Source organism: Hyaena hyaena, unplaced genomic scaffold (genome assembly GCF_003009895.1).
Source record: "Hyaena hyaena isolate Hyena2069 unplaced genomic scaffold, ASM300989v1 scaffold_43, whole genome shotgun sequence".
NCBI lineage: Eukaryota > Metazoa > Chordata > Mammalia > Carnivora > Hyaenidae > Hyaena > Hyaena hyaena.
This window is the reverse complement of record NW_024080675.1, coordinates 4,404,748-4,689,389: the sequence shown is the minus strand read 5'-3', so window position 1 is coordinate 4,689,389 and position 284,642 is coordinate 4,404,748. Positions and strand designations below refer to the sequence as shown.

The 284,642-nt window shown below is 50.6% G+C and overlaps 1 protein-coding gene and 5 long non-coding RNA genes across 19 annotated transcripts; 5 read left to right on the top strand and 1 right to left on the bottom strand.

Annotated features, from left to right (window-relative positions):
- Positions 1 to 3,190: 3,190 nt before the first annotated feature.
- On the top strand, positions 3,191 to 40,065 carry LOC120230517. 2 transcript variants are annotated; one of them, XR_005528048.1, is made up of 4 exons: positions 3,191 to 3,297; positions 9,619 to 9,711; positions 33,937 to 34,012; positions 39,790 to 40,065. It is a non-coding gene; the product is annotated as an uncharacterized LOC120230517 (long non-coding RNA). The 2 variants fall into 2 exon arrangements; XR_005528047.1 differs by lacking the exons at positions 33,937 to 34,012; positions 39,790 to 40,065 and adding an exon at positions 17,270 to 18,312 and having other exon boundaries at positions 9,619 to 9,902.
- Positions 40,066 to 59,799: 19,734 nt separating this feature from the next.
- On the top strand, positions 59,800 to 60,823 carry LOC120230525. Its single transcript, XR_005528063.1, has 3 exons — positions 59,800 to 59,889; positions 60,339 to 60,518; positions 60,734 to 60,823. It is a non-coding gene; the product is annotated as an uncharacterized LOC120230525 (long non-coding RNA).
- Positions 60,824 to 61,995: 1,172 nt separating this feature from the next.
- PLXNA2 (plexin A2) lies at positions 61,996 to 273,593 on the bottom strand. Of its 4 annotated transcripts, XM_039230123.1 has the most exons (32): positions 272,927 to 273,593; positions 247,323 to 248,589; positions 241,079 to 241,261; positions 177,454 to 177,588; positions 136,420 to 136,520; positions 133,021 to 133,144; positions 131,101 to 131,254; positions 130,315 to 130,411; positions 126,963 to 127,077; positions 118,892 to 119,092; positions 117,059 to 117,155; positions 113,383 to 113,573; positions 96,695 to 96,846; positions 90,496 to 90,613; positions 88,547 to 88,683; positions 87,463 to 87,630; positions 87,226 to 87,319; positions 82,751 to 82,990; positions 81,963 to 82,106; positions 81,437 to 81,671; positions 78,959 to 79,101; positions 77,979 to 78,247; positions 76,017 to 76,083; positions 75,693 to 75,839; positions 74,899 to 75,058; positions 74,438 to 74,541; positions 70,603 to 70,702; positions 69,085 to 69,275; positions 67,506 to 67,675; positions 64,810 to 65,022; positions 63,987 to 64,137; positions 61,996 to 62,511 (listed from the first exon to the last, which is right to left on the bottom strand). In XM_039230123.1, the coding sequence occupies exons 2-32, from the start codon at positions 248,553 to 248,555 to the stop codon at positions 62,416 to 62,418; spliced, it is 5,730 nt and encodes a 1,909-aa protein (XP_039086054.1). In that variant the 5' UTR covers positions 248,556 to 248,589; positions 272,927 to 273,593; the 3' UTR covers positions 61,996 to 62,415. The 4 variants fall into 4 exon arrangements, with proteins under 4 accessions (XP_039086054.1, XP_039086055.1, XP_039086056.1 ...); XM_039230124.1 differs by lacking the exons at positions 61,996 to 62,511; positions 63,987 to 64,137; positions 64,810 to 65,022; ... (16 more) ...; positions 96,695 to 96,846; positions 113,383 to 113,573 and adding an exon at positions 116,717 to 116,941 and having other exon boundaries at positions 272,927 to 273,010; XM_039230126.1 differs by lacking the exons at positions 61,996 to 62,511; positions 63,987 to 64,137; positions 64,810 to 65,022; ... (24 more) ...; positions 136,420 to 136,520; positions 177,454 to 177,588 and adding exons at positions 226,049 to 226,121; positions 231,705 to 231,813 and having other exon boundaries at positions 272,927 to 273,010.
- LOC120230526 lies at positions 142,745 to 152,383 on the top strand. Its single transcript, XR_005528064.1, has 3 exons — positions 142,745 to 142,804; positions 144,413 to 144,415; positions 152,356 to 152,383. It is a non-coding gene; the product is annotated as an uncharacterized LOC120230526 (long non-coding RNA).
- On the top strand, positions 215,964 to 217,462 carry LOC120230524. The gene is made up of 4 exons (XR_005528062.1): positions 215,964 to 215,982; positions 216,081 to 216,151; positions 216,252 to 216,462; positions 217,302 to 217,462. It is a non-coding gene; the product is annotated as an uncharacterized LOC120230524 (long non-coding RNA).
- Positions 217,558 to 223,436, top strand: LOC120230523. Of its 10 annotated transcripts, none has more exons than XR_005528053.1 (5): positions 217,558 to 217,780; positions 219,751 to 219,824; positions 219,929 to 220,377; positions 221,614 to 221,817; positions 222,108 to 223,435. It is a non-coding gene; the product is annotated as an uncharacterized LOC120230523 (long non-coding RNA). The 10 variants fall into 10 exon arrangements; XR_005528055.1 differs by having other exon boundaries at positions 219,748 to 219,824; XR_005528054.1 differs by lacking the exon at positions 217,558 to 217,780 and adding an exon at positions 219,206 to 219,276 and having other exon boundaries at positions 219,748 to 219,824.
- Positions 273,594 to 284,642: the final 11,049 nt, after the last annotated feature.

Below are 284,642 nucleotides of genomic sequence, written 5' to 3'. Positions count from 1 at the left end.
GGTGGCTCAGCCGGTTAAGCATCTGATTCTCTTTCTTTTTAATTTTTAATGCTTATTTATTTTTGAGAGAGAGACAGACAGAATGCAAGTGGGGGAGGGGCAGAGAGAGAGGGAGACACAGAATCTAAAAGCAGGCTCCAGGCTTCTGAGCTGTCAGCACAGAACCTGACGTGGGGCTCAAACCCACGAACCATGAGATCATGACCTGAGCCAAAGTTGGAAGCCACCGACTGAGCCACCCAGCTGCCTGTGATTCTTGATTTTGTCTCAGGTCATGATCTCATAGTCTGTGAATTTGAGCCACAAGGTGGGCTCTGCGCTGACAGCACAGAGCCTACTTGGGATTCTCTCTCTCCCCCTGTCTCTCTGCCCATTCCCAACTCCCTCTCTCTCAAAATAAATAAATAAGCTTAAAAATAAAAATAAAGGTAAAAAAAAAATGAAGTAGCATAGCAACTTTTGTGTAAATCTAACAAATTCTGAAAAACATACCTGCCAGGCCCTTGCTATATCTATTAAACATCAGAGTTCCTGCTATCAGAAAGAGGAAACAATGGGTAGCAGGGAACAGACTCTGGACAAAAGGAAAGGAAAAGGGCTCAGTAGGTCGGTAAGTTGCCAAGTTGTGATATGTACTTTACTGGGAATGTAGGCTACGGCCCTTTGAAATGATTAGCTGCTAATGACTGTTCACAGCACTTGAACTGCTCTACATCACAATCCTTTGGCACAGTAGACTCAAACTTTCATGAAGCATTAATAGGAACCTTGGCTTTCTTTTTCCCCCACAAGAAAGACCCAAATGAAAATTAAAAAGGTGCTGCTCCGATAGAAGTGGGCACATTGAGCTCCTGGAACACTACTGCCAAACTGCAGGAACATGGTTTGAAACCTCCGTTTGGCGAAGTCATTTCCCTAAGTGGAACATCAAGAATAATAAGCTAGAAATGACCATTTGGAATATGGAGATTGGGAGAACGTCATGTTCCGATGCCATGTTGGGAGTTTTTCTCCTCGCTGCCGACGCAAAGAATGCGATGCTTCTTCCAAGAACTGACTTTCATTTGGACACTTGGTTTCCCCACCTGTGCCCTCTATCACAGGCTCTTCTGTGCCATAAATCTGGTTATTGAAGTTGCAAGAGTGAAAAGGCCAAAGGGCAACTTGGTGAACAAGTTGGAGCCTTAGATGAGCTAGCTCTGCCCCATCCATTCATCACATATTTATGGAGTCCCCATCTTGAGCCCAGGACTGGTTTAGATGCTGGGGACGTAATATGAACGTGGGCTTACCATAGGCCGTTCAGTCTGGGTGGAGCAGGGGACTGCACGGTGAACAAACAGGGCGGTCTGTGTGGGCTACCCCCAGCACGTGCTGTGTAGGGGTTCACGTGAGGAGCACAGGGGAAGCATGGGACGTTTTCCAGGGGAAACGGTGTGTAAGCCAAGGTCTCAGCGTTGAGCAGGAGTCAGCCGGCACAGGCCGGGGCTGCGAAGCCGAATGTGCAGTCTAAGATGGAGTAGAACCAAGCAGAAAGAGGGGAGTAGTGGGGAATAAGCAGGGGTAGATGGTGCTGGAGGGCCTGGAAGCCGTCTTCAGGAGCTCCCACTTTCCCCCAAGAGCTAGAGAAGCTATTACTGGGTCCTACGAAGGGGACAGACAAGGTCTGATTTATTCCTCCCTGGCAAGCTCCCTGACCTTGACTACTTCCCTCATTTCTTCACTGCTGCCTGGCCCATCCTTTAAGCCGTTTCCTGCTCTGGCCTTGCAGGTCTTCCAGCGCGGTCAGGGCGTGCAGCCCGCAGCCCCTTACTGGGGGTGTCTGTTAACTGGACGTCCCCGCTGCCCGGGCCTCCTGGCCAGTGCGACCTCTGGAAATGAGAGATCAAGACGACCTTGGGTCAAAACAGAGCCGGACTGGCAGAGGGTGGGCCGCGGAAGGGGCCCTGGGGTTGGTGGGAGAGCCGGCGGCCTGCCCAGGAGGGGAGGCCGGCGGGCCCCGCGGTCAGCGCGGCCTCCCCCCGCCCCGGGCCACGACCGAAGCTCACTGCTCTTATCGCGTCTCGGGGGTCTCGGAGGAAGGCTGGCCGGCCCCGACGGCGAAATCCGTCTATTGTTCCCTCCCGGTACCCAGAACCGCTGCTCCGGCTGCAGGCCGCAGCGGACCGCTCCGCCCCGGCGGCCGGAAGCGCGGGCCGGGCACTGGGCCACTGGGACCGCGGGTCTGCGCAGGCGCAGGCGAGTCGGCCCGGGAAGGCGGGCGCGGTCGGAGGTTCTGCGGCCCGCGGCTGCCCTCTCGTGGAAGTTGGGCGCCACGGCGTGGCCGGAGCTGGCCCGGAGCGGACCCGCGAACCCAGCTCTGGGCACTCTGCCAGGTGCTGTGTTTTTCCAGGTCCGCGCAAGGGCCAAGGGGAACCCTGCGTGTTTGTTTGATGGGAATGGATTACTGGAAAACTAGACGGAAGGTACCCTGCAAATCAGCATGCACTGTATTGTTTGGGAGTCAACAGCCTGTAAAGTAAATGTCAGGTGATAGCAGTGCTGGGAACCACCGCCCGCTCCCCGACCTTGAGCAAGGCGCAGCTGGCAAACAACTCTGCCGCTCAGGGTAGCGGGAAGGGGTGGCAAGGAGTGGAGACTTAGAAGAAAGAGCTAGCTGGGGCCAGCCCACAAATTCCACTCCTGGACCTTTAAGGGGGTGGGGGGTGGATACCACCCACCGCTCTGCCCACCCCAGAAAGACATAGTCTGTATGGACTAGTCACACTTCCAGGGAGGAGAGCTTTCTGCAAGGTGGGGGTGAGGGTACAGGGGTGGCTAGGGACCCACCCAGTCACAACGACGTCTGAAGGGCGACGCCAACAAGGGAAGATTTAGCTGAGAAGGGTGAAACCCCACGGTGGAATGAGAATTATGTGGCCCAGTCTGTTTAGGGAGCCAGACGGCATACAGTTCCCTTAAAATTCCCCGTCACTAGTCGCGTGTGCTGAGTCCTCCCCTAATTCCTGATTCTGAGTTGTCCTTTATCTCCTTGCGTCCCACCCTGTTCTTGTCTCAGGCAGTTACTTTGGAATGTGTTTCCTCTCGTCAGAGATAGAAAGATTTGTCATGAAAATCGTCACTCCCCTCTGCCTCTGTTCATTTCCACCTGCGTTTCTCGGGCTGTCTGCCAGGGAATAGCTTCTTTAGGGCTTTTCCTCTTTGTGGGCTCTCCCAGCTCTTGGCTCCATCCCCACTGATGGACATGATCCACTGGCCTGGAGTTTTGGTAGGAGGAGAGTAACTTGGGGAATGGAGGTATGAACCCTCAAGGGCTGTGCCACTTTTGGGGAGGTCACGCATTCCAGTAGAGGGTATTTCCTTTCCCCGGCCTCTGAACGTGCATGCTGGCTGCACATACTGGGTTTACTGTGTGAGCTCACCACACCTGCTTCTGCATAGGTTATCAGAGCACTCTGTGATAGAGGGGACTGTAAGCGTTTCCTATGGAGGGAGATGCCAGTGACAGAACATGTGTCTGAAAGGCTCATGGTGTAGACTCGTGGTTGTAGACTCTGGGTGGTGACATTGATGTTCCATGTTCTTCAAGAAATGTCGAGACTGGGTGACCTCTTGGGAGATCTAAGTCCTCACCACACAGAGGGGCAAATTGAGACCCAGAGAGGGGAAGTAACTGTCCCAGATCACCCAGTAGATGCCTCGCTGTGTGTTGGGTGCTATGGGGGACACAGACATATAAGAGGGGGACCTGCCTTCAGAGCTTGTCACTCAACTGGGCAGTAAGACATGCCTTGTGGCATCACCTGTGTATGTACGTCCGTAATTTTTATGCACATTGTCTTCCTCTCCAACCTCCTCCAAAAAAAAGGCTCGTAGAAAACCCTGATTCTGAATTGGTGCAAATCCCTTCTGCAAAAGGCATCTCAAATCCAGTTGCTGCTACTGTCTTATTGATGGACCTCATGCGGTGGCCTTGGGGAGGCAGTGGGCAGCCCAACCAAAGCCCATAATAAGGAAAGAAAAACCCAGCATCCATCCTGCAGTGAATAATAGAACACAAAGCTTCAGGTGCCTGCAGGATCAAAGCACAGAGGCAATAGTATCTCTGGGTTAAACAGCTCAGCGGAGCGGGCTTGGACAGGTGGTGGGTGCCATGGACTTTCCGGAAGGGAAGAGTGGGCTGTGGAGGAGGCTTCAGGTGGAAGGGGGATTTCTGTGCCTTCTAGGACACTCTCCTTTGGCCGTCTTGGGCAGGGGGAGAGGAGTCTTTCCTCCACCCTCCTCCACCACCCTTACCCCCAAAGCCTGAAGAGATGGAGGTGGGGGGGGGGGGCAGGTGAGAAGGAAAGATGCCGTGCAAGAGAGATCTGGTAGGAGACACTGGATCCCTGTGCTGAGGCAACACTGAATTACTTTCCAGGTCTCAGTCTTTTCTTCTATAAAATGAGGAGGTTGATACATGACCTTGAACTTTCTTCCACCTTTCTTAAACTGCTTTTCTTTGAAAAGAGGCAGAGAGAGTCTATGGCTTGGGCTTCCTGTCCACTTACTCCTAGGCCATGCAGAGGGATTGCCGTGATGGTGTCAGGTCCACGTTCAAACTCAGTCAGTGAACCCCCTTTTCTCAGAGGCAGCAGCAGGATGGCAGGTGAGGAGCATAGTGCTTGTCCCCTCACCCCACCTGCTCCCACTTACTGGTAGAGAAGCCAGCCTCAGCCTTACAGGGATATTTTGGGGATGAATTATTATTGGGATCTTTACCTTATTTTTTACCAGATTTTGTGATGATAATGTTCGTGTTTGGGTCTTTAAACCCACATGCCATTCTGGTAGAAGCCTCTGGTACCATGAAGTGCTCTGGGGAGTTTTGCAGGTATTTATCTTGGTCAAGAAGACCCCCGGGGTCCTTAACTCCCTCTGAGAACCACACCCAGACTGCTCCTTGTGAAAGTGTGAGTGAGTGAGTGTGACCACGTGTGCCCTGAGTCGGCTTGAGTCCTCAGCCTTTTGTCTCTTCTCCTGAATAAACCAGTGGAGGCGGTAAGTGTATATAATTCGAGAAAGGAATGTGTCAGTCAGGAAATAACTATTTTATTAGTGAGAAGCTCTTGATGACTGGGGGCCGATGGTCAAGGATGCCCTCTAAGATGTAAATGGGTATGGACTCTGCTCAGTGGTCGCTCAAGGCACAGACGTTTTCTGGGTGGGAAGCTCTAGTCCCTGAACCTCTCAATCTGGGTAACCAATTGTGGCAACAGATTTCTGCTTGAAAGACAACAGCAGTGGTCGGAGAGAGCAGGCAATAAGGATTCTAGTCCTGCCACCTCTCTCTCCCTGCATGGGATCCGTGACTACCCACTTGTACCCCAGAACACAAGGAAGGGCACATACTGTGTGGCCTTCTTTCCCCCACCAACTCCCACCCCAAGCACAAGCGGCAAATAAGATTACAGAAGCCGTGGAAGGCAGCATTTGGAAATGTAAAAGATAAGCGTGCACAGGGTAATTGAATAGTATTCTGCTGAGAAACGAGCTCTCAGAGCTCATAATCAAGCCGATGCTTTACCAGAGGGGCTCTCCCCTGCCTTCCATTGCAAACCCAGCAGGGCTAACCCTTTGGTTTGGTCTTTATTTGAGGACTCACTGGAACAGAGAAGATTGAACTAGCCACCTGCGTGGTAGGTAAAAAGCTCCTTGTCCCCGGCAGTGTCCAAGCAGGGGATGGAGGGGTGGGCTGAAGCTTCGGGTTGTTAAGTGGCTTATCAGCACTGAGATTCTGATTCTCCCATTCTGATTTTTCAGACTCAACCATCTGGTATCTATCCAGAGCATACTATATGGTCAGCAGCAGGCTCAGGTCTATGCTATAAAAATACAAATTAATAGTTTATGCAGCGCTTAGTATGCCCCAAGCATAAAGTGCCTTCCATGTAGGAACTGATCTGATCCTAGTAGCAGCCGTAGGAGGGAAGTGCCAGTGGTGTCTCCATTTTACAGGTGAAAAAACTGAGCCACAAGACTTGAAGTGATTTCCCCAAGTTCACTTAGCTAGGAAGGAGACCCCGGGTTTCAGACTCAGGTGACAGAAGAAAGTATATGATGTACACACTGATAACACCATCCCCACTCACTTGAATTCACCATCTTGTGCGGGGGGAGCAGAGACTCTGAATTTTGGGAGATGGGGGAAGGGAGATGATGGATGAGACCCAGGGTTGAAGGACACCCCAGGCCCTTTTTGTCAATCTCCCCCACCCTGGAGGAGGCCGGGGATGGATATTGTCTCCTGGAACCATCATTCACAGATGTGCTGGCAACCCCCACCCCTCCAAGCCACCTTCCTCTCCCTCTTTTTTCTCTTTCTCTGGTTATCGTAATTATTTGGGAATTTACAGAATAATCCGTCACCAAGTCCTCCAGAACAAATTGAATGTCAGGTTTATAAAACAACCTAATAAAGCAGATGGCATTACCCACTGGTAAATCTCTTCCCCATTTCCTGCCCCACCCCCTACCCACTTCAGTGTCTCGGAAAGCTGACAGATTATCCATTTACAGGCAGATTAATCCTGAACAGTATAAACATGGGGAGAAAATTACACTTTCTTGTCTCCATAATTGATAAGAAGGACTCATTAATCTATAAAGCCCAGAGGAAAGGCCCATCTGTCTGCCCGGGCAGACGTGGGGGTGTCTGGGAAGGAAGGAGTCCCGTCCATCTCTCTTGTCTGTCTGTCTGTCTGTCTGACTTCTTATCAGAAAGCACTTTCCCAGGGGCTGCCTGCCTCTCCCTGGCCTGGACAGCCAGACACCTGCAACCTTAGATTCCTTCCATCCCCGTCCACGAGGCAGGCAGGGTTCAAGGTCCAACAGTTCAGGAATCCAGGCCAGAGAGAGAGGCTCTGCCATCAGCTTTCTTCTTTGCAGAAGCTCCGACAGAGTCTGTTAGCCTCTCTCTGTGGTGATTCCGCAAGTTTGCCGCAGGTGTCCACTCTCTGGCCCTTGAGGGGGTTCCAAGAGGAATTTGTTCAGTCAGATTTTGATTCAATTCCCTCCCTATTCTCTACCATTATTTTAAAACTTTTTGCAAATTTACACACTTCCCTCCCCCGCCATCCTCCTCTTCCGGCACCTTCCCTGGTAGAGGCAGCTGTGAGGCATTAATTGTCTCCTTGAGGCCTGTCAGAGCTGTCAGGAAATGTCACACCGGCCAAATCCTCTCTGCAGAGGGATGCGAGTGGAGAGAGGGTTTCGGAGGAGACTCTGCTCCAGAAACAACCACCCCCCTCCCAGCTCACAGACATACAGTGACACGGCCAGCAAACACCCCCATCCTCACCCCTCCAACCTCACCTGCGGAATTCGGGGCAGGCTGCTCTGCCTCGGTGCCCGTGACGTCTAGAAGTGGAGATGGAAAGAGCATGGCAGGTTGGGTGTACTTATCTAGGGTGGGGGAGAGGGTCCAGGGGAGTTCCTGGCAGATCCCTATTTGGCCAGAACAACAGTGTTGACCAGTGCGACCTTGACTGAGAGGGAGAGAGAGAGAGAGAGAGAAAAGGAGGAGGGGGAAAATGAGATTGGGGAGGGTGATAGGCAGAAGAGGCAGCCGGGAAGCACTGAAGGACCAGGGAGTGGGAAGATGGGGGATGGAATAAAGGAGGAACGGAGAAGTCTATGATAAGAACTAATTCTTGCCTGTAGGATGTATGATCTGGGAATCTTTGTTTCCTTGCCCTTTATTGTGCTGCCTCTCCTAGGGCACGGCAAGGGTGCCGGCCTCCAGACAATAGGGCACATCGTGTGTGCATCCCCCAAACTTTGTGTGGACCCGCACTGGGTACCCAGAGCCCGAATGAGTAGCAGAAATGTCCCATGGGCGTATCGTGCTTCACCAAACACTTCACACCCACCACCAGACTAGCCTTGGCCAGGCGTCTCCTAAGAGGTAGGCTGTGGGAGACAGTGCTGTGGACTGAATTGTCATCACCCAGGGCTGCTTCCCTCTGTTGGCAATCAGAAGTGCTCCAGTCTTTGTCTTTGAACTTCAAGCTCTTTGCACAAATGACACATGCTACTCCTGGCTGGGGTTTCAGGATGGCTATAACCGGAGTTTCCCAAACTGTGTCCCGAGGAGCACTAGTGGGTGCCTGGCTGTTCTTTGAGCTCCATAGTTACATAAATTTGAAGATGCTGGGTCAACAAAGTCAATGTCATTTCCTCTGTTTTACTTTTTTTTTTTTTTGTCCTTCTCTTCTCTACTCTGGCTGATTTTTCTCTGGTTCTTTCTGTTTTTTCTTCTTGCCCTCTATATTATAAAGCCTTAATTGTGGGTTTGACACAAGTCTGGTGAAATTGTAAATACTAACTCATTTTTATTTCATGCTTTCCTTTTTAAAATAAATCATTAGGTTCTACATATATATTTTTTTAAATTGACAATTATAGTCTTAAAGAAGAAAAAAGAAATGGCTATGACCCTAAGATCCTGAAAGCTTAGAGGTAATATTATTCCATTTTCATTTACTAATTTTAGTAAAAATCATTGCAACATGAATTGTAAAGTAATGATATGTAAATTATTTAGAGAAACCAACAAAGCACTTAATTTTAGCCCCTTAAAAGTAGTAATTAATGCTGGATAAACATCTAAGGTTTGGAGGGTTAGTTTTAATTGGTACAAGTTTGGGTGAGAAGATGAAATGTTTTTGCTTCTTCTATTTCTAAGAGTCTCAAACTGCTTAAACCAATTAACTTGTTACTGTCTAAAGACGCAGCTTTTTTAATAGGAAAAACTGAGTTTCTTTGTTCTGCCACCGTATTTTCATAAAGTGACAAACCGGAATTAGTCTCCACATGGTGTCCAAAGTGCAGCAGTGTTTTTATGGTTTTGTTTTTGCTTTTTTCTTGTTTTGTTTGCTGTTTTAATTTGTGAAGCCCCTTGTTAGACCTCCTCAGAAGATACAGGGAAAGGGAGAAGGGGTTTTCTTGCCCTTAAATGATAGGACAGAGTGAGAAAACATGTCCCTTCTGGAGACATGTCATTAAGGATTTCACAAAACAGGGGTACCTGGGTGGCTCAGGTGGTTAAGCCTCTGACCTCAGCTCAGGTCATGATCGCATGATTTGTAGATTCTAGTCCTGTGTCAGACTCAGTGTTGACACGTTGGAGCCTGGAGCCTGCTTCAGATTCTGTGTCTACCCCTGTCTTTGTCCTTCTCCCGCTCATGCTCTGCCTCTCTCTCTCTCTCTCTCAAAAATAAACATTAAAAAAGAAGAATTTCACAAAACAAAGCCAGATGGTTATTTAAAACACACACACACACACACACACACACACACACACACACACACACACTCATTTGAAAAAGGTAATGTGAAGTGAAAGAGCCCTGGAGAATGAAGAGCTGAGATCTGCATGGTCACACTGCATGGTTTTGCTTACACTGCCCCTATGTCTAGACTGCCTCTCCTGCACTCCCTGCTTATAGCCACTCCCAGGCATCTCTTTCCCTTCATCACCTTGGTAGAACTGACTGCTTCCCTTCGGGTCCCTCACTGTATCTGCTTCAGGCTCTTGTTAATATCTTATTAAATTTTTATTGTATTTTGTGTTGGCAGTTTCAAGAGTCAAGAAGTTTAATGAACTCCAAACAGGATAAAATTAAAGAAACCACATATAGACCCATCAGAATCAAACTGGTGAAAATTCAGGTGAAGAAAAACCTTTGAAAGCAGCTAGAGGAAAAACTACACTTTACATATAAAGGAACAAGAGTTCTAATGACAGGAAATTTTTCATTAGAACCCTGAAGGTCCCGAAGACAGTGGAACATCATTTTTAAAGTGCTGAAAGAAAAGCACCATCAACCCAGAATTCTATAGCCAGCAAAAATATCCTCCAGGTATGAAGTCAAAATTAAACTATTTTCACATGAAGGAAAACTAAGAGAATTTGTCACTAGAATACCTGTTTTGTAAGAATTGTTAAAGGGAATTTATCATGTTGAAGGCAAATGATAACAAAAGAAAGATGGGTCTTGAGGAAGGAAGAGAACAGAAAAGAACAGAAACAAATAACTGGGTAAATATAAGAGACCGTTTCCCGCTGCCCCCCCCCCCCCGCTTTTAAGTTTTTAAAACACATGTTATCATCAAAAGTAAAGATTACATGATGATACAATACAAATGACAATAACATAAAGATCAGTTGAGGGGAATAATAAAGGAGTCTATATGATTGCAAAACTTCTACATTTTACTCAAACATGAAAGTATATATATTTGTAATCTCTAGAGCAAAAAGTACAAAATAATACAAAGAGATGTAGCCAAAATGCCAATGACAAATTAAAATAAAATGCTAGAGATGCCTGGGTGGCTCATTTGGTTAAGCATTTTGATTTCGGCTCATGTCATGATCTCACAGTTGTGAGATCAAGCCCCACATCAGGCTCTGCACTGGATGTGGGGCGTCCTTGAGATTCTCTTTCACCCTCTGCCGTTTCCCCTCTCTGACTTGTGCTCTCTCAAGTTCTCTTTCTTTCTCTCTCAGTCTCAAAAAGTAATTCGTAAATAAATATGTAGATAAGTAAATAGATAAATAAAAATAGAATGCTAAAAAGTATCTAAATAGTCCCAACGAAGACTAGAAAAAGAGGATAAAGTTACAAAAATAAAGGAGAAAATAGAAAACAAATGGTAAAATGGTGGAATTAAATCCCCAATATTAATAATTACATTAAATGCTAATGGTTTAAACCCTTCAATTAAAAGGCAGAGAATAGATCAAAAGGCAAGTCTCTATTATACACTGCCTTCAGGTGACATACCGTACATACAAAGATACATGTGGATTTAAAGTAAATAGATACCATGCAAATAATAAGCATAAGAAGGGTAGAATGGCTATGTTAAGATCAGATAGAATAGGCTTCAAGATAAGGAGTATCACTAGAAATAAAGATGGACATTGCATAATGATAAAAAGGACCATTCATTAGGTAGGTATAATACTTATAAACTTATATGAACATAATAACAGAGCCATCTCAATCTTAGGAATAAAAACTATAAACAGGAATGAACTTTGATACACAACATGGATGAATCTCAAATAATTTTTAATGAAAGAATCAAGCAAAAAAACCTCACGTATCATATACTCCTATTTCTATAAAATTCCAGAAAATGTACTCTATTCTATACTGACAGAAAAAAAGATCATTGGTTTCATGCAGATGGAAGTACAGGGAGAGATGGGTGTTGAAGAGCACAAAGAAACTTTTAGGAATGATGGAAATGTTTGTTATCATTTTGGTGGTGATGGTTTTATTTGAATGTACATTTGTCAAAACTGAACAAATTGCTTACTTTAAGTACATGCAGATAGTGTACATTAGTCGTATCTCAGTAAGTTTGAAGAAAAATGAATGCTTAAAAAAATCAGGTATTCACAGCTCTAATTCCAATCTACTACTAGAGGATTCTTCCTCTCCTTTCCCTCTTCCTTATGTGTCTCTCATTCTTGTACAATAATTCTCCCTAACAGGGTTTCAAGCACCTTGGTTCTCAGAAATATCAATATATTTACTCATTTGCTCATTGTCATGATACATACAAAATAGTTTTGGAATGGCAATACCCATACCACCATCAAAACAATACTGTTGGATAAAGTTCAACATTTCTTTGCCATTCTTATTTTTAGAGAATGTCTCACTGAGAATGTACAGTCCAAATATTATGCTCAAAAGTTAATTGGGGGGGCGCCTGGGTGGCTTAGTCGGTTAAGCGTCCGACTTTTGCTTAGGTCATGATCTCGCGGTTCGTGGGTTCGAGCCCCGCGTCGGGCTCTATGCTGACTGCCAGCTCAGAGCCTGGAGCCTGTTTCAGTCTGTGACTCCCTTTCTCTCTGACCCTCCCCTGCTCACGCTGTCTCTCTCTCTCTCCTAGAAATAAATAAACATTAAAAAATTNGTGCTGACTGCCAGCTCAGAGCCTGGAGCCTGTTTCAGTCTGTGACTCCCTTTCTCTCTGACCCTCCCCTGCTCACGCTGTCTCTCTCTCTCTCCTAGAAATAAATAAACATTAAAAAATTTTAAAAAAAAAGTTAATTGGGTTGATTTTTCCCCTTCTGTATAGTTATCTTATCAATTTAATATACAGATAGGTTCATTTGTTTCTGTTTACATTCAACTTCAGGGTCTTCCCCGCCCCCCAGCCCCCCATGTTTGGTGATTTAATTTTATTTTGTGTGTAGTAAAATATTTACTATATTTACTAATATTTATCCAAACCATAAAAACAGTACATTTGAAATAGTTTCTGTCCTTCTTCCTCCTTGTTTTCAATCACTCCCTGCAGGTAACCAATTTCACTGATTTATTCTTCCTACGTTTCTTTTACAAAAATGGGCATGCATTCTTATTACACTTTCCTTCTTACAAAATAGAGCATATTATCCATGCCTTTTACATAAAAATATCCTGGAAATCACTTCACATCAATTTGTAGAGAAAATTTTCAGTTTTACAGCTACGTGTTATGCCAAGGTACAGATATACAATGACATTCTACCTATCTGTTCTGCGTCTGCATATATAGATTGTCTCCAATATTGTTATTATAAACAAAGCTACAATGAAAAACATTGTGCACCTTTTGTTTCCTATTTTTTGGAGATGGAGCTTCAGAGTAAATAAGTGTAAATAGGGTTATTGGGTAAAAAGTTAAATGCATATATAATTGTGTCAGATACTATCAAATCACTTTCGTGAGGTTGCACCATTTTGCATTCCTGCCAGCGTTAACTTCAAGTGTCTCTTTTCCCATATCCTTGTCAACAGAATGTTTTAAGAAGTTTTGAAATCTTGCCTATCTTTGAGCTGTAGAATGGTATCGATGGATTTTTAATTTAAAATTTTCATATTCTAGTGATCTTTTTATATATTTAAGGAGCTCCCCCTCTCACCCCCCCCAACCTCTTCCCCTTTTTTTTTGGTTTAGTCTCTTTGGGCTTTTTCTGCTTGATTTTTATGAGTTGTTTACATAATAAGATATTAGCTCTTTATCTGTGCTATGTGTTGCATATATTTTCCCAGTATATAATGTGTTTTAGACTTTGTTTACGGTGATTTTAGCCATGTAAAAGGTTTCTTTATGTAGTTGAATTATCTTTTATTGATTTTGGATTTTGAGTCCTAGTGAGAAAGCCTTTTCCCAATCCAAAATTATGAGGCAATTCACCTGTATTCATCTAATACATGTGTGGTTTCATTGAGACATCAAATATGTCTGATCCATTTTCAGAGTGTGGGGTATGATTCCAATTTTATCTTTTCCAAATGATTATCCAGTTGTCTCAACATGCTTTATTTAAAATTCCATCTTTTTCTAGTCATTTGAAAATGACTAGATGCCACCTTTATCATAGAATACATTTTCTTGTGCACCTAGGCCTGTTGCTATATTATTTCTGCCATATTATTTCATATTTTCCATTTATTCTATGGTTTTTTTGTTTTAAATTTTTCTTCTGTTATGGTTCCCATTACATAGATACATTTTCTTATACTTATTTAAAAGTTATATCTTCCACTTTTATTATTATGGTGGTTATCTTCAGTTGGAAACCTGCTCTTATGTTTATGTGCTTGCTAATGTCTAAACTCTTAGCTTTGAGGGTTATAAATATGTGTTTTCTTTTCTAATCTTTTGTTGATACTTGCTGTTTTAGAATTTGATCATTCTTCCATCAAATTTCTTTTGCAGTATTTTCCTGGATTTATTTCTTTTTGAGTGCTCTTTCAAGAGAGTTATCAAAATGGGATTTTGTGTGGTAACCCTCATATGCCTGAAAATATCTTGGTGACATTTTTGCATATAAATGATAATGTGGCTATATATAAAATTCTAGGTTCAATGTTCTTTTCTTTTAATACTTTGGAAATATTTCTCTGTGTGTTCCTGTATCCAACATACTGTTAAGAAATCTGATAAAACCTGAGTCTTTAACTTTTTTTTAGATGACTTGCTTTTCTTTCTGGAAACTTAGGCACTTTTTTGTATCTTGGATTTCTTAATTTAACTAAAATATATCTAGATGTGAGTTTTTCTTTTTTATCCTATTTGGGACTCTGTAACTCTTTTCAGTCTGGGGTCTTTCATCTTCTATTCTTATTTCTGCAAATATCTCCTCCCCTCTTTTTTCTCCCACTTTCTTGGAATTCCATTATCTGGGTGTTAGTACTTCTGTGTGCTTACAAACTTGTCTTAGAGTTACTTTAAAATTTTCTATCCTTGTATCTTCTCTGCTGCCTTCCAGGAGAATTCCCCAGTATCATCCAACTTACACATTCTCTCTTGAAATTTATCCATCCAGCTATTTATGTCTTCTGTTTATTTCAATTATTATTTACACACAATCTTTCTATTAGTTTATTTATTTTTTGTTTATTTATTTTTGAGAGAGACAGAGACAGAGTGTGAGAGGGGGAGGGGCAGAGAGAGATTGGGAGACACAGAATCTGAAGCAGACTCCAGTCTCTGAGCTGTCAGCACAGAGCCCGACATGGGGCTTGAACCCAGAAACCGTGAGATCACCACCTGAGCTGAAGTCGGATGCTTAATCAACTGAGTCACCCCGACGCCCCTCTATTAGTTTATTTGTTATGTCTTCTACCTATTTCACCTTTCAATGGTGTCTCTTTTGTTCAGAATATTTATTATGCTCATTTTAAAATCCTGATCTATCTGTCCCAATTATCCTGCTTCATGGGATACGTGATGCTCAGTTTGTTATCTTCTTAAAGTTTTTAAAATTTTATGTATGTATGTATATATGTATTTGAGAGAGAGAGAGAGCGCAAACGGGGGAGGTGCAGAGAGACAGAGGGAGACAGAGGATCTGAAGAGGGCTCTGTGCTGACAGCAGAGAGCTCAATGTGGAGCTTGAATTCATGAACTGTGAGATCATGACTTGAGGTCAAGTGGGAGGCTTAACCAACTGAGCCATCCAGGCACCCCTGTTATCATTTTTAAAAAAGTGTTATTGTTCCCAAGCTTCAAATTATGTTGACCTATAAACTTATGTTCCCTTGGGGATACAGTTATTCTGGTGTAATATGTAGGGGGAGGAGCTGAAATCCTAGTTTATTACCTTCTGGTGAATTTAAAGAGGAGGGAAGGGGTTGAGCTCCAAGGCAGAGAGCCCCTGGATAAGGGAGCACCCAAGGGCAACTGGAAGCACACTACTGGTCCCATTAACTCTTACTCCAGCAGAGTTTTAAGATTTCTCTGATAATTTTGGAATCCCAGAGGTCTGGGCTGTGATGCTGATTGTCCTAAGTAGACAGTGGTCATCTCAACATAGCTCGTGTGTGTGTGTGTGTGTGTGTGTGTGTGTGTGTGTGAGAGAGAGAGAGAGAGATAGGGTGGTGAGACTATGGGTATGGGTATGAGTGGGTGTGGGTGTGAGTGTGGGTGTAGGTGCGGGTCTGAGTGGGTGGGGGAAGGGCATACAGGAGCAAAGCTGGAGAGCCCACCTAATCTCCCACTGGGGCTTCTCACCTCTGTTCCTATTCATCCATCCACCTGTCCCTTTCAGACCCACAACTATTCTCAGTTTTCAGGCACTTTCTGTCTCCCAGGGATTTCTCACAGTTTTATGTTTAGATCCACAGATACATGACTTATTTTCTCTACTCTCATCTCTCCAACACTAATTTTGGGTGAGGAAGCTAGCAGCTTATGCTAGTTTGCCATCTTTTCAGTAACTGGTGACTCATTCTTCCTGGGTAAATGCTCAGTCTTGGAGATGTCTTCTCCTTCTCCCTGGTCCTCTTTATTGTGGGTGATAAGACCTGATGCTGCCATGGGGAGAAGGATGTCCTAGAGTCACACAACATCATTCCCAATTGCCTGCTCTCTCCTGTGGAATGGCTGGTCTAGGCTGGTGCCTGGCCTGATGACCCCTGAGACCCCAACTAGTTGTTTGGGGCCTCATGATGGAATTCACCATTAACATCTCTGGTCCAGTTTTGTGACTCTGTGTGGGAAGCATCAGACCTCAATGTTCTGCTGGCTCATTGGCCCACCAGGCAGCTCTGAGTTTGTTCAACAGGGCACAGGGAGGTCCTATGTCATCCTTGCAGGCCAAGAGCAGACCTAGCAGGGACCTAAAGGTGGCCTCAGGCTCATTGATGTAGCAAGTACCCTTGACAATGACTGCTTCTCTGCTCTCTGCCAGTTGACTGCCTAGCTGCTGGGCTTCTCTTAGATTGAGGTTTCCAGTCTCCCTGAACCTATTCCCTGAAGAGGGTCCTGCTGTCTTTCTATTATTCTTGGTCTCCCCACATCTATCTAGATGTTTCCATAGTGTTTCCTCTAACCATAGCCTACAGAATTTTTATAAACTTCTTTTATGACCTCTTTCCCTCTGTATCATAAGTATTTATGTTTCTGTCTCCACAGCAAGAACACAAGCTCCCGTAAGGCAGGTAGTGTTTAATGGTTTTCCGTGCATTGCTTAGTGTCTGGCTTAGGGCTTGGCATAAAATAAGCATTGGATAAATGTGCATTGAGTCAAACTGAATAACACAAGTTAAAAAGAGACAAGTGCTTTAAAAGAGGTGTTTGGGGGAGAAAGACATTATTTATGTTTGGGGAATATGAAAAGTTCTCTTAAGAAGGTAAAATCTGAGGATTTTCACTGATGGAAGGAAAACACTCAAGGTACACAGAACATCAGGAGCAAAGGCATAGAGACGGAAAAGCGCAGCTTGGTTTTTTTCTTGAGTTTCTTTGCAAACCCCTTATGCAGCGCCGTGGACATAAGTGGCAGGAAGAATAATCTACACTGAGTGAGACAAAATTCCTGTCTCCTCTTTCCTTCCTAGGAAGGTGAACCAGGAGCTGGGGGTGCCCAATGGTCATAGAAGATGAGATCAGAAAGAAAAAATGGGATACCTGGATGGCTCAGTCGGTTAACCATCATCTTTGGCTCACGTCATGATCTTGTGGTTCGTGGGTTCATGCCCTGCATTGTGCTCTGTGCTGACAGCTCAGAGCCTAGAGCCTGGAGCCTGCTTTGCATTCTGTGTCTCCCTCTCTCTCTGCCCTTCCCCTGTTCATGCTCTGTCTTTCTCTCTCTCTCTCTCAAAAATAAACATTAAAAATTTTTTTAAATAAAAATTTAAAGAAAGAAAGGAAAGGACATTTCTTTGGTATGGAAATGTCCACAGTTACCATGTTTCACATCTGGGTCTTTCAGTCAAAGTCCCCGCAGGAGCTGAATGGCACACCCAGACAATGTGATCGTGGAGAATTTCAGGAAGGAGCTTTTCACAAAGGTGTGAGCTGTTGATGGAAATCAGCATGGAGTGATCAGGCACCTCAGGACCAAAGATGGCTCATCCCAGGACCTGAAGGACAATGGGAGAGAGAGACATCCCAGGTGAGGGGCTGTCCAACAGGAGCTCTGCCTCTTCTACAGACACTGCCTGACTGTGGGTGTGCACACATAGATGGACGAGCACACGCATGTGCATACCTGTGTGTGCACCTGTAGGAGGGAGACAAGCCCTCCAGCCTCCTTCTCCTGCTGCCCTATGGCACCCCCTCCCCACACGCACACCAGTGCCTGCCATTGGCCAAACCCAACTGAAAGCCTCCAGGGTTTCAGAGCAGGTCATGGAAAGGTGGAGAGTGGGCTGCAGATGGAGAGGATCTGGTATACACCGTCTCACTTAATTTGCACAATGATCTGAGAAGGATGGCTGTAACTATTAACATCTGGGGATTATAGACAAAATAAAGCCTGAGAAGTTGACTCTTCCAGGATCAACGGCTATGCCAAGGAATAATTGGATCTTTATTGTCTATAGGAGCAAGTATTGTTGTTGTTGTTGTTGTTGTTGTTGTGTGTGTGTGTGTGTGTGTGAGCAGGGGTAGATGGTGAGGACGAGGGACACACAGCAGGCTGGAGCCCTCATTGGCCGCCTTGAAAGGGAACCCCTGGGAAAGCCAGGGGGCGCATTATGGATCTAGGGTGGACATTGTGTATTAGGATCTAGACACTGGGACTTGGAAGCATGGAGAACACTAGGGCCCCAGGCCCAAGCAGAGGCGATAGTGGTGTCAGGAGGAATAGTGAGGTAGAGTGGGACTCTCAAACTTTCTGGTATGAGGAGTCCTTCACACTCTTAAAAAGCATCAAAAGCAGCATTTCTTTATGTGGGTTGTATTTCTTAACGCAATCTTTCCTGTATTAGAAATCAAAAAAGACATTTATTTTAAAGCACTTGTTGTCAGTGTATTAAAAATTAACAGTAATAGAGTGGTTGCATGTTAATATAAATCACACTGTCTTACGAAAAACATTTTCCGAAATAAAAGGAATTTGTCTGTAGAGTGGCATTGTTCTACATTTTTGCAAATCTCTTTAGTGTCTAAATGGATCCCATCTCCTGTTGCAATCAATCTGTTGGGATATGTTGTTTTGGTTGAAATACGTGAAGGAAGCCCAACTTCACCCAAATGTGCAGGTAGGAGTTTTTAATAGTTTTTTTTTTTTTTTCAGAATTGTGGCTATTCATTTCTGATCCTATACTAAAACTCAAAAAAGGACAGTTTCTTTTACATTTTATTTATTTATTTTGAGAGGGGGGACAGGGGAGAAACAGAGAGCGAGAGCGAGGGAGAGAGAGAGAGAGAGAGAGAGAGAGAGAGAGAATCCAAGCAGGCTCCCCGCTGTCAGCACAGAGCCCGATGTGGGGCTCGATTTCATGAACCTTGAGATTATGACCTGATCAGAGATCAAGAGTCAGACGCTTAACCAACCGAGCCACCCAGGTGTCCCAATAAAGGACAGTTTCTTAGAGGTTATTTGCGATGCAGAATTTTAAACCATATCAATGAACCTTTCATACTCAATTGTATGCATTGTATGAAAATGCATTGGTGATTCTTCTACTCCCAATGGCCCTTTTATCCATATACCATCTTGTAGAATCATGCACTGGACATTTGGAAAATATTATTTCATTGAGTTATGTGGATCTTCCAACTGTTGACACATTTCATTATACAAGACTTAAAAAACCCCATCAGACTTGTTGTTATCACCACTGACCTCATCAGGAAGGATTTTAAATTTTGGGAAGCTGTCCAGTTCATGGTGACAAGGACACATTTTCCAAAATTCTAATTTTCACATGAAAGCCAAATTTTATCCTTGCACACAAATTTGTCAATTGGTTTAAGTGACAGGCTCATTTTGTTCACTTTTTTTGTTCGTTTAATGAAACCAACAACTTTACTTTCTTATTAAATGTTTTTAACGTTTATTTATTTTTGAGAGAGATAGACAGAACATGAGTGGGGGAGGAGCAGAGAGAGAGAGGGAGACACAGAATCCGAAGCAGACTCCAGGCTCTGAGCTGTCAGCACAGAGCTCAACACGAGGCTCAAACCAACAAGCTTCGAGATCATTGCCTGAGCTGAAGGAAGATGCTTAACTGACTGAGTCTCCCACATGCCCCAACCACTTTTTTTTTAAGTTTTAATTTTAATTCCAGTTAGTTAAAATACCGTGTTACTATTAGTTTCAGTTGTATAATATAATGACTCAATAATTCCATCCATCACCCGGTGCTCATCACAACCAGCGAACTCTTTAAGCCCCATCACCTATTTCCCCCATCCCCACCTCCCCTCTGTTAACCATCAACTTGTTCTCCATAGTTAAGAGTCTGATTCTTGATTTGTCTCTCTTTTTTTCCCTTTTCCTATTTATTTTGTTTCTTAAATTCACATACGAGTGAAATCATATGGCATTTGTCTTTCTCTGACTTATTTCACTTAGCATTATACTCTCTAGGTCTATTCATGTTGTTGCAAATGGCAAAAGTTCATTCTTTTTATGGATAAATAATATTCCATTACACACACACACACACACACACACACACGTACATAGTATGCATTCTTTCCTGCTTTGTCACAGGATAATTGACCATATAATTGTGGGTTGATTTCTGGGTTTTCTATTCCATTCTATTGATCTATGTTTCTTTTTCTGTCAGTACCATACTCTTGATTACTGCAGCTTTTTAAAAATTTCTTTTTAATGTTTTATTTATTTCTATGAGAGAGAGAGAGAGAGAGAGAGCGCGCGAGAGCATGAGCGTGAGAGGGGGAGGGTCAGAGAGAGAGAGAGGGAGACACAGAATCCGAAACAGGCTCCAGGCTCCAAGCTGGCAGTCAGCACAAAGCCCAATGCGGGGCTTGAACCCATGAACCATGAGATCATGACCTGAGCCAAAGTCGGAGGCTTAATAGACTGAGCCACCGAAGTGCCCCTGCGGCTTTGTAATATAACTTGAAGTCTGGAATTGTGATGTCTCTCTCCAGCTTTACTTTTCTTTTTCAAGATTGCTTTGGCCATTCAGGGTCTTTGTGGTTCCATACAAATTTTAGTTATGTGAACAGTGCTGTTGGTATTTTGATAGGGATTGCATTAAATGTGTAGGCTGCTTTGGATAGTATAGACATTTTAACAATATTTGTTCTTCCAATCCATGAGTATGGAATATCTTTTCCATTTCTTTGTGTCACTTTCTGTTTCTTTTATGAATGTTTTATTGTTTTCAGAGTATGGTCTTTCATCTCTTTTGTTAGGTTTATCCCGAGATGTCTCATTGTTTGTTGGTGCGATTGTAAATGGGATTGTTTTCTTAATTTCTCTTTCTGCTGCTTCATTATTGGTGTATAGAAATGCAACAGCTCTCTGTACCTTGATGTTGAATCCTGTGACTTTCCTGAGTACATCTATCTGTTCTAGCAGTATTTTGGTGGTCTTTCAGGTTTTCTACATATCTCATTTTGTTCATTTTTGAAAAAAAATGTACCAAAACACAAGTTGGAATAACCATAGCTTGTCAGTTGTTCTTTCGAATAAAAATGGTGTTCCATGTAAGGAGTAACTAGTTCAGTTCTCCACTCGATCCTACAAATGCTTTTTATTTGAGATGAGGACTGGGCTTCAGTATGCAGCAGAAAACGTGTACGTCTCAGTCACACAGAATATTAAAAAGATATGTCCTCAAGGGTGGAGATTTAATCAAATTAATGATTTCCACTGGCTCATAAGAAACACTTGTAAGTAAAAGTAGGTTTTTTTTTTTTTTTTTTTTTACTGTGAGCGTGTGGTGAGGAAAAAACTAAAATGACTATGAGTTCAATTTGATGCTAATATTTTGATTCATGCAGCATCAGCAGTTTTGCCCACCATTGTGCAAATGTCAACCCACTGAAAAAGACAAATAATGTCTTATTATTATAAAAATATTTTGACCTTAGGGACCCCTGAAAGCGTCTGAGGAGACCCCAGGTGATCTGTGGACCCTACTTGGAGAAGTGCTGGACTACAGAGTCAGGAATAGGTGGCAGCTAGGACTGGGGAGGTATCCCCTGCTGTGGGATAACCTGCTTCCGGCCACGCCCCCACACCCTCCACAAGGCTGGGCCTTTGCTGCTCACCCAAAGGGCAGCATCCAGGCCTGTGGGGGCTGAGGTGGGGGTGCTGTGTGTGCTGGGGATAGAGATACTCCACCCGGAGGCCCAAGTAGCTTTGCCGGGTTAGACGACACAGCCTTCAGAGAGCGGGGGGTGGAAAGTTAAGCAGAAATTGCATGGGCAGCAGTTGCTAAAGAGAAAGATCCAGAAGGGCCCTTGAGTGGGCTGTCTTTTTAGCAGACACTCCCAGGAGACTGGCTATAGGTGCGTTGACATGGCTCTGGGCTCAGGCGCTGGTCCCCGCTTGGCCCCTGGTCGGGACCTCTTAGGCTCCATTTTTCCTTCTGGAGGTGCATAGAAGGGGAGGGTCTGCAAATGAGGACAAATCTCCCAGTGTAAGCTCATAGACCTGAAGAGGAGTCAGGAATTCATCTTGAGGATCTGGATTTGGTTTCATTTTATTTTAAAGTGCTACATGGGGCACCTGGGTGGCTCAATGGGTTAGGCACCTGACTTTGGCTCAGGTCATGATCTCATGGTTCATGGGCTGGAGCCCTACGTCGGGCTCTGTGCTGACAGCTAGCTCAGAGCCTGGAGCCTGTCTTCAGATTCTGTCTCCCTCTCTCTCTGACCCTCCCCTGCTCACTCTCTCTCTCTCTGTCTCTCAGAAATAAATATAACATTAAAAAGATAAAGTGCTACATACATCTTACTTGTGTATGAAGCAGAAGCCTCATATATGTGACCCTGAGTGATTCTGCTGTCTGATGGTTCACGGTTCTCACTTCCAAACCTGAGTTTGGTCCGTTCCATTCTGCCTCCCACCAGAAATTCTTCACACCCTCCTCTTCCACCCTCATGTCAGTCCACTTCCCTCCTCTGTTTTAAACTTGGCTCAAAATTCACCTCCCTAGGAAATTGTTCTCCGTTTCTCCAGCCCTCCTCAGCAGAAACTACTCTCGGACTCATTTCTAGTTCCCTCAGTGCTCACAGTAACAAAGCTACCATCTTTGAGCAGCAGTTTGTGTTGGGTGCTATGCTGAGTATTTCGTGTGTGGTGTTTCTAATTCTATTTTTTAATATTTATTTATTTATTTTGAGAGAGAAAGAGACAGAGAGTGAGTGCACAAGCGAGAAAGGGGCAGAGAGAAAGGGAGAGAGGGAGAGAATCCCAAGCAGGGTCCGTGCTCAGCATGGAGCTGGATGAGGGATTTAATCCTAGGACCCCGTGAGATCATGACCTGACGCAAAATCGAGAGTCAGCTGTTTGACTGACTGAGCCACCCAGGCGCCCCTTTAATTCTTATAATAGGAGTCCCTCCCCCCACCCCCTGACTCTTGTTCTGGTTTTAAAGTCACAGCAATCAGTCAAGTCTGTTAATTTTACCTCTAGTACGGAACTTGTGTTTGTTCTCTCTTCATTCCCATTCCAGCGTCCTAATCCAAGACTTGCCTCCTGGCTGGACTACAGCACAGCCCCTTTCTACCCACTCCCAGATCCCACGCACTAGAACAGAAGCTTCTTAAAATTTTTTAATGTTTATTTATTTTTGAGAGAGAGAGAGAGAGTTAGTAGGGGAGGGGCAGAGAGAGAGGGAGACACAGAGTCTGAAGCAGGCTCGAGGCTCCCAGCTGTCAGCACAGAGCCTCATCCAGGGCTTGAACTTATGGACCCTGAGACCATGACCTGAGCTGAAGTTGGATGCTCAAGTGACTGAACCACCCAGGCATCCCTAGAATGGACGCTTCTTGAGGGCAGACCTTGCTTGTCGTGTTCAAGTCTCTGTCCCCAGTGCCCAGTACAATGCCCTGTAAAAGATTTACTTTTAACTAAATGAACAATAGATGGAAGGAGTGGATAAATGATGAAATGATAGCCATTTTACAGATGAATATGTTGAAGGTCACTAAGAAGTGTTCCATCATCTCATGATCTCGCCATGAGAAGGGGCCACACTGAGATCCCAGCCGTGTGCGTGGGTCACTAAAGCCTGTGACCTCCCATCTGCCTTCACACTGGAGTCAGATATGCACTGTCCATTTTACCTGCATGCATTTTTTGATTAACCTGGATGGATTATAAACTTCCCAGGGAGGAGAATGATGGTAAATGTCCTCATTAGTCCCTGCACCTGAGAATTGCCCCGATTTTGAGTTGGGGCACTTAGGCTTTTGAATAGGATCATGAGTATTAGTCATCCTTAAACCTACCTCCACCTCCCAGAACCTAGTTTCCTCGTCGGTAGATCGGGATGATGATGTGTGCATCGACCATGCAGCGACGCCATAGGGAAGCAGGGGGCTATGCCTGGCACCAGGGCACCGGCAGTGGGGTCAGAGAGAAGCAGGTGGGGCGTAGATGTGCACTGGAGGGTAGACAAGCACCGCCAGCGTAAGGCATGTCGTTACCATTCCTGGTCGAGAACACAGGACTGCACCGCAGGCCACAATGGATGTTCCGTCCCTCACTGGCTTTCCTCCTATGGGCTGTCTCCTCTGTCCGAACGTGTTGAAAGCCTCCTCTTTTTCATTCAGAGAGCCTTGCAGCCACCCCGGTTCTTCTCTCACCTGGTGTATTCCGCACGAGCAGTTGCTCCTGACCGTGTGAGGCCTCTCTCTCCTTCCAGTTCTCTAGTGCTTACTCTGTTCCTGGACACCTTCACGTCTGTCTCAGTCAGAACGGTCTCTTCACGTCACAGGGCCCCCTGCCACTCCCGGCTCAGCCCTTCAAGGGCTTCCCACTGCCTGTGGGTCCTTCACCTCTTGAGCCTGGCCTCAGCTCCCACACATGGCCGCCCATCGGGCCTCAGTGGTCTCTTGCCTTCTTAGGATCCTACCCTTCAGTTAGACTCAACCACTCTTCAATATTTGTCCTTGGGAATCCTGAAGCCTTTACTGTGGGAGAAACCTGAATGACATTGAAACCAACCTCTCACTCAGCTCAGGACTTCTTTCTAGACTCATCTCTAATAGATGGTTTCCTCTGGATGGAAGTGGTTTCCACCAATTTCCTCCTCCAAAGAGGTCCTGGAATCTCCCGCTCATTTTGTTGGGTATTTTGTCACTTCCTGTGCCTGAACTCTAACCACGGCAGCTGGTCCCTCCCTCAGGGCCCCATTCGAACTTCGCTCCTCCTCTCGCTGGCCACCAAGACTGCAGTGACCTTGCTTTCTCCTTTATCCCCGTGGGGTGGTAGTGAACACACAAGTTTTTTTTGTTTTGTTTTGTCTTTAAAATTGTCGTAAAACACACACACCACAAATATCTCCATCTTCCCCGTTGTCAAGTGTGTAGCTCAGCGGCACGAAGTACATTCACGTTGCTGTGTAGCCATCATCACCATCGGCCTCCAGAACTTTCTCATCAGCTCATTGAACACTAACTCTCTATTTCCCACCCTCTCCCCCGGCCCCTGGCAACCACCCTTCTGTGTTCTGTCTGTGTGAATTCAATACTCTAGGTACCTCATACAAGCAGAATCCCACAGTGTCTCTCCTCTTGGCTTATTTCACTTAGCGTAACGTCCTCACAATCATTCATGTGGTAGCCTGTGTCAGCACTGCCTTCTTTTTTAAGGCCAAATACTATTCCCTTGTATGTCTAGACCACATGTGGTTTATCCACTCACCTGTGGGGGGACATTTGTGCTGCTTCCACTTTTTGGCTACGCGAGTGAGTAAGTGACAGGAGTTTTGCATCAGACACAACACAACTTAAATCTCAGCTTTGGTACCTTTCCACCGTGGGTGGGACACCTAACCTCCAGGAATCTCTGGTTTCTCCCATGTAAATGTGATCGTGTTATGTGCCTTGTAGAATTTTTATGGGCAATGAATGAGGTAAGGAACATGGAGTAATTAGTGAGCCGTCCTGATAGCTAGTAAGTGTTCAGCGAAGCTGGGAAGCCACTCATGTCACACGAGTGTCACTTACCGGCATGACTTTGGAGTACCAGCTGCTCTCGTTTTGAAATCTATAGCAGTTCCATCTCTATAACTCTTGTTAGAATCTCAGGGGGCAGGGACTTGAACATAATAAATAGTCACGAACCCTTGGCTGATTACTTGACTTGGAGATGGTTGTGTGTGAGTGCATAAAAACATGAATGTGAGTGTGAGTATATGTGTGTAAGGACACCTGCGTGTGTATGTGTGCACATGAGTCACTGGGGAGCACAAGAGAGGATGTGAGGACGTGTACGTGTGGAAGACAGGGTCAGCCATAAATATTGCCTCGGATGGGGCACCTGGGTGGCTCAGTCGGTTGAGCGTCCAACTTCGGCTCAGGTCATGATCTCAGGGTTTGTGGGTTCGAGCCCCACTTCAGGCTCTGTGCTGACCACTAGCTCAGAGTCTGGAGCCTGTTTCAGATTCTGTGTCTTTTCTCTCTCTGCCCCTCCCCTGTTCATGCTCTGTCTCTCAAAAATAAATAAGTGTAAACAAAATTTTAAATATTGCCTTGACTGTATATGACTCCCATGCAACATATGAATGAGGGGGCGGCTGGGGGTCACCGGTTTTGTGCCTGCTTACTCTGTGTTTGCTCACCCCACCCCTTAGATCTCCATGTTGCTCCCCCAGGGGGCTGGAGTGTGTATGGAGTGCATAAGTGAGCTGGGAGCTGGGAAACGGGGTAGGAGGGTAGCCAAGGAGTATGTAGAATCGCAGATCCTTTGTTCTGCCCAGTGGTCCCCTGCCCCCACTCTATGCACGCCCTTAAGAGCTGTTTTCTGTGCCAGCCTGGCCTGCCCATTCCCGCAGCCCAACAGAAGGCCTGTCCCCACTTGGCTTTTGCACACTCTGGCCTTGTGACAACGCAGCCGCCCTCTCAGCGCCTCCCCCTCCCCTGGCCACTTTGCTTTGGCAGGTGTGAAATATTAATTGCCTCACTGGGGACTGGGCTCTTTCTTTCTGTCGTGTCTGACCAGAATATCATTCTCTCCTGCAAATATAATTACGGGGGGGGGGAGCCTGAAAGGTAGGGAGGAGGGTGTATGTGTGTGGAAGGGGTGTTGAGAGGGGCGGTAGCTTTTTTTCTTAATCGCCTCTCGCCTGTCTGTTAATTAGGAGCCGTGCTTTGCTACATGCTGAGATATTTTGGTTAATTATGAAAGAGAAAAGGACAAATTTGTCACGTCTTTTGTTTTCGTTCCGCCACGTCTCATGGTGACAGCGGCGTGAGGCTGACGGACTGCTCAGGTGGCAGCGCCAGATGCTCAGGAGAGGCGGGAGGGGCCGGGGGACCGAGGCGGGCAGGGGGCCGCGTGCGCTTCGGCCTCAGGGGTCCGAGGGACAGACTCACATTCTTACACGGGAATGTGCAGCGGATGCCACGGACGAGCCCCCGGGAAAGACGGGGTGGGGGAGCCACTCCTTCCTGCGCCGTCCGGTCTGCCTTCCTGGCCTTAGGTGGGTACCCAGCGGAGCAAGCCTGAACTTGCCGTTCGCATCCAGGGCGACTGGGGGGCTTGCCGAGTCTCCCAGGTACTTGAGGAAGTGCGGGCACGTCCGTGTTGGAGTGTGGGGGCGAGTTCGGTACCGTGGAGAACTCTGGGAGCATGTCAGGGACGAGACCACTCGGGATGTGGAAAGATGTGCCACTGTCCACCTGGCTCAGAACTCAAGTCTCAGTTTGTACCTGATTCCCTGGAACGGGATGAGAGCCCCACCTTTGGGCTTTCCGGCCCACTGAGCTTCTGTTAGGGGATGGTTATTTTTCTGTGCTGTCTTGGCTAGGCTGTGGCGTCCAGGTGTTTGCTCAAACACAGTCTAGATGTTGCTGCAGAGATATTTTTAAAGATGTGATTGATATATAAAGCCAGTAGATGTTGAGAGGACCAGGTTAACTTCCATAATGCAGTTGGGCCTCGTCCAATCAACTGAAGGCCTGAATAGCTGAGACGGAGATTTCCCAAAGAAGGAGGAGAAATTCTCCTTCAAGACTGCATTATAAAAAAAATCCCGAGGCTTCTCACCTTCTAGCTGGCCTGCAGGGTCTTCTTTTTAATGTTTATTTAGTTTTGAGAGAGACAGAGACAAAGAGAGAGGGAGACACACAATCCGAAGTGGGACCTGTGCTGACAGCAGAGAGCCCCATGCAGGGCTTGAACTCACGAACCGTGAGCTCATGCCTTGAGCCTAAGTCTGACGCTTAACTCACTGAGCTAGCCAGGTACCCTCAGGTTTCAAACTCTAGACTGCATCAACTTTTACCTCGCCTGCCCACCTTCCTTCCAGATTTCAGATTTCCCCGCTTCCACGATTATGGAAGTCAATTCCTTAAAATAATTCTCTCTCTCCCAATATATGTGTTATACATAGGTATCTATATCGGTACCTATATATGATATATGATGTTCATGAGATGTATATATCCTATAAATGTTTCTCTGGTGAACCCTGACTAATACATACCCCCCTGCGGCCCTTACCTGCACCCTGGTCTTGGACCTGGCTGCTTCCCTTTCCGCGAGGGCAGGATTGCCCGGGTCCCCTAACGTCCCCTGGGCCGCTATAGCACAGGGCCTTCCTGTAATAGGCCTTAATATGTATTTGTTGCATACTGAATGAGTTCATTTGGAAAACAAGAAAGACCTACATGCTCCCCCTCCCCCCAAACCAATCAAATAACCATCCAAGGCAGTGCATGCAGACTCTGACTTATAAGTGGGTTGAGTTCCAAAAATTCATTTGAATTAGTTGTCTGAAGCCTTTTCCCATAACAACAAGGATATCAGTGCTGGCACGGCTCCAGGGCTGGCTGCCAAAAACCTATTTAACCCATAGTATAGATTAAGTACTGTGCATTTGCCATGAAAAATAGTAGAAAACAATACTCTTGCAAGGCTAGTAATTAAAAGAGAAATATGATAGTATTGAATAAAAATAGATGAAATTTTTCATTTTGAACTTTGGAGTTTGAGGAAAAATAGGAAAACGATGAGCAAGTCGAGAGAGGCTTATGGAAAATCTGAATGGAATTTCTGAGTAGTTTCAAAGGTTCTAGAAGCGGAGGGGGCCAAGTCTTTAGTTGATCTAATTTCTGCTCAGAACTCAAGGTTGCTACTCCCCCCTCCCTGTTCGCTATATAGAGGCTCCTTCTTATTGGTCTCAGTTAAAGCCATTAGTTTGTCCACAAATGTAACCAAAAGAGGAGGTAAAGAAACCCTGGGAAGTATGAGCAAAAGCTACAGAGAGAAAGCCGGCAACACATTGAGAAAGGGTGGGCACCCAGATGAGAAGGAGCAAAGCCGACCGGGCGCCTGCCCAGCTCCCAAGCAGTGGTGGGCGTGCAGAGCTGCTGACTCTGCAGTTCCCCGCACCGGTCACCAGGAGGCACTGTTGTGCTGTTCTCACCCGTGGCTGGGGTGCGCTGCCTTTGAGGAGTAGGTGGGGAAAGCGGGAGGGAAAGCCTACGGTGGAAGCTTTCTAGAGGAGTGTTACTCCTGCAAAGGCATTCTCCAGCTCTGAAGAGCGAAATGAGTGTTGCTGACCAAAAGACGCCCAAGATCCAAAGTGGGGAGTGTGGACAGTGGGAGACTCACAGGGAAGTTCGGCTCGGGACTGACCCTTCTGGGCCAGCATTATGGGGCCAGCAGCAGGAAGGCAAGGGGGCGAGTTTCAAAAAGAACCGGTTCTTTTTGAGCAGGGTTCCTGAAGCAAAAGGGGACCTGGTGTGTTCTGGGAAAGGAAAGAACGCTGCGACATTGACTTTGTGAAATAAAGCAACATAAATGGGGATGTTAGGATAGAGAGGTATTGTTGGGTTTTTTTTAATGTGGAGAGGGAGGAACAGGACTGAGTTCTTTTTTTAAATACCAAAAGCTGTTGATTTGGAAATATTTTCAAATATGTGGAAAAGTTGCAAAGATAGTATGGAGTTCCATGTACCCTTCACCCAGCTTCCCCTAATGTTAACATCTTGGCGCATTAATCCAAACTAAGAAGTTAACACTGGTACAATACTAGTAAGGAAACTATAGGTTTTATTCTACTTTTGCCAGTTTTCCCATTGAGCTTCTTTTATTCCAGGATTGCATCAAGGATACTGTGTTCCATTCAGTCCTCCATCTTCTCCAATCTGTGATAATTTCTCAGCTTTCCCCAGTGTTTTTGGCTTTTAGGAAGAATACCACAGGCACGAAGTACCCTTCACATTGACTTGTACCAGGAAGGACATCTCAATATGACTTATTACTGGGGACAGGAGCTCTAGAAGGCCCTCTTTCTCTTTCAGTCTAATTTTGCAGAATAATCTAGTATTCCTGCCTCTACATACCTTATTATCCAGATGAACTAGAAAGATTTTCCTTCTCCTGAGAAGCTGCAAACTCTGCCCTCTGTGGATAATTGATCATCAGGATTTTCTTTGAAAAATCACTATCTCACTCTTCCCATACTTTGTTAGAAGTGAATCGCAAAATCCATACCCAAGGAAATGGAAATTAAGCTCCACCTTCTGGAGGAAGGAGTAGCAAAGAATTTTTGGAGATATGGTAAAACAACCAGGTAATAATACACGTTTGGAGGGAGATGATTTGAAGCCATGCAAATATCCTATTTCGATGAGTTCATTATTGAGAATGTTGATTTGCTGTGACTTTAGGGCAGAGGGCATACTTAGGAGAGCGATAGAGGTGTAGGCTGAGTGCTCTTGGGTCGCTGGTACTAGGAATTTGTGTGTGAGAGCCAGAGAAGTTCCTTCTTTTGTGTGTGGCCAGTCCCCAGCACCCTGAGGGAGTAGTTGAGTGCTGAGAACCTGGCCAGGGCCTCTATAGACATGGTCCTAATAGTGGTGGAAGTGGTGGGTGCAGCTGTGGGAGGAGAAAGGTGCAACTAGCATGGATTCCTAGTAATGAATCCATTTTTTTTTGCAGGGGAGAGGAACCCAGTTGGCTGTAAGAATTCAGCCCGTCTTGTCTCCTGGCCCTGGGATGGACAGGAGTGGAGGAGATGGTCTCCAGCTTCTTTGAGGGCCTTCTTCTGAGTCATGACAGCAGCCTGCTTTGCAGCCTGCTCAGAAGCTGTTGTCTACCTCCTCTTTAAGGCTACAGCCTGTCACAGCCCGGCTTGCTGGTCCACTGATTGTGGTCTGATCTCGATCAACCTCCCCTGCTCCACCACCTTCCCAGACCTGAGGAGTCAGTCTGTAACTGGGACTCCTGTTAGCTCAGCTGGTATGCAAATAGCAGCAATGCACCAGTATGTGAGCTGGTGTCCTGGCATCAGGATCGTTGAGGTTTGTTTGGCTCCTTCTAGTTTTTCTTTCACAACTTGGCTTTAAAGATGGTTGCCTGAATTAGGGAGCTGTTTGCTTCTGCAGAGCTGGGGTTTGGATCAGCTGCAGGGTGTCTCATGGGCTGGTTGGGACCTCCTTTCTCCCTTACTCGGTCATCTTTGTCACTGTCCAGCCATTGAGAGACAGCCTGGCTTGATGGGGTTCAAAGAGCATTAACCCCAAATATCTCCTAAAATTGGTCAAGCCTGGCTTCTAATGTCTTGGTGAGAATCGCTTGTTGCTTTAGACACACAGCCAGTTCTCACCGTGTGTGTGTGTGTGTGTGTGTGTGTGTGTGTGTGTGTATGCGCATGTATGTGTCTACATGTGTGTGCACATGCACATTGTGTTAAATGTCCTGTCTCTTTTGCATCTTCAGCTTGTCTTTGATTTATTTGACTTCATGGATCTGTGACTTGGTCTATCTCACCTCTCAAAAAGCCTTCCTGGATTAACTTTACATCAACCCAAATTTCATTTAGCTAATTTAGCCTCAGTTCTGTGCTATCTCTATAATTTCAAATGTGAACATTCAGCTTCCTCTTCTAGAATGTAAGCTCCTTGAGGGTATTTCCTGCCTCTCTAAATCTGTATTATTGGTAGGCAGACTAAAAGATGAAAACAGAAGTTCTTTCATCATATATGGTCCCTAGTGACTTGTGACTCAGTCTGTCCTCTGGAATGGTTGAAGACCTGGATCAAACTCCCAGGAACTTTGGCATGTCACATCCATTCTCCTGCCTGTGAGTGTGTGTGTGCGCATACACACACGCGTATGTGTATGCGTGTGGAAAAGTCTCTTATTCCAACCTTGTGGCCGGGCCTCTCTGGTTCCCAAAAAAAATTATCAGGGGATTCAAAGAATTGCCCCTACCCTGAGCCTTCCCCTGTCCTCTCAGAGAAAGGGCCCAGTACCTAGAATAATGAAACCACAGACAGACATCTTCCATCCGTCAAGAAGTGGGGAAGCGTGCTGTTTCTATCCAGGTCTTTTATTCTTCTCCCTGTCTCCTTATTTGCATTCAGCGAGGAGGTGACACATTCTAGAACATAACCTCCCTTTTTCATTCCAGGAATCTAATTGTTATTTCTGTGTTTGTGAAAGATAAAGGATTAGCAAGAATGCCTTGAATTAAGGCGCCATTTGTAAATGCTTTATAATTATTTATGAAATTATCCCACATTTTATAGCATGGGAGATAATAACTTAAATTGATGTATTAAACATGCACAATCATTATTTTAACAATATTAAATGCACCTCTGTAGAATAATCATTTCATAAATACGAAGAAAGCATTCAGAAGTGGCACCTTAATTTAAGACATTACAGGATTCGTGACACCCAAATCCACGACCCTTTTTCTTGAAGACAGATGGAGTTTCTTATCTGGCTGCAGTGTTCCTCTTTCGTGAAGTGAAAATGAATTCTTAAATTAAAAAATATATTATCGAGGTAATTTTGGCAATGTGATGAAGCAATGGGAGAGGAGATAAGCAGAATTTCCAGAGACCAGAACAAATTGGACAAACCTTATCTTTGCTTGTCTCCATCCTCCCCATGCCCAGGGTACTGGAGGAGTCATCCGGTCTCCGGGTACCCTGCTGGGTTCTGGGGAGGAGGTAAGAACTGGCTGATGGAGACAGTTGCATTATTCCCTTCTAATGCCAGGGCCTGGGGGTGGGGGGCTGTTTTGAGCAAGAGAAACCCTAAGATAGAAGATCCATTTTGCACAGCGGTAGGTCTCTGCAGTGAGGGGATATAAATATAAATCCCAGTCTATTATTTGTGGGAAGCTAGTTTATTTTTTCACCAGGTTAGCGGATCCAAGGCAAATAAGCCAGTCTCCCTGGCACTGCAGCACCACCATCTTTTGCTGGTGGTGCCCTCTGCTGGCCACTGCCAGAATTTCAATACCAAATCTTCAACTGATCTCCACCAGGAATGGAGCTATCTAGGGTCTTTCTAATGTTTTGTTAACATGATCTTATTTAATTTTTGCAACAATCGTTGGATGACAAGACAGAGCCTCGGAGAGTTTAAATGTAGGTCCAACCTCTTCACCACTGGACTATCCTGAGTTAGCAGGCTAGACCGTGGTAGCCCATTCTCCAGCTCTGGGCCCAGGGATGAGTACAAATCTGTTCTGCATTTAAAGACTATGCTCCACAGTCTTAATGAGCCTATTTGGAAGTGCATCTTAGACTCCAGCTTAAACCTGGCAACATCTCAAGTGCAAGTCCTTTGAGGTACTTTGGGTCTTTGAAACGTATAGTATTTATTCTAAGATTCATGGCCCTCATGCATTCAAACACTGCAGGTTATATCAACTCTTCTTTCTCTCTCACATTAGACCCAGGAAAACCTGTGGGCCTCGCCTTCAAAATATATCCAGAATCCAGCTTCTTGATTTTTTTGGAATGTTTATTTATTTTGGAGAGAGAGAGAGAGGGAGAGATTGCACACATGTGGGTGGGAGAGGGACAGAAAGAGTGGGGGGAATGGAGGATCTGCAGCAGGTTCTGTGATGACAGCAGAGAGCCTGAGGTGGAGCTCTAACTCACAAACCATGAGATCATGACCTGAGCCAAAGTAGGCCGCTTAACCGACTGAGCCACTCAGGCGCCCTGATCCAGCTTCTTCTTAACCACTTCCACCATTACCATCTTGGTCTAAGGCCTCCCGTTGCTTGTTGGTGTTATGGCAACGGCCTCCAGACGGACTTCTATAGCGGTCAGAGTGAGTCTCTAAGGCCACAAATCAGATTGTGTTCTTTCTCCTCATTCCAGGTCAAAGCCAAATGGTCTCCTGGTGATCTATAGAACCCTACAAGGCTTGGGGTCTGGCCATAGTTTCCACCTCTTTCCTTCCCTTCCATTTTGCTTACTCTGCTCCAGCCGATGGGCCTCCATGGAATTCCTTGAATATGCGAACCAGGCTCAGCCTCTGAAACTTTGCACTGGCCGATTGGCTCAAATACCACCTACACAGTGAGACCCACTCTGACCGCCATATTTAACATGACAAACTCCCACATCTCATGGCCAATCTTCCATCCCTGTTTTGCTTTCCTCCATCCCTCATCCATTTCTAGTATGTTCTATAATGAACTTCCTTCGTATGTTTATTGTTTATCCCCTCACTAGAATGCAAGTTCCCTGAGGGCAAGTGTTTGTTGGCGTCTGCTCGTTTCACAGCCATCTGGAGAGTGTCTGGCACACAGTAAGTACTTAAAAAATCCTTGTTAAATGCACAATGTTGCTCCCTTGTCCCCAGTTGGAGGGAGGTAGAGTCACCAACTGTCCTGGTTTGCCCAGTTCTGACCTGGTTTTAGCACCGAAAGTCTAGCATCTTGGAAAACCCCTTAGTCCTTGGCAAATAGGGACAGTTGGTCACCTGGATGTCAGGCAAGAAGAATATCAAGAAGAAGGGATAGTTGTCCCCAGGGGCCAATGCGGCTTTTCCCCGGGCCTGGGAGTCTGGAGGAGACACCTGTCTTCACCCACATCACCGGAGGATGGGGTGGTGATGGGAGAATGGCTCTGTCTCAGAAAAAGCTCTTTGAGTTATTGAAATTGCAGCTTATTATGAAGAAGAAAGTGGGTTTCTATTTCCCTGTAAGTGGCACAGGAGTAGAAAAACGATAGTGTAATGATGTTCCAGTGGAACAATTATTTTCCTGAGACAGAGCAACATAAAGTATCACTTTGATTACACTCTCTGCTTTCTTACCCCACCCCCTCTGGCTGAGTTCAGTGGCCAATAAATCTTCCTTGAGCCTCCCTGACCTGTGGCTGCTGCCTCTGCAGGGACTCGCTGGCTGGCCTGGTCCTCACCTTCCCCACCAACCCCTGCTTCTCCTGACTATGCTTTAGGGTGATTGATCAGGGCCAGAGCCGAGGCCAGAGGTGAAGGAAGACTGAAGCTGAGGAAAAGGGGGCAACTGGGACGCTCAGGGCATGACCTTGAACCATAGATGAAGGCCTGGGCAGGGGCTGTGGCAGAGAAATGGAGAGAGGAGCAGAGATGAGAAAGAGTTTTTAAAATCCTTCTCATTAGGACCGTGTGGGAAAGCAGGCAGTGGAGAAAGATGGGTCAGAAGGCGAGGAGGGGTCTGGAAGGGCAGAAACCACAGGTGGGCTCCTCTGTGCAGCCAACGCAGGAGGTATACGTGCAGACTTTTCTCTCTCTTTCTATTTACTTGCCTTGTTTGGTCTGTGAGTCCGCCCTTCTGAGTCCGCTTGCATGGCTGGGGCGGAACACCGCAGACTGGGAGCTAAAATAACACACTTATATTTCTCACAGTTCTGGGCACTGGAAGTCCAAGATCAAAGTGCCAGTGAGAGCCCTTCCTGGCTTCCAGATGGCCTTCTTGCTGTGTCCTCACAAGGGAGAGGAGTGGACGGGAAGGGGAGGGAACGTGTGCTCTCCAGTGTCTCTTCCTCTTCTTATAAATGCACCAACTCCCCATTAAGGCACCACCCCCGTGACCTCAGTTAACCTTTATCACCTCCTCATAGCCCTGTCTCCAAGTATAGTCACATTTGGGGTGAGGGCTTCAGCACACGAATTTGGGAGGTAAGGGAGGGGCGGGGAACACACATATTCAGTGTATAACGTAGCCTTAGATGATTCATCCTGGCTCCTGGATTGTCACTCACTTTCAGCCTGAGCATTATATCTTGTCCCCAGATATTTAGAGCAGTGGTTCTCAAAGTGTGGTCCTTGGACCAACAACATCAGCATCTCCTGGAAACTACTCCGAAATGCACATTTTCAGGCCCCTTCCAGACCTCCTGAATCAAGGACTCCAGCATTCTGTGTGTGTGTGTGTGTGTGTGTGTGTGTGTGTGTGTGTGTTTAAATGTTTATTTTTTCAGAGAGAAAAACAGAGTGCGAGTGGGAGAGGGGCAGAGAGAGAGGAAGACACAGAATCTGAAGCAGGCTCTAGGCTCTGGCAGCCCAGAGCCTGATGTGGGGATTGAACACACAAACCACAAAATCATGACCTGAGCCGAAGCCAGACGCTTAACCATCTGAGCCACCCAGGCGCCCTCAGTACTCTGTGTTTTAACAAGTCCTCTGCGCAATTCTGTGCAAGGCTGAGTTTGAGAACAATGTAGGTCCATGTAGCCAGGACCGCAGGTGGTCCTCTGCCCCTGACCCGGCCTCTTTTGTCATCTGTATTTCTGGACCTAAGCCAGACCTTAGTCAGGGCGTCCAAGTCCCATATCCGATCTCGGCCAGGTACTCTTGGTACTCTCGCTGCCGGTGGAGCCTTGCCTTACTTGTGTTTCTATCTCCTTCCCTAGCACCCAGGTCTTATACCTCACTGGGTTCTTGTTTTAATTTCTGCCCCTGAATCTAGATGCTCAAGCCAGGGCCCTCCTACTGACTGCCAGGGTTTACTGCTGGCTTTTACTCCTGCTTTTCCTGACTTTTCTTAGTACGGTCTCCTGGGAGTTGTCCACGTGGGACTTCCTTCCTCCATGTATCTTGAAGACCCGGGCTGCGAACTGCCGCCATCCCCTCCACACGGCCTTGCATCCACACCAGCTCCAGGCCTCAGGGGGCTGGCCTACCCCAGGCGTGGTCCTGGCCGCAGGTCCACCCACCTCTTAGCCCGCCCCCCAGCTGCGTTATTCTCCCAGGCTGCACCATGTCCTGGGATGCGATGGGTCCCAGGTTGTTCCTGGGGTGATGCCGGCACTTGGAATGCAGCATTGCTCAACGCCACATTGCTGTGGCCATGGAGGGGCGGGCTGAGCTGTTGGCTGGGCTCCCAAGCCCTTAGGAGTAAGGACAGGTGGTGGGTTTTTATTTCATTGTTATCAATTATAGGGGTCCTTCAGCAATTGCTGGCTGGGAATGAGAGGGATGAAGAAGCCTATGGTTTTTGTCCTAATTTGTTTGGTTTGGGGCTGGACCCCAAGCTCGGGAACCACAGTAATTAGCCCAGCTGCAGAATTGGGCAAATGTAGCACACGGCTGTCATTGCTCCAAGGGGCGGGGCTGGCACCAGAGCCATTGGCTCTGACAAGGGCTTTTGTCAGCTGGGGGTGGGCCTCTATTGCAGCAGCGGATGTGGAGGGGGCCGGGGGGCTTGGAGTTCCCAGTCTCCCCTCCCAACTCCCTCCCCTCTCTCACCCTTTTGGCTTGTGGAGCTGCCCCCAACCCCCCACCATCCCTGTTGCTGAGTCTCTGGTGGGGATGAGGGAGGGAGACAGCCCTGGGGTTGGGAGAGCAGAGGAAAAGGGGTGGCCCAGCCTCTGAGCATCATGGAGGCTCATTTGATGGAGGAGTTGGGGTCTGGCACTTGGAGAGCAGGGGAGAGCTAGGAGAAGGGGCATTGCAGCCACGTGTGCAGGGAGGCTGTGCAGACTCCCGGAGCACTGGGTGAGGGTGTCTGGGGTTTGCCAAGCCAACCAAAAAGGCAAAAAGATGACTCACCATGCATGCTAGAGCCCTGGTGGGAGAAGGGGAGGCAAGAGCCAGAGAAGTAAGGGGGTGCTGGGCTACTGAGAGGGGCTCCATGTCACGCACTGGCAGGGTTGGGGCCGGGGCGCTGGGGGCGCAGGGAGCTCCCATCGTGAAGCCGGTCACTCTCCGGAAGTGCATTCACGTGGTCTGTCCATGTTGCTGCAGGCTGTGGGCAACGTGTTCACCTGCGTGCATCCCTCAGCTTTCCTGGAGCTCCTGCGCCTCTGGGGGAGTGAGCAGCTTTGCCCTCACCCCCAGCTTTCCGTCCGTCCCTCTCACGTCCTGTCCTGCTCGACATGCCCGCACCCTTAGCTTTCCAGTGTGAACAGTGAACGCCTCCAGGCGTGTGACTTCTGTGTGCTGCAGAGTGTCCAGGAGCTGTGACATTATGCTGACTCCAGGTCTTTGCTTTTAATTGTAGAAGGAAATAAGAGCAGAAAGGATTTAAAGCAGACATTGGAAAGAAACTCTTACTCATATAAGTAGGTGAGGAATGTAAAAAATGTGGGTTATCTCAACAGTCCATTCCAGAGCTGTGATAGCTGACCTCCCCAGAAGCTGTGGAAGAGCCCGTCAACCACAGACATTTAGGGTTCTCTGAGTGGACTTAAAGCCAGATGCCTACCTGGGAACTAAAGACTCACCAACTACCATTTCTTCTGTGGCTGAGTTGTCTTCCTTTCAGTATTTCCAGAGGAGGATCAGCCCTCCTAGTACCACATGGGAGCACAGTGCCATTAAGAGATGAGTAGGGGAGAGGGGAGGCTTGGCCTCTGCTTATATTTGGCCAGATGCCCCTCTACATCTCCCATGGAAAGTTCTGTTGGACATACCTCCTTCCTTTTTCTGTCAGCAAGACTGGAGGACATACCCTTTCTCAAGCCCATGGCAAATGGCAGCCATTGGCTTCTTCTCTTGGCCTTACCATTCCCAAAGATACTGGATGGACAAGGAAGAGGCAGGGAAAGGATGACAATGTCAATGTCCTGAGAGAGGGTCAGTGCAGTGAGAGGCCAAGTGAAAAGTGGGGGTGAGTTAGGGCAGGAGCCCAGCACTAGGTCCAGGGCCAAGGATTGGGGTGAGGAAAGCTTGAAGGGGCATTTTCCTCAGGCTGGATCACCTATAGATGCTATAGACCAGAAGGTCACAGACTCTGCTGTGCTGTTAGGGTGGCATCAGTATTTTTGTAGGTCCAGTTTCATCCAAATGGCCGGATGTCCTCCTTGTGAGCCTCATGGTACTGCCTCTATTTCTGTTTCCCCATCTAGAGTGAACTTTGACTGAGTAGCAACGGTGTTTATTTTGTTCATCCTTGTGTCCTCTGGGCCTAGAACTTAGCAGGAGCTCACTAAAATTGGCTAAATACATTTGCCCATGAGGGAGATATTGTTGCTTGGCCTGGGGCTGGGTGTGGTGGCATTTAGACGTCTCTACTGTGAGCTCTTCCATCTAGTTTCTTTCTCTTCTTGTATCCCTTCCCTTCTTCATACTCTACTGCTGTCAGCTTTTCTTTTTCTCATTTCCTATCTCCTCTCCATAAACTTGACTGGGTCCCTGGCTGTTATAACCATATGGGCAGATGTATTTGCAGCATGCTTTCTCAACAGGGACTTCCCTGGAAGCCCAATCCCAGTGTGCAAACATGGAGCCAGGGTCCCACTGTGCTCTCTTCTCAGGGACCTTCCAAGGCTCCACCTGTCACATCTCTCTCCAAGGCATTTGGATGAGTCAGACTTCATTCAGGCAGGCTGGGAAGGCCCAGAATATGACTCTATTATATTACTCTGATCACACATCATATTCCATGTTCCCACTCAAGAGTCACACTCCTTTAGAAGGGCAGAAGCCTTTCATACACCACCATAAGAAATAGGCTTCATTTTCCTAATGCAACTGACGAGGTGTTAGAGCTCTTCTCCCAGAAGATCTATTAATCAAGGTAGCATTGTGAGAAAATACAGACAATTAAATGTTAGTGCCTCTTAGAGAAGACACTAATCTGTAGCACAGACGATAGGAATTTTTGAGGAGGGATCAATGAGACGAAAAGACAAATGTCAGAATGACATCAATGATTTGGGCAAAAAACTGACTTCTGGAGAATATCTGGAAATCACTAAATAGTTACCTTAGCTGTCTAGATGTTCTAACTCAACATCTGCTGCCATGGAAAACAGTAACCAATATGACTGAGGAATAAGGCAGAAATTTTGCAAGATTCTCATCCATCAAAGAAATTGTCTGTTCCACATGCGGTGTCCAGCCTGTAATGTCCCTTTCAATGAAATGGCCTTGGGAATCTTTGTGATGGCTCCCAGATATCTCTGCCTCTTGGTTTTCACCTCCTTGTATAATCCCTTCCCCTCTGCTATGGGCTGGATTCTTGATTTGCTTCTAATGAATAGAACATGTCACTTCCAAGATTAGGTTATAAAAAGACTGTAGTTTTCATCTTGGGTGTTTGCTGTTTCCTAATTTATCTCTCAGTTTCTAGTTTCTCTCTCTCTCTCTTTCTCCAGTCACCAGCTACCATGCTCTGAGGAGGCTGCGGCAGCCAATGGAGAGGCCCATGTGATGAGGAATTGAGGGCTGTCAACAACCACACTGGGGAGCTTAGAAGTGGACCCCGCTGTCCTAAGAAAGCTTTAGAGGAGGCCACAACTGGGGTCTTCAGCTTGACACCAACCTTGTAAGAGGCTTTGAACTCCAGTCATCCAGCTAAGACATGCTCAGATTTATGATCCACAGAAACTCTGAGATAGCAAATGTTTTCTCTTAGGTCACTGATTTTTGGGATTTCTTGTTACACAGAGCAATCAATAACTAATAAACCTGTATATTGCCAGTTCTGGATTTCTGGGGTTCCTTTAGGCCCCCTCATGCACCACTGTTCCTACTCACCCTTCTCCAGCACCTTAACTCTAGCTCCCTAATCCCTGAACCTCTCATTTTGACTCTTTCTCTCCTTGGCTTCTTGTCCAGTTTCTTGGGTTGATGGTCAGATCTTGGCCTTATCATGTGACTTTGACCTTGGTTCTTCTCCAGAAACAGTGTTGAGGATCTACTTTCTGCCACCATACTTTATAATCTTGTGTAAGAAGCTACAACCTCCTAAACTCTGCTCTGGCTAGGCTCACCTCTTACCTGGTCCTGGTCTACACAGAAGCAGGATCAGAAAATCAGCCTGACTTACTAGAACGGGAAAGCTTACCCAGACACTCTGGAAATATTTTCAGTGAAGTGTGAAACAACCTTCTTATCATGAGAAAATTCACTGTATTGTAGCCCTGCATCCTCATTCTGCTAATATTCCTATCAGTCCGGACTTTCCTGCATTTGTTAGCTGATGGATGGCAAATGACTGGCCCATTACTTTGTAAAAACAAGCTGTTGTTTTCAGATATTTATCTTTCCTCCTTCTCCCTCCCTCCTCTGCTTCCCTGAAAAGCTTTCATTTGTTAAGTCTAGTCAGTATTTCATTCATTATTATCATTATTTTTGAAAATTAGACGTTAAAATGATCGGGTCTGGATTCCATTATGGGGCTCTGGTGACTTAGGGTAAATATGCTCTGAGACTGAGAGAAGATGGGGCTACTTTTTCTCACCAGTCACCCTGGTTTCATGATAGCTCAGGCCTCGGAGTAAATCCAAGGTCAAATCAAGGTTGGATACAGAACCAGAATTTGATTCACATTCACTGGATTGCCTACGATAGATATTCATGATTCAAAATAAATTCAACGTGTGCTCGCTTCAGCAGCACATATACAAAATAAATTCAACGTGGCACACCTGGGTGGCTCAGTCTACTGAGCATCCAACTTTTGATTTCAGCTCAGGTCATGATCTCACTGTTCATGGGATCAAGCCCTGTGCTGATGGTGCAGAACCTGCTTGAGATTCTATCTCTTTCTTTCTCCGTCCCTTTCCCGCTTGTGCACACACACAGAGTCTCTCTCTCTCTCTCAAATAACATTTAACATTAAAAAAATAATAAATTTGACATTTCTGTGCAGGTTGGGGGACACCTAGTCTAGGTTGGAAGTTCCTCACCTCCTGTCACCGAGGAAATATTATACTAATAGATAGAAATTCTGGTAACAAGACATAAGTGCTTCCACCACAGAAGATACATGGTGTTTGATGAGATGGTGAACAAAAATTGTTAAGGCCCACTGAGGACTTGTCTTGCCCCCTACCCACCCCCCCAGATGATTTCACCTGTGACCACACTGTCGTCTTCACCCATGACCTGAAAATCCCCAAAGCCTATCTCTAGGCCATTATCTGTCTTGAGCTCTAGACTCACATATATAGCAACTCACTAGACAACTATCCTTGAATGTTGCTCAGGATCTGAATGCACTTAATGTCCAAAGTTGATCTTACTATCTTTCGCCCCTCATTCTCTCTTTCCCATCGTCTAGAATCCCTCCACCTTGCTCAAGCCAGAAAACCGGGTCAGATGTGACTCCTCCCTCTTCCTGATGCTGCCCCTGTGGTCAGTCCCTGACAACATAGCTCCTGAATAGAGCTGCTGCTGCCCACCTCCCTTGTCACCCTCCTGTCCCTAAGTGGTCCTTTGCTTCCAGGGTAGACTATAGCCAAGTCATTTCCACATTCCTGCCAGAGAGATGAACACAAAACACAGCTCTGTTCACAGCACTTTCTGTTTAAAATGAGTCAGAGATTTTTTGTCGTCCTTGGGTAAGCTACCCAAGTTCTAAGTAGATGCAGGAAGACCTCACCTGATTTGATCTGGCCCTGCTTCTCTCTCCAGCCTTACCAGTTTTTTCATTATGTACCTTAAGTGTTATCTTTCAGGCACAGCTACTCACTCACACCTTTGGACACAGGATTTCCTGGCCTGGGAATCTCTTCCCCTTTGGTTTGCTACTTGGCCTGGGTTTCATCTCTGTGTCCTTCCAAACTCAGCTTAGATGCCACATCCCCTGAGAAATCTCCACTGTCCCCCCAAGTCTGGATTGCCTATTTCCTGGTGGGCTCCTATCACACCCTGTGCTTTCCCTGCCGTCACGAACACCTGCTCTCCTCCTTAAGAGCAGGGCCAGCCATGAGGCCAAGTTCTCGGACTCTGCCTGATTCACAGCACTGGACTAATCAACAAGTCGTGGGGCCGCAGAGGAATGTGCCAGACCTAACAAGGGGAAGTTTTCCACCTTCCAGGTACCAGTACAATGTCAAAAACCTCCACCCGCCCCACCGGGCCAACCAGGAAAATTAGCTTGTATAACATGATGAGTGCTAGACTCAGGGTCCTGAGGCTGCAGGTTTGAATCCAGCTCTGCTTCTTATCAGGGGAAGTTACTGAACATCTAAGCTTCGGTTTGCCCAACTGTGAACCAGAGCAAAAAGAACCATGGCAGAAACCAGACACGGTTGGTGGGAGGAGCACACGGCCGTATATGCCAAGGTGCCCATCTCGGTAAGTGCCTGGTGAGAATGGAGTCCTCCCCTCTGTTTCCGCAAGAACCTATACCCAGGGCAATGAACTTGGGCTTTCAAGAGCAAACCTGCCAGAGCTGACTTGATAAGCACCCTGGTTGTCGGATATGATAATAATAGTCTCATTTATTAATATAAAGGCCCGCTAATAGAGGCGGCACTTTTAATTAGCCAACACGGCCACGATATTAATTTTTATCCACAGTTATTTAAGTCCGGGAGCCTTCCTCCCCTCTTCTGTTAGCACTTAGCTGCAGGGCGATTGAGAACATTTGTAATTGGATTTCTGTGCAGGACTTAATTATAAGGAGACAATAAAGGCCCTGGAATGCGGCAGGTTCTACCCTGCTACCTATTATTTTCCAGAGACACGCTCAGGCCAATGAATGCACAGATTTATCTAAATTATAAATTTTAAACTTAACAAAGCTTTCCTCTCCCCCCACGCCCCCTCCCAGCCCCGAACAGAGAAGAATCTGCCGGGAGCACAGATTTGCAGGGAGGAGGAGGCCGACACGGCACGCTTCATTCCTGTAATCAAGTGCCTCGCTCCATGGGCCACTGAGCGGCTTCCCTGGGCCCCTCGGGATCTCGGAAGTGTATTTTCTTCCCTTGGCCAAATGGCTTATTAATAGAATTGGCTTATTTATATCTCACCCAGAAAATCCCAAAGTGATACAGCAACAGGGAGATATCGAGCCAATTAGTTGTGGGACTTGTTGTCGTGGGGGGAAATCTAGTTATTAATTTACTGCCCTTCACCGGTGGCAGAATTGATTCAGAGGAAACCAAAAGGCAAAGATTCGAAGAAGAGGAAGAAAGCCACGTGTTTCAGACCATCTGGGAAAACTCAAAGAGACAAGGCTAAACCGTTTATACCTTCAGCAAAGCTGTCTCACAGCAGGGGAGCGGGGAGCCAGAGGCCCTGTCTGTGGCCAGCTCGGTGTGGCCTGGGCACCGGGTCTGCAGAGTGTCCTCTGTGTGGGCCTGACTGTTCCCACATGAGCGCACTTGCTTCTCCCAACACTCTGCGAAATGGGCTTATTTCCCCCACTTCACAGAGGAAACGCTCATTCATTCATTCATTCATTCATTCAGTATGAATCCCATATTTTTGGAGACACAATAGCGGACAGATTGGAGACACAATAGCAGACAGGAAGGAGGCTGCCCTCCTGGTGTGCACTTGTGGGTTCAGACGGCGAGCTGCCCAAGGTCATCAGCCAGCATTCGTACTCAGTAGGACTGAGATAAGAACCAGATAGGTTGTGCCAACGACAAAGTCTGAAGCATCGCTTTGCTTTCTTCTGGGTGCCAGGTCCCGTGGGTGGCTCGGCTGGCCACAAGCACACTGTGTGAGGGTCCATCTGCCCTCCTAACATCAGAGGACGAAAAGAGGTAACCAAGGAGTCCGGTTTAGTTTAGGAGCTGGAAGAAGAGAGTCTGTTGGGAGGAGGGCTTGGGAGTAGGTTTTGCTACCTTATAAGAGTGGAAGATGAGTCCAGAAATACAGTATTTTCTTTAAAAGATAATGAAAATCGGGGCACCTGGGTGGCTCACTTGGTTGAACGTCCAACTTCAGCTCATGTCATGATCTCACAGCTCGTTAGAGCCCTGCATCGAGCTCTGTGCTGACAGCTCAGAGCCTGGAGCCTGCTTCAGATTCTGTGTCTCTCTCGCTCTCTGTCCCTCCCCCCATGGCATTCTGTGTCTTTCTCTCAAAATTAAATAAAGGTTAAAAAATTTTTTAAGTGACAATCATAATTATGCTTGTAGAAACTGTTCTGATCGCATTGTCACATATTATTAACAGTTTTCTAAACCATAAAAAATTCTTCATAGTTGTAATTTTAATTTTCAATGTTTATTTATTACTTTTGAGAGACAGAGACAGAACATGAGTGAAGGAGGAGCAGGAAGAGAAAGGGAGACACAGAATCCATAGCAGGTTCCAGGCTGTGAGCTGTCAGTATAGAGGCCAACATGGTATGGGGCTCGAACTTATAGACTGAGATCATGAACTGAGTGGAAGTCAGACGCTTAACCAACTGAGCCACCCAGGCACCTCTTATTTTATCTTAATTTTTAAAAAATGCTTATTTATTTGTTTTGAGAAAGAGAGAGTGTGAGCAGGGGAAGGGCAGAGGGAGAGGGAGAGAATCCCAGGCAGGCTCCACACTATCAGCACAGAGACTGATGTGGGACTCCATCTCTCCAGCTATGAGATCATGATCTGATCCGAAATCAAGAGTTGGATACTTAACTGACTGAGCCACCCAGGTGCCCCTGTGGCTGTAATTTTAAATGACAATATAATATTCCATTTTGTAGATATTCTATAATTTTTTTTAATGTTTTATTTATTTTTGAGAGAGAGAGAGAGAGACAGAGAGAGCAGGAGTGTGGGAGAGGAAGAGAGAGACACACACACAGAATCTGAAGACAGGCTCCAGGCTCTGTGCTGACCCGGGGCTCGAACCCACAAACCAGGAGATCATGACCTGAGCCAAAGTCAGACACCTAACCGATGGAGCCATCCAGGAGCCCCTATCCTATAACTTATTTAACTTTCCAAAACTTGTGGCTATCCAAACCTTGGTGAATATTTGTTTGTATTTATTGTTACAAATAAAAGAGATGAACATGTATATGTGCATCCTTACTTTTTACTGGCTCAAAACTGAATAATGGAATTATTCCAATAAAATTAGAATAAAATATTCCAATAAAATCAAATTATTGCAACAAAGAGAATGAATAGTTTAAAGACCCTTGAGGCTTATTATATTGCATTCTAGAAACATTATATAAATCTCTACAGTGCTAGCAATGTGTGAGAGGGCCTATCATTGCATCAAGCCTTCCTTGATGCTCCACATTGACTTTTACAAGTATTGCTAATCTGATAGGGCAAAAAAAAATGTATTTCATTACTGTGTTTTCTTCCTGTGTATTGATTACCAGTGAGGCTCAACATTTCTTTGTGTGCTTAAACCATTATTTGTATTTCTTCCGCAAATAACCTATTCTTGTTCTTTGCACATTTTTCTTTTGAGTTTAGTGGGGTTTGTCACATATAAATGCTACTTTATATTTTAAGAACATTAATTTTTTGATGTTTTTGTTGCAGACATTTTTCTCAGGTTGATTTTGCTGTTTATTTTTATTTTCTATGATTTTTTTTATAGAGATGGTTTGAATTTTTATGCAGCCAAATATATCTGTTTTTTTCCTTTGTGATTTCTCCAATTGCTTTTGTGCTTAGAAATCCCATCTCCGCAGTGAGATAGAAATAGTAATCTATATTTTACTCTAAGTATTTTATGGTTCTATTTTATTTACGCTTAACCCTTTAATTCTTCTGACATTTGTTTTGCTCTATATTGTGTGATAAGGGTTTAAATAGATTTTCCCCCTAAATAGTTAACCATTAATCCCAACATCAAGTAATAAATAATGTTTTCTTTCCCCATTGGCTTGGATGCTTCCTTTATCACATGCTGAATTTTATTTTTTAATATACAGTTCACTATTCTGAGCTGTCTTATTCTGTTCAGTTATTTCTTCCATTATAATCACACTGTTTTAATTATTGTATCTTTATAGATTCACATATCTTAAAATATGACATATTTGTATATGAAATGTAGCATTTTATTATCTGGTAGAACAAATCTCCCACAATTACTCTGTTGGGAAAAAAAAAACTGGCTATTCCTGCTCATTTTCCAGATGAATTTCAGAATCATACCGTCTAGCTCCAGAAAAAAAACGAATCCCATTTGAAACTTGGAAAGGGATTCAATTCAACATATATCTTAATTCATGAACCATTTAGATCTTTGTACTATTCAGTCTTGCCATTCGGGAAAATGACATGTTCTATTTCCCTCCACCCCCCGCTGACTTTTCTTTGTTTTTGCAGGTTTAACTCTTTGATCTGAGTGAAATTGTAGTGTATACTGTGAGATGAAGATCAAAACTGATTCCTTTTCAAATAGCCAATTTCCTGCAAGCCCAGCTTTTGCTTCATTCACACTTTCTCCAGTGAATTGCAATGCTCTGTTCTCATTTATTAAGTCCTTAAATATATATTAGGGTCTGTTTCGGAGCTGCCTAATCCCGTTGATCTGTCTGTTCTTGGGCTAATGCCACACCATTTCAATTCTTGTCTGGTCTTTCCCAGGACCAGTTGGAAACGCTACCACCTCCAGATGGCTCTTGGAGTCTCTTCCCGCTTCTCCCAAACCAGGATTCATTTCCTGAATACAGAGTCAGGCCCTTGAGCTGAGCCTCTGGTCAGAAGCTTTTCAGTGCCCAAGGGACTGGGGGGAGCAGTTCGATGCCAGGGTTTTGGTTTTTAGTTGAGAAAACACTGAGGATGGTGGTGACTGAGGCCTGATCCCTGCGTCTGTCCTTCCCACAGTTCAGCTCAGCCAGATGTCGGCTGTGGGGGGGCTGTAGTCTCCAGAGCGGAATGAGGGAGAAAGAAGGGCCAGAACATTGCAGGGAGGTGGTGTGAGTTAATAATGCTATGCAAGAACCCTTCTCATGCCTCACGGGCCTGCTATGCGCCCAGCATGTGCTAAGGACATTATAGATGCTGGTCTAATTTTCTCCAGAAACCACCATGTTTTCCATATTAGAAGACTGGCTCTGGGTGGGGGGCAGGGTATAAGAAACCCCCACCATCACCCAGCTACTAAGTGGCAAAGCCATGTGCCCATGTGCTTACTTCCGGGTCCCGTGATGATTACTTCTGAGCTGTGGTTGACTAAGCTCTTCTGACTGGGGACTAGACTCTTCTGACTGGGGATTTATCACCTGAAGAAGATGGTTGAGGCAACCTTGAGCTTTGAGGGGTCTCTAACACAGGGTGTCATGGTGCTAGAATCTGGTCATGTCAGGTCCAGTTATGTGAAGTTGGTCACCTGAGTGAGGGCTCAATGGTTACCTCTCCATCCAGGCTATTGGGTCAGTCCCCTGAGGGTCCATGCCATTCGCAGCCATGGCGGGATCCATACTTCCGGTTCTGCCTCTCCTTCCTCCTTCTTCCCAGACTGCTGCTACCTCTCTTCCCAGCCAGGCAGGCAAGTTTGCCTTTCCAGCTGCTGACTTCGAAGACTCAGTGTGTGTAGGGCAGCGCGTGTGTGGCCACTGAGGGCGGGAAACAGAGGTGTGGGGCATGGGGACAGAGCCGGGGGTAGGGGGCAGGGCTGGGAACCTGTTGCTTACAAGAGGGTTCTGTGGACCTGATCGCATTCTGGCCAAACCAGTGGCTGAGGTGGCTAAAAGGGCCAGAATTTAAAAATAGCAAGCATTCGTCATGGTCAACAAACCATGAGCACATGGTCACTTGACTACTCACGTGGTCAAGATGCACTTGTCCCCGCGGAACCTCCCCTTGTCCACTGGCGGGTGGCTCCCATGCACAGATCCAAGTATTGATATGCTTCCCACATTGAGTTTATTATGGCCTGTAGCATTTTAGCAAGTCGATAATCCATATTTTAGCAAAACATGTTTCAAATGCTGTCTGGCATGGGCAATGCATGAACAGACTGATAGTGAAGGATCTGGTCACAAGAAGATAAAACACATTTGCTTCATTAAAGATTTTACCTTTTGGGGACATGGGGAGTGTAATACTCCAGATTATTATTCTGAAGACCTTCTCTTGAGGCAAGTAGAGCCTTGGGCTAGGAATTTCTGTACCTAGTTTCCAAGCCTGTCCTTTTCTGTTATTTATTTGCGCATCTTTGATACTTTCTTCCCCGTTTCTCAGATCTTCCTTGCTCCATTGTGATAGTCACAGCAATCATGAAACCACAGAGATGCAAGCACATTACAGACTGCTTCACCTAATCCTCTTCTTTTACAGATGAGACAAAATGAGCCCACGAGGTCAAGTGACTTGCTCAAGATCACAACTGTCAGCCATTGGCTTTGCAGACGCCCCCCCTGCTGGCCCCGCAGCCCTGGGAACCACAGCAGAGATGGAAGGCTTGGCTCTCGCCTGAAGAAAGACCCTTCATTATTACTCACGCCAGCCCCGCCCCCGAACCTTTGGAGTGTTTTTCCATCAGAGCTGTTGGCACGTACCTCCTGGACTTCCGTCTCTTGTTCTGGATGCCCCTAGGGCTGACTTGACCAGGCTTTATGGAAAAGGAGAGGAAGGCCATGAGGGGTTTCCACCTGAGCCCCGGGGCTACCTTGTTTCCTTACAGCCCTCCCCCCCCCCATCTCTTGTCTTTTCCATCTGTACCAGCCGTCCTTCAAGCTGCTTTTGGAACAGCCCAAAGCAGCCGCAGCACTGCTTCTCTGTGCTGGCAGAGCCTGTGAACTATTTGGCTTGTCATAGTTATCTCACCATCTTGCTATGTTTCTATCGCAGTTCACAGAAAGCTCAAAGTGAACAAAGACACAGGCACAGCAGGCTGGGGGAACGGGGACAGGGTGGGGTTTGAGGGCCGCCAGATCCGGTTGGATCAGACAACCTGCAGCTAGAAGTCTCAGGTCCTGACAGAGCCTCCCCTAGGGAAACTTTTGCTGTGTGGACGGGACTGGAATGAGGCCTTATGAGCAGGTCTCGTCCACATAATATGTTCATAGAACAACGTCAAATCTGTGATGCTGCTGCAGCAAGGATGGAGCTGCTTCAGAAAGGAGCGAGACCAGGTCAAGGCCGAGGAGGAGGGAAGCACGGTTGTCTGTGGTACATGAGTCCATGTCCTTTTCCATCCCCTACAGTGACCAAAGGAAGGGGCCCCTGAAAAGAGAGGTGGGCTTCTTGCGGGGAGTGGAGGTGGGGCACGGAGAGAATAGAGACGCACATTGCAGCTCTCCAAGTTCAGAATTTTCTAAAGACTGAGATCAGAGAACATCAGAGGAAGTTTCCTCAAAGGGGATGTTTTGGATGAGAGCTCTCTGAGCCGGGCACTTTGTCCACTGTTCCCCTGGCTCTTTTTTTTTTTTTGTGTCTCACATAAAATGCAATTTTAGTTCAGGGCAAAGACACACAGAGGACGGGGGAAAGGGTAACGGGAGCATAGACATAGGGAGGGCGGTGGTGATGGGCAGGCTGGGCTGGCGGGAGGGGGCTGGAGTCCAGCCGCCCCACCACTGAGTGCAGGGCCACATTCTGAGTCCCTCCTGCCCAGGGCTCCTTAAGATGGTGACCTGGAGGCATTGTCTGTGGAGGCTTCCCATCACCTGCGTGGACAGAGAGGTGGACGGGGATAAAGGTAACGGAAAGGTGCCTCATTTAGTGTCCCCACATCGCCACTCGCCATCGGACACGGTCCTTTATGTCTTTCCAGTCCATTCCGTCTTGATTTTAGAGGACGGGCTTGGCCTGCTCCTCTGTCTTGTGAGCAGCTGTCCTGTTTGCAGGTCAGCTCTGGACAGGAGCCTGGTTCTCACCCGCACAATCCCCACGCATCCTTCAGACCCTCCCAGCCTTCACCAGATAAACAGGCAGGGTTTACAACAAGCCTGGGGTGGGTAACGGCTGCATAAATCTCACAGCCCTACCTCGTGGGTGTTCTTGGTCTTCATTCAAGTGCAAACAGATTGGGTGCACCAGCCTCGCTCATAGTCCACGTCTCTCCTTCTTCCTCCTCAGGTGGCGCCTCAGGGTCTCTCTCTCTCTCAGCCTCCCCCATAGCCGGAACCACCTCTCAGCCTCTCCCCTGCTCTCTGTCTCCTGTAGCAGGGGTCTTCTTGGGTCTCTGGAGACAGGAAACAAGTGCCCCAGGACTCAGTGACTTTTGTCTCGTTGTTCAGAAGGCTTGAGGGACTCTGCCCCTGTGCTCTGTGGACCACTGCTTGACACGGGGACACCATGAGGATTTAGAGAGAAGAGCTAAGGCTGGATTTGGGGGGAAGGATGCTTGCTCATGGCAGCTCCTTACAGGAACCCAGAACTCCCCTCCTGCCATGCTGGAAGCCCATAAAAAGCAGCTGCAGCCTTCGCTCTCAACTCTGGAATGGCTCCAAGCCCCTTGGACCGTTGTCTCCTTGCTGGTCCAACTTTACCCTTTTGGAAATCACTATCTCCATGTTGGCTCCATAGTTGGCCCTTGCTCTCCCCATAGTTCCTTGGATCTGAGGTTGACTTTTGAACCTAGATTCTGCTTTGACCTTTGGCACTTCTCTCTGCCTGGTCTACACCTCGGTTGTGGGTCAGAGCGAAGGAGGAAGGGGAGTGGGTCCCTGGTGGGACCTTATTCCATGGAGCCCTGAGAGTGCCCAGGGGGCAATTCAGGGTGCAAAGGCAGGTGGAGGTGGGGGGCACTGGGGCAGGAAGGGGGAGGTGCAGTGGGTTGGGGCTTGGCTCCCCGTTTCTATCTCCACTTGGATCTGGATTCTGTATGAGCCTTTCTTTGGTAAAAAGTTGAAAACGACTGATCTTTTCTAAGCCCCTTCAATTTATAAAGGAGAAAGCTGAGACTGAACAAAGGCAAAGGATTTGTCAAGGTCACCCAAGTGATTTAGTGGTAGATTAGGGCTTTAGGGGGAGACAGGCCCACGGGCGGGGGCGGACTCCTGAGCACACTAACCCAGGGCTTGACCCACCCCGCCAGGAGTCTTGTGGGTTTCTGGGTCTTGCCCTCGCTTGGCTGGGATGGGACTGAGGGCCAGGAAAAAAAAAAAAAAAAAAAAAAAGCTTGAGTGCTGTTGTCACAGGCTGGCCCTGAGCGCTCTGTGCTGGAACAAGAGAGGGCCCTTTAGTGAACCTGAAGACCACTGATGCTACAGCTTGTGAAGATCTGGGGTCAAGTCCAAGGATGTCACTAACCTCAATGTGATTCTGGATTTATTATGTAATCTCTCTGAGCCTCTATTTTCTCATCTCTATAAGGGAATAGATGATATTTGCCTCTTCAGACATTTATAGGAGCCAGTCTGTATGCGTAGCCTTCATGACAGTAAGTGCACAACAGACACACAATCATTGCCGCTGGATGGGCAGAGCTGCCAGGGAAGCTCACAAGATCAGCATGTCAGGTGCGCATCCCGGACCTTCCCCGGTGCTTAGCACAGAGCACAGCCCATAGGCAGCTGTCAAGAAATGTTTGATTAAATAAATGAACAGGGGCAGGCTGTTCTAGAGAGGAATCCCCACACGTCTCCTCACATTGTACCTTACCTTACCACATTCAGAAAGGTTGGAGGACTTAGGACCCTGACACTTTGGGGGAACTGGCCAAGAGGAGTGAGGATGTCTGTTTCTGTTCTCTGTAGGCATCCTTACCGTCCTACAGGGAGATGAGTTGAGATGGAGACTAAGAGGAGGGTCCCTGTAGTTCCCGAGGCTCAAGGTTTGCTGTTGTCAGCTGGGATTTAGTTCTCATTGTGGTTTTGTGGCCTTTAGACTCACTATGGGTCGTCCTGGGTGGAGATGGAGGTGGAGCGAGGCACCGCATGGATGGAAGGCTCCCTTTCTGCCCTCCTGGGTCCAGCCCCCTCGGGCTCCCCCCCACCAAGCTCAGCTTTTCTAAAATGCATCCTCAGAGTCAGGGACACTTGAGGTGACAGCCAGGAACTGAGAAATGGAGCCAAATGAAGGTGCGGAGCCAAGGGAAGAGGAGACTGGGAAGATGGACCTGGAAGCATGGAATTCTGCATGCTTCTTGGGGCTTAAACAACTAAGTTGTTTTTGGGGTTTTTTACTTTGTACCAGTTTCTGGTGTAGGGTTCTTGGTGGGGCTCTTATAAATGGATTATGATGATGGACATTTATGAGCATCCAGGAAAAAAGCCAGAGAAGGGAACTGTTTCTGTTTTTTCCCGCTTTCTATTATTCCCTGTGATGACTCAGAGAGTCAGCCCCTCTTCCCCAGTGTGGAGCTGAAACCCTCGCTGTCCCTTTGCACAGACTTGACCTTGAGGTCACTCCATACCTTGTTGATGTCCATCCCTTCTCTTCTGTGCTTAGCCAGCAAAGGTTGGGATTTTTCAAAAGCATTGTTACCAGGAAATTAAGAGTGAAAGAAGCCAGATTTTTAAAAAAGCATCCAGTTGTAAAATATAAGATGTAAAAAATATAAGTTGTAAAAAAAGATGTCAGGGGCTGGGGGAGAGGAGCACGGGGAGTTATTGTTTAATCGATACAGAGTTTCAGTGCTGTAAGATGAAAGGAGTTCTGGAGATGGATGGAGGTGATAGCACAACAGTGTAAATGTACTTCATGCGCCTGAACTGTACACTTAACAATGGTTAAGATGGTGCATTTTATGTTATGTATATTTCACCACAATTTGAGGGGAAAAAAAAGCATCCAAGTAGATGGATTTAGAGGTCACTTGCACGGAATTTGGCCTCAGTGTTTGATACCAAGCTGTCTTTTCCTCACTGTGATGGTTAATTTAATGGAGCAACTCAGCTAGGCTATCGTGCCCACTTGTGTGGTCAAACACCAGTCTCCATTTGCCGCAAAGGTACTTTTCAGGGGCGCTTGCACGTCTCAGTTGGCTAAGCGTCCAACTATTGATTTTGACTCAGGTCTTGACCTCATGGTTGTGAGATCAAGCCCCACATCAGGCTCTGTGCTGGGCATGGAGCCTGCTTAAGATTCTGTCTCCCTCTCTCTCTGTCCCTTCCCCATTCACTTGCATGTGTGTGCTTGTTCTCCCCTTGTCTCTCAAAAAAGGGGGTGTTTTTTAGATGTGAGTAACATTTACAAACAGTAGATTTTGACTAAAGCAGATTGCCCTTCACAGAATGGTTAGGGCTTATCTAACAGTTGAAGGCCTTAAGAGCAAAACTGAGGGTCCCAAGGTAGAATAAATTCTGTCTCCAAGTAGCGTTTGGATTCAAGACTGCAAGATCAGTTCTTGCTTGAATTGCCTGCCTGCCAGCCTGCTCTGTGGACTTTAAACTTGCATGTGGACCAATTCCGGAAAGTCTTTGCCGATCTACCCCCCTCCCCGCATACATCCTTATGTGTACATGCGAACACTTGGCCCCACACCCTATTGCTTTACTGGTCCTAGGTCTCTGCGAAACTGTGACCCATATACTTACTGGAATCAGTTTGGGATGAAGGTTCCAGATTTCTCCCTAATGGGAGACAGGAAAAGTACCCCTCCCAGATCTGCTGAGCCCTTCATTTTCTCTCCCGCTCTTCCGCCCTGGCTTCTCGCTGGGAATGGGTCCTCCTGGGATCTGTGCTCTCTGCCTCTAGCCTCAGTGCCCTCCTTTGGGGCCCCTTCCCTGGGTCTGTGGGCCTGACGTGGCCCAGAGACCTGGCTCTCTGGATGAAAGGTCCATTCCTACTAGACCCCAAACACTTTTTGAACTCTGATCCTAGTCAAGCTTTCAGGATGCCACCTACTGACTCGGTAGCCTGCTCGACAATTTCTGTAGCTTTAGTCCATGGGGGTTGGCTGGACTCACCTCTCTCTGCCACTTTCTATCTGCTTTTAGCAGATTTACTGGCTGCTTCATGGCTGGTTTTGCCTTTGGGTAAAGCCTTGATTCATTTCCCATTTTCCTTGGTCAACATCCATGCCTAGGTTCCTAAGGGCTTAACTTTCAGGCACCAGTTGCCTTTGTGAAACATGTAAGCATTAAATCAGCTTCTTTCCACAGCCAGACAAGACTCTCACTTCCTCCTGCCTGCTGGACTCCTATAGGACTCCTCCTGCTGGACTGCCTATAAAAGAAGGATGGATGGCTAATATTTTCCCTCATTTATCCATAATAATATCTATGGAGCCCACTATATACATTCTCTTACTTTACCTCATTGACAGGCACTATTTAATATGTAGCATCCCCATTTTATAGATTTGAGAATCAATCACACAGAGGGGTTCTGTGACTTTCCCAGACCACACAGCATGGGGATGGAATTCAACCTCAGGCAATCTGAATCCAACTCCTAAGCTCTTAGCCAGGGATAGATACGTGAACTCTAGCAAGTGGAAAGGCGTAGGGAATGAGGAAGAAAGAGAAAGAAGACAGCTATAAAGCAGAATCAAGAGCAGGATGCATATTGCAATAGCATGCAGTAGAAGGTCCTGCACAGGTGCACCATGAATTTGGCTTCTAGCAGCCAAACACAGGTGGGAGCCTCCTCTGTCTGCTCTTTCACTGAGCAGAGAGGTTTGACCACTCATGGTATCATTGTTGATCAGGCACAGATTACCAGCCCCCCCACTTCCCTGATTCTCTCGAGTGTCTTATCACGCAGGGTCTTCCTCAAATTGAGGGGCCCAGCTCTCTGAGCACCCTACTGCTGCAGTTTGGCAAAATTCTTTTGCACTTGTAGTAAAAATGATGTGTAATTCCCACTAAGAAAAAGGATGAGTCTTTCTCTCTTAGTAAAATGATTTGGCATTGACATTAGATTGTAAATCCTGGGAAAGTTGCAACTTAAAAACATAGCTTCCTTCCGCCCTCTATCTGTCTAACAGCCCCTAATCTAGTGTCATGCTCACTGCAAGTGATGAATAGACAAAGGTTGTACTGAACGAATATGAATGGTAGTGAAGGCTGGCGAGCGCTCCCACAGCACCTGCTTGTTACAAGAGGAAGGACCCATTTCTGGGGAAGACTTCCGACTATGAAATGGCCTAGAGCTAACGAAAGGCAGGGTAGTGCTATGGAAAGAACATGCAATCCAAACTCTGCGGTCGCTGTATGACCTTCAGCAAATCGCTCAACCTCTCTGAGCCTCAGACTATGAAAATGGAACACACCTATCATATGAGAAGCGCCTGGAATATGGTAGGTGGTCTGAGAGCCTTATTTGTTCAATCATTTCTTTCAAAACATTCTTACTGGCAACTGCTGCCAGACACTCCCTGTGCATTGTCCTCGACTACAAAAGAGAGCAGGACATACAGGCGCCTGGTAGATTCCCTCCTCCCCCGTCTCTTTCTTCCCTGAGGACGGTAGTTCCTGCAGCACGTAGTTAATAGAGGTGCCTGAAGTCCAAGTTGCTGAGGGAAGAGACAGGAAGGAGCAAGAAGATTGGGGAAACTGAGAACTGGCCTCCTCCACCGAGTCCACGAGGCCCCGCGTCCCAGTCCCCTGACTGCAGGGGCCCCGGCAGGCGCGGCCAGAGTGCGGTCTCATCTGTCTGCTCCTGTCCCACACTGTGCACAAGCCACGGGGTCACCAGGGCCACATGAGACCATTGCACCTTTTCCACTGTGGTGGAACAGAGATCCTCTAGTGCTCTAGGTCTGCGTTTAAATGAGAAGCAGAGGATGGATGGGTTGGTTTCTGCGCCACCAAGAGAAACCTCCGTGCAGTGGAAAATGGTGCGCTAATCACACACAGGCCTCAGCACTGTGCTCTTCTCCAGGCTCTTCAGGGGATTGTGTTTGCATTTTCCTCACCCTCGGACCAGCATTTGCATCTCTCCTGCCTCTCAGGAGTTCAAACCTCATGAACTCAGACGCTGCAAAGTAAGGATGGAAAAATCCTAGCAAGGAGTCTCTCTTTGAATCTATGACAACTCTATAGCCCTGGAACACACCGTATTTGGGAACATGCACTTATTTTTATGATTTTGTGCTTCGAGCCCCAGCCCCCGTGCATCCACGTGCTGGCGTCTGCCTGGGCCATCTTTGAGAGCAGGGTCCGCGTCTCTGCTGTCAGGCTGGAGGCACCTTGAAGGCAGGGGGTGTCTCCCCCAGCACATTGGAGGTCCTCTAAGGGCAAGTCTGAACCTCAACTTTCAAAAGCCTCTACTTTTGATGTGAGTCCAAGTCCGTGGGCCCGGAAAACAATTCTGACCTCATTATCATAAAAAGAGCTCTTGACGATTTCCTGGTACACGGTTTCCTGAGATTTCAGATTGACAGGCTCTGGAGCTACCTTCATCTACTTCTTTCACCTGCTGAGAGTGGAAGTGTCACCCACACACTTTGGGATGCGGGGGAACGAAGTACAGAAGAGGGGAGGGGGCGTGGCGTCCTCAGGTCAACCAATCAATTCCCTAACTCTCAGGCTATTGGACTGGACGCCACATCAGCCCAACTGATCCCCGGAGGGAGGGGCCAGAGCCCGTGCTGGATCCGAAAGCGCACACTTTCTGGCATCATTCCCTGGTCTATCCTTAATCCAACTGAAAATTAAAGGAAAACACCAAAAATATCTCTCTCGTGGTGTGGCTGAGACGTTCCTTTTTCGGAATCCTTATGCTTTTCACCACCTAAAAGGTTGATGAGGGGACGAGGATCATGTCTTCCTCATTTATTATTTCCGCCCCCTCCCCCACGCCACCATGTCATGACGCCATGCCATGGTAGATGCCTTTGTACAGATGAATGAATGTAATGTTCAGGAAGGACTAGGGATGGATCTCCTCATTCTCCTGGCAAATGGTCTCAACCCAAAGTATCTGCACTATCAGTCTTTTGTTGGAGACAAACTGTATTCTGGGGTCTTGGGGCTAGGGGGCAGTGTTCACCTATTGGTACAAGCTGGAACTCTGTGTGTGTGTGTGTGTGTGTGTGTGTGTGTGTGTGTGTGTGTGTGTGTGTTGATGATGATGACTGAACGTGAATAAGCTCTGGTTCCAGAGAGAATTCTAGAAGTACCTTAAAACAACTTAGCTCATCTTCCCATGAGTCACCTGCTTCTTAAATATGCCTGTGAAACGGTATTCGGCAGATATGTGGCTGAACAACTAGATTTATCTGAAGATATAGGGGTTTTTTTTTTATCCAGTAAACTTTATTTATATATAACAACAGTACAAATTGTGTCCTTGGCTTGCAAAATAGGAGTGCTTCATATTTACAATAGGTACACAATAATATATTAGAATAACCAAAAAAACCCCCATTTTATTGGAACATTTTAAATACTTAATTTTCTTACAGTTTTTTTCCACAACACCTGTAAAAACAACAAAACCAGACAACTATCATTGTATTTTCTTAAAAATATATATAATACAGATTCCAGTGTGTCATGAAGAGTGGTTTGGGTAGGAGAAGTTGGGGGGAGAGGCAGGTGGGCCCTGGATCCATGGGCTTGTCCCTTGTTCCCCAGCATACTTGCTAATGTCTGCTCTGTACCGGGGGAGACCCCATTCCATTATGCTCTCCACTGACATGTCAACATGGAGGGCAAATAAAGCCAAAGTCAGGGCCTTGACTGACATCCAAAGGTGCCTCCCATCTTCCTTGAGGCTAGACAGGAGGAGTAGGCTTCACAGCAGAAAGAATAGGGCCTGTCTGAAGGTGGAGCCCTGTTACAGTGAGGAGAACAAGACGCAGGCGTCCACGAGAGGCCAAGAATCTCCATTCTGCTTATTGGGCTGAGGCCCTGTTTGACAAGCAGTGATCTTGATCAGTCAGCTCCAAGGGCATCCCTGATTCCAGGAGTGAAACTTTCATTCCTGGTAACACTGAGGCCCAAGTGCTGAAACTTCCCTCTCTGGGGAGATCAGAAGAAAGGCAAGAGACAGGGAAGAGACACTCTGGAGTTACGAAGAGGATCCCGCCGTTTTCTCAAAGCTTGTTCCTGAGACAGGCCCTGAACTTCACCTCCCAAGTCTCCCCACAAGATCTGTTTCCACGGCGCTGTAACTATGAGGCTGTTTCCAATTTTCTCACCGCTCCCCTTCTCCATGCCCCAAGAGTCTCAGTTCTTTCCGTGGTAGCCAGGCTCCAGGAGCCTCAGCCGCAGCCCAGGGTGCCTGGGAAAAAATGGCCTCCACCAGGGCGGCTGCTGGCCCGGTGTTTCCCTGCTGCAGGTTAATGGGGGCCTGTGTGGCAACTGGGGTGCACGTGGAGATTTATCAGCCAGAAGCTTTCAAACATTCTCTACTTGTTCTGCCCAGATCATTTTTAGTCCAGCACACCCATCCGTCGCTTCTGCTTCATGTTCAGCAAGGCCAGAGGCCTCGGCCGTTATTTCTTGTCCTCATTTGGTGGAAATGAAGGAAGGTCAGGAGCTCAAGCAGCAGGGGACGCGCCACCAGAAGGGGACAGCGGCAGTGGAAATGGTAGAGCCTCTCACTGCAGAAGGAATGTCCCCAGAATAAGGTAAGGCAGCTGGGTTGGTCTGCTTTCTTCCTTCTTCATATCCCTTTTCTGTAAAACTCATGCCCTCTGCAGGTGGTGAGGGAGAATTTACCTACTAAGTTGGTGGCAGGGACCAGTAGCCTGGAGAGTGTAAATCTGCTAGAAGTAGGTCCTTCTTGATCTTGCTCATCGCTGTTTTTCAGCACCCAGAACAGTGCCTAGCAGAGAGCTGCAGCGTAGGAAGGCTCCCTGAATGGATGAACATAGGAAGTAGTCCCCACCCTTGAGTGAGGTTCACAGCTGATTCATGCTTTTAATGACCGAGCTCTGCAAGGAAGGGGAGCTCTCTGCAGTGGTGGATCAGAAATGATTTGAGAGATGTGCTGTGGCGAGCGGTGGGGGGGCATACACAGAAATACCTGCCCCCCACCCCCGTGCTGAGGGCAGAGGCAGCAGACCAGGTGAAGGGATCTGCTCCACCAACATGGACATCTGGTCCACCTTCGTCTTGTCCTTCAGCACCTTCTGTCCTGCCAAGCACATTTCTGGGGGCCTTTTCCAGAGAACAGTCGCTGGTGCAGGTTAATGAAACACAATGAAGCTGGGTTGATTTTCGAGAGACATTTCCCTTCCTGCCTCCCTCCAAGATGGCTGGCTTCGTGTGGGGTGGGGGCTGCGACTTTTTTCTTACAGGAGCTCCAAATATCTCCAAATTAGGTAATAGGGAAGAGAGAGGCCAATCAACTCCCTGTTCTCCTCATTCTACAGGCATGGACTCCATTGGTTCTTGATGACCCAAAGCCAAGAGCTGATGTGGGAGGGAAAGATGGGAAGCTGGAGAGGGGGCAGGGCTTGACAAGTTTTCACCCTCAGGGCCTGGCTTGAGTCACACTGAATTGTCCTTTCTCTTAATTCCTTCCTCAGAGACGCAGCTGCACAGCTCCCTTTGCCGTCCCAACTTGCCCCACACTCTTACAGAATCCTGAGAAGTGTGGCCAAACCATTCATGCCAGATCTGGTTCCTCTCCTCTCCTCTCCACTCTCCAACTGGCTATCCCCCATCCTTCTCCCCACTCTCCAGAAACCTTCAAGGAACAGCCCTAGGGCAGCAAATGGTCACCCACAAGCTCCTGGTTGACACTTGGGTAGATGCATAGAGGTAAGTGTTGGTTGAGAAGCTGCTGAAACGTCAAACTTCCTTTCTCTTCTTGGTGGAGCAAAGTCCTGGATGCTGGTCTGTGCAGTGGCATGATCAGAAAACCTGCACTCGGAGCTCCCGAGGAACTGGAGGGCGGGCTGGGATTTTTCTGTGGGTCGCTCAAGTCTCCCGCTCACATGCCTCTTGCTCATGTCCTCTCTCCTTTCATCGCCCTAAATCACAGGCTCCGAGCTGATAAGCTTTGGGTGCTATGAAGAACAAACACTTTGGCTTAGTGCGGAAGGCCGGTCATTAGTATTTCTTTCAGGCTATTAATAGGGTCCAGAGAAACTTTAGCAGAAGTGGATTATCAGAAGAAAGTGGCCCTGGCATGGCTGGTTGTGAATTATAATGAAAAGAGCGAGTTTCCTGAGTATTTTGCTGACTGCTTTTCTCTTTCCCTTTGTCAGCTGCATTCAGGCAAGAAACCGGAGCTGAGGAGACCAGGCAATGTCTGCTGTGTGGTTAGCACAGCGATCACAGCCACACGCCGCGGACGGAAGCCAGCCCGCAGAGCTGCCCCTCCCCCAGTCCTTTCCTGGGAATCCAGTGTGGTCAGCAGAGCCTTTGGAAACTGGAATGGTTTGGAGGTAAATCTGGGCACAGAGAAGCTGGGGCCCAGAGTTAATTACAGAGGAAATGACCCTGGTCTGGTCTCTGAGGGGCTGGCTGGTCCAGTTTCCCAGCAGCGCAGCCCCTGGAAAAGTAGAAAGTAGCAAGGGAGCAGCGGCCCCTCCCTCTGCCTCCTTCCCACCCCTGTGCCTCTCTCTCGCCCTCCTTCTCCCTCCCTCTGATGCTCTTACAGAGGAGCTGGAGTTGCTTGCTTGGATCGTTGCCAGTGCGGGAGCCTGGAAGCTCTGATGGCTGTCCCGGTCACCGAGGTCTGGCCGCCGACAGAGCCACCTTCCTCTGGATGACTCCCACCAGCTCACGTGAGGCCTGGGGACCAGGGCGTGGAGCTTTGGTCTCTTGGTTTAGAAACGACACTCGGGAGAGTTGGTCATCCACGGTTTTGGGTGTCACAGGAGACAGTGAGAAAGAAAGGAGCCCAATGAGAAGCCACCCGCTTGTCCTTCAAACGCATAAGGACAGAATAGGCAGAGAGAGAGGGAGAGGCAGCGGATAGTAACATGGGGAGGCTACAGCCATTTCTACCGAGGCAAGGGCTCAGTTGATCAGGAGCTTCCATACAGGAGCGGAGGGCCGTCTCCCCCCTGCAGGCACAGGAGAAGGATAGAAAGAAAGTGTCACAATAAATATGGCGGCGTCTTTAACCTATGCTCTTCAAGTATTGCTTGCTGTAAACAGGGTTTGAGTTTTGCTTTCTCTTGAATTGCCAAGAAACCACTGGCCGATTGGAGTGCAGTCCAAAGTCAGACACATGGGCCCCCCCCAATCGGCTCCTGAATGGAATCTCCCAGCGGCCTGGGCTGCACACCTCCAGGCGCTTTCCCCCAGGGTGCCTGGTTCAAGCCTGTGACTGATGTAAGGCCACGCTGCCCCGCGTTCACAAGGAGGCCAGGCGTCGGGTCTGGGAGAGGCCCACCTCCCCTCCAACGTCTCAGAGTAACTTTACAGAAACCAAAGGGACAAGTACCAGAGATGAGCTCCTCGCTTCTTGCGGTTTGAGATGAAATAAAGCGAAAACAAACACAAACACAGTAGCAAAAAGCACTGGGGCTCTGGAGACACACAGCCCCTCTCCAGAGATGAGACCACACGGGGGTGTGGTACGTAAAGCTCAGCGCCCAGCCAGCGGGGTCGAGTCCCCTCCATGGCCGTGTCGTCTGTGCCGGGTTCTGTAGCTCCTGTTGGCCGCCGGGATAATTCCAGGTTTTACTGGCCTCTATTTTTGCGAAGTGTTTGGCGTGAACTTGTGCTCATTCTTCTCCTCCTTCTCATTTTCTTGTAATTTCAAGGGAGAGGAAATGCTCATTTTCCCTCCAATTTCTCTCAGCTTCTCTTTGTAGGCTTTTTCTGGCATTTGGAAAGAGGAGTCACTCGAGGAAGGGGGGAGGGAAGGAGGAAGGGGGGCAGAAATCAGAATGAAACAGAAGTTGGACGGGATTAACAGGGAGGCTTTTTGTTTTATTTCTGTTTTTTTTTTTTCCTTTTCTTAAAAAAAATTAAATAAAGTTCTCATTATTTCCCCAATATACATCAAATGAGTTTTCATGCAAAGCAGCAGTCACAGAGGCAGAACCGTCCCCAGGTAGTGCCTCTCGGCTTGAAGAGCCACCATCTCTGCGTCCCTGCTCCTCTCTGGGTCTCACTGTGGAGGGATGGCGCCCACGGGCTCTCCCTGCGGGAACCGGCTGTCACGAAACGTGGCTGGCGTGGGGAGAGGGGCCCTCCCCTCTCCCCGGGACGGGGTCTCAGGGGACAGCAAGCTCTGGGGTCTGATCCCCTTCACTTGTCCTTCTTCTGAGACTCGCAGGGTGACGGCTTGCACGGGTGCCTCTTCCCGGGAAGGCGAGGCTCCGTCTCTCAGCTCTCAATGGACATGGCGTTTATGAGCTGTTCCACTTTGTACGCCAGCCGCTGTCGCCGGGCCTGTTCGTCCTGCTCTAGGGCCCCGATGAGCTGAGGAATGAAAACAGAGGTGGGGAAGACGTCAGGACTAGGTTTAGAAGAAGCCATTTGCTGAATCCTCCATCCTTCTTTCTGCCTTTCCATCCCGCCCTAATGAACATATCCTGAAATCATGTAAATGATTAACTGAATGTGTGTATGGATATGGATATATCTTTAAACAATTTTTTTAATGTTTATTTTTGAGAGAGACACAGACACAGCGTAAGTGGGGGAGGGGCAGGGTGGGAGGGAGACACAGAATCCGAAGCAGGCTCCAAGCTCTGACCTGTCAGCACGGAGCCCGATGCGGGGGTCGAACCCAGGAACCTTGAGATCATGACCTGAGCCGAAGTCAGATGCTTAACCAACTAAGCCACCCAGGCGCCCCTGTGCATGGGTATATCTTAAGACAATGTGTTTAAAACAATATTTGGCAGGGGCACTTGGGTGGCTCAGTGAGTTAAGCGTCCAACTACAGCTCAGGTCATGATCTCGCCGTTCGTGGGTTCAACCCCCGCGTAGGGCTCTGTGCTGACAGGTCAGAGCCTGGAGCCTGCTTTGGATTCTGGGTCCTCCTCCCTCCCTGCCCCTCCCCTGCTCATGCTCTGTCCCTCTCTGTCTCTCAACAATAAATAAATGTTAAAAAATAAACAATATTTGTCATATATGATAAAGTAGCATGTAAGCTATTATCATTATTATTAGTATTACTAATGCCAATTTCAGGTACAGTGCCAATGCATGCCTTGTAAATTCTCTGCAGCTGTCTTATTCAACCTCTCCTCATGTTAAGGTCCACCTGCGTACCTGAAATGTAACTGACGGATGTGCCCAAGTGCAAAGAATAGTCTGATTCACTGTTTAAGAAAGAATGAAATTAATTGCACAACACTTTGAAAGGAAAAATAATTACATTACAAAAGTGTTATTTATTATGTTAACAAAGAGTGGAAGACAATGGAATGTGTAAGAAAGCACTGGATGAATTGGAGAGGATAAGGCTGCCTTCTAAGGGAATGGTAATGATTTTTAAGCTCCTGGGTTTTTGATTCGGTGAGTGTGTTTTCTAAACTACCCTCTGTTGCTGTTACTTAAGGGCTGGAACTTTAACTGCCTTTCTGGCTGCGTGTCAGTCCCTGTTCCCGCCCCCCCCCCCCCCACGGCCCGCACCGCCTGGTACCCGGAGAACCCCAGCCGAGTCTAGGGGGTCACATTCCGAGGGGACTTCAGCATGTGCCGCCTTTTCAGCCTGGAGAAAGACTGCTCGGCGAGGTAGGCGTTCATGTCCTGGTCACTGATGGCGGGGAGCTTGGCGATGTCCGCATAGTATCTGTCGTGGAGAGGACAGGCTCCNATTCGGTGAGTGTGTTTTCTAAACTACCCTCTGTTGCTGTTACTTAAGGGCTGGAACTTTAACTGCCTTTCTGGCTGCGTGTCAGTCCCTGTTCCCCCCCCCCCCCCCCCCACCCCGGGCCCTGCCGTACCTCTTCGCTATATTTGCTGACGTAGGAGTAGATCTCGTTGAGGGCGCTCAGCATGTTGAACTCCACAGCATGCAGACGGGACTGCTCGGCGAGGTAGGCGTTCATGTCCTGGTCACTGATGGCGGGGAGCTTGGCGATGTCCGCATAGTATCTGTCGTGGAGAGGACAGGCTCCGTAATGGGGACCTGGCACACATTCGCCTACACTGCTCTGACCCTGAGAGCACTGGACGTCCCCAGTCGCTCCTGCCTCCCAATTCCTCTTCTGAGGCGTCTTCCTCTGGCCTCTCGTCTCAAGCTAAGGTCGAGGCCTGGAGACTGTTGCTCACTAGGCCAGACTCCACCCAGCTCTGAGCTCCCACTATCGTGCCCCCCCCAACAATACTTAAAAAAAGCCCAGACGCTGACCGGACTCCGACCAGACTCCTTGTATTCCAACCCCAGCTCTACCACCTGCTAGCTGTGTGACCTTGTGCAAGTTCCTGAGCGTCTCTGTAACTCAATCGCCTCATCAGTCAAATGGCAATGACCCTTCGCTGCTCTGTTGGATATTATAATGAGATGATTCATAAAAAAATCTTTATCACAGGACTGGTTGCTTAGCATGTGCTCAATAACAGGTAATCAGAATGATAATGATCTGTGCTCCCAGAGCACAATGCGTCTCCTTCTCCCCCATCAGGAAGTTTGGACAAGGGGGAAGGGCGGGGACGTGAGATCTGAGGTTACCACAGACACGGCTGTGAGTCCTCCGTGAAGCCCACAGCGTGGGGGGATGGAGCAGACAGACAGGGGTGTGGGCCTGTCCCGGGGGTGCTACTGACCTCTCCACCCAGCTCTTGTAGCTGGGGATGTCCTTGGCATAGAGCAGCTTGTTGGAGGGGGAGTCCTTGCCCAGCCGGTGCTCCGATGTGGAGCAAGAGTCCATGAAAGTCTGGGCCACCACAGACAGGCAGGCGTCCGTGATGCTGCCCTTGTGAATGTCGAATACAAACTGGGGGTTCTTGATCACGTTCACCCAGAAGCGCAGAGGCAGGCTGTAGGAAAAGGCAGAGCGGACCCTGAGGGCCAAACCTCCGCTGTGCCCCTGATGTTGTACAAGTAAAAACTCTCCTCCTTCTACAAGTAGAAACTCTCTCTCCCGAGGGCAAGGGAATGTAATCACCCAGAACTGGTCCAGCCAGGGCTGCTAATTGAGCCTAAGCGGTTCCTGACCCTGGGAGAAGAGGAGAGACACGCCATTGGGGTTGACCCTGATCCCTACCAACAGAGGGGTGGATGTAGGTGGGTTCTGTTCCCTCCAGGCAGCCTTTGCCAGAGGCCTCCATGCCCCCAGGGAAGCCTAAATACAGAGAGCTACACGATTTTCTCAGAGCTTCAAACAAAGCCACCAGACTCCCGGAGTCCCTTCACACAGTGCCATGGCTGTTGTCCGGAAGGACCCGGCCAGCAGCCTCAGGCGCTGCCTCGGAGCTCCACAAAGGGCGCCACCTGCTCCCCGCCCAGCCTGGCCCCCTGAGCCTCTTCCCAGGGCTGGCCAGGCCCGGAGGCTGGGGCTGAGGAGTGGGCCCCCCTGGGGGTGCCTCTTTCAGGGCTCTCCAGGGCTCTCCCCTGGCTGGGCAGTGGCAGAGGGAGGAGCGGAGGCGATTGTGGGCATGCTGAGAATGACTCAGTGTACTCAGAGTTTTCCCACCCCAAGAGGAACTGATCAGTCGTTAGGAGTGTTCCTTCTGCAACCTGGGAATTTATAGTCACAGGAGAATGACTTTTCTCTGCTCCTGAGGCCATACGGAGGAAAAGCCCATTTATTCCCCTTCAAAATCAGAACAGCTGCTGTCTCTGTGCCTTTTCCAACTTCGCCTTCTCCTCCAGCTGCTGCAGGGCCGTAACTCCTGGGCTCCTCTGTGAGTGAGCTTTGTCCCCGGGCTTGTCCTTCTGGCCTGAGATGGCGTTTGAGAAATGCCGCCTACCTTTCTTCTCCCCTTCTTCGTCTTCTCTTGACCCTCAAGCGCCCCAAACTTTCCCAAGCGTCTCAGTCAGGCCAAGTCTTGGGAAGGGCAACTTCGCCCACCCCAAAGCCTTCCATTACGATTTCCACTTATCTTTCAAAGGGCAACAGGATCGCTCACTTTCCTGTCGCCAGGGAGGAGCTGCCTCGGCTGAGAGGTGACTCATCTCTTCCACCCTCCCTTCCTCTGGCAGCTTTGGGGAGCCTCTAATATTCTTTCCTGGGACATTGGCTGTCTGAGGTCTGGATAAGGGGACTCTTCCTGACACAACCCCAGGGCATGGCATTCCTGCGACTGGCGCCTGTTTGGCAACCGAAGGCAGAGAGATGGGGATAAACCAGAACTTTCTCTTCATTTCCCTGAAACTGCAGCCCTGGGCTGGGGAGTCTTCCAGAGCAAAGGAGACAGGCAGGGCTCTGCCGCTGGGAATGCAGATGGAGGGCCTGCCCTGGCGAGGGCGCTGTGGGCTTCTCACCCACGACCATTGGAATCTCCCCATTTCACTATCCTGTGATCAAAGCTGCGGACTCCACAGGGCCAGCCACCACAGCGCCGCGGAGAAGAAAGGATTATATGGGGTTGGGGTTGGGTTTTTCCAAAGTGTTTTGTTGGTTGCTAGGATTTTTGATTCCCAAATAACAGCCGGGGCCCATCTGTGTCGGCTCTGTTTTCTGAGGAGATCGCTGACTCCAGACAGCTGTGCGGGCTGCTTGCCCAACCCACATGCCCGGACCTCCTCTCTCCCCTCTCTGTGCTCTTTCCTGGAGGAAGGGTTTTTGACTCCGGCTCTTGGCCAGGCCCTGTGTGACCCGAAAGCCAGTCCTAAGCTTGGCTTGCGGTCTGGGTCTAAAACCGAGGTGAGAAAAAGTCCTTCAGGAGCCACTTCTCCCACCGCGGTGTCTGGCTGCTGAGGTTCCCTTGGGAAAGAGTCATGCCTGCAGGACACGCTGCCTGCCTCGTCCTGAAAGCCGTGGCGCCGGGGAGAGTAACTTGGCCTTAAGGGATCAAGTTTGCAATGACATCCTCCTTGTTGGTGGGCTCAAGTCATGGCAGGTGTGAGCTCTCTCTCCAGGGCTCTATGTTCAGTTCAGGGCTTTCCCGTCTTAGGAAGGGCCCTGGGTTCTGCCCCGCTCCGAATGCCCGACGCTGCCTGGCTTGCAGCTGCACAGCTCAGTCCAAATGCGGCTCTTTACCTAGGTTCCTCCAGCATCCTTTCTTGAGAACCAGAGGTCTCCGAGTTGGGGAGGAAGTGCTCCCTGGGAAAGGATCTCAACCTGAAAGCGCGGAGCTCAAGCATGCGTCCTGGTGCCTCGCCTAAGCCGGGCAGGCCCCACTGGGCACTGGCAGCCCGGGGACCATATTCGTGCTATCTGTTCTAGAAACCTCAGATCGCCCCCCCGGCTGCAGCAAAGAAGAGGCTGCCTGCATCTCCCCGGGCCGGGCCGGTCCCACCTCCCACACCTCGCGGCCTCCCCAGGCTGCGGCTCCCCCTGGGCTCCCTGAGGGGTTACCAGTTGCTTTTCCAGGTGTGCCGCACATCTGTGTCGTGGATGCCGTGTCTGTCCGCCTGCTCATCCAGGAATTCAAACATGTACTTGATGGCCAGGGGGAGGGCGCTGCCCCGGTGCACAGTGCTGAACAAGGTCTCAAACAAGTCGTCCACGAACTTCTGCAGGGTGCCCTGGGGGAGGGATGGTGGAAGAGTATAAGTGGAGGCTGGGGGAGGGTGGGGGTGCAGGCAGCAGACGGGCAGACCAGATGGTGCCTTGGACTGATCCCGCCTTGGAAATTTGTCTGCGGTGCCAGGCTGCACCGACAGTGTGGTGGGGGCTGGGGAGGGGGCTGCTGGGGTGTCGGGGAGGTGGGCGGGACTGGAGAGGCTGCAGATTCCTGGGAAGAAGCTCTCCTTCAACCCACAGCCACACGCCACATTTACGCTTGTGGCCGTGCCGGGCGGGTGTGGGCACGGGGTGTCGGACAGGAAGGCAGCTGAGTACTCGGAGCCCAGGCTGCCCACAGGGGATGGTGGGCACACACTGGGACGAGAGTGTGTCCGCACAACCACTGGAGGGCGATGAGCCTCCTGGCAGGACCGCACAGCGTCCGACTGAACGGTGTGAAGAGGTTTTTGGCACTATTGGCCGGGGTCAGTGGTGGCTGGAGTGCTGCCGCAGGTGAAGGGTCCAGATCCAAGGATACTCAGGCACAGCCCTGACCACAGGGCCTTGGAGGACCTCTGGGCAGCGACAAGGCTGGGCCTGCGTCCCATGGTTGACAGGCTCAAGGAGCACTGCTGAAGGTTGGGAAAATGTCCAACCTTTTTCTGGTGTCCTCTCTTGATCTCTTATCAGCATATTAGCCAAAGCAACATCTGAGACACGTGGTCTGAGGATGTATTTCTATGTCATCTTTGGGAGCAGGTCTGAGGGCTGGAATCTGGATGCCACTGTGTTAGAATTTCAGCGGCATTTCTGTGGGGTCTGTGGTGGAGGGTATTTGAAATCTGACCTGTGCTGGCAAACACGAGGCATAGAATTGCCACCTCACAGGCATGTTTGTTCCTGCGAGGGAGGCTGGGAGACGGCCTTAGATTACAGCTTCCAGCACCGTGGCCACCTCACTTCCATCAACATTCGGGGGCAGATGGGATGGGGTGGGGAAGGGGGAGCCCTGTCTCTGATTACTGGCAGGAATAGGCCGTTAGGCTTTCCCTCCCTCCCTACCCAGAAAGTGGGTAGAAAAGGCAGCGATGGTGGAGGCTGGCGTATCTGTCCAGCTGACATCGAGAAGGAAACCCTAACATTTTCCTGAAAGGTACAGGCACCCAGAGCTGAGAGAGCAGCTCCTCTGCAGAGTAATGGTGGCCTTCATGGGCCAGGGGCATTGATAGTGTTCAATTGTTGCCAAAGGATAGAGAGGAACTGTGGTGGCCTGATCCTCTGGAAAGCCTGCTGTGGGGCCTGGGCCTGCCCGTCTGACTGGGGCCCCTTAAAGCGCAGACTCCATGACAGACTTCTTATGCTGGCCTGGGGTTGGGCAGGACGTACCCCTCCAGAGGGCTCTCCCTGGGTTGGGCAGAGCAGGAGTTACCTTGGTGGCCAGGAGCCGGGTCAGGTAGATCTCAGACACCATCTTGCTGCCCCGGTCACCCTCCTTCTGGTCCCCATGGTCATGGTTCTTCACCAGATGCCACACCTTAACCCCGCTCTCCAGGTCTGGGGTGATCATGGGGGCTCGGGACCGCAGGCTGTCGGGACTGCCCGTGTACCTGAAGGAGGAGTCTGAGGAGAAGGGGGCAGTGGAGGCCCATCAGATACTGAGTTCACCAGCCTCGCTTGTAGAATCCTTCTAGAATCTCTGCCCGCCTACTGCCCTCACTCAGAATAAACAACTTTCAATTGGAAGGGGACCCTTGGGACTTCATATTTGGTGGGTTATTGTGGGGATCCTTGGTTGGCATGAGGACAGAGGAGCCTGAAGCCTTATCTTTTAAAATAAGATTTCGGGGCCCCTGGGTGGCTCAGCTGGTTAAGAGTCCAACTCTTGATTTCGGCTCAGGTCAAGATTTCATAGTTTCATGAGTCCAAGCCCTGCATCAGGCTCCTCGCTGACAGCTTGGGGTCCGCTTGGGACTCATCCTCTCCCTCTCTCTCTGGCCCTCCCCTACTCGCGCATGCTTGTGTGTGTGCACACGCTCTCTCTTGCTCTCAAAATAAACTTTAAAATTTTTTTTTAAATTAAATAAAAAAATTAAAACAAATTAAAAATAAAAAAAGTTTGGAAATTCTCTGAGCTGGAGAGAGCCTTGCATATTTGGGGATGCCTCTCCCCTGACGCTTGCACAGCAAGGAATAATCAATAGGTAATATGTCAGCCGAACATTTTCATAGGGGCTTTGACTAAAAATCTGGGTACTAAGAAACTGTAAGTTATAATGCTCCCTCTTGGGAGTTCATGGGTCCTTCTTACTTGGGGACTAGAATACGGAATTGCCTAAGCCATTTTTGGAGCCACTGGCCTCGGTCCTGAGGTGTCCTTGAGCTGGAAAGCCCAGGGCCTTCTTGAATATATAGAACCAAAGCAAATGGAGCAAGAGAGGGTGAAGCAAGGTAACCTCATGGCCCAGAAGGCACTGGGGGCCCTTGTGTGTCAGGGGTGGATAGGCCAGGATGGTCAATTATTTGCCAAATTGGGACACTTTTGAGAGTAAAGGGGGGCTATAACTCAGCCAGGATAACAGGTACAAATTGGGACTGCTGGGCCAAGGGCTGGCATGAGGGAAACACCACCCAGGGGCCTCCCCGATTCTTGGCCCCTCAAGCTCCTCCCCAGGTCCAGGATGTCAAAGGAAGGACACGTGGTGCACGAGCTCCCACAGCTCTGAGGATTCAGCCACTCCGGGAATGACTGCTCCGGTCGGGGGGGGGGGGGGGGGGGGGGGGGGGGGGGGGGGGGGGAGGGGGGAGGAGGGAAGCAAATGAGCAAACATCTTTTACTGGAGAAGGGCAGCTGCGAGAGCTGCCTGCTTATCGAAAGGGCTGGCGAAGGGCCCACGGAAGATCACAGAAGCCGCCTCCAGGCTGCCGGGGCTGCCCTCCTGGTCCTCACCATATCTGCTGATGGATGTGCGTGAGATGCTGGCAGATGCAGGGATGTTGTAGGAGGAGGTCTGTTTGGGGACCAGAGCCACCACCGATCTGTCTGACACCTGAGAAGGGGAGAAAGGTACAGTGTGGGTGAACTGGGAAAGTGAACTGTCAAGTACTTCCAGAAGGTAATGAAATAAGCACGGGGTAGAGCACAAGGAGTTCAGGAATATTAAAGACAATATGGTGATCGACTCACCTATACGTCCATGGTAGCTGTTTGCCACCCATGCTAATCGTGCACTTGAAATTCAGTTAGTCTGAATGGAGACACATTGTAAGTGTCTAAACTAAACTACCAACTATAACAAGAACTATTACGCTACTAATGCATAATAGACATGGGTTTCAATGGCTTGGCATGAATGAAAGAACACAAACCATCTCAGTAATAATTTTCATAGTGATTCCATGTTGAAATCATGTTTATCTTAGAATCAATTAGGTTGGAGAATATATATCGTTAGCATTAATTTCATCGGTTCATTTTTACTTTTTAAACATGGCTAGTAAAAATTTTCAGTTTACACATGTGGTTGGCATTGCATTTCTCTCGGACAGCCTGGGCTAGACTCAAGCCTTCCTTCATTCCTGCGAGTTCGCAAGGTCACATGGTTATTACCATTTTACAGATGAGGAATCGAAGCATCGAGAGCCTAAGCAACATCTTCAAAGTCACACAATGAATACACGGTGCAGCCCATATTTGTAGCCAGGTCTGTCCGGCTCCAGAGCACATGTTCTCCTCATTATATCCTAATTTGGGATTTTACTTCAAGTCACACTGGTCTGCAGCCCACTTTCCCTTTTGGCTCTGATCTCTTTTCTGGCCTGGGTCCTATACTGCCCGGGCCACCTTGAGGGGACACTGCTCTAGGGGACACAGAAAGAAAGATGCAGTGTGGCTCCATCCTCTGTGAGGGGACCCAGGCTCAGCACCCGGCCTGGAGGGAAAGGCTGATAAATGAGGAGCCATATTGAAGACATTTGGGGCCATTTTGATTTAAGATTACCCTCCATCCAATAAAAATGGAGAATCCCCCAGAATTGTGGCGATCCAATTAAACCCCTAACGCAGAGGGAATAAAACAGCTATAATAATGTTATGGGCCATAAAACATTCCTATTAAACCATTTTTTATTTTAACAATTTTTATGAACTTTATAAGTTTGATTTATAGCTGCACCAGTCGTAAAACCATCTTTCTGGGTCTTAAATTGTCAGTCCCTCTCTCCCACCAAAAAAGAATTAAATGTTGGGAAGTCAAACTATAAATGAGCATTAGTGCTAACGAGATTCCCTGATAGCCGGTTTTAGTAGTGGTGTTTAATTTTACCCTCCCTATAAATCTGCGGGAGCCCAGGAAGTTTTTTAACATCTCTTTGTTAATTAAGATTATGCAGATTTTCTCCTGGAGGGGCTTCCAGGACCTTTGACTCCAGGGAGAGTAACACAGGGGCACTGCTTTGACTTGATGGCATAAAGCTGCAGGGCCCTTTGCTCTTCACAGCCCCTGGAAGGTGCCAGCGCTCCTTAATTCCCCAGCAGGGAGGCTCCCTGGACTGCCAGTGGTCTACACCACCAGTACGAGGTCTGGGACTGAGGGCATCTCTCCACCTCTGTCTTTCAGGAACTCTCCTTGCAACTGGCAGTCTAGAAATGATACTCTGAAAGCCTTGCAGGGGCAGGGGTCTATACCCCCAGGGAGAACAGATTACTCTCTCCACGTGTGGTTTATTGTCGCCTGAAGGAAGATTCACAAGGTGACTCGAATGACCACAGTTCAACTCAATTCCAGTTCTCATCACTAAATCTCTGTCTTCAGTCCTTGGTCATTCTTTCTCTTGACGGACAGGCAGTGCAAATCCATGGTCAAGATGCTTGGCTGGGTCTGACCTTGGCTGTGCCATTTACTAGCTATGTGACATCAGGAAAGTCAGTTAACCTCTCTGTGTCTCTGTTGTCTCATTTGTCAATGGGGGTACGAATAGCATCTAGGTTTGTCATGAGGACTAAAGGAGTCAGGACACATAAAGGCCGACAGCAGTGTCCGGCTCCCGGTGGGGGCTCAGTAAGTATTGGTGTCAGTGTCGTTATTATGGGCATCATCATCATCATCATCATCATCATCATCACAGTCTCCCAAAGGGAAGAATCATCCCCGGTGTTTCTTGTCACTCTGGGCCAGCATGTGGGAAGCACCTTGCACTCGGTAAAGCTCAGTAAATATTTGAGGAATGAATGAATACATGAATGATAAATGACATCGGGGAATTGAAAGTGCTTTGTATGATGAGCGCTGTAAGAACAGAATATTCCATTCTGATTGGGAGCCTTAGGACAGACACCCCAGTAACAACCGTGAGGGCATCACAGGCAGAAAAGAAAGGTCTCACTCCTGCCCTTGAGAAACTTCGGATTTGAAGGCACAATGCGATTCTCTTTTGTGCTCCCTTCTTCCATTATAACCAGCTCATTACAAGTGTTCTACAGGGCGCATCAAGCACTGTGTGAGAGGGATGGGGGTGGAATCAACAGGAAACAGCTGTAACTACCTTGGGTGTAAGTCTACATCCCTCAGCCCCCACCCGTTATTTCTAAGTCTTCCTACCACCTTCACAGGTCCGGGCTGTCATCTTCATTTTACAGATGAGGAGCCCAGGTTCTGAGAGGTCAAAGTCACACTACCAGTGAGTACAGAAGCAGGGGTTGAAACACGGCTTGAAAAGCCTTTACTCTTCTCAGACACCACATCTCCTCTGTCTGGGGCTAGGTGTGGTCAGGGACCAGCATAGCTCACACAGGCCAGTAAGGGGGAAGGAGCCTGGCGAGGAGGTTTCTGGGGTTGCTCCCAGCGTACCCCACTAGCTCCCTTTGTGCCTTGGAGCCTCCTAGCCAGCTCCTATTGGCCTTCAGGACCGGCAGTGGCCTGGCTGATGGCATTCAGTGCCTGCCAGTCCCTGCATGCCCTCCCTGTGTGAGGCATGGACCTGGGAGGATGTTATTAATAAGGCAATCCCTTCGGGTCTTAGAGCCTGCGGCGCTTCTTCTGGTTGGTTTAATTTCCCTCGGTGTCTCTCATTTCCAGTTTCTATTTCAGTATTTTTCCTGAATTCCAACCAGCGTACCTGTGTTTAATCTTACAGAGACCCCCAGCCACGAGGAGCAGTTACCATGGGAGGGAAGGGGAGGTGGGAATAGATACTCTTGGATCTTTTGTTCTTTTGCTGGAGTTTGTTTTGACCGTTCATTCATTCAGTGCATCTGCTGATGTGCTGAGCACTGAAATGACTCCACACAACTTCATGGGGCAGGGATCATACTGAACTCCATTTTACAGAGGAGAAGGAAGAGAACGTAAGTAGTTTCCCCAAGGGCACCAGCTAGTAGAATGCAAGACTTGAAGACAAGTCTATGCTGCTCCATGGCCAAGTGAGAAGTGTGAGCTGCGTTGGCGAGATGCTGAGGGAAGAAAGCAGCAGACACCTACGGTCAGGTGTTTTTTCAGAGGGCTTCACAGTATGCCATTTTTCTGCAGAGGTAGAGATGCACAGGATAGCAATGCCTAGCTTCCCCCAGACCACTGAAGTCAGTTTCTCAGGGTGGAGTCTGGGCACTCATGTTTTTGAGAAGTTTCCCTAGTGATTCTAATAGGTAGCCGCGGCTGAGAATCTGTTTTATACTCAGAGGGGAGGAGGGAGAGGTAGATGAGAAAATCTGTTCTAGGCTGCTGAGGGCCTGAGAGCAAACCCTGGAGTGAAAGGAACACTTGGGGGAGTCAGAGGCTGTGGCTCACCTGATAATGCATCAGCGTGTTCAGCCGCTTCCAGTCACCCTCGATCTTGGTGGTGATGTCTTCGTCTTGCAGCACGACCCGGGCGATCCGGCCTTGACGCCACTCTGGGGGGAGGGCACGGTGTAGGTGAGGGGGTGGGGGTGGGGGACTGTGAACCAGGGTCACCCAGTCCTGCCTCCCCTATGGGCCTGGCAACCCCAGCTAGTGCCACTCATAGTGCTTTGAGACTTCAAGGGCCTCATGGGGTCAAGGCGGCTGGGGAGAAGCCACATCTGAGCAAGCAGTGCCCTGGGGCGAAGTATTTCCTGCAGCTCCTCGCCTGGGGCAAGAGTGCCCCCAGGAGGAGCCTATGCAGGACGGGGCTTCCCACTTTCTCATCCCATCCCATGCCATCGCCCAGAGACCTTTCTGGACGCCACTTTCTACCCCTTGCCCACACACCCCAAGCCCAGGCCTCCTACCCAAGTCCATGTCAACAGCCCTTGGCCGTTGGGAGTAGGGCACGTTCTTATAGACGGCATCGAGGATCTTCTCCTTGACCTGCGTGATGGTGTCGCAGTTTAATACCTTCACTGGGATCTCGGGACTGTTCTCGTTGTCGGGGTTGACACAGTTCAGGATCTACAAGTGACAACGGAAGGGGAGCAGGAGAGGAGTTCAAGGGGCAGCTTAAGGGAGAGAGAGGAAGCCCTTGGACTACGCTCTTTCCAAGACTTACCCTCCCTACAAGAGAAATGGACATGCCTCAGTTTCTCCCACCTTCTTGCCATCTGCCAAATGATACTCTCAGCCAGGCCTACCCTTCCCTTCTCTAAGAATTGGGACTCCACTTTCTAGCTCCTGGGTGGCTTAGGGGAGACTGTAATCCTGGAATGTGGTGCCCTGGGGGCGGTTCAGAGATGGTTCCAGGTGTATCCAGGGCTGACCACTCACCTCCCAAAGCCTCTATATTAGGAATCAGCAATTTCATTTTCTTCCCCATAATGCTAATTTCCCCATACCTAATGGATGGGTCTCCCCCCATCCCCACCAAATTATCTAGGGTAAATAGAGACAGAAAGACCTCTCTGGGCCCACCGACTGAGACAGGGAAGGGGAACACAGGCATGTCTGCCACACTCTTGCCCCATAGACTTGCCCCCAGGCCATATCCTAGTGTCTTTATTGACCACTCAGACTGCTTTGTGCTCTGAGGGCAGAGTATGGATCAGAGACAGGAGGTGTGCTGTGTCCCCTACGTTTCCAGCCTCCTCACCAGGGTTTTGTACTCGATCTGCTGCCGGATGAGCTTGTCCTCACTCAGGGAGTAGCGGGCCTCACCCGTGATGGCGTCAATGGGGCCCTTCTCCATCTGCTGCTTGATGGCGCAGTAGAGCATGAAGAGCGGCTCCCCCGCACACTCCTGTGGGCACAGATAGGGTGTGGGGCATGGATGGGGGCACCCGTCCCCTTCTCTCTACCCCAGCCAGGCAGGTTCCTATTCCTGAGGGGTCCCCGCACAGCCCCGGTGGCCAGGCTTGGCGCCGTGGCCTTCCCATCTTGCTCTCAGCTCCAGGCCCCGGCTCGCGCCCGCTCTCACCTTCAGGAACTTATGCAGGAGGAAGGCAAACCAATTGGTCAGCATCTTCTCAGCCACAGACTCTGTCCTGGGGAGGGAGAAGGGATGAGGGGTAGTCCTTTGTGGAGGGGTCTCGAGAGGGGGTCGTCGGGCCTGTATGCACCATGGCCCAAGAGAGCAATTGGGCATCAAAGCACACGGAGCTGGGAGTGAGGATGCCAGGGCTAGAAGTGTGACCTTGGGCCACAGCCTTCTTTCCAGGCCACAATTCCCTGTGGAAATGGAGTGGTACTACGCGTCTGCATATGAAGGCCCCAAGTACCCCGTTCCACGGGGCAACCGATGACCAGTTCTCCTTACTTCCTGCTGGCCTCGGCATCCCTAGGAGTTTCTCTGTCCCTCTGGGGTTCCCTGCGTGCCTGAATACTCCATTTTCATACCCGAAGGCCCCCAGCACCTGTCCCTCCAGCCACTCAGAATTGGACTGCCTGTATTCCAATCCTGACTCTGCCGTGTGCTGGCTGCGTGACCTTGGGCAAGTCATTTCTCAGTCTCTGGGTTCACTTTCCCCATCTCTGAATGGGGACAATGATGCTATCTATCGCACAGGGCTGTTATCAGGGTTGAATGAGTTCACATATGTAAAGCGCTAAGAATAGCACGCAGCACCAGGTGACCATTCTTCCATAAGTATTAGCGGTCATTACTGCTCTCATGTGGGGTCTGCGGATCCCAGCCACTAAGGTGGAGAGTGATGTGCATGAGCGTTTAGCACACACAGGGGATCTGCTTCTGCAAACATCACGCCTCCCCATCCCCTATCCTGGGCTGCAGATCTGGGGCCTGGGGGAGGGAACAAAGCCGCTGTGACAGACTCTCCCTGATGGGGATGCCGAGGGGTATTTTAACACCTCACACGTGGTGCAAATTATACCCTCTGGTTGTAGTAAATCCCAGGCATTTTCCTGGGCTGCTCCTGCAATCTGGTCTTGGGAGAGAGGCAGAAGAAATTGTAGCTTTGCCCCTTGGCCCCTCCCAGCACCCTCTCCCTCGCATTGTGCCAGAGATTAGCTCTAATTTAAATACAACAGTCCTTAATGAGAGTTTCTAATGCTCAGATTGGCAGGATGGCGGCTCAGAACTCATAAAACAAAGCCATTCTTCCTCCCTCCTCACCCCCCCCTGGGGTCTGGAAGCCTGAGACCTTGCTAGGAGCCGGCTAAAGAGGAGGGTAGAGAAATGGAGGTGGTGCATTCCAACCTCTGCTGCCAGAGGGGCTCAGGAGCTCTGCTCTGCTCCCTGGGGCCTCTAGGGAGGGTGGGCTAGAGGGATGGATGCCAAGGTCTCCAGCCCTCTCTCCTGCCAGTAAAAGTGGCAACTGGAGCGGGAGCATGCGGTGGCTGCTGGTGATTCAGATCCGAGGAACTGGGCACAGAAGGCTGCAGCAAGTCTCCAGTCCGCCACTGTCCAACAGAACCTTTTGTGAGGATGGACATGTTCCGGAAGTGCGCTGTCCAATATGGAGCCCGGTATGCGGCGACTGAGTACTTGGCATGTGGCTAGCAAGCCGAGGAACTGAATTTTACATTTCAGTTCATTTTAACTCATAGCCACATGTGGCCACCACATTGGACAGCGCAGCTCTAGAGGCACATGGAGGGAGAGACCGGGAGACGGTGGTATTGGCGCCATTTTGTCAGTGAGGAAGATAAACAGCAGAGAGGATGACACCACTAGCAGGTGGCAGAGCCGAGGTTCAAGGCCAGCTCTGAGCCGAGGTATGTGCTCCTCCTTCACTCTTAGTTGTAGACACAGCCTCCCGGGGCCATGGGGAGATGAGGCTCTGCTGCGAGAGTCGCGGACACAGGCCACTGGGCGTGGGGATCACGTCTGCGATGGGGAGCCCCTCGTGCTGCTCTAGCAGGGCCCCGTGTACCCCCGGGGACCCCCGCCGCCCTCCCCGCCCTCTGCCGCGGGGCGGACCTGCGGAGGAGCAGCTTGGGGTGGTTCTTGTTCTCCAGATTCTTCTCGATGAGGTCAGAGAGCAGCTGCTTGAGGACGTCGGTGGCATACTCCAGGCGGCCCTGCAGGCCGGTCATGATGAGCGAGGCCACGTTGCCGCGGTCGCGCATGGAGAAGCTGCGCTGCAGCTCCAGGGTGCGGATGAACGTCAGCAGGAACACCTTGTTGTTGATGAGCTGCGCGAAGAGCTTCAGGGCCTTCTCCACGTGCTGCTGCCCGTTTCCTTGCACCTGCGGGGCGGGGGACGGGTCGGGCCACCCTCAGAGGCCGGGCTTCCGGTCCCCTAGCCTGGCCTCTCCCCCGCGGGTCTTGCTGGCCAGAGCAATAGGACTCCCTCTGGGATGCCTACAACCACCTGCCCCACCTCCCGCACTCGCGGTGGGGTAGGAAAGGCATGGCTGGGCTCTGAAGTCTATGATCTATTCTGGCCGCCTGCTGGCATGGGGAGTCGGCTCCAGGCAGAGCCCTCCAAGGGGACGCTGTCAGTCTGATGTTCCCAGAGATACAACAGGAGCTACTCCATCAGACTTGCTTGGTTTACTAGTCTCCCTTTAATCCTCTCTGCCCTGATTTATTATCTTTAGCGAAACAAACCAACAAATGAACACACAAACTTCACAGAATCGTATGTCTTTCCTTAAGCCACCTTAAATCCATTGGAGAATGTGGCAGGATCTTAGTTAATTAATTTAGTCATTAATTAAAAAATGACAATGAGCCTTCCCCTGGAATCATCCTAAAGAGCCTGGGTGCCCCCCCAACCCCCGCCTTGGCTGTGATCTGCCTGATGAGAAACATCCTTGTAGGGGTGCTGCTGTTATAAGCCGTTCCTCCTACTTACTCCTGACCTTTCTCTGAGCTTCTGGACCCCATCTGCATTTCCCAGGACACCCAGGCCCTGCGTTCCTGCCAGGTGGCTTGGGGGGAGAGGCAGGCATTACCTCCAGCTCCCGCAGCACGGGATGGTCCTCGATGCCAGGGAACAGGACTCGCATAGCATAGGTACGATAATCCAGGTAGGGGATTCCAGAGCGGTCCAGGTCGCTGGTCAGCTCATTGATGTCTGTCTGGAGCTCAGCAAAGGCTATGAAAATACAGGGAGACAGGGAGGCTCAGGAGGGTGACTGGGGCAGGGAAGGGGAAGGGCAGGAGAAGACATTTGTGAAGGCCTGGGGTATAGAGACAAAGAGGGTTGTAGGGTTACATCTCCAGAAGGGGCGAGGTGTCTCCAGGCCTCCTTTCTTAGGTGGCAGGCATGTGGTCGATGTCTGTATTGTATCTTCCTCTCTGCCGCTGCCTAATTTTGCCTTTTCTTTCTACATATTACAAATGTCATTAAAACAAAGAAAAGGGAAGAGCACCATGGCTTGTATCATGCATAGGGCTGCAGGTTCTGGAAACAACTAAGAGGCAGTGGCCAAGGGGATGAAGCAAAGGCCAAAACAGGCTGCTTTCCTCTCCTTTTCTTCTAGGCGAGAGAATAAATCAAGATGCAAAGACCTGGGGCAAGAATGAACATGAAAAGCACCGTGAGGCACAGCATCCTGCCCATTAGGACGGCTATTATAGAAAAATGGACAATAACGAGTGTTGACGAGAATGTGGAAAAATTGGAACCCTCGCTCAATTGCTGGTAGAAATGTAAATTGGTGCAGCTGCCCTGGAAACCAATTTAGTGGTTCCTTAAAAATAAATCCAGAGTTACCGTCTGACCCAGCTATTCCCCTCTGAGGTCTCTACCCAAGAGAGCCGAGTCTCTGCTCAGATGTTTGTGGCCTCCTGTTCACAGAGGTATTATTCATTATACTGCAAGGTAGAAACAACCCAAATGCCCACTTGCAGTTAAATGGATAAACAACATGTGGTATATATATTCAATGGATTATTACCCAGCCTTAAAAAGGAAAGAGATTCTGGGGCACCTGGGTGGCTCAGTCGGTTAAGCGTCCAGCTTCGGCTCAGTCATGATATCGTGGTTTGTGGGTTCAAGCCCTGCATAGGGCTCTGTGTTGACAGCTCAGAAGCCTGGATCTTGCTTCGGATTCTGTGTCTCCCTCTCTCTCTGCCCCTCCCCTGCTCATGCTCTGTCTCTGTCTCTCAAAAATGAATAAACTTTTTTAAAAAATTAAAGAAAAAAAAAAAAGGGAAGAGATTCCGACACTTGCTACCACATGGACGCCACAGCATGGATTATGCGTAGTGAAGTAAACCAGACACAAAAGAACAAATACTGTGTGATTCACATTTATATGAGGGTCCCAGAGAATTCAACTTCATAGAAACAAAGTAGAATGGTGGCTGACAGTAGGCATTAGGGAGGGGGCGGTGGTTATTGTTTAATGAATACAGAGTTTCAGCTGGGGAGGAAGAGAAAGTTCTGGATGGTGGCTGTGGTTCCGTAACAATGTGAATGTCCTTAATTCTACTGAGCTGGAAGGAAGAGCCCTGGGGTGTAGAGACAGTGAAATAGGAAATTTTAAATGGAAAATTTTTAAATGGGAAATTTTATATTATGAGACCTCACACACACACACACACACACACACACACAGGGAACTAAGAACACCAAAGCCAGCCTTGGGGCACCCCAGCCATCAAGTCTTCATCGGGGAGCACCCCTTCAGTGGTAGGCCTGTCTCCCTGATGCCCTTCTGCCCGCTCTTCCCCTGCCCCAGCTCCAGAGAAGCCATTCCCCACCTTGCCTCAGCCCAGCTCTTCCCTTTAACACAGCAGAGGGCTTGTTCCGGATCCTGACGTTCACAGTATAAGGAGAAATGTTTTGATTCCTAATTGAAATGTTTACCCAGAGAGCCTGCTGGGTCCTCAGCCTGAAGGGACACCGGGTACATGTGTCACCTCGAGGCTGTGGTTGTGTGGGAGATGGAAGGAATCAATGTCTACTCCCACGAGCGTCCACAGCCAAGGACACCGGGGAGTGGCAGGCTCCGGAGCGCTTGGCCAGTGACAGTGGTGGAAAACAAGCCCTGGGGGAGGGGAGGGGAGGCAGGTGCAAGTTCCCTTGCCGTTCCTGCTGCTGCTGCTGCCGCTGCGCCGCTCTCAGAGCAGCTCTGCAAGAAACAGAAGCTGGGCTCCCATCTGGGGGCCTAGAGCATCTGAGATAGCCGAGCCCGGGAGGCTCTGACCGTGGGGAGACTGAGGCCCTGAAAGGGAAAGCAAGGCTGCCAGACTGGGGGGATGCGTCAGGGCTCAGGAAGGACTGGAACAAGACGATCAGGCCTGGGGCCTCACCCTGGGCATTCCTAATGGGACTTCTCTGCTGCTAGAGGCAACATAAGCTTTTGGGAAAACAGGCTGAGGGTGGGCGGGACCGAAATGCAGATCAGAGTTGTTCACAGGGAGGAGACAAAGGACTGGGGAAGACAGATGGGGCCAGGAAGTGAGGGAGTGCCTCCACTTACCTTCCTTACACTCCAGGGCCACGCGGGACTCCAGGTTGTCCATCTGCATCTGGAGCCTCTTGAGAGTGAGGTCGTTTTCTCGAGACTTCCGCTTGTAGGCGATGAGGACGATGATGACGATGATGAGGAGGAGGCTGCCACCCGCCGCGATGCTGACAATGGCTGGCAGGGTCAGCAAGCTGTCTGAGATGACACTCACCGAGCCAGGAGAGAACACCATCCCGCCCACGTGAACCTGTGCATTGCACACACACAGACGCTGTAGAGCCCTGGCATGCCATCAATCCTTGGGTTTCAGAAAGGGCAATGAGAGACCACAGCCACACAGTACAGACTTGCACATGAAACAACTTCCTGCTGACTATCTGCCTTTCTTTTCTTGGGTTCGCAACTTCTACCCATTTCAATGTAGAACCTGACGAGGAGGAGCTATGAAGGAGGTAGACGGGAGAGGCTCACTTTACGACAGATCATGCGTGCATGGCGAGGAGGGGAGGAAGTCGTAAAAGGAGGAGGGTTCACTCACCATGACTTTGTGCTGCCCTGTGAGGTTGGGAGGCTCACAGAGGAGCTGCGTCTCGGACACGGTGACAGCGCAAGGGGTCTCCCCAATCAGCACTGTGTAGTTGAGTTTGGCACCCCCGGAGGCAGGCGGGCAGAGGTTTTTGCCCTGTGGAGAACAGAAATCTTAACAGAAACTATTGATGCATGGGCACACAGAAGTGACCTGCCTGTTAAAAAAAAAGAGATGAAAGAGGTGGGGGAAGGGCAGCCATGCAAAAACCAATAGATGACTCCAGGCAAGGTTTCCGGAGAAAACCTCAAACAGCCCCAATTTTGAAAGAAAGAGAGAGAATGTGGGAAGGAGAGAAAGAAAGGGAGGTCGAGATGAGGAAGAAGACAGAAAGGAGACACAACTCTAAACAAGGGAGCATTTGGAGGAGAGCACTTGCGATATAAGCAAAAGTAACAAAACAGGTAGACGAATTGTACCAGGGCACCGGGACCTCTTGAAATATGTGCACAGTTATGGCGGCCAAGGTCAATAAAAGGAAATGTTTACTTCCAAGGCACTGCAGAACTTTGGGGTCCCAAAGCTCACGCAAAAAAACAGAAACATTGTGAAGTGTTCTTTGAGAATCCCAAGTGCAAGATATATCGCTGGATGGGTCAATACATATAAACAAGCTCCCTTTTCAGGGAAATGGCAGCTCTGTGAGTCTGCGAGCACAGAGAGGCGAACAGGAAAGGCCAGGAGTGAGGGGGCTGTCACTGTCACTGAGCAGGGCAGGCCCTGCTCTCCAAACAGCTTACCTTCAGAATGATGGGGGAACCTGGCTTTTGATCCAACACTCCAGTAGGGCTGAGCAGTTCAAAGGTGGGGTTGGGGTAGTAGATGAACTTGGTGTCGTTGTAAATGAGCAAGGACTGGACGTTGTTAAAGACGAATCCAAACTCGTCTGGCCGTTCCACAGTGTCCAGGCCGGGCCGGTAGTCCGTGCTCAGAGAAGGTGCCAGGCAGGTTAGGGTGGTGGTGTTCACAACTTTACACACCTGGGAAGCCCAGAGTGCAGCATTTAAATGCAGATCGAGCGAGAGGTCGGAGTGGGGGGGGGTCACACTACCACCTCCCACCCACTTTGCTTTGGCCTGTCACTCCCTGATTACTTGGTTGTCATCATTAGAGGGTAAGCCCCTTGAGAAAAAGGACTATGAGATTTGGGGGGTGGGGCACGCATGTTGACGTCATTCATTCATTCACCAACGTCATTTGAGGGCCTGTTCTGTGTCTGGCACCGTTCAAGGAGCTGGGGCCATCTAGTGACACGGTCACAGTCCAGAGGGGGACAAACTACCAAACACGCATTATCACACAGCCCCGGGGGGATGACGGCAGCAGGGGCTCTGGCACTGCTAAGTGCATGAGCGCGTGTGTCGAACGCCCAGTGGGCAAGGGCCAGGCAGGGGAGGAGGATGTGTGTGTGTGAGTGAGCGCACATGGCCGCGGCCTGGGGATGACTCAGGGACGCTTTCCCTTGCACGGAGTGAGTGAAATGTAACCTGAAGAACGAGCAGGACTCACCTAGATAGGGAGGGGGTGGGGGCAACGAGTCCCAGGCAGAGAGAAGGGCAGCAAAGGCCTGGGGAAGGGGGAGTTTGAGGACAGAACAGGACAGCAGTGTAGACAGGGTGTGTATGTGTCGGGGAGCAGGAAGTAGCATGAGATGAGCACTCTGCCAGCACGTAGTAGGTGTTCAGTTAATGTTTATTGAACACACTGAGGTGTAAAAAGAATCCTTCAGCTCTTGAAGCGTTCTGCTCAGGATCTCTCTCCTTGGCAGCCAGGTGCCCCTTTGCTCTGCACAACGGAGTAGCCTGGGTACCGATACTGAAGTCATAATGTCCTTCCTTTCTGGGTAGACCTGGAGTCCGTACTAAAATGCTGGCTCAGCTGGCCCCTCCTTAGCATGAACTGTGCCATTCTTTTTTTATTTTTTATTTTTTTGGTGGTTTAGTTCCAGGGCTGCCCAGGCAGGGCCTGGACCGAAGAAACCACCACAGGAGCCCTGCATGGCATGTGGACAAAACCCGGGTTCCCACCCGCTCTCCTCCTGGCTTACGCTCAGCACGGCCCTGGTTTGGGCTCTGGGTGTCCCAGCAACAGCCAAGGGCATCTGGGAGAGCGCGGCCTGCTGCTCAAGTACACGCTGTCCTGGCAGGTCCACATGTGTTGTGAGTCTGGCCAACACACACACACACACACACACACACACACACACACACACAAGGGCCTCATGTTCCGAAAACAAGACGGTGTGTGAAACTGCAGAAAAGCTGACACTGGCGCAGAGGTTATGTCAGAGCCCTGAGTCCAAGTGTTAACCCCCGCTTTCCAGAGGGAGTTTAAGAGGGCTGCTCGCCCTGTTGGGGGGTTAGGGCTCACTCCTAGCCTTTCAGCTCAGACTCCAGCAGCCCATTATGAACTGATGTCCCCTTCGTGTGCCAGCTGGGGACACTGTGCCATGAGGGAAATGGGGGGTGCAGTCACATGGGCAGAGCTGAGCCAAGGCTCTGCGGGACAGACACCCAGCCACAGTCTCTCCGCCTCCACCCCCCACACCCCCCCATCTTCCTCTGTGCTCATTCCGGCTCCCTAGCCTGGACTCCTCTCTGAATAAGCAAATCACTCCCAAACAAGCAGGCTCTGTTTGCTAAGTGCCCGGTGCTGCATCGGCACTTTATTTGCCAAACATTCCTCGGGGTTTTGTGGCCTCTGCCTTGGCCCTTCTCACTTCTCACTGGGGATGCTTCAAAACAGAGAGGCAAGAGGTAGACCCAGAGGGCTGAGGATGCCCTGGGGCCCGAGCGGGACTTCTGTCCCCAGCACTCCTGACAGAGCTCCCGACAGAGAAGGCGCTGGGCAGAGCTCACCACCGTCCCGTCGTGGAGCCAGGCGCCTCCTCCAGGACTGCCAGCCTGCCCTCCGGGCAGGTCACTACTGGGACTGAGGACCCCCAGCTCTCAACAGGGAGCAACTATCACTTAACTCCTTGAAACACGGAGGGAGGCACGGTGGGTGGGCTGGGGGACTGTTGGGAAGAGTCCTGCCCAGGGGTGCAGGGGTGCCCTGGTGAGGGTGGAGGACGCTTAAGACCTCGGTCTTTGCAGATGGACGTCAGCTACAGGGAAGGCCTTTCCAGACCAGTCTTCTCTTCTAATGGCTTCCCCTGGGGACGAAGGCTGCAGGCTTTGGAGGTCAACCTCGCAAGTCACATACTTGCTCTGTACGACCTTCACCGTGTCTTGTACTTTCTGTATTTCTACCGCTGTGACATCGGGGGCCTTACCGACCTGGAGGAATTCCCCTCCCAAAATCAGCCAGTGCCCAGAGGCTGCAAACAACAGGCCTGCCTGCTAGTGCATGCCGTTCTAATGCAAGCCCGTCAATCGCGAGCCCACACCCCTGCCCACCTCCTTTCCACACTTGGAGTCACCATCCACCATCCCTACTCCCCACCAGGCCGGGTACCGGGCAGAGATAGCCCCTGTGTCCCAGAGCCCTCGGACCCGATTCTGACTGGGCAGCCCTAAGCCTGTTTACCTTGCCTTCGTGGTTCCTTCCTGCAGGGGGAAGGCTCTTGCCACAGTGCCCTTTTCTCCCCTTGCTTCGAGCCCACCCTGGTGCTTCCCCCGTGGTGTGGAAGCCCCCTTCCTTTCGGATCTGTGAGGATAACAAGCCATCTCTGCAACGGCAGTGGCCTCCTGTGCTGTTGGCCTTGCCACACCTAGGCAATAATGAAACCTTTATTTGAAAACATGTGCCTAATTTATTTAGGGGTCTGATCCTTCCAGGGTATGAGCCCACTGTTCCCATTGCCAGCCTTCATCTTCCTTCCTTCCATTTAGTCCTTGGGAGTTTGACAAGGTCGTCTGTGGGCTACTGGGAACAGTGGCTTCAGTCTGGAAGTGAAGTGGGGGCAGAGACCTGCGTATCAGACCCTCCACCTGGGATAGGGAGGCATGTGCTCTCTCGCAGCCCAAAGAGCTGTGACCGGGGTGGATACTGAAGGTGTGATACAGGTATCCCTGCATGGCTGCCATGATGGAATGTCATAACCAGATCACCAGCATCTCACGGGGGCTGGGAATGAAGAGCTCAGGCTTTTGGGATCTAGTTGCCTCTGCTCCCAGCTACCTTCATGGCTGGGGGCAAGCCATTACTCCCTACTGGCCTCAGTTTCCTCAGCTATAAAATGAGGGGGTTGGACCTGATGATCCCTGTAAACTTTCCAGAGCTAGCCTTCAAACGCTGGGTCATTTTGTGCCTTCTGTTTCCTCAGGAAGCCTCCAGCATACTGGGGGCCTGTCAGGGAGAAGAGGGTAGATAACAATGCCATCTTTCTTACCTTCTATCACAGCTACTCAATCCCCCGAGGTCAAAGCAGTAATGATAGCAATTCTATGAAAAATAGTGGCCATAATAGCATCTCCGGGACTATAATTATGAATACTGTAGTGTTTCAGGAAACATTGGCTAATAAGACTGAGACTGAGCTACTAGAACTAACTAAAAAATGTATAATGACACTTCAGACATTCTACTTTTATGATAGGGAATGTCTTTAAAAATCACAAAAATCCATAGAGAAAAAAAGATTTAGTGACGTGGCTCCACATGGAGGAATAAAGTAAAATGTTCAACTGATCATCTTCGTAGTCGGGATGGGACTAGGCACTCGCAGTGACTGCTGTTTACCCAGTGCCAACCTAGCGCCCGCCAAGAGCTTGGCGCTACAGATCTGCGAGGAGAGTCTTATCATTAGCGTTCACCCAAGCAGAGAATAGGGGATCACAGAGGTTAAATGACTGGATCGTGGCTGTACGACTAATGGATGGTAGCGCCCGTCTTTCAATTCAGAAGTGTCTGCATCTGGAGCCAGACTTTCTTCACCCTTTCCCACTGCTTCTTCCTGGACCTCAAAGTGAACATAGCATGAAACAGGAGGCCTTTTGCTCTGTCTCTTAAGCTTAGAAGCCATTACATTTCTATACTCATTGTATCGCCTTCTGACGAGAAATGGTTATGCTGTAATCGTAAGAGTCCTTGTAAGGTTCAGGGGTTTAGGGCCCTGATTCCAAGCTCAGGGTCTTGAACTACCTTTCTTCTCCCATAGATGGGTACTCCAATCCACCTGATTGCAAGAGGGAGCTAATGTGGACCTCATCACCTTGCAAACCCAGATACATAACTGGTTACAGGGAGGGCCAGGCAGACTGGTGGTACTTACGTTGACAGATTCCTTGCCATTAAACTTGACTCGGACCCTGGGCTCCTGAATGACATCCAGATTGAAGCCTGTGATGGTCAGGGGTGTGTGGCCACTGGGAACAAGCAGAGGCTGGGTTAGGCTCAAAGTCTTCTCAAACTGCTACCACCTCAACCCCTGGTCCCCTCACAAGGCACACGTGGCTGGAGGGGTCATGTCGGGTGGCGGCTGGGCATATCCTTCCCACCTCTGCCTCACCTGGCAATGCTCCACTCCGGCTCAATGCGCTGCACCCGGGGGTCATCTATGTACTCGAACTGCAGGTTGTTATCCACACGGGCTCGGTCGACACTCACAGAAACGGGGACTGGACCCAGTCCGTTGGATGACGGGGGTGAGACACACACGATCTCATTCATTGACCGCCTGACCAGGAGACAGCAGGAGGGTTGGAAAAAAAGGCATTGGCAATAAGGAGTGCTCTTTGGCTTCAGAGGGGATTTTCCTCAGTCTGAGGGTATGTATGGCCCATGAAATGCTGTGTTCTTTCATTCTCTACATGATGGAACATATCTCTTCTGGGTGTATATCAGTACCTCTTTTTACTGGAGATCAAACTCTGGTTGGACGAGGGATGGAACACATTGAAGAAGGGGATTAGACAATGTGAGGAACAGATTGGGGCTTCATGAGCTTTGGGTGATCTTTTCTTTTCTGGATTTTTCTAGAATAGGCTAGTGAGCCAGAGTTTAGAGTCTGGTCAGTCATTTGATGAGTATTCACTGAGCACCAACTATGCAGAGAAGTGAACACACAGTCCTTGCCCTTAGAGAGTTTGTCATCCAAGGAGGAGATAATTGGATAATACTGAGCAAGTTGGGTTCTCACCCATGGATTCTTTCAGGATTCTCTACATCCCCAGGGCTTCATGGGAATATCCGGCCAGTAGCAGGTGTCTGGGTTTTTATGCACAAGAGACGCCCTGAAGTGGAGTCTGTTTGCTTGCAGAGGCCTGAAGCCAGGCAGGTGTTTCTCAAGTCCCCATAGTGGTGACCTAATGAATGCTCAGTCCTGATTGTGGCTGGAGAGTTTCTGGGAATTTCCCCACCAGCAGCTCTCATGGCCCTCATTCTAATTATTTTCAGAAGTATCTCGCCCCTAGATACATTGACTAGGGGTCTACATTGCTATAAACTGGGTGGTGGGATGGATTTCTCACAGGGACTGGAGTGGTGTTTGGGCTCAGGATGTAGCCCATACACCATAGGAGTGAAGGGGTGGGCACCTGCGTGAACACGCCTCACATGTACGGCCTTCCTGTGCTCCTCTGAGCCCATCTCACCCATAGAACTCGCAGGTCTGGTTGCCCAGGTACACGGCCACGCTGCTGCCTGCCCCGAGGTAATGGCCCGTGATGGTCACCATGGTGCCTCCCGATTCTGGTCCTCGGATGGGGCTGAGTGACAGCACAGATGGGTTCTTTGGGGAAAAGCAGAGAGATGATCACATTCAGTTTTTGGCCCAAGGGACCGACCCATGCTGGACATAACGACCAGAGGAGGGGCTGTGTCCCTGCTCAGACTGTAGGTACTTGTTCTGCCCTTTCTAATCTCTTCTCCTGGAGCGGAGCCCCTTTCTAAGAAGAGGCTCTGGGCATGTCCAGGGAAGGCAGAAGGACCACGTTTTAGAATTAATTAACTCCCTGGGGAGTCTCATGCTCATAACACCAATGGGAAGGCAGAGGTAACACCGACTAATCTATTAATTAGTTTACAAATTGAGAGTGATTTGAAAATGCTTCTCTATTTAGAGCCTGTACTGATTTTTTTTTTTTTTTGGCACAAAATTGATAAGGTTGAATAAAGCATCCTTGTCTGGATGGGGCCACCAAGGGGCCAAAGTCCTCCATTAATGGTCCCTGCACATGTCCTATCCCTTCCTAAGCATGTGAGGGGCATGGCCAGGGGCCTCGTACAGAGAGCTGTCAGTCAGTGTTAGACACAGCTTTCCCTACCTTCATCAGGAGGATGGCCCATTGATGGCCAGGACTTCCTAGTAAACTCTCTAAGCTGTACAATAAAATCTGAAGCTTGAAAGAAATGTCATCTGGCCTACAGGGCATCAGGCAGCTGACCTAAATCAGAAAAGAACTACTCCTGTCTAGAGGGCCAGGGAGGGGAGTGCAAAGTGCTTTTAACTGAGTAACTACACTTGCATGAGTTCTGGTCTGCATTAGTCATTCACTGTCCACTGGCCCTGAAGCAAACTTCCAGGTCATTTTGGGCTTTTGTTTGCTCCAATATCAAGAGAGGAGGGCGGGCTAAATATCTCTAAAGCTCCTCCCAGCTGGGACATTCTACAGTATTCTCTCCATCCAGTCTTTCTGTGTGTGCGGCTCACATGAGACCCTGCCTGTCCTGAATCGAAGACGGGAGGCTGGCGGCAATTGGACAGTGGTACTCTCCAATCTGAGAAAAAGATGGCTACGATAAAAAGGCAGAGATGCCAAGATAAGAAGGCAGAGCCTGGAAAACCTAAAACACGCAGGAAAATGCTTTAGAGAGAATAAAATTTTGTGGTCTAATGATTTTTCAAAACTCTTAGCAAGGCTGGTTTGACCCCATCTGCTGGTGTTAACGCTTTTTAATGAAGAACTGAATGTGGCAATACAGGAAAGTGTGTCGGAAAAGGGACGCCAGGGCCCCAGAAGCAAGTTATTGATTCAGCGGGAAGACAGCCCCAGCAGACTCCAGGGCCCCAGAAGCACGCTATCGATCCAGGAGGAATACGGTGCCGGCCTTCGTGAAAGCCCTCGTGATTCTACGACCTGCCGCCTGAGCATGAAGAGATGTTGTCAGGTGTGAGAGTGTGCACAGGCGCCTGACCACACCATCACACGGAGCGACTCATCGTACACCCTGCTCGCATGGCCCTGCCACAGCCACACGTCCCCCAGGATTTGAAGCGACTTCTCTAAACTCCCACTTACAATATCCTTGTAAGAAAACAAAGCATGTGGATAAATATAGACCTTTTAAATTAGGTCCCTCAGGCGATCCGCCCTCGTTAGGCTGGAATGAGACAGAGATATCACACTGGCAGGACAAGGGGCGGCCCCTTTCTACCTTCCCGGTAGGAGCCACTTTCTAAGAAAGACCTGATTTTGCCTTATTTAGAACTCTGGTCTGTGAATCTCTGGCGTCGTCAGTCACACGTCCATCCTACCCCTCGCTTGAGGGTGGGTGTGGGAGAAGTCTAGAACGGGCTGGGAGCCCGCAGCCCAGTACTCACCACAAAGGTGTACTGTTGATGGGACTTGGTCATGAACTCTGGCTTACACTCGCCAATGCACAGGCGCACGGGCCCGGAGGTGGTTCCCACGAGGGCGTGGCCCATCTCACAGACGATCCTGAGGAGAGAGCAAATCTCCCCGTGAGAGGCCTGGCCAGAGCCCACATCCCTGCCTGTACTGCTCGTCATCCCTCCCCCGCCACCCCCTACTCCAGTCCCATCGAATGACTCATCACACACTTGCACGGGTGCTGTACCAGGACTTAGCTCGCTGAGTAATGTGCTGTCCCTTTCTGGGCTTCAGCCTCTCCTCAGTTCAGTGAGAAGCTGAATGAGATCACCTCTCAAGTCCGGTGTGCCTCCAAATGCTATGCGGCCTCATTCTCTGAATCAACATGTATTCCCAGTCCTCCCAGACTGCCTCGCACTGGGTAGCTACCCAGCATCTGTGGAATAAAACCCAATATCCAACAGAAAGACCCAGGGGCAGTAATTTAGTGTTCTTTCCTGTGCGACAAGCTCAAATTGCAACTCTCCCTAAAGGAGTGAGTGAGGGCCTGTTTGCCAAGGTGATTCAACTGTGGTTTGTTTCCTACAGTGAGTTTTAAAAAGGGAAGAGATAATCTGATGAGATAGCGAATGCCCAAAACAGGAGCTCCCCGCCAAAGGGAGGAGCGGAGACCTGTGGCAGCAGGAGAAGGGGTGGGTGGCGGATGAGTTCATTAGGACAGCAGTTGACACTGGACTCCACTTAATCAAAGTCTGAGTGTACTAAGCCGGTGGGCGAGGCAGTGAACCAGCCGTGGGGCTGGAAGCCACGTCTCACATTAAGAGGCTAGGTAGCTGCAGGGAAGAGGGGATGCGGCGTTTTCTCTCATGAAGTGCAGATCAATACCCCCGTGATGACCTCCCTGGTGCCTGAGATCAGTTACAACAAGCACATTTAGAGACCGGTTGCCTTGGCCACAGCAGCCTTCTAGAAAGGGCGGGCAGCTGGGGGGATGGGAGAGACGGAAGAAATCGGGTTCTCCGGGGGGTCTCTCCTGCTTGGAATGATAAGGCACAGGGTCGTACCAGGCTGGGCAAAAGAGGACCCAGGGACAGAAGAAAGAACTTTCGTTTCCTCCCAACACCATGTAAGAGTTCCAAGCAGTCTGGTGCCCTGGTCGGTTTGCTCAGTGGGGAGTCAGGAAAACAGACCCTGGAACATGCTGGCACCATGGGGAAGAACCCTGCCTGACCGGAGGTGCTTATCGCTACAGCTTCTTGAGGAAGGAAGGTAACTGAACAGAGATTTCATTTCGAGGTAATAAAACTTGCGTTAAACAAATACCCCGCACGCTCACACACACACAGCGTGCCACAGATCTCCACCTCCTTCATAACAGTTAATCCCAAATAAGTACTTTAACTCCTGGTGAATATTTACTTAACATGCAATAACTGTCTTATTACGTTTAGCATATTAGATTCAACAAGAAAGTACTGAATGCACAAGGAAGGATAGTCTCCCTTCCCTTCCTCTATGAATAAATAAATTAATTACAAACCCAGAGTAAAGCTGATAGTGATGATCAATTAGTATTTTAAACATAACTATCTTCTTAAACCTCATTAGCAGAGCATTTGAGAAGCTTAATTTAAGGTACTGTGTGTGGTTATTTTCATGCTGTTACCTGCTCAGAGTATCAAATCTCTCATCCCGTTTTCTGGGCCCTAGCGCCTGCACTTATTTGGGGTCCTTGCCCTCCTGCAAACCATGCTCCCCCAGCCCCCTGCCCCTGAGAGGCTTCAGAGGAGAATCTGTCATCCGTTGCTGGAGAAGAGGAGGACAAAGAAGAAGGGGGAGCAGATCAATCTCTTTCCCTCTCTTCTAATCTCGGCTTTCTTGTCCCTCCCTCACCACCCCCTGGACACTCGGTGCTAGAGACATCCTCCAGAAGAAAGGAAGAAGAAGACATCATGGCAGGCTGGATATCACGGAGGGAGGAAATAAGAGAACGTGTGAAGGTCATGGGCATACTTTTTCTTCCTGGGGCTCAGGGACCTGTCTAGGAGAGGACAAGGCCTAGAATGGCCCATTCAACTCTCTCTGTAGGGAGTTAATGGCCTGGAGCCCTTTGGTACACCGTCTTTTCTAGAACGTTTTCTTACTCGGGGCTCATGTCCCAGGAGATAAGCTTTACATATCAGGGCCCTGGGAGAAGGGGGACGGATGGGAGAGGAGCACTGCCCAAGTGTCCGAGGCTGAGTGTCCGCAGCTGGCTCTGAGTGTCCCACCTGGAAGGGCATGATGCAGGGGGGCAGGGGCTGGACTGTGGTGTGGTGCCAGAGTCCCACCCTGGGCTCCCTTCTTCGGCACTGCGACTGCTGCCTCTCTCCACCCGTGGAGTGAGGTTCACCTCCACCTGTGAGTGGGGAGCGGGCAGTGGGCAGCTGGGGGCTGTAGGAAAGGGAAGAACTGGGAGAGAATCTTAAGGAATCAGGAAGCACGCGGAAGAACCCCAGTGACCTCTAACTCTCCATCCTTTTATTCCCGGGCCTCTGGGGCTTGCACTGAAGGTTGGAGAGGCACCCTTGAGGTTATCTGTTATAGGTATTTGTTCTCTGAGCTCAGGGAGAGAGGAAGGTAAGGGAAGAAGCAAGGGAGGCTGCAGGGAGTAAAAAGGGTTATCCTGAGATTCGGTACCTTAATAATAAGAGCTACAATCTAGGAGCTGTGATCACAGCAGGCACTGAACAAAAGAGGATCTCATGTCATCTCAAGCTCCCCAGCAGGCTGGGTCTTATTAACTCCATTTTATGGGAAATGAAACTAAGGCTCAGAGATGCTATGTGACTTGTCCACAGCCACAGCAGCAGAGCCATGATTCAAATCCAGGTCAGCCTGACTCCAAAGCGTGTGCCTTTGGCCATTCTACTCTACTGCTTCTAGAATGAATGAAATGTTTTCTGAGTGTTTTGGGGAGGGGGTGCGGGGACACAGTGGCAATGCTGGGGTTCAGTTGAGGCTGTTGGGCTGTTGGGAGTGTAGGGGTGTGGGGAAGCGCAAGCTGGGCTCCTAAGACTCTGAGAGCTGACTGCCTGCGCCCCTACCTTCCCGGGTGTTGATGACCGCAGGCAGCGGTGTGTGCACCACTTCCTCCCTCAAGCCTTATGAGTCAGCCAAGTCCCTGTGGTTTGATTTCTCAGGGCCTCCTGCCTTCCTGACCTCTCCTGGTGTCTCCGGCGGCTCTAGGCTCCCTAATATATTATAAGGAGACGGTAGCTGGAGATGCCTACATTTTCCCCTTGTGAAATGAGGAGCTTGACTAAATAACTATCCACCTACAACCTGTGGAGGTTCAGCTGCTCCCTGGTTGACAGGAAGCTTCTGAAGACACATTAGCGACATCAAGAGACTTCCTAAGGGTGGGAAGTGTGATTCCATGGGGCATAGAGTTGACTCCTCTGACACCCTAAGGATGTCTATTTCTCCATTTCTCCAGTCCCTGGATGTGACATTTGAGAATCTGGGAGCAAAGTGATTTGCCCCAGGTTACCCAGCTCACTCAACAGCTGAGGTCCTGGCACCTAGCCCAGTGCCCTCATCCCACACGCGGTACCACCTCCCACAGACTGGCAGGGATGGTACCTCTCTCGGCATGAGCGTATGCCCCCAAGGGTGGGAAGCGCATGCATCTAACATCCAGGCAGCCATGACTGAGTTCACAGGTGCAGCAGACAAGAGGGGGCTCTGAGGACCCCAGCGGAGTCCTTCTCACACAGTGTCCCTGTCCTTGGGGGTGGGGTGGGGCGCTTCTGCTCCCATCTGCGTCTTATCACCCAGAAAATGTCCTGTGATGGAATCACCTGGTCCTCCACAGACCGGTGGGGTGCTGATTGCAGGACTAAGTGGGGCCTTTTAACCAACATTAACCTAATTGCTGAGTGATGGATGGTGTGGCACTAACATATGGCGGGCCATTACCGTGCCCGCTAATCCCGCTTGTGCCCGGGACACTGCACTGGCCCGTTCAGCCAAATTCATCTCTCCTAGACATCTGTAATGATTGTGCCTGCTGTCACTGCCTGGGACGGAGGCTTTAATGATGTTAACAAACTCTGAAGCCTCAGGAGTGGTAATAAGCCCGGTGCGGCCGGAAGCCAGGGCCACATCAGCTGAGGTGTGGAGAGTGCCCGCTCCCTCCTGCCCATGCTGCGCCCCACAGAAAGGCAGCAAGGCTTCCTAGGGTGCCAGGCCACCAGCCTTGATCAGTCACCTCCCCGGCTCCCTTCATATCCTCCCTTGTGGTTTCTACGGGTGCTTTCTCCCCCTGGCCCTGGGTGAGGGTGGTGCATGTGATTCCAAAGATAGAACATTTCCTCACATTCCTGCGGTACATCACAGTCTCCATTTTCTCATCTGACTGAAGCTCCCCTCCAAGACCCGTGCAGGAGGAATCATGATTTCTATGAGGCTGATGACTGTCAGAGAGGCCGGACAGTCTGCTCAGGCCTCAGGGCTGGGCAGTAGAGCAGGCAGGACTGAGAACACATTTGAATTCCAGATCTTTCCAGATCTCATGAGCTCTCCGTGTCCAGCTGCCCAAGAGTCCGCACTTTTCAGCTCAAAGCCTCACTCACTAGTCCCCCGAACCCTTTCCTTTGGAGTCCTGTGGCATCTCACCACGTTGGAGACTTGACCTGTGGCCAGAAGCCCAAGGCGTGTCCTTGAAGCCGAGGAGGATTCGACGGTCTAGCCCAGCCTGGCAGGGATCTGACCTGCAAGGACTCCGCACACTGTCTGGCCTCCTCTCCCAGATGCTCCTATCTCCTCTCTGGCTTCCCCTCACCCTCATCTCTTCCCTGTAGCCCCAGCCAGTCTTTCCTCCAAGATTAGTCCTTGCAAACATAAGGGTGTCAGGGGAGGATCCAGTCTGAAGGATTAGAACGGCCCCTTCTCCCCTGAGGTGGTGAGCAGACATCATTGGGGTCCTCAAAGCCTGGGAATTCCCTCCTCTGACCTGACCCTACTCTGGGCCCACATCAGAATCGTGGCCTCCGACCCCAGAGGGTTGTGACGCTTTCAGGCCATTCTTGTCCAGGAGTCTTACCCTATGACTCTTAGGAGATGGGGAGACCCCGAGTGCAAGGCGGGAGACTCGGGATCCAGCTCTGTCTGGGCCACATGTGCACTGAGTGAACTGCGGAAGCCGTTTCACTTCTCTGAGCCATTTGGCTTCTCCTGCTTTGTAAAGGGAGATCGCAATATCTACCTCGGAGTCCTTGCCAATTAAAAATAAGAAAATGGATGAGAAAGTGCAAGGACTGACAGAAGAGAAAGTGATGTCATTTTTCTGCTTGTTACTAAAGGCTGGGTCTGGGCAGGTCAGGTGGAGGACCTGGGGAGGCAGGGGGTGGAGCTAATGCAGAGAAGCCCCTCCCACAAGCCCTGCTTTCTCTCCCCCTTGCACAGCTGTGTTCTCAGTGGGACCAGGGAGACTTGACCCCACTTTGCATGACAAATCACGCAGACCGATCTCCCTTCCCTTTCTCTTTGGGATTGGGGTGGGGGGGAACATCCCTCCTTCCCTGCTCCGCCCCCCGCTTTGTGCCCATCTCCTGCTCACCAACTCCACAGCGGTTGCCACTGCCAAATGAACACCCCAAATTGGAACATATGTCACTTCTGGAGCCCTGTTCGCCTGTCCGCCGCTACATGCCTATTTTCTAATTTCCAGCTGACATTTCCCTTAGTGAAATAAATGAATTTGCTCCGGCGGAGGCCCTGCTCGGATTAAGCTGCTGTCAGAGCCCCATGAGCCAAACAAATTGTTGCCCGCAGCCCACCGTGCGGGATGCATTCCAATGGGGGCTGGCAGCGGAGGGGCCGGGGAGACTGAGGAGGAGCCTGGGCTGGGTGGGAACGTGGCTCATGGCTCGGTGGTGGCCGGTGGGCAGGCTACGTCTGGGTGAGAGGCGGGGCTGGGCCAGGAGCTCTGACGCCACAGGAGCCAGGGGCCAGGGAATCACACAGATGGGAGCCTCTGGAAGGGGAGGTGAGGTAGAAGTGGGCCCAGGGAAGGCTTCTGGGGGAAGGGTCCATGGGACGAGAGGGGTGGGCAAGAATCCTGGAGAAGTCCCAGAAAAGGGAAAGGGACGGTCCCTACCCTGAGGTTCCATAGGAAAAGGGCAGGCCAGAGCGGGCTGCACTCACTGCTCAGCGATGATGTAATCCCCAGGCAGGGGCGTGCAGGGCACTCCAGCCACCTGCACGTGGTGGGCGATCTCAGAGAAGTCCAGGCCCAGGTTCACGCCATGGATGGTCACTCGAGTCCCTCCTTCAGGTGGTCCAGACACCGTCAAGATCTGCAGGAGGGAAATGGGTCACAAACCTGCTGGGCCGCAGAGGCTGGGACAGGGGTGCCCTTGGCCTTCCCCGAGGGAGGCTGGGGACCTCACGCACATCTGGGACCTGCGTGTACACAGCCTGTCTTCTCCACTTTTTAGCCTCTCTAGGGTCCTGACATCATTTTAACACCACTTGATTTTACACTGCTTCCTCAGTTCTTCAGGTCGTTAATTCCTTCAAGCATTCATTTATTACAAAAATATTATCAGAAAGCCCTGGACGGGAGGCAGGAAATCCTCGTTTGGGGATGAGCTGCCTGACTGTGATCAAATCTCATCATCTCCCTTGACCTCAGTTCTTCTTAGTTGTGAAGGGTGGAGGGTGGAGGGGATCGTCATCTCCACCAGCCTGGCTCCAGAGCACCAAGCAGGGCATGTTTGGGAGCTTTTTGTAAACCAGAAGGGGCTCTGTAATTGTCACGGGCTATTATTGCCACTCCTGCATACTGGACACTGTAGGAGGAATGGTTAGTACATAGGAAATCAGGAAGCTTCCCCTCAAGGGACTTCTGGTCCAGAAGGAAGAGAAAAAGGGAGCCATACATAACACTGATGCAGGGCGCACACAGCGGTAAGGTGGATTCGGAGGAAAGCTGTGGGATCCCAAAGGAGTCTGAGATTAGGTACTGCTTCAGGGGCAAGACTAAAGATGGAAAGTGTGTTGGACATGTGCTGCAAAAAAATCCCACGATGTGTGTTAGAACCGTGAACAAATAACATGAGGATTTCCCAAATTTTCCCAGCTTCTCATTAACAAGGATCATTTATTGCGTTCTTCATTTCCTAATTCAGTCACCAAATGCGGTCTCATTTTGCTTGGACCCAACGGGCAAAGGAACTACAGAATCAAGCTCTCCCAAGGCGGAAACGTCTCTCTGGGATAAGATCAGGCTCTCAGAAAAATGCTGCTCTTTGGGATAGAACAGTTACATCCCAGTGACTGAGTTCATCCTGTGTGGCCCACAGTTATCTGAAGTAGGAGAAAGTTAGAAGTGAACTCAATCCCTGGAAGTAGGCTCAGAGTATCTTATACTCAGATTCTCGTACGACTATATATACAGTTGTAAAAAAAAAAAAAAAAAGTCCAAGGCTCTTTTCACTACACCATAAGAAAGGCAAGCCAGGGAGGGAGGGAGGGAAGGAAGCATGGGCTGGTCAAGGCCAAGAGTCCCCCAGAACCTCCCAGATGGAGTCTCTGGACAGAGCTGCAGCCTGGGACCTTGTGTGCTTGGGCCCCACTGGGAGTCTTCCTTTAACCGTGTTCATGCTGGTGGAGCGCCCAGGGCACCCGTGGAGTCAGTGTGCCCCGGGGCAGAGACGGTAAGACAGTACAATGAAATGCTATAAAAGGTTCTGGAGACCTTTCCCTCCTCCCTGTCCCCCAAAAGGGCACCATGCTCTTCCTGTGCTGTGGGCACAATGACTTGTACAACCACCTTGGCCGTGAATCCCCAGGTGACGGTGGGCAGAGAAGCCCCGATCTTGGGTAGGAAGACGAGAACAGGCCTCCCTCCCTGCCCGGCCGACTCCTGGGCGCTCAGCAAAGTTGGCTGCACAGTGAGGATTCGAACTTAGACCTCCTGACCCCCATCCTCTTCTGGGATTCTTACATGGTGTGACCTCCTTCCCTCTTTGGGGGTGGGGGGATGAACTCTCTCATCTGAGGGTTCATGGTACCCAAGTCACCTTGTCTGAGTCTCTCACTCCCTTTTCTGGGAGTAAAATATCCACCTTAGGAATAAAAATAAACAAGATTCATGAAAGGAATCAAGGGAGGGATAGTGGAGGGGGCTCGGAGGCACCTCTGTGTGATGGGTGTGAGTGGGGGGAAGCAGAGCAATTTGGAGAGAGAGAAGCTGGCATGCGGCACAGGTAGCCCCACAGCCTTCCTGTCCCTGGGGGGTTTTTAAAATGGACCAGGACTGGACCTTGGCCACTGCACTCTCCCCTGGTGCTGTTTCCTCTGGAACCTGCCCTGCCCCCCACCAGGCTCCATGAGATGGACCCTTGTTAAGGAGGCCCAGGGAAGGGGATGCTTCCGCGCCCCTGCAGGAGCCATCAGTGGGAAAGAATTTGCTTTTAGCCAGTCTGACTGCCGGGGTTCTCCTGTGACCCACATGACTGAGCCCCGCTGGCCCCTCTCAGCCTCCCCCAGCCACCTGGAGGACAAGATCCCACCTACCAGCAGTGACTGACAAAACCGTGGGGACTGGTTGGCGCTCCTTCCCCCACACTTATTTTTAAAAATACATTCTTTTGCTCGCTGCAGTTAATTACAACCTTTCAGAAAAACTGTGAAACGAAATCTTTCTGGAAAGCCTAAAAATATTTTCATCTTGCAGGTAGCATGTGGGGTTTGGATTGTGGATATTAGGCAGTGCTGGCAGCTTCCGCGAGGCAGCTTTCTTCAGCTGGTAAGTCACTGCAGTGTCCCCTTCTGCCATTCAAGGGGTGGGGTCTGAGACATGACCGGGGTCACTTGGAGGGATTGGCAGGGTCCGTTTGCCAGTACAGAGCTGCTCGGAGGCATAAGCCTGCTTACATTGTTTAGAGACGAAGTTTTTTTTTTTTTTTAGTTATTAGCAAGCGTTATAATCTTGGCATGAAGACATATGCCGAAGAGATAGCTAGTTTGGGGTAGAGACACAAGCTTGATCACATCTAAGCTAGATACCAGCTGCTGGCATCCGAACCTGGAGAATCAGTCCTCCTGAGAGAACTCATCAGAACATGCCCAGGGAATGCTGGGTCCCTGGGGGTCTCCTCTCCCACACAGCATACGCTATGTGCCAAGCTGCCAGTCCCTGGGGCAGGTGGCATAGGAGTCTGGGGGCAAGCCACTAAATAACACCATGTTCTATGGCTTACAAAGGATACCGCTTACATCTTCCTTGCTTAAAACAAAACCGATGTGTGAGAGTCAGGACTTCCCAAACATAGATGAGGTGATCAGCATTGGATTTGCAAAAGGATTCCCAAGGTCTCCATTTAGTGATGACTTTCAAATCTATATCGTTGCCACAGACCTCTCTCCTGAGCTCCATATCCATATATCCAATTGCTACCGGACATCTCTGCTTCCACAGGTGTGTCCCTCAGGCACCTCAAATTTCACCCTGTCTAAAAATGAACTCTTAATTTTTCCTCCTTCCTCCCCCAACCTGATTATCCTCACAGATTCTCTTTCAAGGTTAATGGAATCACTGTGCACCCAGCCAGGAATCTTGCAAGTAGCTTCAACTGTTTCCTTTCCCTCACCTACCATGTATAGTAAATAATGGTCACCAGTCACTATCAGATCTCATTCCCCGGCATCTTTTGAATCTGTGCCCCACTCTGTCTTCTAGAGTCAGTGATGAGCACAGCAGCTCTGCTTCTCACTCACATTCACCACGAGGGCTTCCACATTCTTCCATTAGATCTAACTTCCTCTTACCACATGTGACCTTCACGAACTCGTTGCTTGCTCTGAAAATCTATAATGGCTTTGACCACTGTTAAGGCAAAGTCCCTAATTCCTCGCCTGGCACTTGTCCTTCAAGGTCTTTTGTTAATGTATATTTTTTAATGTTTACTTTTGAGAGAGAGAGAGAGAGAGAGAGAGAATCTGAAGCAGGATCCAGGCTCCGAGCTGTGAGCACAGAGTCTGATGCAGGGATCGAACTCATGAACCGCAAGATCATGACCTGAACTGGAGTCGAACGCTTAACTGACTGAGCCACCCAGGCGCCGCCGTCCTTCAAGTTCTGATCTTTGTTACTTTGCCAGCCACATCTGCTATCTCCTACTATGTCCATGTTCTACCCAGATACCAGCGGTTCCTGCCCACACAATGCACTTTAAAAATCTTTGTGCCTTTGCACATCACTTGCTCTCCCCTGGCTTAAAATCAGAGTGAGTCAGGGTGGAGGTCTGGGCTCAGAGCACAAAGGAGCAGAGAAGGATATCCTGCTGGAAACACCCCCTAACACCTGAAGGCTTCTGGATGACTCTGAGAATGACTATAAGGGTGTTGATGTCTATGTGGCGGCCTGGAGTGGTAAAAACCCAGGCTGTTTTCCTCTTTTCTCCCAGGACCAGGTATTGGGGAGAAGCTACAGAGGGGAGGCTTGGGGGAAAACGACTTCTTCTCCGGAGAGAAAGTGAACAGGAACTTTTAATATATCACTTCAGACCAGGCAGCTGCGGGGTCCCCAGTCCACCCTGGAGATGGCCCACAAGGCTTTCTCTTAAAAGCAGCATTAGACTACAGAACGGTCAGCGTAGCATCTGCAAACTTGATTCTTTTGGGAGAATGACATGGGTCTAGAATGAGGCAGGTCGGTGGAGTCCCCTGCTTGCAGAATTACAGGGAAGGCCTCCCAGATCAGGAAGTAGTGGGGCTCCAGGGCAGGGGAGAGCTAAGCTCCTACAGGGGGTGATGGTAAAAAGGCAGGGTGGGAGTTCTATAGCTCCCCCCACTGATAGAAGGGAACCAAGACAGGTCTGGGATGGGACCAGATCCACATGTCTTCGCTTCTGGTTTCAGATGGCCCTTGGGCTGCTGGGAAGAGAGCCCGTCTGAGACTTGGGTAGCGTCTGCGGGAGGGAGACAGTAAGACAGACTAGAATGTGAATTTTCGCTCCGACACGTATGAGCTACGTGACCTTCAATCTCAGTGCCCTTATCAGAAAACAGATAACAATGCTTCCCTCACAGGGATGTTCTGAAGGTTAAGGAAGACAACATCTGGAAAGTCCCTAATACGAGGGCAGTTTTAGAGGGCAGACCTTGACAACCGCAATTTCCTCCCTGGTGTTCCCCCTGCACCTGTGCCTTCCCAGATCACAAAAACGGGATGGTGGTGTTGGGGGGGGGGGTGGAGCTTAGAGATGACGGGAGTCTTCCTGTCCCTCCTGAAGGAGGACAGAGGGACCAGGGAGCTTGGATGCTGGAGTGATGGTGGTGCAGAGAGCTGCCGTGGGCTGACAGGAGAGAGCCTGAGCTTGTCCATGCTGCCGAGGACAGGACCTTGGCTTTGGTGGACTCTGGGGCCCTGCACAGAAGCAGACTCTGAGCCAGACATTGGGGAGGACACAGGCCCTGGCTAAAGCAGTCTTCATTCTTCCTTCCCTCCCTTCTTGCCACTTCTTTTCTCCCTGGTGATTAGCCATTCTGGGGTAGGCACAGCATTTCACAATGAACTCGGCGAATACTTCCAGGAAAGTAATTCTGAATGAGACACCCACACAAACAAATGGTTTGACAGTCTAGGATGCGTATGAGTGTGTGTGAGTGCGGGTGGTGAGGGTGTGGAGAGATGGGGAGGGGAGCCTGGAACCAGCTGGGATCCTCAGACGCCGATCACTTCAGTCCCATGCTTTCCAACACATATTATACCGTGGATTGGAAATCCAACACGTCTGTGGACCTCAGAAATAGGCAAATGAGGTAGAGACGTGCCCAGAAGCAGTTGCTGTTGTTGGCTGGGGGTGAAGGGGGTTTTTTCCCCGAGTCGATGCCCACTGTGCATGCCTCCCCGCCTACTCCCCAGAGCTGCAGTTCTCTTACGTACCTTGTGCTCCCGGGGAGAGCTAAGGGTCCCCAGGCCAGTAGGGTCTAAAGACGATGTGCCATTTCCCCCACCGGCCCAGGATGTCCACTGACAGGTGTCTATCTCTCCTGCAAGGCTCTGCTCAAAGATGCGCCCTCCCCAGTGATGCTTCCTCCAAACCCCTCGGGCAGACGCAGTAGCGCCTATTCCTCCACTCCCACCACCCTTTGTGAACACTCCCAAGAAAGTAATGGCCACGCAGGGTTGTAAACAGCTTCTTTTCCCAATGGGACAGTAACTATCTTGGTACAGAGACAATGTAACTTTTGCTTAGCAACCTGATGCTTAGCACAGGCCGCAAACGGCAGCCTTCAATACCTATCCCCAGTTCTCCGTTACTGGGAAACGCTGGTCCCACCGGATTGTAGAACAAACCGTGTTCTAGAATGACAGCTGGAAGAATGGAGGTGTCTATGGGCTGCTTGGGAGTGATGTAGTCTTGTAACGGAATCTCAAGAAGCCCTCCCCGCAATCTCTCTTTCCTTTAATTTAAGCCAATTTCTGGTGTGATTCCTCATTGAATGGAGGACTGAACAGCTGTCTCCTCATCAGACATCTTTCAGATACTGAAGGCAGCAATTAAGTCACCCCCGGCCTGTGCTTCCGTAATTCTGTTAGTCTTTTGTTGGAAGATCTTGTTTTCTAAACCCTTTGATCATTTCAGCTGCTTTCCTTTGGACCCTTGGACGTCCAGGCATCCTCTGAGAGTGTAATGACCCAAAGTAGCCTTGTGGCTTGAGCAAAGGCCTGCCTGGTGTGTAGTAAGGAGGGCCTGCGCAGGTGACTCCCCGCCGCTTGTCACATACGCCATTAACCCGGTCAGCCCGGGGCAAATCCCAGAGGGAGGGTAAACCTTGGTCTCTTTCCCAAGTCTCTTTCTTTTTTTCCCTTCCCTGGGGTTCCTTCCCCTATTTTAGGTACCTGTCACCCTGCTAGTCTCTTCTCCCTAAAGAAACCTTTATTTGCATCTTAATGGGAACTTAAGTTGTGTTATTACCCTGCTGATTGTAGAATAAAACATTTGTCTATATGCAGCTTTCAGGAGACTGTGGGAAAGCTGGAGCGAGAGGGCTCAGTCCAGCAGCCCCACACCTGCCCCAGAAGCAGCCCCCGACCGTGCCCGGGTGGACAGGAGGCTGGTCCACATCTGAGCCACGTTCTCCATCAGCTGGTCCTGAGCCAGGATGAGCGGGCAGTAGGATGTGGGATGCAGTCGGGGTGTGCCGATGGTAGGGGGCTACCTAGCTCCTGCTGGGTCCTCTTAAAGACCCCCCCCCAGAGCCTCTGGTTGGGGAGCCCCGTCCACACACCCCCAGACCCCACCTGCCAGCCACACAGCCCAGCTGAGCCCCGCCGAGCTTCTGAGCACCCGGGCCAAGTCTGAGCTCCTGCCAGACTGCGACGTGTTTGTTTTCCACCGTGGGGGCCGTGACCTGGAAAGCATCCTCCGCGATGCTCGGCTCGTCCTGATTCTCGCAGCCACTAATTGAACGGTTCGGAGGGAACTGTGCCACAAAGCCGCCCAAGGGCGACAGCAGATGCAGCCGATTAATTACAGCTGGGGAGCTCCGAGGGGCTGCGCCGGGGAGCACAGAGCGAGGTGGCCCAGGCCTCAGGGCTTGGCAGCCGGGGGAGGGCCGCCTGGGCCAGTCCCGAGGGCGGAGCTGGGGGTTCCTGTGGGCTAGGGGTTCAAGGGCTCAGAGGAAGACTCCTTCCTGGCAGAAGCCTCACGAGGCCCAGCTTCCATCCTAGAGAATCCATCTTTCTCGGCTTGGATCTCCTGCCTGATAGACATGCGGAGCGAAGGCAGAAACTGAACACGGGCTCCTGGTTATGGAAGATTCTGGTAAAGATGGCTACCGTCATTTATTTCATTCCCTTTATCATCGCATACTCTTACATCGCCTCATTTATTAAGTCCTTATCACGAGCCAGGAATGGTACCAAGGACTTTACATATTTTATCCCACTTAGGGCTCCAAACAAGCTGTGAGGGAGGTCTTATTATAATTTCCTTTTTATGGATGGGGACTAGTATCCAGAGAGGTGGAGTAACTAGCTCCAGGTCATCCAGTGAGTGGTAGAGCCCACCAGGTCCAGCTAACCTGTGCTTTCAGCCTGCACACAACACAGCCTGAGTGAACCATCCTCTTGTCTGGGAAGAGACCCCTGGGTCATCAGCCGTGAGCACTCATGCCCTGGCCCGCTCCTGGGTTTCCATCTGCCAAGGTCCCCCAGCCCCTCCCCCATGGCTCAGGCTGGAGCTTGCGGCTTTCCAAGCAGCTCCGCCCATTGGTTTGGCTGGTCACTGCCTTCTCAACTTCCCCTTCCCTCCTCATCGTCCCTGTCCCTGCAGATGTGCACCTGCCCCGCTGGGCTTTGCCCCTTTGTCACCTTGACCCTGTGCCTGTTTACGTCCAGCCTCCCCACATGATGCCGGGCATGGGGACCACTGGCTTTCTTTCTATCTCTGCAGCAGGCTGGATAAAGAGCTTGGTGCCAGCTCCTTTCCCCTTCCAGGCCTGTGGGCTGAGAGTTCTGTTTTCCTAAGTGAGCCCCAGGAAAGAGTCCACAGTTCACGTGTTGGGGTTCGGGAGCCAAGCAGCTGAGGGTTAACCGCTCATTCTAAAACTCAGTAGCAGTGTGACTTTGATAGAGTTGTCACCCCTCACAGCGCCTTGATTTCCTCATCCGTAAAACGGGGCTAAAGACACCAAGAGCTCCTACCTTCTACAGGTTGTTGTAAGGTCTACGTGAGATCACACGAGGTGCCAAGTGCAGTTCTGGGTGGCAGGTAAGCATTCAGTGACAGTTAGCTATTATTTTTCTTATTGCTATTTTATGATGAAGAGATCTGGGCAGAAGCCAGGCTTCTGGAATCAGGAGAAGTGGCTGATTGGCGGAGAGATGGCCCAGCATGGTGTGGGCTGCCTCTCCCCTGGGCCAGTCCAGCTCTTTGCAGGTTTCCAGCAAGCTGTCAGCACCCCAGACTGGGCGCTTGAGGGGAGATGGAGAGACTAACATCAGAGCTTCCCAGAACAGCCAAGGGGGAGGGTCCCAGGAGGACCCCCAACTGATGGACATACTTTGTATTAAAAGCTCCTGTGTCTGAGATAGGGATCTAGAGGGTTCTGCCCTCAGTGGCCCCCTAATCAGGACAAGCCAGTGAGGATAAGTTGTGGGTATATACGCAGCTAATCCTCTCCTGACTAATCCACTTACTCCTTTCCTGTTGCTTAGAGTTTCCCTGACTTTAGAGAGCAGTGATGCCAACTTTGTGCCTGCAGATTTTGATGGCATCTTGGCTCTTGGCCAGAGACACCTGGATGCTGGATTCAAGATGGCAAATTGTCACATTCTTTTCCAACTTTGGTGCATGTGTGTGTGGGCATGCACGTGTGTGCATGCGAGTGTGCACATGCTTCGTGGTAGGTCAGAGCCCAGCTGACGAGCTCGGCAGGCATCTCTGGCCTTGGTGACGGCAGCTCTCCTGCACGGCGTGAATCCTTGCTGGCCCTGTCTTAGCTGATAGTACATTCAAAACCTAATTGTTATCTCAGCAGAGTAACTCCATTATTCATCCTGACACCGTCCCCCGTTAGCTGTTTGTTGCAGTGATGTTATATTAATGAGGCCTGCAAATAAATGAAGGGGAGATCAGAGTGCTGACTTGTTTCTCAGGAAAGCTGGCTGACGTATTTATTTATTTGCTAGGAACTTTGCAGCGAGTCTTTCTGGCCCTGGCAGGTGGCTTTTGGCCTTTCCTGCGGAGATTTGGTGCAGCCTTACAGATAAATGCTTGTAAATGTCCAACTCCCTAAACAATTTCACAAGTGCATTCACAACAGAGAATCCAGGGCAGGGCGGGGATGGGGTGGGGAATCTACTTTAAATTATTTGGGCAAATGGAGAACAGAAGGAATGCAAGAGCAATGGATCATCTCAGACAAGTATGTATCAACTATTATTTATGCTTGATTTTAGAGAACAGTGGAGGCACCTGGGTGGCAGTGAGCTTCCGACTTCGGCTCAGATCATGATCTCCTGGTTTGTGGGTTTGAGCCCCATGTCGGGCTCTGTGCTGACAGCTTGGAGCCTGGAGCCTACTTCAGATTCTGTGTCTCCCTCTCTCCCTGCCCCTCCTTGGCTTACAATCTGTCTCTCCCTCACTCTCAAAATTAAATAAAAACATCTAAAAAAAAAAGGATTTAGAGAACAAGGTACATGGTTTTCTACATTTGGTTTCCTTTTCCAGTGACACATACCTAACGTGGTGTTAAAGGGAATTTATACTCCCTGAGCACGAACCAGTGAGAGGATTGGGTAAGTTAGTGACACTGATGAACTCACAGAGTAAAATCTACAATGTGGTTCAATGGAGAGATGACTGCAAAGCCAGAACCCCTACGGTCTGGCATCAGTGTGGCTTATGGGCCAATGTGGCAGGTGACTTCAGAAACATGGAGGGACATTCTTTGGTACCCAGATGGTGACAAGTTCCTGGTCAATCCCTGGGGACCCCAACACTGGAGGTCGGTCCCTTGCGTTTCAAGCCAGCTTTTCTTATTCTGCATCCTGAGCTCTACTGTCACCTGCAGGTGTGGGCCACATGGGCTCCCTCCTCTGGGCTTGCATCAGGCTGAGATGTTGAAAAGAAAGAAACACCAGGCTCAGTAATTTCCAGCTTTCACCTCAGCCATCATCCCGCTGATAGACACAACTAGACACCAATGAAATCAAGTCTCATAACGCTAATACACATACATAATTAAACATTTATCCTGTACAGGAAAGAAGGAGTCGCCCTAAGTTTAAGCATACCCCAAAATGCACTTCCTGCCCCCTCACTGCTCATAGGGTTAAGCGCAGATCTAATTATGTGTAGGAAGACAGGTGAAGTTTATTGTAAGGCTCAGTACAAAGGGTAGCCAATGCTCCCAGTTTTTCTGGCCTCTTCTGGGGACTTCCAAGAGATTTCCAAGATATTTTTGGTACACTTGGGGTGGAGTGAGTTGGAAAAGTGTATAGCCAGGGAAGACCCTTCCATCCCTCTGACCTAGACAGCTGGTATGGTATGGTAGGGAAAGTCTGCGTTTTGGAGTCAGAAGGTCCTGGGTTTGAATTTGCTCTGCCACTAATAAAATGGGTGACTTTGGGCAAATTAATTACTTCCTTAAGCACCATTTCCTCAACTCTTAAATGAAAATAATTGTAGGCATCTTGAAGGATTGTTAGGATGAGGTGATATGCAAAGGCTCTGGGGCACAGTCGAGCCTGGCTATTATTACTAATACTGCCAGAACTAGGATATGGATCATCTGTTTAAGTCCTTAGATCCCAGCTGCTGCCCTCTTTCTAAATAGGAGACAAAAGCAAAGGGTGTGGATTAGAACTTTCTGTCCTAGGCCCTTTGGAGGAAGCAGAGTGGCCTATAGGACAAGCATATTCAAGCCTCTTCCAGGTGGCCCATGTTCAGGGATAGGCTGGGGCTTTGCAGTGAGAGGCTGCACTCCTTGCCTTCCCTCCCGACCTAACTTATCCATGCGATAACTTCCAAGGCTAGCACAGCACCTGGTATACAACAGTCACTCATCAAATGAGGATTTATCTACTGTGATGCTCTGTTAGGTGTTGAATTTTATCCTCCTCAAATCCATGTTAAAGCCCCAAGTTACCTCAGGTAACCTCAGGAAGTGACGTCTTTGGAGACAGGTACTTTCCAGAGGCAATCACATTAAAATGAGGTCATTAATGTGGGCTATAATCCAATATGACTGAGATCCTTATTGAAACAAATTTTAAAAAATGAGACAGATGCAAGAAGGAATGCCATGAGAAGATGAAAGCAGAACTGGAGGCGATGTGTCCACAGAGCAAAAAACGCCAAGACTGCTACAAGTCCCCAGAAGCTAGGGGAGGGGCACGGAGCAGATTTTCCTTACAGACCTCAGATGGAGCCCATCTGCCTGCACTTGGACCTGGGACTTCAGCCTCCAGGACTGTGAGGCCATTGGTTTCTGTGGTTGAAGCCTCCAAGCTGGAGGTGTTTTGCCCCTGCTGCCCTTGCCAACCAACAGACCCACTTGGTGTGGAGATCTCTGTCACCTGAGCTCTAGATCCCCTTGAGCCTTCCTAGATTATTTTTCCCAATTACATATTCAGTCTCTTCTCCCCTTTCTGCTGAATTCTGGCCCTTCACAGCTTCTCAGAAAATGTTTCTTCAGGGCCTTCCTTTCTAGGGGGTGGCTTGTGACATCCTCCCCTTTGGGGTCCTAGCAGGTCTGGAGGCGCACCAACGTGGTGGGCCAGGCATCTCACGGGCTTTCTGCACCTCCGCACGGACTCCAGGATGACAGCGCGGATGGGAGCAGCTTGGGATGCCTCCCCCAGGGGACAGCATCATTATCACGCCACGGGCTGGCTGGGAAGGAGCAGCCGCTGGGTCCTGAGGGGGTCTCTAGCCTGAAGTTTATGTACACTGGGAAGTTCGGCAGGCTGTAAGACGTGTCCTACATGAAGCCGTCACAGGAGATGGGTCTCGGGGTGGGCTTGGTTGCCATGGAGACAGTTGGGTAAGCAGGAGTGAAGGAGGGACACAGCTTCCCTGCCCCCAAACAGGGTGGTGCCCATTCGGGTCCTCATTTGTTTCTAGCATTGGAAATTCTGCTTTCACCCCTTCCAGAAGGATCTTCATCGTAAATGGCTCTTGCACGTGGGCCTGCACTGAGGGGACACGTATTTGCAAGCAAAGGCCGGAGACAAGGGGGAGGAACATATAAAAGGGCATGGGTCTCACAGAATAAGGATTATTAAGAAAAAGATCTATGCCAAGGTCAAGGAATTAGTCAAGGAAGCTAAGGGAAAGAAAATGAGCTGATTCTTCTTCAAAGTTACTTTTAAGAAAGGATACATTTTTGGTAACAAATGCCACAGACACACATGAGGCTGATTCTTCCCATTACTGGTGATATTATCTTTGATCATTTGGTAAAGGTAGCGTCTACCAGGTTTCTTCTCTGTAAAGTTACTACTTTTCTTGTTGTAATTAATATGTATCTTGTGAGAAGATGGCTCGAGACTGTGCAAATATCCTATTTTTCACCAGACATCCATTCACTAATTTTAGTAATCATTGGCCTTTATTCCTGAAATGATTATGACTGTGAATTTTGCCAAATGATGATTTTCTATTTTCCTAAGTTCTTTTACGTTTTTGAGTTAGGATTCTAGTATGAAGAAGAACTTCTTCTCTCCCCGATTGTTTGTTTATATCAATAAGTACATAGATTCTTATCTTATTCTATTGCTTATAGTCAATTAGTATCATTATGTATTTTCTTTCTCAGATTGGCCCAGATTTGGCCACAGGGGCCATATCAAGTTGGGTTCCTGTGCCCTTTTGACATGTAAGCCACATTTTTTTTAGTACTCCTTGCCAACAATATATAACGTAAATTAAATCATTAGGAGATATTAGCCATACCGAAATTAAGGAATATTCTATAAAGTAATTGTCCCACATCCAGATGGCCAACAGACACATGAAATGATGCTCAGCATCCCTCATCATCAGGGAAATACAAATCAAAACCACACTGAGATACCACCTCGTGCCGGTCAGAATGGCTAAAATGAGCAAATCAGAGAACTCTAGATGCTGGCAAGGATGTGGAGAAACGGGCACCCTCCGACACTGTTGGTGGGAATGTAAACTGGTACAGCCCCTCTGGAAAACAGTGTGGAGATTCCTCAAAAAATTAACAACAGAACTCCCCTATGACCCAAGAGTAGCACTGCTAGGAATTTACCCAAGGGATACAGGAGTGCTGATGCATAGGGGCACATGGACCCCAATGTTCATAGCAGCACTCCCAACAATAGCCAAAGCATGGAAAGAGCCTAAGTGTCCATCAACGGACAAATGGGTCAAGATGATGTGGTTTATCTATACGATGGAATACTACATGGCAATGAGAAAGAATGAAATCTGGCCACGTGTAGCAACATGGATGGAACTAGAGGGTGTTATGCTGAGCAAAATAAGTCAGGCAGAGAAGGACAGATACCATATGTTTGCACGTATAGGTGGATTAGGAAGAACTTAATGGAGGACCATGGGGGAGGAGAAGGGGAAAAATAGTTGGGGATATGGAGGGAAGCAAACCATGAGAGACTCTTGAATGCTGAGAACAAACTGAGGGCTGATGGGTGTGGGGGAGAGGGGAAGGGGGGTGATGGGCATGGAGGAGGGCACTTGTGGGGATGGGCACTGGATGTTATATGGAAACCAACTTGACAATAAACTATTTAAGAAAAAAAAATAATTGTCCTATACTCTTCAATAGTATCAAGGTCACGAAAGACAAAGAAAGACTGAGAATTAGAGAACGAAGGGAACATAATAATGCAATGTTACATGTGACCCTGGATTGGATCCTGGACCAGACAAAGGGGGACGATCAGTGGGAAAGTTGGCAAAATGTAAATCAGGCATGTATATTACATGGTGTTATTGTATGAATGTTAATTTCCTGATTTTGATAATTGCACTGCGGTTATATAAGCTGTTAATTTTGGAGAATCTGGGTGAAGGGTATATGAAAGTTCTTTCTACTATTTTTGTACCTTTTTATAAGTCTAAAATTATTTCAAAAATGAAAAGTTAAGAAAAAAGTGAAGATACCTTTTACAGGGGGAGAAGGGTAGGCTGAGGGTAGGAGACACAAAACAAAAGAAAATATTGCTGATAATAGTGAATAAAATATTCCAGGCCTGGATCCTCCCTCCTAAATATCCTATCCAGAACGATGTCCCCCCGTGCGGCCTGAGACACAGCATGGATTTGCCTCTCCTTCTCCCCAAAGAGGATCTTCCATTTCTCTACAGTCTCTGCTTGGAAAACGCCAACAGGAGACCCCATTGCTTGGGGCCTCCGACTCCTGCTGCTGTGTTCGCTGGGAAAATCAATTACAGCTTAATTACCTCAGGGGGTTAATTAGCATCATGTAGCTTGGGTGTTCTCTGTGAAGGGAGCAGCCCGCAAGTCCCGGTCAGTGAGCAGGGGCGGCACCGAGGCAGAGATTCCCCAGGGAGAAGCCCTGGCTGGGAAGGCGCCCCTGCCAGTTGGGGAGTAGCCAGGATGGCAGCAGCAGCCAGGGTTGGCGGAGGTGACAGGTGCTGACAGAAGCGCGTCCCTGCCTAATTTAAGCTCCCTTGGACCACAGGCACAGAGACATAGAGATGGACAACTGCAGCTGCAATATTTACAGGGCAGAGGAGGTTCTAAGGCCAGAAGTTGCTGGAAATCACTAGAATCAAGGAGAAGGCATGGAGTCCTGTAGCAGATCAGGGAGCTGGACGTCTGAGGCCAGAGGCTGGGGCACCACCAATCGGCAGTTTCTGCAAGCACTTGCCCAGCGAGATAAGGACTCCGGATGGAGTCAGTAGGCACGGTCATGGGCCATGCCCAAGAGAAAAATGAAATTGAGGAAGCCTGACCTTGACGGGCAGCATCTACACCATTATAGCATCTTCCCACCAGGATGATTGCGAACCTAGGTGGCACCAGACACAGTGCTGTGCCTTCCCTGTGGCGTGCTGCCACGTGGATGGACAGCACCTACCTGGTCTACATCAGCTAGGAAGGAAGGCTGGCTCTCAAGGAAGGGTAGGCATTGTTGCCTGTTCCATGTTACTTGGACAAATCAGAGACTTTGCAAATGGCTCTATAAGTAAATAAATCTGAACTTAAATACTGGCTCTGCCACTTATCTGGGGCAACCGCTCAACTCCTCTGAGCATCATTCTCTTCTCCATCTGTACAATGGAGGTGAGACTATTTACCTCCCCTAGTAGTTGTGGGATTAAACGAGATAGTGCCAAGCACCCTAAATAAACATTTGCTCCCTCTTCAACCATCTGTAGGTCAACCACACTCATTTGAACTTGAGGGGTTTCCTTCTACTGATCTGGCATTTCAGCATGGTCTCAGGGACGCATCAGAAGTTTCTCAATATCCATGACATAGGTGAGGACCGAAGGTGCTTTCTTTGGCTAGTAAGGAAAATGAGCCGAGAAAAGGAGCAACTAATCTTACTCAGGGAAGAGACAGAAAAGGAGCAGCCCCTTATTGCTTTCCTAAATGAGCAGACCACAGCGCTACCTGCCTGGGCCTCCATTCCTCGCCGCCATAAGGAATATGCAATTAGTTTCAAATCATGAGTGACGGTCGGTGAATAGGGAGCCGCAGAGAGTGATGAACACATCATGCACCCAAAGTTAAATACAACCGTTCCTCTCCCAGGCCATTCAAAACCCGAGCAGCTGCATTTTCATCCACATCATCGATTCATCTTCCTTTGCAATGTGCTATTCAGGAAACATCAGTTTTTTCCCCCCAGGATAATTAATTACCTATTTCCTTCCATTAAGTTGCATAAACAAATTGGGACACTGAGTAGATCCTGGGAAATGGCACGGGGGCCAATGTCGTGCCTGCCTTTACTTTCTTCTTCTGTGTTCAACTTTGCAACTCTGAGCTAATTGCAGCTCCCGAAATCACATTTCTGCTGAGAAGAGTTCAGCCTGCTCTCTGAAACGTGCACCCACCAGGCAGCCAATTTCCCGTCCCCACCTGGCTCCGCCGGGCTGGCTCTGCCTCCCTTGTGTGCACGTGCACACGGACGTGCACACACATTTGGGCACTGGCCCGAGGACACGCATCCAGACGCTTGTCACTTAGGCCTGGACATGGGCCATCATGGCGCCCAAGAGAGGCTTCCCACACCCCACATTAAATGTGCTCTACACTTACAATTCTTCCGTTTACACTCCACTCCTGCTGCCCTGCGGGGCCGGCGTCTGGCCATCCCACCCCGCTCTGTGAACCTGTGGGACTCACCTCGGTGATTTGGGGGTTGGAGCACTTGACGTTGTGGCTGGACCAGTCGAGCCAGGGGCTGGCGGGGCTGGCGCAGTGTTGCTGGAGGGTGCACCTGCGCTCACCACTGCACCAGCCGCACTCAAACTTCCGGTCGGCCTTCAGGCAGAGGCCGCAGCTCTCCCGCTGGGCCGCACACTTGTAGAGGTGGACTGTAACGACAGGGGGCGACACGACAGGATGGCAGAGGCCTTCTCACAGCCGCGCCTCTTCTTGGAGGCGAGACGGAAACCGCCCCCCAGCACAGATAACACCAACAATCACTATTATCATCACAAGAATCCCAGATGGGAAATTAATACTAAACTGAGCCTCGTAGTTGCTGAAAGGTACTACAAGAAATGTTATTTAAGAGTTCTGGCTCTGGACCGAACTGTGTCAGGGCTTTGATCCGGGTGTCACCACCTCCTGGCAGTGTGACACAATGTAACCTCCTTGAACCTTGTCCACTTAATGTGTTGGGGGACTGATCGTTGCCTTTTTGTGAGGCTTGACTGGGGTGCTTTGCTCAGTGCCTGTAATATACCTGATGACATACACACTTATTCTCTCTTCTGTGAAAGTCACACTGCATTCTTACGCACTGTCTTTCTCACGTGTGGCCCTCATCACAACAAGTAAGGGCTCATTTCCCCATTTCAGTTACAAATGAAGCTCAGAGAGGGATATCATGACTCTGGAAGCTTCTTTTAGTGCGCCAAGCTGGAGTCCTGGCATTCCAGCTCTGTGTGCCGCTAGACTGTAGAGCCTGAGAAGAGAGAGGCATCCCGCCCATACACGGGGACCTGGCTGGTCTGGGAGAGAGGTCAGCTTGGCTTCAAGAAAGACCAGGTGGCCGACAACGTGCAGGCAGAATTGATAAGGAGAGAAAGTCCGCATAGTCCTGTTCATGGTCCCTGCTGTGCAGTGGGGACGGCGGGGGGAGGGGTTACAGCCCACAGAGAGGGCAATCTGGTCACGTAACACATCACTTTGGGAGACTGTAGACCTTCTGCCTTTGCTGTTGTCTCTTACTGACTTAGAAGCCCTGGACAGGACAGTCAGCAGAACTGTGGTTTGGGAGCCTGGGCCTTACTTGTTCCTGCTGATGTTATGAATTCAGAATCTTGAGTAGGATACTCAGAGACTCATTTTCAATGCTCCTGGTCAAGCAGACATCAGCTTTCAGGACTGGGGGGTGTGCGTGCCTGTGCTGGAGGTTAGGTTCAGGCCCCAAGGAGGGGCGTGTTTTTACTCCTCTTTAGGTCCTCAGCCCCCTGTGCAGTCCTGGCTGCGGGGAATACATTTAAACGTCCTCACACCTGCAGAGTCTTACGGTAGAGTGCAGGGAACAGGAATCTTCAAATAAACGATGATGTGGTGAGCATTTATTAACGTGCACAAATGGTCCACATATCAGACCACATTCAGTCTTCATGATGACCCCCAAAAGAAGGGCATCCCTTCCTGCCTTTTCACACATAAGGAAACTAGGATGAAGGCAGGGACAGAAAATAGTCTGAGTTCACTCATCGCTAAGGGAAAATGCCAGGATTTTGAATCCTAGTGTCTTGGATTCTAGAACCCAAGTCTGTGAACATCGTGGCCTTCTCCACCCCAACACGGTGCACAGCCTCCAGAGACACCTGGGCTCTAGGAGGGATGCACGTGGAGCTGGAACTGCCCCCACACTCCCAAGCTGTTGAGCGCCACCAGGGAGGGTTCTGATGCGAAGCTTGGATGTGGCTGTTTTCTTCTAAGCTCCAGGTGCAAAGGCAACCTCTGGGAACTAAGCCCAGATCCTCAGCAGGGAGAACGTCTGTCTCTCAGCAGTGAGGAAATTTGGCTGGATATTGAGGAGAATAGAACAGAAATCTCCGTGGTTCCCTTTCTTTCTCCCAGCCAAAGTGGTGTCAATTTCCATGACAGTGTGTGGGTTGGGGCCTCTGGTGGCCCTGGCCCCTCTCTGTGCCCATGTGTGACCATCAGGCTGACAGAGAAGCTGGGGCAGCCCTTGCTACTTGAAGTGTAGTGAGACATGGCTCATGGTAGGGGGAGAGGGGTCTTGGCGGGGGAGAAAGCTTCATGTCCCACGGTGGTCTACACCACTTGAAGGACAGTAGTTTGGTCAAGCATGTGCGCTCTGAGATAGGACAGCCTTGGTTTGGATCCTGGCCCTAACTTTCTGATTGAGCCTGTTTTTTTTCTTTCTTTTTTCCGTGTTCCCAAAGTATAGTTGACAAACAGAAATATATAAGATATTTAAAGTATTATACCGTAATGACTAGAAATACATATACATAATGAAAGGGCTCCTCCCATCTAGTTAATTAGCATATCCATCACCATACACATACATAGAAAGAGAGCAAGTACAAATACAGATTTAGGTTGCACTCTCTTAGCAAATGGCAATTATACAAAGCAGTGTCAACTACACACACCGCAGTTTACACTAGATCCTCAGACTTTATTCATCTTAGAGCTGAAAGTTTGCACCCTTTTTTCTTTTTTAATATTTTTATTTATTTCTAGGAGAGAGAGACAGCGTGAGCAGGGGAGGGTCAGAGAGAGAGAGGGAGACACAGACTCTGAAATAAGCTCCAGGCTCTGAGCCGGCAGTCAGCACAGAGCCCGACGCGGGGCTCGAACCCACGAACCGTGAGATCATGACCTAAGCAACAGTCGGACGCTTAACCGACTAAGCCACCCAGGCGCCCCAAGTTTGCACCCTTTGAACAACCTCTTTATTTCCTTCCCGGCCTCCAGCAACCCCCTTTCGACCCTCTGTTTGTATGAGTTTGACCTTTATTTTTTTAAGATGTCACTTATTTGTCTTAAAAGTTGGGGACGCTTCCTATTTTTTGCGTCATTCTCTTCTGGGGCCGTGCTCATCTGTGCACGGGTCCGATTTCAGTATACGTGCTGCCAGGGCGAGCACTTTTGGTCCGTTTCGTAGCCTCTTTGGGTCTTAGTGTCCTGATCTATAAAATGAGATTCATACTAGTACAAACATCTGAGGGCTGATTAAGGGACATAATCTCAAAACACCGCACAGCGAGTGTTCACAACATAGGACTTGCCTTTGTACCTCTTGAGAGCAGGGTGGTGTGTTGATATTTGCAGTGTGGAGGCTGTGCCTACCTGGCACACGGGACCAGGTCCTATCTATAGGACCATAAATAATGTTCCTCTCGGGTCAGCCCAGCTCCTCCCTGGGCTTCCTTGCACTGTCCCCCCTCCCCACCTCAGGACCAGGAGAGCAGCCTTATGAACCTTTGTGCAGCGATGGACCAAGGATAGGGGAACCAGACCCTAATTGGAAACAGAATCTCTATTTCTCTGGAAACTGGCAGGACATTCCTGCTTGCTGCTCTCCTAGGTCAAGTTCCACAGACACTTCAAAGTCTCTGGGAGCCGGAGAAAAACGCGATGAGCCGGCAGCCGCCTGGCAGATGCTCTGGGTGTAATAAAACAGGGTTCCCAACAGGACACCTTTGATGGCTTCAAATGTCGCTTTAGGATCCTCTGAAGAGTTCCGCTGACAGAAGGAGTGTATTATTCATGGCACAGCGGCTGGCCAGCTCTGATCCCTCCAGCCCCAGTCTTTCCTGGGGTCACGAAAAGATTAAAACTCTACCCGGAAGTAGCTGCTCACCTTTCAGGTCCTGTGGGTTGTCGATGATGAAGTTGCCATTCCACACGACGGCGAAGTCCACGGCCAGGTTGCTGATGTCCATCCCGTCGTACTGGTACTGCGGGGAGAGGGGCAGAGGGCACACGGCTTGTGAGGTTCCCTATCACAGGGGGTCAGGGATGCTGCTGGCATCGCGGGGGACCAGGGCTACAGTGGGAAGGACACCAGGGATCCTCACTCCTTCTGCGCTGAGAAAGGAGCATGGGGAGAATCAGGGGACCCCATCTGCCGCTCGAATTATCCCTATGGTGCCCTCCCCGACTCCCAGTCACTAATGCCAACAGCATCCAGCCCAAACCCCTTAGTCTGGTGTCCAGTGCCCCCCGTAATCCAAATCCAAGCTTGCTTCCCTTCCACTGCCCTCCTACAGAAATCTTTGATGCCACCTATCTCCAAACACACCCCCGCCCTGGGAACCTCTCTGCCTCTCTTCAGTTCACATCTTGTGAAGAATGCCTCTCTCTCCCTCCAGCCTCCAGCCTTCCACTTGCCTGTATTCTTCTGGTCCAGCTCACACTCACCTTCCCCTGCTGCCTGTTCTGACATCCCTGCCAGCCCTCCCCCACCCTCTCTGTCCCTGGCATTGCCAGTCCCTGTCTCTGTCTTCCCAAGAGCTACTCTGCCTTTTCATGTACAAGTCCAGTCTCTGCAGCAAGCCCATGTAGTGCCCTGTAAACTGCACCAGAGCCTTGAGGAGGCACAACCGACACGGGGAGGGGGGCGGACAGCGGTTGGGGGCGTGGGGGTCTCCTTGGGCACGTGAGCTTTATTTCAGCCGACAGTCCTCCAGGGAAGGTGCTCAGAGCTTCTGGTCACAGATCGGATCAGCTCAACCATTAAAGGCTCAAGGCGTAGCCAGGAGTCCGCTCTTTCTCCCATGCTGGTCCCACGGAGGACTTGCAAGCCCATCACACACTTCAGAAATCGGCCGTCTGGTGGCCCAGCCGCTGCCTCTCGCCGGAGAAGACCTCTGGGAATCCCCTCCCGAGACCCGCCCGGCCCTGGCCACTTGGGGCATGTCATGTTACCGCCCGCCCTCTGCCCCCGGCCTTTCCCACCACCTTCCTCCCTTTGTCCTGTTGCTTTTTTTTTTTTTTCACAACCCACCTTCCCCTCGCGCTTGGCGGCCTTCCACGATTACAAATTCTATCAAGCGCCTGTGACCTGGGAATCTGACAGCTGCCTGATAAGAAGCCCAGATTCTCTTTATCTCTCCCAGGCGAATTAGCTTCCCTCAACACCTTTGTCACATCACGCCCCCCATCTCCAGCTGACCCCCCATAGTCAGAGACAGGAGTTGGCAGATAAAAAGATCTTCTCTGGGCTAGTATTATAATTAAACACCTCGTGCTATCTGTCTGGCATGCAGGATTGGTTTAACCCTTGCCGCTCTTGAAGTTCACTGCTCCCTCCTTCTCCCCCCCACACCTCCACTCACACCATACTACTTCTGCTGAGCTCCTGGCCGGGTTTCCTGTGGTTTATTCGTCAGTGGGGAAGGGGGTTTGGCTTTGGCTGAAATTTCACTGAAGACCAAGAGATCTCTTTAAATTCAGAAAGGAACAGAGCTCTCAACTTAGGCCATTAGGGCCCTCACAGAACCCTGCCTCCTCTGTCCCCGTTATCTTGCCCTGATTTGGTTGAGAGGTGTGAGATGCTTGCACACTCCTCCATCCCTGGGGATGTGGGGCCAGCCTGTGGATCCGGAAGGTTTGGGGGAAGGGGGAGGGTCGGGCCTGGGCAGGGTGTGAGTGAAAGGCCTGCTCCAGGCAGGGCCGGCACGAGGCTTCTTACCGAACTGTTCTGGCATTGGACGCTGGAGCTGTTGAAGCGCAGGGCGGGGACGCGGTGGACCGCCCCCTGGATGTTGAGGACACACTCATAGCCTCGCTGGCCCGACTGAGGCTGGGGCAGGTTTCGAGCCTTAAGGGTGATTGGCTTCACCTCCCCGACTGGTATCAGGATTTCCTCCGTGGGCACCAGCTGGGGACAGTCCTGGGGAGCAAGCAGAGAGGCATCGTCTGTCCTGGATCATGTCTTTCTGCTCCCCTGAGCCAGGGCAGGGGACAGGACCCGGATGCCCCACCAGAGCCTCTCGTGGCCGGGTGGGCTGCCCACGAGAACGATGTCCCTCATGTAAAGGGCATGGGGAGGCCGCAGGGAAAATGAAATCTAGCTCTTAGCTCCTGGGGATTCGACAATGTCAATCCCAGCCCACAGGTTGTCCCGGACCTGGTGTGTATGTCGCAATCTAGGAATTAATTTCCAAGCACCGGTGTGGCAGGCTGTGGGTTTTATCTCTTGCCACAGAGGATAAAAGAGGCCCCGGTGTGTCCTTGTCCCCAACCTCGAACCCCCGCCTCTCTGTTTCATCCTTTCTAGGGCTCCTGTCCCTCATGCATTGTCCGGCCCGAGGCATTCTGTTATCGACAGCCTCAGCTTCTCGGCTCCGACTGAGCCGGCCTTTCCAGGACGGGGATCAACCTTCCCGGCAATGCTCTAAACACTTGCTCTGGCTTTTTATCTCGTTTCATTACCAGGCCCTGCATGAATGCCGTGCTGCTTCGGCAAACAAAACCGGAGAAGAAAGTCTGGGTGGGGAGGGGCTGTGGGGAGGACTGAGAGAGACCAAGGAAGTGGGAAAGCCGGATGGAGTTTCCCGAGCTTTATGGCTGGACGTTGCTTCTCTCCCGAAGGTCACATTGCCACCTCCCCACAGCCTGGCTCCCCTCCCCGCTCTCTCCTTCTTGAGGGAGACAGAGCCCAGAAGCCCCTGGCAGGGAGGATGGTGAGGGCCAGCTGCCTCCATATGCAATCACTTCCTGTCTCCAGGGACCAAACAGGGAAATTCTTGAAGGAGGCACCTGGCTCCCCACTGCCTTCCTCTCTGTGGTGGTTCTCAGAGGCAGCATTTGGGAACACATGGGAGAGACCTGTAGACCACAGTGTAGGCGGAAGCAGTTGCGTCTCTCCTCTGGGCCTCAGCTACAAGCCCTCTCCGCCTGGCCTCTGCCTTCTTCCTACCCTGTATGAAGGTCCTCATGCATCCTGCTCCGGCCACATCATGGGACTTCAGATTAGTTCTCGAGACAATGTCCTTGACTCATGGGCCTCTGGTCCTTCAGAGATGCTTTTCTCTCCACTAGAAACACGCAGTACCACTTCCTGACCCTTTACGTCATCCTGGCCCCTGCCTCAGTCCCTCTGTTAGCTGAATGCCTCTTAATTAGCCTTCAAATTCAGCTCCGCGGCTCATTTACTGGATAGCTGTCCCTGACCCTTTCCCTGCCCTGGCCTTCTGGATGGGTTATGAATATTCTCCCATGATAGCGTTTAGCCCTCAGAATCGCAACTTCTTGTTGACTTGTATTCCTCACCGGTGTATGAGCCTTGAGGGGATGAGGCTGTATCCTATGTGCCTCAGATGACAAGATCTCCAACTTTCTACCTCCAGCTTCCTAGATTCTTCAGAGATGAAAGCCCTGACTTCTGAGCACCAAGAGACCTGAGAAGGAGTCTGATTCCCAAAGCTGGGGCTAGAAATGGTCGCTGTTTCTGGAGTCCCATGATTCCTAAGTGGGCATGTCCAAATCTAATAAGGAATCCTGAGACTTTATGAAAAGCTGGGGAAATTTTCCACTTATCTGGGAGGACCTGGAAGAACTTCCGAGGTCACTGGTGCCCTCCCTCACCTGTAGACTAACTGCTCGTGAGGACATGAAGTGGGTGAGGTTTCTACAAGAGGCAGGATCATAAGGCAAGCCCAGAGCACAGAGGTCCCTGTCAGGAAGCCAGTCAGTCAAACTGCCAACTCATAAACTTGCTCTTTACTGCACTTTTACTTTCATGCCCTGAGGGCATTCTTGACAAGTCTTTCATATATTTATAGCCAAGAAAAAAAAAATGAACACCACTTCAGGGAAATCCAGGCACCCCCTGGAAAAGGAGATACTACTTCCTGTTGGTGGTGAACAAATCCCTGTCGCATCTAATAAACTAGAATTTTAATTTAGACTAGAAATAAGGCTGAGGCATAATGAGGGGTGTGTGTGTGTGTGTGTGTGTGTGTGTATCTGTGACAGAGAGAGAATCTACTTTCAGAAATGGAACTAGTTGAGACATTGTAAGTGATGACTAGCTGTTTTTCATCTCTAATGAGCTCCGAGAACAAATTCAAATTTCAGCAGCAAGGTCTTAAAGATGTGTTTTTGGAAGTATAATGTCTTGGGTTTGTAAACAAGATTGTAGAATTCTTTTAACTTCGACAAATATATACTTCTATGGTTTTATAGACACATTTATTGTATTATATACATATTTACATATAATGTACACACACATAGGTGAGCAAATCCTCATCTTTTTTGTCTGGGCTAAGTCTGGTCTAACCTGGAGGTTGGAGAATTTAAAAAATTTTTGTATTCAAGTTTTTTTAATGTTTATTTTTGACAGAGAGAGATACAGAGACAGAGACAGAGAGTGGGCGAGGGAGGGGCAGAGAGAAAGGCAGACACAGAATCCGAAGCAGGCTCCAGGCTCTGAGCTGTCAGCACAGAGTCCGACGCGGGGCTCGAACTCACCGGCTGTGAGATCACAACCTGAGCCAAAGTCGGATGCTTAACTGACTGAGCCCCCCATGTGTCCCTGGAGTTGGAGAATCTTAAGAAGACACTTTATGAGTACTCTTAGGAGTTTTTCTGTTTCTTTTTTAAAGGGACTCTAACATTTTAGAAAAGATACCCATAGTCTGCTATTTCAGACCTTCTGGGACTAAATTTAAAGACAATGATTAGGGGCTTCCCAATTGCCTAACCAGGTTCCAAACTGCCTCAGTAGAGAACAGATGTCTTATCTTTTGTTTTTTTGTGTTGTTTTGTTTTTTTGTTTTGTTTTTTGGCTATTTCCCTGAGGCCAAACAGAGTTGGATTCTTTCTCTTATTCTCTAGGGAAAAGGAAAAAGGGGGTTGGGACCGGTGTACTCTCTTCTTCTTGGAAAACAGGGGAAGATGCAGAACTTGGGCTGTGAATGGTTCTGGTGAACGTATTAACGAGGAAGCAGCAGTCCTGGGTAGCAATGGAAGTAGTGAAGGCCAATGGCAGGTGTAGGAAGGCCAGCAGCCCAGAAAACTGCCAAGTTGTGGGAACTTCAATGCCTCGGGGCCTTGGGGAAGGCAATGGGTTTCATGTGATACAATGAGACCACTTCCATCCTGATTGCTTCTATGAGTGTGGGTGCATGCGCGTGCGCGCGCGCATACACACACACACACACACACACACACACACACACACACACACGATTCCTGTCCTAAGAAGAAGAGACCAAATTGTCACGTTATTCTTTTCCTGCAGAGTGTCACTACTGTTGTCAGTGTTGTTAAAATGCCCATTGCTACCGCTGGTCCCCACTCTCTTTAGGTCATCTTACTCCTCTCTGTCTCTAGGCCAACTGGCAACAGGATCCTCCTTGGCAGCAATTTGAGTTTCTGTCAAGATGAATAGATGTCCTATTTGGGAACATCCCAGGGATGGCGGAAGGCTGGGGAGGAGGAGCCATGGCTACATAGGACCCTGGCGTGGGAGCCCCATGCGCCTTGGGGCCCCATCGGCCACTCTGTTTAGCTGTGCTTCTAGAGCTCTCAGCGCGGGGGACCGTACAGCCCTCGGAAACGACTTCTCCCATGTGGAAATGGCATTATCTTCACCCACTGGACTTCAAAGAGAGAGAGCAGCCAGGATCCTGGGAAGCTAATCGGATTTATTTGGTTCTATCTTTCCCCTGGGACAGGGCGTAAAGAAGATATTTATGTATCTACATCTCACTAGGCCTGGTTTAGCTATGGAGGGAGATGAGCTTTGAAAGCTGAAAGCCATACATACTCCGGTGCACACCCGCCTGCTAACACCGTGTTGCAGCTTGATCCAGCCCAGGGAAGCAGAGACCTGGGGGGCTCCCAGCAGAGATCGACTGTGACCTGAGCAGTGGAAAGGTCTGGCTCACAACCTTAAAAGATCTCAAGAGATGGTCCATTTGAAATTCAGTTTCCTCATCTATAAAATGGGGCCTGTCATATGCGACAGCCCTCAACTGCACGAAAGAGGCAAATGGAAGTATGTTGTTAACAGCACTAAGCTGGGTTAATGCCATTAATACTACTGTGCACTTCTTGTGTGTGCCTCTGTTGTGGATGTGAGTGCAGGATCAAAGGACTTCAACCTACCCAGAGTCAACCTGGGGGACATATGCTCCGAGTCATGACATCTGCATTTATCTGATGACCTTGGGATGATTGTTTAATTCACCTAAACCTCAGTTTATTAATCTGTAATAGAATCCATTTCAGAGAGTAGATTAAATGGAAAAAGTGGGCAGATTTCCCTCGTGTGCTGGCTGGCTGTGTATCTGGAAGTGGTCCTGCTGACCCACCTTCCAGGGCAGTTTTTCCACCTGGGAAGGGGGGTTTGTACGTCCCTATAAACCCTGAACCCTCACGACCAAATAGCACAAAGCCACACTGGGGTCTGGCCGGCAAGTGTGGCTGTGGCCATGGGGACAAACAAACAAACCGGCTCGGATTTTCTGCAGGAAGCGTGCTGCACTCAGCTTCTGTGGATGCCTGAGTTCTCTGCAGCCTTGGGCAAAACACCTAAACTTGTAGCATCTTGGTTACTCCACATGTCAATTATGAATTACGTGACACCGCAGGTCTGTGTCAAGAATCCAATGAGATGCCCTATGTCAATGACTCTTAATCTTTAGACTAATTTGGGATGGGGCCCAAGAAGCTGACTTTCTAACAGGTACTCAGGTGCTGCTGCTGCTGCTGCTGGTGGTCCCCCTGAGCTGACATAGAAGCTTTGAGAACTCTTGTCACGTGTGGGAGAGTTAGAGATGTGTGTACGTTAATGCAGCCGCATGAACCAATGGAGCTCATTGGTTAGATATTGTTTCTAGGAAGTAGACAGACAAAACTTTGATTCAGAGTTCGGGAGCTCTTACTAGAAATAGAGTAGATATTCTAGGACCCCCTAAAGAGGCACCTCATGGATTTCCAGTCCCCAGAATGATCTAAAGATGTCCGGTTGGACTCTAAATACAGTAAGGAAAACTCCACCCAAGCTGGCTGGGTGCTCCTTAGCTGCCCTCCACATTTTCAGGAATGGGGCTCCCCAAAGCAGAGCTTTGGACAGAAAAGAGTAGGGCCTAGGAGCTAGCTGCTGGGAAGGGAGGTGCAAACGGCTGCGGCCAGGGTTTCGGCAGTGTTCGAGGCAGCTGAGGAAGTGGCCCTCACAAGCTTGCTGGGAACCGACCCCACTTTTCTTTCCTGAGTGAAGTTAGGAGCCGGCTGCAGACCAGGCTTCCATCACCAGGCCTCCAGAGAGCCAGCCCCAGGGCCCACACCGGGGGCGGGCGCATGTCGGCAGTGAGAGAGTGGCAGTTCAGGCCCTCCCCCTCAGGAGAGGTGGAGGCGGGGAAGGGGCAAAGGGCACCTCCTCCCCGCCCCCCACCCAAGCCACGCCACAGACATTCAGGAAAGAAAGTGTAACTGAAAGGCAGTGGGAAGCCTCTGGGTTTACCCCCAGGGTTCTTTTAATATTAATTCAATCCTGAGTCGCCTGGTGGCAAAGGCTTCTCTCAGGCCCAGCCTCTGGAACATTGGAGAGTCTCTCCCCCGTGGCTGAGAGGGAACCATGTTCCAGTGACTTCTAAAGGGCATGAGGGAGGCCGGCATGTTTCCAATTAGCCTTCTGGCTCCCACACCCCGGCAGAGTTGATTTGTCTTGCTCTGTCCGCCACTCCTCCTGCCCTCACTCCAGCTGCAGGCCGCTTTCAGGCTTGGCTTTGGGTTTCTTTCTGCCCGAGGGGGAGCCCCTGGGAGAAAATGAAGCAGCTGCTCTTTCTTGTCTAGACCTGCACTTCTCTCTCTCTCTCTCTCTCTCTTTCTCTCTCTCTGCAATTTGTGGTCTGCCTCACCTTCCTTTATTAAGGAACTCTGAAGCATAGAAGTGGCCCGTATGAAGGTCACTTTCGGAGACCCTTTAATACCATCTCTGCACCGCCAGACCTTTGCCTCTGAGCAGCCCCATCTGTGGCTTCTGCTATTCCTGGTCTGCCTCGCCTCCATTAGCCATTCTTTCGTTGACTCCCAAGCTGGGTGAACCGCCCTCCACTCTGTACCCTCAAGCCCTTTGGCCATTTCCTCTGAATGAGAAGATTGGCCTGAAAGCAGTTCCATACTCTCGCAGACTCCCAGGGCTGGGATTAATTTCCAGTGTCCACTAAGGCCACAGCACTGCTTTCAGGTCAGCGACATCAAAGCACACCAACCGGCTGGAGGGAGATCTTTTTCGGAAAGGTTTTCAGGGCACTACCTAACTGGTTCCGGCATGCTGGGGCGCCCGCGGACGGCCTGCCTTCAACACCACCGGGGCGCACCGTCTATATTTCTCTCTTTAAAGACAGGCAAATTCCATTTTTTCTGGCTGAATAGAACACATATTCTTTCAGAAACTAAGACGACTTCAAGGCCATGGGTGTGTGTTTGAGAAACAGTTCAAGGCCTTCTATTATTTAATTTGTTTAGCTTTTTGAGGTATAATTAACAAAAAAAAAATTATAAGATATTTAAAGTATACATCATGAGGATGTGATATATGTACATTAAGGCTGACTTCCTTATGTTTATTCACAGAAGCAACTAGGACTTCTGTCAAGACTAGGAAACACGTAAGATTCTATTTCTTGAAATCTTGGACAAATCCAAGGAATCAGATCCAAGGAACCCTTCCTGTCAATGGCATTCATTTAAAGCGGTCATTCCTTCATCCATTCTTTCACTCATGCATTCTGCAAACATTCACTGAAGAAAACACTGAGGATTTAAAGATTAGATATAGCCCTTGCCTTCAAGGAGCTTCTAGTCTAGTGCAAGAGGGCCACGTGTATAAAAAGAGCATAGTAGAATATGTAAATGCTATACTGTCACATATTTACATTTGTGGGCTTTCTAAAAGGTGGAAGAAGAGGGGAATTGCACATGTATACACATATGTGCAATTTGCATGAACACTAGGTCTCTACAGTCATTCAGACCCAACCAGTTGGCCACGCAAGGGTGTGAAAAACATGAAACACAAGAAGGGAAATGGACCACGCAGCCTTCATTTTCCTAAGGTATGTTGTGAACGTGTACGCAAGTCAGCATCAATGAATACTAACTAGATGCGATATTCATTGGAAAGACAAGCAATTTGATATTTCACTGTGTTAATAACAAAGGTAGGTCAGGCTCTAGGGATGGAACACTGCCTGTATAATAAACTGGGACTTTTAGCAAGGTCTGGTTCTTTCCACCAGCCGAATTTCCTTCTCTTTCTATAAGGCCACCCACCCAGTCACACATCAGAGTCAAAGAATCATTGAAATTTAGCCTTGGAAGAGAGGCTGGCATGAAAGAATGGTTGAGAGTGAATGTTCTATTGAACTGGACTATGTCTGCAGCCAAGTAAAGGGCTTAGACCCAAAGAATAAATGCCATTCACTGCACTCTTCTGGACAATGGAGTCTGGTTGGTTGGATATGTCCTCTTAGCTTTCAGTCTCAATCCTCAGTTTTCTTCAAGCCTTTGAATGTAAAGAACCTTAACAGTTTAGAAGATACAGCCTATTTCTCTGCCTCTGGGGTATTTTCTACCACTTTTTTCAGTTTTATAATAATGGGGCTTTCTAACACGTAGAAGCTCCAGGAAGAAGACCAAGATGGGTCAGGGCAAGGAGACGACCAAGCCGTTGGACTGCCAATCTGTACAGGGAGGGCCACTCAGATTTACTGAGAACGTCACATGCCAAGGTGAGCCTTGCTTACCTCTGAAATGTTGATCCGGCCCTCCTGGAAGGAGCAGGTGGTGGGGTCATGAGTGCAGAGGTTCCGGTACTTGCACCAGTGGCAGCGGAAGGCGCTGTTGACACAAGACAGGCACCTGCAAGGATGAAGATAGTAAGAGGCAAAGAGAAAGGAGCAGACAGGGAAGGTCAGGGTGCCGGGTAGCCCATGTGTCATGATGGACGTCTGCTATCCTAGTCTCTCTCTCAGGAGGGTCGATTCATGGGGACATCCCCCAGCACTGAGAACCATGGAGTCTCCCTTGAAGGCATTCATAGGACCAGATAATTGGAAGAAAAAAAAAAGAGTCCAAAGTGGAAGGAATATGGTGGAAGGAATATAACTTATGAAGCAATGATGTGTTAGGACTGCCCTGCATTAGCTCGTGAGAGCTGGTTATTTACAATTTCAGGAATTTTGCAAGTGGGTTAGCGTCATGTTAGTAACCTGAAATCAGCCACGGACAGAGTATTTACACCACAGAAATTGGCAAGTGCTACATACTGGAGTTTTCCCCTCTGATTGCTGGTAGTTGAACATTTATCAGCATACCAGCACTTACAAGACAATAGCCTGTATGAGGCTCATAAGACAGAAAAGCATAGGGATAGAAACTGGGCAGGTAGCAGTCTTGACCTTATCTATCTAGACCCGCTGCCACTGGGGTCACCTTGAGTAAGTCACTATATCTTCTGCACCCGAATTTCTTCGTCTGTAATAAAACTTTCCTGTCTGCTCCACAGGGCTGTTTAGCATCAAACAAGATAATGTGTAGGAAATGGTTTTGAAAGGTACAATGTTAAATGTGAGTGTTATTTTCAAGTGCTTAAATTACCTGTGATTTTAAGCTCTTAAGTCACTTTTGACTGTTAACGACTGGTTCAATCACCTGTGTTTCTGGGCTTTGGGGGAGTTAACAATATTAAATGGTAATTTTGTAGCACTCTCCAAGAAGCAAGGCATAGGTGTGTGGCAATAGGTGTGTGGCTCATGAATTTCCTGCCAGGGCAAGCGCTTCTTTCTCTCTAGTTTCACCTGAGGCTGTGTGTATTATTTTGGCTGTGTGTGACCTGCCCATTACAATGGAGTTGGGTGTTGTGGGGGGGGCGGGGGTTGGTCTTCCTGCTCCTTGTCAGCTCCCCTAGACCACAACTAAACCAAACTGGAAGGGACGCAGCTGGGTCTGCAATCTGGCGCCACCTGGTGGGTTCTCTCTTTATACTTGGGCAGGTGGGTGTCCATCCAAGGTTGTTGGGGGACAGGCTAAAATGCCACCTTCCTGTGGGAGCATTAGCCCATTGACACCTCATCTTCTCCATACTGATCAGTTTTATCCCTTTCTAGAAATGCCCAAAGTTATTTTGTTTCTGAGCTTAGGTCAGATTGACTGGTTCTTGCTAACATCCATGCTTCAGCAAGTAAATAATGAAAACGGACAGAGAATGATGAGAGGGATGCAGGCCTGGCCCTTCCACTGGCTGATTTTGTGACCTTTGCTGCAGTACTTATCCCCTGTGGGCCTTAGTTTACCATATTAAAAGCAGAGGATTGAACTTGATTCTGTCACTTTTTGCTATGAATGCCAGGAGCAGAGAAGGGTAAGGTACATAGTGTTTGGGGTAAAATGGAATCTTTGCTGTCCAGGAGACCTATTTTTTTTTGGCTAAAACTAGCTGCCTGTGACTGCATTTCTGTTGCCATAGCAATGAAAAGTGGTGACATCACACCAAACTGTCACGGAGATGAGCGTGCTCTCACAAACAATGAATTCCATCACCACCATGTTGGAGTTTGAGAGTCTCTGTCTCTAAGATGCTTGCATTTCCCCCAAACTCGGTTGGCTGGGATTGGGGCGCAGTGATTAGTGGGCAACTGTATTTTAGCTTCAACACTTACTGCCCTGCCCCCTCCCCAGGCCATTTTCACCACTTGTCCCGTCTATCCTGGGATGTCTATTGACTTGTCCCAACGGGGCTCAGCTGTGTCTCCTTCCCTAACTACTGTAGGGACCCTAGAATTCCAGTAGATGATTCTCATCATAAAAATCAAGATGAGAGAAGGAGAGACTAAGGAGGACTGGCTCATTTGTCTATTTCAGTGGCTAATGATCCCTTTTGGGCATAGCTGCAAACAGACCCTCTTCCCACGGGGATTGCTGAACTCATCATGTCCACCGCCTGGGCCCTACAGACTTGATGCCTTGGAGTTATGAGATGTCACGTTTCTGCTCTGGGGGACGGGAAGGATGGTCCATGGAATATTCCCAATTATTCCATCGCTTGGTATGGAGTTGTTGCTTAATTTATCTCTTTGTGGAATGTCCATGGTCACTGTTTCGGTGGCCCCTATGTGGCCCTATTCAAGAGACCTGTCTCCCTTTTTTTAAATTAAGTGGTATAAGGTTCTCAGTCTGTATGGTAGGGGCCTCAGTTTCTCTTCCAGAGAAAATTGTTAGAAGCTAAATATGGGTCTCTTTTCTTGCACAGCTGCAGAATCTCATAGCTTGTGGGCACCCACTGCTGGGGATGGCTGGTGAGGCCAGCTGGGCTCTACCAAGCCGTCAGGGAGGCTGCTGGCTTGGTCTGATTTCTCTCTCCTCTTTAAAAAGTTGAAGGCTAGGGGCGCCTGGGTGGCTCAGTCGGTTAAGCGCCTGACTTCGGCTCAGGTCATGATCTCGCGGCTCATGGTTTCGAGTCCCATGTCAAGCTCTGTGCTGACAGCTCAGAGCCTAGAGCCTGCTTCAGATTCTGTGTCTCCCTCTCTCTCTCTCTGCCCCTTTCCCCCCAACCCACACGCTCACTCTCTGTCTCAAAAAATAAATAAACATAAAATTTTTTTTTTTAAGTTGAAGGCTAAATTTGGACCAAGGTGTTCTTAAAGTCTGCTCTCCCCTTCCCAGCCTGGGGCCCTTCTATCATGTCCTTCTCTAGGGGCACCAGTGTGCATGGCTGCCACTTAATGAGTCCCTCCCGACTTGGTCATGGAGGATGTATCTAACCTCCATTCACTGTCAATCTCTGCGTTCAAAGCTACCACCAACTGGTCTAAAACAGAGAAATTTTCTTATGATCCTTAGGCCATGACCTCTGCCTTCATGTCATACTTTGTTTTTAACTGTCTCGGCTTGAGAATCGGGGGAAGGGTTGTTGGGGGGCCAGTGAGGGAGCCTGAGTGGGATCAGAGGCTGTGGACAGTGAATGCCGTTCCATTTAAGGTACGTGAATGAGCCAGACAGAACTCAGGGCCTGTGTGGAGACTAGGAGGTGAATACAAACAACACTGTTGGAGCTTAGAGAAACGCAGGCCCGTAGCCAGGCCCGGGGTAAGTGCTTACAGTTGGTGGGCGCTGCAGTTGTAGAACTTGAACTCGGTGCTGACAAAGATCTTCCCTGTCTCCTTGGATCTCAGCTGCAGCTCTAGCCCAAACCAGTCTGGGGGGAAGAAAAAGGAAAAGGTAACAACCTGGGGGCCCAGTGGAGAATCTGAGTATCATCTCTCAGGGCACAGATGGTAATGGAACCTGCCCGAGTCGTCTCCTTCCAAGACAGTCCTGTTGAGGTGCCCATCACAGACATCCAGACTGCCCCTCACCCCCTCTTAGGGAAAACAGAATGAATCCGACCCCACAGAACCCCTTGCTTTTGGTTACACATGTCCAGTTGCTGAAAGACTTTCAGATGTATTAGGCCAGAACCCCTCAACCCCCGCCCCGCGCCATGGAGAGAATCCCGCTGAAAATCACTGGCTGCAGCCCTCGAAGGGAAGTGGGGAAAGCTCTCCGCACACTGTGTAGGCTTAACCCAGATGGGAGCAAGAGATTTCCTTCTTTCTGAATTTCTCTTTGGGCCATGACAATCAGCTTGCAAACTCAAACAAGTTATATAACAAGCCCATGTGAATGTCTGCAATATGAAGATGTGGTCAGGAGACTTTGGTGCTGGTGCTCGCCACACACTCCCCCATCCCCTGTGCCCTGTACTCACCCCCCATCTCCTGTGCCCTGTACTCACCCCCCATCCCCTGTGCCTTCTACTCACCCCCCATCCTCTGTGCCCCTTACTCTTGGCCATTCTGGTAGGGCAGACCCTGGCATGTGATGCTCATGGCACACACTTCTTACCTTGATCCAGAGGGATGACAGGGACATCCTTGGGCCCTGGTGAGATGCAGATGACCTGGCTCCCAGACACCTGTCCCTCCACCTCTGTCAGGTTCCCAAAGGCACAGGAGATGCCCACAGATAGGTCCGGAGCATCACTCACAACCAGGCTGAGCTGTGGGAGGAGCAAAGAGGCTCGTGATCAAAAAGACGAGGCCACAGCAAGAGACCCAGGGGCTCTGGAGACGTGGGCTCCAGGCCTGGCCCTGCTGTGGCCTGCGTGCTCACTAATCTCCCTAGACCTCACCCCCTAAGGAAGGACATCAGTCTGGGTGATCTTCCGGCTTCGACACAGAGCAGTCATACAGGAGCGCAGCCAGCCGTGTGGGGTCGATGGTCTTTATTATCATCATTATTAAATTATTTCTCAGTCTGTCCAGCATCGGAAAGGACTGAGTGAGGGGCACTCGAGAGAAAGTTATCACAGTCCATCTCAGACCTCATCATTCTGACATGAAACCATGAACCTGGAAAGCAGGGCATGAGCTGAGCCTTTTGCAAATAAGTCAGAGCACTGGCTCACCAGCCTGGAGTTTACCAGGTTGGGGGAAGACAGCCAGCTCCTCTCCCTGACAATTGTTCCGGGGGCTGCTTATCAGGTCAGTGGGTGGCCTAGAGTTTCCGCTTCTCTGTGGCCCCCACCCTGGGCGCTTTGCTCGCTGACAGTTCCCCTCAAGTAGGGTGGTGGCTTCACAGGGAGCTGTGGGGATCAGAGACAGCAAGGGACTTGGTCACCAGCCTCTCAGATGATGTCTGCTGCTGTCTTGGGGTTCCAACGATCTAGGCCAGCACTTCCCTGCCTTTTCAGGTTTGAATACCCTCCTCCGAAGGCTAAAACTTCCCCGGACTGCCAGAGATGAGTTTGTTCTCAATGACCACGACAGAACATCTAAGTGGTATTGGAAACAACAGGTGAAGAATTTGAAGTCGGGCTTCCTCAACAGGGAGTGGCCTTAAATAAGGGTTCATGGTGCCAATACCCCCGCCACCCCCCGCTGTGGCCTCCAGGTTGGGAGCCACTAGGTAGGTCTCCCTTGGTCTTCCTACCAACACCTGGCTGCATTTGTTTGCAGTGGTTTCTCACGCACAGCGAGGGTTACCTAGCCTCTGCAGGCATTTGTTTGCGGCTGAATCTTTGCCCCAGTTTCGTTTCCATGGGGCCTAGAGACTTAGGTACAAACTCCCCTGCTTGCTCCCTCAGCTCCACGGGAGCCAAAACCTCCTGGGGGGGATGAATGAACGGAAATCTTGGAAGGTTCATTCACTAATTAACATCCGTAAATGCTCATAAAACCTTCAGAAGGAAATAATCGTGCAGGGCCTGAGGACATGAAATATTTTGGGTTGTACCTCGACAGGTGGTTAAGGGCTACTTTATTCTCTATAATATTCTCTGTAAGTACCTACTGGTGGTGAATTAAGCCTCTGTCTCTTTGTCTCTGTCTGTCCCTCCCTCCCCCCCCGCCCCCCCACCCCCCCCCCCCCCCCCCCCCGCCCCCACGCACCCCTAAGGTCTCTCTCTAAAAAAGAAATAATTAAATGAATTCTAATACAGCCTACGACCAGGAAGAATGTGTTATTTAGTATCGGGTTGCTCTATATTGTAGATGTTTGTTACTAAATGTAGATGTTTGTTACTAAATGTAAATGTTTGTTACTAGAGTTACACAACAGATCAATGGGTGAGGAGTATGGAGAGTGGCTGTGCCCTCTACATTAGGAGTTATCACAGGGTTTCTACAAACACAGAGTTTCCTTGGAGCATTTAAAGCGTACTCCGGTCACAGATACACGGGCAAGTGTTAAAGGGACACATGCACACGCCCAAGGGCGCTCTGTGCCCCTCCCGCCACAGCCAGCCCCCTGTGACAAGTTACTTACCAGGCGGCTGTGTTCAGACACTGAGATGCTACTCGGATGCACCTCGAGGCTCATGCACTGGCTGATGCTGGCGGCAAATCGATTAGGTTCCCAGGCCCGCTGGCACTTGTCCCTGCGGGAGCACCTGCCATAAACACAGATTCACAAGAGGTCAGGCCTTTGGAGAACCTTCGGTTTGGTTCCACTGTCCCCTGGGGGGCTGTAAGAGGGGTTTGCTGCTCTGAGGCTTGTTGCTTGCTTCTCAGTATGCTTTTCAGTTACCCCAGAGGGCTTGGGGGACTCCCAGGTGGTCCTGACCACAGTTAAACACAGACTAAGAGGAAGTGGGATTAACTCTCAATACAGTTACAGGGGTTACAACTGAGGCATAAAGTATAGTTCCAACAGATAGCATCTTTCTAGGATGTTTGGTGAGCAAAGGAGGGAAGTTTGGGGAATGTGAGAATTAGCACACAAGAGGCTAAGGATATGAGCTTTGCCAGGTTGCCTGGGTTCTACCCACTACGCTCCCCCCCCCCCCAATCTATGGCATACTGGCTGTGTCCCTTTAGGCAATTACTTCTTCTCTCCGTGCCTGTTTTCCTCAACTATAAAATGTTGAAGAGAGTAACATTACCCTTTGTCATAGGGCTGGTGTAAGGATTAAATGAGTTAGTAGTTAGAAAATGGCTTTTTGGTTTTTATGATAATGATATTAATGATGACGACTCTTTATGTTATTATTCTACTCCAAAAAAAATGGAAAAATCTGGACGGGTCTTAGCTGTATCGGGCGGTGCACATGTGACCTTGTGGCTGGATTAATGGCTCTCTGAAGGCAGGGACCATGTTTTATGCATTGAGATATTTCACCTGTCACATGGTATATTTTAAGTAAATATTTGCGGGATGAAATAACTCCTGGAGACAGAGACACAGACCAGGAGTCACAGGCAGGGCTGCCTCTCTGTCGGAAAGCTCTGTGGCCATTTCTCCCTATGGCTTCATCCCTGGCTCCTGGCTCCCCTGCCCGGCATGGCAGGTGGGGATGGTGATGCCTGCGCGCGCGGAAGCATGTCACCTGTGCCACAGGGCTGGTGCTTCTCCAACCAAGTAGCCACCGAGATACAAGATGCCACAATCCCACAATGCGGCAGTGATTCCCACCGGAACGCCCCCCCCCCCCCCCCCCGCCTCTCCCCTCTCCCTTTCCAGGCACATAATGGATCTAAATATGAATGCTGTCAAAGAAAAGAATTATTGAGGTTTAAGTGAATCCTTAAGACAGCTCTAAAGTGAGCTCTTGACTGGAGCCTTTATCTCATTGACTCACTGAAATGGCTCTTTTTTATCATACTATTTATGGCAACAGCCCTAACAGAGATAAATAGCCTTGGAGACAATAACACACTTGCAAGAGCAAGGCATACAGAAGAGACAGGAAGGTTCCAAATCCCCCTGGACCCTGAGCCTCTTCAGCAATCTCCCTTGGCCTCTGCCTCCATTGAAGTCCAGCGTGTGCGCCTGGGAACTAGAAGTGGGCCCATCGCCTCCTTCCCATTAACGAGGTGGCCGTCAGTGGCAGGTGGGAGGGTGTGGGTGACAGTGAGAAGGACCTAAGAGGAGAAAGGTCCTTCCTCCTGGGCAGAAACAGGAAGAAGCTTGTCCCTGGGTGTTCCTGGTAGGCAGAGCTGCTGGAAGAAGAGATGTGCCCCTAGGTGGGAGGGATTGGTTCTCCGCCACAGGTAAAGAGTTCAGAGGCCAGAGGAAATTGGAGGCAATCGGATGTGGCTCAGCCATTCTAGAAGCCACAGCCCATGCAGACAGGAGGATGACGGGGTGGTGCGGGGCCACCGGGAGACTCAAGGCACTGTGATAGATCAGTAGGCTCAAGCACAAGCTGGGGGCCTCAGGGGCCCCTGCTGTTGAATAAGTGATGATCCCCCATCAGTATTGGGCATGTTCTATGCGAGAAGTGCTGGGACACGAACCACGCAGGGCCAGGTGGGGAGCAGGGAGCGGTGGTGTGTGCACGCCCACAGCACAGTAACAGGGCAGGTAGCCCTGGATGGTTCCACGCAGCAGGGGCAGCAGCCAGGTTCTCTGCAGGGAGAAATCCCCCTGGAGGCAGATCCAGCAGGCTGGCTGCTCAGCCTCACTGGAGGGGAAACCCTTTTAGCCGCCGGTGCCATTCCTGGGGCATCAGAATCTGGACCACTTGTCTGGCCTGAATGCGAACTCACGCCCGGGTTCTGGTAAGAACATTGTGTGTGTGTGTGTGTGTGTGTGTGTGCGTGCGCGTGCGCTCACGCGCACGTGCACGACTTCTTGAGGAGTCTCTTACCTCCAAACCCAAGCAGGGAACCCAGTATTTGTGGGCTCAAATCCAGTCCAGATTTTGCTTCTGTGAGGCGCCTGCTTCCCTCCCTCCCTCCATAGCCCTCGCAACACCTGCTGCTGAGGCTGGAAGCCAAGAGCTATTGTGCAGGACCCTGAACTCTGGCCCTCCGCCTCCGCCTCCACCCCAAACCCCCCAAACCCAGCACATTTCATGGAGATGCTTTGCCGGCTGGCACGAAGCCACGGAGCTCCAACTCCTTTGGGGAACAACATTCCTGGCCAGCTCCTGCCTTTGGGTTTTCACCCCATTCTCTCCCTGGGGGCTTTTCGAATTAGGAAGTTTAAGTGTGATTTTGCATTTCTATTGAGCTGGTATTCAAGGCAGGGATGGGTCTGAATAGGGGGGTGAGGAGAGTTAGAGTGAGATGCAGACTTCTTGAAATCTTGAATTAATGAGGCCAGCAGGGTCCTCCTAAAGGTTCAGAGTTCATAATAACTATTTTGATTTGTATAGCCTTTTCCCTGCTTCCTTTTTTCCAAAGCATTTATTATTTCATTTAATCCTCAGGGTTTACCTTCGAGGTAGGCATTATCCTTATTCAGCGCTGGGGAAGTGGAGGCCCAGAGCGGTCAGTGCACCACGCACAGACACACAGCGACTCACTGGAGTCCAGATCCCCCCACCCTATCGCACCACCATCTGCACGCTGACGGCAGGAGGCACCTCGATCAGGATGCACTGAGGAGGTTCTCGGGGGTTCTCCAGGTACCCCCATGAGTTCTGCGCTACTGCTACCCTTCCCCATGATGACAAGGTGCAACTTGAAAGCAGTCGGAAGGGTGGAATTTGGAAGGGACATGAAAGAGACACAAAGGCACTGACTGACACTGGGAAGGAAGGACCCCGCCCTTGGCCTCGCTTCCTGCTTTCCAACCTCGATGAGAATTACTCCAACCTTCATTAGATGATTGGACATTCCTCTCTCCCCGCAAACCACTGTCACATCCTCATCAACACCCCCAGGAAAGCACCTGGGTGTCCGCATTCTGGGCCCTGCTTCAGAACGCTCCCCAACTTACATGTTGTGCAGGGCACACCAGCCGCAGTGAGGGTCCCCCGAGCTCAGACACTCTCCACAGGTCGTGTACTGTTCGCAGGATTCCACAGGGACCCTGGTGATCTGGCAGAGAGACAGAAGAGGGCAAGGTTAGATCGGGTAGGGTGACAGGCTGGTGTGAGTTCACACTCACACCTACCCACACCCGCACTGTCGCCACCCCGAAAGAGGTGACGCTGGGGGATAAATCGATGGCAGCTCTGTGTTCTCATCTGTGTGCCTGGTGCAGGGTGGGGCATGTGTTTCCGGGGTGGGAGACCCAAGGCTGCTGCTTGCCTTCGCCAGAGGCAGAGCAAAGGCCTGCATCTTTCTGCTGCCGCCAACGTCCGTGCGGGAGCTGGGCTCGCTCGTGGGAAGCGCTGAAAATGGTTAACTCTGCTGAAAGCCCACTGAGTGCCATCGACTGGTCTCTGAAGGGCTTTCAGCTGGGCTTGGGCTGAGACATCCTGGCCGCACAGGAAACGTTTAAAAAGGGAGAGAAGGAGAAACTTTTCCTATCAAATAATATTCATCACATGGCGCAGCCTCTTTACATCCAACCAAACGTACCACCTGGATCCAATTATCCCATTCTCTGATGGCTGCATTCAATTTTTCTAGTAAATCTCCCAGCCTTTGAAAAGTCTGGCTAAATGAGAACATCCACGGAGATGAGCTGCCTGTCTGAGTCCATCTTGCTGGGGAAAGTGAGAATTCACAGACCAAGCCCCTGTCCCTGCCCCCCCCCCCCCCCAGGATGCAGCCCCAGCAAACGCCTGAGAGCCTCCCCAGCGGGGCCCTGCAGGGACCTGAGCCGGGCCTCTTTGGACCTGACACCCCCACCTGCCCAGCGTGTGTGGCATTCAGGCCAGGTAAGGGGGCCGGAAGAGGTAGCTGTCCCATTTGCTAGGTTTGGGACTGCCGCTAGCTGGGGCATCGGGCTGCTGGGCTGCAGGACCCATTGGCTGGGCTGCGGATGGGCTCTGCTGTGTCCGGGCACAGAGGTCCCCCACCCACGGGCTGCACGAACTCAAGTACAAATGCAAGCCAGGGTCCTCTCGCACCGTGCTCTGCCTCTGGCAGAGGGACAAAGGATCTGCCACTGAGACACTTTCACGGCATCATCCTGAGAGGCTTGGGGTACGTCTAACACGCATATCTAGCAACTGTTCATCAGATGTCATTAGAAGGAGACTCGGGTGCAGGTGAGAGAGAAGTGCCAGCCATCAGGGCCCAGCTCCTGCCCCACAGAGCTCACAGTCCAGCGGGAGTGGGTGACTGCAAAAACGGAGCTCCTCACATAGGACGGGTGTGAACGTACAGGCGAGGCACCCAGGACACCCCGTCGGGACAAGGAGACGCTGGAATAAGCGTGTGTCAGGGTAGAAGTGGGTCCATGCACAGACCCGGAAGGGCAGTGTGAGGAGTGATCATCCCGAGCAAAATAATCGTGGATTAAGTTCGGCAGGACTGAAGGGTGTATCCTGGATGAGGCGGGGTGAGATGTAAGGGGACGTACTCGGGGGCCAGACAGTTTTGGGTCCTGTGCACCAACTTCAGGAAGCTTCCTTTCCATGTTGGGTGTCCCTCATTCTTACGACCTCATAACACCTAACGGTCACATTACAAGGTCACCTAGAAGTGAGTGACATGACCAGCTTTAAACATTCCCAACCTCCTTTTAATAATAAAAATATAGAGGGGCGCCCGGGTGGCTCAGCCTATTATGGGTCCAGCTCTTGGTTCCAGCTCCAGTCATGATCTTGCGGTTCGTGGGTTCAAGCCCCGCTTCGGGCTCTGTGCTGGCAGCGAGGAGCCGGCTTGGGATTCTCTGTCCCTCTCTCTCTGCCCCTCCCCCAATCATGCTTGTGCTCTTTCCGTCAAAATAAATAAATAAACTTAAAAAATATGAAATGCAAGAAGGATGCTTGTAAAACCTTGCCATTCAGTTAAAACAACTGGACCTGTAAGTGGCGGCTGGTCTGAAATAGTTCCTGTGTACTAGACCTGAGGATTTGTATTGACTCGATGTCCAGGGAGCCCTGACAGGGTGATATAAGAGCTGAAGGCGCTCATTTGCTCTTGGGGTGCAGAAATAATGTCAGGATGGAGACAGGTCTCTGCTCCAAGAGGAGTGCTGTGCAACCAGAGAGGTCGTTCTCAGAAGAGTGGGCAGGATGAGGTGGGATCCAGATGCAGCATCCGAGGTACAGCTGAGGGCCCTGGGATGCTTATTTAGATCAAAGAAGATGAGTCTTGAGGCGGCCACGGAGGTGGCTTTCCAATGTTTGGAGGGCGGCAGTGTGGCAGCAGTATGACTCACGGGTGAGAAGTTTCAGGAAAGCCCAACCTAAGAGAGTAATTGTTGTCCAGTAACGCAAAGCCCTCACTTCCAGAAGGGACTCCCATCCCCGGGATGCGGAAGCAGGCTGGAGGGGACAGGTGTCTGGAGGGCCGGGAAAGGGACTGCTGCCCTCCCTCCGAGGGAGGCTGCACGTGGCCTTCAGATTCTGACGTTTGGGATTTGATTTCCCACAGTTTACCTAGCTCCTCCCTGAGACTGTTTATGATTTCTGCCCTGAACGACTTGGTACTGTTAAAAGCTAACAGCCAGCCATCGCCACCGGCCACTGGCATCACATTGCCTTAAGAAGCGACCCTTCCCCGCTGACTCATGGCCTGTGATTCTGACAAGGAGCACCTTTCTGCAAGGTGCCTGCCAGGTGCTCTCCTAGTGCCTCTCCTGGGCCTGGGGCTCTCAGCCCTTCAGTATATCTGTGACCCCACTTCCCGGGGCGGCTTCCGCCTGCCGACCCCCTCTGCGGCCTGAGCTCAGCACCCCAGCGCCCAGCCTCCCTTTCTTGGGTTTCGGGCTCCGTGTGAGTGATGTCTGCATCTGGCTGGAAATTAAAACAACTGTCTGCATTGCATTCGGCCCGTCTGTCAAAACACAGCCCGGCTCTCAGCAGCTGGGACAGGGGGCCCTGAATGGGAGCAGTGTCTCCGGCAACAAAGGCCACTTTCACGCCAAGTGCCACGGAGATAGTGAGAACCCTGTTCTTCTCCAAACATGAAACTAAGAGCACAACTATTTTTCCTGTTTCCTGGGCCCTCCTGGTGGGAATTTCTCTCTTTTTTGTAATGCACAGAGTTGAAGAGCAAAGCGAAGCAGGAAACTTACGAGAGTGGGGGTGTGGTTCGAAGACTCGAATGGTGTCCCCCTCAAGGATGTCATAGCCGTGCCCAAACCAGAAGCAAGAAATGTCACAGGGACCAGGAGAAGACCCTCAAAGTCACATGTTTGTGGGTCCTCAGTCTTTCCTATGTTCATGTGCTTCTATATTCATTCACCAACCAATGCTCATTGAGCACATCCTACGTACAGGCCAGCACTAGCCACTTCAGGGGAACGAAAACAACAACAGCATTAAAACACAGTCATCACCTTCAAGTTGCAAACAGACTAGCAATAAAAACAACACACAGGAAAGTGATGTGTGTTCGAAGAGAAGCGCTGCAAGAGAGCTGAGGGGATTCACAGCAAAGAGAAAATACTTTTATGTCTGCTGTGTCCAATGCAATAGCCACTCTCTTGTGAGGTTATAAGCATTGGAAATGTGGCTAGTTCAAACTGAGATGTGCAATCAGGACACAATACAGCCTGCATTTTGATGATTTTTGTATGGAAAAAAATGTACAATATCACATTAATAACTTTTTATGGAGACGTTAAAAAATGAAAATTTTCAAACATTGGGTTAAATGAAATCCATTGTTAATGTCACTTCTTTCCCTCTTACTTTAAAAAATATAGCTACTAGGAACGCATGGGTGGCTCAGTTGGCTCAGCGTTCGACTTCTGCTCGGGTCGTGATCTCGTGGTTCATGGGTTCGAGCCCTGCGTCGGGCTCTGTGCTGACAGCTCAGAGCCTGGAGCCTGTTTCAGATTCTGTGTCTCCCTTTCCCGCTATCTCTCCCCTACTCCTGCTCTCTCTCTAAAAAAACTAAATAAAAATTAAAATTTAAAAAAAATATATAGCTTCTAGAGAAGTTAAAATTGTACACAGAGCTTGCATTTGTGGCTTGTGTCTTATTTCTGTGGGACGGTGCTGCTCCAGAAGGGGGGGGGGGGTCCCAAGCAGGTTTTATGAGAAATAAGGCATGTGCCTGGGTCTCGAAGAGGGAATGATACTGACGCAGATGAAGACCCTGTGCAAAGGGGAAAGCGGGGTTTCTTCAGAAGACTTGGCATGAGAGCAAGGGAGAGGTGGGTATAGATCTGGAAAGGCAGGTGCGGGTTCAGCTGGGAAGCAGGGAGAAGACCACAGAAGTGGGGACATAGGAAGTGTCTGAGCTCCCCAGCCTCTCAGCCAGGGCACGTCCTCTGTTAAGAGGTGGCCCTGAACCTCTCTCAAGGAGCAGTGGCGCTCGATGCAGGGTCCTGGATCCGGCACTGCTGGCATGAGCTGTGGGCTCAGGAGACAAGATCCTGAGCCTGCTAGGTCAGACAGAGACCCTGGGATGGGGCCTGAGAAGTCGCTCTAACAAGCTCTCCCCACTGATTCTTACGTCCTCAAGATTGGAGACCTCGGATACAGATAACCTCGCCCCTCGGGGAAGTCTTTTGAAATGTCAAGCCCCAGGGCCAGGAAGAAATGGAATAAAACTCTGCCTTGGGAATGTGGAAAGGAAGAGACCCGATTGAGGGGGAGAGGGGGCTGCTTTGTGTCCAGGGAGAAATTACCCCTGATAACTCTGAGTCTGCAGAAGCCCTAAAGGACCAAGTTTGAATCTCTGATGTCTTGGTGCTTCACCCTGCATCCCAGGTGACAGGCGCCCTGCTCTGGGACCCGGAGTCTAGGGGGATGGGGCGGGATGGGGTGGGGCTGGGAGTTGGTTCTGGAGACTCAGGAAGGAGGGTGAGCTTTCTCCTGGGGAGCGTCTGTCCACTGAGTCAGGCGGCACTCTCTCAGGGCTGACTCAGAGTTTAATGGGACACTCTGTGACGCTTTAATTAGTGTTTGTTTATTATGATTGCATTTAATTATGCCTCAGCATGCCCCCCCCCCCCCCCCCGCTCCCTTCCTGAGTGCTGGGATCCTAGGGTAGCCAGGCTCTATGAGCGTGGCAAGGAGAAGCCCACAGTCAGGAGGACGCCCTTCTTCTGACCCCTCCAGCGCCTTCTCCCCACGAACCCGGAGCTGCTTAGGACCCATTCCGCCCTCACACTCTGCATTCTTTTCTGCTTGATCTTATGTCTTATAATTATACCTCTAATGAATATAACTGTCCTATTAAGTCATTTACCGAAGAAATACTCTTAATTAAAGGTGACTCATACTGCGTTCTTGGCTCCTCTGGCCCTGGGGCCCCGCGTCTCTAGTGCCTTCCTTGGCCTGGTTCAGTGGGGTTGGAGCACTATGTGGGAAGGCATCACCAGGGAGGTGCAGAGTTTAGGGTGGCTCTCCCCACGCTCCCTTCTTTCAGCACAGTGTGTAGTCCACAGGGTGTGCCTTGTGAGGGACATGATATCAGATTATTACTGGCTATGGGGACAAGTCACAGAAAATGGCGGGAACCAGCCTCATTCCTCACGATCTTGAAGAACATGGCAGACCTGTGGGCTCTGGACCACCCAGGGTGAGGCCAGGAAGGCCTTTGAGGCCCTGGACAGTGACTGCCTCAGGTGCAAACACGTCACCGCTCTTCAGTGACAAGTGTTCTCCACTGGCGGAGAGAGGACCCAGGGTCCTTTGCCAAGCGAGCTTGGGAACAGATATAGCATGTTTCTGCCATCCTGTGTGGACACATGGAAGGAGCTCCCATCTCCAGCTGGGTCTCCTGGAGAAACAACTGAGTCGAAGGAGCACAAGACGTAGGATGTTGACAATGGACTGTGCCTAGGTCCCCTGCGCTCCTTAAACATTTACTGAGCATTGGACTGACAGCTCAGAGCCTGGAGCCTACTTTGGAATCTATGTCCCCCTCTCTCTCTGCCCCTCCCTGACTTGTGTTCTCTCTGTCTCTCTCTCAGAAATAAATAAATAGACAAATAAATGAATGAATGAATAAATAAATAAATAAATAAAATTTTAAAGTAAAAAATTATTAGTAAACTCTGTTTGGCACTGGGGCTATCTATCCTCTGCCTCCCTGTAGCTCTTGGTTTATTTGAGGACAAACCTAGGAAACAGATAATCTCTATACAGTGGGATAGACGTCACAATAGAGGTACAATCAAGACACAGTCATTGCTCAAAGGCCCGAGAGCAGAGGTCCTGGGGGGGGAGGGGCATGGCACTCGCATCCAAGAAGCCTGCAGGGTTCCCGCGCTATGGAGCCCAGGAGAGACCCCGACAGCGGAAGAAGTAGGGAAAAGCTGTTCCACAGGCTGGTGGGGCCCCTCAGAGAATGAGCACTTAATCCCCAGCCCCCCCTGGAATCTGCTACCCCTGCCAGATGGCACACCTGTCCCCACACGTGTCCCCTGCTTCCTGATGCAAGGAAAGAAACAGAGGCCTTCTCAGTGGCCGGGAGCCAGGTGGCGGGAGTGGGAGGTGTCACAGCCTGGCCGGCGCATACAGTTGGCCTCATCAACAGGCTCCTGGTCCCCGGGGCCGGGCCAAGTGCACAGCGCAGCAGCTGAGGCACAACTGCGTCCCTGAGCCTTGTACTCTCCTCTGTGCCATCGCTGGGTGGTCCCGCCGGTGGCCCACTCTCCCTTCCAGGGTAGGCTCTCAGACCCACCTTCTCCTTTCCCCCCTCACGCAACCTGTTTTCCCGCAATGAGCTGACGCTCTTTGACATCCACGGCTGCGGGCAGACCGAGGAGAGCCCCGGCCAGGCCTGGCGCTTGGCCCGAGATCCCTAGTGCCATCACCAAGGTATCCGGGGACTGGTCCAGCTTTTCAGAAGTGCACACACTTTATCCTGCTCAATCTGCCCAACACCCCAGGGAGGACGTCGGATGAGGCAGTGTTAGGTAGTATGATTTCCATTCCATCTACCAGGAAATTGAGGTCCCTGGAGGGCTGGCTTAGCCCTGGGCTTGGTCTCGCCATGAGTGGCCAGGTGGCCAGCTGGAGGAGAGTCCACCATTGCCAGAGCTGGTGACATGCTTATGGGGGCCTTTTTCTAATTTTTTTTTAAATTTCTATTTATTCATTTTTGAGAGAGAGAGAGAGAGAGAATGAGTGGGTGAGGGGTGGAGAGAGAGGGAGATAGAGGATCTGAAGCGGGCTCTGCACTGACAACAGCAAGCCTAATGTAGGGCTCACTCACAAATGGTGAGATCATGACCTGAGCCAAAATCAGATGCTTAACTGACTGAACCATCCAGGTGCCTCCACAAGGGATCTTTTTGAGTATGGGGAGGGATAGGAGGTTCAGGGGACAGTTCCAGTAGAAGTTTGAGGCGAGACCAGAGCAAGGTTCAGGAGGCAGGAAGCAAGCTGGGGGGTGGGGGGCAGGTAGGGCATTTGCGTCTCTGTCCCCAAGTCCTTTGTAGCTTGCTGGCACCCAGAGTGGTTCACTGGTGGATGGGTGGGTGGGTGGGGTTTCTCATCACAGGCTTTCCCCAAATCCAGGCAGCCCTGGGGCGATGGGTACCTTCAGTCTTGGGAGGCCTGAGTGCTTGGGGCTCTGTCCTTCCCTTCACTCCCGATGGGGCCAGGGTTCAGAGTCCACGGGGAGAGGGACATGGGCCACCGGTCAGAGAGATCTAACCCAGTGCCCAGCCCAAGCCACAGGGAACCCTCCCGGGACAAGATGGGCTGCACTGGCTGCTAATGTGCTTCCTGTCACCCACGGGTCTGTAAAATCCCAAGGTCAAATACAAGTTCTCTGTCCTGTCCTTTATAGGCAAAGAGCTAATTGTCTGCTGGCCATCTTCATGGAAAACTCTCTGCTGGGAGTGGGTGGGGGCAGAGCTAGGGGATCCCCACCTTGGATCTACTCCCCAAGGATGGGGGGGTGAGGAAGTGATAGGGACTGAGGTCTCCTGCTGACACCTGGCCGGCCCCTGGCTAGCATCACCCTGCTCCACGCTGGGAAGTTGGCTGAGCATGTGGAACAGAATGAAGCAACAGGAATAATGATAGCGATAGCTTCCATTTATCCAGTGCCGACTGCATGCCAGACACTTTGTGTGTATTATCTCATTTAATCCCATGCCAGCTTTGCAAGCAAGGTAGTCTTAGGCTCACTTTACTTATTAGAAAACAGTCTCAGGTTAAATAGCCTGCTCAAGGTCACGTGCCTTGCAGGTGGCAGAAACAGAACTGGAGTTCAGGTTTGTCTGACCCCCAGGCTGAGGCAGTAAGGTAGAGACAGGCAGCACTGAAGAGGAAGCCCCCCCATTCTGAAGTTGCCCAAGAGCTGGCAGTCAGGGCCACCTTTCTTTGCCCTAGAAATCAGGTGCCAGTCGCAGTGCCTGGCTTTACTCTTGGACACTGCAACTGCAGGCAGTTCCCCACTTACAATGGTTCGACTTGAGATTTTTGGACTTTAAGACGGTGTGAAAGCGATACGCATTCAGCAGAACCCGTATTTTGAATTTTGAATTTGGATCCTTTCCCAGGCGAGCGATGTGTGATACGATGCTCTCTCCGGATGCTGGGCAGCGGCAGCGAGCACGGCGCCCAGTCAGCCGCGTGACCCCAAGCGTAAACAGCCGACAGCCTCAAAACCATTCTGTACCCAGACAACCATGCTGTTTTTGACTTTCAGTACAGTATTCAATCCATTGCATGAGATATGCGACACTTTAATATAAAATAGGCTTTGTGTTTGATGCTTTTGCCCAACTCTAGGCTAACGTTAAGTGTTCTGCGCACGCTTACCTTAGGCTAGGCTGAGCTACGATGTTCAGTAGGTTAGGTGTATTCAGTGCATTTCAACTTACGATGGGCTTATCAGGACGTAACCCCCTCTCAAGGCCAGAAAGATCTGTGCATTTGCCTACATGACCACTGCATGCCTCTTAGCTCATTTGACTCTCCTGTTTGCTAGCAACGATTCAGATGGTGAATCTGGAACTAGATGCGACAAAAGATCGTCAGAGAGTCAAGAAGGAGAGAGGCTGGTGAGGGTGGAAGGCTCCCTGCTAAATTTGTCTTCAAGCTGCCAAGGACCAGAACAATAATGAACATGGCTCTGAGCAGCTTGCACATCTTCCATCCCGAGCCTCCTAGGAATGTCCTGGAGCCCTCAGCACAGCCCTCAGCACGGAAGTGTCAGGGGTTCTTCAAACCTCTGTCCTCTGACCTTTAAAATGCAGACAAAGATACCTGCTCATCAGGGAGCACAGCACCTCCGAGCTCACATTTTCAGCTTTGATCATTCCTATGAATCAACTTGCCAGTAATTAATGCGAAGCACTCACTATGGTTTGTTCCGAGTGTTAGATCCGGTTCTTTAAAAATCAATAGCCATGTATGAGACCTCCTTAAATCCTCATAAAGTAGACACCAGCCCTGCCTCCTGCCTGTCCTCTGAGCTGTGAAAAGTCACATGATCAATATCATTAAGAAAAAGCAGGCACCACCCTCCCCACCCCCCTGCCCTGCAAACCAGCTAGGGGTTCTGGAGCCTGTGATTGCGACTAAAGCAACACGCAACCTTCTGGCCACAAGCTGACCCTGGGGCTGCCTCCTAAGAGTCCCTGACACTCCGCAGACCTTGGGGCGGAGTGGAGTTCAAAGAGAAAATCTATTTTTAATGACTTGGGGGAGAAGAGTGCAGTGGCTGAGTAATTCGGAGTAATTAAAGCTATCTATCACTCAGAGAGTGGAATCTAAAGTTGGTTGAACTTTTCAATGACAGTTTTTCCCTCCTCATTCATAAAACTCAGCAGAGGGCTATGCAGGAGACAAAGGGGAGAAGGTGGTGGGAAAAGAAACTTCTGGCCCCTAAGAGTGATGACATTTATCCCTTTGATGAACACTAAAGCAATGGCCTCTTGGCTTCTCCTGGATCCACCCCCCCACCCCCCCCCCAGGTAGAGGCCATATCTTGTACTGGTTAAGAAGACATTCTCTGAAGGAAATAGTCCTCAGTTTCAAAGCCAGTTCTCTGCTTAGCGGCTGCATGACATTAAGTTGTCAGCTCTCCTTATGCCTCCGTGTCCTCCTCTGCGAGATGGTGACACTAACGATATCAACTTCACAAGGTTGTGTGGGGGTATCCGTGACACCTGTACACAAAGGGCCCTGCACACAGTCGGTGCTCAATAGTGGTAGTTCTCATGCTCAGTCTCTATTTGCAGACCCCACTGAAGGTGGCAGTGTTTGCATGGGAAAGCTGCAAAGGGCCCTGGCCCAGGCTCTGCGCTCAGGTGCTGAGTGACCTTGAGCCGGCCACCTCGCCTCTCCGGGCGGAGACTGCTGGTCTGTCATACGGGGAGAATTATGTCTGCCCTTTGCATGGAGAGCAGTGCAGTCACTCAAACCATCGTCTTTAGGAATGACATAATCCCTACTTGAGGCCAAAGTGCACGGAGACTCACGCTCCTCTGCCGAACGAAGTCACATCAAGCTTAGTCTGCTAAGGATCAAGGTAAAACGTGGGCAAAGAAAAATCACAAAGAGGGTAGGAAACTGAACGGGCAAAGCAGATATTCCAAACGCCATACCATATTAGTAGGAGCTCTGGACCAGAAATACGAGGGGAGAGGAAGTAGGGCCTTTCTAGTTCTATTTTTTGGAAGGATCCACAAAGAGGCAGAGATGCAGATACTATGTTGTCTCCATGACAACCATGGGTTTATTCAGTTAGGGAAAGTGGGTGGGATGGGAAATGCGGGATGAGTGGGATGGAGAGATGGGGCCTAAGAAATAACTTTAGCGAATCTCCCACCTGGGAACCAGATGCCCGGGACTGACCAGGTCCCACAGAGTTCCCTATGGGGTCAACATCAACCGCTCTACTCCAGGAGGGGAAAGGTGGTGAGGGCAAGGGGGTGGAGCAACAAGGCAGGGATGCCCCTACATGTACCCGTTACCGTCCATCCACTTCCTGCTTCCACCTGCCCAGGTGGAAGGTCGTGACATTGGCTCCCAGCCAAGCTCCAGTTTCTGTCTCCTGGTGCCCAGCTGCACTTCTGGCCCTGACATTGGCACTCCTGGTTATTGATACAAGCAGGTGGGTTCTCAGGGGCTCCTGGACACTAATTTTCCATTCTTTATATCTCCCCTGGAATCTGCTTCTGGGCTCATGAAGAGACCCCTGGTGAAGTTCCCCCCGTCACCTTGACAAAGGGAGAGCAATCCTACCAAAGAGCATAAGAGTGTCCAAGCCCAACTTGGACACCTAAATCAACAGCTAGGCACGTAAGAAAGGTCAGGGCCAGCTTAGCTTTACCCATTGGCCTTGGATCTGAGATGGGCCTCTACCTCTCCACCTAAGGAGCTGTATAGATCCAAGCAGATAAGAAGCCATTGGAGGCTCAAGTTGTAAAACAGAATTTGGGTTTCCAGTGGCTCTTCTGGAGCGCATCCGCTCAGCCATCTCCCCAGTTTTCTTTCGACCCACCTGAGACGTGGCCATCTTGTCTTCCCATCAGAAAATATCCTCTCTGATTTTTCATCAGATGCTAAGTGGCTGGCTCCCTTGGGAAGGACAGAGCAGTGTTTTGTCACTCCTAGCTTCCTAGGACAAATTAGTAGTTCAGTGGATGAGCACAGAGAGAGAGAGAGAGAGAGAGAGGTGGTAGATAACAGTACATATTCTTTTTAAAGCAAGAGTTTCATTTTTTTAAAGTTGATTTATTTATTTTGAGAGAGAGAGAGAGAAGGAGAGAGGGAGAGAGAGGGCGTTCAGCAAAGCAGGAGCAGGGATAAGACAGAGAATACCAAGCAAGCTCTGCGCTGTCAGTGCTGACCTGGGGCTCAATATCACAAATTGTGAGATCCTCACCTGAGCTGAAACCAAGAGTCAGATGCTCAACTGACTGAGCCACCCAGGAACCCTGATAACAGCACATGTTAAGTCTCTGCCTAAGGGGTAAAAAAGTCTCCTACACATATATTAAATTTGAAAAATTTCCTTTCTGTACAGAGCTCATTTATACGTCCTTATCATTCATGTCATTCATTCATTCACTCATTCATTCATTCATTCATTCATCCTTTTAACACTGGGAAAGGGTGATGTGTGAGGGAGGGCTGTGTTGCTTCAGGAATCTGTGTAGACTCGTCAATTGCATAAAGACCATTCTGCTGGGGCAGCAGTGACCACAGGGTCACAGTATGGGTTGACTAACCTGGCCTGGTACATACACATTCATGAGTGGACCTGCATATGGTTGTGTATAATTTGATGTTTATAATCTGGCTTTTATACTTGGGTTTTATATTTGTCCACTGGCTTATTCATTCACACACTCATTCATTAGTCCATCCAAGTATGAATCCTTCATTCATTCGTCTGCTCATATATTCAACAGACCAGGTACCAAGCCTCACATGCGGTGTCACGAAAACAAGGTGGTCAAGGTCTTACGGTGCCCTCGAGAAGCAGACCCTTTGCTGTGTAGGTTGGAAAGTGAAAGTGTCATATGAGACACTCCTCGCTGAGGGTGATCTCCTCCGGCTGGAGGGACCATGAGGCCTTGAAAGCTTGGTGATATTTCGATAGGCAGGAATGGAGGAAGGACAGTCCACAGGGAGAGAAAGGCACGAGCCAAGACCAAGCAAGAGAAGACGCAGAGAGGATTCCAGGAACGAGCATTATCAGAGCCAGGGAAGGGGCAGGGAAGGTGGCTGAGGGGCACCGTGGAATGCCAGGGTGGTGCAAACAGAGCAGAAGGGAGGAAAAGGAGAAGTTCTGCATTTCCTCTTTCATGATGTGTCCCCCACCCGCCCCTGGCACTGCATCCCTGCGGTCCCCCTCAGCCCACGTCCTCAGAGCGGGATGGTGGCGGCTGGCCCCGTTGGTCTCCCTTCTATTCTCCGCTCAGCAGATGTGTCCTGCACACCCTCGTTTTCCCTTTCCTTCAGAAAGGTTGACCCAGGAATGGGTCCTAGTGTCTGATCGCCGGGTCCGAATCCCAGCCCCGTTATTTATCAGCTGTGTGACCTTGGGCACCTTGCTTAGCCAAGCCTCAGTTGTTCATTTGTGCAATGGTGATGATAATAGCACATATTTACATAAGACCCACAATCTGCAGGTGAGGAAGAAGTGGAGGCACAGAGAGGCTTAGTGAATTTATTTACGGTCACACAGGCAGGAAGTTGCCGAGCTGGGATTCCAGCCTTGGCAGACTGGCTGTGGAGCTCATGCTCCAAACTTCTACACATATTATTTCTTAGCCCTGAAGGGTGGCACAGGTTAGAAAACTGTTAGCCTGGTTCCTAGCATACAGCTGTTAGTTATAATTAATAGGTACATACTAAGTCCACGCTACGTATCTTGTATCGGCACGAAATTCAAAAGATGAACAGCTATCGCCCTAATCTTAAAGTGTTCAGAGTGTTGAATGGAAAACAGATTACCCCGCCCCCAAATGATAATGAAATATTAGCTGTAGGGTTGAGATGTGGTACAGCTACAGGAGCAAAGAGGAAGGGAAATCATGGAAGGCTTCCAGGAGGCAGTGTGTTACAACGATGCCCTTAGTGAAAAAAACCTAAAGAATACTAAAAATAAAACAAAACAAAAAAACCCCAAACCAAAACAAAAAAACTGCCTCTTGGATGAAGTTTATAGTCCAAATGCCCTGCCTGGTATTTGTGTCTTTTAACCTCTGCCCCCACCAGATTGATATCTCCAGACTCCCTCTGTCAGTGTCAACCCCCACTCCACTCCCAGCAGGGTCATCTCTCATGCTCTGCACAGCTCCCCCTCTGCCCCTCTTTAACTTTGCTCACCCATTCCTGCTAATGAGAGTGTCCTCCCCTCTCCTGCTCAGTTGCAAATCCCTGGGCTTCCCCTCCTCCATGCAGCCTTCCTGGATCAACCTCCATGATGTCTCTTTCTGAATTTAGAATCTGACTAGCTGCCCAGTCGGCAGGACTCTAATGCACTTTGCAAACTCTTCTTAGAGCTCTATCTTTTTAGGTTACTCATACGGTTCTGCTTTTTACTTCATCGTATGAGATATCCCTGTATGCTCTGACTTTAGTTTCTTACACAAAATAGGTCTATAAATACCTGCTGAGAAGCTAATCACACTTGCCCAGTGATCCAGGTTTTATTTTAAGCTTCTTAAGTAAATGTACTAAGAACTATGCGAAGGTTCTCTAGGTGTGGCTGGCACCCCTGGCATTCTGCTGGGGTCCATTAGGCGATGTGAAGGTTGCTTTTTCTGTTTTTTTTCTTTTTCTTTTTTCTTTTTAAATAGACTTAATGTTTGTAACCCAGCAGAAGTGCATGGTGTCATGGAAAGGACATGGCTGTCAAAGTTAGAAGAACTTGGTTCAGCATCACCATGCACTTGGCTGGGCTGGATGAACCCCTTAACCTCTCTGAGCCTCAGTTTCCACATTTGTAAATATTATCAGATATCAAAGCACCGAGTTACCATGAAAGCCATACACTCACGAAGGTGGCAGACTATCACACACTGATAGTCTTCTGTCCTTTATCTTGGGTCCTGGCCCCAGATCAAAGACATACAGGAGCCAAGGAATGAAAAGGAGAAGATACTGTGAGAGGTTTGGAGGAAGCCCTTGGAATGCTGTAACCTAGCCGTCTTTTAAAAGGACTTTACCAGGAGGGCTTGAGATGCATGCCCTAGACTGTAGAGGACAGAATGGACAGGAAAGCCAGAGAGCCAGCTGGTGAGCTCTTAGGAGGCAGAGCGAAGGCAGAGTGAGGGCAGGGCCTTGGGGTGTCACGGAGCACCCTCACTCTGGTGACAGCGGTGGGCCCAGCACGTGCAAGTGCTTCCTTGCACCAAATCCGGAGTTGGCCCCCTCAGGAAGGAGAGCTGGCCTGGAAGCATTTTGTGACCTGTCCAAGAGAAACCCCTGGAGCTGGGTTCCATGTGGAAGAAAGTTCTGGAGATTCAGGGCTGGGAGGAGACAGGAAATGCTCCCCACCTGACCAGAGCTGCAGCCACAGGAGCTCAGCAGAGGGGTATCCAAGGACCCATGAGGGACCCAGCCACACAAGAGTCAGAAGTGTAGGCCAGCTCTGAGACAGGAGGCTATCTTGTGTCAATTCTAGTTCAAGTGCAAAAGGGTCTCTCTGACCCTTCCTCTCTGCTTCCTCGAAGGGTTCAGTAACGACAGTTCTGCTGGGGAATAGAAGTGAGAAAAAGAGCAAAAACAACCCTCCCATCCCTCGTGGCTCCTGGTGGGGGGTGTGCAGGGGGCCCAGGCCGCAGGGCAGGGGAGATCTGAGCTTCCGACAAGGCCAGAATTTTCTTCTGGTCTGGAATTGGACTTTATAACGGAATTAAGACTGTGTTTGAGACTTGAAGGCCTTGGTATTGCTATCCAAGAGTGAGCTGACGAGCCTTGCAGGGCTTGAGACAGAGGTGAAGGGACCGTGGGAGACAGGCGAAGGGACCATGGGAAACAGAATAAAGCAGCGGGATTTGGTGCCATCCCCCAACGTGATGGCACTGGCGGGCATGAGAATGCTAAGGGCCGCGTCCCTAACTCTCCTGTCTTGGTGCTGGTCACGTGAAGAGAGAGCCACAGCACTGCCTGGTTCAGGATCAGGCTTATTACACACATCCGGGGGTGGGGGTAGGGGGGGAATTCCTGGTGTTGCTTCTGGGGACAAATCGATAACTTCCTGATAACGTGATCTGAAATAAAAACAAGACTCTGGGTGTCAGCTCTTGGATGGTTTAGCTGACCGTTGTGTCTGAAACCGTGGTGCCCTTCCAGGCAGAGCAGAGGGGGAGCCCATTCTCTTTTTCTTTCTTTTTTTTTTTTTAATATTTTTATTTATTTCTAGGAGAGAGATAGAGAGAGAGAGACAGCGTGAGCAGGGGAGGGTCAGAGAGAGAGGGAGACACAGACTCTGAAATAGGCTCCAGGCTCTGAGCTGGCAGTCAGCACAGAGCCCGACGCAGGGCTCGAACCCACGAACTGCGAGATCATGACCTAAGTGAAAGTCAGACGCTTAACCGACTAAGCCAGCCAGGCGACCCCCGTTCTCTTTTTCAAGTCAAGTGGCTCATGAGTCAAAAGATTCTGAAAACTGCCCCACTGGGATGCCTCAGGAGACGCAAGCACCGTCATTGAATGTGACATCCCAGGCTGGTCTAATGAAGACAAGGGTGTTGGGAGGAGCTGGCTTCTGGCGAGAAGCCCTCTGGGTGCCCCGGCCTCTCTGCTCCCAGGCCACAGCTCAATCAATGGGGAAGACAGCTCTGAGCCCCGCCCCCCCTTGCCTGGAGGGTGGTGGTGGGGAATGTTTCAATCCTTCCTTTCCTCCCTGCTTTCTATTCCTGGCCTCCTTCAGTGGCTGCCTCACATGTAACCAATGTCAGGGAGCCGCTGGGGACAGAAGGGGGTGGAGGGGAACTTGAGGAAATGGATGAGAAACAAAAGATCCTTTTCCCTTTTTTTTTTTTTAACAGGTGCTTAGGAAATTAATTAGAGCAAATAATCACCAAGTTGTCTGAGTCTCTATTTTATTTGGTGCATGCCGGGTCTGCTGGAAAAAAAAAAAAAAAAGAAGGGGGAATTTTAAATAATTTTGGAGTTATAACTGATGTAATTAGGTGCTCAGTGAACACTTAGCATCGAGCTGTGCTTATTAAAATTACTGTTTTAATCAGAACATTGCTGGAGAATCATTAATAATACAATGGCTTGATTCCCTGGAACTCTAATTAGACCTGGACTTTTAACCACCTGAGCGTAATCGGGCTCCGTCTGGATGCGCACCACGGGTGATGCATTATCATTTCGGGGCAGGAGGGGATGGAGCATCAATACTGCTATTTAGCGACTGCCTAAATGCTTTATTTTGGAGTGTGAGAGCGTGTTAAGGAGGCTCAGGGGCACTGATGCTGAAAAGGTGGAGATGGAAGTGGGGGGGGGGGTCAGCCAAGGGCTCGGGGCTGGAGGTCTTCAGGAAGAAAAGGCAGGAGACACTTCTCCCGCTGTAGGACATGCTTATACAACGTTGTGCAGGGGAAGCAAGCAAGCCATAATGTCGCAGACCCAGCTAAGGGCCATTTCCCAGGATGCTCTGCCTTTGCGGGGCCCTGCCTGTCATCCAAACCAAACACAGGTCCAGACGGGTAGAGCTTTAGTCCCTGGCCAAGCCACGGTCATCAGAAATCCGATCAATCCCTCCCTACGGGATAACTAAAAGTTAATCTGGTGAAGGGCTGGGGCCACTTCTTAAATCTTCCTGTCTAGAACTCTGGGTCACCCTAGAGACAGACTGTGAGACGGGCTGAACTTTTCCAGAACTTTCCAATCCTTACGGACATACATGTCGTGGTTAACTAGCTCCAAAGCTTGGAGGGAGGCTGAGGGGATGTGTTCGTGTCCCCTGAGCTGTTTGGCTGAGCTGGTGTTTGGGGAGCGGGGTCACTGCCCCGGCTCTGAGTACAGAGCTTTGGTTTCCCCTTAGCGGGCAGCTCAGTTGTATCAACATCGATTCGGCAGCCGCCGGGGGCGGAGTCCTTGGATAGATGTCACAGGGGTGGCCGCAAGCAAAGGAAATGGAAACAGGCTCTCTGCCCTCCTAGCGCTTGCTAACTAGTTGGAAGGACATGACAAAGATGTGAAAACAAGATTTAGGATACTTAAAAGGCAGACACTGAGAAGGGAAAATTAAGCCGGAGTGGGGCAAGGGCACTCGGAGTTAAGTGGTGATCAGAACACGGCGGGATTAATCAGAAAGGGGGTAAAGGCCTTCCGGAGGAGGACGTGGGGCCAGGGAGGGGAGGCGGCCTTCTCTGTGCCCTCATTAATCATTCTTCTGGCTGCTACTGGAGGCCTTGAGACAACAAGATTGAACTCTCTGAAGCTCCCTCTCTGGACGTCTCTAGCCAGGTCAGCACTTTTGTGCAATTGGAAAAAGGCGCCCCCTCTGGGTGCATGATTGGCGAGATGAGTGAGGACTCCTTTTCAGCCTCCACTTGCCCCTCAGCCAGAGGCTTTTGTGCAGTATACAACCTGAACCATCATAGCTGATGGCCACGATCCCCAAAGTCTCTAGGGGAATAAGAGTTGAAATGTATAGTGTGTCTACTGGTGGTTGAGCCCAGCTGAGCTAGAGATAGAATATTTTTTTAATGCTTATTTATTTATTTTGAGAGAGAGCGAGATAGCAGGGAAGGTGCAGAGAGAGAGAGAGAGAGAGAGAGAGAGAGGATCCCGAGCGGGCCTCTTGCTGTCAGTGCAGAGCCCGATGAGGGGCTCAATTCCACGAACCATGAGATCATGATCTTACCTGAAAGTAAGTCTGACACTTAACCGACTGAGCCACGCAGGTGCCAGAGATACAATATATTTTTAAGTGGGAAACCTGGTGCCTCTTATAAGCCCTGTGGGAGCTTGCTGCGCGGCACAAAAGGTTGTGGTCCAGAACGGGCTGAGGAGCAGAGAAGTCGCCATGGAAAGGGTGGGACGCGAGGAGGGCAAGGCGAGCGTCTGGGGCAGCAAAGCATCGTAAGAAAGAACGAGCTTCGAGGTGTGTTCTGGGGAGAGCGAAGGACACCGCAAGAATGTCCCCATTCAGATTTCTTTTCTTACTAGTTCCGCTGGGAGTCGATGTTTTAAGTAAGAATCAAAAAAGTAAAACAACTTGGGGCACCTGGGTGGCTCAGTCGGGTAAGCGTCCTGCTTCGGCTCAGGTTGTGATTTCACTGCCTGAGAGTTCGAGCCCCGCGTCGGGCTCTGTGCGGACAGCTCCGAGCCTAGAATCTGCTTCGGATTCTGTGTCTCCCTCTCTCTGTCCTCTCCCACTCGTGCTCTCTCGCTCTCTCTAATATAAAATGAAGCATTAAAAAAAAATAAAACAGGGGCGCCTGGGTGGCTTAGTAGGTTAAGCATCCGACTTTCGCTTAGGTCATAATCTCACGGTTCGTGGGTTCGAGCCCCGCACGGGCTCTGTGCTGACGGCCAGCTCAGAGCCTGGAGCCTGTTTCACTCTGTGACTGCCTCTCTCTCTGACCCTCCCCTGCTCACGCTGTCTCTCTCTCTCTCTCTCCTAGAAATAAATAAAAATATTAAATAAATAAATAAATAAATAAAACATAGTAAAGCGACCCTAGGCCTCTCTCAAGGAAGCATGGCCTAAAGGAAGAATTTCCTATAAACCAACAAGTCGAGGAGGGAGGGAGCTCGGAGGAGAGGCCCAAGGTCCAGATGCGAGCGGATCCCCTCCAACTTCCGAGATTGTCTCAGGGGACAGAGAGGCTGGCAGGCCCCTCATCCCTCTCAGGGCTCCCTCAGCCTCTCCCGTACTTCCAAAAAAAGCGTACGATGACCCCTACACATGCCCCGTCGCCCCACAGACGTGTGTCCTCACGCAAACACGGCTGTGAACACAAACACACATTCATACCGCACACTCGCATTGCACACTGACACCCTGACACCATACACACACCTCACACACCGTCCCTTCACGGGCTCATGCAGACATTCTATACACACGGTTGTATCACACACACTCGTAGCACACGGAGGCTCCCCCACTCGCACCGGCCCCTCCCGCCCCAGCCCTGCACACAACCGCAGGTGGGGAGAGCCGTCAGGCGCTGTCTCCCTCGGGTGTATAGTGAAGAAGGATTAGGGCTGCCCAAGATTAAACAGAGGAGTTAAAAATGACAAACAGACTTCCAAACAGGATTAGAGGCTTAATGAAAACCATAATGAATGGAAGCGCCACCCAGATATCATCCATTAATGGCCATAAATATCAGACCAACAGATGAGATCTCAGATACTGCAGTTCTGAGCCCCATCAAATTACTTCCATTGTAATTCATCAATAAATAACCAAGCCCAGCCTCATAGGTGAGGTCTCATCATGCTTCAAAGAATAGACTCTGAGGCCAGACAGACCCCGGGCTTGAATTCTGGTTTCGCCCGTGACAGGCTTGGGAATGCTACGTGAGCCTCAGTTTCTTCATCTATAAAATGTGGATAATTATCCCCCTAATAGGGATGTTGTGGAGATTAAATTAAGTCCTGCCAGGCTCTAATAATAATTTATAATAATATTAATAATTTATTATTACGGTTACAATTAATTTTCACCGTTAGCTCTTGTTCCCTCCCCTTCTCAGCCTCTTGGGGTCCAGGAGAGCCAATTGGCTGGTGCCGGAGGGAGAAAAGGAAAAAGGAGAAAGAAGATGATGGAAGGACAGACAGCACGTCTCCCAGATGCCACAGGCTGGCACGACCCCGGGTGGGCTGCCCTGCCTTCCAGGGGAAGGTGATGCTATGGGGTAGCCACACGGGGCCGGCCTTCCTAATAGTTTTTGAAATAGCAGTGTTATCGAGATATAATTCACTTTTCATAAAATTCACCCATGCGAAGTGTACCGTTCAATGGTTTTTAGTATATTCACAGGATTCTGCCACCATTAGCACAATCAATTTTAGAACTTTTTCATCCCCTCCAGAAAGAACCCCCACACCCACTGGCAGTCCCTCCCCGTGCCCCTGTCTCCTGCCCCCTGACAACTGCTCCCGCTCCAGGCAGTCGACTTTCTGTCCCTGTGGACTTGCCCGTTCTGGGTATTTCATGTAAATGGAAGCACACAGTATGCGGCTTTTGTGGCTGGCTTCTTTCACTTAGCATGTTTTTGAGGTTCATCCATGTTGTAGCATACATTAGTAACCTCTTAAATTTCTTTTTTTTTCTAATGTTTATTTATTTTTTAGAGAGAGAGAGTGTGTGTGCGAGGGAGGGTCAGAGAGAGAGGGAGACACAGAATCCAAAGCAGGCTTCAGGCTCTGAGCGGTCAGCACAGAACCTGATGCGGGGCTCGAACTCATGAACCGTGAGATCATGACCTGAGCTGAAGTCAGACCCTCAACCGACTGAGCCACCCAGGTGCCCTTTAAATTTCTTAATTCTGAGACAAAAAGGTGAAGGAAGAGAGCTTACCATACCCACACATGAGCAAGTGTCATAATGGAAACTGGCCAACTGTTCACCCTGAGAAATCTCACTGAATCAAGGTTAGTCACTAAGTTATAGACTTAGAGGTCAGCCGGTTGGAATCTTCATTTTTACCATTGGGGAAACCCAAGTGTAGGGAGATGATAATCGGTTTTGAGCATGTGCCTTTTGCGCCCTCCGTATGCTTCTCACGAACAAAGGAAAACAAAATAAGCTCCAATTGTAAGAGTCTCTTGTCTATGGTTTTATGATTTAGATCTAACGTTAAGAGGCAAATGAGAGTCTCTTGGTATTCTGCTCATATGTCTCTCTCTTATCTCTTAAAAGTGACAATTCCCAACTCTATTCTTACAATGTAAAAGGATGACTCTCCTCTAATGGTTATCTGTCATTGTTTATGTTTAAGGTAATTTTAGTTGTTAAGACTGTAGTCTTAGGATGCAGGAAAGCGACACCCGTGGGCCAAAGGCAGTCCCTGAGGTGGGAGGGGCTTGTAAGCTGGAGTGAAAAGGACGAGGCTAATCATTGGACTCGGGAGCTGTCAATCACCTTTGTTCTGTCACTGAAGTGAGCTGTGTCCCTTAGGGCAGCCATTCTGAGAGTTTCAGGAATGACAGGGCAGTGTCTATTCTGTCCAGCTGCCCCTAGAGACAGAATAGTTAAAGACTAAATTGTGGGTGCGGCTGGCTTCGCTCTCTGTACTGGTGCATACCACCATTACCGCATTGCCACTAGATGTTAGTCTAGGGCCACAGGTAAAGCCATCAAACTTCCTGCAAGATGGAGGCAGATGTCTCCATGACTGATACTTATGCTTCAGGCAAGCCCAGGGACAGAGGCTTAGGTGAGGCCTTCTTTCTTTCTTTCTTTTTTTTTTTTTTTAAATATTTTTTTATTTATTTCTAGGAGAGAGAGAGAGAGTGTGAGCAGGGTACGGTCAGAGAGAGAGGGAGACACAGACTCTGAAACAGGCTCCAGGCTCTGAGCTGGCAGGCAGCACAGAGCCCGACACGGGGCTCGAAAACACGAACCGCGAGATCATGACCCAAGCGAAAGTCGGAAGCTTAACCGACTAAGCCACCCAGGCGCCCCAAGCCTTCCTTCTTTACTACAGATTCCAATTCTGATTTAGCTTGAATCACAGGGAGAGGAAATTGTCCTCAGGCAGGCCAAGACAGTGCTACAAATGACAGTGTCTTTATTTTCTTTTCTTTTAGGTTTATTTATTTATTTTGAGAGAGAGCATGCATGAACAAGCAGGGGAAGAGTAGAGAGACAGAGAGAGAGAGGATCACAGACTGACTTCATACTGTCAGCGCAGAGCCCGACGCGGGGCTCAAACTCATGAACTGTGAGATCATGACCTGAGCGAAGATCAAGAGTCGGATGCTTAATGGACAGAGGCACCCAGGTGCCCCTACACCTACAGTGTCTTTAGATGCCAGGTGTGGTGGCCGAGTTGGCAGCCACAGCTGGAGAATGAGAAAGGACTCACGTAATGAGGAATGCCCTCGAAGTTCAGGTATGATTTCTGGCCACTTCCTCTCGGGGCTATTCAAATCGTGATCAAGATCTCCAGTGATCTCAGTGGGCACTGTGAGCATTGCAGAGCTCATTTTTAGAATGAAATTTATTTGAAAATGGAACAATAACTATACCAAATGGCCTGTTGTGTAGGGCCCTATTTCATGAAATAAAACGACACAATGCTGCCACTCTAAAAAGGTCAAGCATTGTTTATTAACAATGCCCAAAGAATCTCATTAAATCCAGGAGCGTGAGGACAGAACAAACTAATGTCATACATGTGAAGTGATCTGCATACCGAGGAGGACCACCCTGGGACCAGGCCCTGAGGGGTGCCGTCCAGAGCTCAGCATCGCTCAGCATCCTGTCCAGCACCAAGGCAGCCGTGGATGTGTGCACCCCATCGTTCCTTCCTCTATTGCAATCCACTTCCTAGTGCCTTGCAAACAAACAGGTGATTTCAGGTGAGGGAAATGGGATTCTGCAAAAAGTGAGGCGGCAAGAATTTTCTCCATTAATCTGGGCATGCTCCAATTTGCACTAGGAGCATACATTTGCATGCTGAATTCCAGAGGCCCTAAGTCTAAGGATATTAGATAAAATAAAATTAATTCTTGTAATCCTCTGCGATCATAGTCAAACCCAATATTCTCAGCCTGGGCCGCGGAATAGTTTCGCCTGCCCGCTTTCCTCTGTGGTTTCCTATTAAAATTATTTTCTTAAACACTGGTAGAGCGTGCACTATACAGGCGGTGCTGGGAGGGGACAGGGTGCCTCTGACCCACATCTGGTCTCCTAGAAGTCTAGCGCCTAATGGGGGACTTGGCGGATATTTACCAAAGATGTCGTTTTTTACCACCAAGATAAAGAAGCTCAGAGAGCTGAATTCAGCCTGGCTGCAGTGAACTGGGATGGATTTGAGTTTTTTGGGGGGCATAAGGAACAAGGTCACCTAGCGGTGGCGGCAAGGGGCCACTCATCTCTTTCCACAAGTTCAAGATACCTGCATGGTTCTTTTGCCTGGAGTCTGTTTCTCCTTCATCTAGGGAGGTTGTTAATGAGAGAGACAGCTCCTTGGGAGGAGATGGCCGAAGGCTGAGCCCAGCACGCCTCAGAGGCCTGGGAAAGGCCCGTGACTATGGATACTTGCTAGATGGGCCCGACAGGGAGCGCGGCCAGGCCAGGGCAGAGAGCAGGGTGCCAGCTTAGCCTGGCTTCCTGCAGAAATCTGCTGGCCTCAGGAAGCGATCTTGATACAGGCGGTGGCTTGGCTTTTTTTCTGGCTCTTCTATGAGCTTAGGCTTCGCCTGTGGCCCTGGAGATGGAACGAGTCATGGGATATGTGAGCCTTTCTGCCTTTCTTGGAGAAGTCAGACTCCCTGCATACCGGTCTCTAGTGGTTCGTGAGCTAATGTCTGCCCAATGCTGCCAGGGTTCGACCAGGACAATTAAAGAGCTTTTAAAAACTCTACTGTTTATTGAATGTTTGCTGTGCGTCGGGTACTGTGCTCAGGGTTCCCAGTTTATCTCCCCTTTGATCCCTGCCACACCTGATAAAGTAGAGTCTATCATTATTGACAATTTATCTAAGAGGAAGCCAAGGATTTAGATTAGATAATTTGGCAAAGGTCAATTTAGTGAGAGGTGGGGCCAGGATTTCAGATGTGCTTAACAGAGTCTGCCCTTCCCCCAGGTCCCCGGGCCTCCCCCCAGCCAGCAGGTACCACCGAGTGTGTTCAGAGGCCCTGAACTCCTGCCTGCCCTGCCTTCCTGGGGAGCCACAGGCTCGGCTTTGACTTTCTCCTCTGCTCCTCTCCTCCCCTCCCCACCTCCGGAGCACTCCTGGAAGGAAGCTCACGAGAAGGGATGCAGGCACATTGTGTCCTGGGCCCAGGGACAGGTGACCTTTCCAATTCAGCACCTTTATAAATCTTACCTAATGAAGTTAAGGGGAAAAAAGAATTAATGAATAAATGAAGGTTAAATCACTCCCGGCAGAAAATTGATGCTGACAGCGAGGGCCAAGAAGGGAGCTTGGAAAGCAGGGAGCTGACTTGCACAAGAGGCTTTTAAAATTCCTTTCCCCAAATTCCAGAGAGATGTAGGGCCAGCCAAGTCTGAGAGGGGCAAGGAAGGTTCTGGGGCACTCGAGGCAGGTGGCCTGAAGGCGATGGGGTATGAAAGCCATACTCTACCTTGGGTCGTTTTTTTCCGGAAGCCAAGGTGTGTGTCCATGATACACGTACGTGCGTATCATGCATACACCCACTGTACACACAGTTAACTCCTGCAGCTAATCAAGGCACGGGTTGGGTAGTCTGTCTGCCTGGCTCACTCCTGGCCTCCTGGGACCTCTGGGGATCGCCTTCTTGTCAGCACCCACTTGTTAGCCATCTTGGTCTCCCTGTCACCACCCTCAACTGCCATCACTATGTGCCTGGGGCTGCACACCTCAGCCCAGCTGGCTCAGGGGGGCCATAGGTGAATGTGCGGCTGGGCCAAGGGAGGAAGAAGAAAGAAGAGAGAAATAGTTGCTGGCCAGCACAGGCCACTGGGTCAGAAGAGGTGCAAGGAAAAGAGGGGAGGGGTTTTGGCGAAACGGATGAAAGAGGGGATGTGTGGTTAAGCTCAGAGGGGAAAATCTGAGCGAGGGCCTGGGAGAGGCAAGTGCTTTTCAAGGCACTGCTGTGACTTATTAACTCACTCTCGGGCCGGCCCCTTGCTGGCCTAAACTGACCTCAGTTTGGCTCCTTGGTGAAATGGGAACGAAGAGGAGGCCTGCCGAAAAGGATCAACGGCAAAAAATCCTCCCTGGTGGCAGCACCGAGCAGAAAAGATCAATACTTCCGGTTCTTCCTCTTGTCTGTGGCCACAGGTTTTTAAGAATCTGATCATGAAGACAAGAAGGCTCAGAGGGACCAGCAGAGCATGCCCACCCTGCAGTGGGATGGGAACACGGGAGGCAGGAAGCCGGCGCTGGGCTGGTGGAGGGTGGGGATGTTGAGGGTGGGCTGGAGCGGGGAGGCAGAGAGACCTGAGCTGACTAGATCAACCAGTAAATAAAAGGTCACAGTGATTTTTCCAGGCACCCAGGGAGAAGCAGACAGAGAGCTCTGCTGACGGCAGGAGCTGACAATTGGCAAATGAGCCTCTGCGGTTATCTGTTTCCCTTCTTTATTCTCGTCTCATAAGACAGAGGCTAGAAATAGATGCAACTGGCAGATGACTTAAGGATGAAAAATGAGCAACATGTTAGTTACAGGGGTCTCCGTGGCAGTGAACTAGGGAGCTCGTGAATGAACCTGAGAGAAGGGCGAGGACTTAGCTGGGGCTGATTCCAGGGTTTGGTTCTTACTCTGCTCCACTCTGCAGGGGTCATTTATTCTCAGCAACCTTATAAGGCAGGAATTATTATTATCCCCATTTTGCAGAGGAGAAGACTGAGGCTTACAGAGAATAAGCCAGGCCCTAGCCAAGAGTGGTAGAGCCCAGATTTAAATACAGGCCTAACTACCCCCAAACTTGAGTTCTGCACACTCTCCTACAATGTCTCCCTTCCACACGTTCCCTTTTCCTGTCTCCCGTCTTCCCTGCCTGTCTCTTCCTAACCCATGACAAGTGTTTATTAAGCACCTAGTAGGGGCCAAACACTGCAGTATCTCTTAGGCAGATAGAAGCAGCCCAGGAGGCAAGGTCTCTGTTACCAATAGATGCTGCTGGAATGGCCGAATGAATGAATGGGATGGGCACATGATCTCCCTTTTCCTCTCCCCCCCTGAACCTGAGATGAGCAGAGGGTCTCCTCTCTGTACAGAGAAGTGGCTGTCCCTGAGGGGCGGGGTGGGGGGGGGGATAGGTGTGATTACAAAGGGCTTTGGTGGTGGGCTGTGACACGCTCTGGCATCCTTTTCCTTGATTGTGCCTCTCAGATCCACGGCCAGCTGGGGGGCCTGCTGCCAGGGAAGGAGGAACACTGAGAGCTCGGTGCACGATTGCTTTCTCCCAAGTTCCAAACTACAATGGTAGGGGCTGAATGAGCCTGAAACCTTCTCTTTGGGCCGAGGCTCCTTTCATCTTGGAAAGGGCAGGTGGATTGAGTCCACCTGCAGTCCGCTCACTGCTGTGTGCTGTGGCTATTCTTCAAGGCCAGGTGCCTCCTCCCCTTTGCCTTCAGCTCCAACAATATCAAATCTGGGGAACTCTGAATATGCTGAACTCTTTCATACCTCTTTGTTTTCCTTCACTCGAGAGACAGTCCATTTGGTGAGCTCTCCCCTCCCTGCCTTCCATGAGTCACCTGGAGCAACACCTCCTCCAGGAAGCCTTCCTTGACTTACAGACTGTCGGGTAGCAGCCTCCCCCCCCCACCCATGCATTCCCAGTGCTCTCCATCCCATATCACAATACCAGTTTCCTGGTGTATATGTGATTTTGTCAGGACGGGCTCTGCGTTCCCAATAGGTCCTTCAAGGCTGTTTGATAAATTGCCCGGAAGCTTAGTGGTTAACAAAGACATTGTTCTCGGCTCCATTCATTTTTCTCTTTCCAATCTTCCTTCTGGCCGACTCTCTGCCCATCTCCCTCTACTCATTAAACATTACTTGAGGGACAGAGGCTGAACCCAGACTGTTTGCTAAGCCACCAACAGCTGATGACACAGGCAGTTCTCCCTCCACCTGGTGCAAATTTCAAACTCCAACCTGTCTGCCGAAGTAGGGGGGTGGGAATAACGGGGTGGGGGGGTGGGGAGGGAGGGAGGTCACCTCCTGCAGAGTGGCACTGGCTCCGGGGGCATTTAACCTTGGGGCATGCAAGTCATGAAGCAGGGGCTGTGGCGTTGGGTCCCTGAGCTGGGCGGGGCACAGAAAGATCAAAGGGCAAGCCCCAGGAGAGGGAACACAGACCTGCTTCCCCCCAGTGAGCACAGCCCTGGCCTGGTGTCTGAAAGCGCCGTGGTGGTGTGGATGCCCTTGCACACCCGCAGAGCACACAGGAACACTTGCTCTTATGGGGCTCGTCCTCCACACTGGCCGTTCTCACGCACGCGCGCTCCCAGACGCAGGCCAGCCCCGTCCCACAGAGGCGTGGGATCAAAAGGAGGTGCTGAATGTCACGGCCGCAGGGGACGTTCAAGCGCATGTTATCGATGGGGAAATGGAAGCTCCACTTGGCCTTAACTCAGACATAAGGGTGAGAGTCCAGTGATTAACTGGAGGCAGAAGCCTAACTTACCACTCCCCTGTCAGTCCCCTGTCACCCCGTCATCCCTCTGCCACCCTCCCCACGCCACCTCCGTGACAGTTCACAACTGGGTTCTCAACTGCAGCCCTAGGACCAGCCCCTGAGAGAAGAGCCGTCTGACAGGCAGCGGGTGTGACTGGCTGGCCTGAACCGCCAGGCACTGGGGAAAAGCCCCCCGTGTGTCCATAAGCAGGCACAGCCGGACACCGCTGGCTGAGGAGCGTGGTGGCCATTGTCGGGAGAAAGCAGCTCTTGGTCAGCTTGCGGTCTCTCGGGAGCCCTGTGTTCGTGGAGCCTCTCCTGGATAAAAGGCCCAAGCTCTTTGTTCGAGGATCCAGCTCCTCCCCCTCCCGCATGGGCACCCAAGACCCTGGCCTGTGGAGGACGGAGCCCCATCCAGTGGCCCATGTGCCCAGCAGCCACCTCCTACCCTCTCTCGCGGCGGGGGAATGTGGAGAATGGGGGTGCACCTCAGAACTTCAAGTCGTGCTCCTCACGGGATTTGCTGGCTCCCCTGCCTTAACCGCCCCCCCCACCCATGCCTGGCGCAGCTCTCGGCACCTCCGCGGCTGTATCTTCACATCACGGCAACTGTCCTAGTCATCAGCGGATGGAAATAACTTTTCACGACGGCTCCTCAGATGTTACCATCTTTTGTGTTGATCAAAACAACAAAACGAATCAGACTCTCGGCGTTTGATTGAAGCCTAATTGGAAATCCAAAGTGGCACTAAATGTTATGGTCTAAATAAAACACATTCAATTATAGAAACTAAACACGGGGAGCAAAAGGGAGAGCTCGGTGAAGGAGCTAAAAAGCAGGCTGCTGGGTTCCGGGGCGTCGCTGCCGGGCTGGGGTGGTCTCCAGACCACAAGCCCAGAAGGCTTTCTAGAGCCCACGGACCCCGGGTAGGGCAGTGATTGCACCGAATCCTGGCTGCCTGGTCCACACTGGAGCTGCAGGGGAGAGGCTGAATCGGGACCTCGTGTGTTCTCTACCTGCTCTCTTTGCAAACACGGGCCAGCTGCGGATGGGGGTAGAGAGGGTGCAGGGGAGTCCCGGCATCATCACCTGCTGGGCCTCCTTGATGGTGGGGTGAGGGCACACGGGGTGGGAGGTTTGTGACCTCGCAGACCAGCACCTCCACTGCCAGCCCTGCCTCTGGGGAGTGGTGAGACGACCCTTGCTCTGGTCACTTAGCCCTGCTGAGCAAGCCTTCCTTGTGTGTCAAGTAGGGGAGGTCATACCTTAAGGAGTGGAGAGGATGCTTGTGAAGAAGCTGGCCGGCTGCATAGGGCAAACAGCGGCAGTGAGCACCTGGACCAGGGCACTTTCCTCGGTCCACTCTGACCACCAGAGCCCTCTCTTGTGACTGTGCACCTAAGGCCAGGGCAGTGCTCACCTTCCTTTATTATTATTTAAAAAAAAACAAAACAAAACAGTGGGGAGCCAGGGTGGCTCAGTCAGTTAAGCCTCCGACTTCGGCTCAGGTCATGATCTCACAGTGTGTGGGTTCGAGCTCTGCGGCAGGCTCTGTGCTGACAGCTCAGCACCTGGAGTCAGCTTCAGATTCTGTCTCTCCCTCTGTCTACCCCTCCCAAGCTCATGCTCTGTCTTTCTCTGTCTCTAAATAATAAACATTAAAAAAATTTTTTAAACAAAACAGAGCACTGCTCCGGTCTCCTTGGGGGTGTCAAACTAGGACTTGTGAGTCTAGACTGGTCTTTTGGAGCCCCAAAAGTCGCTGCCGAGCCCTTTCCTAAATTGGGAGCCAGGTGGAGACAGGGCAGGAAGGGAGGTTCCCTCTGCACACACGCGGCAGCCAGGGGGCGCTGTCTCGAGAAGCTGGAGGTGTGGATTTGGCTTCCGAAGGTTGGGTGGAGTGCAAAGTCAGCCTTTTCTCAGCTTGGTGGCTTTGGGCAAATTCTTCAGCCAGACTGAATTTCAGTTTTCCCATCTCTAAAAGAGGCAAGGACAACACGACTTCTCCCATGGCATTATTAGGTTAGCTGAGATGTTTGTAAACTAACAATAGAAAAACATCACCTAAATGTTAGTTAGGTTTCAACACATCTTAAGTAAAGTAGAGCTGAGAGGCAAGGCGGGGTGGTTAAGTCTCTTTTTTAGGTGTGGCTACGTGCAGAGCTTGATCTGCGGGGCTTGGCTTGGTGACAATGCACGGGGCACAATCAGAAGAATATAATTACAACTACCAACATTTATTAAGCAGGTAATATGCGCCAGATTCTATTCAGAGTGCTTTTTATGTATTAATTGATTTGATTTAATCCTCAAGCAGATGCTGTAATTATGTCCAATTTCCAGATGAGGAAACCGAAGCTCAGAGAGGTAAAGCAACTAGTCCGAGGTCACATAGCTGTTAAGTAGCGGAGTCAGGACTTGAATGCAGGCAGGCAGAGGCTAGAGCCCATGCTCTCCATGGGGTCAGGAAACTGCCCATCATAACCGCTATTGCTTCCTCACATTCTGGTTTGGTAGATCTTCCCTCTCAAGAGTTGCTTCCCCCTCAGGTGTCTTGTCCTCATCTATAAAACAAAAGGCTGGTCTTCACTAGATAATCTCTGAGGCCCAAACAGCTCTGAACCGCTGTGTCAGAGAGAGGATGAGTCCTCCGTCTGAGTGACCCCAACTAGGGAAGGACAAGGACAGGTCTCTCGCTGGTTGGTCTGGCTTCCTGGGGTCAGTGAGCACACTGTATGTCTCAGCGACAGCACTGCTCCCTTTATATTGTGATTTATCTACACATCACTCTTCCCCACCAGAATGAGACCTCCCTGAGGGCAGGGATTCAGTTTTATTTATTGCCACACAAACGCACACTCACCGGCGCTGCTGTTGCATTATAAAGAGCAGAGAGGTCAAGAAGGTACCTATCTGCAGGCAGCCCGGTTTATAACATTTTGCTAGAATGTTACTCAGAGACACTGCCCTATCTACATCTGCATATGCAAATGACTTGTCAGTGGACAGCTCTATGCATTATACATGGTAGACACTTAACGGTCTGTTGAGTGAATGAGTTTGTGTATGCAAATGATATGCAAATCTTTCCCTATTTTAATTTGACCCTTGGGAATGTCTTCAGTGACTCTCTTGGGCCCAGGTTGTTTCTAATTTCTTTTTTTTTTTAATTGAAAGTCTTTAAAGACAACCAGTTTTCTTTCTTGCCTGTGCTGAGTGAGGCTGTTGTCAAGTTGGGGGAAGAAGGCTGGGGGCGGGACCAGGTTAATCAGGATGAATTCTGCCTCTCCTGGTGAGTCAGGGGGAGGCATGGGCAAGTGACTCCCCTCTCGGGGCATCAGTTTCTCCACCTCTGGAATAAAGGGGCTGGGATTCCCTGCCCAGTGTGGAGATGCTATGCCTTCCCATCCCCCAGTCACAGCAACATCATTCTGGGCGGTCAGAGAGTCAGGGTTCGGCACTACCTGCCTAGAACTAGAAATCGAATCCCTCGCCAAGGATTAGAGCAAGTGCCCAGCCCCCCTGCCCATTTAGAGAAATGAGGTTTTTTGGCCCTAGTTCTTCTAGCCTGGGCATTGTGTTCAATCATCTCTTTCCAAACCAAAGGATTTTAAAATAAGAGGCTGGAGTTTTCTCTCTTAAATACAACAAGCCAAGCGTCTGATTAATAGGGTGGGTTTGCATTTCTTTTCTCTCATGTGAAAATATTTATTAGAAAAATGCTCCAGTGAGAATATTAATAGCCAGGGAATCAGCTCTGTGTCAGCCTCTTTGTTCCCTGACTTCTGAAATGGGGGGTGGGGTGGGGGTGGGGGAAGAAAGAAGGAAAATCAAAACCCAGCCTCAGGGTGGTCACCTTTCGCCGCGCCCCCCTCCCACTCTGGGAAAGGCACTGATAGGAGCAGCTTAGCTCCTGGGCCACACTGGGGTCCCAAGTCCTTAACCAGAAACACATGTGCATCAAAGGCTTGGATTGAAAGTGACACATTTGAAAACAAAAGTGCAGCCGAAATTCGCTTATCCTCACTTTCCTAATCCGCAAACTCTGTAATTCTCCCCAAAGCCCCTCAGGCCCCGCTTCTGCCCCACATCCTCTCCTTCCCCGAGGCAGGCCCCGGCCCCCCCGCCCGGGCAGAGGGAGGGCTCCCGTTACCCAGACCCAGAGCGCCTTGTACAAATACACCTTGGCACGCTCTGCCCGCGCCCTGGGAAGCCTTATCGCCTGGACTAAACAAATGTGCACAATCAAAATAATAGTCTGAGATGTCAAAATAAATGAGCAGGGAACATCTGGAAGCGCGGTTCCCCACATTTTTTTCCTTCTCCTTCCTCAAGTCTTCAGATGCCTTCGGGGTTTGGCAGCTCAGTGGCTTTAGCCACAGGTAGGAGACTTACTATTGCTTCTGAGTCACAATAGGCCCTTTGAAAATGCTTATTTTTGGTGCTGGGTCCAGTTTGGCAGTAGATAGGCCCTCCCCCAAAGCAAGGAAACCAAAATTAGTTCTCTGGTGAAAATGGCTGTATGCTCTGGGACGGTACCTCGAGGGTCTGGTCTGTCCTTGCATTTGCCCCCCTCCCGGCCCCCCCCCCCGCACGTCTTCAACCAAGGCAGGGGACCGAGGGCCTCGGGAAGGGTGTCTCCTGTCCATGAGACACTCAGAGAAGAATGGCTTCACGGTCCTTCCAAATGGCTTTTAGCTCTTTTTCTTTATTTAGGTTTATTTATTTATTTTGAGAGAGAGCGAGAGCGCAAGCAAGGGAGGGGCAGAGAGAGAGAAGGGGAAGAGAGAATCCTAGCCAGGCTCAGCACAGTCAGCACACAGCCTGACACGGGACTCGAACCCACAAACCGTGAGATAGTGACCTGAGCCAAAACCAAGAGTTGGACACTCAACCAACTGAGCCACCCAGGCGCCCCATGATTTTTGTTTCTATTAACTCCAGGCCAACGTTTTTCTCGCTCCAACTCTTAAATTACTTATGGCGGGGGTAGTTAAAAAGTCAGTTTCCTGTACGTACCCACTGGGTAAGTCACCAGTACCCTGCATAGCAGAAGTGGGGCACCTCCGAGGCCCGCCTTCTCAGTGGGCTGGTGCAGTACTGCCACAGAGACATTTCCCAGGAGGACCCTCTAAAATTGTGTGCCACCTACTAGGTATGATCCGAAGGATACAAAAATGCTGATTTGAAGGGACACATGCACCCCAATGTTTATAGCAGCGCTATCGACAATACCCAAAGTATGGAGAGAGCCCACATGTCCATCGACTGATTAATGGATAAAGAAGATGGGGTCTTTATATTCAATGGAATATTATTCAGTGATCAAAAAGAATGAAATCTTATCATTTCAAGAATGTGGATGGAACCGGAGTATATTATGCTAAGTGAAATAATAGAAAGACAAATATCATATGATTTCACTCACTTTGAGGAGATGGGGAAATGGGACGGTTGAACATAGGGAAAGGGAAGCAAGAGATGAAGACAGAGGGGGAGACAAACCATAAAAGACTCCTGAATACAGAGAACAGACTGGTGACTGCTGGTGGGGTGTTGGGTGGTGGATGGGCTAAATGGGCGGTGGGCCTTGTGGAGGTGGGGCGCCCGTTGGGATGAATGCTGGGTGTTGTGTGTGGGTGAGGAATCGCTAAATTCTATTTCTGAAATCATTATTGCACCATATGTTAACTAACTTGGATTTAAATTTTAAAAAATAAAGAAGTGGGGCACCTGGGTGGCTCAGTCAGTTAAGCATCTCACTTTGGCTCGGGTCACTACCTCATGGTCCATAAGTTCTAGCCCCACATCGGGGTCTGTGCTAACAGCTCAGAGCCTGGAGCCTGCTTCAAGTTTTGTGTCTCCCTCTCTTTTTTTTTTTTTTTAATTTTTTAATGTTTTATTTCTGAGAGAGAGAGAGAAACTCAGTATGAGCATGGGAGGGTCAGAGAGAGAGGGAGACACAGGATCCGAAGCAGGCTCCAGGCTCTGAGCTGTCAGCACAGAGCCTGACATGGGGCTCAAGCCCACAAACCGTGAGATCATGACCTGAGCCAAAGTCGGATGCTTAACTGCCTGAGCCACCCAGGTGCCCCGTGTCTCCCTCTCTCTTCACCCCTCCCCTGTTCACACTCTGTCTCTCCAAATAAACATTAAGATTTTAAATAAATAAATAAATAAATAAAACTGTATGCCACTGTCTGGGCAATTTCCTGGCAAAGGTATCCTGCTCCTCATGGATTCCCTCAAAGGCTTCCCAGAAGCACTTGCAGAGCCCACATTTGACATGGGCTTCATTTAGGACACATGCACCTTTAGCAAATCAATAGTAGGCATTAAAGCTACCAGAAGTTCCCTGTGAGTTCTGGGAAATCAAGCTAGGTCTGATGACTCTGATACTGAGGGGTCAGCTACCCTGCTCAGATGTCTTCTGGGCCCCCTAGTTCTCATGTGGGGTCACGATGGGCGATCCCCAAGGCCCTTCCCAGCTCTGAGGCTCTGGGCCTCCTTGATCCCGAGGGTCAGGAAACCAGGCATCTTTCTTCCCTGAGGCTTGTCTCTCAAAGTTTGCTCGTGGGCCACCCGAGTCAAAATCACCTGAGGTGACCGGCAGTGGAGCGGTCCAGAGGCAGGTAGAAGAGAGAGCTATGTGACTTCTAGGGCTATGTCGTAACAAAGGCAATAGTTCTACCTCATTTGTGGGAATGCCCACTCTTTGAGCCCTGAGTTGCCATGTTCAAGAAGTCTGGCTCTCCTGAGGCCACCGTGCTATGAGTCAGCCTGTGCCACACACAGAGGCCTTGTCCTCGGCACTCTGATCAACAGTCCCAGCAGAGCCTAGTCTTCTAGTTCCTAGACAGAAGCTTCTAGAGGATTCTAGTCCCGAGAATTCTAAGCATCCCAAGTCATTTCTGTTGTAAAGAAGAGAAAGGCCCTCTTCAATGCACCACGGCTGAAACCCTGACGTACATAGTTTGTGAGTGTAATAAAATATTGTTTTTTTTTTAATTTTTTTTATTTTTTCTTTTATTTATTTCTAGGAGAGAGAGAGAGAGAGAGAGAGAGAGAGAAACAGCGTGAGCAGGGGAGGGTCATGGAGAGAGGGAGTCACAGACTGAAACAGGCTCCAGGCTCTGAGCTGGCAGTCAGCACAGAGCCCGACGCTGGGCTCGAACCCACGAACCGCGAGATCATGACCTAAGCGACAGTCGGATGCTCAACCGATTAAGCCACCTAGGCGCCCCTTTTTTTTTTTAAATATTTTTTTAAATTTATTTCTAGGAGAGAGAGAGAGAGAGAGAGCAAATAAAATATTGTTTTATGCCGCAGTATTTTGACGCGGTTTATCACATAGTCGTAAGGGACCAGAACGGTGCGTCACCTATACGTGAGGGCCTTTTTGCCCTCAGAACTGAGATCTGAGTGCCCACTACTTGGAGGACGGCAACCCTATCTTTTGACACCTGGTTTCCTTACCTGGAGAGGCCAGAAATGAAAGGCTCCAGGGGTGGCCCCTTTCTGGCTATGTGTCCACACATGCAACCAGACGGGACCCTCAGGGCCTGGGGCCTGACCCCCCTCCTCCCTTCTCTCCACAGATGCCGGTAATACTGGCCTCCTGGGCCTCACATATGGGCCCAGGGCTGCCTCAGCCTGTATCAAGGGCAACGGGACTGTTTAGTCTGCTGGGCACATTCCTGGATTTTTAAAATAAATAGCAGATTATGAGCGACTTAGCCTGATGCTGTTACTTGGCCAGGCCGGGGGCTTCTGAGGCGTCCCTTGGGAAGGGGCAGCAGGAATGACAGGTTGGAGTCAGACACTTGGGGATCCTGTCCCAGCCACAATTTAAGTGGAGAGGCTTCTAGCCTTCTCTGGGGTCCCAGAGAACTTCTAATATGACTGAGAGCAGCAATGATGATAACAATCACACCTCACACAGAAAGCACTATGTGTCAGACACAACCATTATGAGGTTACCATTATGAGGCCCATTATACAGATGAAGAAACTGAGGTCTAACGACATGCGTTAACTTTCTCAAAGCCGTATGTCTCGCAAGTGGCTGTGGGTTAAATGGAGATCAGTCTGACTCTCATGCTCTAGCTCTTAAGGGTTACGCTATGTTGCCTTTCCAGGCCTCGAAATAGAGAGCAGCATCCCATGCCCCCACCCACCCCAAAACACATGCGCGCGTGCGCCCCCCGTCACCAGACTTTCTGTTGTTCCCAAGGCCCTTTCCAGCCTGCACGGAGCCATTCTCCACTGTGACTCCCTTTTTCTATTTCACCCTTCGCTGGATCATTTTATGCCTCTATTCCCTCTGCTAATTCAAACTAATTAAAGTATAAAATAGAATAATTGCTTCCATCCTCATACTCTTTCCCATCCACATTGAGTACAGAGTTATATTCTTTATCTGGGAGTGGCCAACCTGACAAGTTGGGTGGAAACTGGGGCTATCAAGTTTCGTTTCATCTTCTCGCTCAGTTTTGCGCTTGGCTCACAGCCTGATTTTCCCTGGACTCGCTGTCTGACTTCCATTAGATGCCGAGGATATGGGAGAACACCCATAGCATCTGTCGATTTGCTGTTGAGGAAGCTGGGGCGGACTTTCTAGGGAAGAGCCAGGCATCCCGTCCGTGGGGCCCCTGGGCAATTAGCAGGACTGGGGAATCAGTTCCCAAATGCTCCCCTGGGACTGGCCGGCCTTAGATCTATTAACAGTACATTAACATCGGCTTGTTAGGCAGTGGCACCAGCGACCCAACACTTCTGACTAGTCCTATTTCTTAATTATGTGTAATTAACCGAGCGAGGGAGAGGGAGGGAGAATGAATGAGCTGTACTGGATTGTTGTCGCTCTGTAGGGAGCTGCAAACCTCCCTAAGCAGAACTTGAGACCAGAGACTTGGTTCTCCACTGACACGGTGTTGAAGATACGATAAGGTTCCGTGTTTGGTGGAAGCAGGAGGGGGATGGAGAGACAAGAGTTGGGGATGAGGTGGAGGAAGGGATGACAGCAGACTGCTCAGAGATTTATTAGAAGGTGATAGGAAGCCCCATTCCCAGGGTGTCTTATAAGGTCTTGGGTCTTTTAGGGAATGCCAAAGTCTTCAATCACTGCCGGGAAACAGGAATACACACATCCACAGCCAGCCAGCACTACCTTCTCCGCTGTGCTCATCTTTTGGGGCAGAAGTTCACATGGGCACCCATGGCCTCATAAAGTTCTTGTTCCAAAAGTTTTTCATTTGGTCTAACCTCAGGCCTGTCTACTGCCATGTTGGTGCTGCCTTCCAGAGTTGCTGAAGAGTCTGTCCATTCCAAGACAAGCCTCTTGAACGCGAAAGGGGCTCTAGATTAGATTTATTAATCATTATCTTTAAAGGGGAAGAGACAGAATCCCTAGGAACTTAAGACTCTAGGCTACCCAGCTAGTTAGAGGTGGGTCAGGATGAGGACATAAGCCTGTCGGCTCAGGCTGAGGACTACTGGCTGTGCCACGCGGCCACCTCACCTCCTCTTAATCATCACTTGCAGCCACCACCCTCCAGAGCCGGAATCATAACGTCCTGAGAGCTGGAAGGGGCCATATAGAAAGTCAGTGACAAGGGTTCATTGCACGGAAGCACTGGGAAAGAAACCCCTCTGCTCAGCCTCACGTTGAGCCTTGTGTGGCACCTTGAGGTGAAGTGACTGGTTTAAGGCCATGTGGCTATGAAATGTGGAGACGGGGCGCCTGGGTGGCTCAGTCAGCTGAACGTCCAATCGTGGCTCAGGTCATGATCTCGCAGTTTGTGGGTTCAAGCCCTGTGTCAGGCTCTGCACTGACAGCTCAGAGCCCGGAGCCTGCTTCGGATTCTGTGTCTCCCCCTCCCTCTCTGCCCCTCCCTCACTCACACTATATGTCTCTCTCAAAAATAAACAAACATTTTAAAAATTTTTTTAAAAAAAGAAAGAAATGTGGAGACGGGATCCAGATCAGAGTTTCAGACTTCAGAGACAATCTTGTCATCTGGTGCAACTCCTCTATTTCATGAGGGAGGAAATCAAATGTGGGAGGGAGTCATACTTCCAGATATGGCAACGGCTGGACTAGAACCCACGACCTCTGACTTCACCTTCATTGACTGTTCTCTTGCCGCACATTAAATTGTTTTATAAGTTTATTTATTTATGTTGAGAGAGACAGAGACAGCGCAAGTGGGGGAGGGGCAGAAAGAGAGGGAAAGAGAGAGAATCCCAAACAGGCTCTGCACTGTCAGCACAGAGCCCAATGCAGGGCTTGAGCTCACGAAGCTGAGAGATCACAGCTTTAGCAAGTCAGAACCAAGAGTCTTATGCTTAACTGGCTCAGCCACCCAGTCCTCCCCCCCCCCCCCCCCCCCCCTTTAAACTGTTTCTTAAAAGATGTCTGAGGGGCACCTGGGTGGTTGAGTCAGTGAAGCATCTGACTTGATTTCAGCTCAGGTCATGATTTCACGGTTCATGAGTTCAAACCCTGCGTAGAGGCTGTTTGGGATTCTGTCTCTTGTTCAATCTGCCCCTCCCCGGCTCTGTCTCAAAATAAATAAGTAACCTTAAAAAAAAAAAGAAAAGAAAGAAAAAGACGTCCAAGCTGTCTGTGAATATTCTGTACTCCTAGTTGCTTGGCCTCAGACAGATGGGCCCCCTGAGCTGTTCTTGGCCCTCATCCCTGGACCTAGCCCCAGGTGAAATCACCTAGCTACCTATTTCCAAACGATTTACAGCTCTTGGGGTGACAGGTCTCAGAGCTCTGCCACAAATCCCCCTTAGACTCTGCCCACTGATCACAGCTCCACCTGGCATAGGGAGCTCTCTGGACTAATATCTCACCGGACTGGAGACAGCCCCTTGGCATTAAACCCAAATTCTTGCCACATCTGCTCAGTGCGACTGGCTAGTATGGAACCCCTCTGTTTGGTGAGGTTGCAGCAAGAACTGGGCAGCTGTGGCAGAAGATGAGGACACAGGAGACGATATTTACAGATAAGCTATGTGGACACTTAGCTGAGCCAGCGCTGATGCCCTCAGAGGTGACACCGGACATGATCTCAGGAGGTCACCATAGCCCCTGAAGGCCACTCACCAGCCTCCGGCTCTGGCCCACACCCTCTCCTCTGGCCACATTTTGAATGCAATTTCAGAAAGCATCCCATTTGAGAAACAGATGTGCAGCCAAAATACAAGCCTTGGCACCTTCTTATTCCAGTAAGGTTGCATTGGTCACTTCTATGCGTTCTTTACACTTTTCCACTGCACTGGCTCAGGGGACCCAAGAAAGAGCTTTTACCCAGAGCTACCTGCCTGGTCCTCAGCCATACATAATGCCTTTTGAAAGTATCACATACATTGTGGGTCTGTTTGACCCCTCTGACTATCATTTTATCCACCTATCTGCACTGCCATCGATCTATCTGTTCCTCTGATTATTTTCCTGCAGAAGTGTCCAGAGTGGTGTTCATCAAATGTTAAAATGGTGTTACACACTGGGTAGTCCCATTTAGGAGCTTGTTGCTATTTTCTTTCCCGTATGTATTCTTTGAATTTGCATGGGGAGTTATCCACTGTTTTTGTTTAAGAGATAACCCTGTATCTATAAGTAAAGACGGACAGGAAAAAAGGCAGAACATTTATAGACTTCAGTGGAATGTTCTAGATAACCTGCTACGTGTCTCCTTCCCCCTGCTTTTTGCCCTCCTTTGTTTGACTGTAAGCAACTTGAGGGCAGCGGGGAAGTCCCATCCATTTTGATGTTTTCCCAACACATTGTTCTCAACAAATATGTCCCCAGTAACGTGCATTGTTAGGGCCTGCTGACTATTTTGTTAGAACGAGACATCAGCGTTTATTTCCACGACTGTCTTACCCACTCTAGGTTAGGCAGAGCCTCTATCAGCTCCACCACGTTCCCATCTGCACCTGTTTTTGCCTCAACTGCAGGGGCCACATGAAAGGAGGTGAAAAGACAGGCGGGTTCAAGAGGATCTGCATGCAATTTGCATGCAATCTGCATATGATTTGTGTCATTCATTCCCAAGAAGAAATTTTTGAGTTAGAGCTGCCTCACTGCTTCCCTTACGTGGTCACGTGCCCATTTGTCTCTTCTGTCCTCCCTCCACACCTCCCTCATGCCCGGATTCAGAATTCTCACATTCAAAAAGAAAGGAGGGTAAGAAAACTCTGGCAAAGGTGGAGCTCCTCAAGGACACCTGAGATCATGACCGAGTATTTTGGGAACGACGAATGCTCAAGATGTGGGTGGCACCTCGTGAAAGCTCACTGGTCCACCAGCCCAGCGTCTGTGTCTTGCCTAAATCAGGGGCTTCAGCCACCAAGACAGATTCATGACACCTTTTCCGCTTTTCAGGACTTTACCTTACTTGCCATGTTCAGGTCACGTTCAGGTCAATGCCAAGAGCACTGCTCCTGATGAACAACTGAAGACCCACTGACTGAATGAATGAAGGTGACCAGCCTTTCCCAAGATTTTTCCTTTGCTTTCTGCTTCTCCACTGATTTGGGAATCTCCCATTTTCCCTGCTTTTCTTGCCCATCGCCATGGCTCTCTGGCATTTACCTTTGCTTTGCTCACACAAATTCAGAGCAAATACAATCCAGGGGGAGTAATGCTCCATGGAAGAAGACAGGGAACCTGCTCGATTATTAGCCCACAGCGGGTAGGAGTCTCCTTCTCAGGCTGACTTCAGCTTCCCAGAGCCAGCCAGCTTCTCCTGGCATCAGTCTATGATTCAGGCCAAGATTTTTATCTCCTTCTGGGGCCCTATCTTGGGTCTGTCTCTCCCAGGATCAGGCCCAGCCAGGAGGCCTGGATTATTTACACTTCTTTGGCTCCCTTGAGCAGCAGACTCTGTGGGCCCAGGAGCTGTAAATCTACCGTCTAATCACACCAAGCTGCTCCATGCAGTCTGGCCCGTTCTTGCGGGGCTGTTCATCACGCACTGAGGCGGGGGCTGTGGCCTAGAGAGAAGCCTCCGGGAAGTGGCTGGCCCCAGCTGCTTCTCTCTGGCTCCCCGCAAAAGCCTTCAAGGACTCAGCCTCTCCCAGGACTCCTGAGCAGCAAGCCCAGGCTGAGGTCTCGCTTGTTAGGTGAAACAACTTTTGAACAAAGGTCACAGGTTATCGGTTACTCCTGGGTTTTGGAAAGAAGGGATGGGTGTCAGCACTTACCTGTCTCTCAGACATGATGTACAGGTAGCGCTGGTCAATGGAGAAGGCCATGTCCCGGAGGATGGGGCTCCCATCTTTGAGCACAGAGACCATCTCATACTGGACCCCTCCGTGCGGGGGACCGTCGGCTCGAATCTATGGAAGGGAGAATGCATCCTCAGCATCTGTACTCAGCAGTCCCCTGTGGGATTACCTGCCTCAGCCTACAGCAGGTCACTTTACAGAAGATAATTCTCCCCCGCACCACCCCCCCTCTCCCATTTGCTACTCTGAACCAGAGTAGGCTTCAGGGAAGGTAGAGGTGCTTCTTGGTTCAAACAGCCTGACTTTCCCCAAGAGAAATCCTTTACCAAAAGGTCTGAGTGGACCAGGTCTGGGATTTCTGATTGTGGGTTTATTTGCATGTGCCTATGTGCCTGTTAGGAATGATTCTGTATAGCCCAGTGTGGTTATCTTTGCGTGTGTCTATATATATTTAAAGCACTGAGTGAGGAGGGTGTATGTGTGTGTGAGTGTGTGCTTGTGCACCCTTACTGGTGTTTAGGGTAAGAGAGTCAACCGCTGCTCACAGTGTTTCTGCCTTAGGCAGGTAAGGAAGAATGGTAAAGCAATCCTATAAACTATCAAAGAGCTGGTTCAGGAGCGATTTGAGAGTTTAGACTCTCAGGAAGGGCTTTCTGCCCCCCAAACGTCCCCTGCTGGTGTGCAAATTCACCCTGAGATTCGGGAGAGCCAAGAATCCCGGCTCAGACTCTCAAAGCTCAGCTCCAGATAAAAAGTCAGAAAGGACTCGGACACCAGCAAGTCTGCTGCTTCTCAGTCCTGTCTGCACATCAGAATGGTCAAGGGAGTTTTAAAAGATATGCATGCCAGGGCAGGATCCATGAACCAGAACCTCTGTGGGCGGGGCCTGGGTATCTTTTATGGGATTCAAAGCTCCCCGGTGAATCTGATGAGCAACCAGGGTCTAGAAGCACTGATGTACTCTACTGGTTTCAAAGCAGCCCTGCTTTGAGAATCACCCGGAGGGCTGGGGAAATATGCATTGCTGAGCCGCCCCCGGAGTTTCTGATTCAGCGGAAATGAGGCCTGAGAGTTTCCACCTCTCACAAATTCCCAGGAGATGTGGATGCTGTTGGTCTGGGGGTTTGAGAGGGATAGTCTAAGCTCTGTGCAAGATTCTGAGACTCAGCAGAAGATGGTCCCTGAGCTCACACAAAAATCTAGTGTCCAGGAAGGAGCTCTCGGTTTGAATGTACTCCTGCTTTTCAGGTGTCTTGTTCTCAACACAATAGCTGCCTATTTTTTAAAACCTGTTAATTTATTTATTTTGAGAGAAAGAGAGAGAGAGAGAGAGAGAGAGAGAAAGCTCATGCAAGTGCACGAGTTGGGGAAGGGTAGAGAGATTGGAAGAGAGAGCATCCCAAGCAGGCTCCAAGCTGCGGGGTTTGATCTCACGGACTGTGAGATCACAGACTTAGCTGAAATCAAGAGTCGATGCTTAACCGACTGAGCCACCCAGGTGCCCAGCAGCTGACTGTTGGCCAAGAATCCCTGCCCTGGCTCGTTTCCTCTGTCCTTCTGCCCATCAAATCCCCATCTAGTTCAAGCCCCGCTTCCTTTGTGAAGCCTTCCTTAATCTCTCCACCACACTAACTGCTCATCACCCTGATGCTTTTTTTTTTTTTCCTACCAGACATTTTGTCTTAGGATTATAATCAATTGATTTGTTCATTGTATATGGACTCGCTCACATGTATTGACTACCTACTCAAATCATTCTCTCGTTACTTCACATGTGCAATGTGTCAACACTGAAGGCAGGGATGGGTCCTCTCTTTCTCAAAGAACCCTCTGAGGACTACATTGGGGCTGGGAACATAGCTGGTGATGGAGAAAAGGGGATGCTTGAGAAACGCTTGTTGAAAGGACATGAATTATGAAGCAGCTGATAAAGGATCATGGACTCTAGCGCCAAAGCAAAGTGAGGTCAAAAGGCATTTTCTCTGGAAGGTTTAAGATTCAGGCTTCCCCTCTACATTCCCTCTCATTTTTCTCTTGTATTTGTAACCATGCCCTTCCCTCCGCCCATCTCTCCCACCGCACCAGGAGCTCCTGAGGACAAGGAGCATGACTTTTTCATCCCAAGGGCCACGCTTGGCCACAATAAGCTCTCCTTTGCCTTTTTTCTGCCTCACTAGTGGTTTCCTGCGCTCAGAGCTGCTACAAGTGAAAAGTCACTAAAGCCCCTCCTTCCAGGGGAGGGGTCTGGGGATCATTTAATTTGTTCTCAGAGAGTGGAGGAAGACCCTGGGGTCAGCAATGAAGTCATGAGGCTGACTGAGGTGACCACCAACAGAGTTGACCCCAGTGCAACTCTGATAGTGGATTTAGTCAGAGGGAAGGATCTCTATCTGGGAAAATGTCCCACAGTGAAAAAGGTTCCCCTTGGTAACTGAAGCAGCATTCTTTCTTACATGGACGGATTCGAAATTTCCTTGAGATCTTCCCAGAAACATAGTTTGTAGTCACAAAAGTGCTCAGGCTATTTCAGAAAGTAAGAGACGGTGTGACAGATGTGACTTCTGGTTGGCTTGACCTCAGTTTTCTGTCCCCATAATGCAGGGAGCTCAGGCCGTGCGTCTTCCTTTGATGTGCAAAGGGCCCAGTGGTTGTCACCACCCGCCCTAGGACAGCTGCTCCTCTCCAGGGAGAGTTAAGTCTCCTCAAGGTACCCGCTCAGCCCCGGGAGCTGTGGGACCAGCACCCTCCTCCCTCAGGCCTGGCCCAGGATCTCTCTCTGCCTGGGGAGCCAAGTTAACCTTCCTCCAGCTCGGGCGGCCTCCCCCCATGAGCCTGGGCCCCTGCTGATAATCCTGGCAGGGTCTGGACACAAAGTCAGAAGGAAGAATGTCACAAGCCTGGCCTTCCCTCTGTGGTCCCCGGGACTAGATGGTGCCCATGGCCGGGTGGGAGCGGGAACTGAGCCAAAGACCACTTATCATCACACACTCTGCAGCATCCCAGTGGGGGCCCATCCCAGCCGTTCACTTTTTCCTGAACCAGAGAGCTAAGCAGGTTTTTTTTTTCTTTTTCCATCTGCAACCCCATTCTTTTAACAAAGCAGTTGAAGCCAGAATCAAACCTACAGAACTCTCAGACATCAAAGCTAAAACCAGACCAGAACAGAAAATGTTCTTGGTGCTGAACCTGACTGAGCTATCCAACTTCACTCAGGCTAAATCCCTGGAGGGAAGAGCACTATTGCCCAAGAAGTAGGTGCCTCCCCACTTACGCCCTCATCCGAGGCTACGTGCTTCGGGCTTGTTACCCTCCGAGATACCTACGGGAGGGCAGAGAAGGTGGAGAAGGGGGCCCAGGAGGCCAGGGGGTCTAAGGGCCCAGGGTGGGGATGGGGGCTGTCAGGCAGGCGGCAGGAGAGAACTTTCCCTTCACTAACGCCCTGTGTTCTCTTCTGGGCAACACACCGAACAGGGCAGAGTGTAGGCCTGGGATTCAAGGTCGCTGGGTTTCTGTTCTGACTCAGCTCATGCCTGGACCTGACTTCTGCCTGATGGTACAATTTGAGTTCAGTTGCCTCACCTGGGCCGTGGGTTTCCTGTCTGGATAACAGGCAGAGGCGGTCTGCTCGGTGCCTGCCACGGACAGTCACAGTAGCAAGTACCAGAGCCGCAAGGACTTGCTCCCCTCCCCCAAGCTCTTTGATTCCAGGCACGCAGCTAGCCAGTGGTGGGCCCTGGGGCCCCAATTGGCTGTAGCTAGTGTGGGCCAGAGGAGAGCACGGGCTGGTGCAGACAGCGCCCCATGACTACTGACGGGGACATGGGTCCTGCTGCATTCCAAGCACATGATTTCCCAGACTGCTCTGCCTTAGAGAGGAAGTTCTGAGTTCAAAGTTCAGGATGGCAGTGGTGAGGTGACCATCAGGGAGTCCCAAACAAAGGCGGGATTTTCAAATATGGCTACTCGAGTCTATTCGGTGGTGTCCCAGAATGACTGCACCACTGTGACAGTTTTCAGCTTTTCAACTTGTGTCCCTGGGGCCAGGTTTCAGTGACCACAAGGACAACAACAGACTGAAATAGGTCACGAACCAGTCCCAGAGAAGGGCATTGCCTAGCCCCAGCCACGCAGGGCCTGACACCCATCCTGGTAGGGGAGAAGCTGGGGCAGAGGAGGGAGGTGACGCATGCAGGGACAATCAAGTCACTTGACTCTGTCTTTCTAGTTGGGCTCCCCCTCTCCTGAGAGGGTCAGGCCTCAGCGGACCTGCAGAAGCTATGGAGGCCACTCTGCTTGGACAAAGCTCAGAAGGTAGGGGGCACCTGGGTGGCTCTGTCCGTTAAGCGTCTGACTTCGGCTCAGGTCATGATCTCACAGTTCGTGGGTTCAAGCCCCACTGCCAGTTCTATGCTGACAGCTCGGAGCCTGGAGCTGCTTTGGATTCTGTGTCTCCTTCTCTCTTTGCCCCTCCCCCACTTGCACTCTGTCTCTCTTTCAAAAATGAATAAACCTTAAAAAAAAGAAAAGTGGACCAGTCTGCTGCAGAGGAGGGTGACTCTCTTTACGGAGACTGGCACAAGATACAACGTGCCCACACTATCTCCTAAGGAGATTTAGGGCTGTTCTAATAAGAATTCTTACCATGCAAAGCCCCACCTATTGAGTGGCCACAGGACACTGCAACCTCCTTCTCAGGAGGATTTTGAGATGGGATAACTTCTTTTGCTTCATGGGTCAGTACGGCCCTGCTTGAAGGCAGTAGCATAGACTTGGTGACTTTTCAAAAGGCCCCGTTTGCCTCAAGAACTGAATAGTTAGCATCTACCCTGCCATTGCTTCTACAATGTTCTCTGTCCTGTTGAAAGTACTTAACAAAAATCAACTCTCTTATCCTTACAGGCCCAAGCCCCCTGAGGTAAATGTTATCATTATTCCCATTTTACAGATAGGAAATTTGAGGCCTGGGAGAGTTGGGTGGCTTTCCCAAGATCACACAGCTAAAAGGCAGCGGAGCTGGGGTCCCCACACAGAACCTGGTTTCCCAGACACCCTGTGACCCTCTGAAGAGAGGTAATAACAGGCACACAGAGCTGTTCATCGCCGCCAAGAACTGTACAGGTGGGAAGCCTGAAAGTCCAAGTTCTGTCCTCACCCACTCTTCCTCTTTCCGACCCCAAGGCCCAAGCGGGGCAGTCACCCATTTCTGGGAGCCAACAATACACAGAACCTAATTTTGAGAGACCTTGGTTATGGGGAGAATAGTCCGTTTATCAGAGAGGGCTCTGGGGCAGGAAGACGTGAGGTGAAATCAGGGGGGAGTGACTGCCTGGTCCTCCAGGTGGGAGGGGCCTCTGTGAGATGAGAAGGACCTAGTAATCCTATTAGCACCTTCCTTTAAACCCCAGCGAGGTCCTGTGCAGAAATTAATGACAGCCTCTTCACTTGAACATCCAATTCAAATCAGCATATCCTGTTCCAATTAACTAGCTTTTACCTGTAGGCCCCTCCAAACCCTTTTTTCCCATGCATCAATTTCTACTATAGTTGGTCCTAAATTATGGACCTCTTGCTTGGGATCTGTCACTCTTAATAGCACTTTATTAGTAGCACTAGTAGTATAAGTGGTCATAGTATGTACGTATGTACGTATGTTGGTATGTATGTATGTATTTTGGCAAAAGCCAATGAAAAGCAATCGGGAATCTTCTTCTTCTGGGGCCTCTCAGTAGGAAACAGATTGGTTCAAGAGGCATCACCATGCAGAGGGAGTTCATGTCTGGAGGGCTGGGATCTAGTCCCAACGTTCTCATTAATTGGCTATGTGACTTCAGGCAAGTCACTTCCCTTGTTTGTGTAATGGTTTCTGACACTGCCAAATAAGGTGGGAACTCCCGTCCTTAGGAGCACAAAAGGGATGGCAAATGAAATGACTTATTAGTTCTATGAATTTCAGTCCCGTCCAATATCCATTTATTACATGCCTGCCGTGAGCCAGGCTTACGCTTGGCATTGGGGACAGTGTGGGAAAGGGTCCCCCGAAGAAGCCCGAGGAGGAGCTGGGAATGGATGAGCCACCCGGTCCCCACATATGCACAGGCTACCCCTTGTGAGATGGCTTGCATGGGGATCCCAGGGAGGCCAGCATGGAGGTGGGGCCCACGGGACGCCCAGAGTGGGAGTTTTCCTGGGGAAAGCGGTGCCTAAATGCACAGACAGGCGTGGAAATGTGAGTTCTTTGGCTAATTCAAAGTGTGATGCCAGTAGAAGAGTGTGATTGCTATAGTGTGAGCCCAGATTTCTTGGAAATGCGGTCTCTCAGACTTGAGCCTTTGGAGGGGATGTGACTTTTGACGTGCCTTTATTGAGGGCTCGACAACAATTTCAGCAGGTCTTGTCACTTTATGGCTGAAAATTCACTTTGAAAGAGACCTTTATTACCCGATTTCATCTGTGCCTCAGGACTAGGGCTTGCGTGCTGTATAACTCTGTGTGTGTGTGTGTTTGCATGTGTGAGTGCCTGTGCACGCACACACACACACGTTGACTTTTAAAGAGGGGAAAGGTGAGGCAGGCCTGGTGCTGCTCAGACTGATCTTGGGGTGAGTTAGCGAGCGAGTGTACCTGCAGTGTGCATTGAGGGCTGAGCGGGAGAGGATTCAAGCTCAAGTTTATTTTTGTAGAGCTTCATGACCCAAATTATTTATAGATTGAAGTCTGGTAAATTCAGCCTCTGAGATTCTTCTTCCCTCTATCTTGTATATGCTATGCATGTGCACATGGACGCGTGTGTGCGCGCACACACACACACACACACACACATGCACACACACCCCTTCCAGGGCACTTCCATCTCCCCATCCACCAGAGCTGTGCAAATGTTAACTAATCATCCAGAGTCACACACAGCCCAGCAGGCTGAGGACCCCCGGAGGACAGGTGGGAGCCCGGCCCTAAATGCCAGGACAGTTGGAGAGGGACACAGGATCGAGGAAACCGTGGGCTGTGGGTTGCAACAAGCCAGGAGAGCAGAGGAAGAGGGGACGTAAGGCCAAGGATCCCTCCTGTCCCTGAAAAGGAAGGAGGTCACTAAGATATGCTAAGCTTTGAGAATTTTGCCCTTGCCAGTGCATGCGTTTGCACGCTTGCACACTCACACTCACACTCACACACACACACACACACACACACACGCAGATGCTTCCAGCATTGGTCCCCAGTGAGTTGTCGGTCAATCACTGGGGCTTTGACACTGGAGATTGACATTTCCATGTACAATTATTTCTATTTCTGTGCATGTTAGGAATCTGCCCTAGATATTAAACTAGGGGGTGGATGAGCTAGCACAGGGGCTCACGCAGCTTGAGGCTTCTGGATTTCTTCCTCATGGAAGGCTAAGCCATGGAGAGCTTTCTCCTAGAATGTGAGGAGGGGGTCCCAAGGAAACCATTCATTCTCTGGACTTCTGCATCTTCAAACAGTGAGAATGAAGAGGCTGGCTTATGATAAGTGATGGGGTGAATTTTTATTGAGCACTTTACTATAAATAAAGTGTTCAGAGATGAGGTTGAGGAGGCTGGCTGGAGTAAGAGCCCCCCTTTCCCCCCCCCCAAATTGTGGCTTCCTTGTGCCCCATCAGCCAGGGGTAGATGGCCTAATGACCCTGATCCCTGTGGCCCACAAGACTGAGAGGAGCTGCCTCTGTTCCAAGACCCTCCCATGGTTAATAAGCAACTGCATTTCACAAGTGCACTGGCTTTCCTATCCCAGGTGCTGTTCCCTTTATGACTCAACAGAGTGACATGGAGATCTAGAAGCCAAAGAATCCAGTCTCTTGGTTCTACCCTGTCAGGGAGCGTTCTGAGCTTTCAGGTCCCAGGTGGAGCAAGAGCTCATAGAGGTGAATACACTGGCAGTTCAGAACATGAGGCTCTGGCCTTGGACCACCCCCACCTTTCAAACCTGCTCCAGCTCTGAAACTTGGGCCAGTCAGGGGGATCCAGGAACCAGATGAAGTTGCCAGGGGCAGCGGAAACACTTGATTGTTCTGGGAAACAATAAGATAAACACTAGCGACGGATAGCAGGAGCATGAAGCGGCCTCAGATGAAATCACATCACACCGCAGCAAAGCAATAATTCACAGAGAGCACACAGAGTTGGGGGGAGGAGCGTTGAGGGGTGGGGGGAAGAATGAATCCGGAATAATGAGCAACTTCTGTCGACTAGAAATCTCTGTGTACCCAAAGCTCTAGCAACGTGGGGCTCTTCAGGATCTCCATTCAAGTCACCGCACACAGGTTCCTTGCCGGGGGAGCTCAACTTGTTTTCAGACACCAACTAACCTCTTGGGCTTTTTGGCCTGGGATGATTTAGAAGCAGCCCTTAGGGGTCCCAGGGAGAGGGGTGCAGCCTTCCTCATCAAGCTCTGGAATAGGGTGCAGTGAAGATCAGGCTCAGGGAAGCGTAGGTTAAGTACTTTGGAAACACTTAGCTCCACACCCCTGGGGGTGGGAGGGGGCGGGGAGTAGGCAAAGCAAACTAGCACTTCCTGGGACTGGACACCCTGGGCTCCGGAATCCTGTATCTCCCTTCCCCAGTGTGGTTCAACGTATTTACTGAGCATCGATTGAACGGGTCAACAGGCGTGCAAAAGGTTGGAGATGTAAACATGAATGATCTTGAAAACAATGAGGTTGGCCTCACCATTTCACAGAATGAGAAACATTGAGTCTAGAACAAGTTAGCGGCAGAACCAAGCTCAAAGCTGAGCCCGTCTGACTCCAAAGCCTGCACTCTGTCTCTTTCATTCAGCTCACTCTGGGGCCTCGCTTTTCCCTAAGTCAAGCGAGAGGACAATGCCTGTACTGGTACTAAAAATTACATCTAAAAAGTGCTCGGTGCCCCTGGAGATAAGTCCTGGGGAACAAAATAGATCATATAGCTGTCTCCTCCAGTGTGACAAAGAAGGCCACCTGCTGTCTGGAAAAAGAGCAAAGGGTGGGGCGTTTAAGAGGGTTATTACCCTCTTTAATTAACTCATTCTTTTCAACGGCCTAAAATTGCCCTGCATTTTATAATCTGGAACAGTAATCTCTTGCTTTCATTAACACCCAGGATGACATTTAAAACTGTAAGGATGGGAAGGGAGGTCTAGACTTGTGAGCGCAGCTATCTGACACTGGGCTGGTGCCTAAATGCAGAAACCTCCCTGAGAGATTCTAAAAGGAAGGGTCCTTTAGAAATGCATACGGCGTATGTGTACCCTGGTGCAGAAAATGCGCGGTAACCTGGAGGGAGGAACGGAGAGCACGTCCATGTCACCGTATTTCTCTTCCCTTCGCTAACGGGCAAGGGCTGACTCTTTATTGCCTCTTATCTGTGCTACTGCAATAACCTGAGAAATCTCCCTGCCTCCAGCATATTCCCGCTCTAATCTGTTCTACCAATACCGCCAGATTAATCTTCTTAAAACACTTATTTGATCCTGCCTTTTCTGTATGCAAAATCCTTAAATTTCAGGTGTTTGTAATTTTCTTTCTCTTGCTTATCTCACTCCTAATTTTTTTATGATGAACATAGACTACTTTTGGAATATGAAAAAAAAAAGTAAATCATCGCCTGCACCCATGCACGTACGCACAAAGCACATTTAATGGCCCCCAATGAATGTTTAGAAAGGTTCACATCCCTTAATTGTCATTCAGGGGTCTAGCTCACACGGTCTTATCCCCATTTTCCAATTATGTCTCTGGGTTTTTGGTCTTTATGCCTTTGCTTGACAGTTTATTCTCCTGCCTAGATCCTAACTATCTGTCAGGGCCCAATCCAAATGCCACCTCCTCTAAGAAGCCCATCCTGATCTTCCCTTTGAACTCCCATAGTCCCTGGTGCATCTCTGGGCACAGTCACTTGTGAACACATGTGATTAAGATTGTAAGCTTCTAGAAAACAGACACTATTTGGTACAACGTCATACGCCTTACTGCATTCAGTACTACTGACACATAGTAGGGCTTCAATCACACCCAGTGATGGAATGAATGAATCCCTGTTACTGAAACTGGGTAGGAATGGAACATTAGTCACGGCTCACATTTATGTAACCCCTATTCTCCTTAGACCTGGTGCTCAGGGGGCTCTACACACACCCTCTCATTAAACCCTCACAACAACCCTGTTATTCCTATGGTGTTGAGGAAGACACAGAGGCACAGAGGTGTGAGGTCACCTCAGGGTCACTTAGCTGGTGGGCAGAAGAGCCAGGATCTCGCCTCTGAGAGGCCTTCACTTTTCTGGGCCTCTGTGTTCCCGTCTCTGGAAAACACTGAGTCGAGAAAGAGCGAATCTCGCTGGACACATCCCCCCTCCGCCCTCCATCACGTCTTCTGGAACCTGGCACACAAACACGCCGGACACATTTGCTGGTGCTGAAATGATCTTTCTGGCTCCCCGCTGGGCTGCTAAGAGCTCTTGGGAGGAAAGCACTACAACCGTTCAAGGTGCTGTGAGGGAAAGGGCGGAAAGGACGCCAGGGAGCTCCGCCGCGGGCTCAAAGGCAGATAGAAAGCAAGGGCTAACGGTGCAAGGGTGGGCTCAGAGTGAGGGTCTGAGAGACAGCGGAGAGGCGCAGGGAAGGGAGGTGAGGCCAGAAAGCCTCCATCCCCTGGAATCCCGAGATGCCAGCGCCGGGGTGCCCCTGTGCTCTGGTGTGTTTCCGGCAGAGCCCAAGGGCAGATCAGACAGCCGGGGGAGGCTCTGGCTCTTTTAAAAGATTCTGTTTGACTAGCTGTCTTCTTCACACCTTTCCCCGTCTCCCCTCCCAGGAGAGGGACTTCCATAATGAGCTGCTTCATGACAACAGACCCCTAATTAATTCATTGCTTTTCTTCTGGGGCCAGATCATTCTAATCAAGGTGGGGAGCGGTGGGGGCCGCCGTCTGCTCTGCTGGCTCTGCCGTTGACTCCGGCTCTGCCCCACCCCCGCCCCCGGCATTGCTGCCCCCAGATCCTTCCCGGTCACCTTGTTCCCTTTAACTGGACACCTGCTTCTCCTCGATGCCCAGCCCCTCCTCACACAGACGCCCCACAGCTGCCAGGCACCGTGCCAGCATGCAGACCCCGCTGGTGGCTAAGCCAGTACGACTGGTGCCAGGATCGCACGGGGGAGGGGGAGGGCAGGGAACTTCGGACTGCCTTTCTCTGCGCACCAGCTGAGCGCCCAGCGGGCTCCTGGTCGGCGGGTGCAGCCCTGTTCCTCTCCAGCCTCCCCACGACCGCCGCCGCCCAGGGCGCTGTGTGCTGCCGGACGTGGGACAGCCGACGTCACCTCATCCAGGCAGCGGCCACATTTCAGCAGCCGATGGAATTCTTTGTGGGAGGATGTGGGCAGATGATGCAACGGGGACGACTGAGCTACTCTGGGGACATTGAGCAACAAAATAACCTTAATCTCCCGTAATCACACTCGGAGATGATGGGATGGAAATGAAAGAGCACACGGGTCTCGTCTCCAGCAGCCTCTTAGGTTTCGCCGTTTCCCTTCTCTGTCGATCAGGCCCACGCTCGGCTCTTCCCCGCTGACAGGCGCGGACTGTCCAGTCAGGGCTGGAGTCCTGAGCCGCTGGGGTGGAGGTCACGCGGGGCACCCAGCCAAGGGAGTTAACTCTCACTTTCCTCATCTGCAAAACTGGTAAGAACAGTTCCGCCTCCACGACGAGGCTGCAGTGGGGACAGATTAGACCAGGGACGTGAAAGCGTCTGGGACACAGGAACGGGCTGCACGGAGGTGAGGAATTTTTGATGGATTTTCTTTTGATCCATAGACTTGGGTGGGACCAGGCTGAGGAGGAACATCGGGCAGGGAGGAAGCTCTTCACGGGCCCACCGGGTAGTCGCTCACCCCCACCTTCTGTCCTTTCCAAGGGAGCAGGCTGGGGGGGAGGAGGGGCGAGGGGAGGAGGGAGGGGGGTAGGAGGAGGACAGGGAGGAGGTGAGGAAGGAGGACAGGGGAGAGGAGAGAGAGGGGAGGAGGAGAGGAGGACGGAGGAGGAAGAGAGGGAAGAGGAGGGGAGGAGGGGGAGGAGGAGAGGGAGGAGGAGGAGGAGGAGAGGGAGGAGGGGAGGAGGAGAGGGAGGAGAGGGAAGTGGGGGAGGAGGAGAGGGAGGAGGGGAGAAGGAAGAAGGAAGGGGGAGGAGGAAAGGGAGGAAGACAAGGGGGGTGAGGAACAAGGAGGAGAAGGAGGAGAGAGGAGGGGTGGGAGAGGAGGGAGGAGGGGTGGGAGAGGAGGGAGGAGGGGCGGGGGAGGAGAGGCGGGAACAGCAGTAGCAAGGAGTGGGAGCCCCGTGCAGCCTGGGAGTCTGTGGCCGCTGCGAAGGCGGCCTCTGCGGCAGGAAGGGTGGTTTTGCGAGGGTCTCCACAGGACCTGCGCTGGGGACAGGGGCTGAGGCCGCTGCTTTCTGACGCAAACCCTTTTACTTTGTGAAAAGGAGAAAGTGTGGGGAGGCTCCAGGCGTCTCCCCACAGAGAGAAGGCCGCTGGGGCAAACCTACCCACTTCTAGTCTGCTCCTTACAAAGAGCTGGAAGGAGCTACAGCTTAGCTTTTGTGCGAGTACTAAAGCGTCCCCCCCCCCCCGCCCCTCCCACACCCCCACTCTTCTGTATTTTTTTCTCTTAAAAGAGCGCTCCACCTCTCCAGGGACTGGAATCATTAGCTGAACAGCACTTTGCCTCTCATAGCTTTTGACAATTTGGCAGTGAGCTGGGAGCACAGAGAAGCTGCAAAGCAGTGGCAGGGGCGAGGGTGGGCGAGAGGGGTGTGTCCGAAGGACCGGCCTGGTGGGTGCCTGGACCCTGGCCTGATACCCGGATGCCCTGCATCCGCCTCTCTCTTCCCTCCCCCCACCTGCTCTGTGGCTCAGGGGAGTTCTGGGTCCCCAGCTGTCAGGGAGGTGTGGTGGGGTGAGCAGGGAGCCTCCCAGGGCTTCCTAGCCTCACCCCCTTTTGCTGTCACCTAGAGGCTGCTGGGGACGCGCTGACGTCCAGTCTGGACAAGGGAGGACTTGAGGAGAGACAGGAGTTAATGCCTCTCATTCTGCATAACCCCGGAGCCTCCCCATGACAGGCAGGGGGGTGGCACCTGAGGACTGAGGTTTCAGTAGATCAGAGGGCCCGGCAAGGAAGGATCACCTAGACAGTGACCCTGCACGGCTGTAAAACCCAACCCTGGGCATTTCCAAAGAAGAAGAAAGAAGACAGAAAGGAGGGTCATGGATTTCCCAGTCAAGATGTGGCAGAAGCAGAGCAAGGAGAGGGGGGAATTCTGGGGCCTCTCGAGAATCAACCCAGGTTGGAGCATATACAGAATTGGCTTCGGACAGTCCCACCCATTAGGAAGCTGACTTTTTTTTTTTTTTAATGTCTTTGTTTTATTTTTGAGAGACAGAGACAGAGAGTGAGCAGGGGAGGGGCAGAGAGACACAGAATCTGAAGCAGGCTTCAGGGTCTGAGCTGTCAGCACAGAGCCCGATACAAGGCTCAAACCCACGGACTGTGAGATCATGACCTGAGGTGAAGTCGGATCCTTAACCAACTGAGCCACCCAGGGGCTCTGGAAGCTGACAAGTTCTTTTTAAAATTTTATACTTTTTAAATTTATTTTTGAGACAGAGAGAGACAGAGCATGAGCGGGGGAGGGTCAGAGAGAGAGGGAGACACAGAATCTGAAGCAGACTCCAGGCTCTGAGCTGCCAGCACAGAACCTGAGGTGGGGGTTGAACCCACAAACCATGAGATCATGACCTGAGCCAAAGTCGGACACCTAACTGACTGAGCCACTCAGGCGCCCCAGGAAGCTGACAGTTTTGAGGGCATTTCTCAGAAGGGCCAAAGGGTCCCAGGGATCCTGGCAGGGATCAGAGAACTCCTTGTCTTCTACTGGTCTTGCTCATGGCCCCTCTCCTCCATACCAGGAATCTAGCCTTATTTAGTAATTCTAGAATGGAATATAGTTATCACATACTGAGCACATAGGCTGTGTTGAACAGGGCACCAGGCGCCTTGTAAAGAAAGTACTTACTTTAATCTCCAAAACCCATCTCACTGATGAGGAAACTGGGGCTCGGAGAGGTTAGGTAGCTTGTCTTAGATCACAATAAGTGGCCAAGAGAGACTTGAGCTTGGGTCAGTGTGATTACACAATCTTTTATTAAGATGCATGCTTCCTGAAAATGCACTCACCTTTGTCTGGTGTATGATGTTAACATCTTACTGTCTATCATTTTAATGTTCTTATTCTGCTGTCTGAGCCCTTGTACAAGTGCCAACAGAAATTATAAATTCCCAGATGTAGAAGCTGAATCTCTATGGTTCATTTTATTCAACTTTTAGCAGAGTGCCAAGCACAGTGGGGTGCTTAAAAAATCACATTCTATCCTTGAATCAAGTTACAGCATCAGAGAGCCACAAAGTTGGACTACAAAAGCTTAACCAGCAAGCTGCACTTTCCTAAATGGCCTTATCTACTTGCTTTTTATTGTTGGTTCCTCCATGAGAATAATTCATTGGACGTTGATTGTTACATGGATGTTAAAGCCTTGGCACGTGAGCGGGAGCTAATGTCTAAAACTGTCATATAAAAGACGCTTCTGATTTTGATGTCAAACTTTTGTCCTGGTCCTGTACATGGTCTCACATGATAAATCATGTGTAGAATGCAATACCTGGGAATTGTCTCTCCTGAAAAATAGGTCTACTTCTTTCTAGCTGAGGGTAAGGATTTCTAGTTCATCCCATTTCCCTTTTCGATTCAGCTACCAGGATACTCAGGCCAAATCTTGTGCTGGGTGCTGGTGCTTACATTTGCTTTATGGTTAGCCTCCTTATTCCCACCCCCCTCACATGCCTTGGGTTTTCTTGTTCCCTGCTAGTTTTCATGACATATGTTTGCCAAGTTTTTTTCATTATAAGTTACCCAATTCCTTATTTGGAAAGAAGTGGGATGGGAATTCATACAAATAAGTGTACTCATGCACTCACACGCTCTGTTTGCATCATATAAATTTGCACTCTGTTGTATGTTGCCGGGATACATTCTCAGGTCTCTGCACTGGGTGTTCATATCCTTTCTCTGTGGGTAGGAGTTGTTCCCTCTGAGTGAGGGCCTGGACCATTCCTACGATGGTTTAAGGATAGGTGACATCATGTGGGAGGAGAGATAAGTAGGGAGATACCACTAAAAACTCAGAACCTGATTTCAAGTTGCATTCTGCTCTGCTACTTAAAATGGGTCTTGCCCATAGTAATGTTCTCAGTTTGCAAAAGGGAAGAATGAATAAATAAATTAGTGAGTGGAGGTTTCTCTGAGCCAGGAGATTCTTCGCATAGGAGAGAAGGCAAGGGCTGTTTGGCAGAAAGCCCCATCTTTGGGCCACAGAGGAAACTCAAGATCACTCGGAGCCTATGGAATCCAAGCTCCCTAGCCCATCCCTGTCCCCTGGACAGGCCAAGAGCATTTGTCACCTGCACTGTGTGTGGCAAAGCTGGGTCAGTGCACTGAACACCAGGAGAAGGGGAGCGGGAGGAGGGCAGAGAGGTGGGTAGGAGGGAAGTCCATTTCTGCTGCGTTTCTGTTCTTCCCCTGTGAATGGGAAAGTGGCCTGCAGCAATGGTGGAGAGAGAAGTGGTGGTCTCTAAACACGTCTGTCTGTCTGTCTTCTGTCTGTCTTCTCTGGCAATCGTCTTTCACCTCTAATTTCCATCTCCGTCTCCTGCTCTTCCTTGGGTTTCTCCTGCTAATCCCCGTTTCTGCTCCTCTGTTATCTCTGTCCTTCTCTGTGCTGTCTCTCTGCCTCTCCAGCTCTCTTTGGCATACACGCACGCACACACGTGAACACACACCCACATCCCTCTCCCGGATCCCCAGGAAAGAAGCTCCTGCTGCCTTCCTTCCACCGTCATCTCACAGACCCCAGAGACAGTCAAGAAGAGAAGACGCCAGCCCAGAGGGCAGGGCACTCCCACCTCCCTAACTGACCTGTGTCCGCACTTAGATTCCAATGCTAATCCCAGTGGCCTTGACGACATCAGTTGGGCTAATTTTTTTCCTGTAATTAGAAGGGAACCCCCCCCCCCACAATTCCATCTCTAATCCCAGATAATTAGCTGTCTGATTGCCAGTGCGGGGCAGGAAACCTCGTGTTTGGAGAGGGATTTTGGACAGACAGATTAGGCAAACACAGTTCAGGAAGCTGCACCGGGAAACAGGCTGTTCGCAACGTTTGTTGTTGAACGAGATTCATGTTGGGTATGGGGCCCGTTTCCCGCCTGGCGATCTGAGCTACCTCTGACCCTGTCAGGTCCTCCAATAAATAGATCGTTCCTCAGCCTGCAGGCTCCTCCCTATAGCAGGTCCTCTCTCTAGCACATCAGATCAAGGAGATTCCCAGGGAGGGTATCCCTTTTGCTCATGGAGGGCATGGGGGACAAGACCATTGTGACTCCGACTGACCCAGGGAGTAGGAGAGAGGCCAGGCAAATGAAGAAGTAAGTCCCTTCCTTCTCTTATAGGCTTTGGGGAGGACTCCCGAGGCAGGGGATGGGGGCCCGGGGGTCAGATGCTTCCAGCTGAGGCCAGCACTTGATAACAGCCATCACTGCATTATCATCACTCTGCAGAGAATACGCTCTCGTAAGGACATTCCATGTTTTGTGTCTGTCATCTGAATGTTCCCTCTGTGATCCTCAGGATCAGCCTGTGGGGGTGGGTACCCTATGATAGAAGAAAAAACTGAGTCCCTGAGAAAGCAAATGACTCCCTCAAGATCACAAAGCAAACCACCATGGCATCGCTGTGGGTAAGGTACAAGGATGCAGGTCTTCGTCTCCCTGTCCTCTGCACAGTCCCACATCCTCCAGCATGGAGATCCTTCTGTTGTGCATCTCGGCATTTAGGATACTGGAGTGATGGAGGATTTGGGACGCCAGTAACCAGGGAGATTTAGGGCTCTGACAGTCAAGGGTGCATCGACTCCTCCATCAAGATTCTGAAAGGCGGGCGCCACCGTGATGTTCATTCAGACTTTTTCTTGCCATAGAAGGGGGCTCGCGTTCTCCGGCCCCCTGAACAACCCTGGTGTGGCCAGCCATCTGAGGCTCCTTCCCTTTTCTGCTGCACTACTCTGGGCCCAAAGACTAGCTCACTCTGGTTCTGAGAGGAAAGGGCAGGAATGGAAGCCGGGGTTGGTGTGTGGGGAGACCCGTGCTTAGAGCCGGAAGGAGTGGCAGGGGCCTGTGGGCTGGCACCTGGGGGATTTGCCCAGCCTGCTGGTGGAGGCGCCTGGCCCTGCTTCCCCGCTGTGGCCCCTCCAACGAGCTCGGGGTGTGGGGGAGGGCGGCAAGGCATGGATGGATTCCAGATGGGCTATCAGGTTTGCTCACAGTCGACACTGAGGCTGCTCTGGTCTCAGCAGCTCCTTCAGCTCTGATTCGGCTGCATGGCTAAAACCTGCTATGGAATGTCAGTGAAACCCAACCGGCCTCTCCCCCGGCTGCCCCCTCACTCCCTCTGCCCCAGAGATAGCACGTTTCTTCCTTCCCTTCTCTCCTTTCTCAGTACCCTCCTCCACCCCCAGAAGTAGAGAGGGTCAGAGCTGGGGATTTGACTGATGGCCGGGCCCTCAGTCTGAGATCTTTGACTGATTCTCCCCTGAGAAGAAACAGCTGTATAAGGTTCTGGGTTCAAGTTCTAGATACTTGAGAACATGGTGCCTGCTTGGGGAGCCTGGGAGTAGAGGGCAGAAACCCCTTGTGTCCATCTGATTGTCTGATCGCCTTCGTTGGCTCTGATCCAGACATTGGAGGGGAGGAAAGGAAAACTAAGAACAAGACAGCCAGGCTCCTGATATCACCACAGCACCGGACCATGGCCTGGCTTCCAGAAGAGCACTTCACTTGGCTCACCGGGCTGGAGGACTGGGAAGCTCTCTTTAACCCCATCCTACAGGTGAATATGGCAAAGCTCTGGGAGGTTTAGAGCAAAAATCTATTTTTAGTCTCTTGAATCTGGCCACAAACATTTGTGAAGTATTTTGAAGAGGGTGCTTCTGCTTTGGGGCATTCAGGAACAAATATAACCAAGAGAAGCTGCCTTAGAAGCCAGTGCTGTTTTCCTTATGTCACATAATTAATAGATTAATTATTCTCATAGAGGGCCTTCGGGGTCCCATAATATAATAGACTTTCACACATCCTCACCCATTTGCTGTGGTTTAAACAGGAAGATCGGGTCCAGTTCTGCTTTGCAGAGAGAAGGACATATTTATTGCAAATCGCATGAGGGGATGACATCAGGATTTCCTGTCTGATAAAATGCACCTTAGTTTCCCTTTGGGTGTCCAGGGTCTGCTGTACAGTGATTGGGCTTTGACATTTCTAGAACCTTCCACCGTAGCCTCCTCCACCCAGGGCTGGCACTCCTCTTCTCTCAGAGGTCTGCCTTGGGTCATTTGTTAATGACTGGCAGGCTGGAGGTGATCTGCCCTGTCAGGGTTGATTAGTTGGGCTGAAATTTGCATTTTGCTTCTGAAAACCAGTTTGGGATCTGGCTGGCAGAAAGCAGCAGGAGCCCTGGCTTCAATAGAGAATGCCCCTGAGGCCAGGCATTTGAATTAACCACAGAAGCCTTTTCTCCCCTCTCCCTCCACTTCCTCAAGCCCCTTCCTCACCTCTCCCCTCACACCAGAAGGCTGGTTAACTGCGGCAAAGGGCTCTCTGAACACGCTTGCAGAAGAAAGGCCTTTTTTTGCTTCTTCAAAGAAGATGCGAAGCTCCCTCCAGCCTCTCTGGAGAATCGGGGAGGGAACGGGCTGTCTCAAAATGCCATTAAAATATCTCTCACATTAAAAACGGGCCCAGAATGTGAAACTTCTCCAGAGAGAGCTTCAGTGAAACACAAATGGTGGTCTCCCCCACCCTGAGAATGTGGACAGGTGTCAGAGGCACTGGCCCTTGCTCAGGTCTCTGGCTCTGTCCTGGGACATGAAGTGTCCTCGAGCAAGACAGCCTCTCTGAGTTCCAGGCTCTCCCTTTTTAACACAAAATAAATACATAAAACTGTTCTTCTCTCCCCCACCCCCCACACCACCTCCCTAATTTCAGGGAGAAGCCGCCTTGTTATTCTCAGAGATAACATTCTTGGTTCTCATCGCTCGCCATCTTCCCAGCCTCCCTCGCCTGCCCTTCCTCTCCCCAGTCCTGGTGCTATTTTAAGTTGAGGCTTCCAGCCAAAATCTGTACTTTATTAATTACGCGTCAACTACTCTGTGTAATGTTTAATGCGTTTTCCAGATTGTATCAAATCCACAGTGAAGGGAGGAATCTCAAAGCGGCCTGGGTGCCTGGCAAGGTGGGCTCTGGCTGGAGGTGGGGACCAGGGGCCAGCCAGCCTGGGTCTGCTTGACTTGGTCGCCCCTCTTCTTCGCCCTTGGAGTCTCTGGTGAGACCCATACCCAATCTGATGCCCGGCTCTCTATCTGAAGAACACACAGCACCCTGAGAGGAAGTTAGGAAAACCTGCCTCATTAGGAAGGGCCGAAGGGCTCAGGATCTCGTGGGCTGAGATCCATTTGCAGAGCGGACGGAAGGCTGACAGGGGCAATTTGAACGTGTGGCTCAGTGACGGGCCAAGCCAAGGCTGGAGATGACGTTGACCATCTGTTCTTCTCTCAAGAGAAGATAGAAATAGCATTTGTACTGGGGCAAGAAAGATAGGAGTTAGACCCGGGCGTTGGATCCCTGACCGCTGGGTTTCTAGCACTCTCGTTGACCAGCTACGTGATTTGGCCGACTCCTCCAGCTCACCTGGGCCTTAGGTTGCTGATCTGTAAAACTAGCATTTGCTCAAGATGACCTCTGGGGTCCTTTCTAGATTGGGTCTTTTGTGTTTCTCTCTGGGGAGAAGTTATGAGAGATTACAGGGAGAAGCAGAATCTCTTTGGGGGAATACGCTTTACACATAAGGACAATTAAACGCCCACAATAGCCCTGTGACACAGGTTCTAGGCTCTACTATAAGCCCTGTATTGCGGATGAGAAAAGTAAGGCACAGAGAGGCTCAGTTACTTGTCTGAAGTCACACCGTCAGCAAATGCACAGACCTAATTGTGAACCCAGGTCATTCCAATCCAACGTCTGTGACATCCCTCTGCACACTGCCTCGGGGAAAAGACTTTAAGTAGTTCACATATAAAGCTGGTTCTGCTAGGGGCACCTGGGTGGCTCAGTCGGTTAAGCCTCCAACTTTGGCTCAGGTCATGATCTCAGGTTCGTGAGTTCAAGCCCCGTATCGGGCTCTGTGCTGACAGCCAGCTCAGAGCCTGGAGCCTGTTTCAGATTCTGTGTCTTCCTCTCTCTCTGACCCTCCCCTGCTCACACTGTCTCTCTCTGTATGTGTCAGAAATAAATAAAATATTTAAAAAAAAGAAAAGCTGGTCTGCTAAGTGATGTGACCAATGATAAGGATTCAGCTGACTGGGCAAATCCAGGAAGGCTTCACTGAGGAGGTGGGATCTGAGTGGGGCCTAATGAATAGCTTGAGCGAAGGCACAGACATAGACTGAGAAGGGGCACTTAGAGAAGAGAAGGGAACAGGCAAAGTGAGAACCAAGGGGTGTGAGTGTGGCAGAGGTGGCATGGGGAAGGGATGTAGGAAGAGGTGAAGCTTCCCTGTTCGCAGGGTGACAGGTGCTCAGGAGCCTCAGCTGGGGGGAGCCTTTAAGGAGGGGAAAGAATGTGATCACTAACTTGGGGAGGGGGGAGGGAGCAGAAGCAGGCATCCTTCCCCACCCCCAGTGGCTCTGGTTCCCTAGTTACAGGGTCTCACCTGCTTACGGGACCTTTTACATCTCTTTAAACTGTTCGCCACTGTGAGGAGCAGTTTCTCGTACTGTAACTGCTGGCGTCCCTTTCCCCATCAGCCCGTGCTGTGGGCAGTCCCGCGCCCCAGTGGCCGGCCCAGCACACGGCTTGCTGATACACCTGCTTCAGGAACGAGAGCTCTGCCTCTGGGCTGGATGCCCTTCTCCCACCCTTGGACTTCATCACCGAGGCGTCTCATCATCGTTTCCCCAGGGTCTGTGCCTCCCTGCGGAGCGCAGGGCGGGGATGCATGCATGTGTTCACCTGTCCACTCTCCCCACACTGATGGGTTCTGACACCTCTGTGCAGGGCTGCCGGGTGGCAATAATGAACAGTTTAGCATGGAAATTGGCCTTAGCAGAAGGGGGCTGGTGTGCGCCTGTGCGACAGAGCATTTGGCTAGGGGACACCTTCAGACCCGCAGAGCTCTAGTTGAAGAGACCTTTAGGGCTTTCGTTCCCCAGTCAGCCCCTCCAGCCAGTCCACCTCTGCCTCTCCCGTGCTCCCCAAACTCTTCTGCCTCGTCACCGCCTGAGTCCCCGTTCCCTCTGCCTCTGGCTCCGAAGGTAAGAGTGCGAGTAGGTCTTTCTTTCCCTCCCTCCCGCAAGTTTACCACCAGTTTCCTCCTGGTGGTGTCTTTCTTTGAAGGCCACTTCCACACATTTTCTAAGACATGCTTTCTTTCCAAATCTTTGTGGGGTTTTGAGAAAAAAAGGAAGAGGAGGGCCTTTGATCTTCGCTCTCAGAGGTGAGATAATCCACTAGTCTCACCAATCCCCAGGGCAGGGACCGTCCTCTGCAAATTCCCGGGCAGGGGGACCGCAAACTCCTTTCAGGGTCCAGCTGGAGCCTCCTTCACCCTGGCCCCAGGCCCAGCCGGCCTCGCCCTCCGATCCGAGTGTCCGGGTGGGAGGGAGCTCTTCCGGACGTATTTAGCAGGCGCTGCCTGACGCTAGCGGCACTAATGGATTCTGTTATCTCGCCAGGACCCTTGTCTGCAGATGGGCAAAGCGGAAGGAGGTGGCAGGTTAAAAATACTCTGTTAGCAAAGAGGCTTAGGTGGGGGCCCTGCCATGACAATGACAGTGATGAGATGCCTCTGGGACAGGAAGTCAGGAATGGCACCAAAGGTGCTAGACCCTTGGCTTCTCGCTTGCCTCCAGCTTGAATTTGCCATCAGTTTGAATTTGAATTTGCAGAGGAGCATGGAGATGGAGGGATTCATGTGGCCTGTTTCATAAGGGCCTGGACAGTCGTCAGCGTATCAGGTGGGACGACTTGCAGTCGCCTGGGCCTCTCCTGCCTGGGGGGGTTGGATGGCCGGGTTCTGATTCATTTTATAGCATACGTTCTCTTACCCAAGAAAAGGAACCGAGTTCTGGATGGATGGGAATAATAATACCCTGCATTTATAGAATGTTTTTATTGCTTCTGAAGTGTTTCTACATATAGTACCTCACTGTGGCCATATAACATGCCTGCAAGGTGAGAATTATTATCCTAATTTGATATATGGGGAAACAAGGCTCTGTCTGAGTGTTTATGAGACTTGCCCAAGGTCATGTGGTTAGGAAGTGGGAGAGTATGTAGTCCAATGAGGGTTTTCTGATCCCCTGTCTGGGGCTCATCTTGCATCCTCTATTCTCTCAAGTTTTTGCTCCCTTTAATCTTCTTACAAGGGAGAAACCAGCCCCTTGGGGCTATCCCCAGTAGCCCAGGGCAAATCCTCACTCAATTCCATTTCTCTTTAAAGCCCATGCGTCCAGCTGCCTCTACTGGGTCCAGCCTGGTCTAGCTCTAGGCTGACCTTGGGGCCACGTATCTTTGCTTCCTCAGGACCCAGACAGAACTTGAGGCTGCAGCATTCCCAAATCAACAGGAGCCCCAAGCTTCCAGAGATTTCATCTTCTATATGGACCAGGGGATCCAGGTCTCATTTTTGGACTAAAGAGAACAAATTTTCTACAACATTCATTGGCAAGCTGATTCAGTGCTTACTATATTCTTCCTTCCTGTTCAGAATGCTTCCCTTAAGGCTTAATTTCCTGCTACAGCTGAGGACTATTTATTCTGTGCAGATACACAGAGGGTTACTTCCCACACAAGGCAGGACCAGTCTCCAATGGCCCAAGGAGAGAGGACTCTGAAAAGGGACCCCAGCCCCATCGCCCCAGGTAAGGGCAGATTACATGTCTCGTCGTACGGCAAGAAATCATGGTGTGACAATGGTAAACAGCAAGATTTTGGAGAAGAGGAAAAGGAGATCTCAATGGACTGGGGAACCTCTGCCCCCCCACCCCGAGATACCAGAGACACCTGGTTCCACCCCCAGCTCCACCTCCTAAGGTGAGGTCTCAGCCTTAGGTAGCTAAGAGCTGATATGAGGTTGATTGTAAGTAAAACAGACAGCCATTCAGTGAGACCTGAACCCTCACAGGCTCTGCCCACCGACATGGGAACAGGAATTCCAAAAGACGGAAAGCTATGATCACCAACCTCAAGGACTTCATGAAGAGCTGAGCAGGACAGAACGCATCTTTCAGATGCTGCTGAATGCCCACAGTGCCCAGCATGATGCTCGGCATGGGGAGTCAGCTGTGATGGGGCCTCGGTCCCGGTCCTGACAGCCTGGACCCTGAGGGAAGCCATACAGAAAACCTCAAGGCTTAATGACAAATGCATGTAGACTGATTTGGAAATTGTTCCGGAGACTTCAAAAGAATGAGTGATAAAGTCCATAGGGCAGCGGGCGAGGAAAGGAAAATCAACAAATGTGCAAAGTGGTGCGGTAATGAGATTTGCAAAGAACTCAAAATGAGGGCGTCGTGCATTGACATGATAATTAACCACAGGCAGGAAGAAGCTGGAGGAGGGTGGGGGACACATATGTGGGCAGGAACTGAGAGGCCAAGGGTCTCTCTCTTGGCAGTTCTCACGGATGGGTTCCTAACCTCTGGAGTCAGGCCCTCACACCTCCCCAGGCACAAGCACAGCACCCCTTCCTCCCGGGCCCCCAGCCACTCTCAATCCCAGGCGAGAGGATTCTGTACAGCTCAGCACCTGATTCTGCACCTGCGGCTACAGCGGGAGAGAGAGTTCCCGAAATAGAGCGTGGGGCTTGGGGCTATGCTAGCATGTCAGCAAGTTGACTTGCAGAGTCTCTAGGTCCTGGAGACCGGCACCAACAGACAAAGGGAATTCACTGGTAACTTCCAAGCTCCCCCTGCCCATGTCGGTGCCGAGTTCCTACCCCCTTCGCCTGCTAAATCTTGGACCACAGCTCCTAATGGGGGCTTCCCTGACTGCTGAGAATTTCCTACAGCATCTGGAAGCAAAAGGGCTCTGAGGAAGAGAGGGACTGGAAGGGAGAGGAGACCCCAGGAAAATACCTGGTGTCCTGCCTACCATAGCCTTCTCATAGCAACGGGAGCGGCTAATGCATTAATTAACTAAGTAGTTTTGAATGGACTCCATTGCACCTCATTGTCTGCAGCCGCCATTCCCTGGAGGGGCCATAATATACTCAGCACACGCTATATAATTAAATATCAACACATGGGTCCCCTGCCCAGTGCTGGGATGCGTATTTGCTTGTGCTAATGAGAACTTGAATGGCCTTACTGACAAGAGGCCTGTCGATGTAGGAGGGCTGAGGCACACATCACCTGAAGATGAGGTGCTTAAGTCCAGTCCCTGTCTCCTCCTGCTTCCCCACCACCTGCTCCCCCCATCCTGCTCCTGGAAGGGCATCTCAGGAGCCCTGGTGGAAGCCCTTGGCTGAAGCACCGTCAGCTTCCTGCCTGTAACGGAGTTGGCCGCAGCAGCCCACACGGGGTACATAATGACTATGTTTCTGCTTAATACAGATTGTGGTTATTTAGCAGCCCAAATACCAACTCCCTACTGAGCTCCGTTGTTGTTGAACTCCCCCCCGCCCCCCCCCCACGGACTCGGCAGACACAAACACCGGCACCTTGCTGCTACTGCCTTCTCCTGCCCCCCACAATCCATCCAGATGATTACTCTCTGGCTTTGGGGGTCCCATGTTGTTAATACAGAGAGGAGTCACAACATGTATCTGCTATATGACACAGCTCCATGGAACCGAAAGGGCAGGGCTTTCGAGTCAGAAGGCTTGGGTTCAAATCCTGGTGTGGCTACTTCTTGGTTGTGTAATATTGGGCAAGTGACCTAAACCTTTGAGCCTTTGGTTTTGTGATAAGGAAACTGGGCACAGCGACACCTACATCTGGATGGGGAGTGGGAGCACCTGTTTGGAGGACGGGGATGCGCTGTAGGGATAGGACAGTGCCTTCCACTCAGATTTCAGTTAGGGGCATACTCACTGGAATTTTAAACAGGCCACTAGGATGCAATAGGATCTTATCTGTTTTGCTCACATGTATCCCTAACCTCTAGAAGAGCGACCGACACGTAGCAGATGTTCAGGAAACACTTGAAAGACATAATTTCTCTTATTTAATCTTCATACCAATCCTGTGCAATGGAGTAGAACTGCCACATTTTGCAGAAGAATAAACAGGCTCAGAGAGGCTGAATGGCTTGGCCAAAGCCCAACAGCTAGCCTGGGATTAAACACTCAGGTGTCTGCTTCAAGGGCTCTTTCTGGTGCCTTCAGCAGGCTCTACATGCCTGGGGCACTTCTCATTTTATGAAAAAAGTAAAATAAAGACTGAAAGAAGATAAAGTGTGTGTGTGTGTGTGTGTGTGTGTGTGTGTGTTAAGAATGACTGAAGCTGCTCCCAGAGAGACTAATGGGCCCCATACAGTTCTTAACTGGCCATCTGTGGACAGGTTATATCCTCCCAGTAAGTCCGAGCTGTAACCAGGACATGTGGCCATGGAAAGAGGACTTTGCAGCAGGTGCGAGAGGTGGGATGTCAGTGAGGCAGAAGGCTGGGCTCCTCTCTAACCTCTACCCTCATATTCACTTCAAAAGATGCTGGCGCCCCTTGGCAGTCTCCTACTGGGCGGAGCTGACCGTGAGCCCATCTTTTTCACTCTTCAGAGAGAACTCCCGAGAGAGAGCACTCTGATTGCCCTCACTGGGGTCTGTCGATGTTTCCAGACCAAGTTATTGGACGCGGAACAGCGGCGCTGTGGGAAAGGCAGGCCCCTCCCTGTCCTGCGTGTTGCATCGCTGCAGAGACCCGGAAGAAAGAAGAGGCTGACCTTTGTGAGTTGCAGCAGATGGAGTGACAGGCCACACACTCCAGACCCAGACATGACATAGACTAAAAAGCTGATAAACAAGTGCAGATTAATGGAGTGACGACAAGACCCAGGGAAAGATCAGATGGGTGACACATGATCAGCAGAGGCATGGACCATCACCCTTGAGGGCTGCTGGAACTTGGACTCATCATGGATATTTCTCTGTCTCCTGCAGTGGACTAGATGTTGCAGGGGCCCAGCCCCAGGGCAGATTGGCCTCCACTCAAAAGTCTATTTTGGGTGCGTGTGGCCCTATCTGGAAATAAGCCATGGCGCCTCTCCTAGAGGGGTGCCTCTCTCCTATACCTTCTAGAGGGACTCCAGTCTTGGGGAGCTGGGAGTACCAAGGAGTCAGGGAGACTCAGACCTGGACTTGGAGGTGACATTGGGGATCATAGGTGCAGAATCTGGAGCAGCCCCAGGGGGAAATGGAAGACAGATTGGGGGCAGTGCTTGGGGGATGGGGCTGAGGAGAACAGACAGCATGCTCGATAGGTGAGAAAGGGGACTTCAGTCAACAGAGGAGGACAAACCCCAGAGGTCCAAGAATAGCGGACTTCAGTCCTGGTTTGGGGCACAAATCACTTGTAGCTTTGAGCAAGTCACTTCTGTTCTATGGTCTTGACTTTCTTTACCCTCCCCGTCCCCCATCACCTAAAGGGCTTAGGTTGGATAAACTTTAAGAACCTTTACTATTTAAAAAATTATTAAATTCCAGACTTATTACTCCCTCCTCAAATGTCTGGACTTTTCTGGTCCCCGCCAACCGCGGAAACCAGGATCTCCAAGGACTTCTGCAGTGAGGTGTGGGGTGCCCTGGGCGTCCCTCATTAGATATTCACCATCTCTTCTCACTCCCCAGCCCCCCTTCATTTCCCCATATGCAGATGGCTTTGTTTTCCAAACCTGATAGATGCTGACAGGTATATTGTCTCAGCATCACCAGACTGCCAGAGGCTGCTTAAGTCAAATGGTTTTCTTTCCCCTAATAACTTGGAGGATTTTTTCCTCTTAAAAGGCAAAAAAAAAAAAAAAAAAATAGAGGTTTTTTTTTTTAAATGCCTCTTTTTTACCTTAAAGAGACAGAGTGTCATTTATCTTCCTCTTTAGCCCAAAGTCAAATGAAAGGAACGTTAAACAAAGATCAGCCTGCCTTGGAGCAATCATTTGTGACTGGAGGCTGGGGAGAAGGGGATGGCCCTTGGGGATCATCTCCAGAGACTGGTGATTGACAGGCTGAGGGGAAGCGGGGGGCGGTGGGATCTGAACCACAGCCAGGGGGAGAGGCCCAGCCACCCACAGAGGCAGGGGAATAGGAGGCCTTGTGGGGTTGGATGCCTGCCAGATGGGGGTAAGAGGCTGGCTAGCAGGCCAGAGTTATCTGTGGGAGTGCTCACAAACGGCCCAGTTCAGCCAAGCACAAGAAGACTGGATGAATCTGGTGGGCAAATCCAAATAGCCTTTGTCACAGGATCCTGTGATCCCACAATTATCTGGGCCTTTGGAAGAGACCTACTGCTGACGAAAATTGCCTTCTACCCTATAATCTGTACTGTTTTTAATGAACAATTAACCACGATTGGGCGATCCACCAACCAGCAAGTCCTTTAAGCTCCTCCTACAATAAATATCCTCACGGGAGGAAGATAAATAAAATACAATCCTTGTTCTCAGGAATCCCAGGATCTTATAAAGAGAACAGGATGGGGAAAGAAAAATAACAGAGAGCAAAGGCCTGATACAGATGATGGTTGTGCCAGGAATTCAGGGCTCAGCTGGAGCTGGGGACGGAAGACTTCCTGGAGGGGGTGTCATTCGCAGTGCTACTGTACTGGGTAGTACCATCATATCAAGCATTGCAATCTGGCTGCAAGATGGGATAAGGGGACACAGATGAAAGGTAAGTGGGTAAGTTTGCTTTGCACTTGACAAACTTGGAAAGAGGCAAAGGCAAACTGTCGATATCAAAGAAGAATAGCATTACCACTGCTCCAGCCTAAAGCACTAGTAAAATTTCAGTATCTGGGTAATGGGGTGGGGTACTTTCAGACATAATGGCAATCATACTCATAAACATAGTTAACTTGTACTGAATGCTTATTATGGCCAAATACTCTCCTAAATATTTTGTATGCACTATCTCATTTAATTTTCAAAATAAAACTATGAAGCTTAGTCCCCGCTTTAGAGGTGAGGGAACTGAAGCACCGAGAGTTTAAGAAACTTGCGTAAGTTACCTAATCTACTTTCTAAATGTTCATTTCTTTATTAAATGAGGATAGTAATAGCTCCTACCTACAGGATTGTGTTGTGGGGATTAAGTAAGAAACTGCAGGGCACCTGGGCAGCCCAGTCTGTTAAGCATCTGACTTTGGCTCAGGTCACAATCTCAGAGTTCGTGGGTTCGAGCCCAGCACCGGGCTCTGCACTGACAGCTCAGAGCCTGGAGCCTGCTTCAGATGCTGTGTGTGTGTGTGTGTGTGTGTGTGTGTGTGTCTGCCCCTCCTCAGCTTGTGCGCGCTCTCTCTCTCTTTCAGTCTTAAAAGTAAATAAATAGACATTAAAAAAGAAACAAGTAAATAGATAAATAAGAAACAGCATGGGAAGCACTTAGTATAGTGCCTAGCACATAGTAGGTGCTCTATTAACATTAGCATCATGAAGAGTGGCTCTGAGAAAGAAATGCAGATTATGCTTGCAGACCTATGTGAAAGCCTCCGTGTCGGGTGTCTTAACTCACAGAGTAACATGTCTGGGCCGGAGAAAGTATCACTGGAAAGGTAGGTGGGATCGCATTAGGAAACGCCTGGGATGCCCACATTTTGCCTTGGGAAAGGGACCATTCTGTTCTATTTCTAGCTCTTTGCCGCTGCCTTAAAAACAACTCCTAAGTACCTATGACCTCTCTTCTTCCATTTCTGACGCTTCCACCTGTTAGATATGCCCACAGCACTGCCCACGTCTGCTGGTGACATCCAGAGCTCACAAGAGCCTGATCTCAGCAAGGGTGGGCTGAGCAGCATGCGTGCCCTGACACTTATCTCACTGCTGGGAGAACTGGGCCTCTGAGTTTTTGGGTGGTAACTGTCCCAAAGAAGCAGTCTTCTCTTTCAAAAAGATTCTGGAGGCAGAGAAAGCTGACCTCATAGTGCTCCCAGAAAGTACTGAGTCCACTGCTCACCTGCACACAAGGGCGGGCTGGCTGGGCTCTGGCCTTACCTGGCAATCACCTTGAACCTGAACAAAGCTGCCCTTTGTGTTCAGGGGACATTTTCTCAAACAGGGGAGGATAAAGGGGTAAGTGAGTTGCTCTGGGGCTGGCTGGCTACAGAAGACAGGTCCCTCTGACACCTGCTAAGGAATGTAGCCAATCAGCTTGATGCCATGGAAGGAAGCCCAGGCCTGGGAGAGAGAGGTTAAGAGCCCGGTGACTCTGAGTAAGTCCCTGCCCTCTCTGGGCCAGAGCTGCCTCAGTGGCACACCTGAAGGCAGTGGAGGGCAGTGGTGGAGAGTGAAGCCCGGAGTCCTGACTCCTGGCTGCAGTGTGATGTTGCTGTATAACTTGGGGCAAAGTAGTTAACCCGCCGAAGCTGAAGTTCCTCATTTGTAAAACGGGCCGGTGCAGGCGTATGAATTAATACGTGCCCAACTATTAGAGCCTGACCTGGCACAGAAACGTTCAATGTGTTTTCCAGCATTGCTACCCCTCTACAGCCACACAAGCGTGTTCAGGGCCAGCGAGCCCTTCTAAGTGTTTTACCAAGCCTGCGCTATTTCCCCGCACCGTGAGCACCGTTTAGATTCAGACTTAACTAGCATTTGCATGAGCCCTTGCTATATGTGAATATGTCAGCGTATTTAATCCTCCATCAAGTCCTGTGAGTCCGCTGTTATGATGCTCGTTAGAAAATGAGAAGGTCAGAGCTCAGAGAGTGTCAGTGAAGCTCTCAAGGTCACACAGCCAGCACATGGCAAAGGCAGGATCCACGCACAGCCCTACCCGGCCCTCTTTCCACTCTAGTCTGTCTGCAGTGGGAAAAGGGACCAGTGCTTTGGTACCAAGAGGCCAAGTCCGGCCAAAATTTCGGGCCAAGGCTCTGGCTCCGGGCAGGCCCAGCTCTGGACCCTGCGTGTGTGTATGTGGAGCCTGTCTCAAGGGTGGATAGGGGTTTTGCCAATGAAAATGTTACCAGCTGAACCAGCATTAGCCAGCTGTATTTGGGCTGAGATGCGGGGGAAGTAAAATTAGCCCCGTCATTACAGGCCTGACCTGCGGAGGGATGGGCAGCTCTGAGCCAGCCGGAAGAGCTCTCAGCCACATCGGCTGCCACAGTCTGCCAGACTTCAGTCTCCTCCCCCCACCTGGGATTGCTACTCGGGCCCCGGGGGCCAAATGGGATGAGTGTAGGGACTCATAGACACGGGCACACACTCACACCAGGGACAGAATTAGGGGCCCGAGGATGCAGATGGTGGGAAAGAAGAGAAGCTGGTGAAATATCTGGGTCTTCTTCCTTATGCTGAGCCCCCTCCAAAGAGGGTACTGGGGTCAGAGGCTGGAGTCTGGGGTTCTGATGAGATTAGACTCCGCAAATCTGTCTGGGGCTTGCCTGGAAATGGAGGGGCCCAGCCCACAGTCTGGTCTTGGCCTCTGTCAGTGAAAGCGGCTTCCGAATGCAGGAAGGAGGGCCTCGCAACCTGGGGGGTGGGGCTGTGGGAGGCGGCAAAATGAGACCACTCTTCGGGGAGAGCCCGTGTTCTTGTTCTATTCTTACAGGGCACCTGGGGGAGGCAGCGAGGAGCACAGAAGGCAGAGTCATAAGGAGACACAGCGGGTGAGGGTGGGAGGACACTGGGCTGCTGAGGGAAGGAGAAGGCATTGTCAGAATCTCTGGATGGTTATCAGCCAGATGTGGAGGCCATATGGAAGAGAAGGGCCGGAAGTGGGCCTGGGGGAGAGGAGGACAAAATAAGAGGAGGAAGGCGAAGAAGGGCATCAGGGGCAAGTCGAGAAAGAGCTCTCCTAGACTGGCCCAGAGACACCATCAGAGTGAGCAGCGGTTACTATGCCAGGACCACAGGGCTTGCCCGGTGCTCTGCTGAATGCTCTGCCCACTTCCTGTGTTGTGAGTTTCCCCCATGACTCGAACCCCACGGTCCAACCCCCACTCTGCACCCGCCCTCATGTATACCCTCAAGTTCACTGCTGCAAAGTGACAACATTCCCAAGACTGCAATGGTGGACTCAGGAGAGACCTCCCCAAGGAAATCAGGGAGCATTTCCTGGTTTCCCTCAACGTCTCTGGGATGTAAGGAAAATCAGACCTGGCTGCTGCTGGTCTGATACCTTGCGGGTGCCAGGAGTGCTCTGGCCAGGCTCGGACAACTGCTGTCACTGCGGGAGCTGGGTCAGCTGCCAGCCGGGAGCCAGCTGTGGCTGGAACCCCGCACGCCGGCAGCTCTGTGGGAGCTCCGGACCCTGTAGGAAACAGAGCTCCATAGCACGACGGCTAGCCCTCCAGCAGTGAGCCAACCGGCTGACCCGGCAGAAATCGTTGGGAGGAGGTGTACGGTGAGTGATGTGGAACATCTGGTGACCCTTCACCTGGAGAGGACTCAGACACTCGACTGAGGGAGAATGCGAAGGAAGGCTAAGGGGTGAGCACGGGCGGGGGACGGAGGGGGAGGGGTGTGCTTGGTCAGGAACAGTGGGGGTGGTCTTCTACTCCGGTCCGCTCATCCCAGCTCAGCACCTGACCGTGAAATGTGGACCCAAGTATGGACTATAACCAGCTGTTGGCAAGTGGAGCCATTCGTTTTGGGAGGAGGTCCGCCCTTCTTTCCCCACTTGATCCCCCTCAGGCTAGCATCTTCTAGAATGGGAGACAAAAGCACCAGCATGCAATAGGAGAGGACAGAAGCTTCCTGGCCCGCAGGAAGACAAAGAGGAGCTCCAAAAGGTCCCACTAGGGTGGACGAGGCCTAACGCTGTTTGTACCCCTTCAAATTCTAGGCAACCTGGCAAGCTTTATATCCTGTTTGGTTCAGGCCTCTGCTCGGAGGTCTGGGGCCAGCTGCCCCCACCCCAGTAGTCAGTGTTCTCCTGGGGAAAGGGCTAGAAATCTGGAAAGGTTAGCCACAGTCCCAGTGGGGGGTGGTAGCTACCACCTGAGGCCCCAGGGGCAAGGATCAGGCTGGAGAAAGGATATAAGAAAGGCAGGCTCCTTAGGAGAGTGCAAAAAAAGACCTGACAGCCCAAGACAGAAGACCCTGCAGTTCAAAAGATAGTTAAAAGATACCGAGGGACTCATCAGGGAGCTTATGGGGTTGGACACGGGTCGGCCTCCCATTGAGGGGTATCTTGGGGTTTTGTTTGAAGTGAATTGATGGATGGCTCAATTCTGTTTCTGTCTCAAGCAACCAAGCCTGATGGACCTTCCTTCCACCTCTGGTGCTTTACAGTTTACACAATGCTTTCAAAGTCAGGTTAATCTAAAGCACAAAATATCTGCTGAATAAATGGGTGAAGACTTATTGCCATTTAACAGGTGAGGAAATGAAGGTCGAAGGGTGTTGTCCCTGGCATTAGTTTCCATTAGCATTTTCTAATCCGATGATGAGTCAGGTTAGATGGACCTAGTAAAGCCGTTTCAATGCAGTGAAGGTGGGGTGCGTGGGTGGCTCAGTTGGTTAAGCATCCAACATTTGCTTTCAGCTCAGGTCGTGATCTCACATGATGAGAGATGGGATGGAGCCCTATGTCGGGCTCTACCTTGACAGTGCAAAGACTGCTTGGGATCCTCTCTCTGCCCCACCCCTGCTCTCTCTCTCTCTCTCTCTCTCTGTCTCTCAAAATAAAATAAATAAACATTAAAAAATAGTACAGTGGAGGCGAGCACTGCAGAGGGGGTCCAAATGGCCTGTAATTAACCCTGGGATCCATCCATGTCTGTGGGTAGGGCTATGACCACTATAGTTCTTGTATTCCCCACGTATCCAAGCACTTCCTTACTTGCCAGACCTGGAGGCTTGGTCAGCCCAAACATGGGCTTTGAGGCTATTTAACAACATGACTTGGGGTCATTGAAAATAAGACCCAAATATCTTGAGGTCATAAAGAATAAGAGTCAGAGATACTGAGTGCGAAGGGCAGAATTAGGTTGATACCAGTTGTAAAAGCCTTGAGAAAAATGGGAAATAGAACCAGAAAAAGCCCCAAAGGGAGAAACAGAGAGTCAAGGGTGCTGTCTAGTCAGACAGTAGAAGCCAAGGAAAGAGTGCTCTTATTCAGGCGAAGGGAGTGACTGAAGAAGCAGGGGAAGATTAGCTATTGGTGTGCCTGGCACAGAGCCCACGTGGATCAAAGGCTAAACTTTGGAGTTGGAGTTATCTTTCACAGTTCCACATCCAATTTGTCCCTGATTTGCTCAAAGACCTTAAATACCTCCCTCTCAGTTACCAAAGTCCAACCCTCGAGCCTGCCATTCCAGATCCCTTACCACCTGGCCCCTGCATGCCGCTGCGGCGGCCGGCCCTCTCCACCCCCTCGCTTCCTCCTGGAGCCCTGGGTTCCCGGGGCATCATGCCACTTGCAGACTCTGTGCTTGCTACAGTCGTGCGTATAGTTCCTGCAAGACTGTTTTGGCTGCAGTCTTTAGCCTTTTCTCCATTGGAGAACTCCTTCTTATGTTTACAACCTCAGCTTGAACGCCTACTCTGTTTTGATGCCTTCCGCAACTTTTCCAGGCCAAGTCAGTTGTTCTTTCTGCTTTCGGCCCTCAGCCAGTGCTCTCCCATGACATTCCATATGTTAAAACATGGCAAAGCGTAACTTGCATTTTTGTATTCTTCCCACCTAACCCAGTGAGATTTCAGCAAAGTGCGTAACTCATAACTGATGTGCAGTGAGTCGAGGATGGCTTAGGAGTACAGATTCTAGAAGCCACCTGCCTGGTGTGAATCCCTGCCCAGCCCCTGATTAACTGCACAACCTCTGCTTCTCCAAGGAGCCTTCGTTGCTTCATTGGCTAAGACAGGGCTAATAATTACAGATACCTCATAGCGTCATTATGAGGATTAAAAGAGCTAATATATGCAAAGCTCCAGGACACTGGCATTTAGTAAGCGATACATAAGTGTTTACGATAATAATTATGATCTTTCGAATGAGTAAGAAACAACACAGAATTAGCAAGCTGGTCACATTTTTTCCTTCGTGAACTCAAAAGAACTCAGAAAGAGTATGATTTGACGTGGGGGTGAAAGTAACATTCTGATGACATGAAACAGGGCATTACAGCCAGCGAAAGGCTCATCAGCGGGCCACAACACTAGACCATTGGGTCTCCTAAGCGTGGTCTGGGGACCAGCAGTATCATCCCCACCTGGAGCTTAGCAGAAATGCACATTCTCAGGCCCCGCCCCAGCCCAGGGCCATGCAGCATGTATTTTAACAAGCTCTCAGTAATTTTGACACACACTCAAGTCTGAGACCCACCGGGCCAGACTCTGTCCATCCTTTAGTTCCTATCTGGGTGTCGTGTGTGTCCCGACTTTCGAACTTGCTCTTTAAGACAAGTTTGGGGCTCTGGCAAGCACCAGGGAGAAAACAGTCACGCTGCTAGTGGACTGCGTGCTCTGAATCTAGCATGGTCTCTGCCGGGTAGTAGAAGCTCACCAAGTGTCATTCCGTATCTTCTTTCCTCCTCTTCCTACCAGAGAGATGAAAGAGAAAATCTCTGCTCCCAGGGCACCGCTTCTGGAGGAGAAGCCCCGAGCTCTCTGTAGTAGAGGGGAGGCAGAAGCGACAGCACAGAATTGTGGGAGGCTGGCTTTGAGAAGCAGCTCGCATGGTGAGCGCCCTGGGTACCTGTCCTCTCATGGGCACGGGGACAGTGGACACGGGGCCACTGCCACTCTGCTGAGCCTGAAGCTCAGCTAGAAGAACAGGTGGGGAAGGAACAAGGAGGAGAGCTTGGTGGGGGCCCTGTGTTCCTGACAAAGTTTTACTCAGTGAGTCAGGCTGGCCTCAGCCTCCCCCTGAGGAAGGCCTAAAATACCAAATGAAGGAACAAATCTTCAGGGGGTGGGGACGGGGGTGTTGCCCGCCTCTGCCTTCTCTCCAAGGGGTCCTTATGCTCGAGAGCGAACAGCGCTGTCTTACCTCATGCTGCACCTGGGCCCTCCGCCTGCTGGCTGGGAACCCAGTGTGGAGGGGAGTAAATGAGGCAGGATGCGAACACCTGTATCCACGAGGATGGGAGGGGACGGGGCGTTCAGGTGGCTCATCCCTTCAATATGTCCAGTTTAGGATGATTTAGGGCAGTGGTTTTCAAGGTGTGGTCCCCTGAATGAGAGCATCAGCGTCATCTGGGACCTTGCAAATTCAGCATCTGATGCGAGCACATTTTTAGGCTGGTCCCAAATCCATTAAGTCTGAAACTGTGGGGGCAGGGCCCGGCAATCGGGGCCATAACAAGGTCTCTGCGGGATTTGGAGGCAGGCCCGAGTTTGAGAACCACTGGCTTAGGGCAAGGGTTGAAGTCTTTTCCTTGTCTCTAAGAAGGGAGACATGTGCCACCCCCTGCCCTGGCAGTGCCTCCTCAAGGGTGAGGGCATGTTGGGCAGGGGCCAGAGAGAGACTGCGGTGACAGGACAGGAGGCGAGGCCCTGTGGGTGGTAAGGGGAAGAAGGAGAGAGGCGGGGAGGCTGCCACAACTCATTTTCTCTTAACATGAACATCCAGAGGGGGCCTGAGCCCTCCCGCCATTGAAACTGGTAAATTACAGGATGATGATGGCGATATTACCAATAATGACGATAATAGCACCAATAATGTGAGGTCAGACAGGCACTTTCCGGGCTTCGGTCAAGGGGTAAGGTTGCGGCTTTGGTGCATTTGCTTCTGCTTTAGAGGAAAACCTGGATCCCAGCCAGCTCTGTCTCCATGGGCGGGGGTGCAGCCAGGGGCTCCCAGCCCTGGGCCCTCCCTCCCTTCTGCTGGACCCTCCCTGTGGTCAGTAAACTCTCCCCCGCTCCCCCAGAATGGAGGTCTGCCCGGAGTCTGGACAGGTGAAGGACTGAGGAGGCAGCCAAGAGGCAGGCAGAGCCCGCCTTCCACGCCTAAAAGACCATCCTAGGGGTGTTCAGTCTGCAGACTAGGTGCTAGCCCAGGAGGCTGGGAGATAGCCAGAGGTAGGCAGCCTACGAAGCTCACCCCGGATGCTGCCCACACGGAGAAGGTGAGGGCGCTAGGGTCTGGCTGGCCTCCAGGCCTCTCCGCGAAGCCACAAAGAGAAACCAGACGCAGGGGCCATACGTGTTGGGGTAGGAGGCTTCAGCAAACCTATGAATACTTCTCAGCCAGAGACCCCCCCTTAGAGATCGCCTCCTCCCTCCCTTGCTCAGAGAAACAAGACAGAGTGGAGATTCAGCATCTCAAGGAGAGAAAAGGTCATCTGGTAGCATTCTCCATCCACATCAGCCCCTGCCACCCGCGCAACCCGTCTTTCTTATTCTTCAAGATTTCCCAGGATGAAATATTTCCCCAAATGCTACAGCGTTTCTAGGAGGATCAAAGGGAACAACCAAATACCCAAGCCCTCCAACTCTTCCCTCTTGCCGCCCGCTGCCCTATCCCCATGCTGGGCTTCAAACGCAGGAGGAAATTAGCACAAGGCCCCCTGTCATCGCAAGCAGTGACTTGTGAACATGTGCTTGGGCTGTTTCTCCTCCACTACACGAGGTTTGGGGCAACTCACTGGGGGCTTGTTTTTTATTTTTTTAATTTTTTTTTTTTTAAAGAACTGTGTGTATGTTAAAGTCATTAAGGTTTGAAAAGGGGTTGGTGGGCAGGGGAGTAAAGGCCATTATATGGGAAGAGAAGAAAAATGACCTGTCTTCAGCCTGTCAACAGGGGAAAGGTCTCTGCACCAGGGCTGGGGTCGGGGGCCTGAGCAGGCATCTCTGTGCCTGGATGGCTGGAAGCAGGGTGAGAGCAAAAGGTTCATCGCTCTGTCCATGCCTTGGCCATAGCAGTAGCTAGGGCTGCCCGGGAGCCGGCTGTCACCGTGCATGTGTTAGAGAGCCACCAAGACGGAAGAGAGCTGGGGGATAAGACAGAACACAAGACAGCGAACACAGGTGGTGCATTTCCTATGTCTCAGGCACTGCACATACGTTCTGCATCTACTTTCCAGGTAATCCCTCTTTTGCAGAGGAGAGGATGGAGAGTCCGGGTGGTTAAGTGCCCTGCCCGAAGTTACTCGGCGAGCAAGCGGGAGACAGAGCATGGAAACAGGCCACACAACGCCGTGGCCCAATCTTTGGAGACTTGCTCCAGTTAAGACCAGCTCATCATTTGGAGTTCCTGCCCCTAAGGGCAGCCACCGCCCCTCACCCCAAAGCGGCCACGGGCAGCTGGGGCAGAAGACATCTCAGCTGGGGTGTGGACAGGCGGGTAGGCAGCAGGGTAAAGAAAACAACTGCTATGGCCCTGGTCAGGTGAAGCCTCTGGTGTCTCCCTTTCTTCCAGGTTTGAGAAGGCACGAAGGTGGCTGGTTCCTCTGGAACCCCAAACTCCCAGCCTTCCATCCACCCTCCCTAACCTCAGCACTCACTCCGCAGGGAAACTCTATCCTCCAGGCCTGAGCCCATGACCTCTTCTTTCGTTTTAGACCCTAATGTACCCGCGCAGGAGGCGGATCTGCGTGTGCGTGTGGTTCTCTGGAGCAACATGGCACTGCTGACGGCCGCGAGGAACGTCATGGAAGCGCCGTCCTGCTCGGGGCGCTAAGGTGCCTTTCTGTTCTGAGGGCAGAGCAGCCCCTTCAAAGACAGGCTGTGCCTTCCCAGGCACTTTGGTCACCTCCCTAGGCTAAGAAGAGGGGTAGCAGGAGGGGCACAAGGCAAGGCTGTGACAGTTATCACATCCTCCCGGGTAGCTGGACCCCGAGGTGGAGGTCCCCGTTGCCCAGAGCGCATGCTCCAAATGACCGCTCAAGTGACAGCGTTTGCTTTCCTTGTTGGGGAAGTTCTGGAAGGATGAAAGTCCGATCCCACTGGCTGCTCCACAGGCCTCCTTTGCCAAAACATACTGTGAAACGACCCCTGACCTCCACCTCATACTTTCTCTGCTCCACCTCCCGTCAGCCCTGTTTGCTCCTCTCCTCCCCGGAGACGGTTAGACAGCTCGGTAATTTAGGAATCACTAGCAAGAGAGGTGCAGAGGTCAGAAGTCAGAGAGGGGCTGGGGTGTGGGGGAGTGGATGTCACCCCTGCTCTCTGGAGAGACACCCCCGCTCCTCCCAGAGCCCACCTCCTGCCACCATCTGCAGACCAGGCCCCCGCGGGGCCGGGAAGGTCGGGCTGGGGGCTGGGGCTGGGCACCGCTGGCTACAGATAGGGGAACATGGGTTTTTTAATCATACCCTGAAAAATAACTCAAGATGCAAATGCAGGCCTCCGATTTTCTTCTTTGGAAACTTCGCTAGGAAAGGAAAGGCTAGATCCTGCCGAGGAGCCAGCTGAGGTAGGAAGTTCTTTCTACCATCTCACTTGAGCTCCTTCCTGCTCTAGCTGCTATACAGACAAAAGCCAATTTACCTAGTCTCTGTCCTCTTTCTTTCCAGGACCTGTTCGGTCCAGCCCAGCACTTAGCTCAGCTCCAAACGCTGTGAATGGCTCAACTCCCTCAAGATGAGAAGCTCGCTCAGGTCCCTTCCTTGAGCAATCGGGACCACCACGAAACCACGAAAGGGTTTTGCTGCACGTCCATAGTTACTAAAAGTGCTTTGCTCAGCCCACAGGAATGAACATTTTTGGAAATTCCATTCATGGAAAGTTAGCTCCAGAAAGGTCTTGTGGTGCAACCTTCTCATTTTGCAGATGGGGATGGGAACAGAGGCGCACCCGCTGGCTGCTGCTGGTTGGTAGCAAGAACGAAGGCTTTTCTGTTGTCCTTTGCGGCTGTGAGGAAGAAAAGGGGCTCGGGGACCTGTCTCAGGCTGAGCAGAGCCACGGATGGGGCTTGTGTCCAGCTGGGCGGGCTTCTTGCCCACCCTGGGAGGGGCAGCTCGGCCCGTCTCTGGGGGGGACCTGCTGCTGGGTGACCCCGTGCGTTTACATCACTTCACAGGGTGGTCACCTCCCTGGCTGGGGGAGCCCGTGGAGGCCGAGGGGCTGGGATCAGAAGAGACACTTTCCTCCTACCAGGCCCTCTCCACCTGTGGAATCCAGCTGGGGCTGCCAACGTCCCGGCCCAGAGAGAGAGCCTTTCCTCTCTTCCTCCCACGTACTTGGAGGAAATGGGAAGGCTGAGGTCAGGGAGGAGGGGAGAATTTATTCAGTCTGGTACAGTGAGTGAAAGCTCTTCTGGGGCTCCCTTCCCCTCCACGGGTGAGGTCAGAAGAATAAAGGTCACAGATGGACCTGCCATTGGATGAGAGAGGCACATGTGTTCTTGTGTGCATGGGGAGGAGGGGGGTGGGCACCAGGGTTTGATGACTCAGACAGGGGAGAAGTCACTGATGGCTTATAAAGAAGACAAGGTCCATCCTGAATCCGGAGGGAGGGAACTGAAGCCCTATGAAGTCACTTTCTTGAATGTCACTAACATTTCATTTCACCCTCCTTCTGCCTTCTTGTCTCTTTCTTCCTCTTTCCCCCTTAACCTCCCGCAGCAGGGGACGGGGAGCAGAGGGAGCCGCATAAGGGTTCTCCAGGGCCTCCTTGACTCTGCTGACCATCAGCGGCCATGAACTGCTGCTGACAGACGAGAAATGAAGTGGCAGAGACGGAGGGAGGGCAGATGTCTGCAGCTGCATGGTGCACCCCCTCCCTGCTGCCCCCTGGTCCCAGGCTGTGGGTGGGGGGAGCTGGGCCAGGTGGGGTGGGCGGAGGTGGGAGGAGGGAGCGGAGGTGTAGGAATGTCACAACTCTTCTGTTCATTTGCCAACCTGTACGCTTTCTTTAGACCTTGAGTCTTGCAGCTAGTAGGCTGCTCTTCAACTTGCCTGGGGAGGACGGGGCGGCTGTCCACAGCAGAGGAGGAATTCAGGCGGTAGCTGCAGCCAAGTGGTTTTGCAATAATATCCTGCCTCCCAGCCCCACCTCCTGCTGCAGACACAAGCAAGGTACACTGAGGGCACTCCGAGATAAGGTGGGTGTAGTGTCATTAGCCTGCCTGACTTACTCATCACACCCCGGGCCTCCACTGGGGTGGGTGTGGGTAGGGATGGGAACAGAGGGACACCGACGGGAGGTGAGGCAAGCGGTTATGCTTCAGTCAGTTTTGAAAGTTGTTGACATGATAGAGATGGAATGAGAGATGCAGAGCCAGATACTGGGCATACCCAGCTAGACCTGCCACCCAGCTCACTCGTGGGTCCAGCTGCTGTGCCCAATTGGCAAGGTCCCCTGATGGGGAGAGAAGTCAGGAAGGGCACATGCACACACGCACACATACATACACACCACACACAGTTTCCTGTGCTGCACGTGCATGCATGGGCACACATGTCATACACACACACACACACACACACACACACACACACACCACATAGTTTCAGGGAGATTCTGGAAAGGATCTTTGGCCCATTCTCAGAAAGCCTCAGCTGTTCCTCCAGACTCCAGGGCGGGGGGAGGGGGGGGCGGGGGGGAGAGGGCAGCAGATGGTCCCAGCTAAGCAGGCAAGTCTCCCAGCGCCTCTAAAACTAGGGTCTGGGCCCCTCCAAGGCCAACAGTCCAATTAAGCTTTGTTCCCACAGGTGGAAAGCAAATGAATTTGGAGCCATTCCTTCCCTTCTTTCTGGCATCAAGCCTCAGGCCTCACCCCCTCCCCCTCGGCATCCTTGCAATTTCCCATATGGACTCCTTGCCTCCCACACTCCACTCTGAAGATTAGGTTACTCAGGGATCACAGACCCCCAGAAATACTTCCTTCCAAGATGTCCTCCAGACTGCAGGACCTGCCTGAATCATTCAAAGGAAAACTCAGGGCTCACAGGCTTGGCTCCCACTAGGAACCTTCTCTCAGGAGGGGGCTCCTGGTGATGAGAGCCAAAGATTCCCGAACCTTCCATGATATGCCCTCCTTCCTTCTCCCAAGGGCCTGGAAAAGCTGCAGGGAGATTCTGGTGCTGTACTCTCCCTTCCAGAGCCCTCTCCTCCTCCTTGCAGAGCTAATGGGCATGACGGGCATAAATATATCCATACATCTCTCTATAAATATACACATCTTTAGCTATATATATCTTTTCTTCTAAAGATTTGGCAAGAATTCCCTAGAAGCCTTTTCCATGACACAATAGAAAACCAGCCGAGTCATCGGTTTGATGGTTCCCACAAATACAGCTTCAGGTTGACCTTTGCAAAGCTCCTTTGAACTCTGCTTCCAGTAACTGAACCCCTTCAGCCCTCACCAGGCTCCAAGCCCCTGGCAACCACAAAATACAGCTCAGTTTCCTGAAGCTGCCACTTCATTCCTCATTGGCCTCTGTTTGAAAGAAAAAAAAAATTTTTTTTTTTTAAATCCATTGCTTTTGACCTATCATCTTAAAAAAAAAAAAAAAAGGCTTAGTATCTGAGCTCCAGCTGGCAGCAGGAGGGAACGAGTCGGGCAGCAGGATCCCATGGCACTGAGGGAAGCTGTGGGTAAGGATGGGGTGCTGGTGGCTAGCCCCACTGTGGGCAGGATGGTGGGGCCCACTGAAGGCATCTATCAAGGCTTAGCAAGCCCTGGGGCAGTGAGCAAAGACGTGATGGGTCTCCCCATGATGGCTTGTTGAATAAACAGGAGAAATTCCAGGGTATGAGAACAGAGCTGGAAAAGCCACTCAGGTAATGACTTTCTAAGGCGGTTATCATTGGGCACAAGGTTCTGAGAATGCTATCTTCATCAGCCTGCATCAGCACTTGTTGGAAGGAGGCCCAGGAAGGGAGGAGGCAAAGACTGGCTCTTCTGGCTCTCTTCTTCCCCCTCCTCCACTATTATACCTTCGGTGGGCGGAGACAGCCCCTGCGGCTTTTTTTTTTTTTTTTTTTTTTTGAGGTATGAAGAGCCTAGCCACATGTTGACACCATATTTAATCCTGAAACAGGGTTTTCTTTTTTTGATTTTCAAAGTAGGGGCTGGAAGAGGGGATTCATAAGTAGAACGTGGAAAGCACAAAGCAGAAACGGCAGAGAAATGCAGAGTAAAGGTAATTTAGCAAAAAACAAACAAAAAAAACCCTTTGAACCCACAACTACACCTCCGATAGCCTTTCTTGTTGAGTATTCTTTTTTTTTTTTTTTTTTTTTTAAGTTGGGTTACTATCTTGGCAAGGGAGGGTGCCGGCAGGTGTTCAATGATGGTGTCAAGAATGTCTTTCAGGAAGGTAGGTTCTGGAGGCAAGGGGCGGTGATGGAGAAAACGGGGTGCGTGGAGGAGTAGGTGGCCCCACATCTGCAGAGAGGTAGCTGCTCTGAGAATTGCAACGTGATTTTGTGCAAAATTCTTCCTGCAGGAGTAAGGGGGAGGGACAAGAGGCACATTGCTGTGTTTTGCGGACCTAAGAATTCTGAGCTGGAATGAAAGGCAGCTCACTGTGTCTTGGGGCAGCTAGCTCAGCTCCTCTACTCCGTCTCCCACTTTCTTCTTTATTGTTAGTGACTATCGTGAGGATTAACTAAAAGGGCCCGGAGTCCCTTGGCAACGGGTCTCAGCAGACCCTGGGCATGATTAGCCCTGCAATTACTCCACATCTGGAAAAGGTAATGGCTCCCAGACTGGCAGGGGCATGTCAGAGACCCAGGGCAGGAAGATGTTTTCCGTCACCTCGCTGATCTCGGCTCCGTGGTGTGTGAGGCTGCATTTGGAAGGCAGCGGGGCAGCAGCCGCAGAACCTTAATAGCAGATACGTTCCTCAGAAACACCCCAAGTCACATCCCTTTCTGCTCTGTACTTACAGCTCACTTCCCTCCAGCTGACCTCAGGCAGACAAACCTGAAAGCCTCACCAATCAAACCCCTTCCCTGGAAGAGAGCACCACAGCTGGAATGGGGGAAGAGGTGTTTGGGGCACCCTCCCCTCCCCGAACTGTTGCTACCTTTCCTGTTGGGACATGACCAACCATTTTGTAAAAGTTCCTTGTGTTCCCCCCTCACCACCACCTGCAGGGCATTACGAGGTCACATATTTTTGGTCTGTGGGCTGCAGATGTCAGATTCTCTCTCTAGGGCCTTGCTCGTTGCATGTTTTTGTTTTTGTTTTTAATGGGGGGTGGCATTTTAACCTGCCATCACATGGGTGACCTATGAGATTGATGGGGAGAAGGGGGGAGGCTTTGGGACAGCAGCTATAGCATGTGACTGTAATCGCCCTGCTGCCAGGACATATGGTCAGAGTACCATGGTGACTGGTGACAGAAATGCATCTTGAAGGTCTGAGGCGACTAGTACAATGGGGAGGGGAAGGTGGACAGCACTGACCCCTTATATCTGGACAGGAGGGTACAGTTTTCCGGATGTTTTCACACCTACTCTGTCCCACTAAATCTGCCCCTTAATCCTGTGAATCAGGAACCAGAATTATCAATGTCTCTTTTATAGATAAGGGACGGGGTGACTTCCCCAAGTCAATGGCTGTACAGCCAGGGCTAGAGCCCAGGCCACTTGATTCCTGGACTCCTTTTCCCCAGCTCCACAGTGCCTCATGGCCACTGCTGCGTAGCCAGAATCTTTGAGAGAAGGAAATGCAATGTCTTGTCTTCAGGGGAAGCGGGAAGGGAGCAAACACATCTCACACCTTCCAATAGATTGTAGGTATCTGAAGAAAGGGCCCTTGCCCTATGGTCCTTTATACCTCTCATGGCCCATAACCCACAGTCTTCCAAATATATTGTTTGAATGGCTACTTTAGGTTAGGATATAAGGAAAGACACAAGGGACCCAAGACATCATGGGGGGTTGGTGGGAACTCTGAATCACAAAACTAGGGTTTACGTCTAGGCTTCAAGATTTACCCACGGAATAATCAGCTGGGAAGTTTGTCTACCCCATCGTGAAAATGGAGAGAAGAATGTCCACCTCTAGAATTTCTATCAGAACTGACTGAGAAGAGAAATGCAAAAGCATACTGCACACTGTGGGGCATCAAGTTGGATCTTCCTGAGCCTGAGGCTCAGGAGGTCACAAAGGTAAGACAACAGAGAGGTAAGGAAGCTCCTCCTCCGAGGGTCCTTAGAGTAACGTGCATGCCCTCCTGCCCCAGGCAGGTTGGGTGTACTGTGCTCAGGGTGGGAGGGGGGGCTATGTTGGGGGCGGGGGGCGAAGGGTCTGTTGCATTGTAGGCTCTCGGTGAATGAGTATCCATTCTAAAAACTACTCTATTGTGAGAAGCACGAGGAGAAGAGCAAAAGGCGGTGATAAGGACATTGGGAGGATCCCTCCCAGCCTCAGAGTCGTAAATGATTTCTTCTCTAAAATGAAATGTCTCCTGAAAGGGTCAACTGCCACCACTGCTTAGTGCTTCCACGCCAGTCTCTGGGTCTCTGCTGAATCGACGGGTAAACATGGATGACTCTTTACGGACAAGAGCATGTCAGGGGAAGTGGTGGTGGCTGCGGCCTACATCAGCTGACTCGCCACAGAGAGAGGAGAAGATGTCGGTCTCGGGGTTGATTCTGGTGCCTGGGATGACCTACACACAGGACCCCTGAGGAAACCTGCGCAGAGATGGAGGCCCACCAGGAGGGTGCACTGACTTTCCCTTCTCATCTGCCTGAGCCCCCGGAAAGAGCCAAGCTAGGGCTGATGTGCATATGGGCTAGCGTTTCCCAGTCCCCACCCTTTGCCAAGCACCACACTAAACGATGACCATTTGTGACCTCATTTAATTTTCCAAGCGCCCTTCAAGGTAGGGATCATCATTCTCATTTCGCAGGTGAAGAAACCAAAGCTGAGAGAGGCTAACTCATTCCTCCAAAAATCATTTAGCTCGTAGGTGGCAAAGATACAATTTGAGACAAGATGGGCTGACTTGAGAGTCCATATTCGTGCCGTCACACACCCCGCCCCTGTCCAAACAGCTCACCGGTCAGGAGCTACCAACAAATACCGCACCTCCTACAAGACGCACTAAATCAACGCGAGGAGAAGCCGGAGGCTGGCAGAGAGCAGATCTTTATCAAGACACTTCAGGAGTAGGAGAAATATTTCCACCCTCTTCCCAGCCAAAGGGTTGGCTGTGTTTGTGAGATGAGAAACACTTTGTGGGGAGGGGCGGGAGGGTGCAATCTCCAGCTAAAATCACCACCCACACCAAAATAAACCTGAAGGCAAACGGGGACCTCCGGGATGCTGTTCGATGGTTTATGTGTGTGTATGTGAGTACGTGTGGGGGAGAGGGAAAGAAGGAGGCGGAAAAGAGAAAGTAATATCTTTTTCTCAGACCCAATGGCATTTATCAACCATACTCTCCTCCCCAAATGCAGGCTTCTCCCTCACTCACTTATTACATGTGTTCTCTTTCCTGACCTTGTGCAGAGAGCTACAGCATGGTTCGGAATGAGCACAGACTTTGGGGTGACTTTGGGGCCGGCCCACCTGGGTTTGGTCTCCTACTCTACCACCTGCTGAGTTGGCCCGTAAATACATAGTACGTGAATGAATGGGGAAATAATTGAACCTCCCTGAGATTTAGTTTTCTTGCCTGGAAAGAAAGTCACAGTACCTGTGTTGCAGGATCATTACCAGGAGTGAATGAGGAGAAGGTCGGCACATAATTAATAACTCAATAAATGTTTGTTGCCCTGATCAGAGCTTCTCAACCTCAGTACTACCGACATTTTTGGACAGGATGACGCTTTGTTAAGTGGACTCTTCTGCGCCTGTGTAAGACGTTCTACAGCATCCATGCCCTCTATCCACTAGATGCCAGTAGCATCTTCTGTCCCAGACATAAGAATCAGAAATGTCTCCAGCCATTGCCAAATGTCCACAGAACCACCCCCATTGAGAAATACTGGCTTCAGGTAACATTCCCAACAAGTAATGCATTTGAAAGCATGTAGTAGGCACTGATAGTAATAGTCACTGTGTTGAATGGGGGAGTGGAGGTATGAATGAACACACTGCATAATGTAGTTCTGCAACTTAAAATCCTTGGCAGGAAGAGGAGGGTCTCCTTAGTTCTTTACCCTTGAAGGTTCACGGAGTCACAGAGAAGTCTGATGGGCCCCCTCTGGCCCCCTCACTGGTGTTTCTGTCCCCTTTCGGCAGCTGGAGCCTGTCAGGGTTTGCCGGTGCAGCACAGACAGGAGGGAGGCAGTGAGCTAGGTGAGGCTGAAGGAGTCTTTCCATCTGGGAAAGGCCAGTCCCAGAGGGATTTGCCTGCAGCACTGATGGTTTGAATTTCGGTGTATGAGACGTGAATGTCGGAATCACACGCACTTCCCAAAGAACCTCATCCTTTGCCACAGCCAGCCACAGACTTCGGTAGGAGCCCCTATATCCTACCTTACTTGGTGGCATTGGCACACACCTAGAAGCTACTTTGACTCACTTCGAGAAGATACTTTCACACCAGAGCAGAGAGATGATCCATCCGGGTGCTAGGATTTCTTCCTTCCCTCCCCTCCTCGCTCCGCCCTTTTCTTTTCTTCCTTTTTAAACATTTACGAATGTCTGCTACATTAGTTGGTATATAGACACAGAGATGATGAATACAGCCTCTGTCCTAAAATTGCTGAGGGACAGGGAAAGGAAAAAGGGTGATGACAATTGTATAATGATAATAGGAAACACCGACTGAGCACTGATTCTATTTTGGATACTGATCTCTGTGCTTTACATGTATTCCCTCATTTCCATGGCCCTCACAACAAGCCTGGGAGGCGCAAACTATTTCCAGTGTGCAGCCCGGGAAGCAGGCACAAAGTGATGTGACTCTTACTACGTCACCGTACACTAACCGGCACAGTCAGGAGTGGACTCCAGGATATTTTGGCTCTTGGGTCTGGGCTTTTCTTAACTACCACTTAGCCCAGCATTTCATCGTCTGCTATTTGAACCCGTTTTTCTTAAGCAACAACAACAAAAAAAATCAGACCCATAACTGTGACATACATAAAAACAGAGGAGGGCAAGATGCTTTGATTAAAAAGGGTGGAATTGGAGGACTGGAGGGGTCCCTCTAGGGCTCAAAGGCACACTGTTTAAAAGCCATGAGGTAAGGAGTCTTCACATTTTAGTTTCAGAGATAGCTTTGAGAATCTGATGCAAGCAATGAGCTGTCCACATAAAATTACCGATATGTAAATGTTTACTGAACGTAGGTTTAAAATGCTGTGCATTTGGGGCGCCTGGATGGCTCAGTCGGTTAAGCGTCCGACTTCAGCTCAGGTCATGATCTCACAGTTCGTGGGTTCGAGCCCCACATTGGGCTCTGTGCTGACAGCTAGCTCAGAGCCTGGAGCCTGCTTTGGATTCTGTGCCTCCCTCTCTCTCTTTGCCCCTCACTTGCTCATGCTCTGTCTCTCTGTGTCTCTCAAAAATGAATAAATGTTTAAAAAATGTTTTAAAAATAAAAATAAAAAAACCAAAATGCTACCCTTTCAACTTGTGCCATATCTTCCTATTGGGTCTCCCTCCCTCTGTGTCTAACATGGGGGTGGGTGACTGCAGTACAGTGAACGGTGAAACCCAGACAGTCCTGGAACTGCTTCGTTTGCTCAGAAAGAGCGGAGGACCCGGGTTTGGGTCCTAACAAGGGTGCTAACATTGCCCCCACACAGCCTGAGAAGGCCTGGCTGTCAGAAATGATCTGTGCCTCAGTTTCCACACTAGCCTCATGCTAGTGAGCTTCCATATCTTGGATATTATTAGAACAGACAAAAGATGGGCATCCAGGTTCCATTGTGAGCGTTACTGCTGGGGGATGCTGGGTAAGTCACTTGACCCCTCTGGGCCAGTTTCTTCATCCTTAAAATCAACACCCATGGGCTTGTTACAATTAGTGGATGAGCTCAGTCAGCATGGGTGAAATATACATGAAACTCTTTATATTCCTCAAACCACTAACCGCATTTAAGGGTGTTGTTATTATTTTGGGATGCAGACACGATCGAAGTTTCATACCGAGAGAGTTACCTTCTCGACCGGGAACCAGAGAGGATAATGGAGATCACTTTTACTTAAAAGGGACAAATTGAGGCCCAAGATATGCAATGATTTGCCTGATCACCCATCGATGCGTTTTTTGGAGTTGTGGGGCGAACTCCTAGCTTAGGGCATTTAGCTCTGGACAATCCTTGCAACATCCAGTGGCCCTGGGGCCATCTGCTCCCTCATCTCTGGCCCCTGTCCCTCGGCTAAGAACAGACTCTGGGAACAGCCTCTTGCTATGGCTCCCCTGATCCTCCGTGCTCAGGTTGGAGATGCAAATCAACTTCCAAGCTCTCAGTGATGGGGAAATGAGAAGGCTCTTGATTGGGTCTGCCTGCTGTTAATGAGCTGATCTGGGGGAAAAAAACCAAGTGAAAATGAACAATCACTACCCAGAGTCGCCAGAGTGTTCTGTGCAACCCGCCCGACATACGTGTTTTATGCAGTGCTCAGACTGCTGGTGCCTGGGGCCGGCAGGCAGGTTTACGAGATTAAAGCCCAGTGCCCAATAAATAATTTAGCAGCTTACTGCAAAAAAAACATACACACAGTATAATAGCTACTATCTCCAGCAGTCTGATGTGTACATACATTTTAAATGCACATCACTTTCATCTACATGTTTCCATTTGATGTGGAGTCCAAAACCAAATAAGGAGGAGAAAAAGAACATCACCTCCACCCTCTGTCTACGCCCTGCCCCTCAGATGGCGTTGATGAGAAAGAAAACCATTCAAGGCGCTAATCATTCAGGGCTTTACCAGCTTCTCCACATCCCACCCCCTCTCTTATCTCTGCTTTATTCTTTGCTTTCAGTTGCTGTTTGTGTGTGTAGGAAGAATCTGCAATCTCTACTAGACCAATTATTCATTCAGAATTTGGTTTTCTTCTCCCAGGGGTGCCTTTTATGGAGCAAAGCTGGCTCCGGGTGCTGTCTCCTGCAGCTTCACAAGTGACTTGCTAGTGGGTGCAGCTCAAAAGCTGAAACAGATAAATATCACTACCATGGCCACCAGCGTCCTGGCTGAAGTTTTAATGAGCTAGAAGGAGTGGTGAATGTATGATAAGAGTCGGTCCTGGGTGCAGAAAAGGGAAAGAGTATTAGAGGAGGAAGAGGATGGGATGAGTGTGATGTGGAGAGAGGGTGGGAGGAGGCAAGAGAAACTTGCAGGGAGTTGCTCCCAGATCCAGAAGCATCAACGGGAGATGAGTGGTGCATGGTAATCTGTGTAGCAACAGAAACAGGCAGGAGACAATGAAGCCGAAAGGAAGGATCCTCTCCTCACTGGGAAGTTTACTGGTTCTTATCACAGTTAAGGGACAAGTGGCCTCAGTGGGGGAGACAGGCATGAGGGACAGTGGTGGGAAGGCCCTCTACCTTTCGTGGAAATTGGGGAGGCATCCATTTCCACACCAGCCCCTTGGCTCTCCTTCTGTGGGTAGCATCTACCCCAGACCCACCGGCCACTGGCCTTGCACACACAGCACCAAGCATACCCCAGCCCCCCCTACTTTTGCACCTCCTTGGCCTTGGAGGCATTTACTGCCAGTGGCTGTGGTTTATCTCCCGTTGTTTATGGCCGGGGACAGGCTGCCTACAAATAGCTCCCCAAAGAGTAGGGAAATGCAGGCATCTGCCATTCTGTGAAGCTCTTTCCAGAAATGAAAAGGACAGTCATAAAATGTTGCACGGGGGGGCGGGGTGGAGGGTGGGTAACATGCATCATAAAAAGCGTAATGGACTAATGCTAATACACAGACTGGCTGCAGCCCAGGGGTGTCTGCTGAGCTCAGACATAAATATTGGGGAGGCACCAAGGAGACAGATTTTTTATTTCTTTGATTTGATGGTAGGGGGAGGTTGGGCATATTTTTTCCTCTGTTTCTCTGACTGTGGCCATTCCTCTGGGAATACCACCAGTCTGTCTGAGACTGAAGCTACTCAGTGTTTTATGGCTTCCAGAGTACCTCCAGAGACTGGAGGTGCAGGAGGATCTGTGGGTGCATGCTATTGCCTCACAGGGTGAGTCAATCTGGGGTCTGGTTGGTATGAGCCAAGATCTTGCAAGTGACAAGAGAGCTGGACGCGGTGAGTATAATCATGCTGAATGTGTGCTTGAATGCGTATATGAGTAACCATGGACCTGCACAACATCAGGCTAATTTCCAATATTAACGGATTGATATTCTCTGATTAAAGTGCTCTGCTTAGTGGAAACAAAAACAGCAACCCCAACAGTAACCCAACGCGAATCTCCATTCCCTCTCAACTTCAGGTATGAGGAGTAGAACACTTGTTAGTTCATTAATGAAAAGTGCAGGCACTTGAGGATTCAACCATTCAACCACACACCCCGTTTTCTAGGCGGTTATATGAAAAAGCACCTACATCTTTGGTGACTGTTGGCCATTGGCCAATTGCTGGCTGTCCACATATTTGCCTTCAAGCACACACTTGCAGAGAGTGGTCAGATGTACAGTGGATGTGCGGGGCAGTCGGCGGAAAGGAATATGGATCCTGTGTAAAAAGAGCCTCTATTCTGGGTGATGTTCAGAGGGTCTCACCCCTTTCTCCGCAGCCTCGAAGTACTCAGTGAGTACTCTATGAGTAGGGTGGGAGCTGTGGGCCCTGACCTCAAGGACGGGTTTAGTCTACCTAAGAGCCTGGAACACTGGGGACCAGCAGAAGCCACGTTGCCTACAGAAGGGCAAGGAGCCCCTGCTGAGCCTTTCAGTGTGTGCAGTGGGAAGACTGAGGGCGAGTGGTACTCATGTTCCAACACACCATCTGTTTGGGAGGAATTAAAATCCCATGTGCTGTCCCTAGCATGGGAGGAAGATCAAGTGGCCTTCTTCTGAAGCCATGGGCACCGAGAGCCATCCTTTTGTCTTCTGTACCTGGGTCCTGTGAGAGGAGACAGGGGAGAGGGGGGCGGGGAATGTTCTTAGGTGCAGAAGGCCTGTGATAAGCAATTCAGGTACTTTCTGAACCTTCTTAGAATCTTGATGAGGTAGATATTATTATCATCACCTTCCACTCCAAGTTTCCAAGAGGTTAAGTAACTTAGGGTCATATGCTTTATAAATAGTAGAGTTAGGACTTGAACTCAAACCAATGTCTTCTCATGATGACTTAAACATATGAAAGGGAAAAAAATCAATAAATGATTTGGAGGAAAAATTATTTTCAGTCGGAAGGTCAAAACAGCTGGGACTAATGCATCCCTTATGTCAACTGGTGCATATTATAATTTCAAGTGATAAGGCGGGGGTGGGGGCCACCACATGTGCTATTGTTAGCAAAGGGTTAGAGAAGCCTTGTGTGCATGATGAATTGCTCAGATTGAGGGTGAGTGGGGTACTGCTAAACTGGGGGCCTGCTGAGACTCATAGACAGGGCTCCCCAGTAAACAAACACGCTACAAATTTACCTAGAAAAGCATCTCATCACGACAAAGAGTTCATCCTTTCCTACCTCACGTAGCAGTGAGTTCTTTTACATGTGAGGTTTAACCGGTGCTCTGTGGCCCAGAGAGCTCTCCAGGTGAGGGGCCTTCGAATCGGTTGTGAGTGGGGGTCTTACCCAATCGGCTGCCTCAAAATGAGGCTCAACTGGGCCTATCAGTAGGGGCTCAGTCCCTTTCAACCAAGCATAGAGCATAAAGAAACATTCCTCTTCGTTTAGTTGACTCACAGCCACGTTAAAGTCTGGAGAAGACACCATAGTATCCAGTCCCTTAGCCTAAGCTGCCTCGCACTAGGTTAGACTTTGACAAGACCTTCCTGACTGTGAAGGTCCAAGGGCTTGACCATGAGCAACCACCATTGGCTCTGGAATATCCATTCCTAAAGACTCTATGGAATGGGAGATACACCTAATTGCCGCCCACAGCAGCGGGCAGGAGACAACCTTTCCTCCAGCCTCACCTTTGCTGGCTGGTATTTCAGTAAAGGCCCAATACAAATATAGAATGTATAATTTTCACATCATTCTTGGCAAATCCCAGGTGCGCCCCATTAGCAGAGTTCCAAGGATGCCATTTTCTATCAAGAAAAAGACATGCAGCATCGTAGTGCTTAGCTCAGGGCCCTATTAATAGCAATCCTAATTATATGGCTGCAAATTTAATTCATAGCAATGATTAGTGTCAGAATCAAAGGCATCAGGCATCAATATTGATGGAATTGCATAAGCCCCATAAACAGAGAACAAGCATTCGGGCCCATCCCCCCAGCAGAGGTTTGCTGTTAACTATTGCATTAATGTCTCTTCCAATTTTGCCAGATCCAAATGACTCCATTTTTCAGTGTCCTCCTACCACCCCCTGGAACCTTTGCCTGCCAGCTCTGAATGGGTATGACTGGCACACAAAAGATCCCAGACAGCATCTTTAAAGAAGAGCCCGGGGGCTCCCAGGGATGCACGGGTGATGGGCCGAGGCCCCACGCTTTACACGGCAGCTCTTGGCCTTGTCGGCCACACTCCTTTGTCTTCCCTTCAGAAGGCTCCCGGCAAACAATGATGCCTGGAGAAAGGGGAGTCAGCTGGGGACTGTGTGTGGCACAAAAGGCTGCCACCCCATCCATTGAGGCCCGGGCTGAGATGGGTGGGGAGGGGGAGGAGGAGGCCTGAGGGGGTGATACAAGGCAGCGTGTGCTGAGGTGACAGCTGCTGTGTCCCGGGTTTCCAGGGCACTCGCGCTCGAAAGAGTGCAAAGCATCAGCCCTCCCACTCTTCTCTCTGAAGGGTAGGTTGTAGGTGACGGACAGACCAATGGGATCGAAGAGAAGACCCACAGGGTGTTAAAGCCTGAGGTTAACAAAGAACAGGTCTGGACCGAGATCAGGACTCACATTCCAGCCGTCCACTAAGTAGCAATGTGACTCTGTCTAGTTACGTAACTTAGTTTAGCCTCAGGGTTCTCATACGGAAAATGGACAGAATATTCATCTTATCTTACAAGGGTAGTAAGAAGCTTAACTGAAAAAACACTTAGGTCAGTGCTTAGCACATAGTAGGTGCTAGTGTTATAATAGAACCCCCACCCCAAGAAAACCCCCACAAAAAATGTGGCATGTCTAGAAAGGACTAACGTGTAAGATTTGAGATTCACGATTCAGTGTTGTTCTGATAGGTCAGAACGTCTTAACCTCAAGGCAAGCATTCTGTGGTTAAGTACCCTCCTTGCTGGCCAGGCTCAGTTAAGATCCCCAGGGCACGTGGAATGAGGGCTCAGGGATGTTGGTCACCCCCCTACCTCCACCCCAAGTCAGGCCTGGGACAGAAAGCTCAGCTAGACTCTTGTTCCCAAGAGAATGATCTGGTATGTTCTGCTCAGGGAATGCTTCCGTGCCAGGGAAAGGCGAGGTTAATCTGAGGTTTTGTGCAGAGGGAATATTCTTCCATATAATAGAAAGAGAGAAGGCCACAAGTTGGAACTGAAGTCCCTGGATTTGAGTCTTGACTCTGATGCTAAGAACCTGAGTGATTTTGAGTGGATTGTGTCACTTTCTCGGGCATCCGCTGTCTCATCTGTAAAATGTGACAATAGCTATCTCCCCTGCCCACCCGAAGTCTGTAGGCTGGACCAGCCTCGGAGGTCCGTTCCAACTATAATATCAGGGCAAGATTCTAACCTTGTATGAGGGAGTCCACCTACTCCCTGGGGGCCCTGCTGCCTGCCGGGGCCCAATTCCTTGGCCCCTCCCCCTTCTCAGGGGAGCTGCTGTTCTCACCTACCCCTGAACTGTAAAGGTGAGAATCCCCCACTTGTTATGAAAGCCTGTCTTTCCAGGTGAAATGGGGACACCTAGCTGGTGGCAGTAACCTTCAATTTAGAAAACCACAGCATGGTACAGGAGTGGAGGCTGATCGGGACAAGCACAGAGGCACCAGCTTCTGAAGTTCTTTCTGCCCCACCTTAGCGCCTACTGACCTTTCTGGAGGCCGTGCCAGGAGAGTCATGGGATGCTAGGAAGGGCTCCAAAGGACAGAAACTGAGATTGACCTTCACCACCTTGTGTCTCCATGTGTTTCCTGCTTCTCTGAGCACATGATAGAAGGACACAGGGTAAGAAGGCAACTGAAGTTTAAGCAGCTGCAAGCTTTCAACTTCATCATCTTGGACTGTAGACGTGACCTAGATATAGGCTGGGCCCATCTCCACCTGAAGTATTTGTAGCCCTGATTCTGGTTCCCACATCTTCCCTTGATTGACCCCACGACCCCATGCAAGTCCTTAATGTCTTTGAATTTCAGTATCATCATCTGCGACAGAGCAGAGAAATATGCCAACCCTTCCTGTTCCTCAGAAAATCATAAGGGATTAATAACATATCAGAATCCAAGGGGAACTGGGCCCTGGAAGAAAAGCATGGTAATAGCACAGAAGTTGTAGCAGGAACACCCGTCTGAGTCACATTCATAGCAATGGCAGCAGCAATGGCTGCTGTTTTATTAAGCACCTACTATGCATCACGCTCTGTATTAGGTACTTTACATCTGTCATGTCTGACACGCAGAGCCATCTTCCAAGACAGCATCAACGGACCAGTTGAGGAAACCAGGCATCCCCCTCCAGCTCCATAGTTAATCTGAGGCAGAGTGTACAGCGCTAGGATATTGTGGTATGCAAAGGACAGAGAATGGCCCCGTTGTAGTTAATTCTGCAAAGCTGCAAGAGCAACCGGACACTTCCCCCAGCCCCGCCCTGGGGAAGGGCCAGTTCATATTGTTTGGTGGAACTCTCGGAAAGCTCTCACTGGTGACTAATGCAGCTGGGTGCCAATGTCCAGCAGGGTTAGATTAGTTTGGCTCAGCTGGTCTAGTCTTCTAAGTATTTTTTCCCATGACTCAGGGCTGGGGGGAAGGGAGCAGGATTCTCTTCCTTCATCTGACCTTGCAAACATGTCCCTAAAAAAAGGAGGCTGATCTGACAGCTCCACTCCCCCCAGGGAGTCCGACAAGAAGTGGAATTTGGGGAAAGCCTCAAAGATGTCAGTAATAATAGCACAAAACATGGTTATGCCAAGCACTATAGTATTCACTTTTCATACAGGATTTCACTCAGTCCTTTGGACCCCTCTGCAAAGTGTTTCTTACTACCTGACTCCGCCCACAGAAGAAAAAATCTGAGGCTCACAAGTTAAGTAACCCTAGTAGTGATAGGGGTGCCTGGGTGGCTTAGTCAGTTGAGCATCTGACTTTGGCTCAGGTCATGATCTCACAGCTGGCTAATTCTAGCCTCACCTTGGGCTCTGCGCTGACAGCTCAGAGCCTGGAGCCTGCTTCAGATTCTGGGCCTCCCTCTCTCTCTGCCCCTCCCCCACTTGTGCTTTTTCTTTCTCTCTCTCAAAAATAAATAAATATTATTAAAGATCTTTTAAAAAAGCAACACTAGTAGTGATATTTAAGAGCAAATAAGCTCAGGGCGCCTGGGTGGCTCAGTCAGTTAAGCATCCAACTTTGGCTCAGGTCATGATCTCGTGGTTTGTGGGTTCGTGGGTTCAAGCATCGTTGAGCTCTAGCCGACAGCTCAGAACCTGGAGACTGCTTAGGATTCTGTGCCTCCCTCTCTCTCTCTGCCCCTCCCCTGCTTGTGTGCTTGCTCTCTCTCTAAATTAGGCAAAAAAAAAAAAAGAGCAAATATGCTCAAACCTGGCACCGTGCTATACACAGATTATTTCCTTAAGCTCTATTTCCTTCTACTAGCACTTTTTCTCCTCCTAACATACTATATATTGCGCTTACTTTTTAATTAGTTAATTTATTTTTGGTCTGTCTTCTGACAATAAGATATAATCTTCAATAGGACAGACCTTTTGGACAGTTTTGTTCACTATTGCTTAACCAGAAAATGGCACATAGTAGGTACTCAGTTATTTTTAGTTCAGGAATGAAGCATCTCACTTAGTCCTCAACAGAATCTCACGAGGCAAGTACTGTCACTGCTCACGTTTTACATGAGGGCCCGGAGGCCAAGGGCAGGGCTATAGCCCAGAAGCTCAGACGCTCTTCCTATGCAAATCGGCTTCTACCTGAAGGCAGAGGAGCAGACCAGATGGCCTCTGGAAGTCCCTTCTGACCCTGAGATACATGTGCATGTCCTATATTGAAGGGCAGGCAAGGCTCAATGGCCTCAAGGGATGTGCTTTGTATTTTCCTAAAGATGAGAGCTCGGCCCCTTAAAGATTCTGTGTAAACGATGTGGGTCACCTGGATTCTGCGAGCTTGAATCATTCCTCCCTCCCCCACCTCGCCCCTGAAACACAGTTTCCTGTGTTTCACCTGTCCTGAGATAAAGCCTCGAGCTCCAGGGGCTCACTCTTGGGCTGCAAAGCAGCCCGCTAAACACACAGCCTGATGCCTCCTGCAGGGACCGTCCAAGACTGGGGTGTATCCGGGGCTCCACAAAGGAGCGCAAAATAAATGAATCTGTAGTCCCTCTCCCTTTAGAATGGCTCGGGGAGATCAGGACTTCCTCCCCCAGGGTCGGTTGGGGCTCTGGATAGAAACCCATGCCCCCCTCTCTCTACACCTGTCGTGGGCCAAGCGGAGGGATGTGGTGGCCGGGGGTGGGGGTGTGAGGGGGATTCTGTAAAAATATGCCTCGTTCCGGGTGCCAACCAAGTGCTGCCGTTCCCAGCTTTCAGAAGACCGGTTCTGGGGACCCAAGAGGCCTATAAAACAACAAAACAAACAGCGCGTTTGGCGGCGGGAGCCTGGGCTGGGAGCCAAACTCATTACCAGGGACGGGGCGGTGAGCTCGGAGCGACTACCCCAGCTCTTCTTCCATGCAGGCTCTGGGGAAGGGGGGAAGGGGGGAAGGGGGGAAGGGGGTGTGCTCCCCGCCACCCCAGCCCCCAGCACGGCTGAGCTGGCCAAGGAGGGGACCGGCTTCGGGTCGGCCGTGACGAGGGCCAGGAGAGCCTGGGTCTCCTACAGCTGGACCTGCGGGCCCCGGTTGTTTACTTGATCCGGGGTTCACACTGAGAAATGAGTGAATCATTTCCACTCAGAGGAATGAGTGGCTATTGTTTGGTGGGGCGGGCACAGACGGAAAGGCATGTTTCTCGGCTTTTCATCCAATTCGGCCTTCTGTCCGCCAAGGCGACTCCACCCCACGAGGAAGCCAAGTAACAGGTTAGGAACTTCAGTGTATTTGGGGAGGACGTCTGAGTGCCAATGTCAACACTGCCAGCGGAGGGGCCACAGAGCCTTAGGTGGGATGCTTAATATCTCTGCGGCTCAGTTTTCCGCATCTGTAAAATGGGGCAGAGACGCAGGGGGCAACGGCCATATGCACGTGTGAAGTATCCTCAGATGAAAAGTAGAAGAGTTTCTTGTAAATAATCAGTGTTCTCAAAAAACTGAGCAATCCCCCTGCAGCTGAGGAACGTTATTACTCTGGTGCCCTCGATGGATTCTCTCCAGCGCCTAAGCCGCTAGTGCAAAGGAGCTTCAGCCTTCCTGGCTTTGCTTAGCAAACCGTTTGGGAAATTAGAAAAAGGAGAATGGGATCGGGACGCCCCGGCTTCCTGTGGGCTGCAGACTGGAGACCTTGGGTTGGTTGGTATGTCCCTTAGGGAAAGACAGAGTTTTCCTCAGGAATTCCACAGGCATTTCCGCGGCCATGCTGGGTAGCTGATGGGAAAGGAGGTGGTGTCAAAAGAAGCCGGGGCTCTCCCCAGAACTGGAAGAGGGCTGAGTCTCTGTGGATTTCTGAAACTGTCCAAGAAGCCGAGAAACAGAGGGCTGGCGGGGTGGGGGCAGGGTAGTGGTTACCTGGGCCTTTGCACCTGCTCCCCACTGTCAGCAAGCCCACATCTGATCCAAGGGAGGCAGATGGCTGCCATGCTATTTTGGGCATCTCTAGGCAACAGTATAAACACTGTCCCCTTCTTCCACCCCGGTCATCGTATCTGAGAATACCGCCCACCCTCTTCCAAATGTCCTTTTCAGACTCTTTTCCCCGTTACCAACCAGCAGCTCCCCTGTTTTCCTGACTCCTCATCCCGCCACCACCCCACCCCCTGATGTATCCACCGGAGCGTAACTTCCTTCCCTTGCAAACCGGCCACGTCAACAGCAGTCACTCTTGGCGTTTGATTCTTTTCCGATCAGTGCAAATAGGTGTCTGGGATGAAGGCGGCACCCAATACATTGAAGATAAATTTAATGAGCACCTAATGTGTGAGAGATGTTGGATCTGGCCACGGGAAGGGGTGACATACATATGAAAAAGAGGGTCCCTGTCTTTCAGGATCCGCGAATCTCAAGATAAGTGGACACATTAGTAGTTGCTCGCATGTCGGATGCCGTCAGAGCAAAATTACATGCTGCGAGGGGTCTGAGGAGGGTGCTATTCATGGTGCTTGAAGGGACAGGGTAAAGGACATTTCACCAGCTCCTGAACAGCAGGCGAGCTTTCCAGTGGGGACAGAGAACAGACAGCCCACAAGTCCCACTGCTGAGTAAGGCCCCGGGGCTGAGGGGCCCTTCGAGGACATAAAGCCGGGACAGGGACAGGGAGAGAAGGACCCAGGACTCTGCCCCGAACCTGGAGACAGTCTTCCCTCCAGTGCCCTGGTAGCTTCTCTCTCCTCAGCCTACCTCCAGCCCTCCTATGCCCCAGGACTTAGGCTCCAATTGCCTCCCGGGCTCCTCCCTTCAAACTGGGAAGTGCTAGGCATTGGGTTTGCACTTCCTGTGACCACTCCGCCTCTTCCATCTGCTGTGGCATTAGCTCCCTGCCTCCCCTTTCTGGCTCCCAGCCTGCCCTTAGCCTGGGGGTGGTGGGGGGATCATCACAGTCTGCTGTGCTCCCCACCCCCGAACACCTGCTCTCCCCTCCCCTATGTCTCGTCCCGGGCCTGCCTGCCCTCATTGTCTTGGCTCTGCCCTGCCTCGTCTGTGCCCAGCACCTCTTCCTGGATGCTGAGGGCTTTCTGCTACACTCTGAGAGCAAGCTGAACCCAATCTGGGACTTCAAAGCCCACAAGCAGGGTGCCCTGGCTTCCCGCTCCTTACTCTTCCTCTCTGCCACAGCCTGCCCTTCTACTAAGGGATTCGGTGGAATAGCGGTGGCATAAATATCACATGGTGGGTGCAGTAGCCCCTCTAAAGCATCCCTGGTTGGTGACTATCCCGTCTCTGCTTAAATATTTCCACTGCCTGGGGGGGCCTGGGTGGCTCAGCTGGTTAAGTGACAGACTTCAGCTCAGGTCATGATCTCACGGTTCATGGGTTTGAGCTCCGTGTTGGGCTCTGTGCTGACAGCTCAGAGCCTGGAGCCTGCTTGGGATTCTCTGTCTCCTTCTCTCTCTGGCCCTCCCCCACTTGCTTGCTCTCTCTCTCTCTCATACTCAAAAATAGATTTTTAAAAAATGTTTTTTAAATATTTCCACTGACTAGGAGCTCATTCCCTCTTGAGCTAATTCTTTCTATGGTGGGACAGTTTGGCTACCAGAAACTTCCTCCTTATGTAAGTGCAAATGTGCTTTACTGTAACTCCTGCCCATTGGTTCTGTTCTGCCCTCTGGGGCCACACCAGGTATGTCTAATCCATCTTCTACAGCTTAATGGCTAAGCACACAAACTGGGAACCCAGATGATGGAGGTTCAAATCCCGGCTCTGTCATTTACTAGCTCTGTGGCCTCAGATGAATGCCTTTACCTTGCTTGGCCTTGGTTTCTTCATCTGTAAAATGGAGGTGATAACAGTACCTACCACATAGAGTTATATCAACATTAAGTGAGTTAATAGATATAAAGCTCTTAGAATAACACCTGACACATAATAAGTGCTCAGTAAATTATATTATCAGAAGAAAGCTGTCTTGCTTCCTTCTTTACTCTTCTTTCTTTGAGTTACTACCCTCTTAAGAAAATGCTTCACAGGGCCTAACTCCACCACGTCTCATGAGCTGGAAGTTTTTCTCCTGTTAGCACAGTGAAGGCTAATTAACTTCAGGAAAGCTGATACACGGTTGGCTCCTATTGGCCTTGGAGTCAGCAAAAATCCCAGGATCCTTTTCACTCAGTCTTCTCCGGGCCGGACACTCACAGTGCTCCACCTTGGCTTTCCCCTCACCAGTCCTCCAGACCCCTCCGTGCACCTTCCGTGCACTGTTCTGTACCTTCTCAGTGTGGCACCCGAGGTCTAGAATGCCCTTCTCTCCCACCCATTAGTTAATTCATTAGTTTCTCTGCCCCATTCAGTCTTTAAACAGATCCTATTCAACTTCCTCCTCAATAAAGACCTCACGGTTGATCAAACCACCGTGGCTGGTTTCTCTGCCATTGTTCCACCCCTGGGGTGAATCGCGGCCTGTCTTCTTATCACCCGAGATGCTCTGACCCTTAGCCTAAACGGGTATTACACACCTTGGTTTTGAGGTCTCATCCTTATTCTGCCTATTCCTTCCACATGTTTGTGACTCAGAAGGCCCCAGCCTCGTCTGGGATGCTAGCAGTATATGAGCAGGCATGGGACAGCCCACAGGAGCTCCTCATGGTCACGCCACTTCTAGTGAGTCCCCACTTCCTCCACACTTCCCCACATGGGGACATCCTTTTCCTATGGCTGCATTGGATGAGGGCCGTCTGACAGTCTGATAGATGCCTGATCAGGCAGGGAAGAAGTGAGCGGTTCTGACGCACCCTGCCTCTCTCCCTTCTCCAAACTCTTGGCTGTTTTTTTTTTTCCCTTTATTTTCCTTCCTGTGTTGAAAGAGCTATGGGGTTTGGACCATGGTAGAGTTTCCTGGGGACATTCCACAAATTCCTCATGGGCTTCTGCTCTGGGGAGGGTGGGGGCAAGTGGGTGGGTAAATGGGAGACCAGTGGGAGCCAGGGTGTAAGTATCAGGTGCCTCAAAGGAGTGTGGGTGGAAAGGAAGGGCGGCTGCACGGGAGAGGGAGGGGTAATATGAGCTCAGAGAAAAGGCAAAGAAAAGCCAAGTGAAGACTGAGAAGGAGTGGCCAATTTGCAGGTTGGGACAAGCTGTGGGCGGCCACGCCCCAGCCTTGCCCTTGAACCCGCTGATTTGCATCCATAGCGACTCGTCGGCCGGGATTCCAACAAGGCCCAGAGAACTTGGCTGACTTGGGTGTGTGTGGCTTGGAAAGCTGCCCCAAGCAGCCCCCTGTGTGTGCTGCACAAGATGTACAGAGATAGGGGGAGGTCAGTGCAAGGGTTCCTCTGCGTCTGGCCAGAGCGTTCTTGCTTCATTCAGCCTTCGTCTGCCCATTCGGCAAATGTCCATTCCTTGACTCCGACCCGGGACTGTCCGGAACGGAGGCACAAGTCCCTGGCTGACCTCCTCAGCAAGACTGGGCCTGAAGACTGTTCTCAGCCTCCATCCCTGGGCTCTGTGGCTGCTTCTTTAAGTAAAAAGGGGTGCCAAATTGAGTGTCAGGGCAAGAAGCAACTTGCCCTAGTCTCTATGCTTGGGCAAATCACTGGTTTTCTCTGGGCCTCAGTTTTCCTGCCGAGCAATGAGCATATCGGGCCATGTGATATCTCAGTTTTCTTAGAACGGTTCTATCTTTCAAAAGCAGTTTAAGGCTGCTTAAGTGTCAACATGTGGTGAAAGAACAGGGCAGAAGGAGGGAAGTAAATATGAATGGGGCATGGCCCCTGGCTTGAACAGAACTCTCAAGAGACCAGCAGGCACACAAATGATCCCCAGTAGTGAAGGAAGGCCCTGGAAGTATAGGGGAAGAAGATGAACACCAGCTTATGTGTGGGTGCTGCTGGCCCCCAGAAAACCTTTGTGCAATTTAGAAAAAAGGTAGTCTCTGTGGGCAGATGACTTAGTAAGGGGAGCTCCTCTCGGTGGATGCTTGTACCTGAGGCTGCATGGCTGACAGAGAGGCTTCAGGCTGGATTTCAACTCCTGTAGGCTTCTTGGGGCAACGCTCCTATGCAAGGTGCTCTCCACCTGACTGAACAGGTAGATAACCCTCGCCAGCCTTACAGGTCCACACTGAACGCTGCCCAGTGCAATCGGCCATTTTAAATCTTGGTAGAGTCTCCTAAGGCCACTCCCCGCTCCCCCATTCTGGGAAGGCAAATGCGGGACCCACACTCATACTCTCTTCCATGTGCCTCAAGGCCAAGCCAAGGTCCACAGCCCCAGGCAGAGTAGGGGCACAGGACAGAAACACCTAACAGCCTCTGCACAGAGCGAGAAAAGGGCTAAAGGGCCTTAGTATCATGCGAACCAGAAGCGGCCTGGAAAGTTCAGCACCTCCACACAAACCTGGACCTGTTTTTCTCACCTCCTCTGGCAGCGGCTCAGAACAAGCAGGACGCGGAAATTCTTCCTCAGCTTCCCTCCCTGCCACCTTCTTTCCACATTCCCCGAAGACACCTTTCTTCCTAGGCTCTAAATGGATTAGGGGGGAAGAGCCGCAGGAGTGACATCACATCAAACGGTGAGGTCTCGCATGTGCCTTGATCCACAGGTGGCGGGACTGGGGAAGGCGGCAGAAGGGTAAGCTCGGGAAAAGGGGATTAGCTGGGACCGGAAACAATGTGGCTGCTGTAATCCCACGTAATGAAACAGACGGCGCTTCGTCTCCGCACCCAAAGCAGGAGAGACAAGCAGGCACAAGCTGCCGGTTTCAGCCTTCTGTGCTGCCCGCCCCAGACAGCCAGTGCCCTCCGGCTGGCAGAGGGGCCCAGGGCAGGCACCCGATAAGACGTCCACTTCTTCCTGGCAGCTCAAGCTTTGAGCGGGGAGTGGGAGGGTGGGGAAGTCTGTGATTGCGGGAAGAGGAAAGGCGGGAGAGTGGTCTGTCACCCTGGCCACCACATGTCATCATCAAACCAGTGCGACCTTTTGCCTGGATCCTTAGATTTGGGACCCATAACCTGCTTCAACCAGCTGCTTTGGACACAACAAAGACTTGTGACCAGTACAGTCAACTCTATAAACCGTGCGAAGGGATGTGTGACGTGGGTGATTCATAACACAGATAGTCGAAGCATCGGTTCTCCCTGATTTGGAGATAAAGAATGATTCTTTCTCCCTCCGGGTGATGTACCTTTCCAATCCCATGAAGTGTGGGCAATAATGAAATACGCTTGCATTCCTTAGACACTCACTCACTAATGATTGGAAGAAGCAGCTAGAAGATAAGCCACAAAATTAACCCCTACCTACCCTCCCCTCCAATCCTATCCCCCTGGCCCAAGAAAGGGAAGAGCTGCCTGTATTAAATGTCCACAACAGCAGCCTTCCAGAAGGGGCTCTCAGCTAAGGAGCTGAACGGCACTGAGGGGTCTGGGTTCACAGACTCTTACCTTTTTCAGCTTGCCACTCTTCGTCCCCACAAAAACCACGCTGTAGCCATTGTAAACATAGGAAGCCACTGAGGTCATGCGGTCCCGGCTGGTGGTGTACAGGGTCAGACCCTCCACTGGAGTTGAGCCTCCAAGCGGCTGGTTGATGTCCAGTCCACAGAAGTTGTCATCAATGGGGACCGGCTGGAGGGAAGGGAGGGAAGTGGGGTAAGTGACAGGGGAGGCATGGCACAGTTTCCCTACACTATCCCCCACCCAACCACCGGCCCTAGGGCACCAGGCCTCAGGGAGGTACAGACCTGGGATTCCGGAACCTAACACACGCCTCAAACAAAAGCATCTCATCAACTGACTCACAGATCCCACACTGGCTCCTGTGAAACCAGATAGAGGGATCTGCGGCCTTCCACACACTAACCTGCAATCATCCATCTCCCCTTCTGCTGAGAGATCCAGGGGTAATCTGGAGAGCGAATTGCGTGAACTCAGTTTCTGATCATTTTAATGTCCCTGTGGACCATACCATTGTATAGGGGTCCTTGTCTTTAGACAGAGGAGATTCAATCCAAAGGCACCATCACAGGGTTTCTACCAGCTGGAGGGGGGTTCTTGTCTGTGTTTCAGGCTGCAAGGACTCTCTTTGGGCATAAGAAATTTTAAGCCATTCAATTACTTACCACATGCTATACTGGGGAGAGATGAAAAGGGTCATCATAACATGGGACAGGCCCTTATACTGTGGAAAAGTTACTTAATCCACATAAACCTCAGTTTCTTCATTTGTGATACTACTCGACCAGTTTTCTGAGGACCAAACGAAATAATCAGAGCTCATTATCATCAGAGTTTTGTTAAACTGTATGATTTCTACTGTTGCACATGATAGGTTTTCAACAATGTTCATGTTGATGTAAATAAAAGGTAATTCTACAGGTGATGGCCTTTCTATGCCCAGGCTTTTTTTTAATTAATTAATTAATTTATTTTTATTTTATTTTATTTTATTTATTTATTTATTTATTTTTACAAATAGTTTATTGTCAAATTAGTTTCCACATAACACTCAGTGCTCATCCCCATAAGTGTCCTCCTCTATGCCCATCCCCCCCTCCCCCCCCACATCCATCAGTCCTCAGTTTTTGTCAGCATTCAAGAGTCTCTCATGGTTTGCCTCTCTCCCTTTCCCCCACCATTTCCGCCCTTCTTCTCCCCCTTGGTCCTCCGTCAAGTTCCTCCTAATCCTCCTATACGTGCAAACATATGATATTTGTCCTTCTCTGCCTGACTTATTTCGCTCAGCATAACACCCTCAAGGTCCATCCATGTTGCTACACATGGCCAGATTTCATTCTTTCTCATTGCCATGTAGTATTCCATCGTATAGATAAACCACATCTTCTTGATCCATTCATCTGTTGATGGACACTTATCTATGCCCAGGCTTTTGAAAGCACTGGTGGTGTGCCTGTATAGAGAGAGTATCTTTCAGGGGTGTCTGCACGGTCCAGGTGGTTAACCATCTGACTCTTGATTTTGGCTCAGGTCATGATCTCTCGGCTCATGAGTTGGAGCCCCGCATTGGGCTCTGCACTGCAGAGCCTGCTTGGGATTCTCTCCAACCTCTCTGTCTCTCCCTTGCTTGTGTGTGCACTCTTTCTCTCACTCTCAAAATAAACATTAAAAAAAAAAAAAAAGAGAGGATCTTTCAGGAGACACTGGAGCATCTCTGAAAGAAGATCGCCCCAAACAAATGAAAGAATAGCTTATAGCTTAACCAAAAGTAGGAAGACCTGACTTCTAGTCCTGCTCTATTGCTACACTTGGAATGGTAATATCCTCCTTGGGGGTTGTGCAGGGGGATATTATGTGGATTATTTCTAAGATTGCTTTCTATTAACAAAAACAACTATGCTCCTGGAGGACAGGACTGCCAAAGGGTTTGTCCTGCCTGCACAGCGCCTCGCCTGGGGCTGGGCCAGGCAGGGGCTCTGAGACACCCCAGTTAACGTGCAACCAGAATCCCACGGGCAGGGGCTGCAGACTTTGGGCCAGAAAGAGCCCAGAGTCCTGTGGCAGCCGTCCCTCTGGGTCTGGCCAGGCATTCCGGAGTGGGGAAGGAAGTGATTCTGGTGAGAAACATAGAAAGCATGAGGGAGAAACCTGCAAACTGCTCTCTCCAGCTTCCTCCTCTAACCCTTCCCAGGGAACAGCAGAGGCTGGCGCATCCCTCACTGACAGTCTGTTTCCTTGGAAAAATTGCTTTGTGGGCTGGGGCATGTGACGGCTAAACCTGGGACTTCCCTTCCCTTCTCTTCTCAGCTATTACAGGAATAGAGACTCGTATCCTGTGATTCCTTGGTGTTCTGTAGAGGGCTGGTATTGTTAGGAAGAGCTGCCCGTGTGTGTGTGTGTGTGTGTGTGTGTGTGTGTGTGTGTGTGTGTTCTTTAGAAAAAGGAATGACATTCAGGTTAAGGATGACCTTGAACAACTCTAGATAACAAGGATACCCACACAGCAGAAGGGATAAGCTCCTCGAGAAGGGAGCAAGGCAGTGGCCTGCTGGACAGCTCATGAGGGATGACTGTGTACGTGTCTGAATACAGTGACATCACATTGGTGGCTTGAAATCGGCCATGGTGGGAGTATTTGCACCAGGGAAATTGGCTAATGCTTCTAATCTAGTCTCCCCACCCCAGGCCTACTGCCTGCAGAGAACCTGCTCTTTAATATTTATAAGCACATTACTAGACCGAATGATGGAAATGTCTAGCTCTCTAGAAAGGCAGGCAGGAGGAATCAGTTACCACTCTTTAGGTTTTCTACATTCCTTTCTCATCCCTACACCATAGGTAGCAGGTACCCTGGTAAGACTCAAGAAATCTAAATTGTACTCCTGTTGCTCCCGCTATCCAGCCCTGTGGCTCTGGTATGTCATGGACCCTCTCTGAGCCTCAGTTTTCTCATCTATAAAGTGAAAGGATTAGACCGGTGATGGTCAAGCTTTCTTTAGTCCTGAAAGTTCTTGATTCAGGGCTTTAGTTTCCTTTCCACTAAAGGGCTGGTAAGGCTGCAGAGTCTGGGCACAGGCATAGCCCAAGCCAGTTTCTGAGTAATGACGACAGAAGCAAAAACCTTGCCAGTGACTGTGGACGTCTCTACATCTTTCCTGATTCTAGAATCTTCAGAACTCTAGGGGGAAAAGTTTTTTGAGTTTTGTTTTTGTTTTTGCTTTTTGCCGAAGCCCCTGGAGTGGGCTGTTTTTTCTTTCTCTCTTCTCTAAATTGTCAGGCATTCCCAGACATCAGAAGCCCCTTTATCTTTGCTCAAATGGTGAGAGCTTGAAATATGGCTTTTCTTAGCAGCGGCATGGCTAAACGGAAAGAGCTTGGCCTCAGAAGTCACATGGGCTGAGCTGAACTCAAACCCCTGCTTTGTCATTTACAGTTGTGTAGGTTTTAGCAATGTATTTCATCTTTGTGAGCCTTTGTTCTTCCATCTGCCAAAAGGGGAGGATCTTTGTTCCTTTTGCTTCACAGGATTATACTGAATATCAAATGAGATGATACTCAAATTGCTCAACTCAGTCTTCAGTACACAGCTTCCATTCCATGAGTGATAGCCCTCTTCCTTACCCCTTTTCTGGGAGCAACGCTCAAGTCCTTCATCTGAGAGCTCCATGCCAGCCCACAGATTGTGTTAAAATTATGCCCTGGGACCACAGCTTCTCTCACCAATCCTTAACCCTCTCGAATGCCACCAAAGATTTCTGGATTCCCAGGTCTGGGACTCCTTAGATGACAAGGATTTTAAGCAGCTCCTTCTATTATAGCTTCCTCACCGACCACACTGTAGTTTGTCCCAGGTGAGGGTGATTCTCAGGGGTGGGACGGGGGGCTCATGAGAGGCTGTTCTCACAGGTCCTGGTCCCACCTACTGTCACCTCTCTCCCAGTGCCTTTGCTGCTCTTTGGTCACTAGCCCGGGCTTGTCTCTCTGCAAGCCACTGGAGCCAGAGAAGGGTGGTGGCTTCCTCTTCCCTCTGGCTCAGAAGCAGGCAGGAATCAGCGGTTTCCTCCTGACAAGGCCCCCTCTGGGCAATGGGAACTAGGCCGGACTAGCGATTAACCCTTCCATTTCCTCCCCACTTTTTCTCATTGGCTGGGGACCCTTGGTTACAGGAGTTCAGTGCTGTAAAGAACTTAGGAGATGATCCAGTTCAACCTCCTCATCTAATAAAAGTGAAATAACAGCAAATAACTTTTTCTTTGTTATTATGGTTAATATTAATAATTACAACTTCCATTTACTGAAAGCTTATTAAGTGTTAATGATTGCCCTAAGCATTTTATGTACGTTTTCTATTTGATCTCCATGATAATCATATGTGAGGGTATTGTTATCTCTATTTGAAAGATGAAAAAATTGCAGCTCAGACCAGGTACATAGCTTGCCCAAAGTGACACAGTTTTGAGTGGTAGAACTGATTTTTAAGTACATACCTGTTGGGCTTCAAAGTCTGTCATCCTAAGCACTACCCTATCATACCAAGCAAAAGATGGTGCGAACAGAAGCGTAGACTAGGCAGGACCTGTCCTCTTGCTTTAAGAAGTGGTTTTTGGTTCTAAGAGCAGGTGCCCTCAACTTAGGGTACTCAGAAGGCCATATGGGCCCCTTGGTCTCAGAGTTTTCCCCAGGCTGCTGATCCAGAGTCCACAGAACTTTGCCCAGAAGTCTATCTTAGCACTTGTCACACATCATAGTAGTTAACTAATAACAATAAACCTAACATGGCACTAATCTTTGCGATGTATTGTCTCATGTGATCATCCCACGAGGTAGGCATCATGAGTCCCATTTCACAGATGATAATGTAGGGAGGTTAAATTACTTCTGAGGCCAGGAAGCAGCACAGATAGAATCTGAACTGTGATCTTTGTCTCTGAAGCCCAAACTTGTAGCTACTATCTCTCTCTCTTTATCTCTCTCTTTCTCTTTCTCTCCCACTAGATCATGAGATATGTAAGAGTAGTAATCACATTATGTTATGTCTGCATCCTCAGAGCCCAGGAAATTGCTAGGCACTCAGAACATCTTCAATACCCTCTTGTTAAATGGATAGATCAATGGGCGAATGGATGGGTGATGGATGGATAGAGGGAGGGTGAAAGCAAGGATGGAGAGAGGGATGAATGGACAGATGGATGGATGGGTTGATGGGTGGGTGATGAATGGACGGAGGGAGGAATGGGGAGGCAGAGGGACGATGGATGGATGGATGGATGATGGTGGCGACCACTCAGATGGCAGCATCTTGACCCTCTGTCAGGACAGTGCTTGCCACTGATGTTTGTATATCTGCTGTCCTCAGGTCTGGATCCTGAGCCTCCCCGACTCTCTTCTTGTCCCTTTGCCCAGACTCCTGATTCTTCTTCCCCAGTTTTCAACCTACCAGTCAAGCATGATTGACTTTCCCACTTCCTTTCCCACTCTTCCGACTTACATATCCAGCTGCCTACTCGGCTCCCTCACTGGCTTCCCAGCGGCCCACAGAACCCTACATGTGGACGAACTGGTCCCCATCACCACCCGCTGGCCTCATCCCCTACCACTCTTTCTCCTGGACACTCTGATCCAGCAGCAGCTTCTGAATGCTCTCTGCTGCTCCTCACATGCTCCTGGCCACCTCCGAGCTCTTTGCACTTGCTGCTCCCTCTCTGGCATGTTTTCCCTAGATATCAACGTGACTCACTTCCTTACCTTCCTCAGTCTTTGCTCAAATGCCACTTTTCCAATGAATCAATCTACTTGGGTATCGCCTCTCCCTCTTTCCTGCTTTGTTTTTCTCAACAGTAATTATTGACCTCTGACGGATGACACATCTTATGTATTTATTTGTCTCACTTCACTAATGAAAGATTCATGAAGGCAGGGCGCTTTGCTGCTCGGTCTGCCGCTGAAGGCAGCAGTGCCTACGATGGTGCCAGGTGTGATGCACACACCCGATAAATATAGATTTCAAATATATCTATACACTTGGAATGGCTCAGTGGATCAACAAGCATGCCACAAGTGTCTGGTATAGGTCAGACTCTGTGTTACTGGTCACGAGCAGATAATAGGAACCTGAAACCCTCTCTCATTTCAGACCCTTTTTGAGAACAACAGGGTGTACGCCTGTGCGCCTGCAGCAAAGAGGCAGCCCGGGCCATGGATGGAGAGGGGAGTGAGGGGAGTGCCTCCTTACCGCCTTGGTGCACTGGACATCCTTCCCCAGCAGCCAGTTGAGCTCCAGGTTGCCCTCGCCTTGGTAGCAGGATTGCAGGCGCTCCTTGATCTGCAGGTTGACGGCCCTGATGGGGAAGGCACAGAGGGCAGAGTCGTCTGGCGGGTGGTGATACTGCTTCTGGCCTTTGGAGAAGATGGCAAAGAGCACATCGTCCCGGCCACTGATATTGAAGGCCTGGGCCAGGAAGTCCCCAGGCTTGGCGAGGTAGGCGGCCTGCAGGAGGCGGTACTCCACCCCGGCCCGCGTGCAGCCGAAAGGCAGCGACACGTAGGAGTGGAACTTGGGGTCGTCCTTGCAGAGGCGCACGATGCGGGACGTGTAGAACAGGTCCCCCGCCGAGTTGATGGCCACGCCCTCGGGGGTCTCGGGCTGCACGGTGAGGAAGTAGACGAAGCCGCCGCTGGCGAAGCCGTAGATGTAGAAGATGTCGAAGTGGGAGACCAGGGCCAGGGTGTCGGAGGGGATCTTGATAAGGGAGGAGACGAAGTCGCTGTGCAGCTCGTAGTCGAGCATGGCGGAGGACTCGGGGTCGCGGGGCAGCTTCCTGCTGGACAGGGTCGGGAAGTAATCCTGCTTGCCGTCCACTGCCGTGCCGATGAACAGCTTGCCGTCCTCGCCGTCGGATCGCACAATCACGCCGTACATCGTGCCGGTCTTGTTGACACTGGACAGGTAGTGCTCCTTCTTGTGTGACGGCTCCACCAGGATGAAGAGGTCGTCCAGGCGCAGCAGCTTGCACACGCCCTGGTAGAGGCTCCCACAGGCCAGCAGGCGGTTCTCCGAGTAGTCGATGATCAGCAGCTTGTTGACGTTGTTGGTGAGGGTCAGCACCTCGCTGCAAGGCTGCACGATGAGGGGCGGGTAGCAGGACTTGTTGTCTTCCTCTGGCCCGGTCTTGTGGGCCACCTGGATGGTCAAGTTGCCTGTCAGCTTGTACACCCGGTTGATGGCCCCCACGTACACCGCGCCCGTGCCCCGGTGAACCGTCAGGTGGTTGAAAGTCCAGTCCCGGTTCTCCGAGTGGAAGGTGCTGAACTGAGGCACGCCGGCTGCCCCGGGGGCCAGCAGCACCCAGACCATGGAGAGCAGGACCACAGACCAGCTGTCAACCTCTGCAGCCCGTGGCCAGGGCCTTTTCTGTTCCATTCTGAGTCGGGTGGGGACGAGGGCACAGATCCTCTGGCTTCTCATCTACTCCACCTTCCCAGCCGGCCCTCACATGGTTCTGGAAAACACAAGGCAGGGTGGTCAGACTGAAAATAAATCCCAGGAAGAGGGACTAGGATGGCCTGATCCAAGACCCCCATCCTGACTAGCTCTGAGTCTCTTCCTTCTGTATTTTGGCTTTTCTATTTTTAACATACCCCCCACCCCCCTTTGAGATGTTCAGGGACTCCTGTTATCTATTTTGGTCTCCAGCCTTTACGCTGTAAAATACTTTTTTTTTTTTTTTACTTTACAAAGCATCTCTATTTCTGTCTTCTTAAGACATCGTTTTTATCTCGGAGAGGTTAAAAGACGGTTTAAGTTCACCCAGCCAGTCGATTCCGGCGTCGGCACTAAAGCCGGTCTTCCCTATCCAGATGTCACGGCCGTCCTCTCCCGGTCGAGTGGAAATCTCTCCTGTTTTTTAAAAGCTTGTTTAGAAGGTCCTCTTCCAGGCTCTCTGGGTCAACTACTCCCAGAGTCTGATATCGCAAATAAAATTCCTTCTTATTTCAGACTTCCAGCCCCTCACACGCTGCATTTCATTACTTTATCATGCTCTGTGCCTTACGGTGAAGGAGAAGAGCTATTCATCCTGAAAAGCAGCGATTCCCACTGCCCCAAGCCTCGTCCTCTCCAGAAAGAAGAATCCCTGAGCATTAGCTGTTGAAACTTGTTAGGAAGGTTAGAACAACACAGACACTGCTGGCTCTAGGGTTCCCGCATGGGCCATTCCAGAGCCTGCGCAGCCCCAGAGAGAAGGGCGGATACCCCCGGCCCTGCTTTGGGACAGAGCTGGGGGCACTCTCTGCCTCTCCGGACAGCAAGTCGTTGGGTCTATGGAAATCACTTGAACTTCTGCTTCTCTGCAGGTGGAGCCCGGGAAGACCCGGCCTCCTTGCTGAGCAGGACTGGCTACCTGAGTCCAGCATTACCCGCCTGGACAAGAGTTCTGGGTTTGGAAATCGTGGAAGCAAAGGGAGGCGAGTTGAGGATTAGCCTCACACCCACTGCAGGGGCCCCGTGACTGTTTAAGGATTCGTGAAGTCAACGCCAAGCCTCAGCCTGTCCCGCCTGAAGCCCAGGCACTCTCCTGTCCTGACTCTTTAGCTCCTCTTCCTCCGACCCCCAAGCTCTAAAGCTCATTCTGTATTCTAAGGAAGCTGCCCAGAACGGCAAGGTGGGGCTCCTGTGGAGGGCTTCTAGACTCCTGGGCAGAGGATGAGAGAGAAGAGCCTGTCCCATCTCTAAGCATCGTCTCTGACTTCTAGGGACAGGGACAGTGGCTGGAGCAGCAGGTGGCAGCAGCAGGAGGAGGCAGCGAGCTGTCTGGCAGACAAATCTGTCCCCAGCTGGACAGACTGCTCGGCAACCTTCTCAGGCAAGTCCAGACAGATCTCTGGGCTCAGGAGGCGGCCTGAATGGAAACACCCATACCAAGGATGAGGGATTTGCTCCAAGGCGGCTTAGGAGAGTCATGTCTCCTTCGACTCCCCTAGTCTGGCTGGAATGGGTTAGAATTAGAACAGGCGCCACCTTGGAAATCTGCACAGTGTTCGCTCTGTATCTTTAGAATGGCCCCCCTGCTCCCCGCCCCGAGGCCCGACAGCCACCATGGTGCCAGAAGGAGGCCCCACCTGACCGCCCTCTTCCAACCAGCCTCCGCTGGGGTGTTCTGGGGTGACTCATGAGGCCCCAGGCTTCCTTGGAAAGAGGAAGGCAACAGCGGCATGAAGCCCAGGCTGACCTCAGCGACGCTGACACAGCCCTTCCGGCCCCATGCGCACACCGGCAAAGCCTCCTGACAGACAGAGCTTTCGGTTTGAAAAGCAGAGGTTATTTTTAGCTACGTCCTGGGGCCGGTAGCAGGACGTGAATTCCTCAAGAGGAGCCATGGAAAGGAAATAACAGAACCCTCACATTCTCCAGCTGGCCCCGGGAGCTACGAGAGACCATTCCGGGCATGCCCCTGTCGCTGGGTAGGAAGGCTCCTTTGGTTTCAGGGCGCAGCTTCCCACAAGGAGCTGCGAGGAGGGTGGGAAGTGTCACCACACTGCACTTGGGGTCCGGCCTTTTAGAAAGTGTGCTCTGAGACAGCCTGGCACGGAGCCAGTGGCCATCACACCCGTGCCTTCCCCACAGCTCGTGCCTTCTGCACGTACACGGTTAGCCAGTGGCTCGAGGAAGAAGGTCCTGGGAGCAGAGACAGCATCAAAGGACATGGTGTGACATTAAGATCAACCGTCTCACCCCCCTGCCCACTATCCACCTGAGGCTGTTGGAAAAGGGAGCGGCTTTTGTGATTTGGTGGAATTGGAGGGAACACATTTGGGCCCCAGGGCAAGTCAAGTCTCATGTCTCTTTATGGCAGAATGGGGGCAATTATAGAATCTACCTCTAAGGTGGTCATGAGAGGGAATGAGATGCATGGGGACCCCTGAGCACGGTGCCTGGCGCACGGTGCATGCTCGATGAGGGTTAGCTGCTGTTAGTATCCCCGAAGCCTCCCCAGGAGACTGTGTTTCAGGAATCCCGCCAGAGCTCTTGAGCTCCATTATTTGCTCATGTTCCTCCTTTCCATGGGAATAAATACTGAGGGTAGACCTTTGAGCCCTGATTCTCCCTGTCCCAGTGAAGCCTGTATCGGGGAAAGGGAATGGATCCAAGGTGATCTTTTCTATCGTACTACTGCACAGGCCCCAGCATGGCTCTCTGCAGCCAGCTGGGGGGCCAGGGGAGGCGCAGAATCCTGGGAGCTATGAACTATGAATGGGAAAATTGGCCCGATGCCTGGAATGTATGAAGTCACGAGGCAGGAGGAAGAGCCAGGGAACTCTGGAACCTAGGACTCAAATCCTGCTCTTGTTACCCAGGAGGACTGCGGCATTAATCTGGTTGGACATCTCCCCAAGCCTATTTCTTGGTTTTAAAGAGTGCTTGAATGAACCAGTTTGTAAGATTTCTTCTTTCAGGTGAAGTGATACCCTGAGCTTCTTTCCTTTAGCTTCTAGACTGTGTAATTGAAATTGACGTCCTCCCAAGCTACCTGGTAAGGCTGGTTAGGACAGGAGTTCTCAACAGACCACTGCAGTGGGCTTTGTCTTCTCATTCCTTAGTCTGCATGTGCTGTGGGACAGACAGACGGCCCCTGGGGCCTGTGACCTGGCAGCAGCGGGGGCTCTGGTGTACTGGGGTTAGGAGGGGGCACGGTCTGCAGTGTTGGGCTGGCAGGGGACACTCACAGTCCATGTTGTGGACTTACGCAAGTCCACCAGAATTAACAGCCAAGTCAAGAGCCTTCGTCTCTCCATGCCAAGGCTGATATGACCAGGTAGCCATTCCAAAGTGGGGCCCCACTGTCAAAGACCGAGTCTCCTCTCTGAGTTCAGAGGAAGGCAGAATTGTTGTGCCCCTGATGAGAGGCAATGCGCTCTAATGGTTAAGTGCGTGAGCTCTGAACTTAGATGCTTGGATTCAAACAGAGCCAACAGCTGTGTAAACTTGGTCAAGGTACTCAGCCATTCTGTGATGCTATGTCACTGTCTATATAACATGGGATTAGCAGCGGCATCTACCCCATCAGATTATTACGATGAAGTCAGTTAATACATAGAAAGCACTTAGAATGACGTCCAGTCCATCTGAAACATTTGAGATGCATTAGCCTTTATTATTAATAATTTATTTGTCAATATTTCTAGCTCTTCATGAACTCCATCATTCTGCGATCTGTCTTAGGATGAATTTTCCATCCTTGGTTTGGTAGAAACCAGCGAGTGTGTGCCTATGACTTGGAGTGTAGCATTTCTCCCTAACGCCGTCTGATGTCAACGTCAGGAATTTCCTCCCCATGATGCCTCCTTCTTTCTGTCACTTCTCTCTCTCTCTCTCTCTCTCTCTCTGTCTCGTTGTGAAGTCTCTCTGCCACATGCATTCTCAAGAGCCAACACTTTCCTACTGTCTCTTGTCCCCACAAGACACGCAGCTCCAGGACGCTAGCCCTACCCACCGAGCCTGCGGAGACACCTTACTCAGGGCACTCCTGATGCCAAGGAGAGGCCACACTTGCCTCTTCGGGAAGCAAGTACCGCTAAATATTTTATCAGGAGGGCTTGATGACACCATCCCCCCGATCAGGATTCAGGTGTTGGTGGCAGGCAGTAGAGGCACCTAATACCTCCCAGTCCCGCTGCTGTGGGTGCCAGGGGCGAAGCAGGGGGGAGATGAGAATCAGACACTCTCTGCTCCGTTCAAGGCAGGACTCCCTCCTCCCTGCCTACCTGCTCCGTTGCTTTGCCTTTCTTGAGACCTCCTGGTGCCCTGCCTCTATGCACCTGCTCACCCAGCCTCCCTCATTGCTGAAGGAGCCAGGAGGAAGAGAGCTTACAGTCGGGATACTTTTTTTTTTTTTTGCCAAATTGCGTCAGTGTTCATGGTAATAGATCTCACCCCCGGGACCCACCTGCAGCAGCACCGCCACCGCTGTCCCCGTTTTATGGCCACCGCCACCACACCTTTGGGACCGCCACCACACCTCTGGGACCAGCATCACCGGCATCATCTTGCCTGTGATATTGTTCATAACAGTAATGGTAAGAGGTGCCCATAATCACAACTGCACCGAGCAGGTTGCTCACACAGCCAGGATGCTGACAGAAAAGGTACACGTGGCAACGAAGGCCATGAAGTCCGGGAAGGAGTCCACCGCTGTTCCCGGGCCCCACGCCCCCCTCCTTCCTCACCCACGGCAGAGCGAGCTAAGTCCGTCCCTGTCCCCCTGCTCTCCTTTCTGATAAGGAGGGCCGGACAAGCAGCAAGCCAGGGCCAGTGCTAAGGGGATTATAAGATTGCTCCAATCCACTACTCTTCTTCCTTTCTTTTTTTTAGTAAAGAAACCAAAGCCCACGGAAAGGAGACAAACTGTTCATTGTGACCCAGATGAGTCGGGGAGAGGCTAGACCTTGTGACAAAAAATCTAGTGCTTCCTCTGCTGCAGGCGAAAGGGCCCTGGGAGTCAGCTATGCTCCGCCTGGAGACTGCCCCGTTTGGGGGAGACAAGGTGACGGTGGCGGTGGCAGGCCCGTGATGGACAGGAGTGTGCGGCGCCTGAGCAGGAGCGGATATGCAGGGCAGGTGCGAGGAGGAGGAGGGATCGAGGGCTGAGGGGGTGAGGAAGCCCCTGCCGATGGCTCCTAGACAACCTCACAGACAGGAAGCCTCTTCCTCCCAAAGAGTGAGAACTGCGGCAGGAGAGACTGAAGTTACATACTAAGGGGGACCTCCCATCTAGAGATGATTCCTGGGCTTCCTGCCAAGGAGCCCGGACTTTTCTAACCCTGAGTCTTCCCGACCGCTGTCTAGGAATACGTTTACCCAGAGGCAGGGGACTGGTCCCAATGACCTCGGAAGGCTCCTTTGGGTTTAAGACGTCTATGAATTCAAGCCTGTGAGGATAAATTGTCTACACGTGAGATTCTGGGGCCCTGGATCGTCCCCTGTGGCGGAACAATCCTGAAGGACCTGTCATAATGTCATCCGCGCAGTCGTACATGCAAACATCCCGAGTGTCTCTCTGTCTAACACGGACCTCAGAGGTAGTCCAGGCACGTTGGGCAGCACAAGGTGAACGAGGGGGCGCGCGCGACGGCCCCGGGTAATGCCGACAGCTCAAAGGCCTCAATTAGAGTAAAAGGAGCTATCTGGTATTTAAATAATTATTAGATTGAAGGAATAATCATGGGTTTGGGCTGATTTTTTCCCCACTGTCACCCTGATGGTGTCTATAATATTATTATTCAAATGCCCATGATTCTCACTGAGGAGAGACCCAGAGAGAGAGAGAGAGAGAGAGAGGAGAGAGAGAGAGTGGAGAGAGTGGGGGAGGGGGCGGTGAGCATGGTGGGGTGGGAGGGAGGCTCATTTAATCTCCATGTGACAGGGCTGCAGGAGGTACGATTAGTCTTTTTCTTATTTCAGCTGTCACTCATGCACAGACACCGAAGATTGTTATTAGCGTATTTTATGCACGCGATTTAAAGGGAAAAGGGAGGGGGGATTGTGGGGAGAGGGAGAATTTCCTACAGAAAATAAAGGGACCAAAGGAACAATTTAGATGTCACTGCTATACCAGCTGCGTTTGCTTCATTAATCGAATGTCATTTTTTCCCCAGACTCTGTGCTGTTATGCGAAGCTAAGTGGCTACATCTCACCCCAGAGCGAGAGGAAGAAGGTGAGGGAGAAAACAGGCCTCTGCCTCCACGGCCTCTCGGCATCCTTCCCCGGGAAGGTGGTGTGGACGGTACTGTGGCCCTCCACTGGGTGTGAAGACAACTTCTGGTGACTGTTTCTATCTGGTCACCTTCTCTCACTGTGAGCGGGGTGATACCCTACCAGTCCGTATGTGGGGTTCCTGTCACAGGTGGGGAAGCCAGGGCCAATGTCCAGAAGCCAAGGAGTGGGAGGAGGAAATCTGAGGGGGTTCTAACAATCCCCATCAGTAGTGAAGGAGAAACCATTTTCCAGGCAGTGAGGCAGTGAGGCTCAGTGACCAGAGATGTGTGTGGTTCTCTGCTCTGGATCCCACACAGTGATGTGACCCTCCATCTCCGATGTCACCGTGGGCAGAGACAGAGGGACAGGGCAGAGCGCAGAGGCTGGGTGCTGGCAGAGAGGCAGGCAGATGTTAGGGATTCAAACATGAACCCCCCAAATTCGTGCACCGAAGTCCTAACCTCCAGTTGTGTGACTGTGTTTGTTGGCGGTGACTTTATAGAGGTCATTAAATTAAAATGAGGTCATTAGGTTGGGCCCAAACCAAATGCCCAGCGTCCTTAGAGAAAGGGGCGATTTGGACTCAGAGGCAGACAGGCACGGAAGGAAGATCGAGTGGAGAGGCAGGGAGAGAAGACAGCCAGCCACAGGCCAAGGAGAAAGGCCTGGAACAGACCCTTCCCTCATGGCCCTCGGACTGAGCAGACCTGCAGACGTCTTGCCTTGTGCCTCCGGAACTTCGAGACAACACATTTTTGTTGCTGGGGGTACTTTGTCACCGCAGCCCCAGCCAGCTAACACAGCAGGGGGTGGATAAGGTTCTCTACCACCTTGGCTGGGAGATGGGGTTGTGCTTTTAAAGAAAATGGGTGTGCAGAAGCCATCACGGGCCAAGGCGTCAGAGAGGTCCGTCTCTTCACATCTCTGCAGAACCGAGGGCAGCAAACGTGTACCCTTTCACCAGGCTCAAAACAGAGGCCCGGAGAACTTTCCGCCTCTCCCCAGCCCGGCTCTTCCTGCAGGGTGCTCCCTGTCCTCTCTGCTCGCTCTTGCCCAGGACAGTTGGCGCGTCACCTGCAGATCCCCAGAGCCCTATGGGATATTCTGTGACTCCCTCCAACCCACCCCGGCTCTTCCTCCCGCCCTGCCCCGGGAGCACTGCCTTCTCATACCAGGCGAGGGCTTTCTGTTGCTTCTTCCCCCAACCCCCCCAGCTCCCCCAGTGGGCTCGGACAGGGCCCTGGAAACCACGCTGGCTCTCCCAGGGCCTTAGCAAAACACGCAGTGTTTGTCCTCTCCCCTCGCAGGCTGTAAAAGCTTGGACTTGTCTCCCTGAATTACGAAGGGTTCCAAAGACGCACCCTCACTTGGGGGGGTGGCCGAGGGGAGGGGGCCCGGTTCCTTTCTGGGGCACTGCCTGGCTGGCTTTGCAGAGCCCAAACAAGATTCATTACCCTGGGGCCGGGAGCAGGGAGATACACCGCCTGACCCCGCAGACCTGCCCCATATGTCATGGGCCTGTCAGAAATCTCCCAGAATTCCCTTTATTATCTAAAGGTCGCCACCCGGGCAGCGCTGAGAGAGCCCGTGGTCTAAACTAAACTACAGGAGCAATCAATTTCAAGCAGCTGCCTTCCCCGCCACCTCTCCCCCCTGCCCCCTCCCCCTTCCATGGGCTCTGCCCTCTTCAACCCCCTCTGGGGGATGGTCAGGAGGAACAGGCCTCGCTGTGGCCACCTCGCCCCTGGGGCAGAAAGAATTTCTGCGAATTAGCGGGACTCTGAGTGTCGGGCCCTGGAAGCAAGATGGCCCTCTGCGCTGCATGGAGCCTAGAAAGGTCACCCCGCTTTCCCCCTGCCTCAAAGCTGGACCCTGCTTAAACCATCCTAGAAGTGGGGTTACTGTTCTGGCAAACGTTACAGGGTGAAAGGATAGAAAAAGGGATTCTCAGGCTTCTCCCAAAGGCAGGAATAAAAGCGGGGCTATGGCTTTGCTAAGTCGAGTGAGATTCACCCCGGGAGACTTCGCGACCTGAGAGCCACGAGTAGCATACAACAGCAACTGTCATTTGTTTCCTGTAACAGTAATAATAAAAAGGAGCTACGATTATTTTTATTATCATTGATTAACCCCTGGCTACGCGGCACACTGTGCTAGACCCTTTCCATATGCAATGGAAAATCCTGTGATTATCTTGCAAGATGGGTGTTATTCTACCCATTTCACAGATGAAAAACCAGAATCTCAGGAAGGTTGAATAACTAACTAGACCAGTGTCATTTTGCTAGGAGGCAGGACTTTCTGATGCCCACGTTTTCGTCACCATTCTACCCTGCCTACATATTTAGGTGTTATTTTTCAACCAAACCCTCTTATCGCTGGTCGGGGAAAACCCAGTGGAATGATCAGTGAGATCTGGCAAGTACTTTACTTGAAAGGTCAAAACCTGAGGCTCCCATTTTGTTTTGGTAATGAAGCCGGCTGTTGTTGGGGATCACGGGCTGAGATATCTGTTGCAAAGTGGATTCTGGGGCTGTTTTGTGGCAAGAGGTTTGAGAGCTGGCACACTCTCTTTTCAGAGACATTTCAAATGACCTTTCCAAGAAGCCTGGAGATGTGTCTCCTACCTTCCCACCCCATCCTTATACGGGAGAGCCACGGGCTCAGAGGTTGAAATGGGGCAGGAGAGCAAGACACAGGGTAGAAAGTGCCCGACTAAATTGTTAAATAAATTACAGTTATTCCATATAATGGCATATTATGCTGCCATTAACCGTAATGTTTTCGAAGAATAATGACTCAGCTCCGATTCACAGCAGTGGGAGGGAAAGGGAGAGAAAAGGAGAGGGAAGAAAAAATCCAAACAAAACCCCAGGCATTCATTTCAGCTCTCAGGCTATGGACTGGTCCTCAATCCCACTTGCTTTCTCCATAAGCTGCCAGGTCGTTCTCCTCTTGAAAGAAAACTGTAATGCCCACCCTCCCCCCAAGCCTTCCGGAGTCCCCGGCGCTTCCTGCGTCTCTTGCAGATGCCCCTGCCTCTCTCCTCCGTGGTGGCTCCCAAGGCCGGCCACGGAAGTGGTCTGGGGACGAGGAGATTTCCCCGTCATGGCCGCTTCATCCTCGCGGCCAGAAAAGGAGCCATTCCTGCCAGATCGAGCTGCATTTCCTTTTTTTTTTTTTTTTTTTGTAAATTTTTAATGTTTTATTTATTTTTGAGAGAGAGAGAGCGAGCAGGGGAGGGGCAGAGAGAGAGGGAGACACAGAATCCGAAGCAGGCTCCAGGCTCTGAGCTGTCAGCACAGAGCCCGATGTGGGGCTTGAACCCACGAACCATGAGATCATGACCTGAGCCAAAGTCGGACGCTTAACCGACTGGGCCACCCAGGCGCCCCCGAGCTGCATTTCTTAACACTGTCCTTTTCCAAAAGTCAGGCTTCCCTGAAGTTCAAGAGTGGGACTCCCTGGCCAGCAAGCCCGTGTCGTCTCCCTGAAAATGGCACATGTAAGACTGTCCCGGAGACTATTTGCAGAGACGGACCCTGGTGAAAGCCATTGGCGGCTAAGATTCGGCCACAGACACCCTGCCCACTGTGCCTCATGCCTGAAACCCCATGTCTAACTTTGCCAGGCACGTGGCCAGAGTGGGATATCCACCCAGGGAAACCCCTTCTGTTGCCCAGATCGGCTCGAGGCTGGATGGCCGCGCACCCAAGTTCAAGCTCTCCCCGAGCTGGCTCTGCTTTGTCCAGCTTCCCTTTTCGCCTCTCCCAGAGGGACTCCACTCCCGACAAACTCAACTCCTGTGCGGGGTCCCCAGGACACCTTGCAGAATCCCCCTCTGCAGCCGCCTCTCCCCAGAACACCTGTGTCCACTTTCTTCTTTGCCTTTCCGAACCCTGCCCATCCTTCAGAGCTTCAAGAGGCCTCTAGGACCTCCCTACCCCGAGTCGCCTGTCTCTCCTCCAAAGTCAATCAGAATCTGTTGATTTTAGCACACCCTGCATTGCTGGGTTGGCTCTCTTGTTATGTGGCTGTGTGTCCTATCCATTGAATGAGAGGCTTTTGGAGGGCAGGAATACTCTCTCGCGCTCTTCAGCACCCTGTGCAGGGATAGCATGATGCCTTTCACTCAGTTCTGTGCTCAGTCTGAATCATGGAGAGCAGGGGAGAGGGGAGACGGGGATGCTCCTTTGCTTTTCTCAGCTACCAGTCTGTCTTTGGCATGGTGTGGGCTACCGCACTTGGCTCAGTCATTTGTCATAACTGATGGAGGTAGTGAAGACAGGAGCAAACTGTTTGGGAAGGACCCTGCTTGGCATTCATCTTGAACCCACTGGGGAAAGAGCAAGTGTCGCTGGGAGGTGGATGAGGTGGGGAGAAGGATGAAGAAGGATGGGAGGGATGTGTGTGTGTGTGGGGGGGGTGGTGAACGCCAGCTCTGCCGGTGAAGGATGCACAGCACAGGATGCACAACTTTTCATGCAGGGAAAGTCTCAGCAAGAGAGGTCCAAAGCCACAAACTGCACAAGTTCACAGATTTCACGATGTGCCTATAGTGATAAGTGGCCAAGTGACAGCACGAGTGATCAAGAGCGGACTGGGGTGGGCTGCGATTCCCCCAGGGAGGCTTCCAAACAGGGCTCTTCTGCAAGGGGGTCAAGCTCACTGCGGTGCATGTAGCCAGGCAGCAGGTGCAGAAAGGAGACCTGGCCTAGGGTCTCGCTCAACCACTTCCTAGTTCGGTGACCTCGAACATGTTATTTAACTTTTCAGAGCCTCGGTCTCCTCAGTCTGCTGAAGGACACCTCACAGGATGGCAGTGAGGTTCGATGAGATCATGAACTTAAAAGTGTTCTGCGAACTCTACAGCTGTGAATAAACACCAAATTACTCTGGTTTCTGGTTTTGGAGAAACACCGTGCAAGGATGTCACCTCCTTGGCAGCAAGGGCTGCCCTGTGTGTGCTGGTGACAGAGGCCAGAGGCCCCGTTTCAGCCAGGTGACAGGCGATTCTTATGCCTCAGAAGCTCCGGAGGCCCTGGCCTCACGGGAAGAACTGGGTGCTGCCGGTCCCTGTAGCCTTTCTCCCCGGTCCCCTGAGCCCCAGGCTTTCCAACTCACCCCCACTTCCTCTCACCTTGAGGGTGATTTAAGGGCCACTTCTGCAGCTCTTGGTGATTCATCCAGGTGCCCTTGTCAGTAAAGAGTGACGGGAGGAGGAAAGAGGAAAGCTGGCCCAGAGGAGGAGGAGGAGTCGATGCTGAAGACAGTCCCGAGCTTTTTCTGGGCTCTTCCCATACCCGCTCTGGCCAGCATGTGGGGCGAAACTCCCCTCCCTGATCCTCCCCTGCATCTCCTCCTCTCCAGTGCTTTTCTGAACTGACAGCCAGCCTCCGAATACAAAGTTATAACTCCTTTTTAAGAGGAAGCTTCTTAAGCAGGCTGGGTCCCCACCCTTTGCCTTCCCACCTTCCGTTTCTATTATTTTTCTCTCTTTGTCTGAGAGTCTGCGCTGCTGCAGAAAAGATCCTGAGCTGCCAGGCAGCCTCTGTTAAGTAACAGGCACATTCACACTCACGCACACTGAGCAGGGGGAGTGCTCTGGGGCTGGATAAAAGGGACGCATGTAGGGCTGGGAGGTGGCTGGCATTCCCGAGAGAGATCTGTCCACTTACGGGGCTTGTCTGAGCTGAGATGCAGGAGCCCTCGGTCTGTAGGGCCCTCAACACCTGGAGTGTCATTAAACCCCCCGGTGAGCCAACAGAGGAAAAAAGAGACTTTCTGAGACCCTTGCAATCCTATCGGCTCGGGACATCTAGGACCCCAGCCCTAACTTTGAGGGAAAGTGAAGTGCACAATTATCAGAGAGGCTGAGTCCCGGGAGAAGAATGTGCTGGAGGGGAAAGCAGGGGAAAGCAGGCTGGTGCAGCGCTGCGGGACCAGGAGCAGGAGATGAAAAGAACTCCCTGAGTGAGAATCTGGCCCGGATGATGAATGGGGTGTGAGAGAGGAGCCTGGAAAAGGGTAAACAGCCAGGAGGGAAGCAGGAGGAAAGGGAGGGGTGAGGAGAAAGAATGTTGAGGTCAAAGAGCAGAGAAAATGCTCTTGGAGTGATTGATTCAAGATCCAACATGTTGCACACCCGGAGGGATGCACACGTGCACGCGGGTGTGTTCAGCCACCGCCTCCCCTCGCACGCCCCTGCCAAGGGGGTGAGCAAGTCCATTTCTCTGACAGACCCATCCTGTGCTCTCTGGAAATCCTTTCCTCTGCCATTTAGTTCTCAGGACCCTGTCCCCCCGTCTCATAATATAAGCTGCCACATGTGCAGTGATTTGAGGGTTCACTAGGCATTCCCCACATCAGCAACCACAGCAGGGCCCCTGCACAGGCGAGAAGACAGGTATATCCGGGGTGGAATATTTTGGCAAAGGTACTAGATGTGTGAGGGGGGACTTTGGTCTCCCGGGGTCAAACATGTGGCTCTGCTGCTCTGTGGGCTGGGGCTGGAGGTGCCACCACGAGGTCACCTGCTCCAGGGATCACTCTCTGCCTCCAGGTGGCCAAGACTCTGGTCATCCTCAGGGAGACGCTGAAGAATGGGGGGTGGGGTATCAGTAGCTCAACTCAGAGTTGAGTTCTCGAGGACCACCCCCCCCCCGCCCCTGTGAAAGAGGAAAAGGCTTGGTGGGGGGTGGTTTCTGGCCATCCACAGAAAGCCATTTGGCTCCTCCCAGCCCTCGCTGGGCACAGGGTAGAGAGCTTCCAGGGCTGGTGCAGGTGGTGGCTGATTGAAAGATTCCAGAAGTAGGACTCTGTAAGGGAAGAAGGTGGGGTACCACAGTCCCCGGGGCCCCCGATCTGCTCTTATCTGTGGGGCAGAGAATTAGCCACCGTGTCCCCCTCTGAAGACCGGCCCATTTCCCCAGTCCCCGCAGCCAGCACGAGAGCCCAGGCACCTCCTGCCCGCTGTGGGAATGCTCTCTCATCCACCTTCTCCAGGTCTCTCCCCCGGCCCTCTGCTGCTCTTCAATTGCCAGCCCTGGCAGATCACTGATTAATGCAGGGCTGTTTAATAACCCTTCCATTTCGATGAAACAAGCTGTCTTGTTTTCTTTATTTTTAACACAGACTTTCGCTTCTTTGCTAAGCATCGTACTGTCATTTAAATTTCTCTGTCTCCAACCAAGCTGATAATAGACTGGAGTGAGCAGCTGCTTCTGTCCTGCTTATGACAACGATTAGAAGTCAGAGCTGTGCAGGCACAGAGCCGACGGAGACTCGCTTCCGACGGGTCTGCCCCTGCTTGGAGACAGAGTACTCACTTGAACGTGATTACGAGAATTCTGGCTCCAGAGGAAACCGGGGCTTAGCCCAGCCTAGCCTTCTGGGCACCCTGCTCCGAGGGGAGTCCTGGGGGTGACGGTGTGAGAACCAGATCAATTTACCATGGAAGGAAGGCCAGCAGTGCTGGGTCATTCTCATGAGCCCACACTCATGAGCCGGAGCCAACACTCAACTTCACTTCCAATGGAGCCTTTCTCTGTTGTATTTACTCAGCGGCAAACAGGGACTCAAGGTCACGAGCCCTGGGAGTGGGTGGGAATCTCAGCCATCATCGATCACACCTTTCTACTCCACAGAAGAATCCCTTGGAGATCTGGTTGTCACCTTCCAACTTCTGCTTAAATTCCCTAACTGAAGTAGGGCTCATCCCCTCCCTCAGTGGCTCCTTCCAGGTCAGACAGCTCTGGTTAATCTCTCTCTCCCCCACCTTCCTGCAATACTTACACTCAGCTAGTATGAACGCCATTTATTTGCATCCCCTGGTCTCCCTCGCCATATTGCAAGCCTGTCAAGAGCCCGGACGGTGATATGCCTCCCACCCATTATACTTGGCACATAGGAGATATTCAATAAATGCATGTTCAATCAAATTAAATTATATTGCAACAACTTCAATCTCGGCACGTAAGGTACCTTTCTTCTACCTGGGGCAGGCCCCTGCCGAAGCTTCCTGTCTTTCTCTGATCTGGGCGAGTGTTCTGCCTCTTCCTGTCCTGAGGTTACAAAGGGCTGCTTCCCGTGGCCAGGACCCCGCTTTTCCCTCCAGGCCCTGAGGGACTACACAGCTGGTGGAAAGCTCGGCCAGGAAGGCTGTGGGCATGCGGTGGGAGCCAATCAGGTGGCCTGGACTGGGGCCTCTGGCTCTCAGTTCCCCCCTCTGCCTTGGCCGTGGCTGCCTGAGAAAGCTCACAGGTGCATGGTGCGCAAACTCCGGCTGGCCTGACGCTCCCCGGCAGCGTCCCGGCCAGCACAGTCCGCAGGCAGCTGCTCTGGTCATTGTCTCACCCTCTTCAAGTTGTGAATGCTGAGTCTATAGAGACCGAGACTCAAACAGGGCCCACAGTGCCTCTCGGGGAGGGAGGGGCGGCTCGGCCTTGCCAGAGCCATTGACCGTGCACACAGCAAGGCTTGCGGTGGATGGAGGAAAGCTGGCTGGGGCCCCTGGAGAGAGGGGAGCCTTTCTCCACCACGCGGCGCAGCACCGCTTAGAGGCGGGCCGGGGGTCCTGGGGCCCCCGGGCTGGCAGAGAAGGGGAGACATGGGTTCCCAGGGACCAGCGCTGCACCCTGAGGTGCCGGCCTGCCCCATCCCAGGACCGAGTGGGGAGGTTGCTGGGCACAGCTGGGGAACGAGGGACTGGAAGAGTAGGCGGCTTGGTGGGCGGCTCAAGAGTGCTGGGGAGGGCTGGGGCAAGTAAGCCCCCATGCAGGCGGAGGCCGGTGGACGGCCACTCACTGTGTGACTCAGGGCGATCCACTCGCCCAGCGTGGACTCGGGTGTCACACCTACAATGTGAGCCTGCGTAAAAGCTGCCATCAAATACTGAGAAGCGTCTCCCAGGTATTCTATATGTGACACCATTCCTCTTGTAATTCAAGCTGGGCTCTCCAAAGTGAGGCAGAGAAGAAAGTCTAGGTACTTCGTCGGACTCATTTGCCACAGCCGGCTCCTGGACGGGGCTGTCCGCGCACAGGACCCCATCCTCCCAGAGCCGCCTTCCCCTGATCTGCACTTTCAACAGGGGCCATGGCCTCTTGTGCCTCTGCAGGACCTAGGGGGGCTTCTTGGGCTAAGAAAAGCCAGTTGATACATCTCAGCTGACTTCCAGCTGCTTTGTTCAGTGATCAGCAGCGGCCAAGGATCGAACCCCTTGAGGCCCATGGTCCAGCTTGGGCTCTGGGCCGCGCTTCCCGCCAGTGCCCTCCGTGCCGAGTCCGTCCCAGGAATACTCATGCTCCGAGGAGCTCTCTCTGCAGGAGAGATGCAAGCCCCGTTGCAGGCGGCCAGGGGCCCAGGAGACCTGCCTCGCATCCTGCCGTGGCAGGCCGCCTCCCAGAAAACTGCCAACGTACCGGTTCTGTGACACTGTCATTCCTCTCTACTCTTAAAGCTGCAGGCACTGAAAACCCAACGGGAGCAAATTCAGATTTCAGACTCCAGCCCCACTGGTTAAATGTTAACCATGAGCCACACACGTGGCTTGCCTCGCAGTTTTCAGCCTCCATTGAGTCTTTTAACTATTTTTACATAGAAGAACCTTTAGCATATAGATTTTCTTTAAATAAAATCTTATTTTCCCAGAAAGTTCCAAACAAATTCAGAAAGAGAGAGAGAGAGAGAAAGAAAAATGTCCCTAGCTTGGCTTTATTCCTGCTCTAAATTTTAGAATAGTTTTGCACATTTGCAACAACTGTCATTTTTCCAAATCCCCTAACCATCTTCCAACGCCTGGCTCTAGAAACAAAGGCAAGCGAGGGTGCTTGGGTAGTCACGAAAAGCATCCATTTCTGCTATACAGATGGAGAAACTGAGGTGCAGCGTACGGGGCCGGGAGCCAACTCTCCGAGAGCATCCTGTGGCTCCCCTTGGCCTCCCCCTGTAACCAGAGAGCAAATGGTGGATGAGCCCCTGTGGGGAGGTCAGAAATCTTACAGGAAGAGGGGAAAGTGACAAGTGTGAAGGCAGGCCCTTTGTTCTGTGCACCAGGACCTCATTCTGACCCCAGACCCTTCCTGGCCATCTGTTCCAACACCCCTTGGAGGGTCCAAGCCTCCTCTACAAGGGCGTCAGGTGTGGCTTCCTGGTGTCACATGCAGTTCACAACATTTTCCTCAGCGTCTCCCAGCTCGGTCCTCCGGCCCAGAGACCCGAAGGGCTCCACACCCTGGGGGTCACTCGGAGACGGCTGGTGGGCTTGGAGTTTGCTCACTTCTAGACAAAACTCAGAGGGGTGTTCGCCCACCAGAAACCCCGGTGACGTGGGCTTTAACCCCACAGAATGTCAACGGGCTCGTCAGGAAGGTCCAGGGGGCTGGGGTGAGGGTGGGGGGGGCAGTCTTGTCAGGCGACTGGGAGGTCCTGGCCGCCTCTCTCTTGGAACACACCGCCACCCGCCAGCGTGAGGAGGAGGCCAGGGAGAGCCCGCTGAGCCAGGAGAGGGTCCTCATGTCTGGGGACAGGGAAGGAGCCCGGTCTTCCGGTCCGGCTTTGACCAAGGCTCCGGCTGAGGACCCTGCAGTTGAGGAAATAGCCTCTTCTCCCTCAGGTATCTCTGTTGCTCACGACAAAAAAGAATGGGAAGCCTGGGGAGCAGTCAAGGGAGGTGGGAGGTCAGAGGCCAACGTAATATTTACCCAGCCCAGCCGAGGGCTTTCGCTTTTATGAAGCAGGAAACCGCTTCAAAGCGGCAACATCCCCTCTGCTAGCTGGTGCTAGCTGGTCTGCTGTCTGGTCCCCCTGCCTCTACAGGGCAGGCAGGCTTTTTTGGTTTTTGGGTTTTTTATGTTTTTGACCTCCTTTTCCTCTCCTCCTGAACCTTCCCTCTCTCCCTTAATGGGAGGCGCGTCTGCTTTGCCTCCTGCTCAGAGAGGTTCAGCGGCCTGTCCAGAGTTTCAGAGCAGTGGCACGGGTTCCCTTGACAGTCTGAGCCCGTCTTGTCCCTGGGTTACTCGTTGGCTCTGCGAGTGAGTGGCCTACCGCTGTGGGACACGGGGCAGGTACTGGGGTTACTTCTGAAGCCCCCGTTCGGCAACCAGAGCTGAAAGTAGAAACTGGGGGACAGAAAAAGACCCGGGACACGAGTGGTTCTTTACACTGGGGGGGTGGGGAGGCTGTCATAAACTCCTCTTTTCTTACACAGGCACACACATATCTTATACACATACAAATAGACATGCATTTACATATACCTACATAGATCAAAGGCCTCATAAAGCCCGAGCAGGCCCCCTTCCTCCCTCCATCCGAATTCAGGGTCTGCTCACCCCAGATTTTATAGAAACATTTTAAGGTGAAAGGAAAGTACAACCTTCCGCCCCAAGACTGGGTCAAGTTTTTACTTAGAGTTGAAATCTTTTAACCACCTCCCGTTCATCCCCCCCTGATTTCTTTCTGGACAGAAGCCTTCTCCAGGTAGGAAACAGGCCAGAGATAAGCTCTCTTGCCCAGCCAAGGTGTAGGGATAAAATCCGGATTCCTTTTTCATCTGGGGTCCGATCCATTTAATGAGTTCATTCAGGTAAGAGTGGGCACGGGAACAGCGGGAGACTGGACACTTACATGGGAGCCCTGATGAGTAATAACATTTCCTGATGAACTACAGGGGCATCGGGCCGCCAGCTCCAGGGGACAGGAAAGGGATGCAATTTGCATAGAATGCAAGGTGAAAAGCCCTTGGGAGCCCAGGGCCTTGGAGATCAGGCTCTCGGATGTTGACTAACAGAAAACTACAGTGTTGTCGGTTTTCAAATCCGTGCAGGAGAATGAGGGATAGTTCTGAGAAGCTGAGGAACGACAGAGTGCCAGACAGTCATGCTTGACAGGAAACCAAAGTTCTCAGGGACGTGAGTCTCTCTCCTGGAAATCTGCACCTTCCACTGACTGGAGCCAAAGTTTCCAGGTGCTTCTGTGCCTTCACTTCCCCCGACACACCCTCCACCCTGCCCCGCTGTTAACTCCATCCTGACTTAGACTGAAGTCTCCTTGGAGGATACTCCAATCAACTTGGAGGCTGATTCCCCCTCCCCGCAGGATAGGGTGTTTTGAAGGTAGGATCTATTACTTTTTTGTCTTAGTTTTGGTGGCACTACGTTCCTACAACCGCACAAGTGCCAGATTTCTATGTGTTTAAACGTAGATGGATTCCAATTCCTGCTTTCGGTGTCCTCCTATTTGGCTCAGTGCAAGGGCAAGACCAGTGGCATAACAGTCCAAATACCAAGGCTAGGGTTGGAGGGGATGTCCTGGGGTTCCCCCCTCCCATCCCTCAGCCCAAAACAAGCGGGAGGGAAGGGAGGGTGCTTAAACCTAGGAAGAGATAAGCTGGGAGGTGAGCTCCCTGACCATGCAGACCTGCACTGAAAGGTGCCTCTGTCAGAAGCCTCCTCTCTCTCTCTCTCTCTCTCTCTCTCTCTCTCTCTCCCCTTCTCTCAGCTTCAGAGAGAATGCTGTTGTGGGGGGCACAGAGGAAAGAGGTTCATTCAAGGGCTATTCATGCTGAGCCTCAGGATCCCTCCCCCCTCCTTCCTTCTCAAAGACAAGTTGAACTTTCCGAGGGCAACTCCATTGCCTTTTATCTCCCACACTGAAAGTAATTTTAGCCAAGGAAAAGCAGGATTAAACTTTCATAACATGATACGTTTATCTTGTTCTTCTTTTTTCTTTTCTCTCTCCTCCCTTCCCTGCCTCTGCTCTGACCCCAGGTAAACGGGAGCCAAAGGGAAGCCCAGATGAAATATCAGAGGCTGATATCAGATCTGAAGAGATGCTACTTTCTGGCCCCCTGCCCATCCCCAAACTTCGATATTTTTCCATACTCATGTTAGACAGCTATTATCTCCCCAGATGAGAGAAGCCTCTGGACTCTCTCCCTCTCCATATTGTCCTCTGCTGAAATGAAAGGGGAGGATTATGGTTCAGAGAAAGGCTCCCACCGAGAATATGAAGACCAAGATTAAATCAGCAATATGACGTTGACATGCGTTCAGTTCCTGAAAAGGCTTTTTAAAAAAGTCTCCTCAGGAGCAGTTCAGTTTTGCCATCACCTGGAAGGATCTCGAAAATCCCCATTTAGGGAGCTGGAAGTGGGTTGGGGGTGTAGAGGGTGAGGAAGGCATGTGAAGGCGCCATGGGCTTGGGCCAAGAACTCCTACTGCTGATGAAGAAAGGCAAGAGCCTCTTGGCGGGTAGGCCAGCATACTGGATTGCCTGCAAACTTAAGAGGGTGCCCCCTTCCCCAGAGGCCCACCCCCAGACACAGCCTGTCCAGCCAGACCTCTCTCTTGCTGCACACAGTGATGGGCCACCTCTATGTAATGCTGCAGATGGTGGCCCGGAGGTCCCACTGGCAATAGAACCCTACCAGTTGTAGTCTCTGGGTAGTGACAGCTGGCAGTTTCTAATATATCTAATTTTTTTCTTCTCAAAAAAAAAAAAAAAGCACAAAAACCACAGTTTAGGGCCAATCCTGGTTTTCAAGAGCCCCCTCTAGTGGAGATAACCTGTTACTTCGGTTTCCCATGGCTGCCCAGATGGAGCCTCCCCTTGCCTGGGAAGACAGAAGAGCTCCCTTCTGCCTAGACTCTTCTTTCCCACCTGTGTTCTGTGTTCGCTCTCGGATCTTTGTGCCCTGTTCACACTGTCAGTCTCTCTGTCGTATCTCTCCGTGCCGTCACCCTGCTTCTCTGTGTATCTGTGACTGTTTCTACATCTGGACTTGGGTCTTTCCATGCGCGCCTTGACTCCGGCATGTTGGTCTGCGTGTTTGGTTCCTCTGCTGTTTGTTTGTTTTTCTGAAGTTCAAGTTTTTCTGATGACCTGGAAATGCTCTGACACAGCCTTGGATGGAATGGCCTTACTCAGAGAGCCCACCTAGGGACCTGGCGCCCGATCACAGAGGCACTAAGACAGGCCAGTGGTCCTGGAAGTGAACAGAACTTGGATAGAAACTCTCCCCAACCCCACGCCCCACGCGAACTTGGGCGGCCGGGCTGACACTTATGCTTGAAACACCATATGACTCGAGTGTAGAGCTCTGGCTCTGGGGTCTTGAGTGGAACCAGTTTGCTCCCCTCAATCAGCTCTCCCCACCATCGCCCCTGCTTCCTGGTCCCTGACATGCATGCTGCCATGTGAACGACAGGGATGCCCGGTGAAGGGACAGCTGGCCGTGGTGGGTGCCCATGCCAGGGAAGAGGAGGGGAGAGGGTGGGCGGAGGCCAGGACAGAGCCTCTGGCTGGAGCGGGAAAGGAGACAGAACAAATGTTCTGCTGAGCCTGAGGGGGACATAGAAACACCTGCTGGGCCCCTGGGCTTGGAGACATATCCTCCCCCCCCTCCCCCAGCTGGAGATCAGGCCAGGGCAGGGGGTTAATGGTTAACCAAGTGTGGGAGCAGGGAACTTCTGCACTGCTCAGGCCTAAGCCTTTTCATTCAGCTCTCACCCTCCTTCCTCTTCTTCCTTTACACTCTTACCCGGTAGGGACCCTGCTCCCCAACAAAGAACTTTCTCGCCTCTATTTCTGCCCTCGAATTCCAGATGGAACAGTGCAGAGCTAGATAAAGAGGTTCCATATGCCCCAGTGCCAGGGAATGGGGCCCCGGAGAGCCAGAGGGCTAAGCCGAGCAGAAAAGGGGTGTCTCGCTCTTACCATCCACCCCTCCCAGGGCGCTTTGGGACCAGCCGTTTGACCCCGGGAAGAACTGTCTTTCTCTGTCTCCGCAGGGCTCACCTTTAGAAATGACCAAAAAAGACGTGGACGCACACCCAGCCTTCATTTACTCTAATCAGGCATGAAATCTTTGTAACTAAGTGAAAAAACTGTTTCCCATAAGGGAATCGGTTCCATTCATCATTGTTGGAACTGAGCATATGTGAAGGGGGAGAAATAGAATATTCACGTCTAATGAATTGATAACAGACTGCCCCTGGGTGAGGGTGATAGCGATGGGGGTGGGGGTGCAGAGAAGCTGTAAAACTACAGCACCTCGAAGCCTGTTTCCAGCAGCTTCCCTGTGGACGGTCCTGAATTATTTGTAGTTAACAGACTGTAACACAATGCTCCAGTCTCTTTATGATCAGAATGGGGTGGCTGGGGGTGGGGGGATTTGGCTTGGTGTGGAGCTCCCTAGCTCTCCGCTTGCCATGATGGACAGAAGTATATCAGGCCCCCGTCTGTGTGTGTGGAGACAGCTGTGTGGCCATGCAGAGAGACAGCTGGGGAGAAGGGGGGCTGTTGTTGCTGGGGACAGAAATCGCCTGTCCCCACACAAAGCTCATATCCTGGGGAGGCCCCTGTAGGAAAGGAGGCAGGCTGGAGACTATAAACCCCCAAACGGTGATGACTCCAGCACTGTAAATATCCCATAGTACCTGAACTGGAAGTTTAGCTTGCTGCCAGCCAGCACCGGGTCCACTTAACCGTGTCACTGGTTTCCCTTCCTGCTCGTGTGTTTTCTTACAACATGCCCATGAAATAAAGATTACCAGAATCATCAGAAGTATTGGCAAATGGGAAAGGGGCCTAGTGGAGAAGGAGTTGTTCTTCGAGGGTTTTCTTTTTAACCTCGTTTTAAGCACAGACTCCAGCCTAACAGACGGGGTGAACTTTTACATTCACCACACCCACAGCTTTTGATGGTCAAGTGTGTTGGAGGGTGGATGGTCCCCGACTCTTTGGGGACAGGGATGGGTGCTCAGGCCAGCTCTGAAAGGGGAGTCACCAACCTTGCACTGACACGGTTTCTTTTGGGGGACGGACATGGGACCCCACCCTTTGCTCTTCATTGGGACTTGGGTTCAAAGGCCAGCCAGCCCCTCTGCCCTGCTCCAGACTGTGGGATACCCCCAATCCTCCTGTCCTGGCACAGAGAAGGGCTAGGCAGGGACTCTCCTGCCGACTAGTGACCCCTGGGCAGAGAAGACTTCCCAGTACTTTACTTTGCCCCTTCGGATCCTGCTGATCCTTGCCCCCAATGCACATCGCTCCAAATGTCATTTCCATTTAACTGCTTTGCAAGCCAATTTGCCCCGTCCTAATGCAATTTGCTGAGGACAGCGAGGGAGCAGAGAGGGCAGCCTGCGGTGCCCTCCCTTTATCATCAAGTCCCTGAAGAGGGTCGCTGGGCGGACAGAGGGGAAAGGTGCTTTCAGGTAATGCAGGGAGGGCAGGGCACATTCCGGGATGAGGAAGGCTGGGGGTGAAAGGCAGCAGAGGTGCCAGGTGGAAGGAAGGAAAAGAAAAACAACCTCACTAGGGTATCTTGACAGAGTGCTCTCAGTTTTCTTGGTTCCCTACCCTCTCTCCTTCCACTCCAGACCCCTCCGGACGCCCCCCCCCCCCCAGGCCAAGAAGGAGAGATCACAGGTAATTAGTTCAAATGGTGCTGCGTGAGGTGAGGGGGAAGTTAATGAATTCTCCTCTCTTGCCAGGAGGTCAGAGGAGAGAGGGCTGCTGCGAGCAACTCCAGGCGCTTTCTGGGGTGACTGCACAAAAGTTGTGCATTTCAATTAGGAATAGCTGAATTCCTCCAGCCAGAGCTATCTCTTCCGGGGCTCTGTTGCTCTGTTGAAGGCCCCAGAATCCAAAGCCTGCCCAGAGGGAAGAATGAAGTTTCAAGGTCTGGGAAAGAAGCCCAGCAAGACAGGAGCCTGCTACTGTGTGGGGAGGGGAGGGCTGAACCTGACTCCTAGTCCCCAAAGCCCGGCCCAGCCCAGACACCCATCTTACTCAGCCGGTCACAGACCCTGTCCACTATGCTTGTGAGTAACAGGAAGGGAATGAGTGGATCCCTCAATTTTTGTGGGTGCTTCTGATCTGCCAGACCTCCAAACCACGGCTCCAAGTTCCAGCTGGCAGCGCCTCCCTCCCTGAAACTGGTCCTGTCGCTGCTATATCCCTTCCGTAGACACTTCTGGCATGCCACTGCTACCCTAGGATCTTACATTCCTGCAGGAGACCGGATCAGATTCCGTGGCCCATTTCAGGGGGCTCTCGTTCCTAGCCTCTTAATTGACTTAACTGCTCCCAAATCTTTTACCCACCCCATCCCCCATTATCTATCACTCAGAGCTGAGCGTGAGGGGGCAACTCCTTCTAAAGCAAGGGTCATGCCAAACAGGTGGACATTTGCCACTGTCCTGGAATGGCAATGTCTGGCGATTCTCTTCTTGCCCTTCCAGACCATGATTACCATTTACAGAGACTACCTGTGGGATGGAGAAAAAGAGCTAGAACGTTCTAAGATCCCTCCATCACTTGTGGGGTGGGGCAAGAAGGAAGACTTGGAGGGAAATCTTTTCAAACGGTTTATAAGGAGCCTTTCCGACCCTGGGCAGGCACCTATTTCAGCTCCCAATCCTCTCGTGCTGCTCAAACCAGAGGATGGTGCTGATGGGCGCTTGACCACGAGGGAACACGGAGAGGGTCATGGAGCGCTTGGCCCCGCTCAGTGCCTTGGAATCGCTCCCCGAACCTCGGGCACCCCGCGCAGATGATGCATCCCCCTTCCATTCCCCAGTCCCCTGATTGGAAGGAACAGCCGGCGGCCGCCGGGGACTCAGGCACCGGACGGAGTGAACGCCCCCAAATCGAGCGCTGGCCACAGTGGCCTCGGGCTCCCTTGCTCCTGCCTCCGAGGCCCGCTTTGGGCGCCAGCTCTCGGGACAGCCCCGCCACCTCCGTGCTCCCGAAAGCCGCAGAGTGCCAGCAGGTGCGTGGCCGAGACGCGCCGCGGAGCTCCCTCGCCGCCAGGAGCCCGTGGCCGCCCGCGAAGCCGGGGGCTGGCGGCGGCGGCTCCGAGTGCGCCCGCACCCGCGCGCACGCCGCGTTCCGGCCCGCGAAAGTGGCCGAGCCCGCGCGGGGACACGCGCGCCGCAGCGGAGCCCCCAGGCTCGCGGGCCGGGACCCCGACCAGGCAGGCGGCCGCGCCAGCAGCGGCCGCGGTTGGGGCGCGCGCTCGGGGAGAGGGGCGGAGGGCGCCGGCGACCCCGAGCGCCCGGCCCCAGGCGCCTCTTACCCAGCTCGGCGACGTCGGTCTGTCCTTCCGCTCTCTGCCCGTCCGCCTCGGCCGCCGGCTGCCGAGGGTGGCGCGCTGCCCCTTTCGCCGCCCGCAGCTCCCAATCACGGGAACGACCAAATCCACATGGAGTCCAAATTCATTAAAATCCACGTCCAGCCGCCAGCCACTTATCTGTATTCCTGAAGTGGCCCCTCGGTCTCCGGTCCGCGCGCCCCTCAGTCCCCCGTCGCCCCGCAGCAGCCCGGCGGCGCGCTGTCGCCGGCTCGCGGGGGGAATCCGGAGGCGCCGAGGGGGCGTGTGGGGGTGGTTGGCGGTGTCTCTCCTGGGAAAGCAGCAGAGCCCCGGCTGTCTTCAGATTTTTCCAGCGCGACTTTACGGGCTCCTCTGACATCAGCAAGCCCGGCGCTTCCTTCCCTTCTTGCTCCCCGGTTCGGTCACAGTCCCATTTCCTCCGGGAACCTGGCTTTCTAGATCTATTTCGGGGCTGGCTCGGCTCGCTCGGGCGCTCGCGCTCCCCGCTGCTCCCCTGCTCGCGGGGTCTCTCTCCAGATCGCTCGCCTTCCCGGCTGACAAATTCCCAGCAACTGCGCTCGGCCACCCTCCCGCTCCAGTCTGGCGCGGACGTCGCTGCGCCCGGCAGCTCCGGCTCCCGCGGCGGCGGCGGCGGCGGCGGCGGCGGCGGCGGCGGCAGCGGCGGCGGCGGCGGCAGAGCCCTCAGCGCCGGCCTCCCTATATTACCATGCAGCTCATTATCATAGAGGCCGCGCGCGTTAACCCCCTCCCTGCCGGCGCGCCCGCCCGGCCGGGGCCGCGCCCGCCAGCCCCCCGCCCCCGCCCCCGCCCCCGCCCGCCGGGACGGCCTCCTCCTCTAGCTAGCTGTCAACAAAGGAGAATCAGGTTTGGTTTGGGGAGGCCGCCAGGCTGCCGGCCCTGGGCCCAGCTCAGCCCGGACCCACCGGCCACCTTAAGTGGCCAAGGGGGCAAAGAAAATCTGCCAGGGCCTGGGGATTCGGGTGGAGGCCTTGTGAGCTCAGGTGGTTTAGCCCCCGCTGCAAGGAGCTCAGGGCTCAAGCAGAGTGGGTGAGGACAGTGATGATGTATGTGCCCTCCCCCCGCCCCCCGCCAGCATCACCTGTCATTGCGCCCATCCTGCACACCCCCCTCTTCACCTTTAATATGAGTGAGGGGTGGGTGGGGAGGAACAGGTCTTGGCTAATGAGATTAAGAAGATGGTCGGAATTGGTGGGAGCAAATTTCCTCTGCTGGTGCATTTCAAAAAGCCAACAAGCTGTCAAATGAGGTTTGAAGTTGCTGTTATTAATTATTATTTTTATAATGCAAAGATGAGCCTTGCTCTGAAGCTCAGGCTTCCAGCTCTATTAGGGATCCTGGGCCTCTTGCAAGCATGGGGTGCGGGGCGGGGAACCAAGGGGCGCTTTCCAGATTCAGGCCCTGGGAGCTTGCCTGGTAGAAGAATCAGAGGTGGAGGTAAGATAACTTATTTTAATAACCTAAGGTGAGAGGTTTCTGGATTCCGGATGGCGATGCCTGGGTGCTTTTACGACCATTGATTCCGTGCCATATAGTCTCAGTAAGTCTGCAGAGCCTGGACGGGGCTTTCCGAAAGAGGCCTGCAAGCTCTACCCCAGTGAGTTCGCAGGATTTGCCTAGCCCCTGCTCATCATTAGAGCACCCACGAGTTTACTCAACATGTTCTAGTATTCCAATAAGCTCCATCTACTGCCCTCTCGTGGCCACAGTCCTCAGTGGTATAAATAGGAAAAAAACAAAAACAAAAAAAACCCAAAAAAAAACAAACCCCCCAAAAAACAAAAAACTCCCGGAACCCTGGAGGGAATCACTTAAAATTCTCAGAGCGGGAGCTTGGAAAAAGGGGTGGCAGTGGTTAGAAATTTAGACTCACAGGTGGTCATGCAAATCATCCACTCAACACAGTAGAGGATGTGTGTGCTGGCATATTTGGACATTACTTCATCTACAGAAATTGGCTAATTCTTCAAAAATTCTTTCATCATTGTGATTAGCTGAAATTTGTCTCCCCGTGACTTTCACTGGTTACTCCTGGTTCGGTACTGGGGAGCCACATCGAATCTCTCTGAGCTGTTTTCCCTGATCCATACCTGCTTTTTTTTCTTTGAACTTCTTTAGCATTTATTGCTGGCACCCCTCCAGGCAATTATCATAAGTTACTCTGTATTATTATTTATTTCTTTTTATAAGTAGATCTTGTCTCTTCATCCAGTCTTGTCTACCCTCTTATCTCTGAGTAGACTGTATGTAAACCACAATTTATTAAAGAATATGATTTGAATAAGATGGTAGAAGACTTTGGAATATTTCTCCCCTTTGTTCGATACACGAAACATCAGTCTGGCCAGCTACAGCCGGAGGTAAGGTTGAAAGTATCCAGCTGATAAAGCTTGAGGCTGAAAATGAGGACCTTCTGGTTTTAAATCAAATTCTATGTGACCCTGGAAAGGGGTCACATCTCTTCCCCATGTTTCAATTTAATCACATCTTGGGAGGATTAATATACAATTTAAATAATTTTTAAATACCATCTTCCCCATCCACAGTCCAGAAATAAATCCTAGAATGAAGAGCAAGAAAGAATAAAATGAAACAGACCCCTCCACTCACTCCCTCCTTCATCCTTAGTCTTCCCTGTGTTTCCCAAATGAAAGGCAGAGAAAGAGAGAGAGAGAAGACAGGTAAGAGAACACAATAGGGGCACCATGACACAATGTCACCAAGTTTCCACATTGTCACTGGACTTGGTTTAAGATCTGAGTCCTGTAAGTTGATGGGAGTACCTGTGGTCAGCATAACAGAAGAACACTAATCCGGTCTACTGGGCAGTGCCTTGGATGAAGCACACTTCACACCTCTGGGCCTCAGTATGTCCATCTCTAGGATGGGAATTTCTACCTTTGGTCTTCAGATAGTTGATGGACTTAAAATAGATCTATGTAAAACTGTCAGAAGAATTAATCATATCATTAAAATGGAAAGGTTTGTTCATGTTTTTAGTCCCAAAAGGCTAGAACAAATACGGATCTTATTAGTTAAGCACGTAATTATAACAATATATCTTGAGAATTATAAAAAGAATAACTCAAGTTGATGGTTTGTATTTAAATATAACATCCCATGGGGCAGTGACAATATACATGAGTCTTTGGTCTTTAAAGGTGCTCTACAAGCAGATCCCTTTGATCGCTGGGTTGTCATTCGTTCATTCGACAAGTATTATTTATTAACAATAAGTTTATGAGATTTCTTCCTTTAATGGAATTGTATACTGTACATGATGATTTCTTCCACACATATTTTTTTTTAAAGAAATCATGCTAAGAGGCTTCATACCCTCAGACCTGTCCATGTCTTTCTGGAACTCACATTTCCTGATATCTATCTGGCCTTTAATGTCCTCCTCCTCATCCTGACCAGCTGATGTCAAACCCATCACCCTAGGGGACACACAGAGCCTTTGCCAATGCCTTGTAGTGCGTCCTCATTTCCACAAGGACAGATGGCCACAGCCTAGCACAGTTCTGGGCAAGTAGTGGGTATTTAATAAATGCTTACCCAGTGAATGGATGAATCGATGGGTGGATGGACACCTGTTTGTCTCGTGCCAAGTCCTCATCTTTAGAAAATCCTCATAAGCTCAACAGGGTTCTCCTCCACCCTGACCCACCCGCCCCTGCCATGGCCCTGATGCTCCTGGAACCTCACCCTTACAAAGTCATCTGTGGTGCTGCGTGGTTATTCGGGGGCCCAGGGCCCTTCTCCTCCTGTCACTAGATGGGTGACTGGGGGCGGAAGATGAGACAAGCGGAAAAGGACCAGGCAGCCGCATTCTGGAAGTGGAGCTGAGTTTTCTCTGGGAGAAATGAGTACGTCTTTCTCCTGCAGAGAGCAAGTCGAGCTGAGCGGGCTTCCTCGGGCCCTGAAGGCAGGCCTTGGACTTTGGGGAGAATGAACCCCAATGGGCAACCGGCCGATCCCCAGGGGGAGTCCTGTCCCTGTCACAGCATCAGCTCCAGCCCCACAAATAGACGCCAGCGCGGTAGCCCCTCAAATCACGGGAGGTATTTTTGGTGCTGGAAGCCAGCCACGCTTTGGCAGGCTTTCAGCGTTAAGTCGGCTCCCTTTCAGAGGTGGGAGGGGGGTGGCAAGCCATCAGCATTTTGCACGGAACGCTGCCTGCCAGTGTGTGTGTGCATATATTTAGGGTGCCTCGAGTGCGATGGGGGCTGGGCCTGGGACACTGCGTGGCCAGAGAACCGGTGGTCGGAGGTCAGGGGCTTGCACCTGCCGGTATTACGGTGTCAACGGGTGACACTTGGGGGAATAGATGGTCCGTAACCAGGCTCGCACGTTTCTCCCAACGTGGAGGTCCCCGATGCCGCCACCATCGATCTGTCTCTACTCCAAGATGCACGTCCTCTCTCACTCGCCCTGACCCTAAGACGTCCCATTGCAGGGCAGGGACATGTTTCCCTTGTGGGTGGGCCACTCCGTCTCCCACACTGTGCTTCACCTTCGCCCGGCAGACACTGTGGGGCAGCCACAGCGCGGAAGCGGCAGCCTCCGCTACCCCCACATTGTTAAGAACAAAGGGATTGCTCTGACGGGCCAAGCCGGAGTGTGTGGGCCAAGTCCGGTGAATGGAGGCGAGCCGGCTGCGATGCCAGAGTGCTGAGCCGCGGGCCGGGCGGTGGGGACACAGGCCCGGGTCGCAGCAGCTCCGGGATTCTCAGTACCATTCATAAAGATGTCACCCCCTCTCGCCTCCTTCTCATCTCTTCACAAATCCTGCTTTCCTGTGTACTTTAAACAGTAGTGAGCCTGTTAAGGCTCCAGATCAAACAAGGCAGGATTTCACTCCTTTCTCGCTAAACCTCCCACAAGCTGAGCTTACGTCCTGCATACCTCGCCCTCTTTCCCTAAGCCCCCTCCCCGTCCCCACGCATCGAGTATGCTACTCTGCCAGGAGAATATTCTCTGTGAGACCCAACCAATTGCAGCCTACACCTACCTAATGACTCCCTGGAACAATTCGCAAGAATCCCGGCTGGGCAAGGGAAGGGGTCAGGGTGGGAGTGTGGAACGCCGCTGGACTTCGGGTGTGGAAGGTGAGGGATGGGTAAGGTCCTCTGCTCGTGACCTTGTCTGCTGCTCTGTGGCTGGCACTGAGGAGTCTGACAAAAGGCCTTCCTATTTTATTCTTTCTAAGAGATTCCAAAAAGCGGAGACATCATTTACTCGGTCACGTAATCCCTGGCGAAGCCTCACAGTGCCTCCCCTTCCTCACCCAGAAAGTGGAAACAGTATCCCTTGCCTTCTATGCTTCACGAGAATCAAATAAGATGCTGGCTGTGAACCGGAGAGAGATATGCAAGCAGATGGGGATGTGGTCTTAAAATCTAGAAGTTTCTTCCAGAGCCAAACTTACTTCTCCAGTGCTGTTCACTAGAGTTCATTCTCTTGTTTGGTTTTCCAGGGAAAAGGGCTGGGCTCATTAGACATATCCTTTCATTTATGGGGTGGCTGCATCGTGTCGCTATCATTTTGGGACTCTTTCGCTCCCGGGCCTCTGCTGGGAAATGCTACAGATCGAAAAAGTTTCTGCCAGTTACCTTCCTCCATGCAATCACAGGACACACCCACACTGGAGTTGGCACTCATTGCCGGGCAGTCCACATACACCCACACCTCCCAGGCGGGCAGAGAAGAACCGGAGTGGCCAGGGACCTCAGCGAACACTCCTCAACTGTATAGGAATTAGAATGGGATGGGCCCTCGTGGCCTGAGATGTATTATGAAGGTGCACTTTTGGGATCCTTTCCTGCTTGCTAGCCAGGAAGCCCCTCCCTGGCTTTGATGGCCCAGGATGGTTCTGGTGAGAGCTGGCCAGACTCTCTGAGGATTCAGTCTGACGGCAGGTACGCTCGGGGCCGTGGGAGTGAGACTGGATGAAACCAGCACAATTTGTTCCTTTAAGATCAGAAACTCACAGAACCAATAGGAAGTCATCATCTCATTCAGGTTTCTTCATTCAGACTAAATGATACTTTCCCTTCAGTTGCTTATAGTCACCCACATACCCACATAGGATGGTAGATACCGACATGGGCCCGGTGCCTGCCTTGTGTCCATCACAGTGCCTGGCAGAATACCCAGGTGCTGCATAATCCTCACGAATCTTTCAAGGTGAGTACTATCAGCCCATTTTATGGATGCAGAAACTGATGACCAGAAAGCCAAGCCATTCGTCCTGAGGTCACCCAAGGTAGCATGTGGTGTGATCAGAGCCTAAACCTCAGTTTCTCTGACATCTATTTTCTCCAGTTTTGTTGTCTTCTGAGGGGGCCAAGGTGATGACGATGTGGGAATCCATACCTCCGATGCCAGGAAGTGCGAGGCGCCGGGTTTCTTCGCTCTTAACCCTCTGCAGGTCAGTGCCCGGGAGTCCTGGCACAGGAGGGCTCTGCAGATTTACCCCAAGTCACAGAAATCAGCAGCCCTACTGAGGGTCAGAGGTGCCATTTTCTCTTACAAAGGAGAGCATGTTGTAACTGTTATCGTGATTATTATAAACAATCATACTAATGAGCTCAATTCTTCCCCATTTTTCAGGGTGTGTGTGTTTAACAATGAGAGTCAGCCCAGAGGAAAGAAGTTGCTGGAAGGAGCAAATCTCCACTAGCTTCTGTCACCTCTGCTCTGCACAACACCACGTAGGTGGCCACGCCTGCCTTTCAAAATAATGGGATAATTGGGTGCAACGTGTGTCACCCCCACCCCTTAGAGAGAGGCTGCCAGACCGTCTTTGTGGGAACCCACAGGGAGCAGGGTGAGCTGCCTTCTCCTTGATTGCATCTGTGCCCTACAAACCCCAACAGAATTGAACTTACATCTCCTCCTAATTAGGGGAGAAAGAAAGACAAGAATGATAGCAGAAGAATTTCTTCTTGCCTCTAACTGCCGGCTCTTCGGGGACAGAACATTACACTCTCCCTCTGTCTGCCCCCAGCCTCTGACTTCTCTTTCCTGACTGGTTTGTGGAATCCCTAACAGAGCGACTGGGCCCTCCCCGGGACTGGAGCCCATGTGTGCTGGGAAAGACGAGGAGGGCTAACCTTGGCCCTGGGGGTCTGTCTCTGGGCTATCGTAAGGCAGCACAGAGGAGCAGCTTGGGGGGGAGTCTGGGAGGACTCAAGCCTGACATGTGGGGGCTGGTCCAGGGCTCTGCACTGTTGGGGGGGGTGGTAGGTGGGACTTCACCCAGAGAGGAGGCTGGCAGAGGGTCACGTCCCTTGCCCTGATGCAAAAATAAAGAAACACACTGCTTAAGTCACTCAGGTACCCTGCCAGCCAGGTGCAGATCTCCGTGCCTGCTTCAGTGCTGTAGATTTAAGGCAGGGTGTGAACTATTGAGGTCTGCAAAGAAAAATCCAGAAGTGGCACAAGCTCTTGGCCAGCATCCTCACTGACATCACCGAACAGTGAGTAGGCACGGGAAGAAAACACTTCAACCTTGCTTCCCGCCTCCCGAGTTTTGAATTCCAGCATGTTATTACTCCTTTTGTGAAACGGCCTCCGCCCGATGCCCCAGGTATGAAGGCAGGAGCAATGCTCTGTGTCTGTTCTTCTCTTCTGACTTTCCTCCTCCATCCCTCTGGGGCCACAGCGCCGTTTTTGTTTGTTTGGTTTTCTGAAATGGCTTCTATTTACTCAGAACCGAGATCTGAATGAAAAGACCAGTATTTCCACCAAAAGCCAGAGGTTGGAGCCCCCTCCCTTGGGAGTCTGGAGGTCTGAGTTTCGATCCTGCCTCTGCTATTCCCCCACCTTGCCCGAGTCCCCTCCCTCTTTGGCCCTGACCGCCCCCCCACAAAAGAAGCAAGGATTAGGCTCCATGCCCTCCTCTCTACTGGCACTATTGTCACGCCACCTCTCTCCCTGCAGAATACAAGAAGGATGGGAGACACACAGAAAGCCTCCTTGTAATGGCTAAGAAAGCCCAGTGCCTAAAACATCAAGGAGGGAGTGGGATACAGGGGCAGAGCTGAGAAATAAGCTTTTGCCTTTGAATTGTCTCGAGTGCAATGATTTCTCTCTCCTCCTGCCTTTGATAAACTCTTCTGTTCGAAGCTCTGGTGTTATGAATCTTCCTGAGTCACGGGTGGCTCCAGCCCCTTCGATCCATTCAGCTGACAATATTTCCTGATGTTTCAAAAGCCGAGAGTGTGGGACAGTCAGATATCATATATTCACCTTCTCTCTTCTTCCCTCGCACCCTGGAGCTCCAGCCTCCTGTCTTGTTTGTGGAATTCCTAGTTTGCAGGGTTCTGCAAGGTCTTGGCTTTAGGGCAAATCCCAGCCCCGGCTATTGTCTAGGGTAAGGGAGCCCCAGGTCCTGGCCTCCTGGAGGAGCAGAAAGCACAAAGCCTTCTGATGTCTCTCCGGGAACATCACCCCCCCTGGTGGAGTGACGGGGAACTTTCCTGGCTTCCATAAAGCTGGGCAGCCTGGCGGCGGTACCTCTGCAGTTTTCACTGTGGCTAATGATTATTACCCCGTATTAATCACGACAGTGGAACAATTGCAGGCCGTCATTTTGAAATGATGGGCTCCAGTCAGTGACTACGTGTGACAGCAAAGGGGAAACATCAGCTCCAGGGAGCCCCCATGTAAATGGGGGGTTGAATGAAACATCAGGAGTAACAGAATGTATATTTAGTTCCATTTTCCTCCCTAAAAAGGCCCTGTCAGAGTAATTTCCCCTTCCGTGCACTATACCTTGCCATTATTTACAACATCTTGGGAGAATAAAACAACGCTGGACCCCCCTCCTCATACCCCTCCTCCCCCCCCCAACAATTGTGTCTCTTTCTGGAGTTTGGCAAACACAGCGACTTCCTCCTGCTGTGCTTTCAGTGGAGTTGAAATGAATGTGGCTCTAGTTATATTTTTTCCCTTAATCATTCTTTTTCTTTTTTGCTGGAGAGCATTTTCATGAAGCACAATCACAGAGGAACAGAATGTCCTGATGTTTGGGTGAGCAGCATGCATTTCTTTCCTTTTCTCTTCCCTTGAATAAAAATAACACCCACAACTATAATATCAGAGGATTTGGAAGCCATCTTTCAAGGTTTTTTGGAGTCCTTGCCCTACCCTGAGTGCGCAACCTATTTCTAACATCCCGTACGCACTGGCCCCAGGCATTCTGGTTCTCCATCAGTTCCTTGAAATCCCTAAGCTCATTTTATCCCCTGAACTTCAGTCCATGTTGTTATCACTGCAGTCTGGACTGTGTCATCCCCCTTCATGCTCCTCCGGTCATCCAGTGCCTCGGCAACCTTCAGGACCTTCTCAAGACCCATCTCTTTTACAATATCTTTGCCAACCTTTGCTAAGGGCACTTGATGCTCATACAGAGCGTAAAAATTTGCAATCTTGTTTCTATGTTCTGGAAGCTTGGTATAGAAAAGCCACTTAATCAATGTTTGCTGAATTCCTTCCTTAATGGATCTGTCTTTTTATTTTTTTTTTCTTACCCACTTTAGAGATGTGAGAGGTATTCTTATCTCAGAGAGGTTAAGTAATGTGTCGATCCCATGTCCAGGGAGTGGCAGAGAAGACACTAGAACTCAGATATTTTAATTCCAGGTCCTGGGTCCTTTTCTGGTCTGCTGTGCTGCATTTCTGCTGCAATCCTCTCTGATCTCTCCTCATATGAATCAGTGCGCTTGACTTCAGCACTTGGCTATTCTCATCAGATTGTAAATTCCTTATGGGCAAGGAACCAGCTTTATGTTTCTCTTGTGTCTTACACTGGAGGTGAAAGTTCTTTATCATCTGTAACCACTTCACCCCCAAATTTTCTTCAGCTGCCAAAAGCCAAACTTTGGAAGATCTTGGTTCTGATGCTGGGGTTTCCTGGGGACATAGATTGACAAACATCCTCATGGACGTTCCTCTGTAAGGCTGACCCCAAGAGCCATCCAGCACTGACCTGTGTCTTTCACAGAGGATGATGACACAGGAAATGTGAGGAGGCCCAAGGTCTCTTCCTTTGAGGCATTAGAGATGCCATTAATGGTTCTACAATCAGTGATGGCCACCAACACCTTCAGCCTTATTTTTTTTAATGCTTATTTATTTTTGAGAAAAAGAGAACGTGAGCAAGGGAGGGGCAAACACAGAACCTGAAGCAAACTCCAGGCTCTGAGCTGTCAGCACAGAGCTTGACGTTGGGCTTGAACTTACTGACCATGAGATCATGACCTGAGCCGAAGTCGGATGCTTAACTGACTGAGCCACCCAGGCACCCTGACCTCTAGACTTTTTAAACAAAGTACCATTCTCTCTTCCTGGTTGACTGATGAGATCAGGAAAAAACAAACAAACAAACAAAAAAACGCTGAGAGAAGATCATGCCAAATTACTTTGCAATTTCTATATCTATCTTATCCCAGGACTTGAGAATCACCTCTGTGTTTTTGATGAGCTTAAAACTCAAATTAATGCTCATTTGTCTTACTGCAATAATATTTAACAGTTAATATTAATAATTAATATAATAATATGTATTGCAAGTGACCACAGGCAAAGTTTTCATCTACATTAGAAGCAGGTAGATGTATACTGAAAAGATGGCTGGGTTCAATGACAGTTTCTAAGAGTATTGATTTCTCAGTGAGTTTGATTCCTGGCTCTGGTACTGATTCCTCTGTGGTCTCAGCAAAGTTACTTATCTTTTTGCTAACTTCCGTCTACCCTAGCGGTAAATCAGGAAAAGAATGTGGGCATCATGGTTTGGTTATGAGAGTGAAATGAGAGTCTTATAAACCATAGTGTCTGGCTCAGGAAAAAGTGCTATTTACAGGGCAGTTACTCTGTGACAGCCCCCGTCTGTCACTCTCTGGTGGCGTGGCCTTGGGGAAGTCAGGTGGCCTTTTTCCTCCTCTGCAAGGTGAGAAGCATTGCATCCTGATGCACTTTGGTCTTCAGAAGAACATAGAAAGAGAGGAAGTTGGGTAATTGTCCCTGTTTTCAAATAAAACACTGAGATTTAGGAGATTAAGTGCTTTGCCCAAAGGGATGCAGCAGAGAAATGGAGAGGCCGGGATCAAAACCAGGTCTCCTGAGTCTGGCCCCGTGCCCTGTTCATGGAGACGCCTGGGCTGTCCTTCCATTCTCTGGATGATTCTATTTCCTTTGAGCATACTTCATCTTTACTTTTGGCCATGGTTTCCCAAGAGAAGGACACTGGTGTCTGCCCCTTAATGGCACTGGCATTGCCTCAAACCACCTGTATCAGGTGACTCCGTCTAGGAGAACACAGTGACCTTGAGACTGAGTCCAGCGTGCTTTATGACTCCCTCTCCCCCTCCCTGCACTGCCCTGGGAGATTTTGCCTCTAGGCATTAGCATGTGCCGTCTGCCATGCTGATTGGATTATCTTAATTGTTTGGGAATGAACGGCAATCCTGAGTCAGGGACCCCACCTGACAGCCTTGGGGACAGGGGTCTGGTTCCCGTCCCCTAGAGCAAGCGCAAAGTATGCTGTTGCTTCTCACTTTCATGGGCGAGGAGGAGCGACAAGGGAATTGCTGTGCGGGAGAATTTCATAGTCTGACAAAATCGGACGCATGCCCAGGGAAAGCAGAGTCCCGTT

Coding starts and splice junctions, on each gene's coding strand:
- PLXNA2 (XM_039230123.1), bottom strand. CDS start 248,555: ATGAGAAGCCAGAGGATCTGTGCCCTCGTCCCCACCCGACTCAGAATG. Junction 136,521..177,453: donor ACATCATGTCTGAGAGACAG/GTAAGTGCTGAC, acceptor TCTCTCTGCCAG/ATCACCAGGGTCCCTGTGGA. Junction 127,078..130,314: donor AACTGCAGCGCCCACCAACT/GTAAGCACTTAC, acceptor TCATCCTTGCAG/GTGCCTGTCTTGTGTCAACA.